Genomic DNA, 268,773 nt, shown 5'->3' with positions numbered 1-268,773 from the left:
TACTGAAATGTCTTCTCAAATTCTCTCCTGACTCTGGAACCAGAATGATTTTCACAAAACAAAGTTACATCATGCCCCTCCCCATCACTTTTAAAAGCTCAGCTCCAATGAACACCCAGCTGCACAACTTTGCTAAAGTACTTTTAAGTCTCTGTGCCTCAGTTTCATTATCTATTGATATAAAATCAGGAATAGTAACAGTACCTGGAGCATGGACCAGTTATGAAGACAAAGTGAGATGACTTTAGAACAAAGTGGAGCCCATAGTAAGCACCAGAAATGCATTATGTGTTACTCTTATTATTTAGAATGGCATTCAGATTCCTCTGTAGGGCATTCAGCACCCCTCATGATCTTGCCCTTGTTTTCCTGTCCAGCGTTAACCCTCTTCACTCTCCATACCATTCCCTCCTTTGCACCAGCAAAGCTCTGCTTGAGCTAGGCTGAACTACTTGCAGCTATTTTGAACCTTCCATTCTTTCTCTTGGATTAAGGTCTTTGCACATGTAGCTATTCTATCTGGAAAGTCCCATCTCACATAATTCTATTCTTTTTTAGGACATAGCTTCATGGTCATCTTTGCAAAGACTTTTCTGGTCTCCCGTGCCTGGTCCAGCTGCTCTTTCTGCCTAGATCCCTGTAGTACCCGTGTTTTCACCTTCTTCATAAAACTTCATTGTAATTGCTTGCTTCTTTGGCTCTCTCCCCCATTAATCCATAAGATTCTTGGAGGTAGAATTTTCTGAGGGCAGAGCCTATAACAGTGCCTGGCACATAACGCACAGATAATAAATATTTGCTGCCTTCATGAATGAATAGGGTGGCATAATATGGTTGTTATTTCAAAAGTGAAACAAAGCAAAGCATATTGGTGGCAATTATATAAGTGTCCTATTTGTTTCCTTCCCAAAATAGTCAAGCACGCTGGAGATACATAAGTAAATGTGGCATTTGGAATATAAATGTATCTTAAATGAAAGTTTGTAACCACTATATATCAAGCATTTTTAAAATGTACTGGAAAAATACACTTAATGTTACACGCTGTCAATTATCGAACCAGATAGAAAAAAATCAAACTGGCAAATTGAGTAACTGTGTTTCTGTTTATAATTATTTCTTACTTTTTTTGGTTTTTCAGTTAGGGCTGCTTCTTTGACTCTGAGATGAGGGTGTTCACTGAGCATGCCTTACTGCGCTGTAGCCCAGTACTGACTGAACTGAAGCACGCTGGGGAAATACAAATATATTCTTATTCATCATGGCAGATGCTCTTTGAAACGAGTTGTGAGAACAGAAGTTCAATTAATGTGTTTTTCACTTGTTCTTCTGACAGATAGAGGCCAAATGACACAGTGGAAAGATCCTCTACTAAGTGTCAAGAGAAAAACTTGTATTCTAGTGTTCTCTTTGCCACTTAAAAATAGCATTGTGACTGTAAGTGCGTCATTCAACATCTCTGAGGTTTAGAAATGGAAAAGAAAGACATTTTGTAAGTGGCACTGCATGGGTGGTAGAAAGGCTCTGATATGTGCATGCCTGGGGAGTCCTGGTTTTGCCGCTAATATTCAGGTGACCACTGAACCATCTGTTTTCACTTTGTCTTTCATTCATTTACATAATGTAAGTGCTCAGTACACACTGACACTTTGTTAGGGGATTCAGAAATAAAATGCGTGGTTCTCATCTAGAGGAGCTCAGAGTTCAGTGTAAAAGACAGAGATTCAGATCTCTGATAATATCATCTCTAGTCACACATCCCGAACATTTACGGGCATGAGACTCACCTATGGATTTCCTTAAAATGCAGATTGTGATTCAGTAGGCCTGGGGTAGAGCCTGAGATTCTTCACTTTCCACAAGTTTCCAGGCTGTGGAGAATGTGGACCAACGGACCACAGTTTGAGGAGCAAGTTCATTGGAATATAAACAGAGAGATGATAAAAGAGCACAGAAGAAAGGAAATGAACTCAACCAGGAAGACTCTACACAATGAGACAGAATTGAGGGATGAGCACTAGGAGGTGAAAAGGGAGATATTATGTGCATTCGAGTAGAGGGAATATTTTATAAAGGACGTGGAAGTGTGAATGGCTATGGTGTGGGTGTGGAAAAAAAGACAGCAAACTGGTAGAGGCGTGTGGCAGGAAGACCAATTTCCAGGAAGTGTGATAGTCCACGTGGGGGATGATGAGGGCCTACATTACCTTAATTCTTTCATCTGATTATTTGTAGCTCAGTTTTGCAAACAGGGTGTGGTGAAAAGGGCCTCATGGGGTGGGGATAGTGAGGATGAAAAGGAAATAGATTTCTCCCATTATATTTATGAAGTAAAAAATGACAGGACCAGATTTCTAATTTAACGTGGTTGAGGATAAAGGATGAGGCATGCAGGGATGTTTGCGTCTCAGGTGACTGAAAAACAGGGTTATTATTTAACTCAGGGAATCCAACAGATGAAGCAGGTTTGGATTTGGTGGGAGAAGTGAAATGTGAAGATGAAATGAGTTTTGAACATGTAAAATTTAACGATCGGGGGACAGAGATTCATGTCCATTTAGGTCTAAAGATCTACTGTTGCTCCCTTTTGGTAAGTCCATTGTCCTTGAATGATGCACGGAGTTACTGCTTTCTATTTGGCAATAAGTAACACAACTTTGAGAACGAGTTAACATTTTACCCTCATCTCATGAGTCCCTTTAGGGATTTTCTTTTCTCACTTAAGTTGATTACTATGACTTTTAATAGTACTAATTTTTTTTCTGAATACAACATCTTTTTATCTTGCCCATGGGTGGGTCTTATAATACAGTACATTTTCTGTGTCTCTTCCTCTTAATTATTGCTACAACGTTTCAGTTGTTTTTGTTGAAAAGAGATTATTGACTTTATTGTCTCCTCTGACACTACCTTTTTATTTCTCATGGGTTATCTATCCATCTGATTATAATTCATACTTTTAAATAAGTCATTCTGAAATAACTTGTCCTGAATAAATTCTCTTCAGCAGTCCTACAGCTTACAGCATACACACTAAAGTTGGTCCTTATTACTTAATACTTCCCCAACATAACATGCACCATCTTGCCCCTTCACCTTTGTTAATATTCTGTTGCTGCACAATCTTCAAATCCTAGTTTTCTCTTTCAAGATCTTTCGATTTTTCAAGAGAAGTAGAAACCTGGATTTTTATTTGAAGTCTACTGATCTTATTGATGTTGGCTCAAAAATTAAAAAAAAATACTATTCAGAGTTGTTATGGTTTGATCTGTCGCCTAAAAAGATATGTGGATGTCTTCACTCCAGTGCCTGAGGACGTGACCTTATTTCAAGATAGAGTCTTTGCAGATGCAATCGGTTAAGATGAGGTCATTAGGGTGGACCCTAATACAGTATGACTGGTGTCCTTATAAGAAGAGAAGGGAGAAACGCACAGATAAAAGGCCATATGAAGAAGGCAGATATTGTGATGATGCATCTCCAAAGCAAGGAAAGGCAAGGGTTGCTAGCTGTCACCAGAAGCCAGGAAGGGAGGCAAGGGACAGATTTTCCCTCACAGCCCTCAGAGCAACCAACCCTGTTGACTTCTAGCCTCCAGAACCATGAGACAATAAATTTCTGTTGTTTTAAGCCACATAATTTGTGCTCCTTTGTTATGACAGCCCCAGGAAACTAATACAATATTAAATAAACACATCGGTGAGTTTTATGTATAGTTTGCCACTCTGTAATTAAGTGATTTTGTTACAGATAAAAAAATCCTAGGAATTTGTAAAAATACATATTTTTGGCTATGCTTTTCTGGAATATGGCAAGTTATTTCGTACCATTATCAACATTTCTATTTTCATCTGACGTTTCAACCAAATAGATGACTAGAAAGTTAAGTATTTGAATTTATTCCCTCAGTAAATATTAAACACATATCAGGCACAAGGGATAAAACTATGAATAAGAACAGCTCTTTCCTTAAGAAATTTACCATTATAGCAGTGGTTATAATACAATAATGGTGATGATGGGAAAGTAGCACAGATTGCTGTGGGAAGACATAGGAGGGGCACCTAATACCAACAAGAGCTCAGGAAAATCATCCAGTTGTGATGTGTACACTTTAATTGTACAGGAGTGACGTATCAGCTGCTTTGTCTTACAACTACGTATATAGCAGAACTGAGATCCCAGCCCAGGACCTCTGACCCAAATCTCTTTCTACATCACCACACCACTTTGGTTTTTTCATTTAGAAAAATGAGGAAAATATTACTCCTTAAAGTGAAGATTAAATAAAACTTATGAAGCACCTTGGCCTGATGCCTGGTCTTGGCAGACCTTCCTAATGTCCATCAGAATCTGGTTCTTTCACCTGTCCTGGATCTTAGTCTATCCTGACTAATACACTGGTCCATAATACATGTTCCACAAATTTTCTTCTTTCTTTTGACAATAATGTAGGGCACGGGGTGATAGAAATAAGCTTTAAATTAAAAAAAATTAAATTTTAGGGCACATATTGCCCAGCTGCGTGTAATATATTCTTATTCCAGGTTCTGAGACAAACTAAAAGCAGCTTACGATAGTTGAGAAACTAACTGTGTCCTAAGAACAGCTGAAATGAAAATCCACTCACTGTCAGAAAAAAGTCACCTCTCATTAAAGATCATTTCTTTCATTCTTCCAAACCAAATTATTTAAGGTTAAAAATAGCAAAAGTACCTTATGAAAAAACATATAAATGCTAAAAATCCCAGCTTGAGGTTTTAGCAACTATTCTTAACATGCCTTCAGAGGGCTTTGACTGTCGTTACTACAAATAGAAGACTTCCAGGAAGGAATTATTCAACAAAAAGAAGTCTCTTATTTTCTCTACAAATCTGGGACACGGGGAGAAAGATGAGAGTAAACGTAATTCCAAGTTTTCTGCTCAAACAAATCTAAATGCTTCTGCCTAGCATTCAACGTCTTGATAATATGTTCCCATTTGCTAACTAACCGCATTTCCCACTTTTTCCCCAACAGACTCCATTTTCATCGTCTCCTCAAAATCCACAAACAAGCTATATTCAAGCTTTCTTTATGCCTTTATCCATTTGCCTGAAATGCCCTTCTCTCTTGCTTGGAGAATGGGCTCTAGGTCCACTTCCTATAACTTAATTTTGTCCTCTAAGATACAATGCTTTAAAAAATTTTTTTTCATTTGCATTAATTTTACATTAAAAAATTGAGACATAATTGAAATATAACATTATATTAGTCTTGGGTGTACAACACAATATATGTATATATTGCAAAATGATTACCACAATAAGTCTAGTTAACATTCATCAATACATTATGCCTAGCAATTTTGTCTCTTATCCAGACTATCAGTTCTCAAGTACATGAATGATTTTTTTTTACACTTCACGTCCATCTCCTCAAAGCTCTGGCACAGTACTGAGCACACCATCAGCAGTAAATAAATACTTCTTGGTTGACTGGTTTGTGAGTACGTGTGGGGATGGTTGGGTAATGCAGTTTGAGCAAGATGAGAAGAGGTTCCATCAGAAGGACTCGTGACTGAAGTCAGAATTAGTGTCCGGGGGTGTGTGGAGGGCTTGAACATCACCCTCTGCAGTTTTTTAAAGCTAAGGATTAACAATTAGTGACCATTGGACAGTAGGCAGCAGGACAACTGCCTCACAGAGAATGAAAGCAGGTGATAAAGCACTTCAAAAACTTTCCTGCTTGGGAATAGCTCCCACGGCTAGAGAAAGAGGCCCTAAAAATGATACTGTTCCCATTTTAAACATTAGACATTGCATTCTCTGCTACTGTCTCCACTTTCGGGAAGCAGACGCGTGATCAGTGGGTATGCTGTATGTGTTATGTCATTTCATCCAAACTGTCATCTAAGTTAAGGATGCAGCACAAAGATGCTTTATGTAACAATGGAGTGTCAGTTAGTTAATAACGTTGTGATACATACTCATGTGAAGTGTATTAGCACCAACAAATACTAATAAATATTTAGGATGTTTGGGTAGCTTTATCTCAGCTGCCTACTTGTACTGCGCCACCCTGTATCCTGTTATGAAAGTAGTTTTCAGGTATATAATGATAAACTAGGTGTTGAGCTAGATTTCACATTCCTGAAAAGGAAAGGTCACATGGTAGATAGAGCCATGAACTGAGGAGCTTGAGTAGAAGCAGAGGAAAGAAGGATTGAACTAGCTGTTGCACTGACCTCAGTTTATTCATTTGATAAATATCTCTTGAATGCCAGGCACTGTGCCACACACTGAGGAGCTACAGGGGAACAAGACAGACACCCTCTCTAACCATGGTGCTTCTGTTCCATTTTGGGTGAAAGACAATCAATAAATGAATTAATGACAAAGACAGTGATTGATGCTATGAAGAAAATAAAACTGGGTATTGTAACAGAATGAGGGAAGGGGTGGCAAGGAAAGACTGTCCAGGGAGGTGACACGTAAGCAGAGGCCTAAACGACACAGGGGAGCAGCGTTGCCTTAATGTGGGGGAAAAGAGCTCCAGCAAAGGCCTTCAGGCTGCAGTGAGCTTAGTGTGTTTGTGTCTGAGGAACAGTAGGCAGGCTGGTATGATAGGAGCCTGGTGTTGGACACAGGAATGAAGAGGATGGGTCTGACCTGTAGGCTATGGGGAGGAGTTGGGCTTTAGTTTAATTAAAGGTTGGACCCCTCACTACTGTTTGACTGAGCTGGTAGTACCTGCACATATTCCACCTGCTTCTAGGTTTTAGTTTCAGGTCTGTGTTCTTTCCTTTCTCTTGTCCTGGCTGCTGTTTGGAGGACTCTATCATCTTTCAAACAGAAAGACTCAATGCATCTTTGATGCATTATTTGGAGAAAACACACACCCTGTGTTTTGCATTAGTCCTTCCTTACAAAGTATACTTGGAACTCATGTATGGTTATTTAGCAACAAATGGTGTGCTAAGTTATGGCACTAAAGTCTGAATGTGAGAAGCTGTATTTCAACTCTTATGGTGTTGGTGCCAGGGCCAACTTACCATGTGGCACAGTGCCTACGGTCCACAATACTTTATTTAAAACACAACAATGTTTCAACTTATTTTAAAAATCACAGGAAAAAAATGAACTTTTAGGTTAGAGAATACAACTAATATTAATATATTTATCTTTATGTCAATGCAGTCATAAAATATAATTTAAGATATTTTTATGCAAGAAGAGGCCAATGAAGGCAAAGTGTTCTAGGGCCCATGAAAAGTCATAATGCAGCCCTTGCTGGTGCTTATGTGATAAGACACTAAGGCACTGGTTATTCTTCAATACAATTATTGTTCTCATAGAAAAACATTTTATTTGTTCATTCTAGTTTAATGACAATAGACTCTAAACTATTTGAATGGTAAACCCCTAACAGTAAAGAATTTTGTGTATCTGTAGGTGTACAATTATTTATAATATATATATCTACTACTGTCCTGTTATATTGTGTGAAATAAAACTTATACATAGCCATAAATATATAAATAGAAGATTTTAAAGTCTAGATTAAAGATGAAATAAATGTTTAAATAATTTTTCAGTTACTAATGATACATACAATCTTTGCTTTTAAAGTTACTGACAATTGTCTTTTGTGAAAACAATATAATTGAATATGCTGAATTCTATGAAAGTTTCATTCTAACATTTAGTGATCTGAAAGTCAAGTTAAAGGTTCAACTTTTTAAACTTGGTTTTAAAGGCTAACATAACTGAAGAAGGTACTTTACAAAAAACGTTCTATTCCAATGAAATGAGTACATCAAGAGAAATACTTAGGAAATAATAACACTCGTTTTTCAATTCCATCTACCAATTACACAAACATTTTTTGAAATTCAGCCACTTGGTGTCTTCGTGAGTAAAAGTCACTTGTTTTGACACCTAATCAGAAGTTGCTGCACTGTTATACTTTTAGGAATGAGTTCAAGATCCACTGAAATCTTCAGAAGATTTTTAAACATGTTATAAAATGTTGGTTATTTTTTTTAATAAAGAGTAGTCATGAGAGTATTTATATCTCATATTGTCATATTTAATCTACTGTTAAAGTGCAGCAAAATAATATATTTTAAAAAATGCTTTCTCTATATTAAGTTCTCTCAAAAATAATTAGTAATCACTCACTGTTAAAACATCCACTTTACCTTGATGGGCTGGATGAAAACATGTCTTTTTTCAAAAAATATCCACGAGGTAGCATTCTGTTGAGACCCACCTGCTAGTGCAGAAAAGTACGGCAAATCTGAAGCACTCATCTAATTGGTAAAAGAAAAATGTGTAACTCAATTTTTATTTCAACAACCACTTCAAGTACTTCAACGAGACAACTGGTGAATGTCTTTGTAGGACAAAATTTTGTGGTCATCGTCTTATTACAAAGTATTTAAAGGTTCTAGTACTTAAAATAATAAATTTTAAGATTCACTTCGTGGCACAAGGAAATTGCAATACATGGCAAAATGCTGAAAGGGAACCCAAGAGTGGTGGAGCAGTGTTGGAAGTCACAGCACGCTCTCTGTGCACCTTGCACTCATTCTACGATCCATGACCCCCTAACACACACAGTGAGGGAGGTGCCAGTGTAAATATCTATACTAACGATTAGTACAACTGCATTTCTCTTCTAATTTTTAGGCGAGAAATAAATATAAAGAGGAGGCTTGATGTCTTCATCCTGCACTGTAATAAATTATTTGCCTTTGAAGAACATTCCGTTAAATTGCCATTGGGTGTTTCTCATCTTTTAAAATTTTTTATTCTAGTTGTCTTCTCCTAACACATTTACCATGACATCAACTCCTTTTTTAAAAATTTTTGCCAATCAAAATGTTCTTTAAAAATAACAATAACAAATAAATATAGAGATTCCTGACACTTTCTAAACAGTCTGTGCATTTACTAGGATTCTTTTCGGGGTTTCTCATATCAGTTGAAATTAATGATAGAGATTAATTGAAGAGTCCTGTTTGCAATTAAAAAGCGATTTCCCAAAGCCTCTGTTCATTATTCAAAAAGAACAAGGCTACATTAGCAAAAAATATTCAGAAAGCTATGAAATATGCATATTCTTATTAAGACTGAGCAAACACAGGGAATATAGTGAATACTTTATAATAATGTTGTATGGTGTATAATCTATACAGATATAGAGTTGCTTTGTTGTACACATGAAACTAGTATATTATAAATCAAGTATATTTCAAAACAAACACTGAGAAAACAAATTTTAATCTTGAAAAATAAAGTTGTTTTTTCATTTTTTGTTTGCTTTCTGTAAAAGTATCACATACTTACACAATAGTAATATGCTGTGTGTTTATCAGCGCCTCCCCCGCAAAAAAATCCAAATATACAACAGTATTTCTGTGGCTTTAGCATTATTAAAGGTTAGAGAAGCAAATGTTACTTATGTCAAATTGGAATTCTGAAAAAAGTAAAATGACGTTATCTAACTTACCAAAGACTGGAAACCAGAGGGCAAACAGGGATTAGCATTTTACAGACAAAATATTAGAAACAGAAAAGTTTCATAAAAGAAACATTAATAGCTGGGATAAAATCATTCAATTGACTATTTTTAATGTAAAGTCAACTATCACATCAATCGCTAGTAATTCAGTTCATTTTTGAATCAAGACTAAAACTCAGCTTAGAAGAATATTCCTGAATGTTTTAAGAATTTACCAGGAATCCTTTATCACTAGTATTGCCTGTACTTTTATTCAAAATGGTGGGGGGAGGGAATGCTTGTGAAAATAAGCCAGTTTTGAAGTAGCATTGTAAAAAAAAAAAGCTTTAAACGTAAATGGCCACAAAAAAAAAAAAAAAGAATTCTATTCAGCTCATCAAATTTGCCTTGGCCTAATCCATATTTACCAACTTACTTCCTCCTAGCTATTTCCATCATTTTCTATCATTAAACTGAGACAGTAGTTCTCAGTCTTCAAACCAGCAGAAATAACCCCCTGAGAGAAGTAATAACTACCTACCTCTTTGACCGCGCCTTCTCTGTCTACTTTGAGGCTTCTTCTTCCTCCTTCTGTCCCCTAAATGTTCCTGTCTGAGGTTCTTTCAAGTCTTCACTTTTTGCTTTTCGGACCCTTGCCTCTGATAATCTCATTTACCCTATAATTTCAATTACTGCCTTCCTGCAGAAGAATCCCAAATAGGTGACTCTAGCAGAAATTTTTCAAACTACAGTCTCATATTCCTGCTGGTCATCTGCATTTGGATATACTACAAGCAGTACACACTTAATGCCTACAAAACTAAAAGCACGATCTTCCTACATCATTAGTGTAACCTCTGTGTTTCTGTTACTGCTTCATTCCCCTACCTATGTTGCCTTGAGACTCGGAGCTCTTTAAATTATCTGCCTTCTCCCTTACTGTCCCATCCTTATGATCATTACTTGCACCATTTTCAATAACATCTTAACTAGTCTCCTTACTTCCAATTGAGGAACACATCAACTTGAATCGTCATTCTAAAGTATGGCTTTAATCATGTTTCATATCTTCTCTAAAAGCCTTTGTTTGCTTCCTATTTACTTATAAAAGAATGTTCAGATTCCTCAGTCTGACATTCAAGAATTTAATGATCTAGCCTACCTTTCTAGATTCATTTTCCATCATCTTATAACTTAGAGCTTATACACTAAAGTTGAGCTTTATTACTTAATATTTCCCTAATATCACATGCAACATCTTGCCCCTTTCCCTTGGCGGATATTGTGTTGCTGCACAACCTTCAAAACCTAGTTCAGATTAAATTTTTTCCAAGATTCTTTACCTGAAGACTCTAGCTACCTGAGATCTCTGTTGATTTGTTCCTATGGGCACCATCATGCAATGGAAAGGGTATATGGGCTTTGGAATTCTCTACATCTAGGTCCCAAATTCATTCTATTAGCTTTGTGACAACAGGAAAGTCATTTAACTAAGTCTTGGTTTTTACATATATAAAATAAGAATAATACAACTTACCAAGAAGTTCAAAAGAAATCCTGTGTGGTGTGATTGATGTCACCAAGAGGAGTCCAGTTGAGTAGCTAGCTACCAAAAAGCCTGAGAAGGTAAAATTTTTCCTCATTAAGATATATCAAATACCAACTAAGGACTAGGCATTTTAAAGTAAAGGGTAATGATGGAGATAAACACAGCTCCTGCCTTCACGGGGCTAGCCGTCTGAATTCACCTCAGCCCAGAGTCTAGTCCTCTACTTTGCAGACTCAGAAATGACCTGAAATTGATTAGATCAATACATATGATACTTGCTAATGATACCCTTAACACTGATATATGGAACCAGAATAAACAATTTCCTATTTACACTGAAAATGTAACTGTCAAACAAACTGACCCCTCAACTGGTCTAACCAGTTAGCTATATGGTATCAGAATGAGCACCAGTTTTGTTTTTTGTTTTGGTGCACAGGCTTAGTTGCTCCGCAGCATGTGAGATCTTCCTGGAGCAGGGATCGAACCCTGTGTCCTCTGTATTGGCAGGCGGATTCTTAACCACTGCACCACCTAGGAAGCCCATGGTATCAGAATGAGAAGGAGTAAAGATTCAAATATTTGATGGACTTGGGTTCTCACAGCCAGATGGGCCAATCTCTAAAACAGGAAGACAGACTTTCTTTCTTAATACATGTGTATTACTAGAGGACACCAGGAATATCAAGTAAAAGAGAGGCTACAGAATGATACACCCCTCCTACCTTCCTCATTTCCTAAAGAATTTGCAGAAGAGGTTCCCAAATATTCCTATGGACCTTAAAGGTAGGGATAAAAATGCTCGCCACAGATCTCTGCATAAAATATTACCTCATGGTGAGGCTGGGGATTATGCTAAGAGAAGTGGATAGAACTCTGAACTAAATTCTGAGCAGAACTTATAAATCCTCACAAGGCAAAGAGAAATCACTGGATAAAGAAGGATGAACTCAACTGAGTATCTGCCATTAGGCAAAATAGCAGCTCAGGGTCAAAGATTAGATTTCAACCTCAAGCCGGAAAAAAATGTCATTATTGCACTCCTGTAAAATTATGTGCTTGGTAACATATTCTCTAAATTTCTTGAAGGCTGATACAAGGCCTGGTTTGCCTTTCTATTGGAACATCACACCCAATAGATAATACACTCTGTATCACTATTTAAGAAAGGAATGAATGACCCATCTTATCCTTAAACAAAGGGCATACATATTATCTAGGCATCATCTGCACATTGGGTAAATCCACTTATGAGAGAGATCTTTGGTGATTGGAAGAGGACGTTGAAGTAGGGTTTAGATGGCATGAGACTTAAGTAGGACTAGGCTGACACCAGAAGGGAGGTTGAAATCTCATCTCTAGCTTCCCCCTATCCCTTTGCTATTAGTGTCCATATTGTCTGGGCATGATAAAACGGAAAATATAGAGACAGAATAGCCTTAACAAAAAAAACATCTCTCTAAGCTTTGTCCATACCCACTCTGCAGGTCTTTTAGTCCCTCACAAAACTGTGGAGTGCATAGTCATCAAAATAAGCTGTTAGTTATTATCACTATTATTAGTAGTATTTATCTATCTGCCCATCAGTAAGTTCATTCTGAAAACTATTTGAGGTGGCTAGCACACAAACAGCAAGATAGCAATGAAAATAACAAATATACAGAAGGATGCAAAGTCAGTGCTGAGCATAAGGAAAGGAAAATAAGCTACAACCATGAGTAGCGCTCATACAGAGAATGTAGGCTTTGGGGATCTGTATACTTGCTATAAATGGACTACAATAGTGATACTGAGCTTTCTTACACAAGCATTTGACCTTCACAGGTATTTTCTGATTTCCCTGGAAAATTCAAGTTCCTTAGAACACGAGCAAAAAGAATCTTTAGGGAAAGACGAGTATATTAGTCTTTCTTTAAGGTATATTGTCAGATTTCCTTAGACCTAAACCCACAGTGCATTGCTGGTTTAAATACTGCTACCTGAGATTTCAGTTCCTATAGAATGCTCCTTAAGTGAACTTTTGTTTCTACTTTATCTTGCCATTATCTCAGTCTTTTTGCCCTTTCTTTCTTCTTTCCCTTCCTCCCTCCCTCCCTTCCTTCCTTTCTTTCCTCCTTTAAAAATCTAATCTTGATGCTCGCTTAAGACTTTCATTCAAAGGCTTGTCTTTCACTTTGCTGACATTGTTATTTAAATAAAAGACACCTAATTTGTTTACACTTTTTTAAAAATTAATGAGAAAGGAACTATATAGAGTCACCGAAAGTAATAAAGATTGAAATAAAAAAACTTTCATATAAAAAGTTGGTGGCAGAATCTCTGTGAGCCATTTGGAGCTCAGCAGTTTGAGAGCATGCATATTTTCTATCTAAGGAAGGCAGGCACACACAGGTGTACCGGTAGGCACTCACTAAACGTCATGTTTCCAGGACTGGGGAATAAAGTAATCTCCCTGGAGTATTGTTGTGGTTTTCTTTTCCACTTAAAAAAATGGTACTGTGTGGAATGTAGCTCATAAAAGTGTCAGACTGATAATTTTGCAGCCCCAAATTTCTTCCTGCAAAGCAAGAGCAACACAGGCCAGGAATATTACAAATTTGCTGAAACATTTTTAGTAATGGGATTTAAGTGGGGCATTATGGGAACTTACAAGCATGCCAAAAATTTTACATGAATCAGGTTGAATATCTGAAGGCTGTAAGAGATAAATGAATAAATTCATAAGAAGTGCAGGTAGCTTTGTACTCCAAGTCAATTATTGCTCCTAGAAGTTTCATTTTTAATTAGGCACAAAGATTATTTAAAATGGCCATTCATGGCAGAGGGCCACATGACAGAAGATAATGGGATCGCCAATAGATTGTGCTCCTGTAAAATAGGTTCCGGCCCTGGCTGGCCATGGTGCCACCCTCCTATGTTAGAAGAACTTAAATTGTGACTATTATTCTCCTGTGCTTTATATTACTCAGGGGTGGACTTTGTCTTCTAAAAGCCACTGAAAAAAATGTGTGGCTCCTAGGTCAGAGAGAAGATGCTTAAGCTTTTCCCACAATTACTAATTGCTTTGCTAGCACAGCTAGTGATAAGCAAGTAGGGCAACAAAAGTCCTATTTTAAAGGAATAAAATATAGAATAGGTTAAGATTTAATGATGAAACTTCATCTGTCAGTTCTAGAGGATAGCTGAAAGGCTGAGCAATTTTTTATACTCTTGTGAGGGCCATGAGGATAGAGCACTATCAAGGTAGAGCAAGGAGTCCTGGTTAACACACCTTAATTTGGGATGCGTCACCAAAAGGATGAACTCTAGCAGTAATGGTAAATCAGAAGTAGTAAGTCTTCAGAGGACCTAGAGCTCAGCTTTGAGTCATCAGCAGATGAGATAATTCCAGAGTGCTAGTGTTTCCAGGAAGCAGGCAGAAGCAATTATAACCCTTTCAAAAGGAAGCTAGCATTGTCCTAGGCCTCCAATTATTTCTAAAAGTTATTCTGCAAATTAAGGTCAGGTAAACAAAAATAAGTAAATAACCAGGATTTTAAAGAGACAATAAGACATGAATCAAATATAATAAGAATAGCAGACAATAGACACAAGAGGGGTTCAAAGACTGGCATTATCAGACACGTTCTAAATAACACTTGTTACTTCTGAGGAGATAAGAAACAAGACTGTGAGTTTTAACAGGGATTTAGATATTTAAACCAGGATGATTTTACATGAATTTATGTATGAATGAATGGATTTATTAATGTCTTGGACTCAGCTAAAGAAAGATATATCAGGAAAAAAAATACCTAGAATAAAGTATGAAAAAATAAAAATTTGGTAATGCATGAGAAATATTAAAAGACAGGAAGGGTACAGCGATAAGGTCTAAGATATATATAATTAGAATCCCAGAAAGGGAAAAAACAGAGAAAGGGGAAAGAGCACTATTTGAAGAGATAATGGCTAAAAACATTTCCAAGTTGACAAAAAATGTTATGTCGCAGGTTGGTTCAAGAGCACTTACAAAATGCAAGAGGAATAAAGAAGAAGAAATCCTCACCTAGGTACAACTCAAAAAAACTGCTGAAAGTCAAAGGAAAAGGAAACTTTAGAGTAAATAGAACTCAATTTACTTTCAAAATAAATGACAATTAGACTGAGTTGATTTCTCAATATAAACAATTAAGCCAGAGCAATGGAAGAATATATTCAAAGTGTTGAGAGAAAGCAGCGCCAACCAAGAATTCTATAGGTAGCAAAAGATCCTTTAAATATGAAGCTGAGCACAAAAGAACATTTAACAAAATCATATACTTCTTCATAATAAAAACACTCAAAACTAGGAATAGAGGTTAACTTTTTCAACTTGATAAAATTCTTCTATGAAAACACATAGCTAACAACACACCTAATGCCGAAAGACTGCACTTCCCCCCCAAGATAAGAATTAAGACAAGGATGTCTATTCTCACGACTTCTGTTCAACATTGTACTGCAGGTTCTAGTCAGGGCAATTAGGCAAAAAGCAAAAAAAGAAAAACAAAGTAAAAGGTATATAGATTGGAAACGAAGAACTAAAATTGTCTCTATTTGCAAATGACCTGATCTTGTATATGACAAATCCTAAGAAATCAAAAAACAAAAAACAAAAAAACACTCAAAAACCTATTAGAACCAAAAAGTGAGTTTGGCAAGGTTGCTGCAGGATACAGGATCAATATAGAAAAATCAATTTGATTTATATAAAGTAGAAATGAATAATCCAAAAATGAAATTAAGAATTCCATTTACATTAGCATCAAAAAGATAAAGTATTTACTGAGAAATTTTTAAAAAGTAGTACAACATTTATAATCTGAAAACTAGAAAACATTGTTGAAAGAAGCTCAGGAACACCTAAATAAATGGAAAGATACCCCACGTTCATAGGTTGGAAGACAATATTTTTAAGAGGACAACACTCTCCTCTTAAGTGAATTGAAGATTAAGTGAAATCCCTATCAAAATCTCAGCTGGCTCCTTTGCAGAAACTGACAAGCTGATCTCAAAATTCAAGAGGAAATAAAGAGGACTCAGAATAGCTTAAACAATCTTTAAAAAAGAAACAATGTTGGAGGACTCACAATTCCCAATTTCAAAACTAACTAAAAATCTACGATAATAAAAAGAGTGTAATAGGCATAAGAAACATATGGCTCAATGGAATAGAAGTGGAAGCCAAGAAATAAATCCTCACGTTAGTGATTAATTGATTTTTCACGATACCAAAATAATTCAGTGAAAAAAAAGTCTTTTCAATAAATGATGCTGGGACAACTGAATATATACATGTAAAAGAATAAAGCTGGACTCTTTTCACATCATATATAAAAATGTATCATGAACTTAAATGTAAGGGTTAAAACTCTAAAGCTGATAGAAGAAAATATAGGAATATATATTTGTGACCTCAGACTTAAATATGATACCAATAGCATGTGTCAAAAAAAATTGGACTTTATCAAAACTTAAAACATCGTGATTAAAAAATATCATCAAAAAAGTGAAAAGAAGACCCACCATTGGAAGAAAATATTTGCAAAACAAAATCTTATAACTGACTTGTATCTAGAATACGTAAAGAATTTTACAAGTCAATAATAAAAAGACAAATGACCCAATTGAAAAATGGGGAGGGGATCTAAATAGACATATCTCCAAAGAAGATATACAAATAGCCAATAGGCACATGAAAAGATGTTCCATGTTGTTAGCCATTTGGGAAATGCAAATCCAAACCATAATGAGAAACCACTTGGCACTCACTGGAATGGCTATACTCAAAGGACAGTTAATAACAAGTGTTAGTCAAAATGTGGAGAAATTGGAATGCTTTTACATTGCTGGTTGGAAAGCAAAGTGGTGCAGACACTTTGGAAAATATTCTGGAAGTTCCTTGAATGATTAAATATAGAGTTACCATATAGCTCTGCAATTCCAAACACAAGTGAAAACACATGTCCACACAAAACCCTGTATGCAAATGTTCGTTGTGGCACTAAGAATATTTGCATACAAGGCTAAAAAGTGGAAAAAATCCAAATACCCATCAAGTGATGAATGGAAAATAAAATGTATATACATACAATAGACCATTATTCCTCAATAAAAAGGAATGAAGTACTTATACATGCTACAACATGTATGAACCTTGAAAACTTATTCTAAGTGAATGAAGCTCCCACCGGGGAGTGTCCAACTATGGTGAGATATAGTTCAAATACCATGTAATTCACCACTTAAAATGTACAATTCAATAGCTATTAGTATACGCGCAGATTTGTACAACCAACATTATAATTAATTTTAGAATATTTTCATCACCCCCAAAAGAAACTCATACCTATTAGCAATCACTCTCCATTTTACCCCAAACCACACAGCCCTAGGTAACCACTAATCTACTTTCTGCCTCTATAGATTTGTTTATTCTGGACATTTCGTATAAAAGTGTCCTAATATCCTTGCATTGTCTGGAAAGATGGTAAAATTAAATAAATATAATTTGATCAGTCAAGAATACATGCTGTAATCTCTGATATAATCATTAAAACAATAGTAAAAATGTGCGTTAGTCCTACGTTAATAATGCAGGAAACAGAGGGCACATTCAAGCTGGGTAATTCGAAGAGAGTTTAATAAAGGAGCTCTTTATAAAGATGTGACCAAGTTTAAACAAAACAAAATAAAATATAACAAAAGGAGATAGTGCAGAACTCCACTGTATAAAGAATTGTCTGAGATTTTACTCAGCTTGCATCCTGACAAATTATCCAGCTGTAGTTTCAAGGATGCTGGCAAAAGACACAAAACTCCTGGGTCAGAGACAAAGGACAGTTTGTCACTCACAGCAATAGCAGTAGCCAGAGTATCAGCGTTTGTGCAGCTCTCTGAGCCTAAAATTCCCACAGGGCTACGTAAAGAGGTCAGGTAACACTTACATATGCAGTGGATTACATTGCAGGAGAAGAACCATGCCACCTGACAGGGGAAAAAGAGAATAAATACCCCAACTTCATATTCTTCCCACTGTTCAATCTCTTACTGGTGTTTTCCATTGAACAAAACCAACCAGAAGTCAGAAAGCAAGGAAGTTCTTTGATGCCATCCATAAAGTTGACCTTCCTGGGGCCCAGGGCAGGGTGGAGAAGGATGGAAAATGAATCAGTCAGATGGAACAAACGGATAAGCAGGGGGGAAAGCATGAAATAATACAAAATAATCCAAGAGAAGATAAGAAAGAAGGGGAAAAGGAACACTGAAATGGTTAGATAAGAAGATAGCACTTATTGGGGTAGAGATTTAACCCAAAATGTTCTTCAACTAAAAGCAATGATCATCTACTTGGATAAAAACCAAATGAGCAAAGAAACTTAACATGTCATTTACAAAAGACACTTCTAAAACATGGAGATAAAAAGATGTTGACACAAAGTATGGAAAAATGATGTACAATAAAACATCAGCCAAACCATATTAATATCAGATGAAAACTTGAAGGCAGAAAAGTTACTAGAGATAAGGAGAACACTGCAAAATGCTGTGTTTCAATTTACCAAGAAGACCTGCTAATTCTAAATTTGTAAAATGACATACTAAAATCAACTTCTAAAAATATAGCCTTAAAACATATAAAGCAAAATAGAACATATAGAGTAAAAAAGAAATCCATAATCATAGTGGGGGATTTTAATATAACATCTCTCAGAATATGGTAAAAAAACAAATAAAAAATCATTATGAATACAGAGAATTTAAACATCATGGTTGACACATTTGACCTAATTGACATGTTTTATATATACATATAAAACAATAAATCCAACAACCACAGAAAACATCTTCTTTTCAAGCACACATATACTATTCTACATGTTGACTGTATGCTGGGCCAAAATGCAAGTTTCAACAAATTTCAAAGCACTGAAATCACATACATTCTGTGACAACGAGGAAATTAAACAATATATTTAAAAAAAGAACAAAGTAAAAAGACAGCTAGAAAAGTCTCTATCACAATGGAAAATACATTGAACTGAATAATAATCAAAAGACAACTCATTAAAGCTTGAGAGATACAGCTATGGTCACACCTGAGAGGAAATACATGTCTTGAAATGTGAATATTAGAAAATGTGAAAAGCTAAATATCAATGAGCTATAAGTATCTACATTCAAATTTTAGGGAAAAAAAAGCAAACAAACCCAAAGAAAGTAGAAGAAGGGAAATAGAAAAGATAAGAGTAGAAATAAACAATATAGAGCACAAACAGACATTAAGGTGATTCCTGAGAATCTTTAAAACTCATCAATTCTGGGGACTTCTCTGGTGGCACAGTGGTTAAGAATCTGCCTTCCAATGCAGGGTACACAGGTTCAATCCCTGAGCTGGGAAGATCTCACATGCCACAGAGTAACTAAGCCTGTGTGCCACAATTACTGAGCCTGCGCTCTAGAGCCCATGAACCGCTACTGCCTGAGTGTCACAACTACTGAAGCCTGCGCACCTAGAGCTGTTGTTCCACAAGAGAAGCCTCCACAATGAGAAGCCCGTGCACCGCAATAAAGAGTAGCCCCCACTCGCTGCAACTAGAGAAAGCCTGTGTGCAGCAACGAAGACCCAATGCAACCAATAAAAATAAATTAATTAAAAAATTCATCAATTCTGTGAATATAATCAAGAGAAAAAGAGAAGGCACAAATATACAATGTTAGGAATCAGGAATAGGTCGACACAATAAATCCTTTAGGTATTAAAAAGTTAAGAAGAAAATATGAATAATTTTCTGCTAAAACACTTGAAAATTTAGATGAAAGATACATTTCTATAAAATGCTACTTGTCAAAATCGAAACTTGAAGAAATAAGAATATTAGAGTAGTCCTGTAACTATTAAAAATATTAAGTCATTTACTAAAAACTTTCCCACAAAGAAAACCATGGAGCCAAATTATAAGTAAATTGCACCAAACAGAGACACAGATGTAGAGAACAAACATGGACACCAAGTGGGGAAAGTGGAGAGGGTTGGTGGGGAAATGAACTGGGAGATTGGGATTGTCATATATACATTACTAATAAGAAAAAAAATACCAAATTGTACACTCTAAATATATGCGGTTTGTCTGTTAACTGTATCTCAATAAAAGTTCTTAATTAAAAAAAAATAAGAAAATTGCATCAATTATTAAGCAACAAAGAACACCAATGTTATATACATTGTTTATAGAAAGATAAAGAGAGGGACACTCCTCATCTACAATAAGGCTATCATAACCTTCTACCAACACCTCATAAAAATATTATGAGAAAAAAATTACTGGCCAATCTCATTCATGAACATAGATGCAAAAATTATAAACAAGTATCAGCAAACTTATAAAAAATATGTAAGAAAGAATGAGTAAGGTTTATTTTATGAATGCAAGTTCAGTTTACCATTAAACAAATAGACATAACTCATTAACTTCAATAGAATGAAGGAGGAAAACCACATCATCAACTCAGTAGATGCAGAAATGCTGCTTAATACTATTCAATATCCACTCTTGCTAAAAATTCTTAGCAAACAAGGAATATGAGGGAAACCTCCTTCTTCATCTGACAAAGGGTACCTATGATAAGGGTATGACAATGTTACATTTGGTATCTATCCATTTCAGATCGGGAGTAAGACTAGAATCTGTGCTACCAACATTCATATTTGACACTCTCAAATTCCTAAGCAATGTAGCAAAACTAAAAAAGACATGAAAGAGGGACTTCCTAGGTGGCGCAGTGGTAAAGAATCTACCTGCCAATGCAGGGGACACGGGTTCAAGCCCTGCCCTGGGAAGATTCCACATGCCACGGAGCAACTAAGCCTGTGCGCCACAACTATTGAGCCTGTGCTCTAGAGCCTGTGAGCCACAACTACTGAGCCCATGTGCTGCAACTATTGAAGCCCACATGCCTAGGGCCCGTGCTCCACAACAAGAGAAGCCACTATAATGAGGAGCCCGTGCACCACAATGAAGAGTAGCCCCTGCTCGCAGCAACTAGAGAAAGCCCGTGTGCAGCAACGAAGACCCAATGCAGCCAATAAATAAATTTATAAAAAAAAAGACATGAAAGATATAAAAATTAGAAAGATGAATAAAACTGTCATTATTCATAGATAATATGGTCGTGTACATTGAAAACATAAAAATGCTTTCAGTAAAATTTTTAGAATTAATGTGTGAATAATTATGTGGTAAAAAAAATGATCAATACACAGAAATCAGTTGTTTTTCATCAACAACAAATGACAGAAAACCAAATTTTAAAAAGGTATCTAAAATGGTGTAAAAATATCAAATATCTAAGAACATGTTTAACAATATATGTACAAGGTATCTATGCACAAAAAAATGAAACATCATTGCAAGAAATTAAAGATATAACCAAATGAAAAGACATAGCAATTTCATGGATTAGGCCTTTTTAAAAATATTATTTCTCCCCAAATTGATTTACAGATTTAATACAATCCAATCAAAATCCCAGCAGGTCTTTGTAGAACTTGTGAATCTAATTCTAAAATTAATAGATTGCAGAAGAATAAAATGGAAAGCCTTGTTCTACTGAATATTAAGAACTTTTATAAATTATAGTAGTCAAGGCAATGTGACATTGGCATAAACACTGATTAAAAAGCTAATGGAATAGAAGAGAGATCCCAGAAAAGACCCATGGATAGATGAATAACTGAATTATGACAAAAGAGGCACTGCAAAGTTGTGAGGAAAGAATTATCCTTTCAATGGATGAGCCTGGGACAGTTACCTATTTATCGGGACAAAAACAAAACAACCTCTATATTTTCCCACCTTTATACCATTAGAAAACAAACAAACAAACAAACCAGTTTTGGGTGGATCACAGATTTAAATGTGAAAGCAAAACAATAAATTTCTGGAATATATAGGGAAATTTTCCAAGCAGTATATAAAAATATCATCATGAAAAGACAAATTTGGCTATATTATATTAAGAACTGTTTATCAAAAGATACCATTAAGAGGTCTAAGATGTAAGACATAGAATAGGAGAGTAGATTTACAAAACATAACTAAAAAGGAGCTGGTAACTAGAACATAAAAAGAATAAGAAAAAGACAGACAAATCATAACATGGGCAGGAGGACTGGTACTTAGCAAAGAGAATGTCCAAATGGCAAATAATCATGCGACAAAGTGCTGAACCTCATTAGTCATCAAGAAAAGTCAGATGAGTCAAATTCCACCACGAGATATCTGTGTGTGCACCAAAATGTTCATTGTAAAAATTCTAATAATCCAACTGCCAAGGATGTGAAGAACTGGGGAAACTTATGCATTGCTGGTGGTGGTGAAAATTGATGCAATTAATTTGAGAAACTGGCAGTATCTACAGGAGATGAGCACAGACACACCATGACCTCATAATGCCACTCCTGTATACATGCCACGCAGAGATGCACGCACCTGTGCACCAAGAGAAGGGTGCACATTGTTCACTGCAACAGTACTAACAGTCCAAAGCTAGAAATACCTCAGATGTTTATCAGTAGTAGAATGGATACATAAATTGTAGTATTCACATACCATAGGAGAGTTAGAAAAACTACAGATACTTGTAAAAGCACAGAAGAATATCATAAATAATGTGTTAAGGGAACCAAGTCGAGCAGGAAAGGGTCATACTGCACGATTCCATTTAAATAAAGGTCCAAGCCAGACAACCTAATCTATTGTGGGTACAGATGGATAATTATGGTTAAACTATGAGTTGATTACTCTGAAAATCTGGATTGGAGGGCGGGGCTTTTGGAGAATTGACAATAATGCATTTCATGATCAGACATCAGTGTTTGCCTTGTGATGTCATCACACAATTTTGTTTGTGAACTTCTTTTCTGTACATGTCTTATCTTTTCCAATACAAAGGGTTGAGACATTTGATTTGATGAGAAAGGGCGAGAATAAAGCAAGGGCGACACATTTTCCTTAGGGGTGGGAAGGCTAAGATCCTGGAGAGAGACAAAGGGGAAGAAAAGGCTCACACGTCGGGGAGGGGCCAGGAGAAAACTGCTTCCTTTGCCATTTTACAGGCTCAAGTCTAAAGGGACGATGGACGACGGCCACTAAGGGGAGGACTTCAAGGTGTCCGGGAGTAAATCCAACATTTAACATCAATCTACAAGACGAAACTATTTAGGTCCTTCTGAGATTTCTACTTTTCCTTTTTGCCCCTGATTCCTACAGGTGTAACAGTTTTTACTCATGGGGGTTAAAGGAGAAGCAGAAAGCCTGCAAATGGATACTCCCTGATTTCCACTAAATGAGAAAATGCCCAGAGAGGGGAGACACAATTGAGATCTCATTCTAATCAACGCATACTCTTTCTTGAGGTTAAAAATTTATGCTGGGAAGTGAAGCAGTATACACTCATACAGAGAGAGAGAGAGAGAGAGAGCGCTGTTGAGAGTAGGGAGGGGACACACATCAGCCATTGATGCACTCTCCTGTTAGAATGCTCAAACTATGTCATTTTTAGAAAGGAGCAACGGTTGCCTGCAGGACTTTGGGATGAAAATGGGAATGACTGATGCTGATTAGGATGGTGAAAGTATATTTCTTTCTTTATGTCTTTAGATCAAGTTGTCTGCAAATACATGACTCTTTTCTATTTTGCTGGAATGACCGCAATACAGCTGTATGCTTTTACATTAAACTTTCTTAAAACCCATATACAGGATCCAGACCATACTTCAGGGAACTGGATGTGAGTGAGGGCTTTGCCTGGCACACAGCATCCATATGTTAGCTATAATCATGATTAGTGTTACTAATTTTATGCCTCGGGGGATCTACCATTTTGTCCTGGCTTAGCCATTGCACTGTATAAAGGGTCCTGGAGATCACACCCAATGTGTGACCCAGGCCAGTACTGCTCTTTATTGGGTCTTAATTTTGACATTAGGAAAACGAAGCACTTGGATTTTGTAAGCTTTTTGACCCAAAGATTTTCTGCCTCGGTGGAGTCCTCCAGGTTTCTCACAGGCTGGGGGTTAACAAACCCGGGTGTCAACAGTGGTTGGTGCCAAGGTGTATGTGTGTACACAGACGTGGAAGAGGGGGTCTTGCCAGTTTCTTTAGGAGGCAGTCTTTGCCTTTCCCTAGGCAGAGGTTGTGAAGGTTAAGAAAACCTGGTGCAACAGATGCCAGGGACAGATGTTACCTAATTTGGTCAAAGAACAAAGAGTGGGTAAAACCTTTGGAAATCCCGAACAGTGCACTGGGAGGGGGGCACTTACAGGAACAGCAGAACCTGGACCGCCCATTCAGAATCCAGAGTAGGGTTGCTGCCTCTCGGAGGATAAGCACAAGGTAATTACCCCTTGAAATAGTCTCGCTTTGGGGGATGGAATCTTCTGGGCTGGAAGCCTTGCCTGTACTATCACCAGCCCTGTGTTGCACCAGGTACTCCACGGCTTTGAGCCCCAATTTCCTTATCTATAACATGGGGTAAACATCTAATTTATTTGCGAGGTGGAACAGGACTAGGCAGAGTGGGGACTCAGCACGTGAGAGCTGCTCTTATCAGAATTAATAATTTCTCTAATTCCCAAGACGTCAGGTCTACCTACTCACACCTTACTAAGACGTTCTCAAGCATCTCGGGAGTTTTCTACCCTGGCTGGGCCGCCTGGTCCCCGTCCACCCCGCCCCCCACGCGCGAGTCTGCAGCTGCGGAACGCGAGGAAGAGGCACGTGGGGGAAAGACCGGGACAGACCTGGCCCCCGGCCCCCGGCCTCCCGGCACGAGCGGGGCCTGTCATGGCGGCCTGGCGACAGCTTGGGTATCGCAGACAGCGGAGCGGGAAGGATGGAAGGGTCTCGGGGTCGCGGCTGCCGGGACCCCTGCCCCGCCGGCGGTCGGCCGGGCTCCCGTGGGGGCCGCCTCCCGCGCCGCGGGCCCGCCCGGACGCCGGGCTCAGCCTCGCGCTCGAGTGGGCGCCCACCTGAGGCGGCGGCGCGGGCGGCGGGCGGCGGGCGGCGGGCGGCGAGCGGCGCGGGCCCGGAGCCGACGCCCCCTCCCCCCCACCCCACCTCAGCGCCCGGGACCCCGAGCCCGCCCTCCCCGCCCCCTCCGCGCCTCGCCCCGCCGCCCGCGGCCCCCACCCACCCGCCGCTCCTCCCCTCTCCCCACCCTCCTCTTCCGCCCCCTCCCCTCCCCCGCCGCCTCGCCTCCCGCTCGGCCGCGCGTCTGAGGCGCCCGGGCCCGGAGCGCCGGCGGCGAGGCCACCGCACCTGCGGCGCGCGGGGGCTGCCGAGCCGGCCCCTGGCCCCCGCCGGCCGCGCGAGCTCCTCCTCCCCTCGGCCCGCGCCGGGGCCCCCCGGACGCCCGAGCCCCCCCCCCCCCACCCCCGGCCGGCGACCATGACCACGTCCCTGCAAGACGGGCAGAGCGCCGCGGGGCGGGCGGCCGCCCGGGACCCGCCGCGGGCCGCCCAGGTGTGCGGCGCTGCCCGCGGGAGGGGCGACGCCCGCGGCCCGGCGCCGGCGCCCTGGCTGCACGCGCGGGCGCTGCTGCCCGCTCCGGACGCGACCCGCGGCTGGGCTGCGGACAGGTAGGCAGCCCGCGGGGTGCGCGGGGGAGTGTCCTGGGTCGGCGGCCGGCGAGGGGGTGAGGAGGCGGTCCTAGGGGGTGAGCCGTGTGCCCAGAGCGGGGCCAAGTTTGTGAAAGTCTCTGAAGACAATCCCCTTCGAGCTGGCTCCTGCCGGATCAGCAGGACGTTGCGATCTCCCAGCGCCTTATAAATAGCATCCCCGTTTCATTGAGAGCTTCGGGTCTCTCTCGCTTCTGCCCATCGGTGTGAACTAGGAGGCCAGGCTCCAGGCTGACAACCCCCCCCCCCCCCCACTCCTTCTTTCTTCGCGGTCCCGCATTTAAAAAAAAAAAAAGTCTTTTCTTTTGTATATTTAAAAAATCATGGAATAAATGAGTTCACCTCCCACATAGAGTCTCACAGCGACCCTGGAGAGGCAAAGCACGGATTGACATTTGAGCAGTCTTGCTGTTCAGCAGGAAAGAATAGAGGCTTTAAAAGGTTTCCCAATCTCCATAGCATTCAGCACTAAGTGCCTGTAGAGTTCACAATTTCTCACAGACTTTAGGAAAGAAAAAGGCTGCAACAATACAAAAATCTGTAGTCCTTTATATTCATACATTTAAGTGGTGCCTTTTTCTTCTTCAGATTTTCAAAGTGCTTCAACTTCACTGAAGTTAAAATTACTCTGCAGTGGACTAGAGCACATTAATACTAGCAAGTTCTATTCACTTACCTCTTCAAAAACACTGCCTTGCAGTTTAGTATCTATAAGCACTTGAAAAGTCAACAGACTGTGTGTGGGCAACATTGTGAATGAAATTTGAAGTGAGATGAACCACAGCTATAATTAATAAGCCATAACTTCCAAAAGTGATTAGTAAAGTAGCATAGGGATGAATTCAGTAAATGTTTATAGACTTTGTCAATTTAGTGGATGCAAAACACTGTCTAGCCTCTCAGGATGATTTTTGCATCAATAATTCTGTGGTCTGTATTGCAGCTTCAGGAAAATTATCAGCAGTGCTGGAAATGGTGTTTCCAGGCCTGGTGATTTTTTTTAAAGGCCCCCCCAAAAAGAATACAAAAGAAGATTGATTTATATCAATTAACTAACTTATTTTGACTCACAGAAAGTACACCACAGGCTTTCACTGTATACTTTATATAATATTAGTGTTGTCACAGAGTGGTGCATGCTGGCCTTAACTTTTTAATCCTGACAGCAATTATATTTTACATTCTGTTTTATGTAAATTACATCCTATGTTCTCTTGGTGTAGGAGAAAAAAGAAAGATCTTGATGTTCTGGAAATGCCATCTATTCCAAACCCTTTTCCTGAGCTATGCTGCTCTCCATTTACATCTGTGTTGTCAGCAGGCCTGTTTCCCAAAGCAAATTCAAGGAAAAAACAGGTAAGCATTTAAAAATGTTCTAATTCAAAAATCTTAGGAGTTCTACATCCATTCAGTCTTTAAGATACCTAGTAACTTACAATATTAACAAAGGATTAGCATGGCCTATTTTAAATAACTCTGTTGACTGATATAGTTCTTAGCCATTAGTTTCCTTTAGGGTCTCAGTTTTCACATCTGTATAATGGGAAGGTTAAAACTTACCTGTCAGGCTTTTGGGATGGGTTAAATGAAAGAATATACGTAAAGTACAGAGCCTGGGAGCTATTATTATTCACATTGTAGGTGGGAGAGTTATACGTGGTAACAGCTGAACAATTTTAAGTCAGAAATTAGAAGGGCTGGCAGTGGTGTTGGGGTGAGAAGGGAATTGACTGGTTCCTTTGATACCTTCTTGAATCTTTCACCCAAGCCAAAACCTAAGTTTTCAAACCAAGTCAATTTTATTTACTAAAAGAAAGTGATAAGGGTGAATCTGTGGTGAAAGGTAATAGGAGTTTTGGACTCCGCAGTTTTTTTTTCATTTCAGTAAATTCCTCAGTTTGGAGGCTTCTGGCTGCAGAAGGCAGATGACTTGTAAGTGATGATTAGCTTATGAACTTAATTTTTATGACTTTCTTTCTTTTCAAGTTTCTATTTTGGGACTGACTTGAGCAAATTAGACTTGAAGGACCAAGCAACTATGGAGAGATCCATCATAATTATACATATTTTGGAAAAAAAAAATTACTGTGTCCTAGGATAATCCCATCTCTTTTGAATATACTTCTTCTCAATGTTTGAATCAACAAAACAAAGAGAAGCTTCACTATGCAAAATGTACCTTGTTCTTGCAAGGGTAGAAGCAATAAATTTAAGCGGTTAGATGTTTGCAGTGAGGAGCGGGATAGTGAACAGAGCGGAGGAGACAGTCGATTATTTTCCCCCGTGTGTTGTTCTCTTTCGTGTTTTCTGCACTTTTACTACCTGTGATGGGTTCAGTAATATGTGTTTATAGTTTTAGGAATGACGGAAATGCCCCAGGAAATAGGTGAATTCTTGATAACATCTAGTAATAGAGACAGTAGAGAAGCATTCCATGGAATGTTGTATTTTGATGGATGTCTGGTATAATAAGGCTTATATACTTGTTTTCTTGGGAGGAGGCGGTTGCAGTTTAATTGGTACACGTGCTTTTGGATAAGGATTGGAGAAAGTGGGAGCAGAGGTATGTTCTGAACTAGAGTCTTGATGGGGGAAGCAAGTCCTTAAGTGTGTGGGACTGAGACTTTGGATGGGGAGATGATCAAGGAGTAGACTCTTTCAAGAGCTTTAAAGTCAGAGCCGTAGGAAAAAATAGCCCTGCTGAAACATCTGGGCCATTTAAGAGGTTGGCTTTTGGGTTAAGATGTAACATGGGAATATGAATGATAGATTTGTCTGTGCATCATGGTGGTGGAGAAAATTGATTCTGCACTGTCCCTGGGATCCAGAGTGGGAAGAGGTAATGTCTGATGATGGCATAATAGGCATTTGGGGAATTTAACACATTGTTTCCCTATTTATGGAGGGCCTGCTGTGTTCCTTGTACCATCCTAGGCTCTAAGACACCAAGCAAGGAAAAATGCTATCCAAAGGGTGTTTATCAAGATGGGGCTTTGATTCAGGGTTGGGTTAAGAGTTAGGAGTTGAACAGAGGAAGGGGAGAAGAAGGAGAGAGGACTGGGTTTACTCCAACTTTAATTTCGTGAGTGAGCACTGTGAGAATGCCTGGTCTACCAGATGTGTCCAAGGGGCGGGGTTTGTTTTGAATAGGAAGAGGATGTTTTATGCTGAAGTTAATACAGGGAGAAAAATGAGAAAGGGTGGTTATGAGTGTCAGGGTCAAGTCAGGGCTTTGGCCTAAGTATGGGCAGTCATCATCCTAGAGTAAGACATCTGATCTTGGGGAATGTTAACGTTTCTTCAGATCAGGTTTAGTAAATTAGCAGAATGGGAAAAGGGTGCTGTGCTACCCTTGACTTTGACTGGTTTCATGCTTGGGCCTTGTGTCCTGTTTCCACAGTGACCTTCTCAGAGAGCACTGGTCCCACACAGACAGCTATGCTGTTGCAGGAGCAGAGTTCTGGCCTGACTCCTGGAGACCAGTCCCAACGGGGTGTTCCCACCTGAGAAAGGCCCTTCCTGCTGCTCTCTTCCTTGGCCCAATGATTGGGGGTCTCCACGAAGAGAAGGATATCCCAGAGTTGGGGAAGAGGAAGGCTCCTTTTTGCATTCTTTTATATTGTCTTTTCCACACCTAGACTTTGCATTTAGAATGACCCTTTGTTTTTATTCCTTTGTATATGCTCAGCTCTTTGTAATGAGGGAGGTTTTGGGAACAGTGACTCTGTGTCAGTAATTCAAGCTCAGTGTCTTTGTGACACAGATAACCCTTTTACAAGATGATATTTCAGGTTCAATTATCTCTGACCTTCGGTTGAGATGATGCAAATGACTATATGTGCTAGGTTTCTATTGATTATTATTTATGAGTGAAACATTATAGGAGACGATGTCTCATTTCTTTATGGTCTTTCTTTCATTTGTTTTGTTTAATCATTCCAGTCATTTTAGGAATTCTTTTCTCCCCATAGGAAAAGTGAAGAATTGCACTTGTTACTTACAAATAAATGACCAGAAAGTTTGAAAGAATCCAGACTGGAAATGTTAAATTTCATGTGGTTGTTCAAAACCACAGTCAAAAATCATTTTACAGGCCATAAATATTTTTTTTTTATAATCGAAAATGTCTACATAATGCATGAGTGATAAAATACATTGAAGCCACAAATAGGATATGCTTTATCTCTTTTTGCAAATAAAATGTCTCCAAGTATACAGCACAGTATGCTTTCAGTATTTTTATTTTAAAATAAGAACTAGATTGAGATAGAATCTGGATTCTTTATTCCCTTTCCCTCCCCGCTTTTATTTTATAATGCTGGCCAGATATATTTCTTAAGCATATTTCTTTGTGTTTACCAATAAAGCAGATTTAAAGCGTACCTTCCATATATATATGGTTTGGAAAAGTTACTTGCAATTTAAATTTTATGTGAAAAGTTAATGAACTAATGAATTTGAGTATCTTTCTTTTTTTCTCTTTCTGATTGAAATTTACCAGGAAAACATTCTTTAGCGCTTATTATTTGAAGAAAGGGAAAGAATAAGGGATCTTTAGCCCTTGCAAAAGAATCAGTTCTTTTCTGAGTTTGTCTACCCCCAGGTTATTTTTGTGCTTGGACTCAGTTTGTGAAGGAGCTGTGGCTAATTGCTTTCCAGGACTATATAGGAAAACTAATTCAAAATAAAGCTACTGAAGATTTTAAAGATAAAAAATCACCTATGAAAAGCACTGTGTCATGGAATATTCGAGCTAGACGAGATTTTTGAGATCATCTAGTGAAACACTCTTCTTTTACAAATGAGTAAGTTGAGGCTAAGAAGTGCTATGCGGCTGATGGTGTCACAGCTAGGACCTGAAAATTGGATTTCTTGAGGCTTTGATGGCCCTTCTTTTAGGAAGGTACAACTTCCGCAGAAATTGAAAACCATGAGAGTAGCACAGTAATAAGCCTGTATCAGTTGTTGTCAGTTACCTTTCTGCCCATGTAGAAAAGCAGAGGCAACAAATGCCATTTGATTATTTCCACCTAAGGACCTGGATTCCTTTTCTTTTTTTCCTTCCTCAAATATAAGTCTCTTTGTATGTTTTTCATCTAGCTTTCTTCTCTATCTTCTCCCTAAAATTGATATGAAAAATCGATCAAATAATTGGTCTATCAACGAGTAAGTTTTATTAGTATTATTAATAACCAGATTTTGTGTGCGGTTTACAGGCCACAGTCACACTAAGGCCAGGAGGTGGGTCTGTCATCCACATTTTGAGATTTTTTTTTAATACAAAAACCAGAAGTGATTTGCCCATGCTTCCACAGTTTAGATAAAGGAAGATCAAAAAGAATGTCATTTCTGAATGTGTTTCCCCCTCACCACACTGTCTCTGGTCTATTCTGATTGAATTAAACCTTTTTGTATATCTCAGGAAAGTAAAGACTATCCACCAGATAATTAAGAAATTATTTTCCATATGCTCAGCCTTTGATTTCATTTTCATCTCACACGTCAGGGACTATCAAAAGGTAAGTTCATCTCTGTCCCCAAATTCCAGGGCTGCCGATGCCATTCCTTTGCCATGCCAGTAATGATCTCAGTTTATACGTGTGTGTGTGGTTCTCATGTGGCTGCTGCATTAACCAAGCTCACATATTCATTTCTCCAGTATACACAGATGTAGAAAGCGATGAACTATACCCCCGTATTCTCATTTTCCAGATTCAGCAGTTATCAAGATTTACTCTTTTTACTTCACCTACTCCTTTTCGAATTTTTTATTGTATTTGCTGAAGTACAATACATTACTTAAAAAAAAAAGTTATTCCTGGAGATCCTGTCATTGAATCCCTACCTAGTTTTGTATGCATTGCTGAAAGGTACATTTTCTCGTTTAACCAACATGCCATTATGCCCTAATAGAAATAAAAATTCCTTGGTATGATTTAAAATCATTCATAATCACATTTTCTTAGTTGGAATGATACATGAAATCCTCAAATTACAAACTGGTTATATTTCGAAATTTTTAAATTAGGTCTTTAGCAATTTATTTATTTTTAAATTTTTGTTTATTTATTTTTTGGCTGCATTGGGTCTTTGTTGCTGTGCTTGGACTTTCTGTAGTTGCGGCATGCGGGGGCTATTCTTGGTTGTGGTGCGTGGGCTTCTTATTGTGGTGGCTTCTCTTGTTGGTGGAGCATGGGCTCTAAGCGCACAGGCTTCAGTTGTTGTGGCACATGGGCTCAGTAGTTGTGCACGGGCTTAGTTGCGCCACAGCATGTGGGTCTTCCCAGACCAGGGATCAAAGCTGTGTCCCTGCATTGGCAGGCGGATTCTTAACCACTGCACCACCAGGGAAGCCCAGTCTTTGGCAATTTAAATTCATGGAAACAGCATATAAATTGTATCTAGGCCCCCCCAGGTGATTTTACAAAACCCTATATAATGTAAAGTGAAATGCAAATTTTGTCTGTTTGCAGAAAATATAACAGAAACAATACTTGCTCCTATTAGGGTTTCAAACAAATATGTGTTTCCAACAGCAGTTCGCTACTTTTGAATGTTGGCACTTGATGAAAATCATTTTTCTTGGGAGGAATTTGAAAGTACACAGATCTTTGTAGCAATATTGAAGCAGGCTTTAGAACAGTACTTCTCAAACTATAGTCACCACCTTCCTCAGGATCAGCAGGGATGCTTAATAAAAATATGGCCACCTGGCCCTCTTGCAAAACCCACTAAGTAATAATATCCTGGTGAAGGACATGGAATTTGACTTTTTTTTTTCTCTTTGACATATATACAGAATCAGGGGTACTCTTACTCTCTGCTGCTTTCAGGCTCTGGGGCAATCTGACCTTTCAAAATTGCCAACACGTTCATTTAGTTGAGAGAAGGTAGGAATATTACAGATGGACTTTAGTTGGTAGTTTATCCACGTATTGATTGTTTGGAGGAAACAGAACCTCACATGAACTAGTTTGAAAGGTTATGTTATAGTACCTGAAGGCCAGAAGTTCACTGAGCTCATGAGAGATTGGAATTGGGAATCAGAAAGTCAGCAAAAATCAAGGCAGCCACTTTCTCCATTCTCTCTCTTTTGTTTTCCCATAAAAACAGCACATAGTCTCTGCTTCTTTTTCTAAATCCATTTCATCCTCTGACATTTCTCTACGATCTTGCTTGTCTTGATTGTGTGTCACTGCGTGTGGCCCCCCGTGGCCACCCCTATTGGAATAAATATTTCCTCCTATTACTGATTTAGCACATGGTAACTGACTGGAATCTATATTTGGAGAGAGCTGTTAGCCCTGTGTGTTCAGCTCTTATTCAGTCAGCTGTGGCCAAGGGGACACAGGGACCTGGACCGCTGCTCACTCAGCAAGGGTTATGGAACAAATTCTGTGAGTAGGAAGTGCGGGTTCCATAGGTATGATGTATGGAGGTGAAGAGAAAATGATGGAAAACTAGCGCTCTAGTTAAAAAAAGTTCAAACAAAAAACAGTGGACACACAACCAACTTCTTATAATATATGAACGATATATGGTAACCCACTGATTAATTTGGCTGACTTAGCCTGCACGATTCACAGTATCCAACTACTTTTCCTCAAATCACTTAATTCACTTGAAGAGCATTTATTTAACAGTGGTTTCAGTTGGTGCCACCCTTCAGTGATGGTCATCTTCCTTGGTCCTTGTCCTGAGCCTGCATCTTATTGAGGTCCTTGGCCTCTGATGACAGGAGCTATCAGCTCAGGAGCCTCCCTACTTCATGCTAGTTACCTTTGTCTGTAAGAGAAGACAGCTGTCTCTTCCTATTTTAAACGTAAATCCCGTAGCAGATCTTCTGCTTGTCAGGGTTTTATTTCCAGCTTGAAGCTTGCGTCTAATTTTTAGTTAATTTGCAGGGTACATTTGCAGTCCAACCTTTATCCGCAGCATGACTTTTATTTTTTACTTCTTTGAAAGCTCAGCTTCTGGTTTGTTTTTCCCTAGGGGCATAGATTGTGTTCTATCAAGAGAAGGAAAATTGGAGTCATTCATGGTTCAATATAAATGTAGTTCTTAATTAATATAAAAAAGCTTTCTGCAGTTTTATGGATGTTGCTTTGAAACATGTCAGCTTATATGGAATAATAATAATAAACTCCATTGTATAAGCATACACTGATTTGAGGGAGGATAAGCAGACCTGGGAACTGTCCTTTTGGCACTCTAGATAAGGGATAGCTCAACGGAGAACCTAGGAAATGGCCACAAGTCTTTGGGAAGCTTTCAGAATCAATTTAGAAGATGGGTGAGCTGATGTAGGGAGAGCATCTTCTACTTCTTGTCCTTCCCTTTGGTTCCACTTATTGAGTAGTTTTCAAAGCCACAGAGAAAATAAATACGAATAGGAGGATTAATATTCTTAACTGGTCTACAGATGCTTCTGTCTATTCCGAAAGATCCTTTATAAGTTGGCTGTTTATTTGCATGTGTTTTTCCATAGTTATAATGTTAGATGTGGTGGTTAGGTTGTTAGGGCATGCAGTAAAAGTTTTTTAACCCACAATAGCTCCCCCAGATGGTAGGTAGATTTACAACACCCAGTGCACAAGTTTTTAATACAGTTTCTATGGAAAGATGTAGGACCATATGATGTAACTGAATGATGTTGGACTAGGAATCCACAAACCTAGTTTTTAATATGGTCCTGCTGCTGCTGAGTGATGTGATTTGAGCCTGTTGACCACACTTTCTGGGCCCGACAGTGCTACAGTTTTATTCTATTGCTAAAGCAAGTGATTCTAATGGCTCTTGAAGAATTAACGATTCCGTAGGAGACAGGAGGCTTCTTTGGTCCTATTGGCCCCAGCAGTTCCCTCTCAGTTTTTGTTCAGATCTTCTCACGTGGTTACCATTCCTCCTTTGATGAAGAGAACATTTGGGTGCCATGGGGCAAGGTGCACAGAAGCCACCTTTATGGAGATGATGGGGGCAGGAAGGAGCTAGTAAGACTCAAAATTGTGCATCAAAGTCTAGGTCCAAGTAATAGAAAGTCAGAAAAGGTATCGTATCTGGGAGGGCCAGGTTGGGTGGTGAAATTGTATTTAAACTTAGATTTAAATAAGGTTTGAGATTAGATATGAACATTGGAGGCCGGTTTAGGTTCAGTATGCACTTGGTTGTGCTTGGCTTAAAGGGTTTGAGGTAGTCATAAGTTCTTAGTCCTCCTCAAAACTCCTCTTGCTCAAGTCATCCACTTGATCACTCAAGCCAAAAACCAAGGAGTCCTCTTTCTGGCCTTCTGTCCAGTACTGCTACATCTTTCATCACAACATACTTGAATCCATAAACTTCTTTCCATCTCCACTGCTGCCATTCCAACTTGAGCAACTGTCTTCTGACGTCTAGGAGCCTTTTATAAATGGCCTCCTTGCTTCTGTTGATACTTTAGCCTATTTTGGTCCATTTTTCATACACTTGCTAGAATACACTTTTAGAAATGTAGACCACATTGTCTCACTCCCTGGTTGAAGACTTTTTGATCGCTTAGGATAAAATTCAAAATTCTACCTTGGCCTACAGGATTCTAAGTGGTTTGGCTTCTCTCTATGTCTTAAACCCTATCTGCATTCTGCTCTTTATTTGTTATACTGCAACCACAGGAGAGGGACAGTCCTACCTGAATGTGAACTTGGCAAGCGTTTTTCTACCTCAGAGCCTTGAGCTTGGCTGTTTTCTCCACCCGGAACTTTTTTTCCTGGTTCTTTAGAAAGCTGACTCCTCTTTATTCTTTAGATCTCAGCATGAGATGATCTCATCAAGGAGGCCTTTTTTGACTAGTCTACCTAAGGTATCCCTCTATACCATTTCCCAACCCCGCCATCCTGTCATGTTTCCTAGTATATTTCCTTGGTTGTACTTACTATAACCTGAATTGTCTCATTTATCTATTTGCCCTAATTATTGTTTTTCTCTCCAAATAAAATGCTTTTGGTTTTATTGTTCTTGTGTTCTTTCCTTAAAAGAATTAATGAGTAACTGGATTATTGAATATAAATAGTTAAAACCAATTTAACAAATTATATTTTGACATATTTATTCTAATCATGATCAATCATCCTCCTCTTCATCAAATTTTAAAACATATTTCTAATTTTATTAACAGATTCTATCAACAAAAATAAAGTTATATACTAGGCTCTTGGACCAGTGGGATTTTAGCAGTCTATATCTTTTGCTTTCATTACACACATAGGAAATTTTGATCATGTGTAATGAAATTAATAGATATATTTCTGACTTTAATCATTATTCTTACTTAATGGAATTATAAGTGAAAAGTGCATGGTCGATTGTTACACTTCCAGCCTATTGTGTGTTAAAAATCCACACATTTAGAAAAAAATAAAGTGGAATATCAATTGGGTTTATAATACGAGTCTCTCAAAGCAGGGAGTAGATGTTAGTAGATGTTTTCATTATTACCTATTAATGTCATTGGTAAATGATTTAGGGCAGTGCTCATGATGTAGAAATGGGGAGACATATACCCCTTGGTTATACATGAAGACTTTCCAAGAGATTTACAAACTCAAAGATTTAAGATAACCAGTTTTCAGATTCTCATCTTCCATATGTACTTTTTCCTAAAACCTACCTGTGTTCACAGTAACCTTCTCACTTGGTGCATTACCCTGGGGCATATAAACCTCCAGGGCATCACACACAGGGAAAGTTTCCTTTAATGATTAATCAAAGTACCATGAATCAGAAGGGGTTCCTGTCTTTTTATGCCTTTTAAGAGGGTGAGTCAAAAATTATCCACACTCTGGCTGTAGAATTTATTTTCATTAACTTTTAGAAAAGACAAATACATCATTTTTCGACATAATCTCCTTGCTTTTCAATACACTTTGTCCATCTGTCAACAAGCTTTCCTATTCCCTCATTAAAAAATGTTTTAGGCTGAGCTGCGAGCCACGAATGCACTGCTGTCTTCACTTCTTCATCAGAAGTGAATCCTTGTCCTCATAGGGCTGCTTTCAGGGGACCAAACAGGTGAAAGTCGGATGCAGCAAGATCAGCACTATAGGGAGGATGCTTTAACACCTCAAAACGAAGTTTTTGCAGATTGTCGACAGTGTGGACAGAAGTATGTGGCCGTGCATTGTCATGCAAGATCACAGCACCCTTGAATAGCAGTCCTCTGCATTTAATCCAAAGTTCAGGCTTCAGCTCTTCAATAAGCATCTCACCGTAAGGAGCACTGTTGATTGCTGAACCTTTTTCCTGACACTGTTCCAATACTGGCCCTTGAGAATCCCAGAAAACTGTAAGCATCAATTCTCCAGCTGATGGTTGACTTTTGAACTTTTTCTTGGTCGGCAGTTGAGGATGTTTCCATTCCATACTCTGCCATTTACTCTCAGGCTCGTAGTGGTGAATCCGTGTCTCGTCACCAGTAATGATTCTCTTTTAAGAAACTTTCACCTTCCTTAGAATATCTGTCCAAATTTTGTTTGCAGATATCCAAACGCTTCTGTTTGTGCTCTTCCGTGAGTTGTTTCGGTACCCATCTTGCACAGACTTTTTGAAACCTAAATCTGTCATGGATTACTTCGTTTTGAGGTGTTAAAGCATCCTCCCTATAGTGCTGATCTTGCTGCATCCGACTTTCACCTGTTTGGTCCCCCTGAAAGCAGCCCTATGAGGACAAGGATTCACTTCTGATGAAGCAGTGAAGACAGCGGTGCATTCGTGGCTCGCAGCTCAGCCTAAAACATTTTTTAATGAGGGAATAGGAAAGCTTGTTGACAGATGGACAAAGTGTACTGGAAAGCAAGGAGATTATGTCGAAAAATGATGTGTTTGTCTTCTCTAAAAGTTAATGAAAATAAATTCTACAGCCAGAGTGCGGATAATTTTTGACTCACCCTCGTATTTCTGTTAAGGGGAGACATGGTTAGAAATAAGGATTTTGGCTAGTGTTGAAACATTCTGAATTCCAATAACATGATGGTGTGATGGGAGTAATGACAATTTTCATTTTTTATTTTTTGATTTTCATTTATTGGCCTCAATTCTTTCCTCTACTGACTTGTCAAAAGTATATAACCTTTGAGGGAGAGTTTCCTAAGAACAAAGCAAATAGTGCCTCTGTGGGAAGTACTGAATGCTGAAAACGGCCTTTTGTAATGTATTTAAATGTATTTTTCACTATTCTCAACACTTGAGACACATCCACAGCTGAAAAATAAATGCGCCTACGAACACGTGATGTTATATATAGGTTAGTGCTGAGGGTGAGGGAAGTTCCCTGGGAAGCCGGCTGGGAGCCTAGGTTTGCCTGCAGGAAGTTTACTGGGGCTCAGAGCCCTTGGAAACAATGCCTATGGGATGGACACAGGGACAAGTTGGGCTGCAGTGCAGCCACAACAAAGGCATCAGCTGATCCCATAGGAGCTCAAACTGGGATGGCCCTGCAGAATTGTTCGGAATTAGTGCACAGAGGCTGGGCTGCCCTGCAAGGACCTGTCTTGTGCATGGTGGCTCTCTTTCACTGAGAGCAATGGCAGGCAGGGAGGACTTTGCTGGGTCTTAGTGGCTGACACTCTAACAGCTGGGAGAATTAGTGCTTCACTCTTGAAGGGGGCAGGCTTGTATGGTGTGCATCTACAATAGTTAGTAGTTCTGTTTATTTTAAATGCAACAGAAGTTCTTTTGGAGACTTCCGCATTTTTGAAGATACATTGGATAAAACTCAAGGATATAATTTGTACATAATTTCTTTCAGGTCTTATGTATCTTAATATTGGGGTGTTTTATCAAATCATATAATGAAATATTAATTCCAGTCAGTTCCCATCTTTTATCACAAAATACCTTAATATTTTCCACTTTCTATTAATAAAATATACTAGCTGCTAGACTAATTTTTAAAAGTATATACCATTTGCTTTCATTAAAGCCATAAGAAAATGTTATCCTGATGAATACTACAATTAATGGAGCTGTTTCTAATTTTATACTTTATTGTTGAAAATTACATCCAAAAGCTGAAAATCAAGGCAGAAATGTACACTCACACGATTACCAAAGGAATTCATGGCCTTCCTAGCACTGTCACACTCCTCAGAACTCTTAGTTCCATATTGTTTTAATTTTTGAGTGCTTTCAGCTATTTCTTTTAAATGATATATTCCATAATTAATTTTTAGTGGTTTTTAAATATTTTTTTCTCAGAATGCATATTGATACCTTTGTTTGAATTGAAAAGTAAACTTGGACTTTATTTGATAGAACATTAGTCTGATTTGGCTGATTGATTTGAGAGGAAGGACTGACTTTTCCAATTATATGGTTGACATTTTTCTTAAATTGAATGAACTAAATTTACAGTCCTAAACTTTTTTTTAATGTTTAACTCAGAGGGATTAAAACCATTTTTTTTAAATTGAAGTATAGTTGATTTACAGTATTGTGTTAGTTTCTGGTGTACAGCAAAGTGATTCATATTCTTTTTCATGTTCTTTTCCATTATGGTTTATTACAGGATATTGAACATATAGTAGTTTATATCTGCTACTGCCAAACTCCTAATTTATCCCTCTCCTATTCCCTTTCGCCTTTGGTAACTGTAAGTTTGTTCCTATGTCTGTGAGTCTATTTCTGTTTTTTAGGTAAGTTCATTTGTATCCTGTTTTAGATTCCACATATGATATCATATGATATTTGTCTCTAACTATCTGGCTCACTTCACTTAGTATGCTAATCTCTGGGTCCACCCATGTTGCTGCAAATGGCCTTATTTCATTCTTTTTATGGCTGAGTGATATTCCATATATATATATTTTATGCATTCATCTGTTGGTTGCTTCCATGTTCTTGGCTATTGTAAATAGTATACATCCCTAAACTTTTCATAAGAGTATATTTAAAGCACATTATAAGACAAAAGCATTTTATTAAAAAATTGGAAATAATGCAAAAGCCTCATCAGCATGTTGGTTTGGCCAAGGTGTGATAAAATTAGCATTTTCCACCCATATTTTTCTGAATGTTTTACTTTGAACGAAGCACATTTAAGTGAAAGAGAATCATATCATTAATGGTGAAGCCTTTTTGTTAAATTGTCCAGAAATTGAGAAAATGAATGAATCTAATTGGCTAACAAATCTTTTCCAAGTCAGGCGGTTTACAATTCACTGTTTTCAGTTGCATTATAAGAGGCCCTAGTTGATTTACTGGATGATGGATCATTAAAAACTATTTTTAGCTCAGATGGAGTTCAAGGATTGACATTGCCTTCTACTACTTCTGCACTCTTTTCTGCCTTACCCAGCTTAATTTTTCTCCCTAGCCCTTACTGTCATCTAGCACTTACTGGCGTATTCTGTGTTTACACATGTATCTGTTTATTCTCCCGTTGCCTTTTCTCACTAGAACATAAGCCCTGTGAGGGCAGCGACTTTGGTGTACTACTCAATCTCCAGCAGACAGAGCCATGCCTGGCATTTAATAGGCCCTCAGTAAATTTTGCTGAATAAAAGAATAAATGAATGAATGAATGCATGGAGAAGGAGCAGAGGAAGTAGTTATTAAGGGAAGGAAAGAGGGAATATCTGAGAATGTACTGGTGGTTTAATATAAATGATAAAGCATTTGGGAGGAAACTTAGGAAAGTGAATTTAGTTTAGTTACTGGGGGGGTCTGATATTGTTAGATGTTAAAGGAGATCCTCATAAGGATAAAGGTTTGAGTATTGATTTACCACTCTTGGCGCATTCTAAATTTGGATTACTCTTGCTCAGAATGAGTGCTGTTCTTTGTCTCTTTGGTCTCCTGGTAAGCATTTTCAGTCTCACTAGCCCATGGGTGCCAGTTAAAAGGCACGTATGCTTTATGGGACTAAGTCCAGTAAAAGCTTTTCAGTCAACCCACATTCACAGTGGAAGATTACTTTCATTCTTGGGAAGGGTGACACATGCGTGTGAAGCCCAGTATTCAGATGAAAGGGGTATTTTGGTATTATTTAACCGTGTATTGGCGAGACTCGGCCAGTATCTAGTTTCTCTTTGGAGACATTTTGCATTATATTACAGTACTCTTACTGTGCTGTGCCAGGGAAATTAAGATCAGCTGGAACACTCTGTAGGTCATTGGCTTAGACTCTTAGGGCACTGGGAACTTGATGTTTTGTTTTAATGACCTCATTTAGGCTGAGCTTGTCTTTGTCCCAAAGGCATAAGGGCCCCTTTACCAAACCATGTCTGCACCTTGGGAAATATATGGGAAAGGTTTAGAGAAAAGTGATTTGAAAACATTGGGTCAACCTCCATGTAAAGAGTACTTGATAAATTTGGACGCTTTAGTGAAGAAAGATGAAGAGGTGGTATAATTAAAGTCTTCTCAACATGAATGTAGCCATCCAATTCCATGAAATCTGAAACATGCTTTTGAGGTTGAAGAAGATAGTTTTGAGAAAAATGAAAGGAAGAAATGTTTACAGGTCATGTAGCAGTTCATGGGCCTTGTGCTCCGGCAGATGCTTTCTGCGGAGATTTCCAGAGCACGGCGCTCTTGTGGAATGAAGCACCTCCTCCATGTTTCTCACAGTGGGGGTGTACGGCATGTATATGCATATGGGGTGGGTGAGGATTGTGGGAGGGCCATATGGAAAGTTGCATGATAAACATGGAACACCTTTCTGGAACCATAATTTTAATTGAAAATGAGAGGAAACAGTTTTATATTAAAATAAACACTCCTAAAAAAATAAACCCTCTTGTTTTTATGAGTAGAATGCACATGGATTTTTAAGAACAAATTATATACCTTAGAGTTATTGCCTACCCTGAGATGGCAAGGGCTGTGTAATGACCTTCTTTGGCATTTTTGGTAGTTCTGGTGGAAAAATTTGGGAAATACTAGTGTGGTTTTCAGTTCTGTGGGGAGTGGCTTTTTGTAATCCTCAGGAGGATTGGCTGTCATCTCTCTTTTCCTTCTCGGTTCTTCTCTAGCCAAAGTTCTTTCTTGCTAAAGCTTCTCTGATTTTATTGGTACCTATATCATTATTATTGAGGATATTGGGTTATTAAACATTTGAAGTGTTTTCCCTACTGAACTTTCCTGCAGCTTGGCAGGAAATTGCTCTCACTAAAATCTCTAAAAACTACCATATTCCTGAAGACCTACTTCAGTGCTTATTTTGATATCTCAGCAGTTTGGGGCGTTTTTGACTACTCTTTCCTTCTTGAAATATTCTCTTGGCTTCTACTACATATAGGTCTCTGTTGGAGGATGTTAGTGTTGGTGTTCCTTAGGGTTTTCATTTTATTTTCATTTTATTGCTGGGGTGATCTCATCTGCTCCCATGGCCTCAATTACAGTCTATGTATAAGTCTAGATTAGGTTATCCCGGGCTGCTCACAAAATATCTTCCTTTGTACAGTCCATAGACATTGCACACTCAGCATATTCCAAACCGAATTAATTCTTCTCTTAAACTTGCTGCCTCTCCTGCGTTGCCCTCCACTGGGAGGGACATGCTCTCTGCTTATACTAGGGAATCAGAAATCTTTGTTCTCTTTTGACTCCTCCCCTGTCTGCTCATTCAATTGGTTACAAAGTCCTCCTGGAAAAACAGCTGTTGAATTTATCCATTTTTTATGACCTCTCTGCCATTTTCCTAGTTCAGGCCAACTCATCTCATCATTACTTTCAGAGTCTCCTCACTGATTACTCTATTTTTAGTCTTGTTCTACTCCTAGAAGTGTAACATGCTTAAAACAAGTTTTTTTAATTGAGCTAAAATTCATATGTCATAACATTAACCATTTTAAAGCATATAATTCAGTGGCGTTTAGTACATTTACAAGTCTTGTGCAACAATTGGCTTTATTTAATTCCATCACCCCAGATGGAAACCCTGTATCCATTAGGCAGTCGCTCCCCACCCATGCCTTCCCCCAGCCTGGCGACTAGTACTTTGCTTCCTGTCTCTATGCCTTTAGCTAATTCTAGATATTTCATATAAATGGAACCATATAATACATGACCTTCTGTGTCTGGTTTCTTTCACTCAGCATGTTTTCGACGTTCATCCACATTGCAGCATGTAATAATATGCTTTTACCCATGAAATAATTCCAAACATGTAGTACATATTTTTTCTTTTGAAGAAATAGGAGGCTGTTCATACGCGGTAGCTCCCCTCTTTGTTCCTTTGTTTTCAGTCCTGTCTTGTCTTTCCTTTGCCCCTACTATGAGGGAACCACTGTTCTGAGGGTGGTGAGTATCCTTTCCTTCCATGTTTTTATACTTTTGCAATATATAGCACTGTACTGTGTTTTAGTGATTTATGTGAAAATTATGTATTTATATGTCAACTCTGCCACTTGCTGTTTCAGTCCACATTTTTGATTAATCCATGTCAGTAAATGTAGATATAGCTTATTTTAATTTTATTTCATTGTATGTATATATTACAGTTTATTTATCCTTTCCCCGTGGAAGAAAATCAAGAATCTTCTTAATGTCTGTCATTAAAAAATGCACCGAAGTGTGCATTCTTACGCCTGCGTGCAAGGGCTTCTCTTCTGTATGTATTAACAAGTGGGATTGTTTGGCTCTAGAGCAGGTACAGGATCAGTTTTACTAGATATTGCCAAATTTTTCTCCAGAGTGGTTGTACCCATCAGTACTACAGGTGTCTCCATTTTCCACACTGTTTCTTCAACAGCTGGCATTTTCAGATTTTAAAGTGTTTGCCAATGTAATGAGTATAATAAAATTTAATTATTGTGTTTGTTTGCTTTAGCTTAACCATTGTAAGGTTGAGCATCTTTTCATTTGCTTCTGGCCATTCATATTTCTTCTTTGCGAATTATCTATACTTTTCTGTTGTGTTTGTCTTTTTTATTGATTATTGATTATTGATTCTCTTTTTTTATAGTTAAAGTGATAGTTTTAAAGGGCAAATCAGATTACTTCATTCTTCTCTTAAACCATTCCACAGATCCTCTTCATTTTTCAAATTCTGATTTTAATAGGGCTCTTGGGGTACTGCACCAAACCACCTTTCAAATCCTTTCAGCAACCCTTTCCTCCTTATACTCTGTACCTTAGTCACACTGATTTCCTTATAGTTTTCTAGTATATCATTCTTTCTCTTATCTGACCCAGTGAGGATCAGGCCTTTACATAAGATGTTCGATCTTCTTGTATCTCTCTTCTCCTTAATCTTTAAAAAGCTAGCTTCCAGTACCTCTCTTTGAATACTCAGCTTAGAGAGTCTTCTCTTCCTCTCCCAGATCTGTGGTAGGTGCCCTGCTACATCAGTTATGTTGCATCATCCGTCTGTTTACATATCAGTGTTCCACTGTCCAGGAAGCTCTCTGCAGGCAGCAGGGACCACGTTTGCCTTCGACGTCAATGCATTTCCAGACCCCAGCATTGTGCTTGGCACATTGTAGGTCCTCTGTAAATACTTGCTGAATTGAACAGATGAGGCAGGTAACTAACATTTTTGACCTAAAGTAGCATTTGTCTTTGAAATATCTGATAAATGATCCAGATAGTCTCCCTAAGCCTTGTCAGTGATGAACTTAATTTTCCTGTGACCAGTGAAACCTTGATACAGATGCTTTCTTATGAATTGCATATAAACCAAGGTTGTGTATAATTGTTAGAAAATAATTTAATTTCAGTTTTTTGTAGGGTGTTACCTTTCCCTATTTGAATCTTAATTTTGATCCATCCTTCCAGCACGTCAGGGTATTATTGAATTGTATGCTTTCATTACAGTAGTTGTCCCTCTCAGTTTTGCTTTATAGGTACAGGGGCACAGATGACATGAGTGTTTTCATTCAAGAGTGAAAAACAAAGCTTGCTCCTCTGGCCTGCTTCAGTGGTGATGCTAATGGATTAGTCAGTACTTTTTTTTTCTCAACATGTTGCTAATCCATTCAGTCAGTGTTTATTGAGTGTGAGCTTTGTACTAGTCACTGTGTTTGGCATATGTGTAACTGTGTCATCATTCTGGTCGTATTCCCATTTTATCTATCAGGAGAGTCATGAGATATTGCTTAATTTTTCTTTAGAAAGTAAGATATTTTAGTCCTGGATGTTCCTTTGACCTATCAGTCTAGAGGCTTATTTAAAGGTAATAACTTAGCAGTTGTTACTGTTATCAGTACTATTGTTCAGTCCTTAAAATGGGCCAGATAGTGTGCTAAAAAGATAAGTTTTATCACATCTACTTTTCCCAATACCTCGGTGAAGTGAACGCTATCATCATATCCATCTTATAGAGGAGGGCATTTAGGTTTAAGAAAGATTATATTATTTGACCAAAATTACACAGATGGAAAGTAACGGGGGCAGGATCCAAACTCAGACTGCCCTGTGTTAGTGACATTTGCAGACTCCTGATGACCGTTCCTTTCTTAGTCCCTTCCTCCATCTCCCCCCCCACTTGAAAATTTATTTGAAAACAAAAAAGGAATTATTTTAATAGACCAGCTCCCTTTGAATAGTTTTGCAAGGTAGAATTCTAGAGGTAGGCATTGCTGAGACATCTCATACGTGGTGTAGCCAGTGTGCCTGTTTTCAATTTACCCAGAGGTTCCTTTCACTCAGCATTAACTTGAACTTGATTAGTTTATCCCTGGGTATATAAATTTAGTAATTGCACAGAATTTAAATATAAGAATGCTTTTAACTTCTTTGAGAAGAATGACTTTTCAAAACTATTAAGACTAGCTCCTAGATTCTGGAGGTCCAGGCAGCATGACTTCTCTTATGCTGGTTCCTAAGGGTGCGTGGAGCCTCCAGCCTCTGTTTAGTGATGATAGTTTTCAAGGTACTTTCAAATATGTTATAATTTTTATCATTTTAACACCTGAATGTTGTCAGTAGAAGAGTTAGTGCTATCTCAGTTTTACAGATGGAAAGAAGCAGGGTCAAAGATCAAGGGTTAAATCATATAACCTTGTGTAGCCAGGACTTGAACCCAGATTTTCAGATTTCAATTCCAGCCCCGAGTGCTTAACACAAAATTGATAGGTTGCATTTACTTAAGAACTGCATGCAAAATACCTCTTTTGTGCTTTCAATATCACCAATTTTTATGTAGTGGGACATAGATTGTGACAGTAATTAAGAGTTGTCCTTTAAACTGCACCATATGAAACCCAACCTTAATATATTCTGATCTCCTTCTGCTTCCAGTGCTTAGTTTTTTTTTTTTGCTTGTTTATTTATTTATTTATTTTATTTTTTTATTTTTATGGTATTGGTATATTGCTTTCAGGAAATTAAAAAAAAATCCTTTTCATTATGTTTTAAGAAGGTGTTAGAAGTCATTATTATTTTTTAAAGGAGGATTTTGGATGGTTTTTGGAAACTACCAGGGAAACTGGATCATTCCTAAATCAGGATGTATTCTGACTGAAAGAGCTTAGCTGTGCTCTGGGGTATTAATTTTTCATTGACAGACCCTTGCCTGGGATTTAATTGAGATTTAAGTTAGTAAGAATCCTGCCCTGTGACCTAGAGAACTGTTGGACAAAGTAGATGAAGTGGAGAGCAGTGTATTTTCTCAGCCTATTTGTTGCATTGGACAGAACCCAGGTCATCTGCAGAGATAGTAGAGATTTGGTAGTGGACCTGTCCTACCATTACATCGTCACTTTTAGCAAGTCAAATGCACATTATTAGAATAAATGTAGGGCTGTAAGTATCAGTGCAAAGAATACTGGTCTTTAAAGCATGGGATCAAAAAATGATTCACGTGTTCAGAGATGGAATTAAATTCCATTAAAAAAAAGAAGTTAGTAATCCTTCATTTATTAATATAATTACTCTTCAATCCCAGAAAAGTTGTTTTGTATATAATAGTGCATTAGGGTGGCAGTTCTCAAACCTCATCAGGCATGTCACGTACCTAGAGTGTTTGATGTAAGTACAGGTTCCTGGGTCTTATCCCTGGGGAGTCTATTTCCATAGGTCTGGAGTGGGACTGGGGTATTAGAACTTTTAACAAACACTTATCAGGAGATTCTTATGATTCTGATGCATATTGTCTGTAGACCATTTTTGAGGAAACCTTGGGACCGTCTGATTGAATCAGGGGTTGGAAGAACAGCATTTTCTTTACAGAGGAAGAATTAGGCAATCTGCCATTATTATGCAAGTGTACATCCATATGCTTTACATACGTTTGTGGTTCTATAATATATTTTCTGAAGGATAACACTTGTCTAAATATTTTTACTTCCTCTCCAAGCTGATTTGAAATCACATTACCTTTAAATAGAAGGTGTATTTGTTGTTTAATAAAGAACTTCTATGGCCTTGGGAATTGGCACAGCTCTGTGACAGCTGAAGTGATTGCTGAAGTAGATCACACAGGAGGGCGCTGTTGAGATATGGTTTTGTCTGTAGTTAGCTCTGAAAACAGACAGCAGAGGGGGCGTGCTTTGACCCAGAACACCTGTGACCGGATTATTTTAATATGAATTATTCTAGATTGCACTGTTAATTCATTTCATTTTGACCATTAGAAAAGTATCATTTTTGAAACAAATGGTCTATTTAAGAAAAGACCATGTGACCAGAAGTTTTTTTCAGTTAATTATTTGAGGAAAAATATTTTAATTATGTACTTAAATAATTCTGGTTTCTTTTCACATTTTCACAATATGTTATGAACATTGGTTCTAGCGAGCATCTCTTACAGCTAGGGTTTTGTTTTTTTTAGTTGTAAGGATTAAGAGTCTGATAAGCTAAATGGTTAGTTGATTATAAAATTAGAATTCACAGATACCTCCTACAGATTATTTGTTGAATAAAGTTTTGTAGTGTTTTGTGTAGGAATTGAAGACACATATCGTTCCGACTATATTATAGCATTAAAAAGTTGAAAATGAATCCCATATCCTAAAACTTTTTTCTTCCCTTCCAGATTTAGTGCATGCATATGTAGACTCTTTGTTTATAACTTGGTGTTTTTTTAATGCAGCTTTTTCCCATACATGCTTTTATCAGTTATTAATTAATGTTCTATTAGTAACAATAAAATAAATCAATTTGAGTTAGGTTACTAAGCAGAAAAAGAATGCTTCCTTTGCTCTTCTTTTTGTCACACTGTGGCCTTTTTTTGAGCCAGGGACTGTTCGTTCTTTTTTATCATTTTAGTTTCTACTATAAATCATTGGACAGAGTAATAAGAGTCACTGTTGGTGTCAATTCCAAGATACAGGCTGTACTGGATTAGAAATGCCGACCAATTCTCTGCCGTATCCCCCATCGAGAGGCAGAATCTGTATCTTGTCTTCTAGAATCTTTGAGGGGTCTGATTATTTGACCAGTGTAATACAGTGGAAGTGATACTGTGACAGTTTCTGGTCCAAGGCTTTGAGAGACTGGTTTACTGTTTACTCTTTCTTAGAATACTCTCTTTGGGAGCCTCCAGCTTTCTTATCTGAGCCCAGTCTGACTATATTGAGATCACCATGTTGGAGAGGTCTTGTTTAGGCTCTCCTATTGATAGTCTCAGCTAAGCCCAGCTTTTCAGGCATCGCTGCCAAGGTGCTAGAAATGGGCGTGAAGCAATCTTGAATCTTCCAGACCTGCCCATCCTCCAGCTGAATACCCGTGACCTCTATTGACATCATATAGAACTGAAGAATTGCTTAGCCAAGTCCTGTCCTGATCCACAAAATTATATAATACGTTAAAAGCATTACTGTTTTAAGTCACTGTGTTTTGGGGCAGTTTGTTATGCAGCAATAGGATAACCAGAACACAGGCAAAGTTCCTGAGGGAAGAATAGATGGTGCTCACTGGAAGGAACTTTGGATAACATCTTATTTAACCACTCCCTTTTATAGGAAAAAACTGCATTCCAGAGAAATGAAGTGACATGTTCTTTTCAGGTCATCTAGACAGTCATGGTCACAGTCAAACTCTAATCTGACTTTGTTGCATTTGCCACTGGAAGACCCTAGATCATTAATTATGTACTTTATAACTGGTAAGTGAAGACATATGGATATAGCCTAGGGATACCCAAAGAATAGTAATATGACAGAAAGAACTTTTGCAACCTCAAAAAGGACCCCGAAACAGTATATGTTCCAGGAATAGCCCAACCATTTTGTATACTTCATCAGTACTATTTTTTAAAAATGTTTATTTATTTATTTGGCTGTGCCGGGTCTTAGTTGTAGCACATGGGATTTTTGTTGTGGCATGTGGGATCTTCAGTTGCATATGGGATCTAGTTCCCTGAGCAGGGATCGAACCCAGGCCCCTTGCATTGGGAGTGCAGAGCTGTAGCCACTGGACCACCAAGGAAGTTCCCTGGAACATGTTCTCCCTCCCTTCTTTCCCACCACTCTCTCTTCCCTTCCTCCCTTCCCCTCCTCCCTTCCCTTGCTCTTAGCATCAGCTGGTGGCAGTCTGCTTATGGCTAAGGAGGGAGGAGAGAAGGTTCTTGGGCTCTATGCAATTGGAGAGTGTGCTCTCCGAGAAGAAAGGGAGAAACAGCATGGCTCTTGCTGGTTAAATTTCTTAGTTCTGATCAGCTCCTATTGCTTTCCCTCCCTTCCTTCTTTCAAGAATCATAGAGATTAATTTATTTGCTTTCCTTTCCATCCTTCCCAATAGTCTCCTTGTTTCAAAGTATCAATTCTTAAACTCACTAGAGACAGGATGAAGTCTTTCCATTTTTCTATACTTTTCTATTTCTAAAGATAGGACAGTGATTTTCTTATCCTTTTCTCCTCTCCCCCCCTCTCCTCTCCTCTCCCCTCCTCTCCCCTCCTCTCCTCCCTCCTTTCCCTCCACTCCCTCTTCCCTTCCTCCCTCTCCATCCATTGTCTTATTTCTCTTAAAATCAACCTAATTTCTTTTATGCCTTGGGAATTGTATCTGGTATAGTTAATTAAATCCTTCAGTTTATTTTTAGATTTAGGGAAGGTGAGTGGCATCTTTACTGCTTATATAACTAAGACAAAATTATAGCTGTTTATACTAGATTATAAACCCTTGATAGGAGGGTCTACATCTAATTTTTCTCAGTAATCCCTTTTCACAGTTTTGAAATACTAATATTTATTGTGTAAATGAATAAAGATTAAAGATCACAGTGATGACCTCTCTATGGTTATATATCTGTGCAATGAAAGAGGGTGAAATGCCCTGAAAATTATTTTAAAATCTTGTGAATGCTTGTATATTGCTCACATTCCTAGCCTGTGTGTTTAGTGGAAGTGTATGTGAAGATTGAAAGTCAAATTTTGCCTTTGGTTTTCTCTTTTACCTTTATTACTGCTTGTCTTTCTTGTTACAATATCATCAAACACTGGAACCATGTAAAGCCATAAATGAGGTGTGGTTAATTCACTAATAATAAGGACTATATCTAACATTAAATACTTCTATTTCTCAGAGTAAGATTAAATAAATGAAGGTTTTGTACGTTACTTCAAGGATTAAAGACTACAACAAGGAATTATTTTTTTTTTTTTTCAGCCATTTTTTTGATGGCAAGTGAACTACAGTTCTTTACTTAAACAGAATAATTTGCACTGTGACAGTTCTGGCTTTCCTCAAGGATAAGATAAAATTGTGTGGAAAAGTTCAAGGTAGTTTTTGTGTTTTATATTTCCTTGAGCGTGATTTGAAGCATAAAAATAAGTCGCCAGGAAGTCCCAAATTGAAGAACATATTATTCTATAAAATGTTATCTTCATGTGTTTATCAGTTTTTTACCCTAGCCATTCTAAACTATTTGCTGTTTTTATCTTCTTTGACCAAATGTCCTTTAAATAATTTTTAAATAATTCTTCTTAAAGATTACTATAAGAGAATCCTAACTAGTAATTTTAAGAGAAACTTACAAATAATACGTAAGGAAACTTTTTATTAAAGATCTTGGTTAACTCTTAGTTCCTTTTTTGAAAAAAAAAAAAAAAAAAAAGCTGGCATTTTAATGACTTCAGTGGTATTAATTACCTACTTCTTATGTTAGATTTCAGGATTCTTTAAACATCCATTAGGGCACAAATTCTTTAGATTCTCAGTATTTAAAGAGGAACTTAGCTCTGTTTGCTTTATTAAAACTTGACTTATTATAGATTTTTAAAAACTTCTGATGTCTGTCTTATCACTGCTGAATCACTCATGTGTGGGAAAAATTGATTTGTAATTGTTCATGGAGTAGAATACCTACAGTACTAGCTCCCAGGTACTAGTTCCCAGGTACTAATTCCTAAGTACTAGTGCCCAAATTGGAAGTTTATATATAGGTACCAAGTAAAGAATGCAGCTTTTGCTTACATTTTCCCTGAGCATATTTTAATTAGACTTGTGACCTTATTCTGTGTTATTGCAATAATCTGTGAATGCCATCAGGTGGTCTCCCAGACCATACCTTTCTCTCTTTTGGTGTTAGTGCTAGAGTACTCTTTCTAAGAACCTAAATCTGAACATGACATTCTTCTATGTCAGTCGTTGAATGACTCCCCGCTGGTAGAGATTGTTGTTGAGAGTTCAGGTTCATTCAAAATTTCAGTCCTTTGTGACCTGTTTGTTCCTCTCTGGAGGCTTTTAGGATAGTCTCTTTATCCCTGATGTTCTAGAATTTCATGAGGAAATGTCATGATGTGGATTTTTTAAAAAAATTATTGTGTAGGGCACTTTATAATCTGGGGATTAGTGTTTCTGTTTTGCATTTTTTTCTGTAATATTACTGTGGTATATTCCTACTCCCTGTTTTCTCTTCTCTATTTTAGAATTATACAAGTCAGGCGTTGAGCCTATTGAATTGATCTAATTTTTAAATCATTTCTTCCCTTTCATCCTTCTTTTGGTCTTTTTGTTCTACTTTCTGGATGATTTTCTCAATTTATATTTCCATTTTGAAATAACCATTTTTCTTCAGTAATTATATCTTTAATATCTAAAAGCGCTTTTCTTATTCTAAGTAATCCTTTTTAATTTTTATAGTATCTTGATGCAATTTCTGCCATCTCTCTTTGGATATTATTCGTGGCTTCTTTGAAGTTATCTTCTGTCTCAGTCATTGTGTCTGATTTTTTTCTCTGTTTGTTTGTTGTGCTCCTTTCTTCTATGCTGGAGATACTCATCAAATGTCTGTTGACTTTTGGTTGCCCATTCATATTTAAAAATGGGGTCATAAAATGATTATTGAAAACAGTGTTTGTTGGCTAGTAGTTTTCATGGTAGAGCAGTATTAATCAAGCTTATTGGGAAACACATATGACTGTATAGGTCTTACATCTGAGGCCATTTAGTTCATCCAGACAGGGATTCTCCAATATTTTGCTTGGGGATATAAGCCTGGCAGTCAGTGTGTAGGAGATAGGTGAGAGCAGAGTGCTTGGAGAGTGGGTGTTCTATTATTTGGGATATAGATTTTTCACCCCCAGCCACGTCTGACCCTGGAGCCTCCCCAACTCCATTTCTCTTAAGACTGTGTCTCCCCTGGGGCTTGGCAAACGTAGTGGCCCGACTCTGCAGATTGGGGAGGGAGGATGTAGAAGTGTAAAGACCCTTTATACAAAATTTCAGGCCATAACTTTTTTTTTAATATCTAATAACAGCACCTCTTCTGTACATGCCTTATATTTCTAGTTTCTGAACATATGAGGGGTTTGCAGGATGTAACGGATTGCTTCTCATTGCTTCTGCTCTCAGGTTTGACCTCCCTCCATTCTCCTAAGTCATCTACTATTCTTCTAGCCATTTTGTGTTTTCATATATTAAAGTGTGTGGTTAAATCTGCTCCTTGATCTCTTTGTAGCTGGAGTGAGTATTTTTGTTTATTGTTCTTGTTTGGGGGAATTTGAAAAGGAGGAGAAAATGCATTACACTACAGTCCTGAAACTTTAAATCCATTGAAAATACATTCATGCATTTATTCATTTAATTTTTAATTTTATTCTCTTGAGTAGCTATAACATGTATAATTCACAATATAAAAATATATTAAAATTATTCATCAAGAGGTCTTGCTCACATTCTTGAATCCATTGGTTTAGGACATCACCCCCAAGCCCTATAGGGATTCACTTTTATGAATATCCTTTATACATCCCTCTGTATTTATTTATGTAAATATTAATAACTACAAATATCTATTTATTTGTAGGCACACTCTTTGTACTTTGCCTTTTGGCTTACCAGTTTCTCTGGATATCTTTACCTGAAAACACTTTAAAGGGTACAAACCAGTATATATCATAAAGTGATTTGTATTAATTTAGAGTTTAGAATTAGTTCTTGTATACTTGCAATCATATTTTTATGAAATTCAAGGATTACCATGGGGATTGTGCAAAAGATTGGGGAATGAAAGATCAAAGAGGCAGGGGCATGGAGGCAGAGTTGAGATGTGATGAGAGAAGCAGCACAATGTTGAAAGGAAATGAGGAAAATAGAGGTGGGTATTTAGGCTAACTTTCATAAACTGAGGGGTATTTCCACACATGGAAAAAATAGTCTAGATAGTATAGTGTTCAACTACATACAAAACACATACAAAGTAAGTAAATGGTGAGTTTTACTGTATGCTCCCTGAAATATCTAGTAAATAGCAAAGTTTGCATCAGAAAGTCTTGGCACTTCTAGAAGAGAATACATATCTGTACACATCTTGAAAAGTTTTGATGAACTTGAGACCATTAAAGGATTTCTGTGGCTTTGGGCTTATATAATACATGTATATTCAGCAATAAATATGCATTCAGTGATTCAAAATGAGGATGATGCCTTCAAGGAATTTATTTTCTGAGCATCTATATCAACATTATAGAAAAACAATTACTCAAAGACTTTGCTGGTTGTAATTCAGTTAGTAACACTGAATAAATAGTTCCATCATGCTTCTTGTATGTGTAAATGAGAAGGTTCTACTAAAACAGCTTCCTGGTCTACACAACACACAAAAAATGCAAAAAACATTTGATGATTTGGAAAAATCCTGCCTGACTGATCTTAAATATCAGTCTTTAGTTGGGACTAAATAAAAGAAGTATTTAAATTTAAGTAATTTATTTAAATTATTAAATACTGTAGAAAAGTATAAATCCTAGACAAACAAAAGATAAAATTAAAACCACCAAACAAAAATAAAAGTACAATCCCATTGCTTAGAAATAACTCCTGCTGAGCTCTTGGGTACCTTATCTTCTTCTACCTCTCTAATGCATCTAAACATAACTTAAAGTTTTTCAATCAAATACTGTATTTTGATCTAGAGTCATAAGCTTTTAGTAGGAGGGGTCCTGTTAATTTTTTTTCTTACTTTACAAATGTAGAGACTGAGATCCAAGTGAATTAAATTACTTGCCTATGATCCTTTATCAAGTGAAGCGGAGGCAAGAGGAGACCTCAGGCTTTCTGATGATCTTTCTACAGTGTCATTAAATGCAAGTCACACTCTTCCTTTAGCTTTTCAGATTGTTAGCAGGTTGCCATGCACATGAGTGCCAGACTGTGAAGACTAAGGCTTCTTGAACACAGTGTGCCTAGTGGCTGATGCCAGCCACCTGCTTGGATCCCAGCCTGATGGTGCCCAAGAGGCAGGGCCTCCAAGTCAGAGCTGGCCTGTTAAGGGTTGGGTCCCAGAGGCCTCACTGAGATCAGTAGCCTATGAAGCAGAGGCTCTGAGCCAAGCTTACCAAGCGTGTTCACTCAGCCACCCAGCACAATAGATAGTGCTTTGGAGAAGGCAGTGGGATCTGGAACTAGTTTCTGAGGATTAGTGGGGAATGGTAGGGAAGTAACCTGCCCTTGAGGGCTTTGGAAACCTCTGGTTTCCAGACCAACAACCCAGAGGATTGGAGGAAACCGGCCTTCCTATATCTGTCCTGTAATTCTTTGAAAATTAGCAAAATAGCAGCATGGTATTTCAGGACTCAGTTGAATTTAGGCAGAATAGCCTTTTCTTTTTCCCTTTTTTATTGAAGAATGTAAGTACAATTAAGGCACTCAGGACCCAAGCCTCTGCTGAAGGTATTATTGATGTGGGAGAGGGGTTGGGGGAGGGAAAGGGAAGGGAAGGAGGAAAAGATTTTGTTTTTAACTTTTGAAACATAAGACTTGTCACTCAGTAGATGCTTTCAATGCAATGTTTTGGTCAAAAGTGCTTACTTTATGGTCTGGGGTGGAAGGCATCTCAGTGACATACTGACGATAGAAGTGAATGCTAGTATAATCTCCCTTTGTACTCTTTTTCCATCCCTAGTCTTGGAAAGTCTGCACTCCACACAGAAGACTGATGTGGTGGAGTATTTTTAAGTGCCAGTTTATCCCAGCAACTGCTGGGTTTTAGAGGAACTCTCAATTAAATACATAGAAATATTTCTGTGTATTATTTCTAATCATCTTAGAACTGAGAGCAATTTCCTAGGGCTGATAGAAATTCATTAGGCCAAATAATTGTACTGGGTTAACAAACTGCATAATTGATACAGGATTATAGCCAAGTATTGTCATGTTATTACATATGTAGCTGTTTGCAAAATAAATCAAGTGGCAGTTTTACAAATATGAATTAGAATAGAACCAGTGCAGTTGTATATTTAGAGCACTTGTAAAGCCAAAGTAATGGATTAGATATTTTATTTTCACATAATAAAGAATATGATTATGTCTTGTTTGTTTAAAAAAAGTGAAACTGCTTCTACAAAGCACTATAAAAATAGTTTCACCCATAGGTTCAGATGAAATAATACTCTAGAAAAGATGTGCAGTCTTGTAAGATTCATCCAATGCCAGGGTGCTACGTGCTATGTAGATAGCATAAAGTAAATGTCAGTTTGCATGAGATTATAATCTAAATAGTAGTTTTGTTGTTTTTTTCCCCCTCCAGAGGATTACATTTATCTTCATTTGGGTGTGGCTTAAGGTCATGCAGTTTATTTGCTTTATTCTGGAATTAGTCCATCTGGATGAGTGCAGTCTCACTCAGGATAAACACTGGGAGATGACATTGACTCTAGTGATGCTGTTAGTGCTCAGAAGTTTGTAACAGCTGACTTGTTTTTAGAGATTGATAACAATCTTTTACATTCCCACTGGTGACTGATCTTAATTCCTTGAGACTGTCTGAGAATTAGCAAAAAGTTGTTTTGAATCCATTCTGGGGAATGATGTAAACACTCAAACTAGGAAATATATGAAGTTAATGAGGCTCTGAGTTTCTTGCTTGACCCGAACACCTTGATATTCCTTAGGAAGAATTTAAAAATTGCTTGTGGAGGAGAACATTGTTAGAATGAGGATATAGGATGTCTGAAACTTTTCCTATGACATTTTCTTTGGAACTGCAAAGTAGAATATTTTAACTAGGATAGTATTTTTTCCAAGGGCAGGGTATTATTATAGCTGTAATTTGAACTAAATACATCCCAGTAGGACAGTATTGTGAAAGCAAAAACACAATAATCATAAATCACTATAAATAGCAGTGAAATATAGTCTTATTTTTCAGAGACTATAAAATGCCTGTAAAGGTACACAATGACTCCAGGAAAGACCTCTAGGTACTGTGGTGTGTACATTCAACATACCAAAAATGTAATTCTACCTTATCAGTTTTGTCGTGCAACTAATATATACCATTAAATGAATGCTATTCAGAAGAAATTTTTGGAATGACTTATCTGGATTGGGAATTTTAATAAACGTGTCTGGGAGGTTTAAACGGAAACTATCTTCTCAAAATAGCTTTCCCTGCAGCAAACTGAACATTCAAAACTACTGCATTGACTTTAGAACCATGTTACTTAAAATAGCTTACAACTCCTCCCCATGGATGCCAGAAAATAATGGCCTCTTTCTTAATAAACTGTCTCGTGGATAAAGGTGGCTGAAAATAAAAATATAGGTTTATTTTAAACAGTTTGGAATGAAGCTCCACATGATGAGATGTACCTGAATAACTCCCGAGACTGTCACTTTTGGAAGGTTTCACTCGTGTGCTGTGTCTGTATGTTCTGGTATATTTGTTAAGTCAGGATCATGATCACATAGTCACACCTCATAAATATTTGAACTTGCAGTCAAAAAATGTATATTCTCCCACAATTACTTAAAAGTTAAGAATACTTTTCTCTCTCCACCTACATATAACTCTATAATGATGTCCACATTTGCTTTCTCAAAGTTTCTTCTGTGACCACTGGCAGAAACAGCATAGCAGACCAGATGGTCTGTTGATTTGAGTAGAGAAATTCTTTGGCCCTTATTTAATTCAGTAGTTCTACTCAATCTGCTCAGGAGAGTCTAATGAGAGAACATAAGGATGCTGCTGTTAGGATGAGGTACATTGGCAACATTTCTGCATTTCTTTCCTACACTTGGCTGGGCATTGTCGTTAGTTCTCTTATCTTTATAAACTGTTAACTGAATCATTTAAATAATAAGATCATTTTTTCCATGTGGCATAATATTTTTAAAGATGGCTCTATGCTTAAATCCTGTCACCTACAGAAGTTTGTGAAGATCGGAAATGGACTTATCTGTCAACAACTGATGAGAAGTTGACCATTTCATTTGGCTTCAGAAATATTTTGGTGACCCCTGTGGTCCTAATGTGGAAGGGTTGGAATGAGTAGCAGTGAAGTCCTAAACAAATGCAAGAACTCTGTTTGGAACTGGATGCTTATATCAGAAGTTGCCGTGACAAACACCATCTCTGAAAGGATCCTCCAGGAGCTCACCTCCTTCTAGTGTCGTCTGCAGTGATTCCATGGTACCCCCATCTTGTATGAGAAATCTTTTATGTCAGGTGCAGTTTTTTTCACAATTGGTTCCGATATCTTTCAGTGAAATCTGCTTTGGAAGATAATCCTAGTTTCTGTTCAGTAAGATTAGCAGACTCTGAATTGGAGAAAATAAAAATGAGTAAAGATATTTGCCTTGAATTATTTGTTGGAATTTCAACTTAACTGACTGCAGGGGTCTCCCTCCTTCCTGTTCTTTATTGTCAGTAGTTATTTGTTATTTGTCAGTCTGTGGTATGAGAGTTGGTGGATAGAAACAATATTACATTATTGTGTCAATCCCAGTATTAAAAAATACCTCATTTATAGAAGTGTTGAAGTTAAGCATGTTTGGGGAATACAGTGTTCCAATAAACTGAAATTTTTTTATTAATTGTAAGAAAACTCTTCTATGTAGAACAACTGTCTTGGACAGAGTAGCTCACCTGAGATGATGAATGCCTAGCACCACACCTGAAACAGAAAGGGTATCCATCTATAATTAATAGTGAAAGGAGCCCTGTTTTTAAACATGTCTTCATTTGACCCTCACTCTTGTTTAACAATTTGGCTAAGTATAGAATTCTAAGTTCAAAATAATTTTACTCTCAGAACTTTGAATATATTAATCTATTGTCTCTCAGCATCCAGTTTTGAAGATAAGAAGTGTGTTGCCAGTCTGAGTCCTGTTTATTTGTAAGTAAGACTTTTTGTTTTGATTTGCTTATTGGTTTTTATGCTTCTCTCTGGAAGCTTTGCAGTTTTTCTCTTATTGTTGGGGTTATATTTCACTAAAATATGTTTAAAAATTTTCTTAAAAACCCTACTATTCCTGCTCTGTACTTGGTAGGCTCATTTAAATCTCAAATTCACAGTCTTTTCTTCAGCTAAGAGAACATTATGTGTTTCATTATTTTCTCTCTTCTGTTTTTCCCGTCTGGGCCCAAGTTTTGCCAAGCATTATGACAGCCTTGTGGTTTTGAGCTAGTTAACCTCTAACATCTTTGATCATCAATTGCATTATTATAAAGTGGAAATTATAATCCCCAGGAGGCCAGTACCCAAAATGGTAATTAGTCTTTCTCCTTCAGATGCCTTGCTCCTCTAAGCTTATCATTTTGATCAAGGCACTTGAATCTAAATATAGACTTCTGGCTCTTAAAGTGATGTCTGGGCTGTTTTTAGCGTGAAGGTTATTGGACGTGACTCTGGTCTTCCTCAAGGTAGCACTGGCTCATTTCTGAAGGCTTCTTTGGATACTGTAGCCGTGTTATATGGCAAATACAGTAATCAGCACAGAGAAAAGAGTGGAGTTGTGTGTGCATAGGAGACAGGATGTTAAATAACACGGTGACCCAGTTTGTTATAAGGCAGAAGTCTGTACAGGAAAGCTGAAGGATCTACAGTATTTCCATGTGCATTCAGCTGATAATTGGCTGCCAGGTTAATCTTCCCAGAAGAAGAGTTCTGGTCACGTCACCACTCCTTAAAAATCTGCGTCGGCGCTCCATTGCCTACAAAGTTAATGTCTAGTTCTGAAACTTAATTTTCAAGTTGTCCAAAACACTGGCTCCAGCGAAACTTTCCAATCTTGTATCCTGCTATTCTCTACATATTCATTCTAGTTAAAATATATTATTCTGTTTCCCAGATCTATCCCATGGTGTTCCCTTTGCCTAGAATTCTCCCTGCCTCCCATTTATTCTAGCGAAATCATTCTCTTTTAAGGTCCAGCTCCAGAGCTGCTTCCTTTACAGAGCCTCTGGCAATTTCTGTAACTTTCTCTGTATGGCCCAAAGCACAAGATTCGTACATCTCTTATAGCACCTAACATACTGCACTGAAGTGACTTTAGGTAGAAACTGTCTCATATTCATCTGTAATTTACTAAGGTCTAACAATGCCTCTTTTGTAACCTGTGCTTTGTAACTATGGTTGAATAATTAAGTGAATGGATGCATTGCAGTCATGCTGCATTGTAATGTTCTACATGGAGGAAAATAGATTTGGAGGTTTTCTTTGTTTTGTTTTGTTTTTTTGTGTTTTTAGCTGTGCTGGGTCTTCATTGCTGCGCGCAGGCTTTCTCTAGTTGCTGCAAGCGGGGGCTACTCCTCGTTGTGGTACGCAAGCTTCTCATTGCTGTGGCTTCTCTTGTTGCGGAGCATGGGCTCTAGGTGCGCAGGCTTCAGTAATGGCAGCGCGTGGGCTCAGTAGTTGTGGCGCCGGGCTTAGTGGCTCTGCGGCATGTGGAATCTTCCCGGACCAGGGATCAAACCGGTGTCCCCTGCATTGTCAGGAGGATTCTTAACCACTGTGCCACCAGGGAAGTCTCTGTTTTGTTTTATTTTGATGGAGCTGACTGGTGACCAAAATTGTGCCTTGTTGATTACTTTGATTAGAGGTTTTTTTAAAAAAAATCATTTATATGATCACTTCTTGATTTTTATGAATAGCTATATAAGCACTTGCTAATGAGACAGGAATACGGTCAGATATTTGGGAGATAGTTACTCAGCTTTTAGTCCTTCTCCTTTTGAGTCTTTATGAGGAAGAATGAAAACTAGATATAATACTGCTTGTGACTGAAAATGTTGTGCATTTTAATGAAATTTCTTATACCATCTAACTTGTTTTGCCTGTGGATATCATTTGGAAATAAACTGACTTGTTGCTTGGGATTGCCCATAATAAATCTGCTGAGAGTTGAGTTCTATTTCAAAATGCATTCTCTCTTCTAACTTCTTTTCCACTGATGAAATTGAAGATATGAAATATCTTATGCTTTAAGTTGTGGCATTCCCAGTAACTAAGTTTGTAACTTTTATAAATGCACTAGCAGTTTCTCGATGGATGTGAAGAAGAGGAGCAGGGCCAGACATTACATGGCAATTTCTTATGTGTGACTTATTTGGGAAAAGAGCAGCTATAATTTTGTGTCTTCAGTCAGCAGGGTGGCATTGATTTGTGGCAAGTCAACATATTCCTCTGTATTTTTGCAATGATGACAGTACTTAAGATAAAAATACTTAAGTCTTCTGGGAAGAACTTTTAAATTGTAGGGACTTACTTCTAATCATCTCTCTGATAAATATGCAAATATTTTTGTTCCTTTCAGGAAATGAGTGTGTTTTCAAGTTTATGTTAGTTTTTCCTCCTTGTAAGTGGAAAAATACTTAAAGACCATTTCATACAAGTACCTCACTTTGCAGAGAAGAATAGATGCTCTGAGAGTTGGTGGAGGACCTGGGACCAAAACTCAAATCTTCTAACTTAATGCTAACAATATTAACAACAACAATACTAATAATAGCAGCTATTGTGTATAATGTGTATATTTTCATTACTTTTACAATAAGGAAACTGAGGCACTGAGAAATCAAGATCACATTATCGGGGGTAGCGTTGGGGTTTAATAGGCCATCTTCCTTTGAGTCTCTCAGTATAAAACAGAAATGTGATAATCTGGGGTTTCACTTTTTAAATGAAGCTTTTGAGTGCATTTAAGTGCTCTGAGAAAATAAGGATTAACTTTAAACCTAATATCACAACATTAGTATTAGTAATAGTTTTGTAAATGTCAGTTCATCTCATTGCAGAGCATACCTAAGTCACAGTTCATAGATAGAAAAAAATTCTTTTATTATTGGGCTGAATAAAAATTTCTTATTTAAAATAAAAATATGATGGAAATTGAAATTGGGTTAAACCTTTTGTAGTTTATAAATTGAATTCAATGTAATTCATTTCAGACTCTGGGTGCTAATCCAGAATTGATTATAATGCATAAGTGCGTATGAGGAGGTCACTGAATCACGTATATTCACAGGGAGACAAAACAAGTATGATTTTCAGCACCAGTAAAGAAGGAAACTCCCTTGAATGAGAAAAGCACCACTTTGTTGAACTTATCTAGAATGTTTACAGTCAGAAAATCTATTAAGAAATTATGTCAGTTTTAATGTAAAAATGAGTACGGTGCTTCACAACTTTGTACAGTTTATTGTTTACCCTTTTACTATTTGTTCCACCTATTTTATTTTCCTGAGTTTTTGCTTCCTGCCTTCTTTTGGAGTGAAGTATCTTTAAATTATTTAACTATTTCAATCTATTAGCTTATAGGTTTACACTGTTTTACTACTCCTTTTGTGATTATCCTAGACTATGTAACATGCATCCTTAACTCCTTGAAGTGGTACTATTGTCACTACTCAGAGCAGTTAACTCTCATTGCCCTTCCATCCTTTGTGTTAATGTTGTCATATATTTTAATTCTACACATATTTTAAACTTCATAAGGCATTAATATGTTTATTCAAAATTCATTTGGAATTATCAGTGTATTTATCTTTTCCATTGCTCTTCCTTGCATTCTTCATTAAAAAAAAATCTGAAATTAATTTTCTTTTGCCTGAAGCATTCCCTTTTATATTTATTTTGAAGCTGTTCTGTTAATGACAAATTATCTCTGGTTTTCTTTTTACGTCTCTGTTTTGAAGGGTATTTTCACTGGGTGTAACATTCTAGGTTGGCTTTATTTTCTATTAACATTTTACAGATGTCTTTTCATTGTATTCTGACTTCTATCATTTTGTTAAGACATTATCTGTCAGTCTTATTACTGATTTTTCAAAGATATTTTGCTCCATCAGGCTGCTTCTAAGATTTTCCTTTGTCTTTAGGTGAGTCTACTTATTATTATTATTTAAAAACATTTATCTGCTTGGCATGCATAGTGCTTCTTAATTCCCTGACTTGATGGCTTTCCTCAGTTTTGGAGTATCTTGACCATATGAAGAAAGTTATTTAAATATTGTTTTTTCCAGTTCTTTCTCTGCCACCCTCATGATCTTTTTTCTTTGCCTCATATATACCGTATGCTCTTTTTTCCTTTCTCTTTGCTTTTCTTATATGAGTCTGAATGTTTTTACTGAGGTATTCCAATTCACTAATCTTCTCTTTGGCAATATCCAACCTGCTATGAAAGCCACATTTTGAGCTTTTTGTTGTATTATTGTACTTTTCAGTTCTAGACTATCTATTTTATTTATTTTTATAGATTTGAGTTCTTTTGTGAATTCCCCATTTTGTTGTTTATTTTTGAACACATTAGTTACAATTATTTTGAAGTCCATATCTGATCCAATATCTAGATCTTTTTCTATGGTCTTTCCTCCTCTCTCCCCCTGCTCTGTTTTTTTCTGTGTGTGTGCAAGTTGATTTTTTTTTAATGAGTTTGCCTATTTATTTATTTATTTATTTAATTTATTTATTGGCTGTGTTGGGTCTTCATTGCTGCGTATGGGCTTTCTCTAGTTGCGGGAGGTGGGGGCTACTCTTCGTTGCGGTGCATGGGCTTCTCATTGTGGTGGCTTCTCTTGTTGTGGAGCACGGGCTCTAGGTGCATGGGCTTCAGTAGTTGTGGCACATGGGCTCATTAGTTGTGGCTTACAGGCTCTAGAGTGCAGGCTCAGTAGTTGTGGCACACGGACTTAGTTGCTCCGCGGCATGTGGGATCATCCCTGCCAGGGCTCGAACCCACTCTTAACCACTGTGCCACCAGGGAAGGCCCTGTGCCAGCTGATTTTTTAAATCAAATGTTGGACACTGTGTATAAAAGTAGAAGAAGTTTGAAAGAAGTCACCTTCTTCCTGAGGCTATTCACTCTAGTCTCTGATTCGATGGATAACCTCAATCCATTCATTAGAGTATCTGAGATGACCAAAGGTAACTGCTACAGGAGGAATAATGGGTGGTATAGTTTAATGGTAAAAGATTTAAAGTTAGGAGGCAAATTTAGAAAAGAGGAAGGAAGATATGTCTAAAAATAGCAATGAGGAACAAGAACCTCTGCCCACCTCTGGGCCATGAGAAGTGTGAAACAGTGATCTTCAGTGATCATCAGTGTTCAGTTAGAATGAAGGCAAAGTTGAGAGAAGAGGTTCAGTTTTGTGGGATTTTGTTCATGATTAATTGTGAGATCCAGAAGCATAGTAAAAGAATTTCAGTAGTTGGGAAAATGTGAGTGATAAGGAGGTGATGTACTGATCCAGAGAGTATGGGGTCTGAGGATGGAGACCTGGGAGTTCTGGGCTTGGAGTAATTGACATAAACAGGGAAAAGGGCATAAAGGGATTATCTTAAGGGACTCTCAGACAGATAATCATGGTGAAGCTGTAAGGAGGGAGAATCTTCCTAATAGGACACAAAGTTCTGTGTTCTCCTATTAGCTATTCCGATAACAGTGTGGAAGAGGAGGTGTGTGGAAATCTGAAGCTTCCACCTAATTCCTGGAGTGAACTGTAAGAGAAGAAAATAAGTGGATTGATTTTGGAGATATTTGCGACGTAAAATTAGCAAGACTTGGTGATAGAATGGATATGAAGTGTGAATAATGAGGCATGTCCAAAATTATTCCCAAATTTCTGGCTTTTTCAGTTGAATAGATGGATGGTGGTGCCATTCACTGAGCTAGAAACACTGGAAGAGGACCAGGTTTGGGTGTCAGATGGTGACATTCTGAGTTTGATTTGGACTCTTTTGAGTTTCAGATGCATTTGAGTCATCCAAATGGGGATATCAAATAGCCAATTAAATACACGAGTCTGCTGCAGATATCTGAGCAGGAGATGTGAGTTTGTGAGCATCTGCTTATATGGTGGTAATTGAAGTCTTTGGACTGAAAGAGCTGGCTAAATGAGAGTCAACAGAGAGTACCTAGCCAAGAATGTTCACATATGCTGAAGGGCAAATAGAAATGAGAATGAAAAATGTTCATTTTACTTAGCTTCAAGGAGATCATTGGTAAGGGGGTTGGTTTAAGTCCTTCAGAGTAGAAGCCTTAGATTATATTTGGAGAAGTTTGTTGGTGAAAGAAAAAAAAAAGATATTTTAGCTGGAGAGAAATTTTAGTGTCATTTGTTTTTGCGTCTAGGGGCTTCAGTATGTTTAAAAGCCAGTGAGAGAAATCTGGATGAAAAAAGGTTAAATATACAGGAGAAAGAAAAGAGCATCAAATAAGGCTCCTAAGAAACTGGAGGGAAAGGGGGATGTATTAGTTTCCTATTGTTGCTGTAACAAACTACAACAAAAATTAGTAGCTCAAAACAACACACATTTATTATCTTACAATTTCAGAAATCTGAAACTAGTTCACTGGGCTAAAATCAGTGACTGGAGACTCCATGTACTTGCCTTTTCTAGCATCTGGTCTTGGTCCCACATCACTGACCCCTGCTTCTGTTTTTACATCTCTTTCTTTCTCTGCTTTTGTTGGCACATCACTTTTTCTGATTCTGACCCTCCCTGCCTTCATCTTATAAGGACCCTTGTGAATACCTTGAGCCCACCTGTATGATTCAGGGTAATCTTCTCTTATCAAGATCTTTAACTTAATCACATCTGCGAAGCCCTTTTTACCATGTAAGCTAATGTATACAGAGCCACAGATTCCAGGGATTAGGATGTGGACTTTTTTTTTTGGGGGGGGGGGGGACATTATTCACCTGCCACAAGGGACAGAGCATAGGTGGTAGGACAGGCATTAGAGGATAGAAAGGAACATTTTCTAATTTACTTGGAAACAAGGAAGGTAGAACATGTGCAAGATATGGGCAGTCTGTAAAAGTATATTTTGTGGCTCATATGTCCTATTTCCTCTTTAAAATGGAGTTGTTCACATGCTTGGGGGAGAGGCAGACAGGAAATTCACGGAAGCAAGTTCCACCCTAACAACTAGAGCACTCCTTCATTTAGCTAGTAGTTAAGAAGAACCTGCTGGGAACCTGATGGGTGCAGGGGTACAAAGTTACGAACACACAGCGGTTATCTTTCTTAACACAGTTAGAGGTTTTCAAGGTATGCTGAGTGACCATTTGATCAGAGGAGTTTAAAAAGGATTCCTGGGAACTAAGTTACAGATAACTTAGTTGCATAGTCATAGGTAAATTCTAATATTTACTCATTGTTATAAGTAATGTGTACTTCCTAAATGCAATATATTTTAAAGAAATGGGTAATATATCACAGAATGCATTAAATGCTTATACCAGAGATAATTGCTCAGAAGAAAAGAATGTAGTAGGTATTCTTAAGGAGCCCTTGTCAATATTTGATCAGTCAGAGCTCATGGCACTCTGTTTTTACTAAGTACTTGACCCTCAACTTGAGTAATCTTGTAGCTTTTTACATTTAAATTTTTACATTAATAGTAAATGAATTATAAAAATTATAAAAATAAATACATTAAAAATAGCCACTTTTGTGATCACATCTCTCCTCAATGTCACTTTCCTTCCTAGAGATCAAGATTGTTAAAGATTTGGCATGTGTTCTTCAGGTTTTTTGTTTTTGTTTTTGTTTTTTTTAATGGTTTTACTTACAAGTGTGTATATATGAAAGTATAGGTCTTGTCTTTGTTTTTACACAAATGGGGTCTTATAGTTTTGTAGTTAAAAAATTCAGCATTATGTTCCTGCAATCTTCTTTGTTAATCCATATCTTAGTTCCATCAATTGCTACCTACTAGTCCATAGTTTGAATGTAATAATTTTATAATACTAATATGTAACCATTTTCAGTACATCAGTTGTTTCTAAATTTCTCTCTTGTAAGCAGTGATTCAGTCAACATTCTTCCAGATGCCTTTCTAATGTTTATGCTAGTTAGTCCAGAGAATCAGGAAAGGAAGGAGTAGTTCTATCAAAAGGCATGGCTTCTCAAGGTTTTCATAGATGCTGCCAAATTTTCTTCCTTAAAGTCTATTCCCATTTATTCTTTCATCCGTGTCTGACGGTACCACTTTCTCTCTAACACTCGTGCCAGCATTTGACTTTATCAGTCTTTTAAATTTTTGTCCAGTCATGAAAGTGCCTTATTTTAATGTATGCTTCTCTTATTACTAGTGAGATGGAATATTTTTTTCAAATTTTTATATTCAGTGGTGTAATATATTTGTTCATGTGTATGTGGATTGTGTGTTCATTTCTGCCTTTTGCTTCATTTTTATTTGGGGAGGTATTTATTTTTTCTGTTAATTTTTAGGAACTCTATATATTCTAAATTTTAGTCCTCTCTTAAATATGTTGTACCCATATTCTCTCGATCTGTCCTTGTGTTTGAATTTTACATGTAGAGTCTATTATACTATAAACATTATTAAAATATTTATGAGTTAAATTCGTTGAATTTTTTTCTGGCTGCTAGGTCTAGATTATTAAGCCATTCTTTGGTTATTTTTTCTAACATGTATATAAATTAATTTGTAGAAATTTCTCTTTAGTTTTCTAATTTTGGAGTCCATTTTAGCGTATCAGATTAGGTAAAGAATCTCTAAACTTTGTTTACTCAAATGGGTATAGTCAGTCTTTTTTGAGTATCTCATCCTTTCTTCCTTGATTTTCAGTACCAGCTGTTGCATAGACACATGGATCTGTCAGTACCTTTTTAAAAATTGAATGACTACCTTTTTATGTTGTTAGATATATCAGGTATGGAAAGACACTCTTCACTGATCTTGTTCTTCTAACTTTCTTGGCTGTAATTACACATTTTCTTTACACTGAAACAGTTTGAGTAGCAGAGACATTATCTGTTCCTTAAAGATTATATAGAATTTCTCTGTAAAACAAACTATCTGGACTGGCCCACCTTTTAGGGGAATAGCTCTTTGACGACTTTCTTTCTTCTATTGTAATTAATGTCTTTGAATTTTCTGTTTTCTGAGTTTAATATGTATGTTACATTGTCCTAGAGAATTATCCGTTTCTTTCAGATTTCATTTGCATAAATTGGGGGAAGTATTTTCTTAACATTCTTTTAATTGAGTCTTCATTTCTCTGGTATTATTTCTTTTTTTTTTTTTTTTCCTATTATGAAAGCTTTTATTACGGGGAATCAATCTTTCCATAGAAACACCAAGAGAAGGAAATATATTCTAGAATTAAATATCTGGCGCTCTGAGGAATATATCTATGAATAAAAATAAAATATTTTTAAAAACATACATGAGAAATATTGGCATGACTTCAATTTTGTGAATATGTGTACCTTTGGAAAAACATGATTTTGGCAAGTCCACTGACTCAAAATATATATATATATATATTTTTTTTGGGGGGGGGTACTTTGGTATTATTTCTTATTTTATATATATATATATATATATATATGTTTTTTTTTTTTCCCCTAGATTTGTTTCACCATTTGTTTATTTTATTTTCCCCCCAAAGGACAGATCTTGGACTTATTTATTAGTGCTGTCATTTTGCTTTTTTCCCAAGTTTTAATTGCTACTTTTATGTTTACTAAGTTTCTTCTTTCTGATTTCCTATAATGATATTTTCTAAATTTTGAATATTAATGAATTTATTTTCATTCTGGTTTAGTAATAGATATGTCTTTAAGGCTATGAATTATAGTATGAGAACTGTGTTATTAGTATAAGATGTGATGTATAGTGTTTTCATTAGATTCATTATTAGTAGTAGTAGTTGTATTGTTATATAGATATTCTGCAATTTCAGCTTTTATTTTTTTCTTTGGAGAGTTATGTGAAGAGCCTTAAAATTTTTCCTAACCCCAGATTTTATTAGTACTTTTTCATTTTATTGTATTGTGATCAGAAACTGTTGTCTGCATTCCTTCCACTATTAGAATTTATTGGTGTTTTATCTGGGACCTACAATGTGACCAACTTTTTTTTTTTTTAAACCATTTTCTTTTTTTTTTTTTTCTTTTTTTAGGCGCATGGGCTTAGTTGCTCCATGGCATGTGGAATCTTCCCAGAGCAGGGCTCGAACCCGTGTCCCCGGCATTGGCAGGTGGATTCTTAACCACTGCGCCACCTAGGAAGTCCTTAAACCATTTTCTTAAAGAGAAATTATATTCTCTGATTTAACCTTAGAATTCAATATGTAACAGTTAAATCTATTTTATTATTTATATTAGCCTATTTATACTTTTCATATTTATATCTACTTTGTTTTTTGAGTTTTTTCTTTTTTTTTAAAGAACTTTATTGAGATATAATGGACATACAATAAACTGCATGTATTTTAAGTGTACAATTTGATATTTTTTTCTTATTAGTAATGTATATACAGCAATCCCAATCTCCCAATTCATCCCACCCCAACCCCCTCCCTGCTTGGGGTCCATATGTTTGTTCTCTACATGTGTGTCTCTATTTCTGCCTTGCAAACCAATTGATCTGTACCATTCTTCTGTATTCCGCATATATGTGTTACTATATGATATTTGTTTTTCTCTTTCTGACTTACTTCACTTTGTATGACAGTCTCTAGGTCCATCCATGCCTCTACAAATGACTCAACTTTGTTCCTTTTTATATATCTACTTTTTCATCGTGGTTTGAGAGGGTTGGATAATAGTCTATTAACAGTATGTATCTGATTTTCCTTACATCTCCTATACAGATGTGTATTATGTGACACCTAGACATTCATAATCAATATATTTTTTATTGTAAATCACATCTTTTAGCATTAAAGTTTTCTTCATTGCTTGTTCAGTGCTTTTCTGTCCTGAGTTCAGTCTTCATGGTATTGACCACTGCATTCTTTCCTTCCCTCCCTCCCTGTGTTCTTTCTCCATCCCTTCTTCCCTCCTTTCTTTTTTTACTTTCTCACCCCCCCACCGCCACCACATTCATTGTTTTCAAACTTTCTTAGTCACTTGGTTATAGCAGTTTCTTTCCCAGAATAGAGCGCAATCTGCTTTATGATTCAAATGGAAAGTTTGTTTCCTTTCAGTAGGTGAGTTTGACTCTCTAACATTTATTGAAATAACATAAAAGTTTGGTGTTAATACTGTTATACTATTTTATATTATGTTTTAAAATGTATAGGTTTTGAAGAAAATTTACAATGTGTTCTGCCTCTCAGCATTGTGTTCTTTTAATTCGAATGGTTTATATTTCGTTATCCTTATGACTAGAACTATATGGAAACCCTTGAACCTCTTATTTCTTTCAACATTATCTATTAATCCCCTCTGAGAAGCAATAATAAAATTAATATTTTTCTTCTTCCTCCTCCCTTTTCTACCAGCTGATTTTAGCATTATAAAATAATTTAGTTAAATTCTCCTGTGATTTATCAGTTTTAAATAGTATCTTTTGATCTCAGTAACATTCCATTTTTTTTCCTCCTTCCACTTTTATCTTTCCATGTTTATTTTATCATTTCTGCATTTTTAAGGCTTATATTACTTACATTTTATTATAGCAACATAATTACATAGGGATTTAGTCCCATAATTAGTTTTGGTATTTATTGTAGTCCTTTTACTCTGAATTTTCCAGCTGTGTCTCGGATGATTGCAGTTTATCTCCTAGTAAATTCCTCAAGAAGCTTCCATGGGAACAAGAGTTTATGTGCTTTCATATGTTCAAAACTTTTGCATATTGTCTGTTACCTTTACAATCAATGAGTTTTGCTAGATTTAAAAATCTCATTTCTGTTTTCTTTCCCCAAGGATTTCTGGGTGTTACTCCATCCAGTGGAGAAACTAGAGGGCAGTGGGGTCCACTGAAACTTGTTGAATGTTATTGTGGAAAAGTACTACAACAGATTGATTTCCCCCTACTAGGGCTACGAGGGCTTTTTTGCCTTGATATCCAAAGCATTCTTTAAATTTCAAGGCCAGCAAAGTAGGGCATTTTACCATTGACTATTAAAATGAGTTTCTCCGGGGATGTATGCCCTTTCATAGGTATTTTATTTTCTTTTATTTTTAAACATTAAAATAGTGTTTCAGCTTTATTAGTAGTAAATTTGGAATAGGGAAGTCAGTGTAGACCATAAGCAAAACTTGAACTTTCTATTCGTTTCCCAGCTACCCATTCACTTTTTATACAAAATAGACCTTGACTCCCACATCTAAGTGAAATGGGTCTGCAGAATCTTTGGGGGAATGATTGGGTACCGGTGGCCAGCCTCACATCTTGTCAGGTCTGAAAATAAGATTACAAGAAGGAAATAACATTTCAGTCTTGTCTTGAGAAGCATAACCTAGATTCAGTTACAACTACGTTTGTCGTGTGCAGGTAAAGAGCTCAATGTCCATTTACTGGTCAGTGTGGCAGACAAGATATACAAGATGGAGCCAACTGTTTGAGCTAAATTAATATAGTTTTTGTTTGTTTGTTTTTGTTTTTGACTCATGGCTACCTATTTAGTAACTCACTCATCCTTTGTAGGGGAAAGAAAAACTGTGGAAGAGAATGAAGAGATTCACTGAGTATAGTACAGTATGCATCCCTCAATAGAAATATAAGGAATGAAATGAAAATTGTCACCCTTTTCCTAAAATCTTGTTTGAAATTTCCCTACTGTTACGCTACAACTGAAGCTTTCACATCACTTGATATGGACTTCTACATTCTGTATTTTATAGCTAGAAAGTACACTAATGAATTTTTACAAAATATTGCATATCCTTACTATTGTTCCTATTGTATTGCTAAATACCTATTACGCTATGGACAAATTATCAGTGAACTTTACACAAGTAGCTTAATTCTCTATGTTGAGAGAATGGACCAACCCACTGGACAACTCTATTCTTATTTTCAGACAGTGGAACAGTTATTATATTGCTTTTCTCCAAAGTATACTGAAGTATTTTATTCGTAATCATATCTAGACAGAAAGTATGAAAATGTCCTTTTCTCAACAGAGTATGAAACTAGCCTTTAGTGGAAGTTGAACCCTTGTTTCAAAGTAAAATAATATATGGCTATTGGAGCCTATTGAGAGGAAAATACTTAAATTCTTTTAGAAGTAAACCTTGTATGGAATGAGTTTCTGATGTGCCCCTCTAATCTTATTTTTTTTTAATTGAAGTATAGTTGATTTACAATGCTGTGTTAGTTTCAGGTGTACAGCAAAGTGATTCACTTATACATATATATGTGTATATCTACATGTCTATTTCAAATCTCTATAGGTATTTTATTATAAAAAGTTTTCCTATATTTTATTTTTATAAATTTATTCCTTTCCATTATTTTGATTTTCTTCTGGGGAGATTCCAGTTATACATGTATAGATCTCCTCTACTTGTCTTTAGTTCTCTGTTTCTAATACTTCTTAACTTTAAAACAGTTTTCTTCTCTCTTCATTTGCATTTCTTGTATCTGTCATCCATTTACCTTGACTTTGATTTCACTATAGATTTCAATACATAGCAATTAAATCTCTCAAGCTCTGCCAGCCGATGTTTCATCTCGTCTATTGTCTTGATGTTTCTTCCCTGTGCTTTTAATTATCTGCTTTGTGTGTGAACAGGTACGACTTTGCTTCATTAATTTTTTTTTATTCTTGGTTTAACGTATGATCTTGAATTTTATCTGTTCTTTGGTAGTACTTTTCTTGCAAGTGGTCCTCATCTGCCATTTGTTTTTCCTGTGCCTCTTCTCCTTTTTTTCCATTCATAGCATGTTTGTACAGATCAGTGATGGTTCTGTTTTTTTGTTCATCTTCAAAACAGTGGGTTTTTCTTGGAACATATTTATGGGAGATTCATGAGAAAGACAGTCATGGTTTAAGTACTAAGTCAAAAAGACTTTTCCTTTTTTGTTTTTGAATTTTTTTCCCCAGTCTTTAATTCTTCTAAGCTAAGGGATATAGGAAGGTGTGAAGTTTTTCTTAATATAATGACTTCCCACTGCTACAGAGGTATGGTGTTTCTGCAGACATGGATTTCTGACCTCCTTTGGTTTCTGTTATTTTTTAAGGATTTTTGTGTATATGTTCATGGAGGGATATTGATGAGAAATTGGATAATATTCTGATGCAGGTCTGATTCTCATACCTTGCAGGTAAACAATAATTCCTCTCTGAGAAAGTGTTAGGAATTTTATCTTTTCTCTTTGAAATTGTTGCATTTCTATTTGTCTAGCATGACTTCTTTTTCATTCAAATTAACCATCTGTGGGCACTTTTAGTTTAAAATTTGTAACTTTATTCAACTCAGGGAACTTCTGAATTTTCTTTCTTATTCCTTGTACTTTTTTTTTACTCTTTCTGTAACTCATATTCTGTCTGTGTTGATCTTTTCAGATTGTTCTTTGATGGTTTCTTTTTCTTTTACTTTTCATTTCTTTGACTTTTTCCTTCACATTATGGGAGACACTTTCTCAACTTTATCTTCTTTGTCATTTATTAGTTGTTAGCTTTGTTTATTATAACAATGTTTGGAAGTTCTAGGTTGCCTCAACCTCTGCATTCTTTTTCTCTTAAGTATTTACATAGTATTTAAAATGAGCTTATATTTTCTTTAGATATATTCTAAACCTAAGTTCTCTAGACCTGCCTTCACCATCATTTCTCTTATACACAAATTCTGGCTGTAATTTCTTGTACTCTTATCAATCTAATCCCAATGGCTTTCTAGCTTCTAGAAATTCTTTTTTAATTGGTGGTCTGCTGAAGGTGACTTGTATCCCAGTGCAGTGAAAAAAGAAATTTCTTCTTTCTTAGCAAGAAAATGATCTCTTCTTTTCCTTCTGTTCTTCCTTCTTCTTCTTCTTGTCATTTTAAGGTTTGGAGGCATGAAGAAAGTTAGTGCTTATTTTCTGTCTGCTTTCTTGATCTAACTATTTTTTTTAAGAGAACCTGAAAGTATATGAAATTTGAGGAGTGTAGACAAGACATTTATCTTTTTATAGCATATAATTTTATTAATTATAATTTATGTTACAAGCTCATATACAGGGAAAAATATAGTTTTATTTATGTTTGTTAATGTTTTTGGCTACTTGATCCTGTGTTTCTACCTCCTGTCATTTTTGAAATCTTGATTTCTTTCTAACCTGGTAATTTTCATTTCTCTCTAGGACTCATTCAGGAGTCATTTCTCTCTTTCTGTTTTCCTTCCTTCTAGTCACCATTCCACAGTTTGTCTTCCACATTAAGGTAAAATTCACATCTTATCAAATACTGCTACCCTTGAGGATGAGAGTCAGACTCCTCAGCATAACGTAGAATGACCATTCTTGTCTGGCCCATGGTTTTTGAGATTTATCTTTGTATATGTTTCCACTCCTGGAATTACCTTCATTCTTGAATCTTTTGTCCACTTGGGGAATGTGTCTGCTATCTCAGGGTGAAATTAAGCTCTTTCTCTTTTATGGTTCCAGAACTTTATATTCAGTTAAAGAACTTAACACATTGTAATTATTTTTAAGTGTCCATCTGCCCCCCTGTAGATAGTACAATACCTTCTGCCTCCTTGGTAGGCAGTCATAATGCTCCTAGAAAACTATGGCAGGTGATGAATACATAGGTGCTTTAAAAATACTTGAATGAACTGTGGGTTGGTAATATTTGCCATCACTAAGGTTTATAAGTCATTCAGTAATTTCTTTAAAAGGAGAAACTTTCTATTAGAGCTCAAATCAGTAAGAAATCCTAGACACTCTTGATGGAAGGAAAGAGCTGTCAGAATGGAGGGGGAAAATAGGATAGAGGAAGATCAGATCAGACCCATCAAGTGTAAAGAATGATGCCATGTCATATACCTAGGGAAGCAGAGTCTTCAGGTAAGACGAGCTGATGGAACCAGAGGTACTGAGTTTATGTCTACAGATCTAGACTGTTTATTGCTATTAATTGCTATAACCAAATATTTAAAGATTTTTCTGAAACCAGTGTTCTTAGGACAACAGTTAAATTTAGTGTCGACACTACTGACTACTAACAGAACTATGTCTGATAGCGAAAGAATATCCAAATGATCCTGTGAAGAAGACTGTGTGCTTTTGTTCAGAATAAATCATAAGACCAGCAATTGTTAAGACGAGAAAGGAGGCTTGTCCGCCATGTAACCAGAGTGACTAGTCTTTCCACGTTGACTGTGAGTGAACATAATGCCTACTGTGTACACAGAGCACCCTGCTAGGTATTCTGGGAGCAGCACAGGAAATGAAATCCTGGGTCCCACCCTTAAGTATTATTTTCTCGTCAGGCAAACAATTAGGGCCTACGAAAGGCTTTGTTAGTTATCAAAGCAATGTATTCGTATGTACAGAGAATGGCATGAGACGTGGAAAAGTTTAAGTCCTAGAAAAAAATGTATAAAACAAAAAACGATATAATTTAGATGGAGAAATGACTTCTTGGAGGGGTCAGTTTCGATCTGAGTCTTTGGGGGAGTTAATGAGCATGGAGGGGCAATGAGCTATCCCACATGGGTAGCACAGTCGCAGAACGTGCAGGGGAGGATGGAGGAGGAAAACAAGCCATGTTTTGTGTGAGGCAGGAGATTGGTCGATTGGTTGGCTGAAGAGGTATTTGTAGGACTTAGTAATCAAGAAGCATTCTTATGTCTTGTAGCATTTTTGCCCATGTATAAAGCCACTTGGATAGATAGCGTGATGGTTAAAGGGAAGTTAGACATGTCCCTACTTGCAAGGAGCCTACATTCTGGCTAATATTGATATTCCCACATAGGAAACAGTAGCTGAAGCTTGACTAAACTTGTGTATGATAAAGGGTAAAGAGTCTGGAAAAGATGGATATGGTTTGAATCTGTAAAACGGGAATAAATAACGCCTGCCTTACAGGGTGTTCTCTACCTCTCAATTCTAAGGTAACTTGTACAAAAAAAAAAAAAAGAGAGAGAGAGAGAGATGCTTGAAGGATGCATGATCAGTGACACTTTCAGAAGAGTTGGGACTGGTTGGTCTTGGGCCTTGAAAGATTTGTGGGTTTCAGATAGTGAACGTTATGAAAAAAGAGGTGGAATTTGAACGTGCTTCAGGGAGCTCCAAGAAGCTTTTGTTGATGTTGAGTGGGAGAAGAGGTTTGAAAGGCAGACTTGGAGCCTAGAAGTTGGCTGGTGCTTATGTCACGTTCTTCTGCCCAGATCCCACCTTGTACACTGCTTTGACCAAGTGTTTTCATGTTGCTATGTGTCAACTCTGGTACAGAGGAATCAGGAGTTATCAATGTTGAATTCCCCGTAGCAAATAGCATAGTACTTTATGCATACCAAGGCCCTCAACGCATGTTTATTAAGTGAGTTAGTAAAACAAATGCTTAGGTACATCAGAAACAAGGGTGGTATGAAGATGACATTTTATGCTAATATTACATCAACTTATATAGTACAATGCAGGAGAGAATATTGTGGAGTAGAATAGTAGAGTGTCTTGGAGAGGGCCAGATGTGGTTTTCACCTTGACTGATTGACTTATGTACTTGGTGAATTTGGGTAAGTTTTTGCAATATGTACTTATATCTGAGACCATCTTTAGCTGTCTGCTCTTCTGGCCTTAGTTTCTTCATCTGTTAAACAGCTAGTGCCTACCTCATAGAGTTGTAAAGATTCAGTGAAAACTAGCTAAATGCCTGGCTTATATTGGTCGCTCCCTTAAATATTATTAATTATCATAATGTTTATTATATATTATTTTTTGTGCTATTCTTAATTCACTTTGAAACTTTGATATGCACATTTTGAGTGACAGAATTCCCTCTTGTTGTATCAAGGTACTGAGCAAAGAACAAAATAACGTACAGTGCTATCCTATAATATTTCATTGTTGACCCTGCTATGTTAAGTTTGCAGCCCTGTTATATCAAAATTTAATTTTGGAAATAATGATCTGTGACACAGTCTGAGGAGAATGCATCTTAGGCCCAGTCCTCTGCAGGAGCAGTTCAAGGAGTATTTTTGAACACCTGCCTTGGGCTCTTCCAGGCCCTACACAAAACTGATATCCTTGATCCTCACAGCAATCCCCAAATCGTTGGCCATAACTTTTTTCCCCATTTAGCAGCAGCTGAAGAAATTAAGGCTCAGGTGACAAGGTTAGTGAGTGTGCAAGCCATTTATAATAATGGCTTAAAAAAAGCATAGGCTAAACTTAAAATTTGAATGTGTCTACAATAACTAGGAAGGAAGATAAAGCACAGTCACTAGGAGCACTTGGAAAGGATCACTGAAAACTGAGTCTCTCCTGGTGTTATTGTGAATGTTTCATTAGTCTTTCAGTCTGTTGACTGTGAAAAGTTTCAGTTTTTTTCAAAGTCCTTTTTGGTAACAGAGTCACAAAATGCCACCTTTTGCTCTTCATGGTTTTCACTGAAAATTTATAAACTTTAATTCTCGAGAGTTTCAGGGACTTCCCTGGTAGCACAGTGGTTAAGAATCTCCTGCCAATGCAGGGGACACGGGTTCAGTCCCTGGTCTGGGAAGATCTCACATGCCTCAGAGCAACTAAGCCCCTGCTCCACAACTACTAAGCTCATGCCCTGCAAATACTGAAGCCTGCGTGCTCTAGGGCCCACGTGCCACAACTACTGAGCCTGCATGCTGCAACTACTGAAGCCCACTCCCCTACAGCCCATGCTCCACAACAAGAGAAGCCACCATGGTAAGAAGCCCGCACACCTCAGTAAAGCAATGAAGGGTAGCCCCTGCTCACCACAATTAGAGAAAGCCTGCACGCTGCAACAGAGACCCAATGCAGCCCCACCCCACCCAAAAAAAAAAAAAAAAAAGAAAGACAAGAAGAAAGGGATTAAAAAAAAAAAGAGTTCCAAAGAGATGCCCTCTCATACTTCAGCAGTTCGTTGTCTGTGGAATGTTTTTAAGGGCAGGTATGTTGCACTGTAATGAATATACAGCCTGGACGTTGTTTTGGCTTGAAGGATTCATTTCAGTGTTTAAAAAGCTCTATCATGTGGTGTAAAACAGCATCTCTGGCTCCCCATTTGCTTAGACTTCAAAACTCGCAGTCAGCATTGAGAACCTCACTCTGTGTCTCCATCAGTTATCAAGTCCTCCGTGTTCTTTTCCATAATCACTTTTCAAAGCAAATGTCGTTTCCTCCTTGAAGCCTGCCGTGATCTCACCTCTAACATGCAGTTTCTTCTACCTTGGTGCACCCCTAGTACTTGGCATTTAATCACAAGCAAACTCAGCTCATTACCAAATGTGATTTTTAGTTCAAAAATGAGTATCTCTATCCCACTGTGAGGCAGTGACCATACCTTGCTCATCAACTTGTGCCTACTACCTGGCACACTGCCTGGCACATAGTGGGTAATTTGCCTCATGATTTAGGGGAATGAATTGCTTTGATTATGGTGGAGTCCTTTCTGAGACCAGAGATAACACTTCTTTGTAATATTCAAAGACTAAATTGAGAAAAGAAGAAAGAAAAAATTACAGATAATCTTGAAATTATGTGGTTACTGTGGGCTTTGTTATTGTGTGCCGGCCAAGAAAGTGACTCAAGGTTAAACCAGAATCTTTTCCTTCACAAATGGTGACTCCTTTCCCAGTATTAGTAGATTTTTGTTGGCAGTCTTATTTTAAAAGACCATGATAAACCTAATAGGGTAAGAAGCAAATGAATGCCCCCAAATTAAATCTGCCTCTGACTTTTTTATTAAGTGAATTCCCCCCTAGCTACCACTGTGAGCGATTTGTGTAGGTTTTGAAATTCAGAGTAGGGAACCCTAGAGTTTGTAGTGTCTTTTTGACACTTTTGAGGAATATGAGATCACCATGCAGGTAAAACACACCCAGGTGAACTCTGCCCAGTAGCAGCCTAGATAATGAAATAGAAAGTTTGTGTCTGAGTTGCGGAGAATCTGCCATTTCTCCTTGTTACTACAACGACCACTTTGTGAACTAGAAGTGACGGGGAGCGCCTCTCATGCTGAATGCATGTCATTCCGTGAGTGCTGGTGAAGAGTAGTGAGTAGGTACTTGTGAAGGAGTCAGTCCAAAAGGGATTTTATAATATAAAAACTCAGGTTAGCTTTAATATTGCAATACTTTTTGTCATTTTTGAGTGTTTCTCTTACTCTTTATTTAGACATTATTGAAAAATTTCTCATTAACCAGAAACGGACCCTTCTCCAACCCTCAAAAATACTGGAATGCAATTTTCAGTTATTGTAAGGAAAAAGGCAACATGGTTCTTAACATTTTGTTAGTGCTTTGAACACGATTATTATTTAAATGCTTTGAATTGAATGAAATGTGCTCAATTACACAGATCTGTGCTTTTAAAAAAATCAGCATTTACAATTCATATATTGTAATTTAATGCTCCATTTATATTTAACATTTAGGTTGATGGCTAAGCTAATATTTAACAGGAATGTTTAAATGTGTAACTTCAAGGATAGCTAAAAGGTCCATAATACAGAAATTTTAGCTGTATAGGAGATGAACTGCATAAATCTGTATTTAAATCCTTTTATTATAACTTGTGAATTTTAACACTTTTGGACCAATTCTAACTTCAGGATTATTTTTTGTGCCTCATATAACATGTTTCAATCGACCCATTTATCACTTTTATGAGTAGCATAAGTGAATTTAGTCATCTGCATATTTATACACTTTAAATAGACCAATGTAAACAGTTACTTATCTGCCATATGTTGAAATGTTTTAGTAAAGTAAAGACATAACTGCCTAGTCAACAAAGAATGGCATTGAATTGCACTGTTTTGGAAAAAAAAAAAGTTAAGTGAACTAGATGGCTGTTAATCTGGTTCTTTAAATATCATAAACAAAAGTATCAGAATGTGTTTCCAAGGACAAAGGCGGAGTTTTCTGGGCTTTGATTGGTTGCTGCCTTGTCCTGTCCCACAGCCATCCTTAATTGGCTTTGGGTAGATTGGAATCACATAAGCAGAGTGACATTTATTACTTTCCTAGTTGTTTCTTTGCACTGAGCCCCGAGATTCCCAAGGAGTCACTGTAAAAGATTTCTTTCATTTCGTCCATGATCTGCGGGAGGGGATCACTCTAAGAAGAGCAGGCATGAATTTGAGTGCAAGAAGAGTCACTCTGCCTGCAATAACACCCATAGTTCTACAGAAAAGGGTATGTGGACTTCTGCTTTTTTTCTTTTCTTTTTCTTGCTGGGTTTTTTTTTTTTTTTTAAATTTCCTGTTAACTGTGTTTATGAATGCGTTGGAAACTTTCATTACATATCCTGAAAGAGGCTATAATTCATTGAGGCTATAGGTGATTAAAGGATAGATTATTGAAATTAGATTGGGAGGAAAAACGTCTGGGCCAGAACATCTCTGTAGTAAAAAAAAAAAAAAGCTCCACGTAAAAGCAGTTTAGTCTCAATTTCAGGGTATCGTGATTTAGAGAATGTATTGAAGCTTTTTCTTTCTTTTTTTTTTTCCCTTCTACTGTAACTTCAGGCCTCTTTGCCTTTAGTTCAGTAGGCAATCTGCTAGCTATTATGTTTTACATTTGTTTACTAAGGAGCAGTTTCTTTGTTTGACTATAATTCATAATACATCCATCTTCATTGTTGAATGGACTGTATAATTGTTTTACCGTTTAAACATATGGCACCAGTTTATTACCCTCTGGTTTTCTACCCATTTCTATGGAGTTTCTGCTTACTTGCTTAAGAAAAACTTTCCATTAAATTCCCTTGTGAAAAGGCTTTCTGTTAATTATTAATGCAACCAATCCTGTGTGTTAAACATTTTGTCTATTAGTTTTTTGTAAAGTTTATTTCTAAGTCTTGCTTGCCACGTTGTATTTTATAAGCTAATAAATACACCATGTGATGTAGCATTTAAGTAAAGCCGAATATACTAAACTTCTCTTGTAAATACAGCAAATAAGAACCATGTATTGAAATCCTTAAAGAATCACATCTGTTGTATAGAAAAAGAAAGCACCAAAACACGTTTTGGCACTGTGCTTTCAGAATGGTTTTGGTGACATTAGAAACTGTAATGTTTGTTTCCAAACCTGACTTTTAATGGTTAACTATTAGTGTATTTCATTAAGCCAAAGGTCATGGTTTAATTTATTTGAAAATGACAAATCTTACAATTAGAGTGTTTTTTTAAAAGAGGTGTCTCTTTTTATTGTTTTTAATTTTTAGGTTTTTAATTTATTTTCTTATCCAATTGACTACTTACTCACCAGGGACATTTTACTTGGCAGTGAAATAGTATATGATAATTTTGCCAACATTTGTTCTTATCTTTCTTGATGCCTTTCTCTCATCTTAAGCAAATTTAATTAAAAATATTTTGCTTTGAGCTGGAGTCTTTATTTTGATTTAGACTTAGTATATTAATAATGCCCATAAAGATTCCCTGAGTCATCGGGAATGTGAAACAGTATAATAGCATGTATCAAATCTGTGGTCCTTATGCTTGAATTCCTCTTTAGTCATTTAATATCACAGTTTGGGTTAACCAAGAAACTTTCATCATGTGGGGTTTTTTTGCACGACATGTTGGTGTGGTGGAAAGCATGCCACCTGGATTCTCCATTTCCTAGCTCTGTGACCTTGGGCGAGTCATTTAACCTCTTGGAGTCATTACTTCCTCACCTATAATATAATAGTTGAGAGATTTTCATTAAATGCTCTCTTCAGTCTTATTCATGTCTATAATTCTGTGATTCAAATCATATATTTTGAATTTTCATAATTATAATAAAATATTTAAACTATTTCTTACTTTCTTAGAGTATAGAACATTAGAAAAAGATGCTATCATTTTCAAGGATTTGGAGCAGTTAGTCTAGGGGAAATTGGTATGAGTAAAACTTGGCTAGAACATAACATCCAGCACTGATTGGTAAGTAGCAAAACAAGATTGCTCCGGATAGCTGTGAGTATAATTGATGTTAGGTCTGAGCTGCCAATGGATACATCACTGTGATTTCTCTTGGTCTTTTTAATAAGCTTCTAGTCAGGTTTCTGTGATAATTACGTAAGTCAAAATTCCCTAAGCCCAAGTCCATGTTAGTCCTTTCCAGTTAGTACACATATTAAGTGTTCATATAATTTAGCACATTTGCTGAAAATACTTAATGCGATTTCTTTCTCCCGACATTTTAATCCCCAGAGGACCCATTGTCTATAAGATTGTTCTGAAAATCCTGGTATCTCTTATTTTAGGAATTGGATGTTTTTCTGACTAAAAAATATCCATCTGCTCCAGTCACACCATGCCTTTTTTTCCTAAGTTAGGAAATTATTCCACTCTTGTAATTAACTTGTTTTCTATATGCACCATAATTTAAGATGATACAAATTAATACAAGCATTTCTCAGAGTATTTTGGGGGCAGCTTCTCATTTTTCAAAGAAAGTAGGTGATTTTTCCACGTTTGTTCATCCTGAATGAGTGGTTCTTGCAAAATAATTTGCCAACTAGAATCCTAATCATTTGAAAGGCCACGGGCATTTCTGAAAATGCTTAATAGTGCTAGGGAGTAATTTTCTTATCAGCAAGGTTCTAATTTAAGTGGGCATAAGATCTCCTGAGATTGGTTGCGAACTTGAACTTTAAACATGGCTCTTAACATGGTATGGGTCTTTTTTGTAGCATATCAAATATACTTTGATCTTTGAGGAACAGAGTATTTTCAGTGGACTCTCTATCAAGTAAATTGGAGAGAAATTTTTGACTTTCCCTAATTCTGTTAGGATCTGGTTTCCTTGATTCTAGTTAAGGTTCCAGGGAAGAAAGTTTCATCAACTCTCTCAGAAATGATCACATCCTCATCAAGTGTTCTGAATGAATTGTTTACCTCATAGCATTTTTCTCAGATAACTACTAGGTTATGCCCTTTTTTTCTTTTTTTTCCAGATGGGAAGACTGAGTCTCTTGGGTGTTAAGTGACTTATGCAAGGTCACCCAGAAGGTCGATGGCAAAGCTAGAAATAGAATCTAGGTCTTGTGACTTCTAGTGTGTTTCTCTTATTAGATATGTGTTACGTCCTGAAATTAATATGTTAATGAAATTGCCTTATGGTGTGCATAATTGCCATTCAACTTCTAGTCTGGAATTAGCTTAGGCAAATCCTTTCATCTTCCTCTGCACTTCCACCAACTCCCATATGCACTAGTGTAGAAAACACTTTATTCAGACAGCAATTGTAAGCAACAAACTGTGTGTGTGTGTGTGTGTGTGTGTGTGTGTGTGTGAGAGAGAGAGAGAGAGAGAGAGAGAGAGAGAGAGATGGAAAGAGAGTTTTATCCAGCACTCTAATTGGGTTCATTACATCAAGAAACTATTTTAAGGTCCCAGAGAGTTAACAGAAGACTCAAGCCTTGTGGGGCTTACACTAAGTGCAATATAAAATTTACATTCTTTTTATAGAAAGGTTGGCAGGTTAGAAGGCCAGATGCCCATATTCTGATTCTGTGGGTAGGAAGGTTTCTACCTCCATCAGATTAAAATTGTTCTGCAAATTGTGTTTCCAAGCATTTCTTCATTCTTTATCTATCCTGCAATTACGAGAGGCTTCCATAGGCACACAACATTCTAACGCGTCTTCCAGAATCTCAGAGGAAAAAGGAATACTTTTTAGAATATATTTTTCAAGAGATTCAAATCATTTGAAAATCCAAAATTCGTGCATATGGAGCAATGCCATTTTTCAAAAGATCCAGTTTCCCGTCGACACAAGAGAACAGTTCTATTAATTTTCCTCCTCATACAATTAGGATTATTGCTATGAATTTCTAAAAACAGTTTTGTAAAGAATGGAAGAGTATAGATCGTCATTCTATCACTGTTTTGTCCAGAAACTTTTAAATACATACAAAATCAGCCCAAGCGTCACTGGATCCGTGGGGGTTTCCCCAACTTCATAGGATGCCTTCACTCCAGCACCTCGCTTTCTTCCTTGTGCTCCAAACAGGGTTTGCTGTTTGTCCCTCTGTCCTTCTGCACCCAGTCCTGTGCTCCATGGCCTGTAGACAACTCCAGGATCCTGCTCGCTTTCGCAAAGGCTGTTGTCTGTGTCCCAGCTCAGGCTGTGGTACCATCCTGAAACCCTCTAAGACTCTTTCTCATTATATCTGTCGTAATGGTGTCTTTCTTGACTCAGGGGTCAGTGGATGCGCCTTTATTACTCGTTTCTCAATTCAGTAACTACTGCCATGTGACATCAATTTTGTTAATACCTTTTATGATATTTAAGTCTTGTTAGCTCTCCTTAGGTGTGTATCTTAAGCTTTCTGGCTTTTCATGTTTGACTTTAAGTTTTCTCTGTGGACCTTGTGTATGTTTTATTATATATCTTACACTATTTGGTTTTCAAAATTTGTTGTATTTTGTCTTACAACTGGATTTTACATTTTTAAAAGGCAGACTCTTTAAATAAAGTGGTTTGTCAGTTACAGGCTGAGTTTAAATTCATGTAACCAGAAAACTCAAATGGTAGCATATTAAATGGGAGAGATTTATTTTTCTTTCACTTTAACAAGAAGAATCAGTCCAAAGCTGATGTAGCCATCCCTCAATGTCCTCAGGCAACCAAGCTCCTTCTTGCTTTCTATTGTATCTTCCTTAGTGTGGGTCCCTTTTCCTTTTATGGAAAGATAAATGCAAATTGCTAGTCCTCCAGCTCACATTCCTGGCATACAAAATGGGAGGAACCAAGGGCTTACGGGCTAGTTCTGTCAGTTATTAAGTGCCACTGGGGAATAACTGGGAGCTTCTGCTCACATCTTACTGGCCAGGATTGTGTCATGTGGTCTGGATCAAGCGAAGCCAGGAAATGTAGGCCTTGAGCTGCTCGCACTGCCCTTCTCATCAGAATCAGGAGATGGGGAGGATGGTTCTTGGTGGGCAACTAGCTGTCTCCACTGCTAGGGCCGCCAACATATTAGGCATGCAGAAAATGTTTGTTCCTTGGGTTTTTATTATCGTCATGCCAGATACAAAATATGGTTATGCTTTTTGAGCACATGTATTCTATTGCTTGATTGGTGATAGTAGAAGGTGTAGTAAGTGGGGAGAGAGCAGAGTTCCTAAGTAGGGGAGGGTAGTGGAGATCACAGCTAGTGACCTGAGTTTAGATGCCTGGCTTGCTTGGAAAGTGGTTGTGAAGTGGTAGTGAGTATTGTTATTGCTATTTACCTGGAGTTCTCATTCTCGCTAAACTTTGATCTTTCTTCTGCCCTTTTAATTTTTATGCAGGGTAACATAGTTGCATATTCACCCAGGAGGGGTACCAGGTAGATGAATGGATTTGTGTTTCCACACAATGTTTCTTTTCCCTAAAAGTGAGTTTTTACGAAGCCTGATGTAGTGGAGATTGTGTGTTTTAGAGCCAGGACACCCTGAGTTTGAGCTCAGCTGTGTCACTGATCAGTGTTGTGACTTTAGGTGTCTTCTTTTAAAGCTTTCTAAAAATCAGTTTCTCCGTCTTGCAGATAATGATGCTTCCTCACAGAACAGTTGTGAGGATTAAGTAGGATAAATATTTAGAAGTACTTGACATGTAGTAGAAGCTCAACAAATGTGAATTTCTTTTTTTCCCCTTCATCTGGGGAATGATGTGTTTTACTAGTTTCATAAACAGTTTAAAATCTCTCTATTACTATGATTTTAAATTGGGGGTGGGGAGGCTCTAATCATTAAGTAATTATCTAAAAATTTTCTTGTAGCAAATAAATCACAGAAAAAGTAATTGTCCTTGATACAGTGCAGGCCAGGAAACGAAAAACAACATGCCTCTCAAATTCTTGTTCCCTCTGCTTACTTTCTGTATACAGACTCTAATTTAAATTAAAAAAAATTAATCCAATTCTTACATGCTGATAAATATTTTTTAAAAATCTGGGAACATAGATTTAAATAGAATAAGTTAGGTGATGACTTCTCTTTTCCCTCTTCTAGGGGGTATCAGGCAGGGACTTCTGGCTTATGTATTTGAAGGAGGTACAACCGTACCTAGTGTTGAGACATTGTTTCAGTAGACAGAGGGGACATTGCTGGAGTGTTAGCTATATGATGGTAAGGGCTGTGTCATTTCTGATCACTGGACTCAAGTGCCCAGCCCAGGGAATGTACAGAATTGGTATATAATTACTATTCATTGAATAAACACAATTTTTGAAAAAACAAAATTGGGCTTTTTTGGATACTGACCCGTCACTGACCTTCTCTGCGTTTGTCTCTCTGTGGCATTCATTTCCTTTTGCCTGGGTTCCGTACTTTGTGGTGCGAAGCCGTGCACTCAGGGCCCACCTCAGCGGGTCCGCCCTGCTCTTTCATGAGCTCTGTCTCCGCCTCCTCCCACCTTCCCAGCTTGTTGCCATGGGAGATGTTGAGCACTCCCTGCCCTCCACACACACCAATAGAAATAAAAACAGCTACATTGTGTTTAGCACTGCTTACAGTCTCTTTAATCCTTGTAAGAACCCTACAAGATTGGTGGCCAGACCCAGGCTGGGATGAGAACAGTGAGGCTTGGAGAAGTTAAGTATCTTACCCAAAGCACAGTGCTAACGAATGACAAAATAGGACCAAGCCCAGGTGGGCCCCAGCGGCACAGGGTCTGCCTGTCAGAACTGATGGGCAGGCGCCTGCCGCAGAGCCGAGTTCCACTGCGCAGCTGCAGTGCCTCTGCCTCCCCCCTGTAGTCTACTCATCGGACAAACCTCACCTTTTTCACCAATCTGTCTTTTGCCCTCCTAGCTATTTTCTCCTTGTACGCTCTAGTCTTGCCTCAAAGATACAGTGATTAAACCACATGTCAGAGTTCCTTGGAACTCAATAGGAATCTCTTGGGACTTAATCATTTAGCTTTCAAAAATTTATAATAATAGTTACTGTTATGAATTGAGTGCTCTCTGTTTGCCATCATTTTGCCCATTTTACAGCATGAGGAATCTGAGACTCAGAGTTGGTAAGCTGGTGGTCTAGGACCTGATCACAGAGCAGGTTCTGGAGTCCACCATCGCCTCCAGCACCTGGGCAGAACCTCGGTGAGAATGAGGGACATGCCTCATGTTAGTTTGCAGACTACAATGTCTGGTCCACGTTTGGCCATGAAGGCAGATTAAAAATAGCTGGGCTGATTAACAGTCTAAGACTCTTGCTCCGGGACGGTTTTAGGGGCTGGCTCTCCTGGCTGTGCCCCAGCACCCCGAGCCAAATCTAGAAAATAAGAATCTCTTTTGGCAGAAACACGTAAGACTTTTGGTTATTTCAGATATTAAACCCTCTGAAAAGATAAAGATTTTCTACCCCTGTAGGATATTAAAAATGCTTCCTCTTAAGACAGATTCCAAAAAAGGAATGAAAAAACCATTTTGGCAAAGCAGCATTGACCTGTATTGCGCAAAGCCTGCTAATTGGGCTTGCATATTTGGGCATATACATTCAATTTTATTTGTGAAAATATCAGGAATATTATTTTATAGTTTCAGAAGTCAAGTTAGTTTGGGTTGTTCTATCAGGATATGAAGAAAAATTCTGACATCACCATTCTAAATGCCAAGGAGGATCTCCAGCTTGAGTTCCAGGAAAGGAGATTTTATATGCTATACCACCTGAAGTGACTATATATATACCACCTCCCACGCCGTCCCCATCCCTTCTTATTAAAGATGTAGACATGATTTATCTTAAAAATTCAAATAGTTAATTCAAATGTTTAAGAACAGATCTAAATTTGTTAGAAGCTTGAAACTATTTTAAGCAGGACCTCTATAGGGTTAACATTAAAGTTGTAATTTTCAAAGCATAGTGTTTTCTTTCTCTATTTGCACTGAGAAATAAAGACTCCCTCTGCTGGCTGTTTCTGTACATGCAATTTTTCTGGCAAGTTGTGCTGAAAAAAAGTAAAACACAAAGAATAACCTTTTTCCACATTCAGAAAGCTGGGTGTTTTGGGATGTATATGCATATTTATATTTAGGTTTTTAGTTATCTAATACTTTTATCCAAGATGTCATGTCGAAGCAGCAGCTTAAAGCAACATGAAAGTTGGGTAAGCAGAGTGGAAAGAACAGGATTAGGTAGGAGCCCAGAGATGGGATTTCCTGGCTGGTTCTACCAGTGACCAGCTGGAGACCCCCTGGCAAGTCAGACCCTCTTCAGTCTCAGCTCCTTCACTTGTAGATTGAGAAGATTTCAGTGGGTGATTTCTAACCTTAGTATTTTATGATTCTAACAGTATTGAGTCCATTTCTTTTATAGGAATATACATGTTTGACGCTGATACACATGCTTGGCACTGATATAAAATAAATATTTAGAAAAGTGAGGGAAAGGTGAAATTACAAAAATAGATATAAATCAGTGTTTCCTAGTGCTATCACAGCATGGGAAGGTTAGATCTTGAAAGCGATAGTTTGCATGCTACTATAAGTTCATAAAATAATACCCCCAGGTGTACCAGAAAGACTGAATATGGCATATTTCATTGATTCTGTGGCAACTTGAAGCACAAGAAGCATCATTATCTTATATGCTTCCAATTGAACTGTGACATACCATTGACGGTAAGTTACATCCGCATTGCAGAGAAGTTCAAAGTGAGAAGATATGCTTTTAAAAATCAGTGAAACAAGGTAGTTCCTAAAAGTGCTTCAGTCGATGCCAGGCTGCCCAAGAATTACAATAAAAAGTCTGATGTGTCCTGGGCTCTGATAAAGATTCTCTTTCCTCGTGTTTTGCCCTGTCTTCTAAACACTTCTCCCCTCCCTCCTCCCCCACCATGTCCTTCTTTCTCACTGTGTGAAACAGTTATTAACTTTTTCGCTTAGGCATGTCTTATAGTTATTCTGGGAACAAACGACTGCTGAAAAACTGAAATGAGATACTGGAATAACATTGTGTCCAACATAAGCATGACCAGTGGTTTTCTGCTTTAAATATGAATAAGCATTAGCACTTGTGAAGGGTTTTTTTGTTTGTTTTGTTTTGTTTTTTTTTTTTTACTTCAAAGATGAGTTAGTCAGCACTGGCACCTTCACAGGAATTACATGAGTTTTAAAAACACCGAGGCTTCAGAGAACGCTCCTTTGATGAAGTCACTGGACACATTAGAGTGGGGTTTGTGATTTGATCCTCTGTATTATTTGTATTGGATTTAGGTCCTAAAATAACATGAATATATACATATGTATATGTATGTGTCCCCGGTTTAGGATATTTTTAGACTTAGTTTTTAATGTTTGCTTTCTTTTATGATGAAATTGGAGCTGTTTCTTCTGCCTTTCTGTCTACCACATAACAGAGCACACTGAAAGGACTTCTGATTTCTTGCTTTATAAAATTGAACACCCGCTTGAGTTAGGGTCTTTCTTGCTATCCTCTAGGGAGGAAGAAAGCCCAAGGAAGGAGCAGTCTGCCCAGCTCTTGGCCTGAGAAGGAGGCACAGAAAGGGTCAAGAATGGAGTAGAGCAGGGGGGCTTCAAGGAGACTTTCTGGGCCCCACTTTGCCTGCAGACCCGCTTCCTTCTCTTGGTTGGAATACTAGCCATGGCATGATTCGGCAGTGTCACTCATCCAGACGGTCAGGTGGGGCAGTGCTAAATCCCCTGCCGTGCCAGGTTTGGGGCTTTTCCAGTAGCGAGGCCACCCTTGGCCTTGGGGCCTGGTGCTGGATGGGAAATGAACTCAGCATAAAGCTTTATCCTTGCATTTTGAATTTGTACAGAACTTCCGGAAGATCTGTGTGGGTTCCCAGCCACACAGGTCCTTGAACTCTGAATTAGTTCCTCTCTTTATACGGCATGCCCTCTGATGTTCCTGCTGAAATGCAATAACCTACAAATGTACACAGGTTCAGAGTTTTTACAGAGGTGGTGTGGGGATGGTCCGTCTTGTGACCTTGAGGATCGTGGACTGACAGAAAGAGTCTGGATCCATGGGCACTTGATAGAATGGCCTCACCAGACCCTGAACTGTCTGCCTCTGGTTTCAAATGTGAGAAAAAAACAAACCAACCCTTTAATTTGGTTAATAAGCCATTGTTGGGTAGATTTTTCTATTACTTGTAGCTGAACTTGTCCCTAAAGGATTAGCTTACCATGTAGTTATTTATCATTATTCTTTTACCACTTTGTTATCTTATTCTGGTGAAACCATCTTTTTAAAACTTAATTCTCTGTTTCCAACCATTGAAAAAAGGTACTTTGTCATTTGTGTATCTTAAAAAGGATCCGGGAATTCCTAGGTGGCGCAGTGGTTGAGAATCCGCCTGCCAATGCAGGCGACCCAGGTTTGAGCCCTGCTCGGGCAACATCCCACATGCTGCGGGGCAACATCCCACATGCTGCGGAGCAACTAAGCCCGTGTGCCACAACTATTGAGCCTGCGCTTTAGAGCCCATGAGCCACAACTATTGAGCCCATGTGCTGCAACTACTGAAGCCCAAGTGCCTAGAGCCCGTGCTCCGCAACGAGAGAAAGCCACTGCAATGAGGAGCCCGCCCACCACAATGAAGAGTAACCCCTGCTCACCGCAACTAGAGAAAGCCTGTGTGCAGCAACGAAGACCCAACACAGCCAATAAGCAAATTAAATAAATAAATAAAAATTAAAAAAAGAAAAAGGGATTCCCTCTTGGGGTGGCCTCCTCGCTAGTTTGCACTGATGGAAACCAGTGTCTAGCAGTGCTGGGCGAAGATGCTCCTTCCGCAGGCCTCCCAGTACCTGTGCTTCCTCACCTCTTCCTTGTAGCTCAGTCCCTCTGATCTCAGCAGAGTGGTCTGTCTATTGTTTCACGTGTATTTTTTTGCTTCTTCAGTCCTCAGTATCTTTGCTCATGGTATTTGTTCCATGCAGATGTTCTTTATTTTTTTTTTTTCAAATTCTCAGAGTCCTAGACTTAAAATGGGCCAGAGAAGTCATCTTATGCACCTTCGTTCAGTCCGTAGATTTCTTGAAAACTTGCTTGTTTTCTCTTTGGTCCCATGTATGTCCTTTCTCCCCTAGAGGTTTTTAAACCCTGTGAGGTTTCCAAGCTACTGTTTTGGAATTCCTAATATTGTCTCCTATAGGGCCGTTCATGATGGTGTCAGTCATCACTAAAGGCATATTTACGCTGGACCAGGCCCTGTGCTGACTGCTGGGGACACAGTGCGAAGCACATATCGACATCGCCCCTGGTGTCATGCAGCATGCTGCGTAGTAGAAGCCGATGGAGAGTGATTATGTAGTTGCACATATGCGGACGTGAAACAAAGGGCCTGGACCTAAGCTGGGAGGAGCATTGAAAACTTTCCCACAGAATGAATGGTTTATCTGCGGAATGAGAAGTGGAAGGTGGGTGGACAGTGTTCTGAGCAGCAGAACAGGTGCAAAGGCCCTGTGTCAGGAAGGAGCATGGCTATTTGAAGAAACAGAGAAAAAATATGGTTGGAGTTAGAGAATAAGGAAAGGATTATAGGGAGTAAGATGGAAAGGGGGCCACATGGATATGAAATGGACCTGTTTATGTCAGTTCCTGTAATTCTGATATTGGTGACAGTATCTATTTTGAGTTCATCGAATAGCTAATTGAACATGTACTGCTCATGCGGAAATAAAATATGTTGCTGAATATCTCTTTCAGTGGAGAAAATTTGACTCCCTGCTACCTGATTTATCTAAACTATGTCCTGTTTTGCTCTTAATAAATATTTGACAGCTAGCAAAATAATGAAGGATAGCACTAAGGAAGCAACAGCTTTTCTTGAGCTGTTAGGATCTTTTGGAGCAGTCTTTGTTTTTTAAATATCACATTTTGTTAGAGATTTGGAATATGTAATAATGAATATATTATTTGCCATTCCCTTCAAGGGAGCACAGAGTTGCTTAATTCAAAATATCTAAGACTGTCTCCTCTTATCTTAGGACACTGCAGTCCTTATTTAGAAGAATGTAAAAATACAGGGCTACTGTGACCTCTATATAAAAATATTTCACTGGTTTAGGTACATTGCCTATCTGTTAAAAATAATGGAGAAGAAAATCTGAAACATTAAAAGATATCTTTATAATCTTACTGTACTTGGATAACAAAAATTTAAAGAGCAGTAGAAATAAGCTTTACTTTGGGACCTAGTTAAAATCAAATGTCTATGGGCCTTGTTTCTTATTTTCTATTATTATATATAAACAACATATATAATTAATAGATATGATAAATGCATTTATTTTTCTATTGAAAAGTTATATACTTTTCATTGTGGTAAGATCTTGGTATTTAAATAATGATGTTTATTTTAAATTAAATATTATTTAATAAGAATTAATATTTAATTAAATATTAAATGTGGTATTTAAATGTAGTTAATCTAAAAATCACATTTAAATTTTCCCCAAATAGACACTTTGACACAGAAGATAACCATGCCCAGTGGTCTTTTTCCTTCTCTTTTGCTCTTCCTTTTTTAAAAAATAAGTCTCTCATTTCATCCTCTGGATTCTTGCTCATATAGTTATGCTTAATCTGTGCTCGTTTTTTACCCACTGAATGATTACGCCATTTTTCCTCCTCTCTTCTCTGAAGAAACAAAGGATAAGTGATGGAGTAGATAGTTACTTACCAATGGAACCAGTGCCCTTTTCTGCTTGGTGGCGTTGCCAAATGACCAGATGACAACCCTGAGGTTTTTTTTCACATGTTCTAGGATGAATCCAGTTTGGAAAGGAACTAGCCATCCCATTCCATCACTTTCTTGAGTCTGCAGGAAGGAGGAGAAAGGCTGACTGCTTAGCCTCTGCCCAGTGCTTTCCTGAGGCTTTCCACATAATCTGTTCTGAGAATCAGAATTTCCGGAGGTTATAGCAGATGCATACTGTGTGTGCTTTGGGGGCAAAGCAATACATATTGAATTGATTCTTAAATTCAATCTCTATTTTTTCAGAAATGGTCTTTGATATTTTAAATAGTTTATTTCTTTTAGTCCCTAGACTTTAGGGACCTCAAACTTCTTTTCTAAAAAGTTAACCATTTCTTACTGTTTGTGTACATTTGAACATTGTTGTGTCTACCGCTTTCAAAATGAGTTATTTTAATTTTTTAATCTCTTGCCTCTACTTTTTATGGAAGGCAGCCCCCAGGGGAGTTGAGGTATAAAGTATATAAACTGTCTTGATGAGGATGTCAGCCTAGAGATCTGCTCCACCCACATTCCAGCATATCCTCTGCAGGGGCTGCTGTGTCTTTATATTACATTTTCATTTCTAGATGCCATATGCTCCTGGAGCAGTTTTTGAAGCTGTAAACCACTGTAAAGGCCAAGGTTGCTCGGACTGTCAGGATTACAGTGACACTGAGGGCTTCCTCAATGCGACCTGTGTGTACACTGTTGACTGTCCTTGGGCGCTCTCTCTGTTCCTGCTGGTGGGAGGTTGTAGACAGATCTTATCAGTGCAAGTCTTTGTTGGTAGCCAAGTGTCCGCTCGTTGATGAGACAAAGAAAGTTCCTATTCTTCTTTAGGGTCCAGGCAGGATTTCTTCCTTCTGGGATACAGTTGCAAATGATCTTGTGGATCAATTGACATGAATTCTTGTTACTCTGTTTTTTACTTTATACCGCAAGCTGGGGATTTGGGCCACTGAACTGGAAATGTATAATATCCCTTTATTAAATAGCATGATTAGATGATTTTCAGATCTCTTTTTTACCTTTCAGTATGTAGAGGAAACAGGATATCATTATTTTGCTCTAATGATTCTTAAGAACAGCCCTGCCATTTGGTTTTTACATGATCACAAAAGTCTGTACCTTAATTTTAATCCGTACTAGTAATGTATCAGTAGCTTTACTTATGACTTGACTTTTTTTCTTAAATGGAAAGGTTTAGTGTAGTAATATTTTTGGCGAGGGGCATATTCAACTCTACTAAAGAGTTAAGGCTTAGATTATCTTTCCCTTTTTCATATATTTCAAGGAGCAATAAATGGAAATAAAAATGAGACTTTTTAACAAAGGCTCCCCAGCGGTAGTATAAGGAATTTTTCAGAAGTACTGAATAGATCCAAGAGATGACAGGGACTTAACTGCTGCGCAATAGCAACAAAATATAACTTTATCATTCATCAGTGAATGTGTGTTTTGGACAAATGTCAGCATTAAATGGGGTTTTTTTTTAAGATGAAGGGTTTGAAATGGAGCTGAAAAAAAAGTATTGTTTTTCTCCTAATAGGTGTTATTTATTTAAAAAATGAGTACATGCCCTTATTCCAGAAATTTAAGTTAGCCTCATCCTTCTAAATTTACGTGTCTCAATTCTTGGCAACTTATTTCTTTCAAATTTGCAGCAACATCAACTGAAGAAAATTCATGGCATTTCTAATTGTTTAGATATCTCTTTTATTTTCCCCAACTTTACCTCTTGCTCTATTCTTGCCCTCTTCTTGAATTTGGCTTCGACTTCAGAATGTCTCCAGCTTTTCATTTTGTGGTTTTTCTGATATAAAAACTAGAGCAGGAAAAGTGAGACATGCGTCTGTTACCCCAGGTGATGGGAATTTACTATAAGAAAGCATGGGGTAGTCAGGAAGTGTAGGGAACCTGTCCCGTGGCCACCAGGTCAATTCCAGTCGCATGTTTCCTGATGTGGAATGGGCAGTGGCCTCTGAGGGCACTGAAATGACAGCTCATCATTGCTCCACATGAAGGAGCAGCGCCAGGGTTGGATCTTCTTTTCCTCTTAGGACTGGTTGTCTTCATGTTGCTTTTGGCAAGAGCACCCATCAGTGTTTGACCCAGTCACTGTTAACCATAGCAGCATGGTGGACGGCATCTCTTAGCATCTCAGCAATTGTCTGGCACTAAGATTTGTCTGAAGGCACAAACTCAAGAACAATAGCCTGCCCAGGTGCAATCGTGGGAAACACTGAAATTCCAAAGAGATCTTGGGATCTTCATGAACCACGTGTATTAACCAAAATGAAGGAATTGAACTGAGAGCCCAGACACTTGCATTTGATTTTGGCAGTGTATTTTTGTAGCCTTTGTCATATGACTTTACAGCTGCCTCATCGATTTCAGAACTCAGAACTGCCTGCTAACGGCAATGTTACGTCAATTCTTAACCTAGGATTATTTATAAGAAAAACTGTGTATCTGTTGCTCATTGAGAAGAATTTTAATTTCCTGAGCATTAAAATTTAATCAATCATATACTTTGTGGCCGAAAAGATTTTTAAATTAAAATTTACAAATACATATTGAGTACCTATTATGTGCAAAACATTTTGGTAGGCTTTGCAGGGGTGCAAAATTCATTTGTTCTAAAGATCTTTATTAAGCCGTACATTGGCTTGGGCTAGATCCCTGCGATATGATGTCAAATGGTGAGTAAATAAAGATTTTCCTAAAAGGAGCTTACTAGTACAGTTGAGGAGAAAGATATTCAAACAGAATATTACAAAATAAGAGCACTAAGAGGGGCACATTACAAAGCCATGGGCAGTCAGGGAAGACTTTCTGGAGGAAGTGCTATGGAAATTGAGACCAAATGATAATTAGGGATTTGCCAAAGAAAGCATGTTGTTGGTGGTTGGCTCAAAGATTTCAAGTAGAGGATTCCTCATGAGCAAACAGAAGAGGTTGCAAATGTTTATGATATTTGGCTAAGGTCAGAGTGAACTGTTCCATAGGCTGGTTTGCTGGGGAGTGTACATGCTGTGTGCGTGCTAAGGAGTGTGGGCGTTATTCCATGGCCCCCCCCCCCCCCCCTTCCCTGTTGCTCTATTTCTATCTTTCAGGCTTTCTTGCCTCTAACTCACCATAAATATTGGAATTTCTCAGGGTTCAGCTGTAGATTCTTTTTTCTCTCATGCTGCTTCCTTTTCTCCCTGGTCAGATATATCCATGTCCATGAGTTTGTTTACCACCTATAAGTTCAATGATTCTTAAGTCAATTCAGAACTTAGAATCTTACATCTGTGTTACCACCGTCACGCTTACCACTTCAGTTCCCTTAGGACCATGCTCCCTGTTTGGTGCTCCTGCCACCCCTGACTCCTCTTAATCCTTAGAACCCACCAAGTTTCTTCTTGCCCTAGGGACTTTGCATAGCTTCAGTTCCCTTAGCCTGAAATGGGCTTACCCTCTCTTTGCCTAGCTACTGCCCGCTCCTCCTTCAGGTCTTGGCCTGAATATCACTTTTTCACAGCTATCTTTCAGGCCTCTCCTAAACCCTCCTCCCCACACCCCGTTTATGATTTAGTAATATAATACATTTTTATATCCTATTTTGTAACTATTGTTTTTAATACTGCTTTCCCCACTATGCTTTAGCTCTCTGAGGGCAACAACCATCTTATATTAAAACACTTAGCAAAGGATGTGCACTTTGCATGGGATCTCCATAAACGCAATGAGCTGCTTGGGTTAGGACAATGAGGGGCCATTGAAGAATTGTAGAAGATGACCTGGTATGATTGGCTATTAGAAAGTTTATTCCCCTAGCATTATGGAGAATGAGTTGGAGAAGGTCTATGGCTAGAACAAGGGAGATCAATAGGTAGATATTACCACTAGAAGCTTACAACCTCGTAGTACATATGTGCTAAAAACACAAAGAATTCAAATGTTCCTTGGTCCACGGGCCCAGTGAAATTCTCAGGACTCTTTTCATCTCTTGGTGTGGTTTATTCCATGTGGACCCCATTTTCCCACAGTCTTTCTCTTCGTGAACAGTAACAGCTTCACCCTTTACCTGCCCAGTGGAAAAGAGGCCCACTTTATGGTTATGTGAACAGATGTCCAGCTTGGTCCTAACTGACTCTGATTAGGTCATATGCCCATCTATGAAACAGTCACTGTTGCCAGAGGGATTCTGGGTGTTGATTGATCAGTCTGGATAACACTTCTATGTGGAGCTGAGACAGTCATGCACTGGTAAACTGGCTCTAAAAATAATTTTTTTTTCTCAAAAAAGACCTTATTTGTGGCATTTGTAAATTTCTTTGGTATATGTTCTCCCACCGCGGCTGGTTTCAAGATGCCTGACTTGCAAAGTTCCTGAATGTTTAACATTCATTCTCTTACAAGCCAGTTTCAGCAGGTACAGTTCACCATCACTGAGCTGAAGGTAGAGCTGCTAGAATCACAAAGATTGGTGTTGAGGAAGGGAGTGGTTCTCTAAAAGACAACCAGAATGCTCTTACAAAAGGGACGGGTGCCTGGTAGCCAATCCAACAAAGAAGCCTGCACTCTACTGTGTAACATACTTTGGTATCGTGATTTTATTTTACTTAGGAATTTTTTTTTTTTTAAAGTTCTTGTATTATTTCCTTGAATAACATTTTTAAGCACCTTATAATATTCCACTTTGTGAAAGTACTATAGTTTACCATTCTTTTGTTGTTGAATGTTTAGTTTGATAGTATTATACATAATGCTTTCTCGTCCTGCCTATGCTGAAAGCTATTTTCCACATTTAGGACAGACGTATTGAGATAGTTTGCCAAAGTGAAATTACTGAGTCAAAGGATTGGACCTTTTAATGTTTTCGATATTTTCCAATAGGTGTACAAAATAGTTTTACCAATTTATATCACTCCTGTCATTGTTAAGAGAGCAAGTACTTCATCCCACTGTCATTACATATAATTAGAAAAATAATTGATAGGAGAGCATTGATACATTATTTTAATTTTCATTTGTTTGAATTACTGAAAATGTTTCAATGTCTATTTTTATAAGGTATATTTCTTATATTGAATTTTCTTACAATTTCCTACTTTTGTGTTTTGATCTTACTATACTATTTTCATATGTATTTAGCTTATTATAATTAATTTATATATGATATACCATAGTTAGTAGTGGAAATTCTAGCACATAGCACAGCTTGGTAAATGTTGAGGGGAGTGTTGTATATGAAACTCTCTAATTCTGTATGATTTGGGGTGACATTAGCAGCTGTAATAGATAAATAAAAAATCATAGTGAGTTAACAGAGTAAAAGTTTATTTCTTGCTCATGTCAAAAATTCCATGTGGGCTTTCCTAGTTGGGTACCTTCCATGTAGTCATTCAGAGACAAAGCCTCCTTCTGTCCCATGGCTCTGCTCTTCAGGTCTTTGTCATAATTTCCATTCCCTGGGAGGTGGCATAAGAGAATGGAGGACAGTATGGGGGAGATTTTTATGGATTAGGCCTGGAGGTGCAACATGGCATTTGCTTACATCCCAGTGACTAAAACTCAATCCCATGGACACCACTGATTGCAAGGGAGAAAAGAAAAAGGATTTGGTGAACATCTAGCTAGTCTTTGCCAAAATTTCTATAACCTGAAATAGAGAAATCTTTATATTCTATTTACTGCTGTTATGATATATATTTCTGGGAACAAATCACCCATGTTACTTGGATTATTTACAGATTTAAATATGGAGTGGAAAATTTTAAATATAGATAAGAAATATGTAGCTTTTTAACAGATCAGAGTAGTGGGAAATGACATTGAATGGTCATTGAATGCCCTCAAATTTAGACACTGAAGAGAAGAGAGTGGAAGTCGCTGGACAGAGTGACTTTGACACATGTTATAAACAAGTCTTGGATGGGCAACATTTCCTCCATGTATAAGAAAATTAGATGTAAAACAAACTGCATAAGGAATTTGTAATTAGCTCAGCCAATAAGTTTGATGACTTAATAGAATGCTATTTTTAATAGACTATTTTCGCTCATTTTTTCATTTCTACGTACACAGGTAATTAAAGTATACAGTGAAGATGAAACCAGCAGAGCTTTAGAGGTACCCAGTGACATCACTGCCCGAGATGTTTGCCAGCTGTTGATCCTGAAGAATCATTACATTGATGACCACAGCTGGACCCTTTTTGAGCACCTCCCTCACATAGGTCTAGGTAAGGATACACAATCATGTTCATATCCTTGCTTTTCTGTTCCTTATAGTTTTGATCATGTGGCACAGTTTTCCTTCACTTGTAGAAAAATAGATGACAATTATGAATAGCCTTTTTCTTTGTTTTTTATTTTTTGGTGTTGGTGGTTGAGAGAAGAACAAAGTAGTACAAAATGGAAATAAGAATAGAAATGTTACAAATTTACCACCCCTCATTGTATGGAAATTTGGGAGCTAAACCATAGAGTTTAAATTCATGGAAAGATACATTTCATAATAATCTTTAGTAGCACAATGAACATTTTTTGAGAGGTTAATAAAATATGCTGTTATTTGGACTACTTTTTGAATTGATTGTAGTGCGAATGTGGGAAATATCCACAGTGGTGGTTCTCTTTATGGGACTGTACACCTTAAATTTTTCTTGAAGAAATAAGTAATTCCTTCACATTGTAAAGTCATAAACATAAAAAATAATCTTATTTATTTGCAGTTGGAAATGCATCTCTGTATTGTGAATTGCAGAAGCTTTTGCCATCAAATCTTTTGATAAGTTATAAAGAATTTTCATTCTTCTGCTAGCGTGGGACAGAATTTGGCAACAATTTTGTCTCTCTTTTCTTATTTTTACAGGTATTGCTGTTAAAAAACATGTTCTCATAATAGGTAGATAAGAAAGGAAGGAGCTTGTTATGGCAGTGCCATTTGGCTCTTTGAATTTCGTATTAGTTTCCTTGGCTGCTGTAACAAATTAACATAAACTCAATGGCTTAAAACAACCAAAGTTTATTCCCTTACAATTCTGGAGGCCAGAAGTCTGAAAGCAGCATCACTGGGTTGAAAGGTATCTTCAGGGATGAGCTTCCTCTGGAGGTTCAAGGAGAGAGTCCATTTCCTGCCTTCTCTAGCTTCCTGAGGCCGCTTACGGCTGTATCACTCTAATCTCTACCTCCATGGTCACACTGTGTTCTCTCCTCCTGTCTGTGTGCAGTCTCCCTCTACTGCTGTCTTATAAGAATAGTAACATTTAGGGTTTACCCAAAATAATCCACGATAATCTCTTCACTTCAGGATCCTTAAATCAATCATATCTGCAAAGTTTTATTTTTATTTTTTTTACCATGGAAAGTAACATTCACCGGTTCCAGGGATTAAGATGTGGATATCTTTAGGGGGCTATTATTTAGCCTACCACCAACTCCTTTGCATTATATGTCAAACAACTTTTAGTAATAAATCATCAAAATTATTTAAAATAATTTGTCAGTGACGGCACAATTTGTCCCTTCAATTCCTTTAAAGAATTGAGAACTTTATACCCCGTCATGAGAGTCATTAACTTTCTTGCATAGCTAGCTACCAGTATATAAAAAGGTTCCTTTGTTTGATACGTAGAGGGTTTACACCCCAGAGCCACATACCAAGGTAAGATTCAGTTTGGATGTTTGGATAAGAAATTTCCCTTCGTCTTATGAAATACAATAAACATGATGTTGGCAGAAAAGGTTATGTTCTTAGGAGGATCCGTTTTTAAGAGATTCTGTAAAGTGGTTCATTTAAAGTTCCTTGCATTCCCTGAACCATTCAGAAAGTGTCTGTAGTACTTCAAATTTGAAGACTGCTGTCCTAGGATGTGTCGGGACCTCAGGGAGAGGACAGAGGGAAACCTGTGGAAAGAAGCTTGGATAGTTTGACAGTCTCCACAGGGATTCTGAACCCCAACCCACCCTCCCACCCCCTGTTTGATAGCTGATGAGCTACAGCATGTCAGCTGATCTCCACAGCTGAGCCTATATCTGCCAGGAAAACCTGAATTCTGAAGATATGCTATACTGGTCCATGTGACTTGCTGTCTCACCTTTGTAGGGCAGAAAAAGTTCAACATACATTTTCTTCATTGCCATTTGTGACTAATTTGACATCTGTTCATGATCATTAATCTCTTAGAACTATGGTGTTAACTCTCAGTAGATAGCTGCTGTAATTCCAAACTATTTTGTTTGCTTATGCTTCTAGAAATATAGCTCTTAATTATTGTAATATATAATTACAGTATTTTATACTCTTAAATTTTTCTTTTGGAGAGACTTTAAAAATCATTAAACATCTTTTGTGGTTATAGTCACTTCGATTTATCCTTAACAAAGAGCTTGAAGTTCAGTAATAAAACCTACTCTGTAAATCAAGCAGCAGTTTTCACGGACAGCACTGCAAGTTATATGAGGAATAAAAAGATTTGTGCAGATCTTTTAATGTAGAAGCTTAAAATGGAACAATGAGAATTAATTTGCGCTATATGCTAAATTTAAACTTTTAGGCACTGAATAGAAATATATTCCTCCATTACTGTATTTTCTGGCAACTGCTGAAATAAAATCAAAGATGTGAGAATATTGTCTCATGGCTTCATTAACCATGCATTAGACCAAAGCTTTTGAGAAAGAAATTTAGTTCCAGAGTTTTTTTGTGTTCTTTTTTTTCTCTTTGTTTTTACTCAGATAATATCTTTATACAGTAGGAAAAATGCAGATATTAATGCTACCCAAATACTAATGTGTATTATATTTACCACTTTCCATTCTTTAAAAAAAAAAAATCTGCTGCTGTATTTCTATAAGGATACACTGAAATGTTAGATGATAAGAGTTAGTGAATATCCAGCTAAACTCTTGAGGAACAGTTTTTTTTCTTTACCTTTCTTCCACTTCTTTGTCTAACAATATAACAAGAGAATAACAACTCTTAAGGTGCTGTGGTCTTCCTCAGCATCAAATGTAAAACCAGTGTGCTTTTGCATTTTGTTTGTGTATGTGTAGCTTATAAATACTCTTACAATATCTACTCAATATAAGAGTGGTATTAAGCAACATTTTTGCTATTTGCATATTAAAATAAACGAAAACAATTAGAGTGGGGTGTTTCTGCCCCTTAAATGTGCTGTGCAGCTGCCAATGCCAATAGAATGTCAATAGAATGAAGCACTGACACATTCAACTGTAAATCTTCCAGTGCTGTTGATGTAAAGAACCAAAGGACAGACCACTTGCCAAAACTTTGGTGACCAGCTAATGGGCTCTGCATGTTGTTCAGAAGACATTCTTGACCTCTCTTTGATCAAAATAATGAGTTTTCAACAAAGAGAATTCTAAAAGTGAAGAGGTGGTCTGTTATTTAAAAAAAAATTTTTTTAATACAGAAATAATTCAGCTCACTGTAAATGATTTAGAAATAAAGATGTCAAGAAGTAAATAATGTTATCCATAATTTCACAATGCTGAGATAGCTTTTTTAGTTTCTCTATTTTAACATAATCTTTAGCCAGTGAGTTCACTTGTGTAGACGACCTTTTTTTATGTATGTGTGCATTTTTTAAAAATCCTGAGTATTTTTAGGTTTTTTTTTTTTCCTTTTCACTTTATGGATTCCACAAAAACTAGGAACTCCCCCTGCCTTTCCATGTTGCTCTCCTCCAATAGTTTAACAAATGTCTATCTACTGTTCTGCACCTGTTTTGGTGCAAAATATCTAAAGCCTGTTTTGTGTGTGGATCCGGGGAATACAATATAAACACAGCAGACAAAAAGCAGTGCCCTCATGAGTTTGCGTTCTAGTGGGAAGAGAAAGACAAGAGACACATGGCTAAAATGGGTAATCTCAGAGGTGCCGATTAGCACTGGGGAGAAAAAGAAGGCAGGGAAAGGGATAGGGTGTCTGGGGCTGGTTGGGAGAGGCACTTTTTTTTTTAAGCTCTTTATTGGAATATAAAATGCTTTACACTCTTGTATCAGCTTTTGAGGTACACCAAAGTGAATCAGCTGTATTTATACATATATCCCCATATCCCCTCCCTCCCACGACTCCCTCCCACCCTCCCTGTCCTGGCCCTCTAAGGCAGCACCCACCATCGAGTTGATCTCCCTTTGCTATACAGCAACTTCCCACTAGCTATCTATTTTACAGTTGGTAGTGTATATACGTCTATGCTACTCTCTCACTTCGTCCCAGCTTCCCCTTCACCCCCCCCAACTCCGTGTCCTCCAGTTCAGTCTCTGCATCTGCATCCTTATTCTTGCCCTGTCACTGGGTTCATCAGTACCATTTTTTTTTTTTAGAGTCCATATATATGAGTTAGCATACAGTATTTGTTTTTCTTTCTCTGGCTTACTTCACTCTGTATGACAGACTCTAGGTCTATTCACCTCACTGCATATAGCTCCATCTCATTCCTTTTTATGGCTGAGTAATATTCCATTGTATATATATGCCACATGGGAGATGCACTTTAAATAGATCAGGGAAGGTGCTCTTGGCAGCGTGATGTTTGAGTAGAGGTCGGAAGCAGACAGGAGCAGGTCTTGCACTCAAATGGAAGAAGATTGTTCCAGAGAAGGGAACATCAAATGGGAAGGCCTGGGCATGGCGACGTACTTGTGTTCAGGAAGTAGCCAGGAGACTGTCACTTAGGGAGTCAGTAAGGTGGAAAGTAATGAAAAGGCGCTGCATGGAGCTGCTACAGAACCAGCTCATGCAGGGTCTCACAGGCCGTGGAGGGGACTGGACTTTCATACTGAGTGAGGAGAAAAGTGACTGGACATCTTCAAGTCAGAGAGCTGTATGATCTGACTTAGTTTTAAAGTCTACTACTGGGACTTCCCTGGTGGTTCAGTGGGTAAGACTCCAAGTTCCCAGTGCAGGGAGCCTGGGTTTGATCCCTGGTCTGGGAACTAGATCTCACATGCGTGCCGCAACTAAGAGTTCGCATGCCATGACTAAAAAGATCTTGCATGCCACAGCTAAGACCTGTACAGCCTAAATAAATACATATTAAAAAAAAAAAATAAAGTCTACTACTAAGAAGACCTGAATGCAAGTTTTGACCATTTGGAGGCCAAGCAACTTCATTTTGCTTTTACATCAAATTATCTCTGGCTTCCTGGCTTGATCCTTGCCTGGCTCTCGTTTCTGCTGATTGGGAGTGCCACGTTGTATCATCTTCACTTCGTGGTCTGCACACCTGCAAGGCTTAGTGTTTGTGAGATCCTGAAGCCTTGTAGGCAAGAACTTTGTGACTTATGAGATACATGAGAGTTGGGAGTTTTCTGCACTCTGGTTCACTTTAATGCCTCAGATAAGCTTAGGAAGGTTTCAGAGACATGCTTTGTTGTTAATAGATGTGCTATTATTGTTGCTGGTAATGCATTAAGACACAGCACAAATTACTGAAGTTGGAAGGAGGAGCACATGAGATTCAAAATATGGTAGGGTCATGGAATCCAAAGTCTGTTTACAGAGTGACATTTGGGGTGGCAAAGAAAACTTCCATCTTATTAGTGTTTTTAATATGAATGCTTATGTGTGATACCTACTATTATTGTGCATCTTATATGTGCAGGGCTCCTCCTTAGAGGTTTCACATTCATTTTGATAGACACTTTCAATATTTAGCCTCATAACAACTCTGCAAGGTACATTTGTTTCATCTCCATTTTACATATAAGAATACAAAGAATCAGTGATAAAAATACCTGGCCCAGAGTCCAACCTTGCACACATCTAGGTACCTGTCAGATTCTCAAGTGTATTCATTTTCTGTAGCAGCAAGTTTGTTTTTTCCTCATCTCAGTAGGTCAGGCAAATGTTTTCGGGATTCTGTGGTTGATTTGTGTCTCTCCCTCTCCATCTCTATCTCTAATGCATGTTGTAAATACAGATTTAAAGTTTGAAACCTCAAGAACATTTTCAGACAAACCCAGGTAGTGTTGAAATTAGGGGATCAAACTGTTGCAGCCTGGTCCACTTTATAGCAGAGCCAGCCATTCATTTTGGCTGAGCGAGAGGATCACTTTGGAAGTGACTTGTTCTCGAGTTTATACACATTGTGAATGGTAATATGACATTTGGAGCTTTGAATACAATATCAATATTTCATATCTTCTGTCCATAATTATTAATATATGCGATCGAGCATGTTCATAGGTGGAGTAAATCATGGAAGGCAGCTACACATCCTGATTTTGTCACAAATTGCTGATTTGCGTGATTTGAGGTCATGTTATGAGTTTCTAGTTGTACACACAGCTTTGTAGACATTGGATTTAAAATATCAGTACATCAACAAATATGTCCCCTTCTCTAATGATGTAACAACCCAAGTTTTGTACTTGGTGTGCTTTACTTCACAGCCACTGGATGTCACTGTAGTTCCCTGGATGGAGTCCGCTGCTTTTATAATCATTGTAAGAGGATGGTGGGGGAAAAAACTTCAGTTTTAAGTCTTCTGGAACTTAATGGGATCCATGTTTGCTTTGCTCCCATTCTGATTCCTGATTGAAGCCATGGTGTGAAGCAGCGGCAATTAACACAATACCTCAAGCGCATACCTATAGACTCCCCGGGAAGTGGAATTAATTGTACTTTAGTGTCATTGCTGGGGACAGCTGAGAGTTCCAACGTGAATATCATTGTGGAGTGGCTTTCATAAGCAAAATGAACGACTGGAGGCTTTTAATGAACCCATTGTTGTGTGTGCAGCTGTACGCACACACGGTCTCGTTAAGACTGAAGCAGGGCACAGTACCAGTGAGGGGACACTTCACAGCCGCCTGCTTTGAAGCTGCTTCTTCACTTTTTTCTTCTTTGCAAAAGAAGCACAAGTGCTTTTCCTGTTGTCTGGCGCTGATACTATTAATGTAGTTGTGTTTTCTGTGCTGTTTGGAACCTACCAGCCATCAGAGTTGTGACCACCCTCGTCACCAGCGAAAATGTGTGTGTGCTTCCTTCTCTATTGAGGCTTACGTAGCCCTGACCTGAGGGTTAAGGTGACATGTGTTCTGGCAGCACTCTAAGGCTGGAGATGGAAAATGTGAAAGCAGCAAAGACTGCTCATCACTAAATCTGCCTTGTGGTCCAGCTGATTTTTCCTTTTCAGTATCCTCATAGCCTCCGTTCCACTCTCGTCACTTCTCTTCTCAGGGATTCCTTTAGCCGTACAGTTGGTCCTCCCCCTTGCCTCTGGTCATACCAAAGCTATGCATCTGAGTGCAGACCTTGATTCACCTTGCATTAGGGTCCAAGGTCCTTTGCAGGGCTTGTACTACCTGGGAGCTGACTACCCTTCGTATCTCCAGCCTTGTGTCTTAGTCCTCCTTCCTCTAAGTTTATACATTAGAGAACTGAGTATCGTCACCTGCGTTTCTACTCCTTGGTTTCCTTGCTCATGCTTTTAAGGTTCTCAGGACGTCCTTCCTTCATCTTTACCTGGCTAACTGCTGTGCATCTTCCAAGGCTTCCTTGGAATGTTAGTTAAAAATGGCAATAAAGTATAACTGTATAATACCTGCTAGGCATTTCCTAAGAATTCCTATAAAAACAAAGATGAAACTCCTCAGCTGTCCAAGCTGACTGACAGTTAACCTAGTGCCACAGTCTGGGAGAAAGAGAGAGAGAAAAGCAACTGGAGGCATCCCATGCTTAGCCTTATGAAGTAGAGTCGCCCTTTCCATTTGAGAGCAGGTAGGGAGACACACCTGCTTCTCCCATATGCCTAGGTGCAGACTTTGCCTTCTCAGAAGCAGTTGTTTTTGGAAACAGTTGGCATACTTGCTGGTGCCACCTTTTCTCATACATCCATTAGGAAATTACAACCCCGCACCCCAAAAAACAAAACAAAACAAAACAGAGTGATGCAGGAAGCACTAGGAGTGATAGAGCTGAATTGTGTCCTGGGAGGTGAGGTGAGGTTCCCACAAGTCCACACTGTATGTGGGTGTGGGGAACAAGCAAGTTTGGATAAGAAATAGATTTAAAGCTGCTCAAGCAAGATTATTTACAGTATCAATTAATGAGAAAAATAAAACCTGATACTGTAATAATAAGGGAATGTTATAAATTACAGTACATTCATAGGATGTAAGTTATGCAGCTTTTAATCATGTTTTTAGAGCTTTTCCTTTGAAGACTGATGTGGACAAATGTAAGATTGTAACAGTGATTGAATAAAGTATATATTGTTTACAGCATTCAGGAAACATCATATATATGTTTATATGTGCACAATGTTTTCTGAATGCTGTGAATGATATATACACATAAACTCACCTAGTCCCAAAGAGAAAGAAAAGAAGGGAATGTAATGCAACATTAAATGCTTATTCCTGATGGACAGTCTTAAAGATGGGATTGTGATTGTCAGCTGTGTTTTTCAAATTTTCTATAATGGAAATTATTATTTTAGTAATCAGGAAAAATAAAAGAAATAAACACAATTTTTAAAACTTAAGAAATTTTTAAAGACTTAGTTCGGACAACTTCCTGAAGCCCCAAGTTGGATCAAGTACCCATCTTCGATGCTGCTGTAACATTTTCTGCAACTGTCTTAATAGTGATCATATTATTAAAACTAGTCCATAATGCCATGAGCGATGGAACTCTCTGTATATGTACATCTTTGTAACCCAGGGTCTAGGACAAATAAGTGGCTTTTGAACTAAGCTGTACTAAACTGTGGGTCATTATATCAAGCAGTTCAAAGGATGGATTACAAAGTACATAGAAGGAAGAGACTTGAAAAAGAAGACAAAGAAATCACATGCCATGCCCAGATGGAAATTTACTCTGAGTCCTTAAAGGATGCATTGGATAACTTAGAATTTATGGAGGCTGTTTCTAAGCTCTTCAGGTATTTTCAGTCAGCTTGAGATAATATATATGCAAACATTTTGTGGAAAAATAAGGCTTCCTGTGACTACAAGTTGTCATCTTTGAGTCTGAGTTAATATGAGGACTGTTTCGATCTGTTGAAGAATGATTCACAAGGCCTTTATACCTATCAGCTTCAGTGTCAAGATTTTCTATTATTGCGCTTGGGAAGCTGAATCTGGCAGTGGCAATTTTCTGGGGGATCTTGCTGGTATTAAGTAGTTTTCTTAGATTAAGGAACCTTTTAGAAATTGAGCCTTGCTTTATTCTTTGCTTCTCCAGTTTTTGTTTTGCTTGGTCAGAGGCTGTTCATTTTTATCTGAAAATAAGATTGACAAAATGTATGTAGTTTCTACCTAGCACAGAGAAGTACAAGGACCATTTGTCTCCTGGAGTTTCCTGTAACAAAGGTATACAAAGAATTGTTTTCTGGGTGAATTAGAGCTAAAAGCCACTTTTGTTTCTTCTCTTATCAAGTGATGACAAGAGTAGGGACTCTGGTTTCAATTTGATCCTCACTCTGTACTTTCAGTAGATTCAGCGAAGAAATCCAGGCAGAAGGTCACAGGTGAACACTTTCCATTCCGGGAGGATTGAGGTTTTTTTAAAAGACTTTGAAGTTAAATCAGCAGTTTCAGAAGAAACTTCTTTCTTCTCTTTTTTTTTAAAGAAAAAGTTTCTGAAAATTAAATAGAAAATAGTATTATATGTAGTTATCACTATTCAGTTATATTTCATTCTATTACCATAAGACTTCACTTTTTCAGAAACAAAAGTAAAACTTAAAGTGATATGAAGTTTCTGTTTTTAAGAAAGCTTTTTTTTGCTCTTTTTGAAGGCTTTTTTTCCTTTCCTTTTTGGTTGCTGTTCTGAAGTGATTTAAGATGGCTTCTCTCCTATTTTTCTACCTGTGTAAGAGTGGTATTTGATCATTGTAATAATTCACTTTACAATGCCTGAAAAATTCTTCAGAAAGTTTTAAAAATAGACTTGTATCTGTGAAGTTTTAATAATATGTCTTAATATAGTATTCTAGATGAATTTATGAAAATTTAAAAGTCAGATTTTTTTTTTTTAAAAAGTCACATTGAATTTATGTGAATTTTACCTGGGATCATTTCTCAAATGGCAGTTCAAAAAGTATCAGAGTTCATCCTGGGTGACACCTCTTAATATTGTTTTTTCAAACATTACAGCAAAGACCCCCTAAATATAGAATAAATAAATTTCTTTTGATATTTAAAAATATATATTGCAAGTTACTTAGTAGGATTACTCAGTTGGTTAAAGTCTGCTTGCTTTTATTTTTTATTTTTAATTTTTTTTTCTTTAAGAACTTTTATTGAGATACAATTGTCATACAATAAACTGCATGTATTTAAAGTGTACAATTTGATATCTTTTTTCTTATTAGTAATGTATATATGGCAATCCCAACCTCCCAATTCATTCCCCTCAACCCCCCGAACTTTCTCCACTTGCTGTCCATGTTTGTTCTCTACATCTGTGTCTTTATTTCTGCCTTGAAAACCAGTTGATTTGTACCATTTTTCTATAGTCCACATATATATTTAATATACGATATTTGTTTTTCTCTTTCTGAGTCACTTCACTCTGTATGACAGTCTCTAGGTCCATCCATATCTCTACAAATGTCCCAATTTCATTCCTTTTCACAGCTGAATAATATTGCATTGTATATATGTACCACATCTTTTTTATCCATTCATCTGTTGATGGACATTTAGGTTGCTTCCATGTCCTGGCTATTGTAAATAGTGCTGCAGTGAACATTGGAGTGCATGTGTCTTTTTGAATTATGGTTTTCTATGGGTATATGCCCAGTAGTGGGATTGCTGGGTCATATGGTAGTTCTATTTCTAGTTTTTTAAGAAACCTCCATACTGTTCTCCATAGTGGCTGTATCAAATTACATTCCCACCAACAGTGCAGGAGCGTTCCCTTTTCTCCACACCCTCTCCAGCATTTACTGTTTGTAGATTTTCTGATAATGCCCATTCTGACTAGTGTGAGGGAATACCTCATTGTCATTTTGATTTGCATTTCTCTAATAATTAGTGATGTTGAGCAGCTTTTCATGTGCCTCTTGGCCATCCATATGTCTTCTTTAGAGAAATGCATATTGAGGTCTTCTGCCCATTTTTTGATTGGGTTGTTTGTTTTCTTGGTATTGAGCTACATGAACTGTTTATATTTTTGGAGATTAATCCTTTGTCTGTTGATTTTGTTTGCAAATATTTTCTCCCATTCTGAGGGTTGTCTTTTCATCTTGTTTATAGTTTCCTTTGCTGTGCAGAAGCTTTTAAGTTTCATTAGGTCCCACTTATTTATTTTTGTGTTTATTTCCATTACTGTAGGAGGTGGGTCAAGAAAGATCTTGCTGTAATTTATGTCAAAGAGTGTTCTTCCTATGTTTTCCTCTAGGAGTTTTATAGTGTCTGGCCTTACATTGAGGTCTTTAATCCCTTTTGAGTTTATTTTTGTGTCTGGTGTTAGGGAGTGTTCTAATTTCATTCTTTTCCATGTAGCTGTCCAGTTTTCCCAGCACCACTTATTGAAGAGGCTGCCTTTTCTCCATTGTATATCCTTGCCTCTTTTTTCATAGATTAGTTGAGCATAGTTTATCTCTGGGCTTTCTATCTGGTTCCATTCATCTATATTTCTGTTTTTGTGCCAGTACCATACTGTCTTGATTACTGTAGCTTTGTAGTATAGTCTGAAGTCAGGAGGTCTGATTCCTCCAGCTCCGTTTTTTTCCCTCAAGATTGCTTTGGCTACTTGGGGTCTTTTGTGTCTCCATAAAATTTTAGGATTTTTTGTTCTAGTTCTGTGAAAAATGCCATTGATAATTTGATAGGGATTGCATTGAATCTGTAGCTTGCTTTGGGTACTATAGTTGCTTTCACAATGTTGACTCTTCCAACCCAAGAACATGGTATATCTCCCCATCTGTTTGTGTCATCCTTGATTTCTTTCATTAGTGTCTTATAGTTTTCTGAGTACAGGTCTTTTACCTCCTTGGTTAGGTTTATTCCTAGGTGTTTTATTCTTTTTGTTGCAATGGTGAATGAGATTGTTTCCTTAATTTCTCTTTCAAATCTTTCATTGTTAGTGTATAGAAATGCAAGAGATTTCTGTGTGTTCATTTTGTATCCTGCAGCTTTACCAAATTCATTGATTAGCTCAAGTAGTTTTCTGGTGACATCTTTAGGATTTTCTATGTAGAGTATCAGGTCATCTGTGAACAGTGACAGTTTTACTTCTTCTTTTCCAATTTGGATTCCTTTAATTTCTTTTTCTTCTCTGATTGCTGTGGCAAGGACTTCCAAAACTATGTTGAATAGTAGTGGCGAGAGTGGACATCCTTGTCTTGTTCCTGATCTTAGAGGGAATGCTTGCAGTTTTTCACCATTGAGAAAGATGTTTGCTGTGGGTTTGTCGTATATGACCTTTATTATGTTGAGGTAGGTTCCCTCTATGTCCACCTTCTGGAGAGTTTTTATCATAAATGCATGTTGAATTTTGTCAAAAGCTTTTTCTGCATCTATTAAGGTGATCATGTGGTATTTATCCTTCAATTTGTTAATATGGTGTATCACATTGATTGATTTGCATATACTGAAGAATCCTTGCATTCCAGGGATAAACCCCAGTTGATCATGGTGTATGATCCTTTTACTGTGCTGTTGGATTCTGTTAGCTAGTATTTTGTTGAGGATTTTTGCCTCTAAATTCATCAGTGATATTGGTCTGTAGTTTTCTTTTTTTGTAGTATCTTTGTCTGGTTTTGGTATCAGGGTGATGGTAGCCTTGTAGAATGAGTTTGGGAGGGTTCCTTCCTCTGCAATTTTTTGGAAGAGTTTGAGAAGGATGGATGTTAGCTCTTCTCTAAATGTTTGATAAAATTCACCTGTGAAGCCATCTGGTCCTGGACTTTTGTTTGTTGGGAGATTTTTATTCACAGTTTCAATTTCATTACTTGTGATTGGTCTGTTCATATTTTCTATGTCTTCCTGATTCAGTCTTGGAAGGTTATACCTTTCTAAGAATCTGTCCATTTCATCCAGGTTGTCCATTTTATTGGCATATAGTTGCTTGTAGTAGTCTCTTATGGTGCTTTTTATTTCTGTGGTGTCTGTTGTAACTTCTCCTATTTCATTCCTAATTTTATTGATTTGAGTCCTCTCCCTCTTTTTCTTGATGAATCTTGCTAGAGGTTTATCAATTTTATTTATCTTCTTGAAGAAACAGCTTTTGGTTTTATTGATTTTTGCTTTGTTTTCTTTGTTTCTGTTTCATTTCTGCTCTGGTCTTTATGATTTCTCTCCTACTGACTTGGGGTTTTGTTTGCTCTTTGTTTGCTCTTCTTTCTCTAGTTTCTTTAGGTGTAAGGTTAGATTGTTCATTTGGGATTTTTCTTGTTTCTTGAGGTAGGATTGTATTGCTATAAACTTCCCTCTTAGAACTGCTTTTGCTGCATCCCATAGGTTTTGAATCATTGTGTTTTCATTGTCATTTGTCTCCAGGTATTTTTTGATTTCCTCTTTGATTTCTTCAGTGATCTCTTGGTTATGTAGTAGTTTATTGTTTGGCCTCCATGTGTTTGTGTCTTTTACAGTTTTTTTCCTGTAATTGATTTCTAATCTCATAGCATTGTGGTCGGAAAAGATGCTTGATATGATTTCAATTTTCTTAAATTTACCAAGGCTTGATTTGTGACCCAAAATGTGATCTATCCTGGAGAATGTTCCATGTGCACTTGAGAAGAACATGTAATCTGCTGTTTTTGGATGTAATGTCCTATAGATATCTATTAAATCTAGCTGGTTTATTGTGTCATTTAAAGCTTGTGTTTCCTTATTAATTTTCTGTGTGGATGATCTGTCCATTGGTGTAAGTGACGTGTTAAAGTCCCCCACTATTATTGTGTTACTATCAATTTCCTCTTTTATAGTTGTTAGCATTTGCTTTATGTATTGAGGTGCTCCTATATTGGGTGCATATATATTTATAATTGTTATCTTCTCTTCTTGGGTTGATCCCTTGATCATTATGTAGTGTCCTTTCTTGTCTCCTGTAACATTTTTTATTTTAAAGTCTATTTTATCTGATAGGAGTATCGCTACTCCAGCTTTCTTTTGATTCCATTTGCATGCATGGAATATCTTTTTCCATCCCCTCACTTTCAGTCTGTCTGTGTCCCTAGGTCTGAAGTGGGTATCTTGGAGACAGCATATATATGGGTCTTGTTTTTGTATCCATTCAGCCAGTCTGTGTCTTTAGGTTGGAGTATTTAGTCCATTTACATTCAAGGTAATTATCGACATGTATGTTCCTATTACCATTTTCTTGATTGTTTTGTTTTTGTTTTTGTAGGTCCTTTTCTTCTCTTATGTTTCCCGCTTAGAGAAGTTCCTTTAGCATTTGTTGTGGGGCTGGTTTGCTGGTGCTGAATTCTCTTAGCTGTTGCTTGTCTGTAAAGCTTTTGATTTCTCCGTCAAATCTGAACGAAATCCTTGCTGGGTAGAGTATTCTTGGTTGTAGTTTCGTCCCTTTCATCACTTTAAATATATTGTGCCACTCCCTTTGGCTTGTAGAGTTTCTGCTAAGAAATCAGCTGTTAACCTGATGGGAGTTCCCTTGTATGTTATTTGTCGTTTTTCCCTTGTTGCTTTTAATAATTTTTCTTTGTGTTTAATTTTTGTCACTTAGACTATTATGTGTCTTGGCATGTTTCTCCTTGGGTTTATCCTGCCTGGGATTCTCTGTGCTTCCTGGACTTGGATAGCTATTTCCTTTCCCATGTTAGTGAAGTTTTCATCTCTAATCTCTTCCAGTATTTTCTCAGGTCCTTTCTCTCTCTCTTCTCCTTCTGGGACCCCTATAATGTGAATGTTGGTGCATTTAATGTCCCAGAGGTCTCTTAGGCTGTGCTAATTTCTTTTCATTCTTTTTTCTTTATTCTTTTCCGCATCAGTGATTTTCACCATTCTGTCTTCCAGGTCAGTTATTCGTTCTTCTGCCTCCAGGAATCTTCTATTGGTTCCTTCTAGTGTAATTTTCATTTCAGTTATTGTGTTGCTTATCTCTGTTTGTTCTTTAATTCTCCTAGGTCTTTGTTAAACTCTTCTTGCGTCTTTTCAATCTTTTCATCCAGTCTTTTTTCAAAGTCCTGGATCATCTTCACCATCATTATTCCGAATTCTTTTTCTGGAAGGGTGCCTAGCTCCACTTCATTTAGTTGTTTTTCTGGGGTTTTATCTTGTCCCTTCATCTGGTACAAAATCCTCTGCTTTTTCATTTTCTCTGTCTTTCTGTGGCTGTGGTTTTCAGTTCCACAGAAGGAAATACTTCTGATACTGCTTGATACTGCTATCTGCCCTCTGGTGGAAGAAGCTATCTAAGAGGCTTGTGTGTGCTTCCTGATGGGAGGGTCTGATGGTGGGTAGGGCTCCATGGGCAGAGCTCAGTAAAACTTTTATCCGCTTGTCTGCCAATGGGTGGGGCTGTGTTCCCATCCTGTTCGTTGTTTGGCCTGAGGCTACCCAGCACTGGAGCTTACAGGCTCTTTGGTGGGGCTAATGGCGGATTTCGGGAGGGCTCCCGCCAGTGCGCACTTCCTAGAACCCCTGCCACCAGTGTCCCTGTTCTTGTTGTGAGCCACAGCTGCCCCCCACCTCTGCAGGCAACCCTCCAATACCAGCAGATAGGTCTGGTTCAGTCTCCTATGGGGTCACTGCTCTTTCCCCCCACGTCCTGGTGTGCACACTATTTTTTGTCTACCCTCCAAATGTGGAGTCTCTGTTTCCCCCAGTCCTGTGGAGGTCCTGCAATCAAATCTCGCTGGCTTTCAAAGTCTGATTCTCTGGGGATTCCTCCTCCTGTTGCTGGACCCCCAGTTTGGAAAGCCTGACATGGGGCTCAGAATCCTCACTTTAGTGGGTGGACTTCTGAGGTATAACTGTTCTCCAGTCTGTGAGTCACCCACCCAGAGGTTATGGGATTTGATTTTATCTTGATTACGCCCTTCCTACTTTCTCATTGCGGCTTATCCTTTCTCTCGGGATGTGGGGTGTCTTTTTTTTGAGTTGCAGTGACTTTCTGTCTGATTGTTCAGCAGTTAGTTGTACTTCAGTGCTCTTGCAAGAGGGAGTGAGCGCACATCCTCCTACTCCACCATCTTGAACATTCTCTGTTTCCTTTTAGAATGGGGCTATAGAGGAAGAGTGAGGAGAAAGTTTATTGGAAGCCATCTAGACAAGTGTTTTGTTTTGTTTTTACTTTCTTGGGTATTGGTGATGTTGTCTTTTTTTATGGTTAGGCTTTGGCAAAACAAAACCAGTCTTCAGCCACTTTTCACCTCCCCTTTAAGAATTTTTCTTTTCCTATCAAAATAATCCATCTAGGCATCTTGAATTCTCTTGTTGAACTTTCTCCCTATTAAGGTTTGTAGTTAGTTTGATATCTGCGTTTTTAAAAAAAAAACACTGAAGATGTGATTAGCTGATAATCAGTGAGGCCTCTTGGGGTTGTTTGGATTATTGTAGCATTAATCCTTTAACACAGTGAGTCTTGGTTGGGGGACATTATATATGACGGCACATATAAATGAGGATGGTGATGTATAAATGTAAATAATTATTTAATATCATTTTAAAAGGCCAGATTCTATAATAAGTAAGTTTTATCTCCATTACCAGATGAGTGTAAGAAGTTAAAAATGTGTGGCTGCAGTTGATCCTCTGGACTTTGTTTGCTTTTTATATGTTTTCTGAATTTTCCATAGAATAGTGCCAGAAATCTTCTTTGAAGGAATGGGAAGTTTGTCTTTTGCTTTCCCACATACTCTAGTTTCTGCCAGCTTTATTTGAAGACATTTTTCTGCTTAAAATTACCAGGCTATTTTCCTGATGCTAGTAATTGCATTATTTAAACATTTGGTATTATAGTTCTATGAAATGTTCTGCAAATATTGTATCCCTTATTTTTCCATTTCTAGATTGGTATGCTGAGCTTTTGCTTGTTTGTAACCAACCAGATCCCCACTAGACTGCTGCTTTTCTGGTGACTACACATATTATACTAGTTCTTTTATGACACATTTGTCACAGCTGTTCAAATGCCGCTTGGTTTTTCCACTCTTTTTGTTTTATTATCTTTTTTGATGTAATCCAAATTCAAATGATTTATGTTACTTTCATGTGATGTTAAGGTTGATAATAATTTGACATATAGCCCCTTACATTCAAAATATGGTTTTTTTTTTCAGTTAATTAGCATATAGTTACAGAACATGTTTCACAATAAAAGAATTTGAGGCAGTTGAATCTTGAGAATTGCAGGAATGTGAAAGAGATTTGAGCTGATAAAGAAAGAATGAGTAAGATATCCACAGGGGATTGAGTAAGATATCCACAGGGGATGCCCTTCCATTGGGAACTGTAGTGAAGGCAGAGGCAGTGCTATGCAGAAGAAGGAACAGAGACTTGGGGTCAACATGTGGCTGTCATTCAAATTCTGAGGCATTTGCTGTCTATCAAATGGAAATAGAATTTGCTCTTTAGATTATCCCCTTAGTTTCCTCAGGCTGCTGTAATGAATTACCAGCAGCTTAAACCAATAGAAATGTAATCTGTAACAGTTCTGGATGTGAGAAGTGCATACTTAATTTCACTTAATTTCGCTGAAATCCAGGTGTTGGCAGGGCCACACTCCTCCCAAGGACTTTATGGGGAGTGTGTTCTTGCCTCTTGCAGCTCCTGGTGGCTGCCATCGTTCCTTGGCTTGTGGCCACATCACTTGAGTCTCTGCCTCTGTGGTCACATTGCCCTTTACTCTTCTTTCTCTGTCAGATCTCCTTCTGTCTCTCTCCTAAAAGGATACTTGTGTTTGGATTTAGGGCCCAACTTTGTCACCCTGGATAATCTCCTCATCTCAATATCTTTCAGGTAATGACACCTGCAGATGCTTTGTCATATCAAGTAACATTTACAGGTTCCAGAGATTAGGACCTGATGTCTTTGAGGCCATTATTCAGCCTACTGTGGAGATTATAAGAATTAAATACAGTAATGAAAAAGGTCTCAGATTGAGATGTGCAGAGATGTGACTTCCTTTATTTCTGTAACTTGAATTAACTTCTGACCCTGAGTCTCCTGACTAACCTCTTAATGGCAAATAGTTTAATCTGTTATTGGTTTGCTTTACGGCTTGTTATTAGTCTTGTTGGGGTAGATAATCAATTCAGGTTATGTAAATGAGCTACGTACAGGTTTAAGATACTCTCAATTGAAGGTTAAGATCTACGTTCACTCTTCTAAAACTCTGGTGGGGCATTGAGGTCCCAGGAAGGGTATTTGTCTAACTTCTGTCCAGCCCTTCTCTTCATGTTCTAGAAAGTCTTGTTCTTCTCAAGCTTATTTCCTGTACTGTAAGGCCCCCTAAGTGCATGGTCTTCTCTTAGCCCTTCCACACTCCCCCTGGGGGACTTGGTTCTGCAGGGCTCTTTCCACGTACTTGGATGCTATGGACTCCTCTTCCTCAACATTGCACTTAGCTGTTGCTTTTCTGCCATGTTAGATGCAGGGCTTCTGCTTGAGGCTAGTAGCCTCCTAAGCTGCTCCTGGTTTGAACCACACACCACCATTAAACTTGTCTGGGATTTTATCACCATCAGCTCCTCACCCTGAAAAGGTCCTGGTTCTGAAAGGGGCAGGATATAGGGTCACTGGAACCTAAACCATCCACTTACTATCTAGCTCCCTCTCAGTCTTCACTCCACCCTTTTTTCCACTAACCCCTTAATTCCAGATCCTTTCCCAGAGGACAGAGAGTACATCCCTGAATGAGGCAGGCCATTATTCTCCCCAAGTGACCCTATTTGTCAAAGATTGATAAAGTCTAATTTCCTATGATATCAGGGTCCAGGTTGGATTGGAAAAATGAGAGAAACAGAGGTTTGATGATTAGTTAGTAAAAGATGAAGGTGTAAATCGGAATGGTGACAGTGGGAATGGGTGGGGGATTGCTGGTTGTGTGACAGACACTTGGACAGAGAGTCTGATATCTGGGATAACAGTGGAGGATATTGGCGTGGACATAGAGAAAGTTGTAATGGACACTGGAGAATTTAGGAAAAAAGCAGTTTGAGAGAGAAAAAGGAAGATACTTTGTTGCATTTTTTACAGTTTTTACAAATTTTGGTAAAATGCATGTAACAGAATTTACCGTTTTATTCATTTTAAGTGTACAGTTCGCTGGAATTATGTACATTTATATTGCTGTGCAACCATCACCCCCATCCATCTCTGGAACACTGTTATCTTCCCATACTGAAGCCCTGAACCCATTAAACAATAAGTTCTCATTCCTCCCTCCCGCCCCAGTCCTTGGCAACCACCATTCTACTGTCTGTCTCTATCAATTTGTCTGTTCTAGGTACCTCATGTAAATGGAATCATATAATATCTCTTCCTTTGTGTCCGTCTTATTTTATATAGCATAATATCTTTAAGTGTCAGAATTTCACCCCTTTTTAAGGCTAAATATTCCGCTGTGTGTCTTTACTACATATTGTTTATCCATTCATTTGTTGATGGACATTAGGATGTTTTTGGTTTCTGGCTATTGTGAATGATGCTGCAATGAACATTGATGTACAAGTAATCTGTTCGAGTCCCTGCTTTCACTTCTTTCAGTTATGTACTCAGAAGTGGAATTGCTGGAATTGTTTAATATTTTGAGGAGCCACCATACTGAACTTTGGTTTTAGACAGACTGTGTTTGAAGTGGTGGCAAGTCTAGCAGTTAGGATTGGAATGCGAGTGAAAGCAACCGTAGCTGGAGATCTCACTTCAAGGAACTTGACAGACACAGTGGCTGAAGAGGGGAGAGTGAATTAGTTGAGAGAAGGGAAAGAAAAGAGTCGAGCCAAGGACTGCACCTTAGGAGGGAGAAGGAGCTACCAGGGCTAGTCAATGAGACAGAAAAAGAGCAATCAGAGTTAGGAACACAACCCGGAGTGCTGATACACACTTAGCTCCAGCTCATCCATATTCATTGAGCACTCTTACAAGAACTTCCTTTCAGATGAATAAGCTTCTATTTAAGGATGACATTACTTTCAAGGGTTTGGGTGTTGTAGGTCACAGATTGCTCCTGAGTGTTGAATTTCTGAGACACAGATACTTTTCCAAAAGGTCCTGGAAGCACCTAAAAAAGCAGAGGATTTCTATACTTCCTATTTGGCTGTTCTCCATTTCCTATTTTGCATTAATAATTTCACAGTCACTTTTCTTTAACCTTTTCTGGAGTATGACATACCTTAACAGAAGTGAATGAAGGTGGACAACTTGGTGAATTCTCAGATATTGTTTATACCAAATTAAGAAACAGAATATTTCCCACCCCCAGAGGTTCCCTCATGCCTCTGCTCACCCACCCACTATCCCCATTATCTTGATTTCTAACACCATAGATTGATTGTATCTGTGTTGAACTTACATAAGTGGAATCGTGTCGTATGTACTCTTTGTGTCTGACTTCTTTCATTTAATACTGTGTTTATAGAATTCATCCATGCAGTCGTGTGTTGCTGTAGGATATATCCCCCTGTGTCCTTTCCACAGTCTATTTATTCATTCTCATGTTGATAGGCATTTGGGTAGTTTCCAGTTTGGGACTATTATGAATAGTACCGCTATGAACATCACAGTTTCTTATTAAAATAGGAATTTTGCAGGTTGCGTTCATCTCTTTAAAGCTGCCATTGCTTTATTCATTTACATGCCTTTCCTCCTACGTGCCTTCCCACCCTGTCTAATTATCTTCATTGCTAATACAAACTGTATTTGCCTGGACATTGGTTTTGAAAGTAAAAAGTGCCACCAGAGGTTAGGTTTCTTAAAAAATTGCACGTCCTTGCATTAAAATTTTCTTTTTAAAGCATTTATTTTAATTTTCTCAACTATCCAGATTATGTGTCTTAAATGCATATTGAACCTGTCAAAATTTTTCATCTCTTAATGGGATGAATTGTTCAACCTTGAGGCAAATATTTTAATTTTGGCACCATGATGAGTTGGAGAAAAAGAATAGCTCCCATGTTCTTAATGCAGATTTGTTATCAAACTTGTATTATAATTTACATAGCAATAAAAGGAGATTGAGAATTTGTAAAAAAGTGCATTGTGATATCTTCTGTCATTTTTCTCTTCAGGTTACAGTCTGCTTTGGTATAAAAGTCAACATTACTAATTCAAAATTGATGAATATTGTATCAATCTGATTATTTCAGAATTGAGTTGAAATTTGCTATGTTTAATAAAAATACGTACCTAATATATTTTATATATTTGTATGGATATATATATCCATATATATATATATATATGTATTTGTCTACCTACCTGTCTATCTTTCTATCTATCCATCCATCCATCTATCTGTTGACATGCCCACTGGAACATTCTTTACAGAAAGAACAGTAGAAGACCACGAGCTGGTGATTGAAGTGCTATCTAACTGGGGAATGGAAGAAGAGAATAAGCTATACTTTAGAAAAAATTATGCCAAATATGAATTCTTTAAAAACCCAATGGTAAGTGAAATCCCCATTAATAGTTATGGAGAATAAATGAGTTTAGTTAAATTTTATTTTATTTCATGTAAAGAAAAAGGTCACTATGGATAAAATACAGTTCCCTATTTGGTGAATTGTAGGTAAGAATTCTGGTCCTTTAAAATTATAGTCACAGTTCTTCTTACTCTAACAATGATTAGTCTTCTTACTCTAACATCATCATGGAAGTTCATATACATGGTTTGGGGGAACTATTACTTCTTTTTCTTGATTTTTAAGAAAAAAAAAAAAAACTGCACTTGATTTGGGGAATGAATTATTAGACTCATTCTCCAAGCAGGTTCCAAAATATTATAGTTTAACTCTTTTCACAGAATTTAGGAAATTAAATAAGAAAAATTCTAAAGGAAAAACAGATTGATGTTTGTTGGGAGTGTTGAAACTTAGCCCGAAGTTTAGATTGACATGCATCTTGCTGTTCCAAAATATTTTGTTTTCAGTGCAATAATTACTGAGCTAAGTAGAAATGAGATAAAGACCACTGCATTATCTAGTAAATACTACTTTTACTAAGTTCTTTTTAAAAGAAAATAAATGTATGTCATATTCTAATGAAGACTGGTGATCAAGAGAAGTCAGAATAGCCTCTGGGCTCATTACTTTAAATTGTTTTTGTCTCTGCAGCATATTTTTACACTTTTTGGATAATTGGATTGAAATGCTACTTTATGAAAAATATATGATACTCACCATAATAGAATATTTTCAAACCCTGAAAGACCTCTTATGTTCTCTTTCATTTGAACCTATTAATAGAAACATAATGGGGTGATCTTTGACAAAGAAAATAAGAGTCCTAATAAAAGTTAAATAGAATTAGAATTTGAAAGGAAACTGTTTTCTTGTTGTGAATCTTTATTAAAAGCAAGAATTTAAAAGTCATAGTTAAAGACATATGGTTTAGTGCTCATTTTTGGTTTATCTTTTTTTTTTTTTTTTTTATTTAAACAAGGCTGTAGATTCATTTTGTAGACTTAGAGTAGTGGTTCTCAACTGGGAGGTGATTTGGTAATGTCTGGAGACATTTTTGGTTGTCATACTTGGGGGATGGGGGCGCTGCTGGTGGGTAGAGGCCAGGAATGCTCTAAATGTCCTGCAATGCACATGACAGTCCCCCAAACACAATGTTATTAGAACAATGTTAATAGAACTACTGTTCAAAAGCTCTGTCCTAGAGGAAGTATAGTGGCATATATTTTCCCAAACTTGCCTGATCATGAAAATTCCCTGGGGGAGGGGATAGTGCTTGTTAAAAATAGAGGATCCAGGTCCTACCCTGACCTACTGAATCAGATGCTCCAGGATGGAGGCCTGGGGATTCCTATTTTTAAACAGCTTTCCTGGGTGAGTTTTATGATTAAACAGGTTTGGAAAAACAGTAGGTGGAAAAGACTGTCCTTTTAGCTCCCTGGTCCTCTAGTTTAAAGTCCTAGCTCCTCTACTCTGTGGGCTGTGATCTTGGGTATATCCTTTACTTCTATGAGCCTCGACTTTGTAAAATGGATCTGATAGTCCTTCACTGCCTGCTAGAGTGGTTGCAGGACTCAGGGAAGACTCACGGGAGCTAGCACGCTGTCAGCCGGAGGGCAGTGTTTTGTAACTGGAGGTACGTGGATCTCTGGGTATCAGCATCATTTGAGGGTGTTTGGTTCATCTTTGGGCCCTGCTCCTACCTTTTCATTAAGATACCTGTGGGTGTAGTCAGGGACTGGCATTTTTAAAAGCGCTTTGGGTGAATTTTCAAAACACTGATTTAAAGAGCTTTTGCTTTAGATTACTGTGTTGGTCATAGTTCAGTCTTTTCTGGCATGGCTTTTAGGATAATATAACATGTATCTTTTCGTCAGTATTTTTTTCCAGAGCATATGGTGTCTTTTGCAACTGAATCCAATGGTGAAATATCCCCCACACAGATTTTGCAGGTAAAATATATTTTATTAAAATATGTAAGTAATAAATAATCAAGGGAAACTGTAGGTCCATATTTATTTATTTATTTACTTACTTATTTACTTATTTATCTAATTTTGTAAGTAGATATACTCATTTATCTTGCATTTCAATGCCATTTTCTTTACTTCATGAGAGTTAAATTTTTTCTTTTTTTATTGACATACTCGATTTGCAGTGTTGTGTTAGTTTCAGATGTTCAGCAGAGTGATTCAGTTATACATGCATATATATCTATTTTTTTCAGATTCTCTTCCCTTATAGATTATTACAAAATATTGAATATAGTTCCCTGTGCTGCACAGTAGGTCCTTGTTGCTTATCTATTTTATATATATTATAGTATGTATGTGTTATTCCCAAATTCTTAATTTATCCTCCCACTTCCCCTTTGGTAACCATAAGTTTGTTTTCTATGTCTGTGGGTCTGTGGCTGTTTTGTATAGAAGTTCATTTGTATCTTTTTTTTTTTTTTAAGATTCTACATATAAGCGATATCATAAGATATTTGTCTTTCTCTGTCTGGCTTACTTCACTTAGTATAATAATCTCTAGGTCCATCCGTGTTGCTTCAAATTGCATTATTTCATTCTTTTTATATGGCTGAGTAATATTGCATTGTATAAATATACCACATCTTCTTTATTCATTCATTTGTCGATGGACATTTAGGTCACTTCCATGTCTTGGCTACTGTAAATAGTGCTGCAATGAACATTGGGGTGCATGTATCTTTTCGAATTATGGTTGGTTTTCTCTTGATATATGCCCAGGAATGGGATTGCAGGATCGTATGGTAGATCTAGTTTTAGTTTTTTAAGGAACCTCCGTGCTGTTTTCCATACTGGCTGCACCAATTTACATTCCTACCAACAGTGTAGGAGGGCTGCTTTCTCCCCACACTCTATCCAGCATTTATTATTTGTAGATTTTTTGATGGTGGCCGTTCTGACCAGTGTGAGGTGATACCTCATTGTAGTTTTGATTTGCATTTCTCTAATAATTAGCGATGTTGAGTATCTTTTCATGTGCCATCTGTATGTCTTCTTTGGAGAAATGTCTATTTAGTGAGGTCCATTTTTATACATGTCCAGATTTTGGATGTTATGCCTTAATTTTTGCTGAAGATAAAGTTGGAAAAGAAAAGAATAGGAAAGAAAAGAAGGAACAAAATCTAGATAAAGAATTCCCTAAATCAGTAAAGACCTATATCATATTATTCTTCCCAGTTTTGGACAATTGTCAAAGGATTTTAAGCATTTAAAAAATGTGTATCATGAAAGGAAATTTGCAGAGTTTTGCTCTGTGATGTGTTTAAAGATTATGTTAGTCTTTGAAAAAAATCAGAATTTCCTGTAAATTGTAGACATTTTACTAACAGATATTTAGTATTAACTTTTATAATAAATGCCCTCAGTCCTATTTGTGATAAAATATTAGCAACTAAATGCAATATTATCTCTGATGGAATTACTTGATTGAAGTATGAAGTAGCTGAATTAAAAATACTAGTTATTTAATTTAAAATCTCCTTAGTTTTGCATCTTTTTGGGCTCATTTCTCCCAAACTGGCAATGGCTTTAGGTGACCATTTTCCAAGATATTTTCATTACAATAAAAGATTTAAGTTATTTTATTTAATATTTGATATCAATACCATACTTGTTGAGCAATGTCTTTATAATGGTTGCTGTTTGATCTAAGCCCTTGGCATCCCCGAACCCACTCAATATTCTCTGATCTTTAATGAAGAAAATGTTTAATAGTTCCAGTATAGACATTACTTTAAATATACTGGTATTTGAATATATTGGTAAATATATTGGGTATCACAAATTTGTTTTCTGTGGGCTTTTCATTTTTAATACATTGTATTTCATTTTTTGCTCCAAAATATTTTAGAAATATGATTAGTGTCGAGATTTCTCTAAAAGCTGCTTATATGCTGCTGGGTTTTCGCAGACACCCCGTAGAAGGTTCGGGTGAATGCCAGCAGTGGCAGTACCCCCAGCATCCCCAGCTGTCACGCCTTTTAATACTTTGCCTTTGGATTATGACAGGGCGGTGGATTGGAGTTTTTCTTCTGCCTCCTTTCCCAAATTCTCCTTTAATTTAGTTATATTACTTTAATGTTAAATTATAAAAACAAGAAAAATCGTAGCATTGCAATCAGATAGTCCTGTATTGTGCCCCTGACCTCTTCTCTCCACTGAGGCAATGTTTCCACTTTTTAAAACATTCCTTCTTTTTCTAGTGCGACCTCTATGACTCCCTTTTTAAAATTTAATTGGTTTGGTTTAATAACTTGGAAAGCACTCAAACTAAAAAACCTACTTGCCTGTTTTGCATGTCAATTAATTAATATCTGTGGCTCATTAAATTAAAAGTTTTTTATTAATTTACTTAAAAAACATTATCTACTCTCAGCATATCCCTGAATAGGCTTTTAAAAATATGTTACATTGTTTTAGCTAATACTTTCTCTTAGTTTCAGTTTTTCCATTTTGCATTTGTTTATTCATAGGGATTTCTATTTTCTTCTTTTAATGAGACACTAATGCATTTCCACTGTCTTATGTTAAGGATACTGAGCACAGCCACTCAGATAGAGCTATTCCTTCCCATTCTCAATTTCCTAACCAACACATGCCCACTGTCTCAGTTAATTTTCACTGGGTAATAAACTAGTCCAAACCTTAATGGCTTACGTACCCACTCACATTTTGTGGGTCAGGATTTGGGTTTAGCTGGATGGGTCTCTGAGGCAGATAGACTCCCAAAGGGGTTGTGGATCCTCTTCTTCTAAGATGGCTTTTCACTACATGTGCCTGGTACTCCGTGGCCTCTCTCTCTCTCTCCCCACATGGTGTCTCCTCCTCCGGGGCTTTTCCAGTTGCATTGTGCTTCTCACCACATAGCCATTTCAAGGTAGTCACGTTTCTTATGTGACAGCTAGCTTCCAAGAGTTAAGGAGTGGGAGTCATCAGGCAGGCTAGTTAAGGGACTACAGTTAGAACCAGCAGGGCAGCATGTCCTTCCCACCATATCCTATTGGTCAGAGCAGTCACAAGCCTTGTCCAGATTCGAGGGGGTGGAGAAACTTCAGCGGCAGGATAACATTTGCAGAAGAGCATGTGGAATGAAAGATATTATTGCAGTTCTCTTTGGAAAACACAACCTGCCCATACCCACCCACAACTGAGAGCCATAGAGGACAAAGAAGAGATTGTTTGTATTACCTTCATCAAGGAGGTGAACTTGGCTCAATTTCTTTATTAACTGAATAGTGAAAGTCCAGATCATGGTCTTACTTATACCATAATGAAGTTGACGTTGACAGGTCCATCTGTAATCTCAAGGAAAATCATAGACAGGGATGAAAAGTATCAGGACTTAACTCTGTAGATGAAGTTCAGCTTTTCAGATGGACACTCAAATAGCTTATAATTTTAATTTGACTAAGTACCGATCACTTAGAATGTATATTTTGTGAGTGTAATTTCATTTGGAACTTGCCTCAGGTTTTCACAAGACTGATTTACTTTCTGTTGCATATATCGCTATTACTGTAATGGTGTATAGGTGGTATCAATGCTGTTTGATTTTGCACATTTCTATGGGAAATATAAAACTACAACGTATCGTTGCTTCAGAAGCTGTATGAGTGTCTAATTTATCTTCCAGATGTTTCTGAGTTCAAGCACATATCCCGAAATTCATGGCTTCTTACATGCAAAAGAACAGGGAAAGAAGTCCTGGAAAAAGATTTACTTCCTTTTAAGAAGATCCGGTTTATATTTTTCTACTAAGGGGACATCAAAGGTAAATTGGGGTATCAGTGATGTGTTATGAATTATATGGAAGTTGTAAGTTAAAATGGGTTTTACCTTGTTTTATTTATTACCTTATTACATGATGTTGATAGTTGGTAATTTTTTTTAGATTCCAAACATTTGCCATAATCTGTTTAAAAGCTAATTATTCAGCTTTATTTCCCACTAGTTTCAATATACATCCTTTGATGGGATCTGGATGCTCTTGTCTGCGTACCACATTCCTTGCCCATTTCTCTTCCACTCTGTGTCTACCCCCATTCTCCTCATCAAGGCTGGGGTTCTGAAGCCCAACAGAGTTCACATCTTTTCTTTTTACCCAGGTCATACTACAGACCTTGCCCACCTCTCAACTTCTGTTGATGTTGATGCAGTTAGTAACACTCAGCTGAGTCTGTAACTGCTTATTAATTCCTTTGTGTGTTAGTTTTGTCTCCTCACCTAGTCTGTAAATTCCTAGAGGAACTTCTTATGTTATGATCAGGGGTGGATATATGTTTGTGTGCTTGTGTATGTATACCTATGTATATAGTTACATAGGCATAACCTGTGCAGATGTTCACATACACATACGTAATCACTTATGCACGTAATTCCCTTAGTACTAGCACTACGTAGTCTATTTCTATGTAATCTAGTTGTTGCGGACTATGCCATATGCCTGCATTTTATGTCTTGATATTTTATGCAATGCATCGATTTCCTTCAAGTGAAACTACTTTTGAGAGTTTTCATGAGAGTTTAATTCTATGTTCACACATCTGTTCTGTCAGTGACAATATTGTTGCTTCTTTATGGGTAATCTGTCATTTTTCTCTGGCTCTTTTCAAATTTTATCATCATCATAGGTATTTAGTCATTTTCCTTCCATATTTCTAGGTGTGTTCAAATATATTCTACTAAACTTAGCTTGATTCTCAATATACACATTCAGTCTGCAAATTCATATTTTTCTTTTACGCTGAAAATGTTCATTATTTATTTCTCATTCTCAATATTTGAGCCTTTAAATTTTTAGTAGGATTTTCTGTCTTGGCCCTAGGTGCCCCTTTGCTTGTGGAGGCCTAACTCCAGTCTCTGCCTCTGTCTTCACACAGCCTTCTCCTTTCTCTGTGTGTCTCTGATAAGGACACTTGTCGTGGATTTAGAGCCCACCCAGATAATCTAAGATCTCATCTCTAGATCCTTAACTTAATTACATCTGCAAAGACCCCTTTGCAAAAAAGGTCACATTCACAGTTTCTTCAGGTTAAGACATGGAAAGATCTTTTAATTTTGAGTGAGAAAGTGAAATGATCAAGTTGTAAGAAGATTAGTGTGGCCATAGGGAGCTTAAAAAATCAACCAGAGAGACAGAGAAATGGAGAGGGGAAGGGAGCAGGGGAGTTGGGGCGGGGGGGGGGGGGGGGGAGGGGGGAGGGGGGAGATGGAAGGAAGGGAGAGAGATTGGTTGAGTTGAGGCACAGATGCTAATTAGTGCTAATTAGATGATCATTTCAGTAATCAAGGGTGGAGGCGATGGGATCTAACCTGGGGTGAGCAGTGGAGAGAGAAGAAAGGGATGGATGCAAGATTAAATGGCAAATGGTCAGGTTTTGTTGACTGGTTGATATGAAAGAAGAGGAAGCACTTAATGTTCCTAGAGAAAGACATAAGGAAAATAAAGAAATAGAAAATGATAGAATAATCAGGAATAGGAGATTTGTTAGGTCACCATCTTAGAAGAAAGATAATGATCTTGGTTCTAGATATATTGTGTTTATGGAAATGCCCAGAACACAGCTAATGATGGAGGCTAGATATTTGGGCAGTGGTCCTAACAGGAGATACGGAGTTGCAAAGGAGTGATACTTTCCCTATTTTCCCCAACTGTTCTTGCATAGTTTCCTCCCTTCCCTGATACACAGTTTTCCTTTGTTGCTATTCACACGTGTGTGTGTGTGTGTGTGTGTGTGTGTGTGTGTGTGTGTGTGTGTGTGTGTGTGTATTTAAGTGGTGGAATGCTTCATGGAATGGGGCTCTACTTATTTAGTAACCCATTCCTTTAGAGAAATTTTTGTTTTTAAGTATATGTAGTTTGACTACTAGTATTCTCTCATATAGATGCATTTGACTAATTTTTCTTGAGGATTTAAACCTAGTTTTCAAGTTTTTATATTATAGATAGTTAGGATGAATAATTACCCATTTTTGTAATTAAGGTTTTAGACTTTTTCTTAACCTTTGTAACGAAGTTCGTCTTTCCCAGTGTTCCTGATGTATGGAGTAATAATACATGAAGGTGGTTTTAAACAAATGTGTGCTGGGTTGTCTTTTTACTTTTAACATCAGAGAAAAGTGGCTTCCAAATCCAGTAATCACATTTCTTTCACTATCTTCCCAGTGATTCTTCACTGGAGGATATGATAATATCTCCTTAATTCCTAAGTTCTTAATTCCTTAACAGGTTTCCCATGAAAATCCACCGCCCATTATTTTTTTTACTTCACCCTCCACCTCCTTTCCTTTCCCACCTATTACATAAGAAGACAGTTCTTATTCCATCTGCTGGAGCCATGCTCTTATGCCTGCAATGGTCCCCCCTTGGCTGGGCAACATTACAGGCATCCAACCTTTGTTCTCAGATCGTACCTTAGCTCTCCTCAACATGGTGTCTGACTTTGCTGTGCAGCGTACACGGTAGTGTTCACTCTAGCCTGTGCCTGAGTGTGTGTTCCATAGTCTATATACATAAAAATGATTTCACATCCCCCCTTAAAAATGAAATTCAAGATATTAGATAACCTCACGGATTATGACCTCGATAAAAATCATGTAGGTTATCATGTCTAATATGACATTTCTACCTGGCAAAGTGACCATTTCCTGCCCTTTTTCTATGAGAAGGGTCTTAATTTATTTTACTTTCTAAAGATATAGGCTGTATGGAAGGTAGATAAACACTTCTGCAAGCCTTGGAGGTGTGGCTATGACTTACATTCACAGAGAAATGTCTAAGTACCCTGCTCTCCAACTCCCCCCTTCTGTACACGTGTGCATGCGTAGCTTTTGCTAAGCATGCCAGCTCAGCATAGTCTTGTAGTGTCATAAGCCTTGATGTCTCTGCAGTAATGGAACAAAAATCAACCAAGAGAAGAAACTCATCATGCCCATATGGCCTTCCAGTATTTCTTAAGCTGCCTTTTTCTCACGTCCAAATGACTCAGTTACATTGACTTCTACAGTGTCAATGGGCAGGGATGGGTTTTATTCCATCTTCATAGAAATCAGACATTTTTACTAGCAAATCAGTTTCTATCAAGGAATAAAGTTTTAAATGCCATGCCAACAAGAGTACCTTTCTCCCTCCTCCTCCCAGGGCCCTAGGCTGGGTCTCTTTTAACAGTTTTCTTTTCTGCCTCATTCTCCCCTGGAGTTGAGAACAGTAGTCATTCATTAGATCAGATGTCTAAAGAACAGTGACACACAGAGAAACAGTTGCCTACACAGAAACTCTTGCTCTGCTAATCATCATTGATGGACTAGCCAGCCTACTGGCCAGTGACTGAAATTCTTTTGGATTTGAATTTGAATTGGTTGCTTGACTTGCTGAATGTTCTGCTTTGTCTTTTTGTCTGAAGAGTACCAGCTTCTCACATTTCAGCACATATGAATCACCTGGGTTCTTGTTAAAATGCAGATTTTGATTTTGAATCAGCCAGATCTGGGATTTTGCATTTCTAATAAGCTCCTAGGTGATGCAGAGACTGCTGGTCTGGGACCGCATGACTAGTAGCAAGGTTTTAAAAAACAAATGCATTTTGGTCAGTTTTGATTATACATTCAACCCCAGAATTAAGTGTCTCTCCAAGTTATGAACATATCACAGAAGAATATGACCCAGTGATTTCCCATGACCAGCTCTAAACCTCATGGATTTCCCAGAGAAGAAATAGCCCTTCATGATTCCACTTTGCCCTGAAAACCAGACACATTCCATTGCCAGGTAATTTCCCTGGACTTATCTGTACAGGCTTCCTTCCCTTTGTAAAGGAAGGTAGTCACGCAGCCTATTTCATTGCTTGCTGCAGTGTGTGAGGCAGTACACAGACCTGAGGGATGGTCATTTCTCCGTGAAGCAGGAATCATCATCTGTTGCCTTTTTTTTCCTTTAACTCCTGCAGGAGCTCGAACCAATCTTCTTCTCTTTGCAGAACTACCATTATTTGAAACCGAGATAAGGAAAACATTTTCAAAAGCCATTCATTGCTCTCTCCTCTCCCTCAGATTCCTTGAAACGGTGGTTAAAGCGAGTACTTTTAAAATAGGAAGATATATTTTCTTTTGTATATGGGAAGTTAAATGATAAACAAATCACCACTTCTCTAAATAAATAATTTCGTATCCAGCTCCTAGTTATTTAAGGATATAGCGACTTAGTTTTCCTTGCCTTTTGTTTCTGTGACATTATTTGGAATAATTTTTGCCAAGGTATAAATTATGTAATATAATAGAAATACAAAAGGTAGTGTCAAAAAATGTATCCATTTCAACACACACATATATATTTTTTTAAGGAACCGCGGCATTTGCAGTTTTTCAGCGAATTTGGCAATAGTGATATTTATGTGTCACTGGCAGGCAAAAAAAAACACGGAGCACCGACTAGCTATGGATTCTGCTTTAAGGTACAGGCTTAATATTTTGCTAGATGAATAAAGCGAGCCTCAGCCTTTTAGGTAAGCTTGAGTTTCTTTTAATTTCTTTTAAAAAGAGACAGCTTTCTCTTATATATAGGAGAATTTTAGTGGCTTTTATTTCAACAGGTGTTACCTTCAAGATATGCATTAACGATAAACAATGTGCTGTGGCCTTCTAGCCTAACAAAGCGGGAGGGCCCCGAGACCTGAAAATGCTCTGTGCAGAAGAAGAGCAGAGTAGGACGTGCTGGGTGACCGCGATTAGATTGCTTAAGGTAATCTCACTGCAGGCGTGAATTTCTATTAAACGCTGGGAGTACCATCAAAGCTCGAAAAGAGCTGTATTTCAAAACTCGGAGGACTCACTATGAATGCATGTGGGTATGTGAGAAAGAAGAAAGATAACCACCACCAAATATATGTATTTCATTTTTTATCTAAAAGAGAAACATTTCCAGAGTAGAGTGGAATAACCTTATACATGTATCTTGAGTGCATAGAGTATTCCATTTTTAGAAATGTTCTGATATTTGTTTTTTTTTAAGAGTATTACGTATATAGCCAGTTTAACTGATTGAAATTTCTCCTGTCCGTGACTTAGTCTGCATTTTAAAAACATGTTCATCAGTTTGATGTGAAGGATATTTTAAAATGTGCCCACCCGGATATGTTTAGTGCAGTTGGTTTATGTTTTATTTAAGTATTGTGTGAATTGTTTTCTAGTTTCATGCAAATTATTTTATAAATTTTACTATAGCTTTATTATTCAAGCATTTACCTTTGTGCTAAGTAAAAATTACAGCTTCCATAAGCAAAATTTATTGGTAAGCATTTTGACAAGGAGTAAGAATATTCTAAAAGTAGGTAGGGAAGAGAGACACAGAACTGATTTCTTCCAGAATGTATAGAAGACACATTTATTTTCAAAACTTATATGCTAGCAAATTTAGCACAACTTTAAATTTATAATTATAAAACTTATTTCCTTTTAAGAAGGGCAGAATAATCAGGATCAGAATTATTAGTTGTCATACCAGGTTTGGAAGAAAGTTTTATTTTCTATTCTTTTACTTTTTTAAATTGAGGTGAAACTCACATAACATAAAATTAACCAAATTAACTATTTTAACGTGAACAGTTCGGAGGCGTTGAGTTCATTCAAAATGTTGTGCAACTGCCAGCTCTGTCTAGTTCCAGAATATTTTCTTCACTTCTAAAGGAAACTCCGTAGCTATTAAGCAGTTACTCCCAGCCCCTGGCAACCACTAATCCATGTTCTGTCTCTATAGATTTACCATTTGGATGCTTCATAGAAATGGAATCATACAATATGTGACATTTTGGCTTCTTCACTTAGCATAATGATTTGTGGTTCATCCATGTTGTAGCAGCATGTACCAGTACTTCGTTCCTTTTTATGGCTGAATAATATTCCATTGTATGTGTGTTGTTTAACATATATATATATTAAGTAGTTTGTTTCTCCATGTATCCATTGATGGGTATTTGGATTGTTCCTACCTTTTTACCGTTGCGAATAGTGCTGCTTTGAATATGTCTATACACATATTTGTTTGAGTAACAGTTTTCAGTTTTTTTGATACGTACCTAAAAATGGAATTGCTGGTCATATGGTAATTCTATGTTTAACTTGTTGATGAATTGCCAAAGTGTTTTCCACAGAGACTAATAAACTATTTTACATTCCCACCAGCAGTGTATATAAGAATTCCAATTTCTCCATATCATTACCAATACTTGTTATTTTCCATTTAAAAAAAAAGTAGTCATCCCAGCAGGTGTGTGAAGTGGTAGGAAGAAAGTTTTTAAAAGTAATTTAAAGGAAGCCTTTGGATTAACTGTGAATTTTTCTTCCTTTTGCTGTTACGGCAGAAAGTCACTATGGGTACCTTTTTATTAGAGATTTGTTTGTTTCTCAAATAGTCTACTGTCAAAATGGCTGTCACGATTTTGGTTTCAACAAATCTTAGAAGCCCTGATTCTTTGAAACCCTCAGGATAAGTAGTCACTTCGGTGTTGCTCTCATTGTCATAAAATGCAAAACAAACAAAAGGAAGAAGAGAACTGTATTTGAGAGGGTCTTGGAAACCAACCAGTCAAGGGAGTAGTAACTAGGTGACTAGAGATATGCATTGGAATCAACTGAGGTGCTTTCTGAAGTTGCACGTGTCCAGCCCTGTCCTCAGGGATCCCGAGTTAGTGACAGTTCCAAGTGTCTGCCTGACTAAGAACCACTGACTTCATCCATTGCTCTCCTTTTACAGATAAAGAAGCAGGCACTCTTTGGAAGACTTTACTCCATCACAGTTATGGTAGAGAAAATATCTCGAGGTCTCTGATTTTCTCTCCCCTTCTGTCAGAATCCTGGAAGTCTGACTAGCCTAGTAGAGGAGATACTTTCCAACCTTGTTAGCCAAGTCTTTCTCCCTTCTAACGGGCTCAGATTCAAACACCCAACACAGAAGCAGGTAGTACACCCACTTCCTTTAATCAGTCTTTCAGTGACTCTGACATTCCATTGATTTCACTAGGATGCTCCATTATTTTTTGTGTAACTAGAAAGTTAATAATTATGCCATTAAAATTGTGATATGTTTCATATCACATATAGTTTTTATTTTCATTTGAATATTTAGATTTATTTAGGCCTACAGTCCTGATTTTCATCATTTTTGTTGATGATGTTATCAATTTTGTGTATATACACAGATATATGTATGTATGTGTGTGTATATATATATATAGTTGAGGTATTAGAAATAAATTAGTTGAGGTATTCTTAAAACTTGTTCATGTTCTAAATCTGGCATTTCTGAATCATTTTCATCTCAGAGTCATGGATACTTATATTTTCCACAGATTATCCAGCTCTGTGCCTTTAAGAGCTTTGGGGAGGCAGCATCTCTCAGATGAGTGCTCCACCATGGGCTGTGGGGTTGTCTTTCTAGCCACCGGCATTCCTTTTGCAAGGGTTGATGCTAATGACCTCTTAATCCCATCAATTTCAGGCAAGGGCAAGTCACTGGGTCCACAGTGAATATAAGATGCCGTAGATTATAATACAAATTGTTAGTCTGAAAACAAATGTGTGTCTAAGAAATGATGAAATATACTAAAAGCTCTCTTTGTTCTTTCTGTATCCAGAATGCTCGGTTTCTGGAAGATTGTCACCTTCTTACTTTTTTTTTTCTCTTGTTTGCCTCTTCTCAAAGCCTCTTTCAAGTCACAGATGCCCAGTTCAAAGATACTCTGCTGTAACACATTACCACCAACCTAGTGGCTTAAAACACAAATTTATTATCCTACACCTCTGTCGTTCAGAAGTCTGAAGTGGGTCTTACTGGCCTAAAACAAGGTGTCAACAGGGCTCCATTCTCTTTCGGAGGCTCTATGGGGAAATCCATTTTCTGGCCCTTTCTAGCCTTTAGGTGCTGCTCATGGCACCTTCCTCCACCCTTAAAGCCAGCATTATCCGGCTAAGTCCTTTCTGTGCTGCCTTTTTTGGCTGGTTCTCTCTTTTGGCTCTGGATAGGGACCCTTGTGATTACATTGGATCTACCAGGATAATCCAAGATAATCACATCATTTCAAAGTCAGCTGATTAGGGACTTCCCTGGTGGTCCAGTGGTTAAGAATCCACGCTTCCATTGCAGGGGGCATGGGTTTGACCATTGCAGGGGGCACGGGTTCAATCCATGGTCGGGGAACTAAGATCCTGCATGCCATGCAGCACAGCCAGAAAATAAGTAAAGGAAAATAAATGTTAAAAAAAAAAAAAACCCCAAAGTCAGCCGATTAGCACCCTTAATTGTATCTGCAACCTTATTTCCCTTTTGCCAGGTAGCGTAATAAATTCACAGGTTCCAGGGATTAGGTTGTGGACATATATGGGGGCCATTTTTCTGCTACCACATCTGGGTTTCCTGTTTGTTTCAGTTATGGTAAAACTTTTCCAGATGAGGCTGGAAATAGAGGCCAGCATCAGTGAGGTCCTTTGTTGTGGAGCCAATGAGAAACCAACACGGTTTCAAACAGGAAAGTGATACGATCTGTTTTACACTTTAAAATAATCAGTTACAGGAAGCCTGGACCTGCCAGCACAGACACATTTGAGGCTCTCTAATAGGGGACTGCCAGCTTGTTGTCAGTGGGGCACTGGTTTGATCCCGCTGGTTGGTGCAACTGGCCTCACCTGGTGTTAGAGGTAGCTTTTGATCATCTCCTTGGTTGTCTGTTGTGTTATTTCCAGAGTTTATCATTGTACCTAGTAGTGAGGAGTAGGGAAAGACTAGTCTATGTTATGTTGGCTGGACCAGAAGCGCTGTTCTTATTTTAATGATATGCTATTTATTAGATAGAGCCTCCCCCAAGAATTTGGCCTCTTGTTTTATTTTCCTTTCTTTTTAATATACACATGTAAACTATTCATGTAGCATCAGAGAGAGACACTACCATTCTTTTTGGAGAAATTCCAGTTACATGTAGAATCAGAAAAATCAGAGACTTAGAAAAGGGGAAATTTGCTCATGTACAGTGTCCTAATTACATGTTGCCTTTTCCCCTTCCCTTCAGTTAGAACTTTGCTAGCTTCTGTCTAACATATTTCAGTCCCTTATCTGCCCCTCCTCAGGGCAGGGAAATGTTAAGGTGACCCATGCCTTACCCCTTGGCCAGAGTTAACTGCCTACTAAAGACTTTCAGCATCACGGAAGCAACTTCCTAACACCACAGGTACCAGGGACTATACCTCTTTGAAGAAAACAGTCTTATTAACAGGTAGCAGGCTTTTCACTGCAGGTAAATAAAAGGTGTCCAAGCAGCATGTACCTGTGAAAGTGTTGGTTGGAGGCTACTGTATATTCTCCAAAATGAACTTGACTAGGAATTAAGCTCCTCTGTCTTCTTTTTAAGTTACTGTAGGCTTAGAGTTGATTTAAAATAAATTTCGTTAGGTCTTATTAATGTCAGTCAAACCTTAATTTAAAAAATAATTTTCAGAAGTTGGGAAATAATTGGATAAAGAAGTCAATACAGAGAATTTTAAATGACTGTGGGTTTGTATTCATGTTAAAAGCAAAATCTTGAAAACAGTGACTCCCCTCGCCCCCCTCTGATTTTCTGCCTAATTACCAAATATATCCACTTTGCTGGAATTGCTTTTAAGAAAATAGTTTTGAGTAGAGAAACAGCTCTGTTGGAATGTTTAAATGGAATTCATCCTAAGGGTAAGATTTTTTTCCGTGGTGTCTCTCCAATCTCTTTTATATAGGGCTCCATAAAATGGAGAGAATTATAGAGGGTAGCAGGGGGAAAAAAAGAAAAAAAGAAAAAAAAACCTATCTGTTCCATTTGTTTCTTTTTTTTTTTTTCTTTTTTAATGAACTAACTTAAATCTAAGGGGATTATCTTCCAGTTTCAAATGGGGGACTCCTGCAAAATAAATTTGGCCACAGCAACTAGCATTCTTAATGTTTCTCAAACTAATAATCCAGTTGTAATCTAGACCCACTTTCCAATTGTAGCCTGGGAGTCCAGTTCTTATGATGCTGCCTCTTGAAAGTAAAGATTCTGTAGTTCTTATCTACTATTCTTTACATTGCGTGCTGTGACCCTTTGTCTGAAATCAGCCTGATTCCCCACCATTTTGATTTCCCTGAATTTAAAGCCAAAAATTACACAATGCCCTAAGAGTATTGTTACCAGCGGGTGATACAGTGCCAAGAATCTTCAAAATAGGATCAAGTTCATGGATTACAAAAGACAGTGTATTCATCAATCAGTCACTGAAGAGTTATGATAAATTTTACCCAGTTTTGCTTAGGATGTGTGTCACATTCTCAGAGTCTTTGTACCACAAAGTTGGGCACTCTTCCCAAGTGAGCTTTCTTAGTGCTAGGTGATTTACCACTCCACATGGTTTTGGTGCTGTTGACACTAAGGATAATGAGTAGGATGTCAGCTCCAGATCTTTATATTGTGAGCTAGAACTTAAGTGTGGGTCCAAAAAAAGAAAAAAAAAAAAAAACAAAACACTGTCTCTTAAACGATACTATTTAGGACACTCAAAGTTTATCTTTCAAAATTTTGGTTGCTTTACTCACTTGTTTTAAGGAAAGCTTATCATTTTCATTTTTATATTGATGATGTATAATTAACAAAAGTGTTGATTTTGGTAAGTGATCTATGTAGTAAAAGTGGTGGGAATGTGTTTTTATGTATTTATCCTGCAGTATGGCATGCAGCTGTACCAGAATTACATGCATCCTTATCAAGGCAGAAGTGGCTGCACTTCGCAGAGCATGTCACCCATGGTAAGGAGCACGCTTCTGAACGTACATTTTATTTTATATTTACATGAATTTGCAATCACGTTACGTTATACCTGTACATGACAGTACATTTCCATTCTTTCCTTTTGGTCAAGTAAAGTAACTTTTTGGCACCATCCTACCATCATGTTATATTGAACTATTTATTTTTGGATTTTATATGATTGCAGCCTATGTGATAAAAATCACAATAGTAGGGCACACATGAACTATTCAATTAAGATAAGGTTTTATGTTAAAGAAAAATTTTAAATATTTGAAAGAATTATGAGAGTCATTCTGGGTCATTGCATTTGGGGATTAGATCTTAATAAGATAATTTATAGACCACTGTCCTTGAGATTATAGATCTTTCTTAATTATTGATTTGATTGTGGTTTCTTTATTTAAATATTAACTCTGGGATTATCATAGGCTGTGAGCTCTTTTGCATTCTGACGTTCTAACAATAAAAATTTTAAAGTTCCAGGTCCTTTAAAAGCATACTGCTCTCCGGGAAACCCTAAAGATGCAAGCCAAAATATAGGTCGTGTGTTACATTAAGACTAGCACTGCTTCACAGATTTACAGTAAATGCCGCTTGGATATTTATACACAGATACATTTTTTCCCTTCTTTGGGATGTAATTTTAATTTCCTGTGCATTAACATAAGGAATTTATTTCTTAACATAAAGTTTATGTTCTGCTATTTTTGCTCGCACTCCTTAATATGGAGTATATTAGGAATTCAGATGTATAAGCCCGTGTTACAAATCAGCTAACGTGCTACATTTCTACTTAGGTTAAAATGTGCGTTTCATGGCTGTGACCAAGGAAGGTGCATTTCCCCACATGGAACGCAGCAGATAAAGTGCTCAGTTCTAGGAATGAGGCATGAAATAATGTTGATTATGAAGCCTGATAGACTAATACGGAAAAAACTCCAATTCTATAGTTATGTTGCTTTAAGTTATGGAAGAGTAACTTTTCATCTTTGTATCATATTACTTTTTAGCCCTAAAATAAGAAACTAAGTAATGTAATGAATTTTTATAAAAGCTATAGCTTTTGGGTGAGAATTTTTACAATTTGTCAGCTTAACCTAATCTTCTAGTTCATATATATATATGAATAATGAATTTTATTATCTTAATCCTTTCCCAAATCCTTCTAAATTTCTTTTAGAGTCTAAAGTTATTAGGAGGAGCAAGTTAATAGCAGCTATGATTTGGAGGCAATTACTATTTAGTGTCCTCTTAATCATAGAAAAAAAGTTATAAAGTAAGTACTTTCTGGTCTCGTCACTGTCATTAGTGTACAGGTATGGTGTTATTCTTGCTTCTTTCCATGGAAAGTGATCCTGTTGCTGACCAATACGTCTATGAGAGTTTGGTTAATGTTGCTTTACTTGTTTAACACCTTGTATAAGAAAAGACACTCCTTGAGTGAATTTGGCTGCAAACGGAGGTTGAAGGACAAGAGGTTTAAGTCTGTGTGTGATGAGGATGAGGGCCTGTCCTGTATGGCAGTTGACGTGATCAGAGAGAATAGCATCAAGAATTACATCTCTACTCTTCTTAATTTTCACGAGGGAAACTAAGAAGGTTGGGGAGGCATTTATATTCACTTTGGTCCCAGGGTAATTTCTGGACTGTCACGAAAGGGTCAGTGACCTATATCCTGGATGCCAGTGTCCCTCACCTGCCTCTGCTGGTTTCCATCGAGGAACCATGTTCAAGGAACAACAGGGAAAACGCCACATACTTTAGTTATAGTTTTAAAGGAACAATATCGTCTTCTCCTCCAGGGATTCGTTTTGAGAAGGGAAATGAGAAAAAAATGATCATGCCATAATGAACATCATAACTATATATAGCACATAATAATAGGCAACCCACCAGCCTTTGAAATGAGAATCATCAGCAGATATTTCAAGAAGCCAAATATATTGGGTCCTTTTTAGGACCAAAAAAAAAAAGAAAAGAGGATTCATTTAAAGGAGTATCTGTTAATATGGCCCTGGCCAGAGTGAGGGGATGGGGAAAAGCAAGTCGACTGAAGTTCTTCCTATTTCTCAGAGCTAGACATTCCACACTGCATTTTTCTTCCCTGTACCTCCCATTCTGTGGTACATAAAAGAAACTTAGATAGGGCCTATTACTATTTTACCATAAGTGTGACCTTGATGGAGTCACCGTTGTCCTGCAGTATGAAGCAAGGGGAGGTGGCGGCATGATCGCTGGAATTAATGACACTGCTGATGTCCTGTGGGTCTGTATGACACTGATGAGAGAACAGTATCTGAGGAGATGCTGTGCCCTCTTACTAAGGACTGCGCTACACGTTTATGTAGGTCTTTCAGATGGGGTGACAAGGAGTGAGCGGCTACTAGTTGCTGCTTAGCTAAGCTGCCTGAAAACATTTCACGTCCCAACCTCACTAAAAGTATTTGGATCTGATCTCAAGGTGTGGTCTGGATAATCCAGGTATACCCAGACCTCTTTCTTAAAAAGAGAGGCATGCGACTAAAATCATGAACCCTTTTTAGGGTTTGCCCTATTTAACCCACCAGAAGGAAGAGCTAGAAAAAGGGACAGATATTTGAGAAATACACTGATTAAGAATGTTATCAACGTTGCTTTCTTATGTGAGAGAAATTGAGCTGAAAATGACCTTTTGGTTCAAGTCAGATTTCGCTTCACTTCCATTTCTTTGTCCCCCAAAGGTAAAGTATTAATTTTTCATCCACCACCTGCCATTCAGTAGAAAACACTTGCTATATTCCTGTGTTTTCCCCTAGTGTAGTTAATGTAGCAAATGAAAATGCTTATTTGTGTCGTAGACTCCCTACTTAGGTCGAGTAATTATGGAACGTGGGATCTTGTTTTACATTTCAGCCTGTCATATTATAGGAAAAAAATGAAAAAAGAATAAGAACTGGTTATGTTTATTTTTCTTTCCTAACGGTATTTTTATGTTATCAGGACCTTGTGATTACAGAGCCCATCTTGGTATGTGAAGGCAGAGATATTATAAGGATAAAGCTATCATTATGATTGAGATTAGTTACTCTGTGGTTTGGGCAGGTGGAAGCTTTTCATTAATGTCAGCAAAGCAAAAGTATATCCACCTGGTGCACAGCCCAGCACAGAAGATCACGGGGTGAGAAGGGCAAAGTAAGGTGTGACAGCAAATAGAGATTACAGAGACAGAATCTGTCTGGAAAGAGCAGCTGTCAGTTATAAAGCCTCTTGTAACAAATGAAAGATTGCACGCCGGATTTCCAGAAATAAAGATGAACTGTAATAAGCTTGTGCACCACTACAGCAAGGTTTCAAGAGGAAAGAACAAATGCTAATAAAGTGGGATGTGTAATGCAGTGATACGTGATCCCCCCCCCCCCTCCCATTTTTGTATGGACCAGGTTTTGTTTCAAGCAGACATTTGACTAGAGTCTGTTAGACCAAGCAGGGTATGGCTGAATCCATGTGGAGAGAGAGAAAATGGTCTTAAGCCAGGAGTCTCCAGGTATACGCTGGCTCATCCTTTACCGTGAGAACTCTGTTTTTTGTGTTGCTCTTCTGTTAATGATGAGTGGGAAAAAACTATCAAGCATTGTCCATGTTGCTTTTGGATGTTTTCTCTTTTGGAGTTTTAATTCTTATAAACTGAGTGACACTCCTAACTGGAGATTTTGACAACTGTTTTTTTTTTTTTTTTAGGATGCATGATTTGAGATAGCACACTTTTTAAAAGATGGCTGCAAAGTAGAGCCCTAAATAAAGAAAAAATAAAAATAAGGTCCAGGTTTTGGATGTTTTATTTTCACCTTCAGAGACTATGAATAAAAAAAGTAATTGGCAAAAAGACAACTTTATTACTTGTTTAAAATTATGTTTGCTGGAAGATGTCTTCCTTTTATATCAGTCCTCCTGTCATTCATACTTATTTTTGCAGCTCTCATTTTGCCATGTTCATGCTCACAAGATGAAAAAACGTTCACATATTAAATCATAGAAATTTTAATATTATAGAGTTATCTGAATTATTTTATTAAATTTCATTTTCTAAGTTAGAGGAAAGTTGATGTGATAAACTTTTAAAATACATATTGTTGGTTTGTTATAAAATATGAGCACTATTTGTTTCTAAAGAAGTGATATGTTAATCTATTATAGCTCTAGTATATCTTAAATCTTAATAAATAGCTGTTTTATAAGTAAATAGATTTGACATTTAAATGATCATTGATGAATCTGAAAGCATCTTAACCACAGGAAGGATTATTCTTTTCTAAATATGAAGAGATAGGATTGCTGTAGGAGAGAGACATGCTTACCTTGAAAGCTTTTAACCTCTTTATTCAACACTTAATTCAATGACCTTAACAAATAACTGTGTAACTTATTTAACCAAAATATTTTATAGCACCATTTTCTATTGCATATGTATGGTTAACTTGTTAATTTCCTACTAGCCACCTTTGGAACCACATCCTAAATTGGAAACGTGTTGCCAGCAAAGCACTGAAAGGTAACTTCAAAGATATTTTCAAGGTAAAAAATCTGCTTTTTTTTTCCAGAGAAGTATATCAGAGAATTCCCTGGTAGCAATGGACTTCTCAGGCCAGAAAAGCAGAGTTATAGAAAATCCCACTGAAGCCCTTTCAGTTGCAGTTGAAGAAGGACTAGCTTGGAGGGTACAAATTGGCTTCATGTTCTTCAAAATATTTATGATTTGAATTTGTTTCACCCCGAAAGTTGAAATTTGTTTCCCACTTCCTTGCGCAGAAAAAAGGATGTTTACGCCTGGGCACTCATGGTAGCCCCACTGCATCTTCTCAGAGCTCTGCCACAAACATGGGTATGTCTGTGCATGTTCACCGTGACTAGCTGGGTGGAGAGGTGTGCATTTAGGTGTAGTCACTAAGGGGTTAGGGTGGAAAGTACATGTAACTAAATTGTGATCATTTCAAACAAAGCTTTGTATTCCTCCACTTTATTTCGTCAGCTATCCACCGGTCTCAACCATGGTTTCACCACAAAATTTCTAGAGAGGAAGCTCAGCGATTGATTATTCAGCAAGGTCTAGTAGATGGGTAAGTTTGATTTTGAGTAGCACTGATTCTGATTTCTCCTATAATCAGTAATTACTTGTTCAACACACACACAGAGTTCTGATTTCGGCTTATTAAAACAGAGGTGACTTTATTCTGTAAGGATGGTTGCCATTGAATCCTAGCAATACCTGTACAGTACCTGTTATGTGGTGTGTGCTTAGTGTTTGTGCATAAAGGAGAAGATAATGGAATAGGATGCTCTCCTCTTAACCAGTGATCACTAATATTACCCATTCTGTGCGTCTCAGATATTAATTGATGGCTGGTAAACTGAACTTGTTTTGGGGTGTCAACATTTTTGCAAAATACGCTTTGTGTCATGACACTATCTTACATGTTATACATTTTTTTAAAGTTTGATGCAGGGTGTGTTAAAGTAACAAGCTGTTTCTTATATATTTAGACTTTTACTTTTTTCTTTCTATTTACATCCTTACTTTCTCTTCTCAGTTTAAAGTAATATAAACCTATGAAAATAGTACTTTTTGACTCCTCATGTTATCTTTTAGTGGGATACCACAGAAGAGACAGGAGGAACAGAAAATTGATTGTGCAGTATTTATGATCTAAAGAATTTTCTTTTTCTCAGATTACTCAGTAATTCAGATATCAATACTTCCTATAATACTAGCTAAATTCTCTCCCCAAATGCAATACAAATTAAGGAGGTTGTATTGAGGTTTGGATGAGAAATAAAACCAGAATCAATTTAAACAAGTGGTAATGGGATCTTACATCCTCAAGCATTGGCTTAGGATGATGGCAAAATTTCAAGGTGATTTAATACTGACATTTGGATTAAAATGCATCTTCACATGGAAGATTATTAATAGCAAGTCAGCATTTCAGTAGACCCTAAATAAGAAAAGATTTCAGTATACTTCTCTTCATGGAACAGAGTCTTTTTAGATATAAATCTGAACAATCAGCAGAATGACCATCCAAGACCAAGAAAAGAAATCACAAAGAATTGTCAAAATATTTTGGAGGATTATAATTTCCCTTATTTCTGAGCCCGGTTTTTGTAAATTGAAATAATTGCATAAATAATGACAGTATCTTTATTTTTAAAATTTTTTAATTAAAAAATGGGTTTTTTTGGTATTCCTTTGGAAAGATGTGATGATGCCAGGCAGTCCACTAGGTGGTAGTGGTGATCTGCTCAGGAATGGGGAGAACATTACAGCTTGATTGACCAGTGAAACTCCCTTTTGTCCCATCTTCCAGAGATGTAATGTCGGAATCTCACACAGCACAGATGAAATGAATAATCTCATCAGACATCTGTGATGGTTCAGATTTGGCTGTCTTTGCCCAGGCACAGTGAGATTAGTATTGGAGTCAACAGTGGGGACCGTTTGCCAACAATTAATACAAAGCTGGTTATGCACTGTATTGCCAGTTAATAAGGATCCATGCCCGGCAGCGTTTTTCTCTTAGGCCATTAGGCCGTGTCTTGTTTTTCTAGCCAGTTATAGAGGCTTTGCTGCTGTATTCTTCAAGGTTAAAGTGCATATTGTTTGGGTGTTTCTTTCACTTAAAATATTTTCCTCAAACATTTAATAAATGATTTCAGGATTGATATTTTAGAATATATTCATTTCTTACTTTCTGTTGTATATTTAATAGTAGGAACTAGAATCAAAAGAAAGGATCCAGTGTAGAAGAAGGGCTTAAAAATTATTTCACTTCAAGTAATTTTCTCTTTTTAGAGCCTAACATGACCAAGAAGTTAAAATAACAATATGCCAGTGCCTCATTCTCTGTACCAAAGAGTTACAGGTGAATACCCAGCTTTCCCAGTGGATAAAGGACGTATTGATAAATATGGACTGATGCATATTGATAAAGGACTAATTATTGATGCCAACATAGCATTATATTGGTTATTGTGTGCACGCAATCTGACAAACGGCTATGTACTTATCCTTTTAAAAGTAAAGTAGCTGTGATGATAGTTTTATAGTATAAGGCTATGTTATACCCTATTGTTTACCATATTGGATAATCCCATCGTTGAACACACAGCAGAGGAGAACTCAGGCTACTTTTATGAATATACTTCCTGGATTTGGTACAGGCTGTATTTCTATGAAATCCATGAGTAAATGTAGAAAAATATTGAAATTCCTTCTCTCTCTTTAGAGTTTTCTTGGTACGGGATAGTCAGAGTAACCCCAAAACTTTCGTACTGTCAATGAGTCATGGACAAAAAATAAAGCACTTTCAAATTATACCAGTAAGTAATTTGTGATTTCATATTCGTATATTAGAGATGATCTTAATGCATAAGCTTTTGGGAACTTCAGGGGTTTTTTGATTCTTTTATTAAATATAATCTGGGAGCCTGTGCTTTGACTGGAGTTAAGTTTGGCAGAAATGGTTTTATGAGTGAATTAATACAAGAAATACAGGAATTGTAAAAATTAAATTTCCCTTCTCCCATGAAATATGATTTGGTAATATTGTATAGACCCCATGCCACCTACTGTTAAAAGGCCACTGAAAATTCTTGCTCCTGAATTCTACGAATGGTTCTTTAAAAACCATTATTTTAAAGGCCCTGCTCCTCTCTTGTCCCAAAAATGTTTTTGTTGTTGTTGTTTGTAGTTTTGTTTTTAATTATTATGAATGGGTACACAGGTGCTGTGGAACTGGAGATCATTATTTAAATTATTCTGAGCACATTTAAAAACTTTTTCTGTAACGCTGCTTCCAGGTGGCACAACTTGCTTTAGGATTTTCATTGTTGTTGTTTCTGCTGCTTGTGTGTGTGTGTGCGCGCGTGTATGTATATGTATACATGTGGTCTGCATATGGGAAGCAGATAGTAGAACAAAGGTTCAGTCTACTTTCAAGAAAGTATTACATGAGATTGCTAAGTTCCTAGTGTTTTCTTTTTTTGAATGACCTCTTTTTGAAACTATCCGAACATAAAGTATCTTCCCTACTTCAAAGATTATGTAAGCAGTGTCTCTGGCAAGTATGAATTGCTTAATGCCTGAAGATCTCATTGCAGAAAACAAAAAAGAAAGAGAAAAAAAAAAAACCCCAAACCAGGTCATTCTATTAAGATAATGTTTGATTGCTCCAGAATCAGTTTACTGATACAAATTACAGTGAATATTCACTTTTAATATATTAAGGGAGGCTTTAGGTAGACAACAATTAGAAATGGAAATTAATTTCTGTAGGTGGGAGTATTAGAATCTTTTGTTTACTTTTACACTGAATAGTGCAGATTTCTCACTATGTACTGTATTGATTCAGAACAGTCCTACTATTCCAACTATAGAATGTTAAGAGAATTTATAGATAAAGTAGAGCCACATAAGATGGTATTTCTTTTTTACATGCAAGTGAAGTTTTAAACAGAAGTAGACATGCTATAACATTCTTTTCACTGTCCTTTGGTATTATAAGCGTATCAATCTTGGCATCTAAAGATGCAGTATGCAGCAGAATATGACTTTCTTTCTGGGTGTTTTGCCCTTCTTAGCAGGTTGTTGTCTTTCCTGTTGCAGGTGGAAGACGATGGTGAAATGTTCCACACCCTGGATGATGGGCACACACGATTTACGGATCTAATCCAGTTGGTGGAGTTCTATCAACTCAATAAGGGTGTTCTTCCTTGCAAGCTGAAACATTACTGTGCTCGGATTGCACTTTAGCCAAACCAAAAGTGACTTGTTAAACTCTTGAAGAAAAAGGACTCAAGAAAAAGAAAGACCATAAATAAGGGTGCAAACATTGCCATGGTGAAAAGAATCTATTTCACCTACAAGTTACAAAAAATAGTTTGTGCATTACAAATAAGTAAAAGATTTGGATTATTACCTTCATCATTTAAAAATTCATTAGTTAAAATTAAACCTCAGAAAAAACATGATCTGGTGTGTTCTTGTGTGATTTTATATTCCTATAATATTTTCTTCAAATATGCATATTTTAAACATCTTTCTGTCCTTATTTACTATAGCAGCATTAGAATTCTCAACCACAAAATATGAAAAAATTTGGGGCTCAGAATGAATTATTTGTGGACTGAATTTCAGTTACACCACTGTTTTTGTAACTTAAGAAGCAGGATAAACACTCGTTAACAATTAAAAGAAGCTACTCACAACCTGTTAATAAAACTAAAAACTATTTTGAATTGTATATTTTCTGAGTTTATTATAACCTTAAAATCAAATCATATTTTGAAATAGCAGCTTAAAATTATTTTGAAATATTGATATATTGATTTTTCTGGATGACTTTTATTACATATTAAATTATTATACTATAGTATTTACATTGGTATTGTACCTATTAGTAACACATTATTCACTGCATTTTTTTCATTCACTTAAGGATTGACTGGAACTATCTACTTGTTTTTAAGAAAATGATCGGGCTTCCTAGGTGGCGCAGTGGTTGGGAATCCGCCTGCCAATGTGGAGGACATGAGTTCAATCCCTGCTCCAGGAAGATCCCACATGCCGCGGAGCAACTAAGCCCGTGCGCCAAAAAAAAAAAAAAAAACAAGAAAATGATCAAAATATGAGGGGATTTATATAATTTACACATGCTTTCTCATGGCATGTAATCTATGAGTGTAACATTTTCACATTAATATTTTACATTTGCTCCATGCTGTAACTTTCAGAAGTTTCTTTAGATCCTTACACAACTAGATCATTAACCTGATCAAAATGTTAAAATCAAAGATGCAAAATCTATTAAGATCTGAATAGGTAAATCTATGCTCTTCTCTTTGCCTACCCCCCTTTCATGGTCTTACCTTGGCAACGTCAGTATGGAAGCCAAAGGTTTTGGAAACTTGAAGCACCCACCTCCCTTATCACCTCACTGAGACCATCTAGAAAGTGGGATTCTATAACTCTGTTTTTCCTACTTTTTATGAGAAGGGTATTCATTTTTCTAAAAAAAGATGAGAAATAAAACATCAAATAAACATTAAAATCATACACAATATTGCCCATCTCTTCTGATCCTTGTAACAACATTGTGGGAAAGTTAAGATTTTTTAAGAACAATATTTCAAAAATGCATACTTTAGTTTTAAATAAAAGCTATACATTTTTGGTAACGGGGCATCTGAAAACCTTCATAAAGTGCTAATAAAATCAATTGTTACTGAAAAAGAACTACCGGCAGAATTTTAAAAATACTCAACTTACTTTTAGCCAAAGCAAACCTAGTTCTTAAAACACTGAAACTTAGAACATAAATCTGATGTTATAAAATATCAGTCTGGTGTCTACAAAGGCTTGAATGACACATCGGACCTCTAAATAGAGGAGCAAGAAGTAAACACACTTGACCCTTTCATCCTTGTAGAGTATCCCTGATTATTTCTGATTTATTTCCAATTTATAAAAATACTTTGTGTTTTGAATTGATATGCATTTTCTTATTTTGCACCAGGGTCAAATTGACAATATCAAAAAATGTAATATTTTAAATGCTAGACTCTCATAAATTGACCAATTTGTGCTTCTCTTTGTTATTTGTGTCTCTAACTTCAATCACAATCTAAATTTATTATTGTGGAGCCCAGATTTTGTACGTAATTGCATGAGCGAAGAAAAATTATTGAGGAAAGGTTGACATTATCCTTTCTGATTCCTTTTGATAAAGCGTTTTGAACATGTGTGTGTATGTATGTAAATCTTACATGAAATTAAATCTGAGAGTGTCAGACACATCCAGAGTTAGTACAGTATTAAAATGGATTTCCAAGAAAAATGTGAATTACCTTTGGATTATTTTTCTTTTTGGTTTAGCCAAGTTTTGCTTTCTTGCACCATTTTGGATTGGGGTTAGGACAAATTAGTCATGTTTTCTTCTTTTTTTCTTTTCATATGTTGGAGTTAGTACACTTTACTTTCCTAGAAAGAAAAAAAAAAACCCCAGCAGATCTGGTCCACATTGTTCTTTTCCATTTGTTTATATGGAAGAATTATTTTCAAACATTCAGAAAACCTAGTCAAACAAGATAAAAATTATTAGGAGTATTTCAATTCAGAATAATTACTTGTTTCACATGTGTAATGGTGTAAGAGCTGACTGATTTGAGTATGTTAGCTGGACATTTTTGTCTTAGCTATGTTTCTAGGGTGGTCAGCATCCGTTAATCAGAGCCCCATGTGGTCTCTGGCTTCTGATTGCCCGTAGTGCCAATGCTGCATATGGTAGTTGTTTTCCAATAGGGATATCAGGCTATCACCTGAATTATGATTCCTCTGAAGAGGAAAGATTATCATCGGTGATGGTTACAATTTGGTGTTTCAAGCTGGCTCCAGCGTGTAGGAAACTCTTCCCTGTCTTGCCAGGCACCCGTAAGCTTGTCTGTGCCTTGGAGCCATCTGGCAGCCTGGGGAAATGTATGGAACCCCCTTGGCAGCATGTCTTTAAATGCAGAAAAGAAAACGAATAGAATTTCAAAGTAGTTACAGAAACAAAACCGTACCACTGTAGATGTAGATGGACCCCAGGTGGAAATGCTGCTGTAGTGTGACCTGCTGTGTGTGTCTCCTGGCTGTGCAGACTGTTGCTCACATAAAGCCTCCAGTTTCCTGTCCCACGTTCTGTAGGGAATACAGTGGGTGATTCTCAGTCCGTGTAACCCACACCAGTGGGGCACAGAGCAGTTTGCTTGAGATGCAGGGGGTTTTGTAACACTTACTGAGCGCTCAACCAGACCGTCACACCTGCCTCTCGAGGGATGTATCACCTCCTGCCAGCCCTGCCTCCCACACTTTGACCATCTGTAACATTTAGGCCTGCTCCTAACCAGGGCACTGCTTGTAATGTCTCTAATTGCATATATCTCAGACCACAAGTTATAGATGTGGACAAGAGAAAGGCAAGCCTCTGGGCTGAGCACATAACCAGACTCACTGAAAATGTCACTGCAGGGATCCCCCAACTTAAGAAAGGTATCCAAGTGAATTTTTAACCAGCATAAATACTTGTGTCTACAGTTGGGGTATCAGATGACTAGTCCTTTACCATGCTGGTTCGCTCTGTAACTCTACAAAATTCACCACTTCCTAATTCAACCCCACGTGATGCACAGGTGTTAGACACCCGAATTAAGATTATAGCTCTGACGTCATACTTTGTGGATGTGGATTCCAGGCCATTACACAGTAGCTGTGTAGCCTGGTCAGATCAGTTTCTTCTTTTCTATAGAGGGAATCACCACTTCTTCAGTGGGGGTGGTGAAAGGAGATCATGCATGTAAAGTGCTTAGCACATGGTCTAGAGTATTAATCGTGTTTTGTTTTTTGTGTTTTTTTTTTGTATTAGTGATGGTACACTTAGGTACTCCATCTCCCTGGGACACTGCCCTTTCCACCACAGTATCTTTGCTACGCCACCACTTGTTTGCCCTTCCTGCCAATAATAATACAATATACATCATACATTGTGCCTCTGCCCTGATTTCAGTCCTTCCTATAAGACTGCTTTTGTGGAAGTAGCCACAGTGATAGCACAGTTGGGGGTGCCCAGCCCATCTGTAGGGACTTTGTGGACAGCTGTCCCTACCAGCACCAGATCCTACAGGCTCCCATGCTTTCTTCCACTTGCTGATTAATAAATATAAAGTGAGATTTGAGATTCTCATACTTGCCAACTCCCTTTCCCCAAATAACATGGATAGGGTAGAAAATTCACAAGATTGAAAACCTGCTCCAGAGACCCCCACCTAGACAACACAGGAATTGAGCTGACGCATGGCTGAGTGGAGGAAGAAAAAAGGACTACTAAGTGATGGTGCAGACTACTAAGTGATGGTGCATCTCTGGGAAACTACTAAACTTTCACTTGATGAATGTGTCCCTGGTTGTACATTCAGAGTGGATTCTGCTCCCCTCAGAAGCTCTTGTAATGTCAGCAATCTGATGAGGAGCTAAAAAAAATATGCTGTCACCTTGTGTGCTTGTTAAGTTCACTTCAGCATGTACTGAGTGAAAGGCACTTTTAGAGATGCAAAATTGAATATCAGAGTGTTGGATATACAAATATGTGTCCTAGAACCCAAGCTGGCTAAGTGTTATAGATACAATGGGAGAGAGACATTGGTTACACGCGCTGAATGATGGGAAGAACGAGATGGGTCCTGGAAGGCCGTAGGAGTTCCAGTTACAAAAGCTTGCAGAGAGAGCCGACATTGTCATCAAAGGGGCGTGGCGATGCCAGGCAGCATGCAAAGGGCACAGATTGAATTGAAGGATTTTTCAGCAAATGATAGCTTCATTGTAACTGAAGTACGTAGGGTATGTGACAGATGGGACGACCATGGCTAACAGGACTGGAAAGGCAAGCTCGGCGACGTGGTTTACGTTTTAGTTAGGGACGGCCACAGCCAGGAGCCTGTGTGTCACCCCATTTCATTTTTACCTCGTTCAAATCAGGAATGGGCTTTATCTGTCTTTTTGTCTCGGCCTTGCATGTTGGAAATGCTCAGAACTATCTATTGAGTAAATGAGTGTGATCATTAGAGGACAGAAGTACTCTGACCATGTCTGGATTAGAGGGCAACTCAATATAAGATGACTGAGAAGGGGGAGGGGAACCAAAGGAGAAGAGTCCATCAAGATGCCATTGCAATAATCTGGCAATAATCAGGAGAGCCTGCTCTAGACCCATGGGCATGAAAACATGATTTTATGGGAGGGGGATTCATCGGTGTTATCATCAAACACTGGAGAAGCAAAGGGAGGAGTTGAAAATTATTAGTAGGTTTAGGGCCAAGGAAACTAGGAAGATTGTGATAATTACGATGGTGACAGAGTTACTAATTTTAACAGATGTCACTGGAATTCTTAGAAAAATAATTCTCTTTATTTAGAACCTCTTTATATAGGAAGGTGAGCCTGAAGGCTTGATGCTGGAAAAAAAAATGTACAGAGAACTTCATTTTGCATAAGAAGATAAGAATATGGGCTTGGACGTGGACTGCACAGGCAGCGAGAGACTCAATCAAAGGGCCTAATGAGACGGTGGGAGGCTGGAAGCCAAGCAGAAAGACGGCCGCTGGCAAACTCCAGAGACCACGTGGTAAAAAAGACTCTTAAGAACGTGGATATTGAGGCCATATTTCTTAGGATGTTTGCTGTGTGGTTCTACAATTTAAAACCTTTCATCTTCCCAAAACTGACATGAAGTCTCCACACACACAAATGACTTGAAGAGTGTTGGTAGAAAGTCCACAGGAAGGACCACACTCTGCATCAAGGTTTAGGTGGAACACAAGCAGAAATAGGAAATTCAGACGACAGGAACAAATGTCAGAAATACTGAGTTGGGCTTTGGCTCTTCAAGTAGATGTAGTTTGTTTTACAAAAACCAAAAAGCAGTCTGCCCACAGCTAAGATATAATTTTCACTTTTTCTAAACGTTAAAAAAAAATCACCCTTTGGTTGCCTTAGCAACAACCCGAACTCATTCCCTGCCCTTCTTTATAATGTACCTTCTTGCACATCACCGATTCTTCACTTGCTGTGACTCACAATTGCTAACATTCCACCCCCACCTCCCTGAAACTGTGAGGCCGCGTAAAAGGAAAAATCTCAGAACTTTCTTACATGCTCTTTCAGCACGGTTGTTGCTGCTGACCTTTCTCTCCTTGAACCATTCCCTTCCTATGTTTTCCACGTCGACAAACTCCTTACGTTCTTCCTATCCTTCTGGATGCATCTTCTGGGTCTTCTTTACAAACTTGCTTCCCTTTCTGCTCATCTCTTAAATCTTGCTATGCTCAGCTAGGTCATAGGATTCATTTCCCTCCCTCCTTATTCTACTCCATCCCTGTAGACTCTTTTCTTTATTCTCATGGCTTCACATACTGTCTAAGTGGCTTTAAAACTTGTGCCTCCTTTCTGAACTCTACCTCCATTTATCTGGCTGCTTGCTCAACATCTCCATTTGTATATCTTATAGCTACATCAAACTCTGCATCTCCATGGATATCTTTATCTTCCCTCAAGACCTGATCTCCTCCAGAGCTTCACATCTCAGTAAACATGCTACCAGCAACTTCCCAAACAGCAACCTAGAAAGTATCCAAGTGCTGTAAAATGTCAGTTATAAGTGTGTACTTCTCTCCACGTCCATTGCCATGACGCAAATCTGGGCTACTTTCTTTCCTAGACTACGACAGCAGACTCCTGGATGGCCTTTCTTTTTCTGATCTTTCTCTATACCTACCCTCCCTCCTCCAGTTCATTCTACCCTCTACAGAGTGATCTCTCAAAAATACTTGATCATACCACTCCCCTACTTAAAAAGTCAGTGGCTTCCTCTTGCCTTTGGATAAAGCCTTTTTAACAGGGCTATGAGGCTTTCGTGATTTGGCCTTCGTATTTCCAGCATTAACTTTAGCCACTCTTCCTTGAGTCCTATTTTCCAGCGAGTCTGCTCCCTGGAAGAGACTCTATTCTGACACATCCTCTTTGGCTTTGGCCCCTGCACACACTACTCCCTTTACCTTGAACACATCCCTTTACCATTCTCTCCAACCCAGGTAACCCTCTTCCCCTTTCAGGGCTTATGTAACATACTATTTCTTCAGGGAGATTTTCTTGACTATAGATTAGGTTAGGTTACCCAACAATATGTTTCTCCCACTTTTCTGTTATAATGCTCGTCACACTATTGAATTATTCACTAATTTCTGTTTTCTCTGTTAAGTCTAAGCTGCTGGCTAGAAAGGACTTTGTTCACAGTTGTAGCCTCAGAACTTAGCGAAGTATCTAAGGCAGATACTAAGTGCTCAACAGAGACTTGTTGAATGAATCAATACAATGAAGAGGAGGAACAGAATATGAGATGGGTTTGGGAACTCCTAAATCTGGAGTTCTTATGGAACATCTGTGAGGAAATGGTTTCAGACATTGTAAGATAAAAATCAGAATTCAGGTATGTCCTGTGATCATTTACCTAATCATGAGAATGATAATATTTCGGTTTCCCTCCATCCTAATTTTATTCTCCTTCATTGAAAATGTATACTCATTAAAAATTGCTTTCGCGTTGACTTCAGCTGAAAATATCCAGAATTCCCATCATCTTTTTCTGGGCTGGTAGCATGTATCTCTCCTATTCTGCTTTTAAAATTTGCTAGTGGGCTTCCCTGGTAGCGCAGTGGTTAAGAAGCCACCTGCCAATGCAGGGGACACAGGTTCGTGCCCCGGTCTGGGAAGATCCCACATGCTGCGGAGCAACTAAGCCCGCGAGCCACAGCTACTGAGCCACGCACCGCAACTACTGAAGCCCGTGTGCCTAGAGCCCATGCCCCGCAACAGGAGAAGCCACTGCAGTTAAGAAGCCCTCACACAGCAATGAAGAGTAGGCCCCCGCTCTCCACAACTACAGAAAGCTCACACGCAGCAACAGACCCAATAGAGCCAATAAGTGAAAAATAAAATAAATAAATAATTTAAAAAAATAAATAAAAAATAAAAATAAAGATAAAATTGCTAGAGTCTCAGTTATCCACAAACCTATAAATTCGATACAACCCTCATCAAGATCCTGTGGTGTAATGATTCTAACTGTTCAAAAAAATTAATATATAAGAATAGCCAACAGTACTTAGAAAACTGTGGGGTGTTGCAATAACATATTAGAATATATGTAAAGTAAGAGTGATTAAAATAATTTATAAATCGACTGATGTGATTGTGTAATCGAGCTAATGTGTTCTTGGTTGTTTTGCTGAGGACTTGGAAGAGAAGAAAGCTACTCCTTTTCCTATCCTTACTTCAGAAAGCAGAGACTAACACTGTGATTGTAAACAGCTCAGCCACCCTCACACCTGAAAAGAGATGACGAAACCTTGTCTTTTAGAGCTATTGAAGAGTAGTAAATGCTGGATTATCCAAAGAGGAGAAAAGGGATTTGCATGTTGCGAGGAGTGGAAATGGTCTAACCCAAGAAGAGATAAATACAGTTTAGCTGAAATTGAGAAGCAGATGGTGGTTTGGGGTTTTCCTTGAGGAGCAGAAATCTGTGGCCCTCTTATCCACAGCTCTGTGGATGGGTAGATGATTGGGGAATGCCTGGGAGATGAGACTCTAAGTATTTTATCTTCGAGAGCAGAGACAAGGGCTCCTGTGGCAGCACCTCGAGTCAGAAGTAGACTGCTCAGAGCACCAGGGGTAACCTGATGGCAGAATGTCCATGTGACAGCAACATATTTTAGCAAAAAGATGAAGTGCTGCTATTTGCTAAAGAGGAAGATCAAGCCACAGCCTTTGGTGCCTGGGACCACGCCTTGGATCTCTATAAAGGTGAAGTCTGTTGCACTCAAGTGTCATTGAGCAAATTCATATTTCTTTAAAATGGAAAAAAAAAAAAAAAAGAGAAGCCAGGAAAAGAATAAGGAATAAGCATGGATTAGAATCAATGAGGAAGCAGTTGGTTTTTTAGGTTTGATGGGACAGCTAGTATTTCATAACTCCCTACTTTACTCTTCATGCCATAAGTTTCAGACAGTTCAAAAACTTAAACATAAACTATAAAGTCATAAAGAACTGGAAAAATTATAGACTATTTCTATAAAATTGTGGTTGTATTCAAACACTAAAACCAGAAATAAAAGAAACACTGAAATATACAAAGTTAAAATCTATACAAAAAAAGGGATACCACCATAAGTAAACTTAACAACAAAAGAAAAATTTGATAAAATATTCGTAATATTACCGACAAAAATAATATTCATATTCATATTGTGCAAAATGCCTCTATGTATCAATAAACAAGACACGCATTCTAAGAGAAAACAAGGCAAAGAAATAACTGCCAATTAAAAAAACAGATCACCAATGTACCTATAAAAAGAAGTTCAGCCTTATTAGCCTTCAGGAACTAAAATTTACATTTTTATCTGTGAGTTCTTTTCCTAATAGATTGGCATCAAGTATTGTCAAGGGCGTGGAGGGAAAAATTTAACCTCCCCCCCATGTGATTGGTGGGAGTTTCAAGTGCGCCAATTAGGAGGTATTTTGGTTGCAGTTTTAAAAATTGATATGTAACTGACATTTAACATTGTATTACTTTTAGGAGTACTCAAATCTACAAGAGGATTTGATGTGTGTATAGACTGTGAAATGGTTCCCACAAGGAACTCATCCATCCCCACCCAGAGTTATAAATTTTTTCTTCTGAAGAGAACACTTAAGATTTACTCTCTTACGAACTTTTAAATGTATAATACAGTATGGTTAACTATAGTCACCATACTGGGAATTACATCCCCAGGACCTATTTATCGTAGAACTGAAAGTTTGTGCCTTTTGACCACCTTTACCCATTTCAACCCCCCACCCCCCACCTCTGGTCACCACTGATCTGTTCTCTGTATCTATGAGTTCAGGTATTTTTAGATTCCATCTTTCAGTATTTGTCTTTCTCGGTCTGACTTACTTTGCTTAATATAATGCCCTCAAGGACCATCCATGTTGTTGAAAATGGCAGGATTTCCTTATTTCTTTTAATGGCTGAATCATGTTTGGCAATATGTACATAAAATAGAAAATGTAAATTCCACTTTCTCTACAAACTCTATTTCTAGAAATTTATTCTAAGGAGAAAATTGGTCAAATAGTGCATCAAAATGTACTCGCCAATTCATTTGTTCGCTTATTCATTCACACGACAGAGACTTTGTTGGTGCCCACCATACGCCTGACTGTGAACAACTGATGTACATAAAAGACACAATCAGTAATCTTGTGGAGCTTATGTTCTGGTTAAGGATACAGAGAAAACAGAGAAAACAACTTAAAAATAGATTCAGATGACTTGTAAGGAAATACCAGCAAGAATAAGAGAATAATGGGTAATGTACATTAGGTAAGATGGCCAGGGAAGACCTCTCTGCGAAAGTGTCATTTAAGGGGAGACAAACAATGAAAGGACAGCCATGTGAGAGTCCTGTGGTTGAAGAGTTTTCCAAGCAGTGAAAAGAACACTGCAAAAGCCCAAGGCAAAACATAACATTACATACTCGAGGCACAAAATGCTTGGGCGGGGCCTGTAAGAAGGGGATAGCACAGATGATAGTAGAGACAGGTAACGTTCAGATCATAAGGCCCTTTTAGGCCATGGAAAGGAGTTTGGGTTCTAGTCTAAGGGTAATGGAAAGCCACTGATGGCTTTTTTTTTTTTTTATTTGTTATTTTTTGGGGGGGTACACCAAGGCCACTGATGGCTTTTAAACAAACAAATGAAAAATGATAAAATGGGACTTATATTTGGACAAGCTCACTCTTGAAGCTTTGTGGATAATGAATTGGAAGTGGGCACGGGTGGATGTTTTACTGCAGCATCATTTACCAATTGTGAAAAAATGGAAACAGAAAATACCTAGGGGATTGGTCATAACCATCATAATGGATGCTCATACGTCTAAATTCACTGATAGGGAAAACAACCACAGTTTTTGAGAAAAATTGTATGTGTAAGTGTGTATGGGTGCATGTGGTAGAAGGATGTTTACAAAAATGGAAGTAGAATTATTTGACCCTGCTCTGCCTATGATATAAAATTAGTGGTATTCTTGGCTGACTTTATATTTTTTTCTTTATTGCTTTTGATGAATGGGTATATTTTTTATAATCAGAAAAATCAATCTCTTTTCATTTTAGAGAAAAAAAAGACTAATCAACCCAGGGGAAAATGTTGTTTAAGTGATTTTATACTCTCTCCTTTTCTAAGTTTGCCTGTCTCAATTGTCATTTCTTTTTTTTTTTTTATTTTATTTTTTATTTTTAATTTTTTTAATTTTTTTGGGGGTACACCAGGTTCAATCATCTGTTTTTATACACATATCCCCGTATTCCCTCCCTTCCTTGACTCCCCCCCCCGAGTCCCCCCCACCCTCCCCGCCCCAGTCCTCTAAGGCATCTTCCATCCTCGAGTTGGACTCCCTTTGTTATACAACTTCCCACTGACTATTTTACAGTTGGTAGTATATATATGTCTCTGCTACTCTCTCGCTTCGTCTCAGTTTCCCCTTCACCCCCTGCCCCCTCCCATACCTCGAGTTCTCCAGTCCATTCTCTGTATCTGCATCCTTGTTCTTGTCACTGAGTTCATCAGTACCATTTTTAGATTCCGTATATGTGAGTTAGCATACAATATTTGTCCTTCTCTTTCTGACTTACTTCACTCTGTATGACAGATTGTAGTTCTATCCACTTCATTACATATAGCTCCATCTCATCCCTTTTTATAGCTGAGTAATATTCCATTGTATATATATGCCACCAATTGTCATTTCTTAATGTCAACTGACATTCTTGTCTAGTAACACACGCATGTGGATTATTGGGGGGTCTTGTCCATCCAAGCTAGTGTTTCCATCTGAGCATGTTACTCTTCTGCCAGAACACGTGGATTCATTATTTCCCATTAATTCTCAATGGACAATGAACACACATCTTGGCAGCTGCTTGACAATTCCTTAAGGAAAGAAGAAAAGTCTAAATTTAGGCTATCTCCCAAAGCTGTGGTTTTGTAACTCAAAGGAACTAGAGAATTTTCATTAAAAGAGACCTGTTTTTATCTTCTGAGGCCAGGGAGCTTCCAGCTTTTATCCTGAAAGACTAGTAAAGATTACACAGTGGCTTCAGCACCAAACTCCTTAGTCCTCTTCCAGCAACATTATCCCAGACATGAGGGAATCCTACACAGGTCCTTGGGAGCCTGAAGGTGGTTTGAGCGTGGTTTCTGAAAGGACATTGCTTTTCTGTTACTGTACTTTGTAACACTGTGACATTTTATTATAGTAAAAAGAAGTAACCCACTTAGACTTGCAATCTACCTGGTTAATTTTTAGTTCCTTCAAAAAACTGAAAATAGGGGGCTTCCTAGGTGGCACAGTGGTTAAGAATCTGCCTGCCAATGCAGGGGACACGGGTTCGATCCCTGCTCCAGGAAGATTCCACCCGAAAAAAAAAAACTGAAAATAGTTTTTCCCTCTCTAAGTTCTAGATGCTGTCCCTCCTACCTTTACCATTTTATAATCCCATCTCTATAATACCTTTTCCATAGTTTCTCATAGAAAATAGCTTAGTCTTTGTGCTTTCTTGCCCTTATGTCCTCTACCTTGTTGGTTCTTCTCAAGACTGTTTTTCACTCCAAGTCACAATTATTCATTTAAAGTTATTCAATTGTAGTTTCTAAGTAAATACCCAAACTCTTTGTGCAGGGACCCAATTCATAAAAGCACCCATGAAACTTCTGGTTGGTTCCAGACTTAGTTGTGGGATTTAGGAGAATGGTGATGATAAAGATGAGGATGACTGGTTAAATATTATCAAGACTGTTGAAGGCACCCTCGAGTCCTCCCTGCATAACCATGGTTTCCCCAGAACCTGTAGGACGTGTTTGGCTAAACTTGATAACATAAATAGCACATCTTCACTGCAACAAAATCACACAAAAGCAGCAAAAAAAAAAAAAAAAAAAAAATTTCACCTATGATTTTACCACCTACAGATAACACAATACTGCTAACACATTGATATGTATGAGTATAAATTACATATTGCCTCTGAGGGTTTCACACTCGTTACTCTTCACCTATTTAATTTCATTTTCTTTCTGGGCATCTTATTTCTATTTATCAACAATCATAAATTATTTCTGTCTGATATGTACTGCCTGGAAGATTTGAAAAAAAATATTAAATAATTTTTGAATGATCTGATGATCAAATTACTGGAAGTGATATAATACAAAAGACGTGTATTTATTTATTTATTTATTTTTTACAATTTATTTTTTTCTTATTAGTAATGTATATATGGCAATCCCAATCTCCCAATTCAAAAGAGGTTATTTAAATAAGTTGTTCCACTGGTAAAGCTGCACCTCTCCCCCATTTTGCCCTCAATAGGGCATCCAAAATGGTATATGCTCTGCATTCTATATGTAATACCACGTTTGGAGCATTGAGGATAAGAAATGTTATTCTTAGGTCAGTATTCCTCAGAGTGTGGCTAGTGAGCCAATTGCATTGGAAACTTTTCTCAAAGATTCTGATGTAGCTCTGCAATGAAGCCCCCAAATCTGCAACTGTAATAAGCAATCCACATGGTTCTGATGTTTACGAAACTTTGAGAACCACTATCTTGGTGCACTTGACTGTTGCTACCCAGAGCTAGTCCTTGCCAAATGCTTCACTGTTTACAAAATGAAAGCAGCAAGGCATTTCACCAAACTCCCATTAGTATAACACTACAATATTGATTTTCACTGATCATATAAAGAGTGAAGATGTTTTCTCTTCTCACTGTGTTTCCGTTTGTCTTCTCTCAAACTCACAGCGGTCAGGAGCTTCATTGGAATCACCCTAACTCAGAATATACAGAATGATTCCCACATATTATTGAATTTTAAGCTTTTTAAAATTGACACATGATTCACTCAATGTAATCGATGTATAGGTTAATCCAACTAATGTTAACACTAAAGAAAGGCATAGATATGTAAGACCCACTGATTTGTTTGTTTGTTTGTTTTACAAGTCTTACACTAAAAATTCAAAGAATCTGAACAATGCCAAGGAACTGCCAGTGGATGTCACCAGTGTGCCACAGATCTGTAGAACCAAAGCACTGTTTTTGCTGCTACCTCTCAGAAATAAGTGTGGCTGGTGGTGTTATACCTTCGTAACATCCAGTATTTTTTTTCTTACCTTATAAATTTTTAACTAATTCTGTACCAATTAGTTCTACCAGTTGGTCGGTTTGTTATCACGTTAAGCTTCAAGACAAGAACCTGGACTCAAATGATTAAAAATTTAGAGGCAGTTGATTAAATATGCAGATAGTCTGTGAAGCCACTTCTTGAAACAATTATATTGCCTTTTAATACTAATGATTTGTATAATTAATTAAAAAACAAGCTTGAAAGCATTAAAAAAGAAGTGAGACATTAAAGGGAATCGAGTTAAATGCCAAGAAGAAAGAATATAATTTGATCAGGACACATTTACCCTATAAGTCAGATCTAGCTGTTTTGTTTTAATAACATGGTTTCCTTTTTGGCAAAGACTGTATTGAATTGTACAACTGTTTTGGAAATTATGTGTTTGATCAGTGAGTGGTCTGAGGGCTAATTAAATACATTTTGCAAATTGTATACTTTTTCTTCCAATTAAAAATCTTAATTACTCCAGTGAATTTTCCAATTTGAAGGTTTGTTGTGAAGTATAAGCAGTGAAGCATAGATGTCTGGATCAAATTGGGACTGCTGTTGCGATCCTTTGGCTTACAATAAAGCTATTTTTAGTTAATTATAAAATTATGAAATTGCCCTAGCAACTCTGACCTCCAAATATGTTTTTAAAATGCTTTTTCTCCAGATCACGGGTTCTTCTCTGCTATGAACACAAATTTGGAGTCATTCCAGGTCTTTCCATTGTGTGATCGCAGAAGAGACATTTAAACTCTTTATGCTTCTGTTTTCTTAGCTGTTTTATAGGGCCAATAAAACAATACCAGAAGTAACTATTATTTTGGAGCCCTGTTAAGTTTCAGACACTATCATAGGCTCTTTACATGGTTTACCTCATTTAATCATTGAAAAAAACCCAGACAGGAAGATGTGCTATTCTGATATTACCGAAGAGAAAACAGAAAAGTAGCGTATTAGAGCTTGCTTTCAAATCATGAGTGCCTGACTCAAAGGCCTAGGATCTTTTTCAAAAGGAATCTCTCTTTTCAGTAGATAACGTTGCTGCTATGCTGCCTAAGGCCCAGGTATTGCCCAGCCATTGCACTGAATTTGTTCCATGGGTTGAGTAAGGGGCTGGCAGTGTGAGTACCAATGATGTCAAAGTACAATACTCCTGGACAGAAAGATCTGCCAACTCTCTTCCAGTGCCCTTTGAAGAGGGCTCTGTCTGTGCCCTTTCATAGGATTTAATCTAATTACTCTTTGGAGACTACGGAGTCAGAACCATTGTAGAACATTAATGTTTACTGTTTAAGTTTGGTGCCTTATGTAAAAGACAGGAAACAAGAAGAGATTTTCAATCTTAATTTACAGGTGGAAAAACCATGCTGAATACAAATAGCAAACTCAAAGCCATTTCAAGAGTCTGGATTGAACTCTGGGATCAGCAAATTCTTCTCATGTTGGACTCTGGACACCACCTGTTTGAGGCTGATTATGGAGATATTTTTCTGAAGATTACTTTTGTAACTCCAGTTTTCACTAGGTTATCATTAACTACGTGCTCCAGCATTATCTCAAACTCAGCATGATACAATTATATCTGTGGGTAAACATTATGGGTGAATAAAATAGCAATTGTAAAGTGATTTAAAATAGGTTAAATGATTAAGAAACTAAGGTTCTGGAATTGTAGACATATGTATGTTTAAGAATGTTGATGGTATAATTTGTTTTCTGTTTCTTCATATTTCAGGGTTGGTTTGTTTGTCCAAGATTTTGATAAAACTACTTTATTTTGCAGTTGCTTATGTGTGTTGCTTTTCAATTGCCATTTAATGGTCAAATCCCTATCTCTGTCTCTATCTAGCTATGTATGTATCTCTTTTGTCATTTAAAAGGCCTTTGTGTAGAGGATCCCTGTCACTGGATGTTTTGGTTGGAGGTACCTTTGGGAGGCAGTATGTACATGGTGGGCAGGGGTTGGAGGGAAAAAAAAAAAAACACGTGTTTTTGTTACAGAAAGACAGGGGGTTCAAGTCCACTTAATAGCTCTGTGACTTTGGCACAAATAAATTCCCTGTACTTCACTTTCCTTTTACAAAAGGAATTACCATAAGGATTGAGATACTATATGTAAAGCATGAGGCCTAGGGCCTGGCACAAAATAACTCAACGAAGGCTATCTTAAAAATCTTTTCCTTTCTCCTTTTTCTATGTGAACGTAATAATTATTCAATAAATTTTGGTTAAAAGGATAAATGACTGCTACTGTATGAATCACTTTTAAGCCCATTTATTCTTATTTCCATTCTTATCACAATCTTTCAATGCCTACCTTCCAAATTGTTTTAGATCTGAGCCTGTCATCTCCAAAATCTCCCTGGGTTTTACTTTTGCTGACCACTACTTTTGTTTTTGGTAGGTTCTCATGCCCTCATTTCATACCTACTCCCTTAAAAGTTGACTTTTTTTTTTCTCACTCAAGGCCTCCTTCACTTATTCACAATCTTGCTGTACTTCAAAGCACAACTTGACATGTACTTTTTGAGGAAATCTTCCAAGAGAAAAACATTAGATTCACACAGCACGCAGTTCTCTCAAAATTTTACATTTCTGAGGATGTGTTGAAGTGGGCTTTGTAAAATCAGCATGTGTTTGAAACAGACTACATGGTCCTCATGAGTAGGGGATGCATTGCATATATTACTGTCTATCTTCTTGATGCTGCCTAGGCATTCAAAGGGAGGCACTCAAATATTTGCTGATTTGAATAATAGATACATTTCCAACCAAACCACATCAGAAAGAAAGGGTATAAAATAATCCTTCAGAATTTTAGAAGAAATTTTGGCCACTTTTTTCTGCCTCCATCTTCACCTGCACCTCTTTTATTTTTCTCCTTTTGAGGAATATGAAAATAATTTTAAGCCCATTCGTATGCAAGGAAAATTTCCAAGTTGTTTTTTGGTTATGATTATTTTCTCTACCTCAAATTAATCTACTTAACATTTACTGATCACCTGCTATGTCTTAGACACCGTTCTAGGAGTTAAAGAAATGAAACATAAAAAAACAACGTCCCTGTCCTCAAAGAGCTCATAAAAAATGAGGACAAACCCATAAAAATATGGTCCGTGCAGTGATAGAACTCAGAAGTATAAGGCGAGCACCCCAAATGGACAAGGTTAAGCTGCCTTTGGCTGCCATTCTTTCGGCATATTCTGGGATGGTCTTATCCCACAGCTTGCCTATGATGATTCTGATTTAGTGGATCTGTGCCCTTTCTCTTATCACCACAGTTCTTTTTCCTATTGAATTGACTCCATAGAACCTTAGCACTTGCATATTCCATGTTGGAAATTTACCTGTCTATCTATGTATCTATGTATGTATCTATCTATCAATCAAGCTATGTATCTGTCTACCCTACTCACAGTCTTTTTCCATGCTATGCATGAAATAACACTCTTTAGATTTCCTCTTACAGCAATAGTGATAATATACAATATATTCCTATTTTTTATTACATTATAAAATCATCAAGAATCTAGATAAGATCTGTTCTGCCTGTCAACATTTGTAAAGACAATAGCATGTTACAATATATTTCTATGTCACTTGATACTTTTCAAGGCATTTTATGGAGCTCTGAGTCTTGAGAGTACTGCTCTTCAGGAAAGATGTACCATATTTACAGCAGAGTATAATGGGCAGAATATTTGGCAAATGCCACATGTGGCAATTCTTCCCACACAAAGGCAGTCCAAAATGTTTAAGTTATTCTTGTCATGTCAGAAAGTGCACATGTTCTTCAGGTATGGTTGGTTGATTTTATAAATGAGTTTTTCCACTCTCCATAGTTACGTCAACAGACATTTCATTAAGTTATATTTAAAGATTTGACAAGACAGGTCCTGTGGAAAGCATGTTAGCTTAAATTTCCCCATCTCGTCACGTCACACTGTGACTGGTCTAAGTGTGGTAGAGCCTGAAAGGGTGGGCTTAATCAGCATGAACATTTGCAGAAAGTAATGAAATTTAATAATAAATAATTCCAAGAGGCCTCGTTAAGCTGGAACATTATTATGAAACTGAATATACATGTTGACAGCTATGCCAATAAATTTGAGAGCTGTGAACACTTACCACATAAAATAATGAAGGTCCTTTAAAAGGCTCTGCTGTTCTTGTTCTAGGAAAAGGATTACTCCCTGACTTTGTTTTCTTTCTTTGTCAAAAAGAAAAAAAACGAAGGGGAAAAAAATCTTCTGGGTTTGCTGTCAGAGACATGCCTGCAAGGAAATGCAGTAGGTTTAAAAGAACTGTAAGAAAAGAAATTCCTAAAGAACTTATCATATTATCTCTGCTGTCAAAATTAAGGCTATAGATTTAGCTGACCACAGCAATTTCCTTGAGGTTTTGCATCTTATCAAATTGATATAATGCTTTTGAATTTTAGTTATCAATAGGAATATAAGAAGATTACTTAATCCCTAGATCTTGATTCTGAATGCAGAATTCAACACTAACTCATGATAGTTGCTGCATTGAATTTAATAAAATTATGAGCCAATAATTAAATATATGCTTGAGAACAGATTATGTTATTTTTGCAACTACCAATAGCTTTTGCAAAAGATAAAGGAAGCAGGCGAGTTCTGTTAGGTTTGTTTAGAATATCTTGTTACAGAACATGGGTACCTTTTGGCACTAAATTGCCTTGGATGTAAAAATACCTAGTATGAACTTTCGCATTTAGATCTGCCAGCACAGATGATTACAATTTAGCTATAGCCAGAAGAGAATCCAATATACTGCAGAAGCTACTGTATAATAAATGAGTTTGATAAAGAGATTCATTCAAATGAGATTAATTTTAGGCATAATTGCACAAACCTTAATATCACTAAAGACATATAATCCCCTTAAAAGATTTTTTTAAAAAATCTGCATGAAGTGTTTCTGGGACATTAACAAATTTTCATTTTCTTGTACTGGATCTCATAAATGGAAGTGAAAGAATGAGAGTGAAAGACCCTTCTTTGATTTTTGTGTTTTTTCATAAACATATTAAATTAGGGAAGACCTAGCACCTACTTTCCAATTGTCGTCCTCAGCAAAATAAAAGAGATCTGGCTTGAATTCTCTGGAAAAAAAATTCTTGAAAATGCCTGTCCTGCGTTTCTGATTTAGAAGATCTTGTAACCATTATGTTGAAGTTCTACGTTAGAAGCAGTAGACTAAAACTATTTTCCCCCAATTTCTGTATGTCAGTCAAATATTTGAATCTGAGGGCTACATTTAGGCAGGGGTTGGGAAGTCTGCTTCTTGTGTACTTTCTTAGCCCTCTTTTCAACCTTCACTGACCTCTCCTGATGTCCTCTCTAGCTACCCACCTCCAACCCAGGCCTGCACTTTGGTAGACATAGCTAGCTGCCACCAACATTCAATATTCTCCCCTTCCAGGCACATGGAAGACCAACTTCTGGAGTGAGCGGGTCCTGTAACTTTTTCTGGCCAAAACAGTATGCGGTGCTGAAGAGCTTGTGTGCCTTTCACCCTTGCTCTTGACCCACAAATTGTACTGAGAGGGTTCCATCACCCAGATACCATAGTTATAAGACGGTAAATCCTCTATCACCCGGGTTCCTTGGTGAAAAAGAGTTCTCCACCAATCTGCTTTGCACATATAACATGACTAAGAAAGAAACATTTTTATGTTAAACCAATCAGAGTTTTGGAGTTGTTTTGGAGTTGTTCTCTACTAAGCCAGTCCCAGCCCAACCTAATTAATAAATGCTTTGACACAGGTTATTTCCTACTCCTATTCTTCCTATCTGTTTCATTAGATTAGAGAGGTTAAAAAATACCATGTATGTGAAAATGGTAATAGCTACTGATGGTAAGAAAGAAGATAGTGAGAGACAGTAGTTGAGAAAGAAGACAGGGCGATCAGACGTAAGAATACTGCCACCCAAGGAAATAACTGTTGGTAGAACATCAGAGCTCTGAGACTGACTAGTAGCGGAGGGTAATTCAGAGGGAGGGCTTTTCCTTACTTCTGCCTGGGGTTCTAATACAAATGCTAGTGCTTCCTGGGTACCTAAATCTTCCACACCAGTTTATGTCTGTGTAAGCTCAGGAGTCAGTTGCATCTGAAATGGTAGATATTTTAAGTTGTTTAAAGTAAAATTTATTCAAGTATCAGTGTGAAAATAACCATAACTCAAGTTCAGGAAGGTAAAGCTTGTGAGAAATGAGATCTGACATTAATTCCTTGAGTGTGTAAGAAGCAGAAATATTTCATACCCCTTCTGTGCAGCTTTAGTTTCTATGGCAGACAACAACTCCCCCACTCCTGGAATTAATAAATAACATTTTGTCATATTTCCTTCATGCTATTTTTTAAAGAAATAAAACATTATAGTCTCCCCTTTGTTCTCCCTAAAGGTAATCATATTCACAAATTTTACATGTATTTTTTATACTTTTACTACATATGTAACTATCCACAAACAAGATATATTTTCTTCCCATGTGTTTGAAAAATTACATAATGCTATCATCCTATACATGTTGTCCTATAACTTGCTTTTAAAAAGTAAATAAACATCATATTTTGAGATCTTTATCTGCTTACAGTTCTACTATTCTTTCTAGCTATGTGTATTTCATTTTTGCTGCCTTTTACAATTATACCAAAATTTAACCATTCCTGTATATGTTATTTTGCGGAATTGTTTCAAAGTTTTCATCATTACAAATAACGCCTCAAAAAGTATTCTAAATTATGTCTTCTTACGAGAGTTTTGTTCTCATTGTTTATGTTCTTGCTAGAGTATATACCGAGGGATTGAATTGCTGGATTGCAGATTTTGTACATTTTCTATATTATAAGGGACTTCAAAAATCCTTTCATAATTGGGCCTAATGATTTATACCCCTACCAGCAATGAACCAAAGCTACCTAATCCTCATCGACACTTAGTGTTACAATTTTTTTTGGCCAGTCTGATTGGTGTGAAACTGTATTTTGAAGATATTAATGTCTGTGAATATCTTTTCAAAGGATCGTGTTAGTTGACAACTCAAGTTTCCTTTTCCAGTATTTGTGCAAATCCTTACCATATTTTACTATATTGTTGTGTTTTTATTACATATGAGAGTTTTAAAAATCTTGATTCATTTTCCTTGTGATACGTGTTTTAAATTTCTTCTTCCAGTGTGTGGCTTGTCCTTATATTTTGTTTGTGATATCCTTAGTGCACAGAGATTTAAATTTTGATCCGGACAAATTAATTCATCTATTCCTTTATAATTCAATTTTTCTGCCATCTGAAGGCCACAAATATTTCCTATTTCTTTAATGTAAGTTTTAATACCCTTGGAATTTATATCTGTGTATACTGTTTGGCTGAGTCTGATTTTATTTTTATTATTATTGTTTAATATGTGAAGCTAATGTCCAAATGCTCTTTTTGGAATAGTTCGTTCTTTGATAATTGTTTTTAATACCCATTTTACAATTTAATAAGTTCATCTATATACACACTTCCATTTCTGGGATTCCTATTCAGGTCTATTGATTAAAGTGTCTTTTTCTACTCTATAACCACATTGTATTCATTACCATGGTTTTATATAAAAATCTTTATTTCTAGTGGAGCAAAACCTTTGTGTTCTTTGTGTTTTCTTCCCCAAAAATATTTTGCTAGCTTTAGAGTTTTATTCCTCTATATGGATTTAAGAATTGGTTTGTCAAGGCATAGGAAAAATCCTATTATGCTTTTGATTGGAATTGCAGTGAATTTATAGTGCCCATGGAACTTTGATTTTGTCTACATAATACTAACATATTCAAATAAAGAGTCAGAACGTACTCCAGCCTTTAATGCCAAGACACAAATAGCATGTATACATCACTTCCAAATCTAACTCTCAAGAGATGTGAACCTGTGTTGGAGGTACTTTAGAAAGAAGAGCAGGTGGTTTTTAAAAATGGAAAAGAATTTGGAGAGGATTCAATTTTAAAAACAGAAATAGGAAATGAGCAAAGAAATATAACCATGGCAGGGAATGAAATGACATCTTATCAGGTTTGTGGATGGGGCCAAGGGGATACAGGGAGGGAGTCGCATAAGAATGCTAGTTGCAGTGTTTGATTCTTCAATGTCCTGAAATTGGAAGCTTTTCGAATGTGTTTCAAAGTGGTAACCATTTCCCGCAAATAACAAATAAATTAGTCTCAAAAACCACTGCCAAGTTCAAGCTCTGGAATCTGCCAGTTTAAATGGTTTGTGCCAGTGCATTCTTGTATACCCCCACTTCCCTCTGCCAGCTTCATTGCTGATTGGATACTGATGGATGGCACTGCTCTGTTCCACAGCACCACTTTATATATAACAGTGCTGTGATCTACAGCACAATGGCAATGCCTATTTTTGCTGCAATTGGACTGGCTGGAAAAAAATACTTTCCCTAATAGCAGGCCACTGAATGGATACTGGGCTCTAGATCCATCTTTAATAAATGTGTTGACAAGGTATTAAAACAAGATGTATATGTTTTTATGAATGTGAACATTTTAGGCACAAGGCAAATTTACTATTTAAATACACTTGTGCTAACATAACTGAAAAAAATAATGAAATAAAATAAATTGATACCGGGGGAAATGTCAAGCACACTGCACATGTTTGTTAGATAAACATGACCATGTGATGTTAACTACTGTCAGTACTTCATGTCCCTAGTGTTTCTCTTTATTATTATATCTGAAGAATATTTATATTTTTTCATAGACTTGTTTAGGAAAAAGATGCTATAACAAGATTGACAATATTGGGGTGAGAAAATTTTAACCACCAAAAATTTGACCAAAATATAAAAGTTACTGGAATTTTAAGATTGTTTACGGGGATCTGGTCACTACTAAACTTGATGACATTAAATGTAAGTTAAGAATTTACATCAGCTAATTAAGGATTCTGTAACAAGAATGCCAGGTGGCTAGTTAGATTAAAAAGACTCAAGAAATAAATTCCACAAGAACTTTATAATAGATATTGTGAGAATTGTAGATTACGGTAATTACTAGAGCTGCAAAGGGTTACATTATCATTTTGCCAAATTCTTCCAATTTACCAATGAGAACACCAAGTACCAGTTATTCTTTAATTCAAAAATTACAGGCAAGATCATTTTAGCATCATGGTGCAAGACTCCCTCTCCTTCATGAGTGAGACCTCCTTCCTGTACACATGGAGGCCCTAAACTCCAACCTACAGAATGATATCGCTTCTATGTGAAATCTAAAATAAAGGGTACAAATGAACTTTTTAACAAAACAGAAGTAGAGTCACAGATGTAGAAAACAAACTTATAGTTACTAGGGGGTAAGGGGGGGAGAGATAAATTGGGAGATTGGGATTGACATATACACACTACTATATATAAAATAGATAACTAATGTATAGCACAGGAAACACTACTCAAAACTATGTAATGGTCTATATGGGAAAAGAATCTAAAAAAAGAGTGGATATATGTATATGTGTAACTTTGCTGTACACCTGAAACTAACACAACATTGTAAATCAACTATACTCCAATAAAAATTAAAACATTAAAAAATATAATTAAAAAAATGCTTTGACTCGTTTGTACTCCCTCGCTTACAGGCTTTTACAAATGTCCCTTTACTTTAGAATACCATTTCCTCCACCACCTAATTCATGCTGATAATCTCCTACTTTTAAAATAGGAATTAGTAACATTTATGAGAATGCAAAACAAAGTTCTAAGCACGACATCACTTTATTCATTAACCCCCCCATATTGACCTAATGAAACATATATTATCACCCCCATTTGACAGATGGAAAAACTGAGACAATGAAAACTTAAATAACTTGAACAGGAACACAAAGGCAGATTACCAGATAAAACTCAGGCCATACACCTCCAAGGCAGGATATCATAATCTGTATGTTACACTGGCACCACAGATCAAGCTCATACTTCACTTGCTCTTCAAACTCTTCTCCTGCCCAGGAAATCTCTTTTCTGAGCTCCCACAGGGACCACTATACATAACATCTTCCAAAGTACATATTAGTAGATTTTGTTTTGGCTCTCCTAAGAGATCTTCTTGAAGGCAATAAGCAGCATTTTATAGTATTAAGAGTTTAGACTTGGGATTGGACAGATCTGGATTTGATCCCAGGTCTGTCACTTAAAATGTGACCTTGGCAAATTCCTTAACCTACTGATGCTCAGTTTTTATCATCTATAAATTGGGGATAATAATAGTTGCTTCATCATAATGTTTTATTAGAAGGATTAAGTGCATTAAGCACATTGTTGCTCAGTATAGATTAGTTGTCATAATAATTATTATCTGGGGACTTCCTAGGTGGTGCAGTGGTTAAGAATCTGCCTGCCAGTGCAGGGGACACAGGTTTGATCCCTGATCCAGGAAGATCCCACATGCCATGGACCAACTAAGCCTGTGCGCCACAACTACTGAAGCTGCATGCCTAGAGCCCATACTCTGCAACAAGAGAAACCACCGCAGTGAGGAGCCTGTGCACCACAATGAAGAGTAGCCCCAGCTCGCCACAACTAGAGAAAGCCCATGTGCAGCAACAAAGACCCAATGCAGCCAGTAAATAAATAAGCAAATAAATAAATTTATAAAAAAATAATCTGTATCCTCTAAGTTTATTATCATAATTGTAGATGCATATTTGTTTTGTAAATAGGACTATGAGAGGCAGAGATGAATCAGATTGTTTTCTGAATTTACCAACTAGTGACACCCTTGTTTCATGAACTGTGGAGCTTAACCTTCAATATAGAGAAATATCCCTCCCTTAGCTAGGTTATCTTCAGCTTAGGGTCCTCCTGGGAATCCAGTTGTCACCTTAGTTGATATATCAGCTCGGGCTAACTAGGATATTATTTAGGTCACAGGGAATGGATATGTTTTTTTAAAATGTACTGATGTTTTCTGAACTGAAGGAAGGCTGGACATGGAGAGAATCGAGTCCTTTAAATAGCTCCTTGAAGCAGGGGGAAGGAGCTATGGTAGAGGGGCGATCTGAGCCACCAAGTTGCTATATGACCTTCAAGGTATTATTCTACTTTTGCCCTAGAAAAAGGAAAACAAAACTACAAAACTTTTGGTTCCCTTCATCCATCGCCCCTAGTGTGACTGTGTGTGTCTGTGTGTGCTGAGATGTGGCCACGCCTCACCTTTGTCAATAAGCTTTGGAAGAGCTAGCTTAGCACTGTGGTGGGAGGTAAGAGTCACCGTTCTGAAATTTTTGCCTTTAAAGATATGACCTTTCAGTGATAAAACTGGAACTTATGTAAGCAAACAAACAAACAAACATGTGAGAAAGCAAGCCAAAAAGGGATGACCTCCTCTCAAAAGAATGAAGCTGTTAATGAGAAAACCCATTATGCAGCCAACGTCAAAGCACAAGGTACTCCCCAGTACCCTCAGCATCGGGTCCCGGTGTACTCTGAGGCTGTGATGAACACCATGGTGTGATCGGATACCAGAAAAGTGAGGCACCCCCAGTGGTGTTTCCTGAGTGTATTGGATGTATCTTCCCATTAGTTGGAAGATTTTGTCAGATACAAATAATGTTGGCTTGTGAAGGAGTGGCACTCTACAGTAGTCCCCCATTATCCGTGGTTTTGCTGTCCGCGGTTTCAGGGACCCACGATCAATTCCGGTCCAAACATATCAAATGGAAAATTTCAGGAATACACATTTCGTAAATTTTAAACTGCGCGGCGTTCTGTGTAGCTTGCGGATGAAATCTCGCGATGTTCCCGCTAGGCCCCGCCCCAGACGTGAACCGCGCCTGGGTCCAGCGTATCCCAGCCGTCAGTCTCTCAGTAACCCGCTGGTCATTAGATGGGCGGTGGGGGCGTCGCAGCGCTTGGTTGAAGTAACTCTTATTTTACGTCATCATGGCCCCAGAGCCAAGTGTAGTGACGCTGGCGGTTTGCATACCCCAAAGACAAGCCGACAAGTGCTTCCTTTAAGGGAAAAGGCGCAAGTTCTCTACTTAATAAGGAAAGAAAAAAATGGTGTGCTGAAGTTGCTAAGACCTACGGTGAGAACGAATATTCTATCCCTGAAACTGTGAAGGAGGAAAAAGAAATTCCTGTTACTTTTATTGTTGCACCTTAAACTGCAAAAGTTACGCTTACAGTGTGTGATGAGTGCTTAGTTAAGATGGAAAAGGCATTACATTTGTACATTAGATATTTTGAGAGCGAGAGAAAGACCACATTCACATAACTTTTATTACAATATATTTTTACAGTTCTATTTTATTATTAGTTATTGTTGTTAATCTCTTCTTACTGTGCCTCAGCAAAGGAAACTATAAGCAAGACGAAAAGACAACCCTCAGAATGGGAGAAAATATTTGCAAATGAATCAACAAAGGATGAACCTCCAAAATATATAAACAGTTCATGCAGCTCAATATAAAAAAAAAAACCCAATCAAAAAATGGACAGAAGACCCAAATAGGCATCTCTCCAAAGAAGACATATGGATGGCCAAGAGGCACATGAAAAGTTGCTCAACATCACTAATTATTAGAGAAATGCAAATCAAAACTACAAGGAGGTATCACCTCACAATGGTTAGAATGGGCATCATCAAAAAAATCTACAAACAGTAATTACTGGAGAGGGTGTGGAGAAAAGGGAACTCTCTTGCACTGTTGGTGGGAATGTAACTTGATACAGCCACTATGGAGAACAGTATGGAGGTTCCTTGAAAAACTAAAAATAGAATTATCATATGACCCAGCAATCCCACTGCTGGGCATATACCCAGAGAACACCATAATTCAAACAGACGCATGCACTCCAATGTTCGTTGCAGCACTATTTACAATAGCCAGGACATGGAAGCAACCTAAATGCCCATCAACAGATGAATGAATAAAGAAGATGTAGTACATACATACAATGGAATATTACTCAGCTGTATAAAAGAACGAAATTGGGACATTTGTAGAGATGTGGATGGGCCTAGAGACTGTCATACAGAGTGAAGTAAGTCATAAAGAGAAAAATAAATGCCGTATATTAAATATATATGTGGACTATAGAAAAATGGTACAAATCAACCGGTTTGCAAGGCAGAAATAGAGACACAGATGTAGAGAACAAACCTATGGACACCAAGTGGGGAAAGGAGGGGGTGGGTTGGAGGGGAATGAATTGGGAGATTGGGATTGTCATATATACATTACTAATAAGAAAAAAATATCAAATTGTACACTTTAAATATATGCAGTTTATTGTATGTCAGTTGTATCTCAAAAAAAGTTCTTAAAAAAAAGCAAAAAAAAAAAAAAAAAAATAAAAGCAAAAAGAAAAAAAATCTCTTACTGTACCTAATTTACAAAGTAAGCTTTATCATAGGTTTATATGTGCAGGGGAAGAAAAACATATATTTAGGGTTTAGTACTATCTGCGGTTTCAGGCATCCATGAGGGTCTTGGAATATATCAACTGTCGATAAAGGGGAGTATTGCATTCTCCACATATCCCCCAGAATAATCTTTTAAAAATGGATATATAGCCTATCATGCCTCTGTTTGAACCTCTTCAATGGCTTTCTATTGTTTCTTGTGCTATGAAAACACCAGAAAGTCATGCTATGACCTATGAGGTCCTCCGTGATCTAGACCGTGCTTTCCTTTGCAATGTCACTCACTCCTCTTCTAAGTGTCCTCCCAGACCCAGGGGCCTCCATGCACCCAGACTTTTCCTACACCAGGGCTGCAACACAGGCTGTGCCCTCCTCTCTTTAAGGTATCCTTTTAGATGGCATCTCAGAGAGCCCTTCCCCAGTCTCTGTACCCCTCTACAGGCTATGCTGTAATACTAGGCCTGTTTGTATCTTCAAAAAACTCTTAATAATTTGAATCATGGGTTTTTGTTAGTTTGTCTATACTTGTGTGTGGTGTTTCTTCTCTATTAGGCTATAAGCTCTAAGAGGGACCTTAATCTGCCTTGTTTATCACTGTTTAGCCAACACTGTAGCTTACTGTATAGAATATAATGCGTAGGTAGGTGTTTAGTAGCATCTGTTGAGTGAAGATGGAGTGAATGATTAGTTCTAGTCCAGTCTCATAGAGATCTATTAGATGATTGCCTTTTGCTCCTTGCTCTGGCGAATGCCTGAAGCCAATTTCAAGGAGGACTCCAAATGGCAGTATGTCTGAATTCTGGTGAAGGTGGAGACTAATCGAACAGCTAATGGGTATTTGTTATTTGCAAGGCACTCTGGGGGACACAAAGTTGAGCTAGATGTGACCTCTTTCCTGTCACATGTTACAGTTTAGGGTACGGGAGTGGTTCTGCAAATAGATGAGTCTAGTGCGAGTGTGGCAGACAGGTCAGCACCACCTGTTAAGCGCAATTGTGTGGCTGTGTTCTAAGTGCTATGGGCGAATATAGGTAAGACTTGGATTTTTAAAATAGTGCTCTGAAGGCAGTGAGTCTATCGTCTTTTTCATTTCAGCTGTTCTAGTATAAGCAATGGGCTTTATGCATCTTTAGGTGTACGTGCTGTTATAAAACTCTACAGTGGGACTGGTAAATTCGTCTCTCTGCCATTCCCTTATTAAGTCAGAAGATATTCTTTGATCTCCCACAAAGGAACAGGCACTGTGCCTAGTGAGCTAGGCACCAGGGACGTTGCTGTGAATAAGAGAGACTAGCTCCCTGCTCTCACAATGCCCTTACATTTGTGTGAGAAAGACGGACGTTAAATAAGAACTATGGTGTCAGATTTTGAAAAGTATAATGACAGAAGGAGAGTCATGAGGTGCAGAACCACGGGGAGGGAGCGGCTAGGGGCGGATCATTTTAGGTAGGCTGATAAGGAGAGGCCTCCTTAAACATGTGACATTTGACCTGAGGCTTTGGGGGGTGACCAGGAGCTGCTCATAGGAGAGCTTAGTGGAAGAGCCTTCCATTCAGAGAGGGGCGAAAGTAAGACCCCTGAGGTAGAACAGGCTGTGTGTGTGAAAGACAGGGAAACCACCGTCGCTGAGCCTAGTGGGGATGGGAGTGAGAGGGGTCACAAAGATAGATCATGTAGGGTCTTATGGGCTGTGCATAAGAGTTTAAATTTCATTCTAAGAAAGAGCAAGGGGAAGTCATTGAAGTGTTGTCAGTACAGGATCGACAGAATCTGACTTATATTTTCAAAGGGTTATTGCCATAAAAAGAAGAGGCTGTTAAGGGAGCAAAAGTGAAGTAAAGGCATGTCCATTTATGAGAGCACAATCCAGCAGATGTGTGTTGAGTAACATCCGTGTGCCAAGCCCCGTGCAGGAATAAACAGGGGCTGCTGGCGGGTCGCGTCAGCAATATTACTTGGTGTTTCTATAGGGACACGGCTGCCATATTTTTCAAAATTGATTTCTTCATTCATTTTCAATTTCCTTTTCATGATTAGCTAACTCGAAAGCAAATGTTTGGGGTCCTTTTAACCTGCTCACCTCAAACCCTCTTTCTCTTTCGGAGCAGATCTGTAATTTCCCAAAGTAGTGCGTGGCTGTGGCATGCCGTACTTATCCTGAAGAAGCGGGTCCTGCTGGGGGTTCATGCTTGAGTCCATTTTTCTTATCTTTCTCAAATGGCCGAAGTTAACTGATTTGAAAGGGCCTCATTTTAAATTACATTCATTCAGTGAAAACAGAAATTAACACTTAGAGACATCTATATGCTAATGATTGTAGCTCAGGGAATTCACTTCTAACCTTTTCAAAAGGCGCTGGTAAAGAGCCATTTCACTTGAAAGCAACTTAGTAAAACTGGTAGATTAATTAAATACCATAAAATTTCTTTAAAAATCGTCATTTCATTTATCATTTATGCTATAATTTTTTTCTTTTTTATGTGAGTTACCTTGGCTCGGATCATGCCTTCTAGGACATACTATTTAGCAGATTATTTGGCATGAATAATGCACAATCCAGAGCGTTAATGTAACGCCATGAGTTTGGAAGATTGTAAAAGAACAAAAGACAAACAAAAGAAATCTGTTCATCAAGGCCACCGCTAGCTCACATCACAGCTTTGAGCAAAAATCTTTTTTACGTGCCCTTTCTTTTGTCGGTGAAGCCCTGAGTGCGGGCACAAGCCCAGGCTTGGTGGGTGAAGTTGGGGAGCAAAGCTTCACTGGCCCCTTCAGTTACAGGCACTTGTACAGTGAACAGATGGCACAGGTGTAACGACATCCTTTAGCAGCTCTATGGCTCATCTCTGTATTTTACTTATTTGCGTTCATTTACCTTCATCCATGATTTCAGGTCTTTAAATTATATTATCAGGGAGACACGGGCTTTCCCCTAGTCTACCTATACCCTGAAGAGTAAAATCTGCTCAGGAGTATGGAGTAGGATGTATTTTGTTGAACTGCATGAATGGAGATCATGTACTTGAGCAGTGAAGTCCCTTCAAGAGGATAGAATAAGTCAAAAGGACATTGTGTTATTTTCACACCCAGCATATTCTTTCTATCTTCTGAATAAGTAGAGGTAATTTAGGACATGAGGTTTTACAGTCAGATTTGCCTGTGAATCTGAGTTCTGCCTGACATTTACTGGTTGTATAACTTTGGGCATGTTATTTAACTCTTGGAGACCCAGTTTTCTCATCTGTAAAATGGGTATAATAATAACTAGTGGGAGAATTACATGAGGAAATGCATGTCAAGTGCTTGGTAGAATGCTAGGTACAGAGTAAGTGCTCAGTAGAGGGTAGTGCTTGAAGTTCCAAGGGTAAATTAAAAAAAGAAACAATTGGAAATATTGCTGCTTTCAGAAGTTATACTCTAGAAAATGATTCCCAACTTAAGTTGAAATAAGGACGCATAGATACCTAAGGTGGCAATGTTGTACGGCTCTTATGCTAAACACTGTATTCTTTTTTTTTTTTTTTATTTTTTATTTTTTTGGGGGTACACCAGGTTCAATCATCTGTTTTTATACACATATCCCCGTATTCCCTCCCTTCCTTGACTCCCCCCCCTCGAGTCCCCCCCACCCTCCCTGCCCCAGTCCTCTAAGGGATCTTCCATCCTAGAGTTGGACTCCCTTTGTTATACAACAACTTCCCACTGACTATTTTACAGTTGGTAGTATATATATGTCTGTGCTACTCTCTCGCTTCGTCTCAGTTTCCCCTTCACCCCCCGCCCCCTCCCATATAAACACTGTATTCTTTAGTCATCTCACTTCATACTCTATTTCTCCCTGACTCATGTCCTCAAAAGTGGCATTCTGTAATCATCAGAAGGAATCATATTGATAAGTTAGTCCATGATATATTTATTTTTATTACCCCTCCAGTTTTAAACGAGTGTAAAATTGGATAAGTTTTGACCTATATTTACACCCATGAAACCCTCATCACAATCAAAATAATAAAAATATCCATCACTCCCCAGTTTCTTTGTGCATTTTTGCAGTCCCTCCTTTTATCCTCCCATCCTCACCCCAACCAGACCCCCTTCCCATCCCCATAAAACCACTGACATGCTTTCTTTCACTATAGATTATTTGCATTTTCTAGAATTTTATATAAATGGAATCATACAGTCAGTACTCTTTTCTTTTTTGGTGTTGTTTTGATCTAGTTTATTGCACTCAGCATAATTATTTTGAATTTTATTTTCAGGGTAAATATTTTGACCTTAGCGAGAGAATCTTTTCTATATAAGAAGCATCCATGTTGTTGTGTATATTAATAATATAGTCCTTTTTCTTGCTGAGTAGTATTTCATTCTATAGATATGCCACAATTTATATATCCATTCAATAATAAATGTTAATAAACATTTGGATTGTTTCCAGGTTTGAGCTATTACAAATAAGTTTGCTGTGAAGATTCAAATACAAGTCTCTGTATGGACATATGCTTTCATTTCTCTTGGGGAAATATGTAGGCGTGGAATGACTAGATCATACAATAAGTGTATGTTTCAGTTTTGCCGAACTGTTTGCCCCAGTGGTTGTGCCATTTCACATTTTCTTTATCAGTGTATGAGAGTTCTAGCTGCTCCATACCTTCACCAACACTGAGTAAGCTTGGCCTTTTTAATTTTAGCCACGAGTGATATAGTGGCATCTTATTGTGGTTTTATTTACCTAATGACTATCATGTGCTTCTTTGACATCCTTATATCCTCTTTGGTGAAGTGACTATTCAAATATTTTGCTCCCCTCTTATATTACATTGTTTGTTTTCTTATTATTGAATTTTGAGAAATACACATATATGCATGTGTTGGATACAAATCCTGTAACAGAAATGGATTGGCAAATATTTTCTCCCTGCTGTGGCAGGGAGGAAATATTCTCTTTGTGATGACTTTGAAGGGATGTTCTTAATTTTGATGAAGTTCAGTTTATCAATTTTATCATTCATGTTTCGTGGATCTTTGCCTAAGCCAAGGCTACAAAATTTTTCCTGTGCTTCCTTCTGGAAGCTTTTTAGGTTTAGGTTTTGCATTTAGGTCTGTGATCCATTTTGAGTAAAAAATGTTGATATGGTGAAAGATATGGCTTGATGCTCATCTTTTTGGATGTGAATATTCAATTGTCCCAGTACCCTTTGTTGAGAACACTGTTCTTTCCGCACCAGACTGCCTTTACACTTCTGTCAAAAATCAATTGATCATATATGCATGGACCTATTTCTGGACTCTCCATCTTGATTCATTTATCTATTGATATTTTTAAGGCTGTGTTACAGTTTGTAAACTTTTAATTTTCAAAGCCGTTTGCCTAGAATTAAATTCCATCAGTCTCCTCCTCCTTACCTGTAGCTCAACTAGACAATTCAGTTTAATTTTCTCTTTTAGTGAAATTTAGCCAAGGTGAATTTAGCCAGTGACTTAAAATGGATCTAAGGCCTCTCTCTACCCTTTGATACATAGTTTTGTTTTCCATTTTTAATTTTTATTTGGTTTGTGCTTTTTTGGGGGTGGGGGGGGTGGGGAGGGACTGTGTGATGAAAATATCTTGACAAACTGTTTTCTGTTGCATACAAACCTGTAGAAACTGGCACAAATCATCAAGTTGCTGGTGATGGGGTGGGGAGTAGCAGTGGAAGAATCAAATGAAGAACCTAAAATAAACACTAAACCCTTTCTAGAGGATTCCTCCTAATGAATGTGTCCATTCCTAAATTATAGCTAATATTTCTCTGTCCTCCACCATATACACAGAAGGAAAATGTTCACTTTTGCTTCAGACATTCACAAAAGCAGAGGCAGGCCAGAAATCCCAGGACAAGATCCAGTTGAGCCTGCTTGAGAACAGGGCTTTCTCAGGTAGGATTCCAGCTGTAAATCCCAGCTGTCAAACTGTGACAGACAATCTCAGAAGAGGAAAGAGCCAGGCTAAGGGAGGAGTCAGGAGAGTGCGTGTTGCTAAGTGTAAGACAGGGAAGGTGGTTATCAGCCCTTTAATAGGTCCAAGCTGATTGGCGAGCTCCTTGTTGATGATAATGAAGCTATTTTTATACTGATAGCTATATTATTCCCAGCAATTGTCATGGTTACACGGACAAAAGGAGAAGGAGAATGATAAACTTTCTGAATAAAGAAGATGGCATGAAATTGGAATCATTTAATCACTTATTCTAATAACAAAAACAGGTCCTTTCTAAGATGAGTTAATGAACTCTGTTTTACCCCGGAGACTATAATCCTCCTGACATCAGTCTCCTCATCTGTTAAAATGAGGGGGTTGGACTAGATGATCTCTAAGGTCCTTTCCACTGCTGAAAATTCTATGATTCTATGATTACTTAATCTATTTCTCAGTGACTGGAGGTTTTTCATTTACTATATGTAGAAACAAAGGGGACTTTTAACTTGGAAAATTTGAATTGTATTTGTATCACAAGCTGTATTTCAAAAGAGAGAGGGAATGTCTGAGTTAAACTGGTCTCTAATATATTTTGGATCATGTATAGTAAATTGCCTATTCAGTGATGCCTTGTGGGGGTAGGGCATGAAAGCATTAAAAAATCCTGCTAGTCCTGGTTAAAGGTGCAATTTCAAATTGTAATAGGTGACTTCTTCTCTCAAGAAGGACAGCATGATATCTGTGCTAACTTTACTCCTCTTTCAAAACGGTTCTCAAACACAATTTGGCAGCATGCATCAAACCTAATAGGTAGATGTGTTCTTTCCTTGCCATTTGTCAAATTGTGCGTGAGCAAACCAGGATGTTCCTCTCCCAACTTGAGCAGACCCTATGGAGACATTCTAAGAATGCATCAGAATACTCTCAGACAGGAATCTGCAAGCATATTATTAAGGTTGTTGTATATCTGGGCCAGAAATGGGCAGGACTTTATTCTATCAAGTTTTCGTATCATAGAATCTATAGAGAATAATCATAATGCTGAAATCAGCTACCTGAAAGTGTTAGCTCATTAATCCCCTATTTCCTTTCATAAAATCACCTACATTTCTTCTAGTCTATACCTGCAATTTTATGAAAAAGGCCAAAAAGTTTAGTCTTTGTATACAGTTTTAGCCTTAGCACGGAGAACCTCTGTAGCCCTGTCCTTAAGGAACTTAGAGTCTACTTGGAGAGAGAAGCCCTGATTAGTGGTGCTGGATAATGAGTGTCCTTGGTGGGGGCAGCAGTGGGGGTGGAGTGAGGGGGAGAGGACATGTTCATACCTCAGGTGCTTAATGCCACCTTATGCTGGGTACTGGGCATAACACACACTGTGAGAAAAGAGCATATTTCTATTCTACAGATTAAACACCAAGTCTCAGGGGATTAAAAAAAGAAACACAAAAGCCATGGTTGCACGTCTAATAAACTTTTGATCTGTGGTTTGAGTCCCGGTTTGTCTGATGCCAATGCTTGTCCTATTTCCTCAGCACTGAGCATGGCAAACAGGTTTCATCTCACCTGCCCGTGCTGAGTAAGTGATGGGACAAAGTGGAGTGTTGATTGAGAAAGCCTCTGCATGTGCATATGGCATCAGAGGGAAGTGCCTTGGTCTGTTGTGATGTAGCATGGATTCTCGAAATTTCCCATACTTGCCTTGGAACCTCCTGGCCAAATGAGTGGCACACACCTCGATTACTGAAGGATGGAAAGAAAGCTCATCAGAGTCTGCATGTTCAGGGAAGTTTCCTTAGAAAAGTTGGAGATAAGCCAGCCTTGGTGAATGAGTAGAATTTGGACAGAAAGCAAACCGGCACTCCGAAAAGTGTGAGAAGCGGAACAAGCGAGCAGACCTTTAAGGCAAAGACTGTGTCGTTTTTATGAAGCTGAGACACTTGCCTTCATGCCTGTGTTAACCATGGGGCGATGGAATACCAGCAGATCGTTCAAACGGGTTCAAAGCCTTTTCTCATTTACACCGCTGGAACAATCTTTCTGTGTTTCGTTAGTTGCCAATAAGTTATCCCTTTGTTTCTGTGTTTGGTTTTATGGATTCTATTGTTGTAATGATGAGAGCACAGGGAAGCCATGTAATGACAGGGGGAAGCACTCGCTGGAGGAGAGAAAAAACACTTTGAAGCGGTGGGGCTCCCCGGCTACACCTGGGCACGATGCCAGCTTCTCTCTAGCTGAAGAACTTACCGCAGAAACAGCTGGCAGGGGCTACATTTCACCTGTAATAAAGACAACTCAGCACACTAATCAATGATTTCATAACTGTATCATGAAACAGATGATCTGATTGGTTTCGGGGGATTCAAGCCCCCCTCTGCAGTTAGCTGCTGGCTTTCAGAATGGCCTCTCCTTCTTCAACAGACTCACATGTTTCCCTCCAGTACTTTTATTTTAAGACTCTCCTGGTTACAACTTTTATACTAAAATATATTGGAACCTCATATACCCCATCGACTAGTGTTTATTGACACTTATGGAAGCGCCAGGAAATTCCAGTGAGAGAATAGAGTCTTTCCCTATGCTGTCTAGGTTTGTAGAATCTGTCCCTAGTGGCAGTAGTGTCCCCTTGGGGGTGGTAGAACATCTTTTCTTCAAACGAGCTGCTGTTTCTCAGGATGTGTCACAGTTTGGTCTGGCTGAGGGAGTTTTGTCAGAAAGACCATGTATTAGATTTCATCACATTTTGGGTTTTCTTTGCTCGCTCCTTCTTTCTCTTGTGAGGTGTTCTCAAACTCAGTCAAGGTTTAATTCACTCACGAGTAGGGTTTCCTATAGAGGATCTAGATGACTTTTTCTGCCTCATTTGCCAGTGGCCAAATGAACAGACGCAATAAAATGTAGGGACCTTCAGTCTTGGCTTGCCCTCGCCTGCACAGTAGACTGCTGGCATGCGGGTACTGTCGGGTGGCTGGTGGTCAGAGATGTTCTCATGACCACACTGTTGCCAGTCCCTTCTCAAGGAGTTCTCATAGCACTGTTCCCACCTTTCCTTTTTCACCTCGCACAAAATGATTTGTCTATCATCTAATCTCTCACATGTTAGTTCAGCCTCGTAGATTTTAGGAATCGAAGATTAATGATACTAGGTCAGTTAGAATGAGGTCTTCCTTGGTGGTAAGCCTATCATGATATTTGGCTTTTATGAGGAAAACGGTAAAGGGTATACATCATTGTGTACCCAGCTGTACTCGTAGGTAGGTATACAGGATCTCAGGTAGAGACTCAGATATATTAAAAAAAGAAGAAAAAAAAAATCAGGACCTTCCCCCCACCAGCAAGTATAATCAGGTTTAAAATTTTATAAAGGATCTGCTCTGGGTCCCCTTCCCAAAGCCAGGTTCCAGTGATCTGTTAAAGATACCAAACTCCTGCAGTCCTGGGATCAGTCTGCTTGGCCCCAGTTGCTGGTGATTCCCTTTATCAATTTGAGCATTTTTTTTTTTGTTATATTCAACTGTGGACCCTAAAGTCCAAAGAGAAGGGTCCCACTCAACATTCTGATGTGTATAATGCCTCCAGGCAAATTTTCCATATCTGGAAGTATATTTGTGTTGCATTATTTTAAAAACACCCCTTTACTCTCATTCTTCTCATCCCTGGTTTATCCTGAGTTCCATTAATTAAGGGCCTAATCTGTGAGAAGATTGTGTCACTTTTTAGAGTATATGCATTTTAATGGGTTTGCTTAAGGCCTGAAAAAGATTCAAGACACAAAGGATTGAGTTGATAATGGTGAGATTTCAGGCAGTATGACAGGTATCGAGGAATATACTTTTGGCCAGAGGCCCTGCCTCACTCCATTCAAATTTCACAAAATAGACAGTTGTCTACTCCGTAAGCAAATGCGCAGTATCCTTTTCTTCTTTTTTCCCTTCATAATTTTGACATAAGCTATGCAGTAGAAAGCAGGTACTGGCTGGTATTATCCATTATGTATGGGGGCCAATTTTATTAAGGATCTAGGAAATCCCTCCCTTGGTGGCATATTTAGAGAGTACTATTGGCATCCCGTCCCTCCGTGTTACCAGTGAATGACATGTCAATGTCTTGATGCCTGATCTTAATTATTCACGCTGCCGTTTCCAGAAGCCCTGAGATGGCTTTCGTCTGTGCTGACACGTGGATATAGCAGAGAGCGTGAGTGGCTTCCAAATATGACCACAGAAATAAAGAACAGAAATTCTATGTATATACTTATAAAAAACATACATGCGTACACACCTACCTACATATGTGTATGTATACAAACACATATATGTAATTGTAACCTTCATATCTATGTATATATATGTAGTGGCCTCTAGCATACGTAGTGAGAGCATCATCTTGTTCATACAGGTAAGAAACCACAGTGACTTTTCTTTCCTGACCATCTTCCAGACAGCATGCTGGAATAGTTAAATGTTATCTATTAATATGTATGCAATGTTTTCTATTACATAATTTGTCGAGCATTCTTTTGAGGATAAAATGAGATGGTAGATTTGAAAACATTTTGAAGATTATAAATTGTAAATGTCATCTCAATTACAGCTATGATGATTTTCATGTTATCCATTTGGTCTCAAGTTTTGGATTACAGCTTCCTAGGCAGCAGGGCTAACGTTGGGTGGATTTTCACTGTGAGTGCCAGAATGGCACGATGATGAAAAAGCTCAGACACGGTGAAGCAGAGGGAACAGTGAATGCCAAAGGGCTTGAATTTTATTCCCAGCTCTCTGGTAACAAACCTCATGCCTTGGGCAAATCACTTAATCTCACTAAGTCTTTGTATCCTTATCTTTATAATGAAGGAGCGGATCAGCCAATGTTCCATCCAGGTCAAATTTTCAGGGATCCTTGGAAAAACTATTTTTTTTTAAATATATGAAGCCAATCCCCCCCCAAATAATAAATAAATAAATAAAATGAAAAAATAAAAAATTAAAAAAAATAAATTATATGTAGCCAATCAGGGAAAATTAGTACTAGAAAGTCTTCAATCACAAAAACTAGTCTTGGTCCCATAGCATGAAGGGTTGTAAAAATTTAACAAAACTGAAATGTTTTCCAGAAATTGTTTCAATGCTAAGAAGCTGTTATCAGTTGAATTGCTGCCAGGACATTATAATGTGTGGGAAGAACCAGTATAAAATAAGAACGCAAACAAAAACAAAAGCTTTGAGGGAAATCTTTTGCGGCTCAGTGAAACTTTGTCATCAGTCTGCTTTGTCTGACTATAAAGTAGTAGTAAATAAAAGTTTCTTCTCTTTATTTACATTTTCCCTTTCCCTTCCTGCCTTCCTTCCAGAGCCCTATTCCTGATCCGAAAATGGGGTCAATAGAATCAATGTTCGAAGGTGATCTGGAGTGGTAGAAACCATTTCAATTAGTGGTCAGAAGCCTTCTGAGAACCCTTTTTGGCCATTCTCAGCATTTGTGGAAGTTGAAAAGAACGTGACAGAGAGAAACTAGAGTGGGAAATGCATTTTCAGCAGTCTCCTCCTAGGAAGCCATAGCTCTGCTACGCTGTGTGCCCACATTATACACCTAAACTATGTCAATGTTTGGATTTTCCTCTAATACGGTGATATTCTATAAACAATTCATAACTTTTGTGATTTCTCCATTTTAAAACTGCCTGGGAAATGAACTGGATTAAACTAGTTGTAGAATAAACAGATTTATACATCTCTAAAGGTCTTTTTTAAAAGATTTATTTCTTATTTTGTTTTTTTTATTTACTTTTGGCTGCATTGGGTCATCGTTACTCTGTGCGGGCTTTCTCTAGTTGCGGCCATTGGGGGCTACTCTTCGTGGCGGCGGCGCACGGGCTCCTCAGTGCTGTGGCTTCTCTTGTTGCACAGCACGGGCTCTAGGGCCGTGGGCTTCAGTGGTGTGGCTCATGGGCTCTAGAGTGCAGGCTCAGTAGTTGTGGTACTCGGGCTTAATTTCTCCGTGGCATGTGGGATCTTCCTGGACCAGGGCTTGAACCTGTGTCCCCTGCATTGGCAGGCGGACTCTTAACCACTGCGCCACCTAGGAAGCCCCCCTCTAACGCTCTTAATAGTAAGGTGATATTTGAACAGTGAACTGAAGAAAGTAGGGAGCAAACCTCTCCTCCCATCTATGTTGGTGGAAAGCAATCCAAGCTGAGAGAAGAGCATGTGCAAAGGCCAAGAGGCATTTCCCGAGGCAGGAGAATGCCTGGCTGGAGGGAGAGCAAGGAGCCAGAATGCCTGGTGACAGGGATGGAGGTGAAAGAGGAGAAGGAGCAGGCAGATCTTGTAGGACTTTATAGGCCATTGTCATGAAATCAGGATGCATTGGAGGATTTGGGCAGAGGAATGACTTGAACCAAGTGACGCTGTAATGGAATATTTCTGGCAGTAAACAGAGGGGCCTTAGGAAGCAATTAGAATAATCTAGGGGTGGATGATGGTACTTTGGAACAAGCTGGTAGTAGTGAAGGTGGTGAGAAATGGGTCTGGGTCTATTTTGACAGAGAGCTAATAAAATCTATTGGTGGATAGGATAAGGGGTATGAGAGAGAGGCATGTCCCAAATGACTCAGAGATTATGGCCTGAGATACTGAAACTGAAATTTTCATCCGCTGAGATGGGAAGATAAGGCATTTGTGGGTATAAGTTTTTGATCCCCATACGAGAGAGAAATGTTTTGTAAACACTTAATCAGTACACTTGTACTGGGTAGCTATTTTCCTTCCATTTAAATTTAAGAAAGGAGCTTGAGAAATGGAAAAAGAAATCCAGGACTAGCCCATTCTACTGATTTCATCTAATCACTCACTCATTCAGTTAATATGTACTGTCATCTCTTACACATTGAAAGCTAGATGCTCGGTGCTGGGAGAGGTAGAAAAGGGTTCAAATGTGAATTATGCTATCAGTATGCATATAATTTAATAGTGATACTTGATAGAGGGTGGAAATGTGTGTCATTAGCGCAAGTAAGGTGTCATGGTGTTTGGGTATACAAGAGCCATTATGAGAGGGAAACATGTGAGAGAGCCTTATGAATTGATTGGTACTTTATATTCCAGGAGGAACATTGTTACATCACAAAAGCCAGAAAGGCTATGAATGAGGGAAAGGGTTTTAAAAAATTTATTAGTCACTTTGTGAGATTGTTGAAGGTAATCTGAAAGAACAATCTAGATCAAACTTTCTCAAGAAGTTTCGTGTATTAAGCCCTAATGTTCATTGCATGTAATGAATTTACTTATCTCATATGCATCTAGAATGCAACTAGCCACGTACCATCCTTGGGAGAACTGAGAAAATTGTTCCGTGGTTGAAGAAGGCTGAGCTAGTCTGTATGGGTCCTAAATTCAAGGTTATATTTAATTAGTATGGAATATCTCAGCTTCTTGTCAAACTTTCATATCTAACCCAGAAAGCAAATAAGATGGGTGGTGGACCTGATGTCTGGCTGAGTTTGATATCAGGTAAGAGGCTACACAGGTAAGTGAAAATGGCAAAAGAAATAAGAAATCTCTTTTACTCTTGAAGATGATATAATCTAATTGGGAGAATGAATACAAGGACAAGTAAATGAGAATAGCTTTGCAGCACCATCTAAATACTGCCCAGTGATATCATAGTCTGAGTGTGGACAAAGGGTAGGGAAGTGATTGGCATTAAAGAATAATCAAGGTTGGCTGTGTTGAAGCACACAGGACATCCTTGAGGGTCTGAATCTTAAAATATTGGCAAGTCATTGATTAGTCCATTTTTAAAAATCAGCACTTGAGTGGGGATTTTATGAGCTCAACAATTGAGACTTCATAGGAATGCTGATATTCAGATGGCTTTCCTTGATTTTCAGAACATATCTTCATGTACAAAAATCTTTGCTTCACTCACATTTGTGCTTCTCAAGTTTGCTGGAGATTTTCCTCTCCCAAAGGCTGACGTCTGTCTAATACTTGAGTTGTGAAAAATGTCCCCTTCGATAGGCTCTTTTCATTGACAGTTATAAAATTTCCTTTTGGAAATCACTGAGTGCTGCCTTCACAAAAGGAGCACTCTAATGTGATGAAAACATTGAAGGAAATGCAAGCTCCCGTCAAGACAAATTCCCCAACCCCAGTGTGTGGATAAATGACTGATAACGCTTTTTCTCTTGGGATGGGGGACTTTGCAAGGGATTTTGAGGTACGACTGTTTGGGCTCAGCAGGGTGCTTAAACCTTGGAGCTCTCCATGCCAGTCTGGACACATCCTAAACACATCCAGAGAGCAAGAAATCACACTGTATTTTTTCAGTACCCCTTTGTGTAATATGTTGCCGAAACCAACAATTTGTAATGGTAACACCTCGATGTGAAATGTGAAAGGGCAGGCGCTGGTGAGGGTAGAAGAGGAAAGGTTGTGATGCTTTCGGAAGGCATGTTGAGGGAGGCTGGACTAATGTGACAGCGCCCGTGTTACCTGGGCACAGCACATTGAAATATCACATAAGTAATGCAGAGCATTTAATGAGTCAGGACTGAAAACTTTAATTAGCTTGTAGGGCTTTTTATTATTTTATTTTTTGTTCATTATATTTTCTGCTCAGTCTCTGTGGATGTTCTGCATTTTCATCATCAAATGACTGGCTGGTTATTTTTGTCAAACAAGGAGCCTGAAACCATCAAGTCTGAGTGCGGAGACAGTCTGCCCGCTCTGTCAACAGGATGAAAGTGAGTCTCGGGCTTTTTTAATTACAAGGATAACATGTTCGCTCATCTAATAATGAAGATGGTTAGCAATTTTAAATTTTAATAATCAATTACTGAAAGTAATTCTCCATTAAACCACAAGAGAGCCATTAAATCTCAAAAGATGGAACATGCTGTATGTAACAGTAGCAAATTTTCTATTTTTAAATATCATTAGGGAATATCTGATTGTTTCATTTCTCTGCATTTCTTTTACCTTTTTCCTCATGCAGACCATCTCATTTTCCTCAGGAAGACAGCACATGATCTTATAAATAATAAAAGAAAACCCTTGCAAGACTTGATCCAGGGGTGTGAAATATGTGCTAAGAATGTAATTTATTTCAGTCTGGCATATTTTGACTGAATAATAAGGAAGGTGACTAATTAATATTATACTATGCTGTGGGCAAGGCAGCACGGTGGGCTAATCCATGCTCCTTTCACCTCTGGAGACCCGCACGCAAGCCTTAGAGGAGTCACAACTGCTGAGCATGGTTTGGGGGAGGGGAAGGCATCAGATGTCTTTTCCTGACTGTGGAGACCCCTGCCCGTATTCTAAAACCACCCTGAGCATCAGCTTCTGCTCTGAGGAGATGAGGGAAAAGACAAATGATTGCTACTTGACTATGGCAATTTGGCCGACTTATATGTCAAGGGGAGATAGCTCCGTGACAGCTTCAGCTGTCCTGCCTTAGCCTGGTTTAGCCTGCTTAAATATTTGGAAACACATGGAATAAAAGAAAAGGGCGTGTGTGTGTGTGTGTGTGTGTGTGTGTGTGTGTGTGAATGTTTTCAGGTAGGAGACTGGATAAAAGTGGGAACACAATAACGAGATGACCAGGAAACACTGAATTACTTAGAATCAAATTAGCCTAGGTCTCCACTAGAAGCAGTTGATTCCATTTTTGCAGTATCTGAAGCTTAAAGAGTAGAAAGGTAGTGTGCTTTATTTCTAAGGCATTTGATTAGCTTTCAGACAATGGGAAGGCCACTTTGAATCTAACCAGTGGTACTAACTGGGCACCACCTCCACCATATGGTCTGTGGGACTGAGGGAATTTGACTGCCTCGAGTACCGTAAGCAACAAGGCCAGAGATGAGGTTTTTGTCATATCAATTGTTTTTCTGATGGGAAATATGCCTGTGTTTCTGAACTGCACTGGCCTTTCCAGGGAGCAGTCCCATGCTTCCCTCAGAAGGATGAAAGCAGGAACTCTGCCAAGCCAGGTGCAGCTGGGGTGGGTGAGGGGATTTCATGGCACTGCTAAGTTGTAGTTCCTTTGCACTTTTTCGCAGAAAACTTTACGTTTCTGGATATTGGAGGGTTCCTGTTTCTCTCTCATTCTATCATCATTAGACTATTGCCAGAGAGAAGCTGGTTTGGCGGAGACAAGGGGGTGTTGATTCTCAGCTTAGAGAGTTCCCTGGGTAAAATTGGAAATGGGCTCCAGTACACTGAAGAAAAAGACTGACCACTCCAGATTGGTAGGTGGTAGTTTCAATAAACAAAGGAACTTACATATGAGTCTTGTCTTGGTGGCTGTAAGATGGGTAGGTCTCTGCACCCACCTGCCAGAATCCTAAGAGTTTATAGAGAAGCCTTAATGGGGTTCAGTCAGGTACTCAGTCCAGGTGGTCTAAGTAACACCTTACTTTCCCAAGGCTGTGTCCTTGAAGTGGCTCTGAGTGCAGGAACGGTGGGCAGGATGTACATTTCAAGGATAAGGGAGGGAGTAAGGAGCTGTTGCTTCAGTTGCTGGGGACCAGTTCTTGGGTCATCCTGTGATCATGTCCTCTCTATGACCTCCTCCAACAAGGAAATACGATCCACAGTGGATAATTTTGGTGTTTGTTAGCACATCTAAGAGGTGACTTCGGAGAATAAGAAGAAACTGTTTGTTGAAGTTCAGGTTCTAAGGTAAATTCCAATTATCCAGTTATGATGACTATTCTATGTTCTACCTGTCTGCTATTACTATGTGTAACTGGGTGTGAGAATGATATATTTTTTAAACTTTGAGATGTTTCACCAATCACGGGTTGTTATGAGTGAACTGTCATGATTAGGAGTGGCTACATGTTATATCTCCTCATAAAAACTTAGCCCTATTGAGTGACTATAGCATCCTAGGAAGAATGCAGGCTTTGGTCGTAGAGTTAAGAGCTCCTAGTTTCATAGCCCCATGAGCCCTCTTTGAAATGACCTATATATTTTTTAACTGGGGCAGAAAAACCCATCACCACTGTATGACATGGGCGGGTTTCAAGAGCCAGAAATACTTCCGGCAATCACATCTGTAAATACTGTGGCATGAAATCCACATTACTGGGTTAAGTTCTGCTTGATATCTTAGTGCATTCTTGTGTGTTCTTCCATATCCAATTATCTGCTGGAACAAATCTGATCCTTCAAAAGGACACATAATAGAAGTATTGTTTCTTTTATTTTAAATCTATATTTAGAGACAAATTACAGCTCTTGATGCTGTGGGTTAGTGAAGCTGCTATTTTGGGAGCATGTGTGTTACTTCTGTAATGGGTGTAAAAATAAGGTGACCCAGGGCATGGAGAACCGAGCTTCATGTTGCCTGCTAGCTTTGTTTGGAATGTTTTAGATTGGCCCCTGGGGTGCGTGCAGGTGACTGAGCCATGTACATTGGGTCCTCGGCTGTTTGGTTTGGAGGTCAGGCTGTGGATTCCCTCCCCTAGGAATCTTTACTACTTCAAAGTGGGAGAGAGTCAGCTCTTAGTGGTTTCCCTAAGAATATCTGATACTCTATAGATATTGGAGGGAAAGGGCGGTGCCAAATCCCCCTTACCTCCCCAGTGGTATTTGCGTTGTTCTCTAGAGGTAGAAAAAGTCATCCATGGCATCACTGAAGGCAGAATTCTATTCCATAGAGAAGGTGGCAGAGCCAGCAGGGGGCCACTCCAGGGCATCCTCTACTGCTTGCTGGGAAGCAGAGAACAGAATAAGGTCAAAGCCTAAGGGAGGTCTACTCTAACATTCAGTGGAGGGTTGCAGAGGCAATCTGGTAACCTTACCAGAAGGCTCAGGGCTAGATTCATAGAAAGCTAGGAGAACCATTTAAGGAAACTCTAGCTGTAGGCCCCCAGATTACTGATGAGAATTGGAATGACTCCTGAAGATCAAATAAGTAGAGAGCAGCCCTACTTACACCGAATCCTAGGACCTCTGATTCAGAGCACTGGGTTTGCCGCATCACGAGATTGTGTGCAACGAGGCAAATGATTTTCCAGTGAGGGGCAGTGCAGCGAGAATGTGACGTGGTGGAGAGGGTGTGGGCTTTGGAGTCAAACAAGGCAGAATTTGAGTCCTACCTTCTTCACTTACTAGGTTGTTACCCTGAGCAGTTTACTTAACCTCTTTAAGCCCAATTTTTCTCATCTGTTAAATGAAGATAAAAGTAGGGCACGGTTTCCCACCTCTGCACTATTGGCATGTTGGACTGGATAATTCTCTGTTGCAGAAGCTGTCATGTGCGTTGAAGGATGTTTAGCAGCATCCCTGGCCTCTACCCCTTATATGCCAATAGCACAACACCTCTGCTCTGTGTCCTGACAACCAAAAATGACTCCAGACAAAATGTCCCGTGGAGTCAAAATGGTCCTAGTTGAGAATCACTGCAATAGCGTACTAGTGAGAAAAATGAGGTTCTATGCAAAGCCCTTCCCATGGTATCTGACATGTAATTATTGTCCAATAGATATGAGATTGATAAAAATGTGAGCAGTATTTTTTATCAGATATTAAATAATACCAGTTATTAGGGAAAACCATTCACGCTCAGGCCACGTGTGAATATTCTTAGTCCAGAGTTTCAACTGGCCCTGTTGTCTTTTACTTTGAACAAGGGAAAGCAGTTTAAAAAGAAAAAGTGTTTTTTTCTGTGCTCATATCCTTAGTTCATGTACACTCTGCAGATATACTCACAGCTTACCTGGTAGACAGTTGGCAGAACAGTAGCTGCATGATTAATTGATTAAACTCTGCAGTGTTCGTAGCATATTCTGGGAGAACAAGCACAAATTTCCCAGTGTAATACATGTCTTGACGTTGAGTAGCTGCCCGCAATGTTCTTATTTGGAAAGGCATTCATGACAGTTATACATGGGCTTCCATTAAAAATGTGTTTCTATTGCTTTCGAAGTATAGAATATTCACTTGTTTTGCTGATATAATCTAAAGAGGAAGGAAGATACTTGTTTCTGTTTACCATGCACATTAATGTCCCATCTCGTTTGGTTACTATTTGATAGCATGTACAATCATATAGTCATTCAAAATGCAATTCTAGCTTCTTGTTGAATCCAGTGATTAACAAGTCATATCACATGATCCACTAAGTCTTGGCTTCACATCGAACTCCTACCACTTTTGCAGCAAAAGCAAACTTCAGGCTGTTAACAAGAACAGGCATGACTAGCCAAGGTAATTTCTTCCTGCATTAATCTTAAACTCTTTAAGAGTCATCAGCGTTTTGTTTCTTTAGCTCCAGATTGACCTGTTGAATTTTGTGGAAAGCAGTAAAAGTTACACACGTGAGATTAACTTAAAACAAAAGACACAACTGTCATTAAGACAACATTAAAGCAAGGTGGAAGAAAATCTAAAGCATATAAATATGTATTTTTCAAAAAGAAAACTTTGGGCTAAGAAGACCCACCTTTCATCTTGCATTGGAAATATTTGGGTTTGGTTCTCTCATTTAATTTGTTTAGAGTGAAACTCATAGACTAACTTGTGGAACACTGATTTGATAGATACTTTAGGCAAACACTTTGGGTCAACAGTATATTAGAATTAGGATTTTTGTGTTCCAAATTACAGAAGAAATTTGAAGAAGCAAGTCAAAACAGGATTGTTTTTTTCATTTAAATATGTGTTGTATGATCTTTGAGGCTATCTGCCAATTGCCCTACCTCAACTTCCCAGCTCTAATTTCTTCTACAGCTTTATTAGCCCCAAATATACATTCTCATACTTCCTTACCTTTTCTCTTTGGATGTCCATCTTCGTCACTTCCTTGATGTCCTGGGTCAAAACCCATCCTTTTAACTCTTTTCTAGCTATACCTGTGCACACTGATTATGCCTTTATTCCATATCTCCTCATTATTTAGGTGAATTTTGTTTTTACTATATTATTTTGCACTGGTCTGTATATTGCTTAGTAATTGTGTGCTGGATACATGTGTTTTGTATCTTTCCAAGTAGATTGATAAATCATGGAAAGCATAGAATGCCTTTGACATTTTTTTTTTCCTCAAAGTACCCACCAAGGTGTTTTGAATGTGTAACAAGTATATGTTGGATCAATTAATGAATATTATATTGAACTATTTTAAAGTGAGTTTTTATGAAGGGCCTCTTATTTAAGTGTTTAATATCATATGATGAATCTATATATAACCAATAACATCAGAAATACCACTTAAAATGGTTTACTAGCAGAATGTAATTCTCATTTTGCAGATGGAAAAACTGCATCAATAAATGATTCACTTGGTAAAAAACTCAGCCAGAAGGATAACTGGATATTCACACTCAAAGACCGCCCACCACTGCCTCCCTCCCCCCGCCCCATTTTCACCTCTTAGTGCCACCTCCTCCATTAGTTAAATATTGCCAATGAAAAGATATGCTGATCTAAAGTATATATAAAGATATCAGATCATCTTATGCTTTCCTGGAGGGGCAATATAGAGCATGCTGGAGTTAAGCTCGTGCTTGAGGGGCACCAGATTGAAGATCAAAGGCTGGCTTTGCCACTCCTTAGCCTGGAGAACTCAGATGAGTAACTTTAACTCTATGCTCTGTTTATTCATCTGTAAAATGGGACTAATAATTGTACTTACCTCAAAGTAACTGCAACATCTGATATTGTTTTTAATGGCATATAAAAAGCTGTTAGTAAATGTTACCTATACTTATGAACACTCTAGGGCTTTACAGTTTAACAAAAATTATTAATCATTTTAATCCAATATGTTTTATAGATACTGAATATGGACTTGAATCCATATTTTATATTTTATAGTATACTTTAAGAAATGTATATCTTTATACTCTACTTTGTCAATGTCCCCAGGAAAATTTCTTTTAAAAATAGGTTTTTTTTTTTTTCTAAATTAGCTAGAGAAAAAAATTCTTCTTTTGAATTTTCCATTTAGATAATTTTGATGTTATAGAGACTTTTGCTTTCATTTTCAGGAGAATTCTCCTGATCCTCATTTTAAAAATAGCTGTCAACATCTTTAAAAATTACTTTATAGTCTTAGTCATATATGTCCTTAAAGAACTACCTTTTTCTTTCAAAAAATGAAATGATGAAAAATAATACTGAGATAAATTGCTTATTTTATTCTTACTTAGCACAATATTTTATAGTTACTTCTTTTGAAATCATAGGCTGACTATAAAATTCGCAAGAGGACAAAATTGTAGATTTCCTTGATTAATTTCATATCCTATCTGTTTTAATTTAAATCCACACCTCTTTTCTTAGATAACTGGAAAAAATAACTTTCTGGAAAATGAGTTACATAACATTAATTTTTTTAAACATTTGCTATTATCTAAGATCAAACTAGCACAAATGCCTTTTCTTGGGCACAAGCAGATTTGAAGTATGGCTGTACCAGGGCAAACTCCAAGTACCTACTCTACATAAATTAATCTCCCAAAGGAAAATGCATTATGCTTATAATTGAAGTTATCATTTCTAATACCACCATTAATGCTGATTGAATCTTAAATTTGTGTTGGGATCATTTATTTGAAGACACTATATCTCTTAAAAATTCATGTCAAGTACACCCTATAAAGGTTAATCTATAGTCTTGAAGCTATTTCTTAGGCTTTGGCAACCTGGAGAAGGTCAGATTATGAATCTATGCAAAAATAAGAGCCTATTTTTTTTAATGGGTTGAGAGTAATATCTATTTTAGAGAAACATGGGGATTGGCAATTTAGCTTAAGGATTCTACTTTTTAAATATTAAGATTTAGATCTATTCACAATATCATCCATTTTTTTAAACTCATGGCCTTTATTTTATTAAATTAGAATTTTGATTTTAAGCCATTTCCTGTACTCTTGGAATAGTGAGTTCTGGGAATAAGTAACCTTCTTCAGTCGGTCCATTGCTTTGTCTCTTTCTTCCTGTTTCTTTCACTCGTTTTCCTACAGAGATGGGTGCCATCACTATCTACTTAGGTGCTGTATTTGAAAACTTCGGGGGAGGGTCCCTCTTGATGCCTCCTTTTCTCTCTTTTTGTTGTGTCCAGTCAATCTTTAAGCACTATCTGTGTCTTCTCAAAAATAACTACACAAGATATGGAAAGCATCTACATATTTCTATTCTCCCTACATTGCTTTAGTGCAAACAACAGCTGCCTAGCCAGTAGGCTGAACCATATGAAATTGGCATTTTTGTCAGACAAAAATACTCATATATCCAGAATTCAACCTAAATACTTTTTCTTTCTTTTATTCCCTAATCTCTTTGTTTCACATTGCAGTAAGAGAAATATTTTAAAAATACAAACCTGATCGTATTTCACCCTTGTTAACCCCCTTCAGTGGTTTTCCATTGTCCTCATGATAACATCTGAATTCCTTTCCATGACCTACAGGGTCCTACATGAACTGGTCGCTATTGATTTTTTTAGCATCATTTTTTGAAGCTATACCTCTGCGATTTTTCTCATCTTATTTCTGGTCTTTTGAATGTGTCTTCTACATGGTCTGTCTTTACTGCCTCTGCTGTGCTGAATCCGATTCATCTTTTAGATTTCAGCGTATCTAACACTTTCTCTAATTCCTCAGGTCTGAGTTAGAAGCTTTTTCAGGTGCTCCTGTAGCACTCATCACACTGCCTTTAACTTCATATTTACTTTTTTATCTCCTTTACTCAGCACGTTCCACAAAGGAAAGGGCCACGTCTTCTGGTTTAGCCGGGGGCTTCTAGTGCTCATGAGTTACGGGTACTCAGTACATCTTGAGCAAGTTGCTTATTCTCTCCAGTTGGCCTCAGTTTCCACATATCAAATATGGGGCTAACTTTGTAGGGAGACAGTGAGGATTGAATAATAGGACTTTGGGCAGGCTATTGTTGTTTTAGATCTTTGTTCTCTCTTTCCCATTTACTTCCTTAGTATTTTTTTTTGTTTCCCGCCATTTGGGAGATATATTTTCTCACTGGTTGAGAAGAGATTTGGTGCATTATGTAGGAAGGATAGGGGAGGATAGGAAACAAAATGGAGTCACTTTTCCATCCTGCTGGCAACTCACATCCCTGGAACTGGGTTTTGGCAACTATAGAGACAGGCAGCAGTGGTGAGACCCTTCAGGGCTGCACTGTATTTAGGTGATAAAGTGGGCACAGAGTTTGGAAGGAGACCTTTGTGCCTTCTTTCATGGAGCCTAGTATTTTGTGACTCTCAGAGGACTGGGACCTTAAGTTTGCCAGGCTCAGGTTACAGGGATTTATTGTGAGACTACACCTGACAGTAAGGAAGGCAGCATTTGTCTCATGAGAGTAAAGAACAGTAAACATAACATGCCAGCCTTTGTACAGACGAGAACTAGATTCAGGAATCTCTAAAGGACTTTTGTTCTATGAATTTTCATTTTTGTGTTCTTCTGTTAATGGCCCTCCAAAACATTCCCGGGGGTGTTTTGGTTTTGTCTGTCTTCTCCCTTCTCCTCTTGCTGCTAGCTGTGTTACGCATCTTCTACTCTGTATGTCCTTTTATCTATGTCAAAGCTTTAATCTAGTCAAAACATCTATTCATAGCTGAAATTATCTTCATTACACCTTGGAAGATAAGACTGAATAGGAAGCCAGCTCATCATTTGACTTTGAACTTAATTTCTGATTCTGTGTCTCTGCAAGCATTACTGTTTTTACTTATCCTTTCATTCAATTAATTTATTCAAGAGATTTTCACTGAATGCCTTCCTCATTTTTGGCACTCTTCTTGGTACTAGTGATAATACCTAGATACTATACGCAGAAACATTTCTGCATTCAAGAAACTCACATTCTAGCAACATTCAAGCTACTGGAAATGGAAAAGAGGCTGAGACTGGAGTAGAATTCTAGTAGTTACTAATATGATATTGCTATGAAAGTGATCAGCAAAGTAACAGATGAGAACATTGAGTCTGTTCTCAGCGCTCCTTGAGACAGACCCAGGCTTTCACTGATTGCTCATAGCTGTCTCTGTCTTACCCTCTTAAGTACGCTGAACATATCTTACACGTTTTGTCCCACCAGACTGCTCCCTCCTGTGTCCCACTGCTGTATAGGACCACTCTGTTTCCCTAGGTCATGGGTAACTTACCTGTGAAGTTAATTTATGGGCTGGGGAGTGCTCATGGATTATTGCATATTATGTCCAGGTATTGTTTGTATTTCAGCAGGGAGTTTCCCTCATCTTAACTCCCCCAGCTACAAAGCACCTCTGTGGATCATTTTAAAACTTTTTTTTTTTTTTTTTCAGGCTAACAGGGAAGCAATTTGGACCACAGACAAACTTTTAATTGCTTCTCAAATCTCACCATCTATCAGGCTAATTGGTAAATACTCTCTTAAAAGCCCAACTAAACAAGAAATAAGCCAGAATCATTTCTGTTTTTCTGCCAACTGTTACATATACCCTACATTCTTTTTAGAAAGAAAACACTGGGAATCAAAATCTTATGAGATTGTTTCCACATTATGCTTATTAACAACTTAAAATATAGGTCTTTCTTGTGTTTGACATTATAAAGAAGCAGTCCTGGGTAAGAGCTTTAAGTGAGATTGGAACGAGTCATCAACAGTGCATAGCTGTTTAAGTAGAGAGAAGCATCCCAATTACAGGGCTGCATCGCTTACCATCAGGCTGCTACTACCATTCCCTTTCGCATTATTTTACCTTACGTATCAGCGCATTGGACCCCAAGATTCATCACCCTGGGAGTTATTGGCTGCTTTGTGGGCAGAGCCAACTTTCAAAAGCAATAGAAGCCTTTAGTCTTAGTGTTTCCCGGCTGTCATTCTCCTGCCAAGGCCCTTTGTAAAAGGGTTTGGGGTTCTCCTTTACGTTACATATGCATAACTCCCATTAGTGGTAATCACATGCTCCATTTTAGAGCTGTTTTGGCCCCTCCGGTTAAATGGGCGTTTAAGCAGTTTTTAATGGATTATATGTACTTATTTTTTAAACGAGTATTATATGCCCAATTGACTGGAATGAACACAAAGTCCATCAGGTGAATACAGATTTATAATTGTTTTTAAAGCATGTATTATTTACTCGACCAACCATGACAGCCCTTTTGGAGTCATTCCAGCTGAGAGGGGAACTACATGTACATGTCAATACTGAATAAGCCTTTATGAAATCTTTTAGTGAGGTTCTCTCAGTTAAGCTTAAAGCTTATCCAGCTAATTATTTCCTCCCGATTTCTCTCTCTCTCCACAAACAAATTCTCAAAATATTGTTCACTATTTTTAGCCTGCATCATCACCATCAGTGAACTAGATGAAAGCTAAGCAACGCCCCATTCAATGCAAATAAACTCAACAAATTCAACAAGAGACATAGTGTCTACATGGCATTAGGCCCTGATACTGAAAAAGGAAAGATATGTTCAGTTTTCAAGTCGCATATAATTGACCAACATAAACAGTAGAATATAATAAATTATTTCATTTTACAAATTTTTCACTTTCTCTAAAAATTACTATAACTAAGCAGACTGAAAAGAAATAAAATATGTTACTTGTTCTCATCTCAGATCTGCAATTAAATTCTACTCCTCTCTTCTTTTATAGCATTAAGCATGTTATATATCCTTTTTACCCTTCCCTGAGTTAATAAGATTATTCCAAAATTGTTTTCCAAATCTTTAACATGTTTTAATTTTTGTAGCATCTTCACTTTTTACTATAATAATACAATGACTAGAACTTCCTAGGTGGTGCAGTGGTAAAGAATCCACCTGCCAATGCAGGGGACATGGTTTCAAGCCCTGCCCTGGGAAGATTCCACATGTCATGGAGCAACTAAGCCCGTGCGCCACAACTATTGAGCCTGTGCTCTAGAGCCCGTGAGTCACAACTACTGAGCCCATGTCCTGCAACTATTGAAGCCCACGTGCCTAGGGCCCGTGCTCCACAACAAGAGAAGCCACTACAATGAGGAGCCTGCGCACCACAATGAAGCCCCTGCTCGCAGCAACTAGAGAAAGCCCGTGTGCAGCAACGAAGACCCAACGCAGCCAATAAATAAATAAAATAAATAAATAAATTTATAAAAAAAAATACAATGACTAATTAATAGGACAGTGGATTTTATTTTTATTAGCTTTTAAAGCTCAAGACAGATACATCGTGCAATTTTAGGAAATGTATTCAGACCCTATGCCAAATGAAAGATGATTGCTCTAGACCATAATGTAACCTTGTCTTATGGTTGGTAGAACTGAAATCCATATTAGTTGTGAGAAGGAAAGGCATTGCTTGTTATCAGAAAAGAGCAGCACATAAAATTTCAATTTCTGACAATGAAATGTAAGAGCTTAAAAATTTTGATAGTACTTTAGGAACACCCCGACATTCTTTGTAGTTCAAGGATGACTGCACAAGAAAAACTGTATTCACTTAAGCAACCAAGAGTAATCCTTTCCTTACCGAATACATGTGAAGATTGTTCTTGGGGAGAGTGCTGTAGCCTCAGTTCCCAGAAACTGACCATGTTTGCAACTTTCCCTCAGGCTTGAGGTCAGTCTGAGACTCTTGCTAGTAGAGTCTTCCCAGGTAGCAGGACTCTGAACTCAGGTGTGCTGTTGGCTGCTGCTGTTGTCTAGTGGTTCCTAAGGGGACCATCTGTTGATGGTCCATAAGAACATCTTTGGATGTTCTTGTGTGGCTTTCACAGAGGGAAGCTTAGTCCTGACAGTGTGGTTCAGAAACTAGGCAGCAATGGGTGGAATGTATTTTTTTTTAAAAAATATTTATTTACTTATTTGGCTGCACCAGGTCTTAGGTGTAGCACGTGGGATCTTCGTTGTATCATGTGGGATCTTTAGTTGTGGCATATGGGATCTAGTTTCCTGATCAGGCATTGAACACGGGCCCCCTGCATTGGGAGCACAGAGTCTTAACCGCTGGACCACCAGGGAAGTTCCTTGGAATGTGTTCTCTTTATTTGAAAAAGAAAACAACATAAATTCACCTTCACAAAAATGTGTCCTTGAAGAATTATAATGAAATAAGATGAGCTTACTTAATAAAAAAATCATGTTGAAATTCTCAACAATAGATAAATAGTAATCCCAGCAACCATATTTATGTCATATGACTTAATTAGAGGTTAATGCTTTTCCCTGTCTGATATCAAAGGCTGTTTAACTTAACATTATTACATATTTTATACCATTCCTTTTCTTTTACTTAGCTTTCTTATTCAAGCCTGTCCATCCTTCCTTTTCTCCTTTTCTTTCTTTCTTTCTTTCTTTCTTTCTTTCTTTTCTTTCTTTCTTTCTTTCTTTCTTTCTTTCTTTCTTTCTTTCTTTCTTTCTTTCTTTCTTTTTCTTTCTTTCTTCCTTCCTTCCTTCATTCCTTCCTTCCTTCCTTCCTTCCTTCCTTCCTTCCTTCCTTCCTTCCTTTCCATTCTCTTCTTCCACAAATACTGATTGTAAATTTGGTACATGAATTAGGCTTTGAATGAAATATGAGTCGTCTTTAAATACTTCATAGTTTAATAAGAGTATATACATATAAAAAAGATAATAATTCAATGTGATACGTGTATAAGTATAGTGTTAAAAAAAACACACCAGTAGGATGACGTTAGCTGAGATTCATTGATGGCTTGAATATGTTTTTTATTTGTTTGATATGGGCTTTTATATGTTGGTCAACTTTTAGCAGTAGCAAGAATCTTTCTTAAATTGAAAAAAGGCATTTTCCTCGGAAGATCAAAGTAATTCTATTAAAAATTATGGAAAAGTTTCCCAAATGCCCTTCTGAGTATCTTGGTAAAGTATATGCATTTGCAAGAATAGAAAACATGTAGTTGATAAATTCAATACAATAAAAGTATTATATATGAAAGTAATAGCTTGACCTCAAGTTGAGAAATATTATCATTAGAAAACCTAACCCACCAAAAGTATAACATAAAAAGAGTAAAGTAAAACTTTACATGATATTACAAGAAGATTGCAAAAAATATTTGCACTGCATTTCCTCTCCACCTAAAGAAAAAGCCTTTTGAAATTGGTCTTAACTTAGGGGAAATATCTCTAGAGAAGAGAAATCTTTTTTTTAATCCCTCACATCATCAGCATATTTTTTTCCCACTCTTTTATAAGCAACCAACTTCCATTTCAATGCCCTTGCTTCACAGTGCAGAGTCCTTTGTGAATAGGCCACATTCCGTCACACATACAGGTCCGCACAGCATAATCACGTAGATTAGCTGGGCTGGGTCGTAAATTGTTACACTTGGAGAACTCTATGAACTTGAACAGGGAAGTGAGTAGTAATGTGACATTGGCCACAGAGACTGACATTTCCTTTTTTTGTTGTTTGCTTATGTGTATTTTAAAATTGTTTTCTAGTCCCTGATTATTTCTCACTTGAAAGCATTATTACTAAATTGTTTTATTAAAATAAACTACTTTCACATTTATCATTAGTTGGAATAAATTCGCGATTGTACTGAACTCATATTAGCAAGGCAACAAAGTGAGAGTTTCTTCTACAGGCCTTCTCTGCTGCCTTCAAGTGAAAATAGTTGAGTAAATAAAAGCATCCACATCAGAGCAGTGCTGCTGTTGCATTTTAGAGAAGGAATTTAGATGAAATTGTGATTTTTTTTGTTTGTTAATTGATATTAATACTTTGTACATATCTTCCCTCTGTTATGCAGATGGTGGCTTCAATGAAAGCTTTGCTGATGATAGAACAGAAAAAAACACATAAAACCTAACCAACCAAAAGTATATTTTATAAAAGAAGAAAATAAAACTTTGCATGATACACGACTGCAAAAAATATTTCCACTTCATTTTCTCACCATTTTTTTTCAAAGCCAGGTGTTAAAGTGTACACATTTCTATACATATTTTTCTGAAAGCATATCTCTTTGAATATCTTACTCTATTCTTAAACATTTCTAAATGTTTGTCAAATTCTTAAAAGCCTACCAAGCTAATTCGAACAAAAAGAAATCAGTTTGATATGATAGATGTATCTTAAAAAAGTTGTTTCCCTGAGAAATAAGAAAACACATTCAGGGTTTCAGAGAACAGGAAGAGCGAAAACATTTTAAGGAGTTGAAGTGTTCTTTCTCTCTCTCTCTCTCAGAAGTGCCTGAAATCGACTCTGCAGCTGAGCTGACTTCATGTTAGAAAGCTGTCCTAAATACACACTGACAGAGGGGCCGTGAGAATGGACGCAGAGCTGTCTGCTCTCTCACACGTGCCACCACACAGACTCTCAGGTTCTGAATTGTTTAAGAACACTGTGCAAGGAGTCCTCAAGCTTATTCTTAAAATACAGTCTAGTTAAGATGAATGCAGACTCTTACGCCTATGCCCATGTATATCTTGAGGCTGAAAGCAGTTTACCAGATACGTAGGTGATACATATTAGAAAATTATAGAATCATTGCTGGCATCTCTGTTGGTTAAGTAAACATTCTGGTGAATAATGTGATGGATCCAGGGGAAAAAATGGTAGTATAAAAAGGGAGCAGATGCTCTTTAACTTGGTATGGTTGGTTTGGAAGGTGCTTTCTTAATTTCCGTCCATGGTACAATGAAGTGCTGAGAAGAATCTACAGTGATATAAAGAAATAGAATTCCTATATATCTTCACTGAAAGTGACACAATATAATCAAAGAATGCACATAATTAAGTGCTTAAGCTCAAAACATCTCTGAAGCAGGAATTCTGCTGATTTTTTATTTTATGTGATTGCTTACAGATTAGTTCTCTATTTGCTCCTAAAGAATATACTTAAACACTCAATCAATGAATAACCTACAGCAGTTTGTTGTAGATTCAATAATGGGGAATGGTGCATTGTACCAGGATAGTCAGATATACCCAAAGGGAGTGTCAGTGGTCAAAATGCTTCCATTGCCAGAAGGTAGTCTGAAAATGGTCTGGAAATTCAATACAGCATTGACCCTACATTGTACACATGATCCACAGTCAGTTTCTCAAGCGCATTTGAAGTTTTAAAAAGAACCATTAAAAAAAAACTGGAACTTAATAAAAACCTATTTTAAGTGAGTTAGGTTTTTGTGAATAGTTGATTTAAAATGCATTTGTTCAAATGAGCTAAATAGCAAAATCTAATCATTTTTACTTCGGGTTAAGTGTGTCTAAAATTATTTTATTTAAAAATAATTTAATAAAATATTTTAAAATTTTAAAAATAGTACATACCTTGTGATACCTGTCTGATATCTATTGTTTTCTTCATTTTATCAATGGATTAGGAACAAGATAATTGGCAAGATTTCTGAAACAGACTAGTCATTTACCAAATATCATATCGATGTGTTTGCTTTTTTCATCATTCTGAGAATTGCCAGTATATTTTCATTAAAACACTTATCAACTTTACATCCTCTAATTATTAGGGGTTTTCATTTGTGTAGTTATTTCAAATTGTTTTAAGATGACAACTTTTTAATTCTGAAATTGGAATAAGATTAGAAATTAGGATTCCTAATAGAAAAAATTAATTATTTTGGAATATGCTTAATTTGGGAATACACACTTACTGAGTTCCCTTTCAGAGCTTTAATCAATTGAGGATGTACATTAAAATGATATCACATCAGATAAATCCTAGCAACTATTTTGTAAGTTTTATGTTTTTTCTCATTTTCAGAATTATAAAGAATAGTTATATTTGGATTTTAAGAACTACAAGTATACCTATATGTATAATAGTAAATACTACATATAGGTATGTAATATCTGTGTATACATACATGTGCGGTAAACATATACTTCAGCATTTTGCTTGGGGGGTAATTATTATATAAATGAGACATAAATTCCATGTACTTTAGAAGCTGGTACTAAAATCTGAGTTTGGCATTTATGATTATTTGGTCGAATGGCATGGACAAATCATAGAATCATCCTGTGATGTTGCTGAGAATAAAATTCTTTGTTAGCTGTTAGACAGCATCCTGATTTTTGTCATGCAGATTTCATATGTTAGATTTCAACAGTGTTTGATGATAGTAATAATTTGAACATTACTTTTTTCCCACATTGATTGACAGGTTTACCTTTTTCAGCATGTAAGCTACTTCTTTAGGAAGCTGCATTAAATCTTAGAGCTTATCAATTGATAAAGTAGTTCATTAAGACCTCTTTACAAAATCTGTGTAAGAAAAGTGCTATTTATCTAATTACAGATGGAGAAATAGTGGTATAATAAGAGTTGATTATTCCACACACTGAAATAAGAGTTAATTTTAATGATTTGTTGATTTTTCTACTTGACTTTTTCTATTTTAAGATAAAGACTATCCTATACTATAAAATGATTTAGCTGACCTTAATCTGCTTATAAAAGATGTGACTGTGGTAAAAATATGCCAAGTACCTGGAACTGGGCTAGGCACGTGGTTAAATTTATAACAAACACTAATTCTCTTTCCCTGTTCTGCATTCCATATTCATCAGAAGAATTCTAATGTTTTATGCCATTTTGTGAGAGAAGTCTATGTTTTGTAGTTTGGGCAAACCAGCTGGGAAATTATAGTGTCCCTTGAAAATAACACAAGCTATAGTACAAAATTTGCAGAAGGGTTAAGGATTAAAAGTACCAGAAAAACTTCACTTTTCATAATCATAACTTGGTAATAATGATCCTAAAACTGGTTTTTCTAGTTTGAAATGAAATTACAGGCTCCAAGAGGGCAGGGATGTGAATTTGTCCTATTCATAGCTGTTTATACAGCTCCAAGCACAAAGTAGGTACTTAGTAAGTGTCAGTTATGTGAATGAACAAAAAGCTATAATTTTTATTTCCATCTTTATAAAGTCATGTAACTTAATTAAAATTGATTTACTAATCTTGTGACATTTTAAAAATAATTAGAACATCATATTTCAACACTAATTAATTTATCCAATTACCGTTTTCCATAAGGTTGAAGCTAAACCTTCTATGATTGTGATTCAGGCTCTTTATACCAAGGAATCTCTAATGTGCATTCATTATTTCAAGCTCACCTCACTGAATGGTATTATACCTAGCACAATATTCCTACCTCAACTACTGGACTTGTAAGAGCTAATGATCTTAATTGATGCATTTTTATTTTTCAAGTAGCTCTTTTTTAAACAAAGACCTTTATCATCAGTGTTTGCAGATGGGACCTTCCAAAGGACTCTTCACGCACCTATAAATTAGTGCATGCTCTACTTTCACTGATGCAAATATTTACTAAGAAGAGAGAGAAAGAAAATAACCTTTTGCCCTTTTTTTCCTTCTCTGAAACCTAAAAGCATTTTGTTTTCTAGAGCTCTATAAAAGTTCAACGCATAAAAGGTTAGGAGCCTGACTTTTTTCTGTCGTGTATATCTTTGAAAAATTGGTTTACGAAGAGTCATACATCATGTAGCCAGACATATGGGAATAGTTAAAGATTAAGGTAAATAGACAAATTGAACTGCTTTAAATCATTTTCCTCGTTTCAGTTTTATGAAAGAGCTTATGAACAAAAGCTGACGTTAAGCGATCACAATGGGCTCTTCTCTATGTTTTAGACAGTGGTAAAGACTTTAGTGTCAAAGAGTGTTGCATCACCAATAGTTACATCAATTTGATTGGTGTCCAGATTTCAAAAATGTTACCTTGTCAAACCATAACCTTTTCCAAGTCTTTCATTTGTCATGGTTTTGTAGATTATATCATTTGTTTTACATTACCTGTATCAGAAAGCATGGATCATGGATTATAAGATTTTTTTTTATTACATATTGGTTGTTTTTGTTTTTTAAATAAAATTAATACTGTAGGCATTTGTGTTCAAAAGGGACTAATCAAATATTTTGGAAGGAAGTTTGATTTCATGCAACAAACAAACCTAAGGAGACCTTTGGTTCCTTTTCACTAAAAAAAAAAAAAAAAAGGGGGGGGGGTATTTTCAGAACCATTAGGTTAACATTTTAAATAAATTGAATAAATATCCTGAACTTTTCCAGGGTACCTAATACACTAATATCCTGTGGAGAGAAGCTGTCTGTTGGACTTTAAGGTAAGTCCCAGGAATTTGCCCAGTGGCATGGTGACAAGCCCCTATTCTTATAAAAAGTGCTATGGGATCTTTAATGTCCATGCAGGAGAGTAGGATTTAAGATTTTGTGGTCTCATTTGAAAGACCCCTACATAGTAAACTGCATGGAACTCAATTTATCTACCTAGAAAGGAAAAAAGGCTTTGTAGCCCCTGTACCTGTAAATCTAAGAAATGCTGTGAATATCAGCCTTCATATTCATGCAGCACCAATCCCCTTCTTAAAAAAATAATAAAAATAACAAGGTCTATGATCATCAGGTTGATATAGATAAAAATCCATTAACTTTTCATCATTATCACAGCTCTTGTATCAAAGTGCAGACATTCGTGGGGCTAGCTCACCTCCCCTGGTAGCCGTGCAGAGACAGATGAAGCTCTTTTACATACTTCTTTGTTGGTTTGCCTTTTATAGTGTATGTGCTCGATTTAGGAACTACTGAAGGCCAAAATGTAATTTTAGAAGACTACAAATATTTGCACAGGTATGTGAGCCCAGCCTAGAAGACATCCAGCTAACAAGCTTTCCCATATTCTAAATAATGTGAATGATAGGAAAAAGAGTAACTTCTAGAAAATGTTGCTCAAGTTTATTGCAGAGCTTGATGTGATTCTATGTGAGATAACACAAATGTTTATGCCTAGCCTGGAGATTGAGATATCTGTTAGGCACTGCATAAATATTAGATTTTTTCCTTTTGAAATATTCTATTTGCCACTAGAAATGTATATAAGAAATAATCTTAATTTGCTAGAAATATATATATATAAGAAATAATTTTGTAAAGCTCGTTGAAATACCTCAGGATGTAAATGTATGAATTCTCTCAATAAGAAATGTGATGTAAAGGAGAAAAACACCATCATGTATCTTTTGATAAAATTCTAGCATTTTTATGGTGGGGAATCTTTCTGGGATAGTGTACCTCCAGTAATTTTGTCCTTAGTCTCTCTTTGTCATGTCTCCAAGCACACACACCCACAGACAGTTTTGATTCACTTGATGCAATTTTTGTCTGTTTTTTAGGTCAGTTTTGCTAAGTAACTTGTTTATATGATGCAGTTTATATCTGCATAAAATATTACTGTAAATTCATGATTTCTAATTCCTTCACTGCGCGTTCAGCTCATCAACCCAGAAAGATGTATCCATTATCTAAAACTGAATACACGTCTTCTCTGTAGCTGTTATTTCTGGCCATAAAATTCTATTTTAAAAAATAACTAAAACCAGTGTTTTGCAGATATTCTTTTATCTTTCCAGCAGGCCCATTCTGGTCCAAAGTACTCATGACTATAATGGGATTTATTTGTGAAATGAGAGTTAAAACTAAGAGAAAACAAAAATGATTATTTAATCATTTGACAGAATCTTTATTGCGCACCTTTAAAATTAGTTGTTTCTAAAGACAAATCAGATTCATCAAAAATTTGAATTCAGAGATAAAGTTTTTTTCTTTCTGCCATTAGTGGAAACAATGAAGTTCAATATTTCATTAAACATTAAGGCATTGAGTGTGAAACATTTCTCTTTAAGGTGTTGTCATTAGTTAAGTTTTTCTCAACTATCCCAGCAATTTAAACAATTAAAACATATCCTGAACTACCCATAAGGTTTCACAACGTACCACTGGAGCAATAGTCTAATAAAGTTAATGCACTATTTTAACTTTAAAAATCTTAGATCATTGTACATTTCTTGGATATTCTTGATCACAGAATGATACTAAAACATTTTTAAGTTTAAGAGCACATTTAGGTCACTTGCAATGATAAATATACTTTTAAAGTTTCATAATATTGGCTATAGAGCAAGTGTCAATGTGCTTGAACTGCATACAAATGGCTTTTCTGCCTTCCACAAGGTGCTTCAGGGCAGTGGGCACTAGAGGGTGCTGTTGGAACTGATACTGTGCTTTCAAAATCAATGCTATCAAGATCCAAAAATGTTTCTCGTGAAATACTATATCATTATCAGTTTTTAACATTGGGTTCTGTGAATGTCATCAGCACAACTTTCAGAACAAATCACAAGGCAGTAATTAAAGCAAAGAGCTCCATAATTTGACAATTATTTGTTGTTGTTGAAAGGAAATCTTGATTCTCCTCTCCCACCTTTATAATACCCTCCCAGATTTTCTTCAGGATGTATGTATAGGTTAGTGATACATTTTTATAAATGGCAAGTAAAATGGGCTTGTCAGGCAATTAACATTTTCTCTGGACTTGAAACATGCGTAGCCACAAAACATGGTTTCTTAAAGGAAATGTGTCAAGAGGCTGCGCGTCTAACTTTTCTCCTGGTGTTTGTGAGAAATTGCGGGCATTCCAGGAAGCTGATACACAAGGATGCACTGTCCTTATGCCGAAAATTGTTGCTTTATATGAAAACTGAAGAGTTATCTCCTCCCCCTGCACCCACCTCCCTGGTAGTTATTTATAAAAGCGTCACTGGTAGTTGCCTTTCTCAGACCTTCCCTGAAGGCATGATCAGACTCAAGCAGGCAGCTATTTCCCTTTAATTTTCCACAGCAAGCCAGTAATGCTTATGATTATTGTGAAGTCAGGAAAAGTTTAGTTTCATCAAGTGACATGTAGTGATACAATTAGTTACTTAAGCACTTATAAAATGTTCCACCATGGAACCTAGTTTGTCAGATGCAGCTAAATATTAGCATCTCATATTAAACACACGAGTAAAACTGCCTCGTGGAAAGTGCAGCTGACAGCTCTCAACATGAGCTGAATGATCACTCTCAATTGTAATCGATTCTGTAAGTACTGAACACAAACCCCCAGGCAATTGAAGAAAATAGGACGATGAAGGACTGCAAACTAATATGTTACACATCTTCATTGATTAGACATTGATTAACCATTATTTTCCTGAATGACAAACAGCCAGTGGTAAAGTAACTGAGGCTTGTGATTTATTTACATCTTAGACAGAGATGACTTCTTTATTCAGCTGATTGTGAGCTAATGCTAAACCAGGAGACAGCAGGAGTCTCACAATCCGAGCTGCTGTTTTCTTCCTTTTTTCTTTTTTCCTTCTTTCTTTCTTCCCTTCTTCCCTCCCTCCCTCTCTCCCTTCTCTCTCTCACTCCTCTCTCTCACTCTCTGTCTCCCTCTCTCTCTTTCCTTCGTTTGTTTGTCTTTTCCTTCCGTCTTTTTTTTTATTATCCTCTCTGGCGGTCTTAGATTTCTGGCATGTTTCCATTTGAAACAAATTAACTAGATTTAACAATGATCAACTGAATTCCAAAATATAGAACATGTACTTGTGGTTTAACTACATTTAAAGAGACGATCATTTTATAGACTTGCTATTTACAAGCATATTGATCAGTGTTTATTGAATTTTTAATTTAATTCTCTTTTCTTCAATGCCTTATTGGCAATTATACATGATTTTAGAGTGAGTAGAATAGGAGTTTGTTGGTTTCTGTTGCTTATTTTTCTTCTGTGAAGCATATTGTTTCCAACTATCTGATTCAGGTAAGGAGGCAAATATCTTACAGTTTAAATAATTTTTGGTTCACCTAAAACTGAGATATTATAGACAGTCTTGGATCAATGTAGTAAAATCCTATGGCAATGTAGTAAAAAATTTTACATCTATTGCAATAGCTCTTCAACAATACACACAATGGAAAATTTGCTCTTGAATTTTCAGGCAATCTCTTTTCTATTACGATGAAGTGACGAGAGCAAGATAGTCATTGAAATGAACAGCATTATTACTAAGTTAAAACCAAATTATAATGAGACTAGCATTTTTTTTTTTTGCTTTCTAGAGCATTCTTGTGCATTTTGCAGATTTGCGGGAAACATTATTTATAAGCAGAAATAATTAAGATGTTCTGGCATTCTTCATCATAATGGTCATGATAAAGACTTTTGATGTTCAAGAAAGCGTAATTTGCTTCTCCATTGGAATTTGATTGTAAATTAGCACTAATTAATGTTCACTTAAGTGTTACAGATGTGTGATATATCTAGTTAGTTACCAAAGGGGTAACAGTAGAAAATTTGTTCTATGGAAGTATATGAATTAAAGTAATGATTAGAGTGTTACTTTAAAAAAATGAGACATTAATTATGATTTCTAGTGTTACAAGTCAATTTTAGCACTTACATAACTTAGGGAAAAAGAAATTAGTAAACCATATCACTTCAGTTAATATAGTGATGCATTCAACACCACCCTTATTAGTTATTGAATTATTAGACATGTAATTGTGGAATTTCATTTTCGTTTGCCCTTTAATGTAATTCTAACTCTAGGTTAATAAATCAAATCCGTCCTTTATGGACATTGCCCTCTTTATCATAATAAGTGTGTGGATGTGCTCTTCCCCCAAGCAACTTCTGTTAGCCTCATCTAAGACATGGGGCCTTCATGTACAGGTATATTAACTCAAGGCTTTGAAAGATTTGTTTTACAGTTTCAGAATTTTAATCATGGGTTAGAGAGAAAAATATGTGAACTTTGCATCTGTATCTTTAATGTTAACAATTGGAAGCCTAGTCTATTTGTTAAGGAAATCCAGCTGTACTTAAAGGGAAACAGCCTTAAGTTTTAAAAGAGGAAAACCATCCAGTTGGGATAACATGCGGTGCTCAAACTTTTACAAAGGAAACTAAGGATAAGTTTGACTCAGTTGCCCTTAGTTAAAGTACATCAGTGGAACCACGTTAATTATAAATCAACTCCTTAGTATTATTTTTGAGCGCTCAGTTCCCTTTTAGCTTTATACAGGGCTCAGAACGTAGGGAAGGGAAAGTGTTGATTGGCTAGTGGAGCATGAAGAAAGAACAAATGAAAAACCCTCCAGCAGCCATATCCCAGAGGGAGCTCGGAACCCTAGAAAGAAGTCTAATAGCGTGTTGTTTCCTTGTCCATCTGTGTGCAGGTGAGAGCATCACTGCAGGGGTCTGTGTGTAAATGTAAAAATCAGAAACCTGGAATTTCATAGAAACAACCATGATGTGATATTTGCATAGCAACTCCCTTTTGGAAAAAATAAAAAGCACCTCCTTTGGTGTTAGCTGTCACACACACACACACACGCACACACACACACACAGAGGCTTATGTGGAGCTGAGTGAGTGTGCTTCAGTTTCTTCAAGCATATTTAATATCTTTAAAATTTTAAATGAAAATGTAGCTGTCAATTTTAAACTAATTTGGATGGACAGCAATAAAATGCAAACCTCACTTCAAATTAGAATTTTCAGTGAGGATTTCTAATGGAAAGTAATTGCTGACAATAGGAAATGACAAATTACTAATTACTTAGTTCAATTAGACTTTTGTGCCTTTGGTCCTAAGTGGCAAGCATACAGCAAATCTTGCACTTTTATAACAATTAATGACACTAAAACTATTTAAACTGCCAACAGATGTGAGTAAGAAGACATGAATTGAAACTTACTAATTTACATACTATCCCTATTTTATATCAAGTAAATGATGTTTAATTTTTATGCTACAATTAAATATTACTGGTACAGTGCAATTTTCACAGAACTTCGTAGGGCAAAATATCACTGCTCAAAAGCTGGTCGGTGTTAATGCTTCCTTTTCTATTATCACAGCAGTATTTCTCTTTAAAAGATTCTTAGAGTATGAATTTCTATCTATATGGTATTCATGGCTATACATCAGTGTTAACTGAATAGCAGCATCCCCACTTTTTGCTTTTCTTCTCTTTATTTTTTTGTCTATTCTGTTCATCTTTAATATCCTGATGATCTATTTAGAATCCATGTATTTTTCACTCCCCATCTCCCCCCCCCATCTCCCAAAGACTAACTCAGTTGTGATTTTGTGAAAGGATTTTGTTTAGAAGTTCAATTCCATTAACTGCCTCTGTACTGTTAACTTCTGACTGTAGCTTACAGGGAACTTAATGTGGTATTCCTGGTGCTATTATTTTTTATAATTTTGATTTTGCAAATATATGATTTTTTAAAATATTTCTGGTTATAATCAGAAAGATTTTTTTCTCTGTAGGTCTGCAGCTCAGTAGACCTACTGCAGATACATGTGGAGAGTTAAAAAAAAAGGCAAGGAATCCAGTTACGTTTATAATGATCAATTTCCCTATTAAGATTTTAAATATATTCTTTTTTCAAAGCATGTATAAACGTAATTACTTGTGAAATGCAGATAAAAATGCTGATCAGTATTGAGGCAAATTCACCTAACATTTTGTACCTACAGGGAAAGGGCAATAATTTTAGGAAACTAAACTAGCCATAAACATAAATATAATAGGATGTGATAGAAAAACAAAATGTATAACAGTGCTGGTAAAATTAAAGGCTTTAAAATCATTGCACATCTAAGCAAAGAAGTGATTCAATTGTAGAAGCCCAAACTGGCTATTAAATTCCACCATTCTCCTCTGGGAGTTTCTTTAGCCCATGAGATTCTCTGCATGTCCCTAAGCGCTCAGACATCAGGTACTCGACTGCCTTCCCCAGTGTTCTGGATGAGACTGCAAACATCCTATTCACATTAAATGTATTTTCTTATATTTATCACTTACAGTTTAAGATGGCATGTATTCTGTGTCATATTGCTACTGCACATTCAGTTCATTAATTGGGTCAACAGAAGCTTTTATAATCCAATTCTCCTGTAAACAAGGAGAAAATGTAAATATATCTTATTTTATCATATGGCTACAGGGACGAGGCAAGTTGGAGGGGCCAAGACTTGACAACAGACAGATGACAACAAGTGCTTTTTCCAAGGCTTTTGCTTGATTTTTGCAGCTTTTTTTTTATTATTATTCTGAGATTCCTGCAATTAAGCTCTTGTTTGGAGGTGACACTGTAAACTAGATCCAAATAACCAAGGGTAGTTTTTGGACAAACCTCTGTTGTTTCACCACAGCTGTAGTTTTCTTTTCTCATGAGCCCTGTGAACTTTAAGGGCTAGAAATATAACAGAGAGCATAGTAGATAATAGAGGGAAAAGGAAAAGCTTAGGCAGGGGGTAGGAGGCCTGGGCAGGGACAGAGGAAAGAAAGACTTTCACAAATCATAAGAAAAATGACACTGGCATTGTGCCTAAAAAAAGATAACTTGGAAAAGAGGCAATAGCAGCGATAGACTTAGCAAGTATATTTAGAGCAAGAATGGTAGGAAGAAAGAAGTGGCCTAATTAGAAGAGAAGGAAAGGGAGAGAGAGGGAGAGGGAGAGCGAGCAAGAGTACAAAGGAAGTGTCAGAAAAAAACAGAAAGTAATGAACCTAGGGATATTAGCAAAATATATGCGGAGCTTAAGGGTGTATCCTTTCCTCATGCCGCAATGCATCATGAGAATAGACTGTTTCGGTTCATTTAAACATCTAAGGAATACACCGTTTCTTTCCTAGTTTCCATCATCATCATTGAGACACAGACAACATACAAATGTCACTTTGGTAATCTAGATTCCTTTTATGTAGCTACCTGAGCAATTGAAAGGTATGAAATATCTACATATTATGTTTTATGAATTACATGAGATTGCCACATACTTCTGTGTAGTTTGCATTGTGTTCAGATCATCTTAGACTTAACGTGGGGTTACATCCGGATACACCTGTCATAAGTTGAAAAAGTCATAAGTTGAAAAAGTCATAAGTTGAAAATGCAGTTAATACACCTAACCTGCCAGACATCATCGCTTACCCTAGCCTAACTTGCATGTACTCAGAGCACTTACATTAGCCAACAGTTTGGCAAAATCATCTAACACAGAGCCTATTTTATAATAAAGTGTTGAAAAATCTCATGTAATTTACTGAATGCTGTACTGAGAGTGAAAAACGGGTTGTTTGTACGGGCACAGAATGCTTCTAAGAGTATCGGTTGTTTACCCTCGTGACTGAGTGGCTGACTGGGAGCTGCCGCCCTGTCCAGCGTCACGAGAGAGGGTTATTCCGCATGTGGCTGGCCTGGGACAAGATCACAGTTCAAAATTCAAACTACAGTTTCCACTGAATGCGTATCACTTTCCACCATGGTAAAGTTGAAAAATCATAAATTGAACCAGGCTAAGATGGGGACAGTCTGTACAAAGTTCACATATATTCTATGCTCAATGAAAATGTTGAGGTTTTTAAGTTCCCAACCTTTTGAATTCTTATTTTTTTTAAATAGGGAAGCATGTTGAATTTTTCAGAAGGTTTTGAGAGAATTGTATAGTTTTTCTAAGGTTGATATTTTAATGAGTAGTTATTGATATATATGTAAGCTTATAGGAAGAAAATTTTCTTAAGTTGCATTTTCCATATGAAGACCTTACTTAGATAATTATGATGTCTATTTTGTTGTTAATTGTATTTGAGTTTAGGAATATGAAAGCTGAGTTCTGGTCAGTTGTATAATCTTTCTAGAGAAGCACTCAGAAGTGTGAGAAGGTTGTTGTCAGTCCTTTCCTTTCTCCTTTCTTCCATCCTGCCTTCCTTCCTTCCCTCCCTCCCTTCTCTCCTTTCTGGATGTACTGGGCCTATCTGCAAGACTTGCCCACTGACTGGGTTGGATGTTATTCTAGATATGATTTTGTACCTTCATGGGATGGATGGATAAGGGCAAGATCTCCTCGTAGTAATCTTTAGAGGTGCTGTAGAAAAAGCAGCTCTAGCCATGTAGATGCTGGTCAGCACTGGATTTATTCTTGATCCATCCCCTCAGGTTCAGGATCAAGAAGCCTTTTGAACAGTTGGGATAATGTCTTGGCAATTTCTGTAATATGCTCCAACTTGAGTTGTCCCATGGATAGCTGATTCCACTTAAGGAAACTGGTTGGGCCCTTATTGCAGCTGGTAAATATCTAATTGGAAATTTGCCCAATATGAGCCCAGTTTTTGATGTACATCTATTTCTTTCTCTCTCAGAGGCTGAGGGTTAACATAGCAAGGATTAAGATACCTACCAAATGGTTAAGTATCTTATCATCTAACATTTTTATTTTCATGGAAACTATAATTTGCCTTCTGTAAAATTTTCCTTTTTTGGGGGGGCGGTATTATATAGACCTAAAACAAAGAAAAAACTGAAAGACATCATATATATATGTCCTAGACAGTGCACAACTTTTACTGATGAGAGTTATAGATATGTGTGTGTGTCTAGCTGTCTATTTACCTATTCTAGCAAAATATATTTTCTAGTCCAATTCTACATATCCTTGCAAAATTATTGAAGCTATTCTAAATTTCTTATACTAATTTCCTTAATTGTTTATATACGCTGGAAGATTTTGATTCACTGAATGAGAGTATATACAGACTTCAGGTTCAAAATCCCCGTAGTCACTGTCACCATCTTTATTTCTACTGAGAGATTCACAAAAAATCTATCATTTGTGTCATGCAAATATTTTAGTAGGAAAATGTATGGGTTTATCATAAGCATAAAAAAGGGAAGTTGAAATCCTAAGAATTACTCTGAAGGAACATTTTCTCAGTTTCTGCAGGTTCCTGGACTTCAAAAGTGATCCCTCAGAGAAGACTTATTCTGCTCTTAACTTATAGTCATGGCACATTTTTGTGACTTTCTTGCTACTAATGACTAACAGAGAGCAATTTGGCTTATTTTATATTAAAAAAAGATATCAAACTTTTGCATAATAAAAAGCAGAAAAAGATTTGGCCAATACACTATATGTGCTTTTTTGTAATTTGAATGATTTCAAATTATATCAAATTTCTTTAAAATCAAGAGCAAAAAAGGTCTCCTACCAGATGGGAATTTGTATGTGAAGACAACATTCTGGAGATTAAGGTCAAGGTGAGAGAGCCTTGAAAGAAAAAATTGTTAGTGGGTTACTGCGATTCAAGTACTAAATACTGTATTTATTCTAAGAATCTATCCTGGCTTTTTGGGTATATAGTAAATTAAAAAATTAATTTCAAGAAATATGAAGTATCTTTTCTTTGTTTACTTTAGGAAAACCAAAGCAAATTGACGACTTCTTCCTTAAATAAATCAAAGGAAATCCTTAAAAATTCTCTCTCCATCAGTAGACTCTGGAAGTTAGATATGTAGTTTTGAAATGCAGTGAGCTCTGGGTTAATATCAGGAGAAAATTCTGTTTCTAAATCTGCATGACTTGCCATGTAATGTTGGATAAGTCATTGAAACCTTTCTGTACTAGAACACTCATTATAGAATGAAGGTAACAATTTCTGTTTTTTCTAGGTTTAGTATTGTTTTTATGATAAAGTAAGAAAATATAATAACTATTTATAAAATATGTTGTATGGTAAAAGTATCAGTAGAAGCATAATTTTTATTTTTTTTTGTAGTCACTAAGGTATTTTGAAATAAAGTTGTTACTCTTGAAACATTAACACTGTGATGATTAAATACACTTTTCTAAAAAAATAAAATTCAGGATTAAATTCCAAACATCTTAAAATCATAAAAAATTGCAGAAAACAACTATTTAAACAAAACCACTATTTAATTTAAAATTTGATAAAAGGGGAGGGGGAGAGGAGATAAAACAATGATTAAGAAGTAATGGAAAACTATCACTAGTAATAACATTTTGGAATTGCAAAATATTTTTATGTTATTTGAAAGCTAAGCTTATTAATGTATGAAGTATATACAAATAGATTTATACCTTTAATTTAAAAATATATTTTGACAATAAAATCATTTAGATTACTTGAGCAAATGTGTTCACTAAAGATTTATATTTGACTTTGCATTTAATCCTTAAAGTGTACTCAAATTGCACTAAAAATTAGATAGAAAAGATAGTATGCTAAAGCCTTGAAGACTGCCACAAATTGCAAAAAAAGAAAAAATTGCAGAATGATTTTCTCTGATCAGAGAATGATTTTTTTCAGGTCCTGATGGCTCTTCTAGTCTAACTTCCCATGTGGTTCAAGAATCTCTTTTACAAGAGTCCTTATGCACTGATCACCCAGGCTCTGCCCAAATGTACCCAGTAATGGGAGGCTCACACTCTCCTGCTGTATTTTTTGGGACAGTATTTGAGAACTACTTTTTATAAGCTGGATAATGAATATCTACGAATGACAATTTTGGCTCACACTAAAGCTTTTGGAAAATTAGATCATTCTGGACTTAAAAAAATATGTATAGATCCAATTACGTTTGCAAATCAGTTGTATAACATAGACATGGAGGTGTCAAGTACAGCAAATTATGGACATGGATCTTAACATCCAGGAACTCCTAGCTTATAAGGAGAAAGACTCAAAACAAATAATTACAGCATGGTGTAATAGGGGCAATGATAGAAGTATGAATGCACTACAGAGGCAGCACAGAAGAGGAGTTAATAGATTTCAAGGAAGTGTCTTCTAACAGGTGAGTCTTCATTGAGCAACTAACTGAGATGAATGGTGAGGGAGAAGGAAATGTGAGGTAGCAGAAAAAGCACATACAAAGGCACTGAGGTCCAGATGTAATATGTGTGGGAAATTGCAAGAGAGGGGCTGAATTAGGTCCCCTCTCCTTTATTTTTAGAACTGATTTTCTTAACAGATTTATGGATGTGTATTTGATACACAAAAAATCACACATATTTAATGTTTGCAATTTGATGAGTTTGGACATATGTATTCACCTATGAAAGTGTCACCGCAACCAAGGCAATAAACATATCCATCACCTCCAAAAGTTTCCTCATGTCCCTTTCCTTCTGTTTTTGTGGTAAAAACATTTAACATTTTATAAGTGCGTTAATAGTATTGTTTGCTATAGGCACTTTGTAGTTCAGATCTCCAGAACTTTTTCCATCTTGTATAACTGAAATTTTATACCTATTGAACAACAACGGATTCCCCCTGTTGCCCTTCTCGCCAGCCCCTGGCAACCACCATTCCACTGTCTGCTTCAATGAGTTTGACTATTCTAGATATCTCATGATGGTGGAATCATGCAGCATTTGTCCATCTGTGACTTGCTTATTTCACTTAGCATGATGTGCTTCAGGTTCATTTATGCTTTTTGCATCCAAATACAATGCAGCTCTTTTTGTTAAATTCTGCTTCATTGAATGATTTATTAGTCCATCTTACAAATATTGACTATCATGCGTGTTCCAGGCACTGTTGTAAGTGCTGAGCAGAGAGGGGTGAACAAAACTGGCACTTATCTCTGCCTTTCTGAAGCTGACATTCTAGTAAACAGGATAAGTAAATTACATATATACGCATATACATATTTATTTATTTACTTATAGTTAATGAGTCAATGCTAAAGAAAAAAATGTAAAGGAAATTGGGGATGGGAGATCTGAGGGAAGAAAAAAGGTGTTACAAATTTAGATATGGTGGTCAAGTAAGTCTCACCAAGAATAGGGAGCCTTTAGCTCTTTGGGATTGATCATTGCAGGTAGAAGGAATGGGAGAGCTCTGGAGGGGAAAGTGTACACGGGTGTGTTCAAGAAACAAAAGGAAGACAGTGTGGCTGATGTGGAATTAGCAAAGAGGAGATTGGGTTGAGATCAAAAAGGAAAGCTGACTTTATATGTCACTGCAAGGAGTTTGAGCTTTCAGTTTGGAAATCCCCTGAAGGATGTGGAATGGAGGAATGGCATGAGTGACATGAAACACAATGATCATTTCGGTTGCTGAAATGAGAATAGATCAGAGCTGCTCATGGGAAAAGGAAGGAGATCAGGTTTGTTTTGTTTTGAGGGAAGGGAGGTTGCTATTGCAGGTATTCATGGCTTGGATTAGAATGGTAGCAGTGGAAGTGGCGAAAATCCGTTCTCTTCTGGATAATTCTGAAGGTAGAATTAGCTGAAGGATTGGATGCAGAATATGAAAGAAAGTATGGAATACTTTACAAGTTTTGGCCTGAACAACTGAAAGAGCAGAGTTGCCATTTACCTAAATGGAGAAGAGGAGTAAGTGAGACTAGGTAGCATGGGTGTGACTAGTTTAGCTGTAGTCATCTTTCAATTCAGGCATAGGTTTAGATGTGGAGGGTGTAAATTCAGTCAAGAAAGCCAGGGAGAGGCGAGAGCTAACAGCCTATGCAAGAGAATGGTTGTAATGACTGAATCGTGGAATTTAAACTGGCTAAGGAAAGTAGTGAGGGCATCAGGGGGTGGGCAGTGGGTATCAGTGAAAGGTGGTGAGAACAGCGATTGTAGAGCTCGTTCTCAGAGCGATCAAAAGACGTTACACTTGTGGTACTGCAGCAAGTGAGCTGGAAAGATTATTCCGGTTATGTGTTATATTAGTTATTCTTCCTAGTATGTGCCATCTAAATTCTGTTAAATTATTCACATCTTGATTTTTTTAAAGTGCTTTGCTCAAGATAGTAGTATTTACTCCATTCTCTTAATGTCAATGTGACATTATTAAAAAGGCAAATCAAGTCAGTTGTGCAAGTTATTTCTATATGTCTTCATGCTTTATAATGATCACTGTATGCTTTTCATTATACTAACATTTCCTTCCAAATGTTCACAAAATATCTCTTTTAAAATGTTCCTGATTATTGATATTAGTCTCATAGATCTATTTGTAGAATTTACGTCCTCCAGATCAATGGTTTCCAAATGTTTTTGGTAGTATTCCCCTTACAGTAAAATATTTCTATGAATTCATGAATATTTCTATGAATTTCTATTGATCCCAACACATGTTTATGTATAAATTATGTTCATAAATTAAAATATATCAAACATAAATATGATAAATTATTATAAAACTTGGCCAATTGTAGGAACTGAAAAAGAATGAAGTTGAATACAACATTGTTTATTTATTTATTTTTTTCAGCATGAACACTTTTCTCGTTTAATAATTATATTATAGTTAATATTAACATTATTAATAATGTTAATATTTTAGTAATAGTGACACAGTTGTATTAGAGCTGATGAAATCATCATTGAGTTCTAGCTCATAAATGTTTGATAGGAAATTTGCCCAAAGGGGAAGAGGAATCGTAGCACTGCCATTTTCTAATTGTTCAGCTGTACTTGTGATAAGAGAATTGCCTTTTATCCATGGTTCCTTTGCAAGAGTCTTTTTGGATTTCTTGTTCAGTTTGTGAGGCTGAATTTCATTAAAATTGGACACTGTAATCTGTAAGTCTGCTTAACTTGTATTCTTAAATTCGAATAGTTAAAATGTGAGCAAAGGCCACCTGTCTTATTGAACTCACTGTCCATTAGGATGTCTCCATAAACCAGTAGAGCACATATAGTGGTCTCATCTGTATATTAAATATTAGTACAGCTTCATATATTTCTTATTTCTAGGCTAAAAAATACAAAGAAAAAATTCTAGTATTTTGTTTCCAACCCTAGTGAATTGTCTTATTTCCCCCTTTCTATAGAGACTACTGTCTTAGCCTGTCAAATGCATGAGAGAATTAACTGTTTCTCTTTCAGTATTCTATTTGCCACATCTATCACAGGAACTAACATGTATTATGTGCTCTATAAATATTTGGTGGATAAATTAATCCGTGAACTATCCCTGATTTAAAACTTAGGAGCCTCCTTGTTCCAGTATTTTGACACGTCTTTGCATTTTATGATTTCACATACATTTCTCACAGTAGTTATGAAATCACATTTGCTTACCATCATCCTGAAATGGAATATGGTTATATCTCAGACTATACAGAACTTATTCGAAAACTTACAGTCAAATCCTGTTTTAAAATTGTCTCCTCTTGTGTGTGATGGCTGGCTACCCTTCTGTTGTTTGTTTATTCTCCCATATTATTCAAACATATTTTCCTTTTAATGTTTTTAAAGCAAAGTGTATACAGCACACATATGAACTAATCTAGCATAACATGATAAAAATCAAGTTCCATAGCTATAAATCCTTGTCAGTTTGCCCATAAAGACTTCCAGGAACAAAGTTGGTTATCTTTTTCTTTACTGATTCCCCCAATCCCAACCCCAACTCTGAGAAACTCTAGAGCTATCTGAAAAATGGGCATGCATGAGCTGACATCCTTCTCTTGGACACTACTTTTCCATCACAGGAATAAATTTAACTAACAAAAAGAGCATATGGTAAATACGTACTCAGTGAATAGTATATGGAAGTTGAAATTCCTCATGCCCCTAACATTTCACTCTTTAGTATGTGTCCCTCACTTCATTCATTTTTGCTAAAGAGGTAAGGATTCTCTTGGTATAATTCCCCTACTTGCTTCACTGCGGTTCTCACCTCCACTCCTTTGATAGATACAGACATCTTTGGGGTCCTTTTAAAAAAATTATTGAGATAACTGGTTTATAACAGTATATAAGTTTTATGTGTACAACATTATATTTCTACTTCTGTACACACTACAGCATGTTCTCCATGGGGACAACTGTATGGTGACAGATGCAAAATCTATTTGGAGTCCTTTTGTAATTGAATGTGTGTGCTGTCTTAGATAACTTTGAAATCTTTCTGAAAATTATTAAAATTTTAAATAGAGAAGAAAGGAAATAAAACTGAGGATGTTTTCAGGTGATTCCAGCTGTTTGTTTTTCGACATGTGTTTTTCTTTCTTTTTCTTCTGTTACAAAAATGGCTTCTTACTCATTCTTCCCTCATGATCACTGTTACGGACACTTTCAGAAGTATTTTCTCTGTCACATAGTGTCCCCATATTCCCCACTGATAACAAAAGAGGCTTGTCTGTCAGCATATACAGGGCAAATGTAGCTAGTATCTTTCCCTTAACACTTTCATTATATTTAGAGCAAAAATAAATTTTCTATTACTTGGTCAGAAACTTGGGAGCTATTTTAATCTCACAAAAATACAACTTAGATTTCAGAGGGAGTTTATATTTCAACACATCAAGTTATCTGACATTTCTTCTTTTCATGTAACAGTTAAGTGATGAGGGAGAATTGGAGGCCAGCTTTTTGAACAGATTCATTTGAGATTTCCTATGGTTCACATTGACGTGTGGTCATTCAAACCTCTGGAAGTCTGGTTAGTTTAAAATGTACTTAAACTAATTCTCTACTGCCAAGCAAACATACTTGTTTAAAAGATTGTGACATATTCTCTGTGAAGACGCAAGAAAATTCTTTGGAAGGACGAGAATGATTTTTTTTAAATGTGTTTTCATTTTAATTTATTGAGGTATCAGGATTGCCAAAGACAAATCTGAAAAGAATCAGTAATAGTAACAGAAAGACAGTCTGGACTACTTCTTCTAAAAATAAAATTTATTGTTTTGTTTCTGATTATAAATGTAATGCATGTTGTCTATATTTGGGAAATATAGAAAAAAAGAGGAAAATCACCACCTATCACTAGATAGACCTGAGAGAATTGCTCTATGTTCTTGAAAAGTTGATGTGTATGAGAACGTTGAGTTTAATTTTTAACACCTTTTCTGATTTCTTCAGGCTTTATTGGTTTATTCAGGTTTACTAATTCTTGGATAGATTTTTAGTGAGTTTTTATCTTCTTAGGAACCCATCTTTTTAATTTAAAAATTAATAATTTTATTTATTGCTATAACTGTAATTAATTTTCTGATTAATATTTGGATATTTTTCTTACATGTGCCTATTCATTTGTGTGTGTGCAGGATCTTCAATGTCAGGTTTTTTTTTAAAGTATTGGTTTCTGCTTTATTACTTTTGTTTGTTTATTATTAATAGAAACCTCCCACCTTGAGCTATTGAATTAAATCCTAAGTTTGTTGAGTTTTAGTCTTCCTTATTAAATAATGAGAACATTTTAGGGTTATTATTCCCACTAACCACAGATTTGACTGCATCCTTTAAGTTTTGTCCTATAGCTTTTCTCACGTTGTTATTTTGTGTATAGTCTGTAATAGCAGCTGTGTTTTCTTCTGTCATCTGGGCCAGATTTCCTAAGGAGCCTTGTTGCTAATGTTTTAGAAGCTACCATGCTGCTGAGTGAAGTAGTCAGAACTACAGCACTATCTCCTTGTAAGGAAAGCCCATCTCCTTGTAAGACAGGGCTTCACGTGATTGCTCACATCATGGGAAACATAGACAATAATAGTATGTGTACAGCCCAGTGGGATGAACAGTTAAGGCTGCTTTCAGATGAAATGCCTAGTTTAGGAGCTTTGGGGCATATAAACTGTTCAACCACCCTCAGAGCTAGGAGACCGGCATCTCACACCAGTTGGGAATTTCTACTTTGAGAGACTTTCAAGGCCACTTTCATCAATTTCAGAGGTCCAAGTCTACAGATGTAATTGTTATCAACTAAGTTCTTTAAAAATTTATTAAGGTTTACTATACATACAGTAAATTTCTCCCTTTTTAGTGTACAGTTTTATGAGATTTGACAAACACCTATGGTCATGTAGCAATCATTAGGATCAAGAATAGAACAATTCTATTACTCCCAGCATTTCCCTTGGGCCCTGTTTCATCTATTCTTCTTTTACCCCAGACCCTAAGCAACAACTGGTCTGTTTCATACCCTATAGTTTTGCCTTTCTAGAATACTACATGCTTGGAATCAGACATTATGAATTCTTTTGAACCTGTCTTCTTCCATTTAGCACAATGCAATTGAGATTCATCCATGTTTCTGTACATATCAGTAGTTTGTTTCTTTCTCTTTTCAGTTGAGTAGTATTCCATTGTATGGATGTCACATTCCATGACCAGTTGAAGAATATTTGGATTTTCCCAAAGTTTTAATAACCAGGAATAAAGCTGCTATAATGATTTGTATAAGTTTTTTTTGAGAGAATATAGTTTCATTTCTCCTAGATAAATACAGAGAAGATAGTGCTGCTACTAAATAAACAATGATTTATGTACAGCTATGAATATTGTATAAATATAAATGTATTATTAAATGGACTTTCACTGTAGCACAGACACACTCTTATTATGTTGCAGAAGCTAACTTTCCAATTCTTTAAGGCTGCTAACTTCTCAAGACTAAATTGCAGGTTAAAACCTTCTTTCTTTCTTCATTGAAAAAGTAGAAACTAACATATGCAAAATCTCTCATCTTCCCACCACAAACTAAAAACCTTTTTAGCTCTGTACCTATTTTTTCCTCTTTCCTCCCTATTAAAAAGGAAACAACTCCCTCTGTCTTCACAAAACAGTTTATTACAAGGCTGTTTTAATTTCTCTAATACATATTTACAGCCCCCTCTGGCTAAATTTGGTTTCCACTCTCACTACCCAATCAAAGCTACTTTCAGCAAAGCCACCAATGTCCTTCATGTTGCTAAATTCAATGAATTTTTGTTCTATCTTCATCTCTAATTTTTTGCGTATTTGTCATTGATTACTACTTCCTTTGGTTCTATTTTAAAGCCTTTCATTTCTTTTTTTTTTATTATTATTATTTTATTTTATTTTTTGGGGGGTACACCAGGTTCAATCAACTGTTTTTATACACATATCCCCATATTCATTCCCTTCCTTGACGCCCCCCCCCTCGAGTCCCCCCCACCCTCCCTGCCCCAGTCCTCTAAGGCATCTTCCATCCTCGAGTTGGACTCCCTTTGTTATACAACAACTTCCCACTGACTATTTTACAGTTGGTAGTATATATATGTCTCTGCTACTCTCTCGCTTCTTCTCAGTTTCCCCTTCACCCCCCGCCCCCTCCCATACCTCGAGTTCTCCAGTCCATTCTCTGTATCTGCTTCCTTGTTCTTGTCACTGAGTTCATCAGTACCATTTTTAGATTCCGTATATGTGAGTTAGCATACAATATTTGTCCTTCTCTTTCTGACTTACTTCACTATGTATGACAGATTGTAGTTCTATCCACCTCATTACATATAGCTCCATCTCATCCCTTTTTATAGCTGAGTAATATTCCATTGTATATATATGCCACATCTTCTGTATCCATTCATTTGTTGATGGGCATTTAGGTTGCTTCCATGTCCTGGCTATTGTAAAGAGTGCTGAAATAAACATTATGGTACAAGTTTCTTTTGGGATTATGGTTTTCTTTGGGTATATGCCCAGGAGTGGGATTACTGGATCATATGGTAGTTCTATTTGTAGTTTTTTAAGGAACCTCCAAATTGTTTTCCATAGTGGCTGTACCAACTTACAGTCCCACCAACAGTGCAGGAGGGTTCCCTTTTCTCCACACCCTCTCCAACATTTGTTGTTTCCAGACTTTGTGATGATGGCCATTCTGATTGGTGTGAGGTGATACCTCATTGTGGCTTTGACTTGCATTTCTCTGATGATTAGTGATGTTGAGCATCTTTTCATGTGTTTGTTGGCCATCTGTATGTCTTCTTTGGAGAAATGTCTATTTAGGTCTTCTGCCCATTTGTGGATTGGGTTATTTGCTTTTTTGGTATGAAGCTGCCTGAGCTGCTTGTATATTTTGGAGGTTAATCCTTTGTCCGTTGTTTCATAGGCAATTATTTTTTCCCATTCTGAGGGTTGCCTTTTAGTCTTGTTTATGGTTTCTTTTGCTGTGCAAAAGCTTTTAAGTTTCATGAGGTCCCATTCATTTATTCTTGATTTTATTTCCATGATTCTAGGAGGTGGGTCAAAAAGGATGTTGCTTTGATGTATGTCATAGAGTGTTCTGCCTATGTTTTCCTCTAGGAGTTTGATAGTGTCTGGCCTTACATGTAGGTCTTTAATCCATTTGGAGTTGATTTTTGTGTATGGTGTTAGGAAGTGTTCTAATTTCATTCTTTTACATGTTGCTGTCCAATTTTCCCAGCACCACTTATTGAAGAGGCTGTCTTTTTTCCATTGTATACTCGTGCCTCCTTTGTCAAAGATAAGGTGCCCATATGTGTTTGGGCTTCCTTCTGAGTTCTCTATTCTATTCCATTGATCTTCCTTTCTATTTTTGTGCCAGTACCATACTGTCTTGATCACTATGGCCTTGTAGTATAGTTTGAAGTCAGGAAGCCTGATTCCACCAACTCCATTTTTCCTTCTCAAGATTGCTTTGGCTATTCGGGGTCTTTTGCGTTTCCATACAAATCGTAAGATTTCTTGCTCTAGTTCTGTGAAAAATGCCATTGGTAATCTGATCGGGATTGCATTAAATCTGTAAATTGCTTTGGGTAGTACGGTCATTTTCACGATGTTGATTCTTCCAATCCAGGAACATGGTATGTCCCTCCATCTGTTTGTGTCGTCTTTGATTTCCTTCATCAATGTCTTAAAGTTTTCTGCATACAGATCTTTTGCCTCCTTAGGCAGGTTTATTCCTAGGTATTTGATTCTTTTTGTTGCAATGGTGAATGGGAGAGTTTCCTTAATTTCTCTTTCTGCTCTTCCGTTGTTAGTGTATAGGAATGCAAGAGATTTCTGTGCATTAATTTTGTATCCTGCTACTTTACTAAACTCATCAATGAGTGCTAGCAGTTTTCTGGTAGAGTCTTTAGGGTTTTCTATATATAGTATCATGTCATCTGCAAAGAGTGATAATTTTACTTCTTCTTTTCCAATTTGGATTCCTTTAATTTCTTTTTCTTCTCTGATTGCTGTGGCTAACACTTCCAAAACTATGTTGAATAACAGTGGTGAGAGTGGACACCCTTGTCTTGTTCCTGTTCTTAGAGGGAATTCTTCCAGTTTTTCTCCATTGAGAACAATGTTGGCTTTTGGTTTGTCATATATGGCTTTTATGATGTTGAGGTAATTTCCTTCTATGCCCATTTTCTGGAGAGCTTTTATCATAAATGGATGTTGAACTTTGTCAAAAGCTTTTTCTGCATCTATTGAAATGATCATATGGTTTTTATCCTTCAATTTGTTGATGTGATGTATCATGTTGATTGATTTGCGTATATTGAAGAATCCTTGCATCCCAGGGATAAACCCCACTTGATCGTGGTGTATGATTTTTTTAATGTGCTGTTGCAGTCTGTTAGCTAGTATTTTGTTGAGGATTTTTGCATCTATATTCATCAGTGATATTGGTCTGTAGTTTTCTTTTTTTGTGACATCTTTGCCTGGTTTTGGTATCAGGGTGATGGTAGCCTCGTAGAATGAGTTTGGGAGTGCTCCACCTTCTGCAATATTTTGGAAGAGTTTGAGAAGGATAGGTGTTAACTCTTCTCGAAATGTTTGATAGAATTCGCCCGTGAATCCATCTGGTCCTGGGCTTTTGTGTGTTGGGAGATTTTTAATCACTGCCTCAATTTCTGTACTTGTGATTGCTCTGTTCATGGTTTCTATTTCTTCCTGGTTCAGTCTTGGAAGATTGTATTTTTCTAAGAATGTATCCATTTCTTCCAGGTTATCCAATTGATTGGCATATAGTTGCTTGTAGTAGTCTCTCATGATGTTTTGTATTTCTGAGGTGTCTGTTGTGACTTCTCCTTTTTCATTTCTAATTCTGTTGATTTGCATCTTCTCCCTTTTTTTCTTGATGAGTCTGGCTAATGGTTTATCAATTTTGTTAATCTTCTCAAAGAACCAGCTTTTAGTTTTATTTATTTTTCTTATGGTTTCTTTCCTTTCTTTTTCATTTATTTCTGCTCTGATCTTTATGATTTCTTTCCTTCTGCTCACTTTGGGGTTTCTTTGTTCTTCTTTCTCTAGTTGTTTGAGGTGTAAGGTTAGGTTGTTTATTCGATCATTTTCTTGTTTCTTAAGGTAGGACTGTATTGCTATAAACTTCCCTCTTAGAACTGCTTTTGCTGCTTCCCATAGGTTTTGGGTTGTTGTGTTTTCGTTGTCATTTGTTTCTAGGTATTTTTTGATTTCCTCTTTGATTTCTTTATTGATTTCTTGGTTGTTTAAGAGTGAATTGTTTAGCCTCCATGTGTTTGTATTTTTTGCAGTTTTTTTCCTGTAATTGATATCTAGTCTCATGGCGTTGTGGTCTGAGAAGATGCTTGATATGATTTCAATTTTCTTGAATTTGCTGAGGTTTGATTTGTGACCCAAGATGTGATCTATCCTGGAAAATGTTCCGTGTGCACTTGAGAAGAAAGTGTATTCTGTTGTTTTTGGATGGAATGTCCTATAAATATCAATGAAGTCGAGATGGTCTAATGTGTCATTTAAAGCTTGTGTGTCTTTATTTATTTTCTATTTGGATGATCTGTCCATTGATGTAAGTGGGGTGTTCAAGTCTCCCACTATAATTGTGTTACTGTAGATGTCCCCTTTTATAGCTGTTAGTATTTGCCTTATGTATTGAGGTGCTCCTATATTGGGGGCATAGATATTTACCATTGTGATATGTTCTTCTTGGATGGATCCCTTGATCATTATGTAGTGCCCTTCCTTGTCTCTTTTAATAGTCTTTACTTTCAAGTCTAATTTGTCTGATATGAGTATTGCTACTCCAGCTTTCTTTTGACTTCCATTTGCATGGAATATCTTTTTCCATCCCTTCACTTTCAGTCTATATGTATGCCTTGGTCTGAAGTGGGTTTCTTGTAGGCAGCATATAGAAGGGTCTTGTTTTTGTATCCATTCAGCCAGTCTGTGTCTTTTGGTTGGAGCATTTAGTCCATTTACATTTAAAGTGATTATTGACATGTGTGTTCCAATTACCATTTTCTTAATTGTTTTGGGTTTGTATTTGTAGGTGTTTTCCTTTTCTTGTGTTTCCTACTTAGAGAAGTTCCTTTAGCACTTGTTGTAAGGCTGTTTGGTGGTGCTGAATTCTCTTAACTTTTGCTTGTCTGGAAAGCTTTTGATTTCTCCCTCAAATCTGAATGAGATTCTTGCTGGGTAGAGTATTCTTGGCTGTAGGTTTCTCTCTTTCAGGACTGTCAGTGTATCCTGCCATTCCTTTCTGGCCTGCAGAGTTTCTGTAGAAAGGTCAGCTGTTATCCTGATGGGTTTTCCCTTATATGTTGTTTGTTGCTTTTCTCTTGCTGCTTTTAATATTTTTTCTTTGTGTTTAATTGTCATTAGTTTGACTAATATGTGTCTTGGTGTATTTCTCCTTGGGTTTATTCTGTATGGGACTCTCTGTGCTTCTTGGACTTGGTGAATTATTTCCTTTCCCATGTTGGGGAAGTTTTCCACTATAACCTCTTCAAATATTTTCTCAGACCCTTTCTTGTTTTCTTCTTGTTCTGGGATGCCTATAATTCGAATGTTGGTACGTTTAAGGTTATCACTGAGGTCTCTGAGGCTGTCTTCTAGTCTTTTTATTTTTTTTTCTTTTTCCTGCTCTGTGGCGTTTATTTCTCCCATTCTATCTTCCAACTCACTTATTCGTTCTTCTGCCTCAGTCAGTCTGCTGGTTAGAGCATCTAGAGTATTTTTAATTTCAGTTATTTTGTTATCCATTGCTGTTTGTTTTTCTGAGTTCTTATGAACTGTTTCTTGTACTTTCTCTATTTTGTTATCGAGATTTTGTATCATTTTTACTATCATTACTCTAAATTCTTTTTCAGGCATTTTTCCTATTTCCTCCTCATTTATTTGGTCTTGTGGGTTTTTTTCCTGCTCCTTTGCCTGCATGGTGTTTCTTTGTTTCCTCATGGTTGTCCAAGCTTTTGGGGTTGCTTGTCCTGGTGATAGAGGTGTTTATAGAAGACTGTCCAAGCCTCAGACTAATGTCCAAGTACTGGAGTAGACGAATATTCAGTAGTTCTGAAGGTCAGAAGTCTCCAATCACGGTGTCAATAGGGCTGCATTCTCTCTAGAGGCCTCAGGGAAAAACCGTCTTTTTCAGCTCTTCCAGGCTGCCTGTGTTCCTTAGCTTCTAGCTCCTTCCTAGTTTCACTCCAACTGTGAGTCCCAGCTCCTACTAAGCCTTTCATTTCTAAAGCTGGAATACTTAATAGAGTCAAATTTAATTATTGTGAGACATTTGGAGCAGTCCTAGAGTATAATGCAGTGTTTTTCAGTTTCAATTTGACTCTATTATTATATTCTCCCACAAACATGAATTAAAACTTTCAAACCCACAGAAAACTTTTAAGAATAGTGAAAAGAAGGAGGAGAAGACGTTAGTTCAAGATGGCAGAGTAGAAGGAAGTGCGCTCACTCACTCTTGCAAGAGCCCCAGAATCACAACTAACACCTGAACAATCATTGACAGGAAGACACTGGAACTCACCAAAAAAAAAAAAAAAAAAAACACCCCAAATCCAGAGACAAAGGAGGAGCTGCAGTGCGATTGTAGGAGGGTGAAATTGCAATTGCAATTAAATCAAATCCCATAACCGCTGGGTGGGTGACTCACAAACTGGAAAACAGTTATACCACAGAAGTCCACCCTCTGGAATGAGAGTTCTGAGCCCCAAGTCAGGCTTCCAACCTGCATGTCCAACAACGGGGGGAGGAATTCCCAGAGAATCAGACTTTGAAGGCCAGCAGGATTTGATTGCAGGACTTCCACAGGACTTGGAGAAACAGAGACTCCACTCTTGGAGGGCACACAAAAAATAGTGTGTGCACCAGGACCCAGGGGGAAGGAGCAGTGACCCCATAGGAGACTGATCCAGACCTACCTGCTGCTGTTGGAGGGTCACCTGCAGAGGCGGTGGGCTGCTGTGGCTTACTGTGGGGATGGAGACACTGGCAGTGGGGTTTCTGGGAAGTGCTCATTGGCGTGAGCCCTCCTGGAGTTCTCGATTAGCTCCACCAAAGAGCCTGTAAGCTCTGGTGCTGGGTCACCTCAGGGCAAACAAGCAGCAGGGTGGGAGCACAGCCCTACCCATTGGCAGACAAGCAAATTAAAGTTTTACTGAGCTCTGCCCACCAAAGCAACACCCAGCCCTACCCACCACCAGTCCCTTCCATCAGAGAGTGTGCACAAGCCTCTTAGATAGCCTCATTCTCTAGAGGGCAGACAGCAGTATCAAGCAGTATCAGCAGTATTTCATTCTATGAAATTGAAAACCACAGCCACAGAAAGATAGAGAAAATGAATAGGCAGATGACTTTGTACCAGGTGAAGGACCAAGATAAAACCCCAGAAAAACAGCTAAATGAAGTGCAGATAGGCAACCTTCCAGAAAAAGAATTCAGAATAATGATAGTGAAGATGATCCAGGACTTTGAAAAAAGACTGGATACAAAGATCAAAAAGATGCAAGAAAAGTTTAACAAAGACCTAGAAGAATTAAAGAACAAACAGAGATAAGCAATACAATAACTAAAATGAAAAATACATTAGAAGGAACCAATAGCAGATTAACTGAGGCCAAAGAACAGATAAGTGACCTGGAAGACAGAATGGTGAAAATCACTGATGCAGAAAAGAATAAAGAAAAAAGAATGAAAAGAAATGAAGACATCCTAAGAGACTTCTGGGACAATGTTAAACACACCAACATTCATGTCATAAGGATCCCAGAAGGAAAAGAGAGAGATAAAAGATCCAATAAAATGTTGGAAGAGATTATAAGTGAAAACTTCCCTAACATGGGAAAGGAAATAGCCACCCAAGTCCAGGAAGCTTAGAGAGTCCCAGGCAGGATAAACCCAAGGAGAAATATGTCAAGACACATAGTAGTCAAATTGACAAAAATTAAACACAAAGAAAAATTATTAAAAGCAACAAGGGAAAAGTGAATACATACAAGGGAACTCCCATAAGGTTAACAGCTGATTTCTCAGCAGAAACTCTGCAAGCCAGAAGGGAGAGGCACAATATATTTCAAGTGATGAAAGGGAAGAACCTACAACCAAGAATACTCTACTCAGCAAGGATCTCATTCAGATTCAATGGAGAAATCAAAAGCTTTACAGACAAGCAAAAGCTAAGACAATTCAGCACAACCAAACCAGCCCTATGACAAATACTAAAGGAGATTCTTGAAGTGGGAAACATGAGAAGAAAAGGACCTACAGAAACAAAAACAAAAGAATTAAGAACATAGTACTAGGAACATACATATCAATAATTACCTTGAATGTAAATGGAATGAATGCTCCAACCAAAAGACACAGACTGGCTGAATGGATACAAAAACAAGACCCATATATATGCTGTCTGCAAGAGACCCACCTCAGACCTAGGGACACATACAGACTGAAAGTGAGGGGATGGAAAAAGATATTCCATGCAAATGGAAATCAAAAGAAAGCTGGAGTAGCAATACTCATATCAGATAAAATAGACTTTAGAATAAAAAAATGTTGCAAGAGACAAGAAAGGACACTACATAATGATCAAGGGATCAATCCAAGAAGAGAATATAAAAATTATAAATATGTACGCACCCACTATAGGAGCACCTCAATATGTAAGGCAAATGTTAACAACTATAAAAGGGGAAATTGACAGTAACACAATAATAGTAGGAGATTTTAACACCCTATTAACATCAATGGACAGATCATCCAAACAAAATAAATAAGGAAACACAAGCTTTAAATGATTCATTAGACCAGATGAACTTAATTGATATTCATAGGACATTCCATCCAAAAACAACAGAATACACTTTCTTCTCAAGTGCACACAGAACATTCTCCAGGATAGATCACATCTTGGGTCACAAATCAAGCCTTGGTAAATTTAAGAAAATTGAAATTGTATCAAGCATCTTTTCTGACCACAATGCTATGAGATTAGAAATCAATTACAGGAAAAAGCTGTAAAAAACATAAACACATGGAGGCTAAACAATGCATTACTACATAACCAAGAGATCACTGAAGAAATCAAAGAGGAAATCAAAAAATACCTAGAGACAAATGACAATGAAAACACAATTCAAAACCTATGGGATGGACTTCCCTGGTGGCACAGTGGTAAAGAATCTGCTTGCCAATGCAGGGGACACAGGTTTGAGCCCTGCCCTGGGAAGATTCCACGTGCCACGGAGCAACAAATCCCATGTGCCACAACTATTGAGCCTGTACTCTAGAGAACTACTGAGCCCATGTGCTGCAACTATTGAAGCCCACGTGCCTAGGGCCCGTGCTCCACAACAAGAGAAGCCACTACAATGAGGAGCCTGAGCACCACAATGAAGAGTAGCCCCCACTCACAGCAACTAGAGAAAGCCTGTGTGCAGCAACAAAGACCCAATGCAGTCAATAAATAAAATAAATAAATTAAAAAAAGAAACCTATGGGATGCAGCAAAAGCACTTCTAAGAGCAATACAGTCCTACCTCAAGAAACAAGAAAAATCCCAAATAAGCAATTTAACCTTACACCTAAAGAAACTAGAGAAAGAACAAACAAAACCCAAAGTTAGTAGAAGGTAAGGAATCATAAAAATCAGAGCAGAAATAAATGAAATAGAAACAAAGAAAGCTAGCAAAAATCAACAAAACTAAAAGCTGGTTCTCTGAGAAGATTAACAAAATTGATAAACCTTTAGCAAGACATCAAGATAAAGAGGGAGAAGACTCAAATCAATAAAATTAGAAATGAAAAAGAAGTTACAACGGACACTGCAGAAATAAAAAGCATCATAAGAGACTACTAAAAGCAACTATATGCCACTAAAATGGACAACCTGGAAGAAATGGACAAATTTTTTTAAAGGTATAACCTTCCAACACTGAATCAGGAAGATATAGAAAATATGAACAGACCAGCCACAAGTAATGAAATTGAAACTGTGATTTAAAATCCTCCAACAAACAAAAGTCCAGGACCAGGTGGCTTCACAGGAGAATTCTATCAAATATTTAGAGAAGAGCTAACACCCATCCTTCTCAAACTCTTCTAAAAAATTCCAGAGGAAGGAACCCTCCCAAACTCATTCTATGAGACCACTATCACCCTGATACTAGAATGAGACAAAGATACCACAAAAAAGAAAATTACAGACCAATATCACTGATAAATTTAGATGCAAAAATCCTCAACAAAATACTAGCTAACAGAATCCAACAGCACATTAAAAAGGTCATATACCATGATCAAGTGGGGTTTATCCCTGGAATGCAAGGATTCTTCAGTATATGCAAATCAATCAATGTGATACATTTTACTGAAGGATAAAAACCACATGATCATCTCAATAGATGCAGAAAAAGCTTTTGACAAAATTCAATGCCCATTTATGATAAAAAACTCTCCAGAAAATGGGCATAGAGGGAACTTACCTCAACATAATAAAAGCCATTTATGACAAACCCACAGCAAACATCATTCTCAATGGGGAAAAACTGAAAGCATTCCCTCTAAGATCTGGAACAAGACAAGGATGTCTACTCTCACCAATACTATTCAACATAGTTTTGGAAGTCCTTGCCACAGCAATCAGAGAAGAAAAAGAAATAAAAGGAATCCAAATTGGAAAAGAAAACATAAAACTGTCCCTGTTTGCAGATGACATGATACTCTACATAGAAAATCCTAAAGATGCCACCAGAAAACTACTTGAGCTAATCAATGAATTCGGTAAAGTTGCAGGATACAAAATTAATACACAGAAATTTCTTGCATTTCTATACACTAACAACAAAAGATCTGAAAGAGAAATTAAGGAAACACTCCCACTCACCACTGCAACAAAAAGAATAAAATACCTAGGAATAAACCTAACTAAGGAGATAAAAGACCTGTATTCAGAAAACTATAAGACACTAATGAAAGAAACCAAAGATGACACAAACAGATGGAGAGATATACCATGTTCTTGAGTTGGAAGAATCAACATTGTGAAAATGAGTATACCATCCAAAGCAATCTACAGATTCAATGCAATCCCTATCAAATTACCAATGGCATTTTTTACAGAACTAGAACAAAAAAGTCCTAAAATTTGTATGGAGACACAAAAGACCCTGAGTAGCCAAAGCAATCTTGAGGGGAAAAAATGGAGCTGGAGGAATCAGACTCCCTGACTTCAGACTATACTACAAAGCTACACTAATCAAGACAATATGGTACTGGCACAAAAACAGAAACATAGATGAATGGAACAGGATAGAAAGCCCAGAGATAAACTATGCTCATCTGTGACAAAGGAGGCAAGGATATACAATGGAGAAAAGAGAGCGTCTTCAATAAGTGGTGCTGGGAAAACTGGACAGCTACATGTAGAAGAATGAAATTAGAACACTCCCTAGCACCATACACAAAAATAAACTCAAAATGGATTAAAGACCTAAATGTAAGGCCAGACACTATAAAACTCTTAGAGGAAAACATAGGAAGAACACTCTTTGACATAAATCACAGCATGATCTTTTTGACCCATCTCCTAGAGTAATGAAAATAAGAACAAAAACAAATAAGTGGGACCTAATGAAACTTAAAAGGGTTTGCACAGCAAAGGAAACTATAAGCAAGATGAAAAGACAACCCTCAGAATGGGAGAAAATATTTGCAAATGAATCAACAAAGGATTAATCTCCAAAATAAACAGTGCATGCAGCTCAATATCAAACAAACAAACAAACAAACAAACGACCCAATCAAAAAATGGGCAACAGGCATTTCTCTAAAGAAGACATACTGGTGGCCAAGAGGCACATGAAAAGCTGCTCAACATCACTAATTATTAGAGAAATGCAAACCAAAACTACAATGAGATATCACCTCACACCAGTTAGAATGGGCATCATCAGAAAATCTACAAACAATAAATGCTGGAAAGGGTGTGGAGAAAAGGGAACCCTCTTGCATTGTTGGTTGGAATGTAACTTGATACAGCCACTATGGAGAACAGTATGGAGGTTCCTTGAAAAACTAAAGATAGAATTACCATATGACCCAGCAATCCCACTACTGGGCATATACCCATAGAAAACCATAATTCAAAAAGACGCATGCACCCCAATGTTCATTGCAGCACTATTTACAATAGCCAGGACATGGAAGCAACCTAAATGTCCCTCAACAGATGAATGGATAAAGAAGATGTGGTACATATATACAATGGACTATTACTCAGCTGTGAAAAGGAACGAAATTGGGACATTTGTAGACATGGATGGACCTAGAGACTGTCATACAGAGTGAAGTAAGTCAGAAAGAGAAAAATAAATATCATATAGTAAAGCATATATGTTGAATATAGAAAAATGGTACAGATCAACTGGTTTGCAAGGCAGAAATGGAGACACAGATGAGAACATGCACATGGACACCAAGTGGGGAAAGCGGGGGTGGGAGGGATGAATTGGGAGATTGGGATTGCCATACATACATTACTAATAAGAAAAAAAACACATTGTACACTTTAAATACATGCAGTTTATTGTAAGGAGAGAGAGAGAGAGAGAATAGTGAAAAGAAAACACACATAAATCCTTCACTTGCAACTGTCAACATTTTGTGCAATTTGATCTCTCTAAATCTGTTTCTCTCTATAAAGAGATCAATATCCATATATACTTTTACATACACTTAAGCAAAACTTATCTCTGTATTATATAAGTTCAATAATTTAATCTTCTATGTTTAGGTCTATGATTTTTTTCAAGTTAATTTTGTGTGAAATGTGAAGTAAGGGTTGAGGTTTTTTTTTCTTTTTTTTTTCTTCTTACTAGGTTTTGGTTTTTTAAAAAATGGACTTTATTTTTTAAGAGCTGTTTTAGGTTCATAGCAAAATTGAGAAGTTACAGAGATTTCCCATATAATCCTGCCCCCATGCATGCATAGCCTCCCATATTATCAACATCCCTCATCAGAGTTGTACATTTGTTATAACTGAGAATCTACATTGCTACATCATTATCCCAAAGACTATAGTTTACATTGGGGTTTACTTTTGGTGTTGTATATTTTATGGATTTGGACAAATGTATAATGACATGTATCTACCATGATAGTATCATACAGAGTATTTTCACTACCTTAAAAATCCTCTGTGTTCTGCCTTTTCACCTCTCCTTCCCCTCTAAACCCTGGCAACCGCCGATCTTTCTACTGTCTCTATAGTTTTGCCTTTTCCAAAATGTCATATATTTAGAGTCATAAAGTATACGGCCTTTTCAGATTAGATTCTTTTTCCTTGTAATATGTATTTAAGTTCCCTGCATGTTTTTCATGGCTTGATAACTCATTTCTTTTTAGTGCTGAATAAAATTCCATTTTCCTGATGTACCAGAATTTATTTATTCATCTTCCTACTGAAGAACACTGTGGTTCCTTCCAAGTTTTGGCAATTATGAATAAAGTTGCTATATACATCTGTGTGTAGGGTTTTGTGTTGACATAAGTTTTCTACTCCTTTGGATAAATATGAAGGAATGTGATTGCTGGCTCATATGGTGAGAATATGTTTAGTTTTGTAAGAAACTACCAAATTATCTTCCAAAGTGGCTGTACCATTTTGCAATCCTACCAGCAATGTGTGAGAGTTCCTGTTGTTCCACATCTTCATCAGGCTTTGGTATTATCAGTGTTCTGGATTTCAACGATTCTAATAGGTGAATAATGGTATTTCATTGTTGTTTTAATTTGCATTTCCCTGATGACATTCAATGTGGAGCATCTTTTCATATTCTTATTTGCCATCTGTATATCTTCTTCAGTGAGGAATCTGTTAAGGTCTCTGGCCCATTTTCCAATGGGGTTTTTTTTTTTTTAGTGTTAAGTTTTAAGAGTTCTTTATATATTTAGGATAACAGTCTTTTATCAGATGTGTCTTTTGCAAATATTTTCTCTGAGTCTGTAGCTTGTATTTTTATTCTCTTGACATTGTCTTTTGCATAGAAATTTGTTTTTAAAGGTACCAATGAACTTATTTATTTATTTTACTGGCTGCATTGGGTCTTCATTGCTGCAAGCAGGCTACTCTTCATTGAAGTGCATGGGCTTCTTATTGTAGTGGCTTCTCTTATTGCGGAGCACAAGCTCTAATCATGTGGGCTTCAGTAGTTGTGGCTCATGGGCTTAGCTGCTCCATGGCATGTGGGATCATCCTGGACCAGGGCTCAAATCCATGTCCCCTGCATTGGCAGGTGGATTCTTAACCACTGTGCCACTAGGGAAGTCCTGCATAGCAGAAGTTTTTAATGTTAATGAAATCCAGCTTATCAAGTCTTTCTTTCATGGATTGTGCCTTTGGTGTCCTATCTAAAAAGTGATCACTAAACCAAAAATGATCTAGATATCCCCCCTCATGTTTTCTTGTAGGAGTTTTATAATTTTATATTTCATTCTTAGGTCTATGATCCATTTTTAGATTAATTTTTGTGAAGGGTGTAAAGTTTGTATCCATATATATATTTGGCATGTGGATGTTATACTATTCCAGTGCCATTTGATGAAAAGATTATCTTTTTTTCATTGTGTTGCCTTTGCCTCTTTGCCAAAGATCCATTGACTATACTTATGTGAATCTATTTCTGGGCTCTCTATTCTGTACCATTGATCTATTTGTTTATTCTTTCACCAATGTCACAATGTCTTGATTACTGTAGCCCTATACAGTAGTAAGTCTTGAAATCAGGTAGTGTCAGTCCTCCAACTTTGTTATTTTTTTCCCCAATATCATGCTGGCTATTCTGAGTATTTTGCCTCTTCATATGACCTCTAAAATCAATTTGTTAATATCCAAACAATAACTTCCTGTGTTTTTGCCTGGAATTGTGTTGAATTTATAAATCAATTTAGAACTCACATCTTGACAATATTGAGTCTTCTTATCCATAAATATCTCTCCTTTTATTTGGTTATTCTGTGATTTCACTCATCAGAATTTTGTATTTTTCCTTAAATAGATCTTGTACATATTTGGTTAGATACATACCTAAATATTTCTTTCTTTTTTTAGTGCTAATAAAAATGAATTGCAATTTTAATTTCAAATTCTACTTGTTCATTGTGGTCATATGGGAGAGTGAGTGACTTTTGTATATTAATCTAGTATATACAATCTTGTATATATAATCTTGCACCCTTGCTATAATCACTTATTAGTTCCAGAGTTTCCTTTGTCTTTTCTTTTGAATTTGCTACATAGGAGATCATGTCATCTATGAACAAAGCTTAATTTTTCCTTCCAAATCTGTATACCTTTTATTTCCTTTTCTTGTCTTATCACATTAGCTAGAATTTCTAGTGTTTTGGTGAAAAGGAGTGGTGAGAGGAGGCATTCTTGTCTTGATCCTCATCTTAGTGGGAAAACTTTGAGTTTCTCACCTTTAAGTATGATGTTAGTCATAGGGTTTTTGTAGATATTCTTTATCATGTTAAGAAAGTGCTCCTCTATTTCTACTTTCCTGAGAGTTTTTATCATGAATGGGTGTTGGATTTTGTCAGATGCTTTTTCTGCATCTATTGATATGATCATGTGATTTTTCTTCTTTAGCCTATTAATGTGATACATTATGCCAATTTGTTTTTGAATGCTGAACCAGCCTTTCACATCTGGAATAAATCCCATTTGGTTGTAGTGTGTAATCTTTTTATACATTGTTACATTCAACTTGCTAATACCTTGTTGAGGATTTTTGCATCAATGCTCATCAGAGATATTTTATTTTCTTGTAATGTCTTCATCTAGTTTAGGTATCAGGGTAATGCTGGCCTCTTAGAATTAGTTATGAAGTATTCCCTCTGCTTCTATCTGCTGAAAGAAACTGTAAAGATTTGGTGTAACTTCTGCCTTAATTGTTTGGTAGAATTCACCAGTGAATTCACCATCTAGGCTCAATGCTTTCTCATTTAAAAGGTTATTAATTATTGACTCAATTTATTTTATAGATCTAGGCCTATTCAGATTATGTTTTTCTTCTTGTGTGAATTTTGGCAGATTGCATCTTTCAAAGAATTGGTCCACTTCACCTAGATTATCAAATTTGTTGACATTGAGATGTTCATAGTATTCCTTTACTATCTTTTCAATGTCCATAACATCTGCAGTGATATACCCTCTTTCATTTGTGATGTTAATAATTTGTGTCCTTTTTTTTCTTAGCTTAGCTAGATGCTTATGAGTTCATTAGTCTTTTCAAAGAACAAGGTTTTGTTTTACTGATTTTCTCTACTGATTTCCAATTTTCAATTTTATTGATTTCTACTCTAATTTTTGTTATATCTTTTCTTCTGCTTACTTTGAATTTACTTTGTTCTTTTTTTCTAGTTCCCTGAAGTGAAAGCTTAGATTATTAATTTTAGTTTTCTTCTTTTCTAATCTATGTATTCACTGCTGTAAGTTTCCCTCTAAGCACTGTTTTCATTTTATCACACTAATTTTGATTATTTGTGTTTTCATTTTCACTGAGCTGAAAGTATTTTAAAGTTTCTTCTGATTTCTTCTTTGACGCGTGTACAAAGGTCAGATTTGTGCATGTGGATATCCAACTATTTCATCATTATTTATTGAAAGACTATTTTTCTCACTGAATTTCCTTATCACCATTCTTGAAAATCAATTGGCCATATTAGTGAGAATATATTTGTGAACTCTCTTTTTTGTTCCACTGTTCTATGTGTCTATCTTAATGCCAATACCACACTGTCTTGATTAATATACCTTTATAGTCTATGTTATCTTCAATTTGAGTATTGTAAGTTTTCCAAACTTGCTTTTTTTTGAAATAAACTTCATTTTAAAGCAGTTTGAAATTTATACAAGTTTTGAGACGATAGCACAGAGAGTTCCTATATGTTCCACACTCAGTTTCTTCTATTAGTAACATCTGACACTAGTATGGTATTTTTGTCACAATTAATGAAATAATGTTTGTACATAATGTTTATACTTTATTTAGATTTGCTCACTTTTCTTAATGTCTTTTCTCTGTTGTTTTTATACCATGTTACATATAGCAGTCATGTATCCTTCAGCTCTTCTAGGCTGTGACAGTTCTCTGAGTTTTCTTTTTCTGATGACCTCGACAGTTTTGAGAATTACTAGTTAAGTGTTTTGTAAGATATGCCTCTTGCGAATTGTCTGATATTTTTCTCATGATTATATTGGGCTAATGTGTTTTTTAATAAATAAATAAATAAATAAATAAATAAATAAATAAATAAATAAAATTTATTGGCTGTGTTGGGTCTTTGTTCTGCACATGGGCTTTCTCTAGTTGCGGCGAATGGGGGCTACTCTTCATTGTGGTGCATGGGCTTCTCACTGTGGTGGCCTCTCGTTGCAGAGCATGGGCTCTAAGCACATGGACTTCAGTAGTTGTGGCACATGGGCTCAATAGCTGTGGCTCATGGGCTCTAAAGTGCAGGCTCAGTAGTTGTGGTGCACGGGCTTAGTTGCTCCACAGCATGTGGTATATTCCTGGGGCAGGGATTGAACCTGTGTCCCCTGCATTGGCATGCAGATTCTTACCCACTGTGCCATCTAGGAAGTCCCTGGGCTAATGCGTTTTTAAGTGGGAGACACAGTAGTATCATCACATGAAGGGTATGTGATGGGTATATTCTACACATACTTGATGTATATCAAATGTAGGTACTATCAATATGACTTTTAGGTACTGATGTTAACTTTATCACCTGGATTGAATTTTGCTCCTCTTTCTTAAGAACAGAGTATTTACATAAATTTTTTGGAATTTTCTACACAGGAGATTCTAATTTATTTATTTATTTATTTATTTATTTATTTATTTATGAAATTATTTAATCTCAGCATGGACTCATGGATATTTATTTTATACTTTGGATAATAACCAAATACTAATCTGTTTATTTTGTTGCTCAAATTGTTCCAGCTTTGGCCATTGTGAAGTCTTTTTGTTGAGTCTATACCTTTTGACATACTCCATCATTGCAAATTTTTTTTTTTTGAGTGCTTCCTTTCTTTCACCACAGGATGCTCCAAAATCATCTTATATATTTTCTGCTCTATCCTAGAATCAGCCAGTTCTCTAAGGACCCCAGGGCTGTTTGTTTGTTTGTTTGTTTGTTTTTTAATTGGAGAAATGAAGATCTGTGTGGCTAGTGTACTCATTGCCATAATGGTGTTAGGGCTCCAGGGTCCTGTCAGCTAACAGGGCAAGGAGATAGTATCTGTATACACATATTTATAAATATTTCTGTACCAACATTCTGAATCTTTCTTAAGCTAAATGTGAATTCATATGCTGATGTCTCCAACTCTGACCCATTAGCACACAATTTACTCTAGCCTCCTCTTCTTGCTATCTATCTGTAATCTTTTAATCCAACAGTGAGAAACCTAACTACCACTGTCTGCCATCCATTTACTTATTTTTCAATTTCAGTATAAATGTATAGTAGTTTTAGAATTGTTAACCTGTACCCCTAGGAAAACAACTTTTTCAACTATAGTACAGTGCTTACATACAGTTCCTTTTGCCTTTGATGTTACAGACTGTACTCATTTCCAAAGTCACTAAGGTTAGCACCATTCAGTATGGTTATTTCATACAAGTGTAATACAGTCAGATTGTTTTGTCACATTCTGCATTCCATCCTGGAGCACTGAAACCTCCTGAATTATTTTTTCTTAAATGTGCATATGTTAAGCTTTACTCTTTTTTTTAGAAAGCTCTATTGGTTTTGACAAATGCACTGTGTCATATATCTATTATGATGGTATCATACAGAATGGGTTCACTACCCTAAAAAATCCCCTGGATTTCACCCCACCCCACCCCTAGTAATCTTAGCAGTGAATCATTTTTCTATCTTTATCACCTCTAACAGTTTTGTCTTTACTAGATGTCATATAGTTGGAATCCTACATTATATAGCCTTTTCAGTCTGTCTTCCTTTACTTAGCAATATACATTTAAGATTCATTTGTGTCTTTGTATAACTTGGGAGCTTATTTCTTTTTAATCACCGGATAACATTCCATGTGTGGATGTAACATAGTTTATCCATTCACCTATTGAAGGGCATCTTGGTAGCTTCCAGTGTGTGGTGATTATAAATAAACCTGGTACAAATGTTCACATGTATAATATGTTTTTGTATGGACATAAATTTTCAAATCAGTAAGGTAAATATCTAGGAGTAAGAATACTGGATTATATGATACGTTAGGAGTATGTGGTAGGACTCTTTTTCCAATCTGACTTTGCCATTTTGCATTTCCATCAGCAATGAATAAGAGTTCCTGTTGGTCTGCATCCTAACCAGGAGTTGGTACTTTCAGGTTTTGGGATTTTAGCCATTCTGTTAGGCATGTAGTAGTATTTGCATTTTCCTAAGGATGAATCATGTTAAACATCTTTTCATATGCTTATTTGCCATCTGTATATCTTTTTTGGTGAAGTATCTTTTCATGTCTCTTGTTGATTTTTAAATTGGGTTGCTTGTTTTCTTTTTTTTTCTTAAATTTATTTATTTATTTATTGGCTGTGTTGGGTCTTTGTTGCTGCACATGGGCTTTCTCTAGTTGTGGAGAGTGAGGGCTGCTCTTCGTTGTGGTGTGCAGGCTACTCATTGCCGGGGCTTCTCTTGTTGCAGAGCACAGGCTCTAGGCACATGGGCTTCAATAGTTGCGGCACATGGGCTCAATAGTTGTGGCTCATGGGCTCTAAAGCACAGGCTCAATAGTTGTGGCACACAGGCTTAGTTGCTCTGCAGCATGTGGGATCTTCCTGGAGCAGGTCTCGAACCCATGTCCTCTGTGTTGGCAGGCAGATTCTTAATCACTGCACCACCTAGGAAGCCCTGCTTGTTTTCTTATTGTTGAATTTCATGAGTTCTTTGAATATTTTGATATAATTCCCTTATCAGATATGTTTTGCAAATATTTTCTCCCAGTCTGTGGCTTGTCTGCTAACACTGTCTTTCTCAGAGCAGAAGTTTTAATTTTAATTATGTTTAATTTATCATTTTTTTCTTTTATGGATCATAATTTCAATGTATCTATGAACTCATCACCAAACCCAAGGTCACATAGATTTTCTTCTGTGCTTTCTTTTACTAGTTTGTTGTTGTTACTGTTGTTGTTAGTTTTTCATATTATGAATTAATTTTAACTTAGTATAAGTTATAAGGTCTGTATCTAAATTTATTTTATTTACATATGGATGTCTAATTCTTTCAGCACAATTTGTTAAAAAGTCTATCATTTTTTCACTGAATTGCCTTTGAAACTTTGTGGAAAAATGAATGCACTATATTTGTGAGGGTTTATTTCTAGGTCCTATATTCTGATATATTACTCTATATATCTATTTTATGCCAATACCATGTTGTGTTAATTACTTTATCTTTATAATAGGTCTTTAAATAGATTTCTGGGTTTTTAAAAAATATTTTATTGACCCTTATAGGTCTTTTGTCTTCCCATATCAAATTTAGAATCAGTTCTTTGAAATCAACAGTATAGCTTCCTGGGCTTTTGAAAGGGATTTCAGTGGACATATAGATCAAGTTAGGAATAATTGACAACAATATTGAATCTTCTAATCTATAAATATGGAATACCATTTCATTTAAAAAAATCATTTATTTCTTCCATCAGTATTTTTTGTTTTCCACATACAAACCATACACATAGTTTTTTCATTTGTACCAAGGTATTGCATTTTTTTATGCTATTGTAAATGGTACTATTTTATAACTACAAATTCCACTTGTTTATGGATGGTGTATATGAATGTAATTGCTCTATATCACAACCTTGTATCCAATGAACTTGCTACACTTATTAGTTTCAGAGGTTTTTTTGTTTTTTTGCAGGTTTTTCTTCTTCTTTTTTTTTTTTTTTGGTTCTCTATGTAAGTTACGCCATCAATTTATCCCTTCCTTTCCAATCAATACACCTTTTGTTTCTTTTTTCTTGTCTTATTGCACTGGTTAGAATTTTCAGTGTAATTTTGAATGGAAGTGGTGAGATAGGATATTGTACTTTGTTCCCAGTCTTAGAGAGAAAGTGTTTAGTCATTCACCATTAAGTATGATGCTAGCTGTAGGCTGGTAGGCTGTTGTAGATGTTCTTTATTGATATGAAGAAATTTACTGAGTTAAAATAGGGATAGTGTTACTTCTGCTGAATTATATAAATTGAAGCAATAATAGAACTCACTTAATTCAAAGAGAAGAATGATAGGCCAACTTTTCAAAGAATATACAGTCATCTTAAGTTCACCATGCTCTGCCCTGAACTACAAATTGTTTCTATTTCTTCCACATGGAAAATAAACTCACTTTCTCTAAATCCCACAAATTCTTGTCCTATTGCAATATTATCTCAGACTCCAAAACCTCATTTCTCTAAATCAAGTCCAAGTGTGTGTAAAGTTCTTCATGTATGGCTTCTCTTCATCTTAACCTTTGGATAAGATATGAGTTATGTATTTCCCACAACCAACATACAATGATGAGCTAGGCACAGGATAATAGCAATAGGCACTCATTTCAAAAAGGCACTCCTTCAAACAGAAGGCATATGGCAATCTCTGGTTCATAGCAATTTGGAAATCCAGTCAGGCATGTGTTGCTTTTCAAAAAAATGCTTAGCCCAGAACTACTCCACCAAAATGATTCTCTGTGCCTATTGGAGTCTCCCTTTGAGCTTTGGATTCTGACATTAGATTCACCCTTCCTTTCTATAAGAAATAACCTATGTTTATAGCTGAGTAGTTTTCTCAACCATCTTTTTGCCTACTGGAAATTAGGGCTCCTAATGCCTTTTTCATTCTGTAATATCTCTTTTCCAGTTCAAGTAGTGTAATTCTTTTAAAGTTCTGCAGACTTCATGAGTATCAAATTACCATCCATTTTAATAGACAACACCACACCCATATATATCTTCAAAATAAGCTCTTCTATATCTTGGACACTCTGCTTGAGACAATGTTCTCAAGATTCTTAGAAACCCAATATTTAAAATCAGAAAGTCTATAAGACTTTCCTAAGAAGGTTTTTCTCCTTCAAAGACATTTTGTCTAGGTGAAAGGGCCAACAAAATACCATCTTTAGTCTCTGTGAGGGTTTTTTTTTTCTTTTTACGTTTTGATTTTTTTCTGTTTTTTTTTAAATTTTTTTATTGGAATATAACTGTTTTACACTCTTGTACCAGTTTTTGAGGTACACCAACGTCAATCATCTGTATTTATACACATATCCCAGGATCCCCGCCTTCTCTCGACTCCCCCCCCACCCTTCCTGTCCCAGTCCACCAAGGCATCATCCATCATTGAGCTGAACTCCCTTTGTTATACTGCAACTTCCAACTGGCTATCTATTTTACAGTTGGTAGTATATATATGTCTATACTACTCTCTCACTTCGTCTCAGCTTCCCCATCAGCCCCCGCCCCCACAAACCTCGAGGTCTCCAGTCCATTCACTGCATCTGTGTCCTTATTCTTGTCTTGTCATTGAGTTCACCAGTACCATTTTTAGATTCCGTATATATGAGTTAGCATACAATATTTGTCTTTCTCTTTCTGACTTACTTCACACTGTATGACAGACTCTAGGTCTATCCACCTCATTACATAGAGCTCCATCTCATCCCTTTTTATAGCTGAGTAATATTCCATTGTATATATATGCCACATCTTCTTTATCCATTCATTTGTTGATGGGCATTTAGGTTGCTTCCATGTCCTAGCTATTGTAAATAGTGCTGCAATAAACATTATGGTACACGTTTCTTTTGGGATTATGGTTTTCTCTGGGTATATGCCCAAGAGTGGGATTGCTGGATCATATGGTAGTTCCATTTTTAGTATTTTAAGGAACCTCCAAACTGTTTTCCATAGTGGCTCTACCAACTTACATTCCCACCAACAGTGCAGGAGGGTTCCCTTTTCTCCACACCCTCTCCAACATTTGTTTCCAGATTTCGTGATGATGGCCATTCTGACCGGTGTGAGGTGATACCTCATTGTGGCTTTGACTTGCATTTCTCTGATGATTAGTGATGTTGAGCATCTTTTCATGTGTTTGTTGGCCATCTGTATGTCTTCTTTGGAGAAATGTCTATTTAGGTCTTCTGCCCATTTGTGGATTGGGTTATTTGCTTTTTTGGTATTAAGCTTCATGAGCTGCTTGTATATTTTGGAGGTTAATCCTTTGTCCGTTGTTTCATAGGCAACTATTTTTTCCCATTCTGAGGGTTGCCTTCTAGTCTTGTTTATGGTTTCTTTCACTGTGCAAAAGCTTCTAAGTTTCATGAAGTCCAATTTGTTTATTCTCAATTTTATTTCTATGATTCTAGGAGATGGGTCCAAAAGGATCTTGCTTTGATGGATGTCATAGAGTGTTTTGCCTATGTTTTCCTCTAGGAGTTTTACAGTGTCTGGCCTTACATGTAGGTCTTTAATCCATTTTGGGTTTATGTTTGTGTATGGTGTTAGGAAGTGTTCTAATTTCATTCTTTTACATGTAGCTGTCCAATTTTCCCAGCATCACTTATTGAAGAGGCTGTCTTTTTTCCATTGTATACTCGTGCCTCCTTTGTCAAAGACAAGTTGCCCATATGTGTTTGGGCTTACCTCTGAGTTCTCTATTCTATTCCATTGATCTTCCTTTCTATTTTTGTGCCAGTACCATACTGTCCTGATCACTTGGTCTTGTAGTATAGTTTGAAGTCAGGAAGCCTGATTCCACCAACTCCATTTTTCCTTCTCAAGATTGCTTTGGCTATTCAGGGTCTTTTGCGTTTCCACACAAATCATAAGATTTCTTGCTCTAGTTCTGTGAAAAATGCCATTGGTAAATTGATAGGGATTGCATTGAATCTGTAAATTGCTTTGGGTAGTACAGTCCTTTTCACTATGTTGATTCTTCCAATCCAGGAACATGGTATGTCCCTCCATCTGTTTGTGTTGTCTTTGATTTCTTTCATCAATGTCTTAAAGTTTTCTGCATACAGGTCTTTTGCCTCCTTAGGCAGGTTTATTCCTAGGTATTTTAATCTTTTTTTGCAATGGTAAGTGTGAGAGTTTCCTTAGTTTCTCTTTCTACTCTTCCATTGTTAGTGTATAGGAATGCAAGAGATTTTTGTGCATTAATTTTCTATCCTGCTACTTTACTAAATTCATCAATTAGTGCTAGCAGTTTTCTGGTAGAGTCCTTAGGGTTTTCTATGTATAATATCATGTCATCTGCAAAGAGTGACAATTTTACTTCTTCTTTTCCAATTTGGATTCCTTTTATTTTGTGTTCTCCTCTGATTGCTGTGGCTAAAACTTCCAAAACTATGTTGAATAATAATGGTGAGAGTGGGCACCCTTGTCTTGTTCCTGTTCTAAGAGGGAATTCTTCCAGTTTTTCCCCATTGAGAACGATGTTGGCTTTTGTTTTCTCATATATGTCTTTTCTTATGTTGAGGTTATTTCCTTCTATGCCTATTTTCTGGAGAGCTTTTATCATAAATGGATGTTGAATTTTGTCAAAAGCTCTTTCTGCATCTATTGAGATTATCATATGGTTTTTATCCTTTAACTTGTTGATATGATGTATCACGTGGATTGATTTGCATATATTGAGGAATCCTTGCATTCCAGGGATAAACCCCACTTGATCATGGTGTATGATTTTTTTAATATGCTGTTGGATTCTGTTAACTAGTATTTTGTTGAGGACTTTTGCATCTATATTCATCAGTAATATTAGCCAGTAATTTTCTTTTTTTGTGATATCTTTGCCTGGTTTTGGTATCAGGGTGATGGTAGCCTTGTAGAATGAGTTTGGGAGTGTTCCTCCTTCTGCTATATTTTGGAAGAGTTTGAGAAGGATAGGTGTTAGCTCTTCTCTAAATGTTTGGTACAACTTTCCTGTGAATCCATCTGGCCCTGGGCTTTTGTTTGTTGGGAGATTTTTAATCACTGCCTCAATTTCCGTACTTGTGATTGGTCTGTTCATAATTTCTCTTTCTTCCTGGTTCAGTCTTGGAAGATTGCATTTTTCTAAGAATGTATCCATTTCCTCCAGGTTATCCAATTTATTGACATATAGTTGCTTGTAGTAGTCTCTCATGATGTTTTGTATTTCTGAGGTGTCCGTTGTGACTTCTCCTTTTTCATTTCTAATTCTGTTGATTTGCATCTTCTCCCTTTTTTTCTTGATGAGTCTGGCTAATGGTTTATCAATTTTGTTAATCTTCTCAAAGAACCAGCTTTTAGTTTTATTAATTTTTGCTATTGCTTCCTTCCTTTCTTTTTCATTTATTTCTGCTCTGATCTTTATGATTTCTTTCCTTCTGCTCACTTTGGGGTTTCTTTGTTCTTCTTTTTCTAATTGTTTTAGGTGTAAGGTTAGGTAGTTTATTTGATAATTTTCTTGTTTCTTAAGGTAGGGCTGTATTGCTATAAACTTCCCTCTTAGAACTGCTTTTGCTATGTCCCATAGGTTTTGGGTTGTTGTGTCTTCATTGTTGTTTGTTTCTAGGTATTTTTTGATTTCCTCTTTGATTTCTTTATTGATTTCTTGGTTGTTTAAGAGTGAATTGTTTAGCCTCCATGTGTTTGTATTTTTTGCAGTTTTTTCCTGTAATTGATGTCTAGTCTCACGTTGCTGTGGTCTGAGAAGATGCTTGATATGATTTCAATTTTCTTGAATTTACCAAGTTTTGATTTGTGATCCAAGATGTGATCTATCCTGGAAAATGTTCAGTGTGCACTTGAGAAGAAAGTGTATTCTGTTGTTTTTGGATGGAATGTCCTATAAATATCAATGAAGTCGAGATGGTCTAATGTGTCATTTAAAGCTTGTGTGTCTTTATTTATTTTCTATTTGGATGATCTGTCCATTGATGTAAGTGTGCACTAGTCTCCCACTAATATCATGTTACTGTCGATGTCCCCTTTTATAGCTGTTAGCATTTGCCTTATGTATTGAGGTGCTCCTATGTTGGGGGCATAGATATTTACCATTGTGATATGTTGTTCTTGGATGGATCCCTTGATCATTATGTAGTGTCCTTCCTTGTCTCTTGTAATAGTCTTTACTTTCAAGTCTAATTTGTCTGATATGAGTATTGCTACTCCAGCTTTCTTTTGACTTCCATTTGCATGGAATATCTTTTTCCATCCCTTTCCTTTCAGTCTATATGTATGCCTTGGTCTGAAGTGGGTTTCTTGTAGGCAGCATATAGAAGGGTCTTGTTTTTGTATCCTTTCAGCCAGTATGTGTCTTTTGGTTGGAGCATTTAATCCATTTACATTTAAGGTGATTATTGACATGTGTGTTCCAATTACCATTTTCTGAATTGTTTTGGGTTTGTATTTGTAGGCGTTTTCCTTTTCTTGTGTGTCCTACTTAGAGAAGTTCCTTTAGCACTTGTTGTAAGGCTGGTTTGGTGGTGCTGAATTCTCTTAACTTTTGCTTGTCTGGAAAGTTTTTGATTTCTCCAACAAATCTGAATGAGATTCTTGCTGGGTAGAGTATTCTTGGCTGTAGGTTTCTCTCTTTCAGGACTGTCAGTGTATCCTGCCATTCCTTTCTGGCCTGCAGAGTTTCTGTAGAAAAGTCAGCTGTTATCTTTATGGGTTTTCCCTTATATGTTATTTGTTGCTTTTCTCTTGCTGCTTTTAATATTTTTTCTTTGTGTTTAATTTTTGTTAGTTTGATTAATATGTGCCTTGGTGTATTTCTCCTTGGGTTTATTCTGTATGGGACTCTCTGTGCTTCTTGGACTTGGTTAATTATTTCCTTTCCCATGTTGGGGAAGTTTTCCACTATAACCTCTTCCAATATTTTCTCAGACCCTTTCTTTTTTTCTTCTTCTTCTGGGATACCTATACTGCGAATGTTGGTATGCTTAATGTTATCACTGAGGTCTCTGAGACTGTCTTCCATTCTTTTTATTGTTTTTTCTTTTTCCTGCTCTGTGGCGTTTATTTCCCCCATTCTATCTTCCAACTCACTTATTCGTCCTTCTGCCTCAGTCATTCTGCTGGTTATATTATCTATAGTATTTTTAATTTCAGTTATTTTATTGTCCATTACTGTCTGTTTGTTCTTTATTTCTTCTGAGTTCTTATGAACTGTTTCTTGTACTTTCTCTCTTTTGTTATTGACATTTTGTATCATTTTTACTACCATTACTCTGAATTCTGTTTCAGGCATTTTTCTTATTTCCTCTTCATTTATTTGGTCTTGTGGGTTTTTTTCCTGCTCCTTTGCATGCATGGTGTTTTGTTGTTTCCTCATGATTGTCCAAACTTCTGGGGTTGCTTGCCCTGCTGATAAAGGGGTTTATAGAAGACTGTCCAAGCCCCAGACTAATGTCTGAGTGTTGGGTTAAACAAATACTAAGTCTAGGAAACACATACATGTATAAGACACACAATTACTGAATCCATTAGGACATAAGGCTCTGGAAAGACCTGACAGAAGAACCCCAGTATGCTATCAGATATTCAAAGAGAAACCCAACAGAAATTGAAAACCAAAACAGAACAAAAAAGAAACAAAAGCAAAAACAAACAAACAAACAAATAACACCCTACACATACAAACACAAATCCAGGGAGATATTGAAAGCTAGGATCAAATATAAAAAAGAGCTAGAGTACCACCAGACAGAATGGAGATTCTCAGAATGAAATTAGACAATTGTACTAAGAACTATGATAAAGACAAAAACCTAATATTAAATACCAAGGCGGTGCGTCATCTGGAGAATAGAGCAAGGAGTCTGAGCAGATCGATAGTATTGCTTATGTGTTAAAATAAAATAAACTAAAAATGGATGGAAGACAGGAGAACAGAAGATCGTAGTGTGCCTGGAAATATGTAAATAAAAAGAAGGGAATAGAAATGTATAAAGGATAGAGATGAAAGGAAGGTAGGAGAGATATATAGTCTGTAGTACCAAAAACTTAGCTGGAAATAGAAGTATATAAAAAGGCTAAAAATAAAAACAGAATAAAAAATAGAAAAAAAATATTTTATAAGACTTGTAGATCCCTTAGGACTAAGATTGTAATTAATAAAAAGAAAAGAAAAAAAAACCAGAACTGATCCCAAAAAAAACAGTTCAATAGAATTGATACTAATATTTCTATTTCCTTAGAGTCTCAGCTGTAAGTGTCCTTCTACTTGCCTTGGGTTTTTTGTATTATTCTGTGACGAGCAGAGTTTCCTTTGTTGTTCATTTGTAAGCGTTGGTGTGTGGGGAGGGAGAGGGTACAATAGTGGCTCCTTCCCCTGGGAGTGAGTGAGCAGTGGCACTCTGTCATTTCAGTTAGGCTTGGATGTGCCTGTTGCAGAAGGGTGCTGGTTGCTCATGTGTAAACAGAATGTCTCAGAGTTGGGCCTCTCCTGGCTTCTTTGTTCTCGGCAGCCTCCCTGCTGCTGGTGTTCCAAGGGGTTTTAAGCTAGCCCAACCCGAGGGCCTGAGGGTCCCTATTAACCCTGAGTGCCTTAGGTGGCCCACAGGGTTCCCTCCACTGCCTGCTGCAGGCACCGAAAGAGAGAGAGAGGCTATGCCTGCAGCTCCTCCCCCCTGCCCATGAGCCTGCAGCATCCAGCTGCCATCATGGCTGGGCAGCTCTCAGGGGCATGCACTCCCTGCCGCAGACCTCTTCCCTCCTGTCCTCTCGGTCCGTCACCTTACTGGCAACAATGTTTCTCACCCTGAACCAGCTCTCCAGTTCCCACGCTCCCACTCCCAGACCCTCTGTTCAGCTGTGAATCGACGTCTGGGTCCAGGAATGCTGAGCTGTGGTGCGGACCCTCCATGTGTTTCTCACTCCCTCCCATCTGCCACAGCGCCGCTGCTTCACCCTCTTTGAGCCATTGTAAATGCCTCCCTACCGGTTATGTCAGGATCCTTGCAGTCCTTCTGGTGTCTGAGGTCTTCTGCTGGTGTTCAGTTGGTTCTCTGTGGGATTTATTGCATCTTTTGTTGTGTTCCCAATGCTTTTGTGGAGAGGGATGCATTCCACGTCCCTCTACTTCGCCGCCATCTTTTGACTCCTCTGTGAGGTTTTAAAAAAGGTTTTACGCTTTCACTCTCGACCTCATCTTTACTCTCAGATCATGCTTTACTAAACAGGGACCTGAATTTGATCTTTTCTCTGAGGCTATGTCTTTTCATTGTTTTTGTTTTATTTTGGTTTTTTTGTTTGTTTTTTGATTTGTCTGTTTGTTTTGGCTTGGAAAGACTGTCCTGAGCTTTTAGTATATTCTCCTACTATGTTAGAAAACTTAAGGATTTCTTTCTTAGTTTGTCTCTCTCAGCTTTCATTTTGTTATGGGTGGCTAGAAAAACTTTTGTCTACAAATCTCTTCAGCAAGATTTTTGAGATCACTAGGTTGCTTTTCTATTTTCCATATTGCTGCAGGCAACAGTTTTGCTAACAATTCTGTCTGTATATAACTCAGCTGACCTTTTCACTGGCCTCCAATAACATTTTCCTCTTTGTCCTTGAAGCCCTAATAGTCTCCCTAAGGCCATTCAAGTTTTCACGAATAGTTCCTTCCAGCTCCTGCCCACCACCCTGTCCCAGCCAATGCTACATGTTTTGGTTTTTGTTATCATAACACCTTACTTCCAGGCACCAAACTCTGCCCTGGTTATCTATTGCTACATAACAAAGCACCCCAAAACTTGGAACCTTAAAGCAAGAAATGATTTATTGTATCTCATGATTTTATGAGTCAAAAATTTGGGCAGGGCTAGGCTGGCTCATGCTACTGCTCTATATAATGTTCAATGATGCCACTTGGTAGTATTCATCCAGTGGTTGGGATGGTCTGGAGGGTCAGAAGACTTCACACACATTTCTGGTGCCTAACCAGGGGTGGCTGGATGGCTAAACTCATCTGGGATTTTTGAAACTGGCACCTATATCTGGCCTCTTTGGCATGGAAATCTCAAGGGAGATGGACTGTTTGCTCAAGGCTCACAGAGAATGAAAGTGTCCCAAGAGACAAGAAGTTCAAGATGGGGTCTTTTAAATCCCTGGACTAGATACTGACATGGGTATATATATTCACTATACCCTGTTAGTGAAAGTCACACACCTCACTCAGATTCTAGAGTCACTAGTTACTCTAGGCCCTTCTGCATGGAAGTATTCACAAAGAATTTTTGGTTGATCCTAATCTGCCACAACTCCTACTTCTGTTATCAATGATCTATAACAAACTGTGATTCTTGAGTTTTGGGCAAATTTTTCTTGTAGCACATATTTGGAAAAATTGAAATTTGGTTGCCAATTAATAGACATTTTATGAGGGAAAAAAACCTCTTCTTAAGAATTAAAATACACCCTAAAAATTACCTAGTTCTGTTCCTTAGAAGAACATGCCCTTCATATTGAAGAATCAGGGGCTTCCCATTAAATATCAATTCCATCACTTATCAGTTGTATAATTCTGGCAGAGCATCTTGGTTTTCTCAATTGTAAAATGAGGGAAGGAGTCTTATATCTACGGTATCCATATAATTTGGTCTAAACTGGAACACTTCAGGAAATGCTAGAAATGAAGTGGCTATGTCTGCCTGGTCAAAAGCTAAAACTGGAGCTATGTTGGGTAAAGGAAGACCCATGCCTTTCTATTTCTCAAAGTTTCTGTGATGATCAAAAAAGGCTATGTGTATCAATGAACATTCAAAGTTAGAAAATGTGTAATAGAGGCAAGATAGTGGTGTTCAAATTCTTGGGGGGGTATTAGTTATGTTCTCAGTTGAGACACTTCTAAAACAGTTTCTAAATCTATTTGAATTACTTTTGGTATTGGATAATGAGAAATACCTGCTACTTTCCTTAACTGTAGACTTGACATGATATATTTTAAGATAATGTCTACTTATTCTATTCCCAGGGAATTCTGAAGAGAGTTGATCACGACTCGCCTTTGCGCAATAAGCTTCCCCACCTGTTGCAGCTACGCTTGTGTCTTTTTAGTTGGTCCTTTTTCAGTCTCAGTAATATCAGATCCTTTACGTCCCAGGTTTTATCTTGTTAATACAGTTTGATATTCATTGTAGTGCCTCCTCAGTGGTTTTAAATTATAAATCTCAGGGTAGTTTCCAAACTGATCACCTTTTTTGATTGTTGTTGTTGAATATACTAGTTTTATATTTCTGTGTAACAAATTACCACAAACTTAGAGTTGTAAAAAAACAAAAACAGCAACAATTTATCAACTAACAGTTTCCATGGGTCACGAGTCCAGAACTTGTTAGCTGGTTTCTCTGCACAGGGCTTCATGAGTCTGAAATCAAGCATTAGCTAGATGTCTTCTTCTGGATGCTTGACTGGAGAAAGATCTGCTCCCAAGCTCCTTCAGGTTGCTGGCAGAATCATTTCCAGTGTGGCTGTGAGACTGAGCCCTGGGTCTGTTGCGGGCTGTAGATTGGAGACTGCCCATAGGTCCTATGACATGCTCAGGTCCTTGTTACATGGCTCCCTACACAAACTCCCTCACACTTCAAATCTCTCTCACCAGGAAGAGCCCAAAATCCTTTTAAAGTTTTGTGATTAAATCAGGCCCACCTGGGACACCTCCCTATAGTAAGTCAAGCTATTCAGGACTTAAGCTACATCTGCAAAATCTTTTTACGGCATCACCTGTCTTTAAATAAGTGGGAGAAGGTGGATTTACAACAGATATGAGAATCTTGCCAGCCATCTCAGAATTCTTCTGGCCACATTGAAGTAAGTGAAAACAATCAAACTGATCACCTATTCAGTAAAGATATCTTTTTACTTGAATATAATGAAAAATCTTTAGCTTAGCACATACAAATAAAAACCATTCTAAAACATACTAATTCAGAGTAGTTTATCTTACACAATATCAATATTTGCTCTGATTTTCCAGGCCCAGAATATTGTATCCAGCTCTCTGGTTTTGTGTCTCACGAATTCTTGCCTAACTCTAAATCTGTTGATAGTTATAGGTTGCTGGTCTTGCTTTTTGAGTCTGATAAAAAAAGAAACAGCATTCAAGCAGTACTATTCTTAGTAATTCTAGGATAATAGAAACCTGGAAAAAGAGCCCTGAACAAAGTCCGAAATAAAATTTTCTCCAAAATAAAGCTGGTCTTCAAAGATAGGAAATTTCTTCCTTGTGGGAATTAGATGTACCAGACAGGAGCTCAATCATTGGCTAGAACTCAGTTATGGGAAAATTAAGAAACAACGCCAGATTATTGCTAGCAGCACTTTTGACTGAATCAGGTATTAAGAAAGTAATGATTAATCCATAACTTTTTATATTCTTCTATCACAGGTCCAGAATCAGACCTTGGTTTGGATTTGTAGAGAGCTTTAATACATAGAAAAAGGAGTTGCAGTCTCTGTGTTTCAGTATAATGTATGGTCAACTTCACCTAAAGTGCAATAAAGAGAAATGAATAATTAGAAGATTAAGAACACTGAGGAGAAAGGGTGAGTTAGCAGATTGGGAAGAGTTAGGTTCAAGTCTAGAGCAGGGAACATATCTATCGGAGTGCTTATGTTTGTACATGGTTGGAGGAGTCTCGTTGAGGTAGTATTAATGGAAGCTTGGGAAATGCTATCATCTTCAAGTACAAGATATACATATAGGTGATACTAAAAAACTGCCTCAAGATGGTACTTAAAAATCATAACATAAGCACCATCATTTCAGGATTTGATGCACTCGTGTCATTTTTAATTTAATGCTATGTTAGTTGAACATCCTTTAGATCATGCTTAGAAATATAATTTTAGTGCATATTTCCCCTACTTCTATAGTGGGCTTTTATATTGCTATAGATCTTAAATATTTTCTTGCAAACTATTACAAATTATCACTGGTGTTTGATTACATGACATCAATCTAAGTGGAAGAAGTGCCAGCCTTGCACATAATGTCAACAGTAGACTTAATTATGCTGTGAATTGTGAGCTTCCACTATTGTATTAAGAATGAAAGTGGTAAGTACTCTCTTTTCCTCTCTTTTTAAAGTATTCCTAAAAGAAACAATAATTAAAGAAACACTTCACAGTGCATGGTTTCATGGCTGTATTCAGTAGAGAGTCATTTGTTTTGATAAATTCTTTACCAATAATTCTGATTACCAGAATCACTTATTTAAACGTGATTGTAATTGTAATAGTCACAAGAGAGGATTCATTAGTTTCATTTTGTAGAGGTTGCCTTATGGAGAATGAAGTAGACTTTTCTCTCTCTGAGTTTCCTTGTCTTTAGATTATTTTATGTCTGTAAAATAATTGTATATAACTATGCTTTTATTATGTGAGTTATTTAAAGATGCTAAAATAAAAATTCAAAATCTTCAAAACTTTTAAAAATAACACTTAAAAATTCTAGCTGGTGGTCTTCGACATTAAGAACACAATCCAAAACAGGAGTATTTGTTGATATAGTTCAACTGTGAGTTACATACATTTTATTCTTTAAACATAATGGCATTTAGCATTTAGTCCTGAGACAATAAAACAAATGTTATTGTAATAACAATCCTTCTCTTGTTGAGCTTACATATTATAGTTGAATTATTGCTAATTATTGGAGGATTTGTTCTTATTGCAGAGTTTAAGTTATTATAAGTAAAAATATTATTTTCTAGCTACATTTGACTAACCACGCCTTAACTTGACCAACTAGTCTTCCCACTGCCTTTAGACATTTTAGTCCTTCATGGTTTTCTATCTTTGCTTGAAGATTTTCTTAAAATTCCTCAAAATAAGAAAGTACTAACCTAGTTTTTTAGGTATTTATACTATGGGTGAAAATGTCTTACATTTTAAAATACTGAGTTGTTAGTTACATTAATTTTAACTTTAAAGATGTTCGTTATCATATAGCTCAATAATATTTTAGATCAATTTATTTGCTTTTTTGTCCATACTGTTGAATTTTTGTTTACTCTTTGCTTTCCATTGATGAACTTCATAGTCCATATTCTTCATAATATATTTGCTTTTTATAATTACATATTTTTGCTTTTTATTTAATCAGTTTTTATTTAAAATGTTTTATTGTTATGACCTATTTATCTTTACTATATTTTGATAAAGTGACATTTGTTTGCTCAATTTTAATGTTTTTTACCCATCACATCACTCACAAGGCACAATTAATGCTACTTTTATATTTTTTTTTAAAGATTATTTGTGCAAAACTAATTCTTGAACTAAGATGGCCATTGGGATTGAGTGGTCACAGTATTATAAAAGTACACAGGAGACAAAGGACCATTTTTATTCTCCACTACTGATAATAACTGGGACTTTGGGCATTTTATTTGCTGTCTGAGTTTCAGTGAACACATCTGTAAAATTGGAAAACTAACTAATACTTATCTGTTTGAAAGCAGAAGACTCTCCAGAGGTACATTCTTATTCTAAGATCTTAGATTCCTTGGTCATTGATTTCCTTTTTGGTCTGGAGCATTTAGATTTTAAATGTCCATTGTTAGACTCAGGATTATAAGTCTCTTGGTAGCTAATTTCTAGAAAACTTCGGTCATTATCCTCTATGGATTTCTACCATACTTTATTGTATGTTTATGTAACATCTAATGGAAAATTGTTGGGATGTGGTCAGAACCACTTCAATAAAGGAACCAAGTGTGAGCAAGTGGGAGAGGATGGTCAAGGCATACAAAGAGAAGAGCCTATGAGACATATATTGAATGAGGAGATTTGAAAACGTTAGCTCCCTGGTCTGTCACAAAAAGAATTATCTTAAATTGGGATCAACCCTCTCAACCTTTACAATGTTTCCTTGAGTTTTTTGGTAGGGAGGGAAAGAGACGTCCAGGAGGTGATAACACTTAGCTCAAGGAATGGATGTGATTCTCTCCCAGGACATTGAGGAATACCTTCTATTCCATTGTACATATAATGTTTTAAAATAGTTGATAAATTAATGATTAGTGCTGACCACTATGGAACATGGTGCCTTATAAGTTCACAGTTAACCACTGATGGCATCTCTGTGATCTCCTACCAACTGTACTTTAGACTTGTGAAAATTTTAAAAGAGTCTCATGGACAGCCATACAATTATCAATTTTTCTGTATTCATTTTTTTTCTCAGGGTTGCCTAACAAAAGATTATTGAGTATTATTAAACAGATTCTAGCCCTGATATTTGACATATTTTGATAAATACATCAACTTTACATGTTATGTTCACATATAAAATTTTGCTTAAATAGCAATTCTCAGTACAGTGCATATTGTGAGTGGACAGCTATATTCAACAAAATTTTACAATATTTCAGTTCATTTCAGCAAAAACTAGACCTTAGGATTTGGGGGATTAGACATGGAACACATCGTGTAAGGGAAAATGTAAACAAAAATTATGTGAACAAATGAGGCTAATCAGGAAAATAAGAATGAAATGACATTTCAAGGAAGTAGGAATCACACGTACAAAGGTTTGGAAATGAGAGAGCAGAATGTGGTCAGTGTACCTTGTATTGTAAATTTGGAGGGGGAAAAGGGACAAATCATGGGGCACAACACTAGTTAGGAAATGTCAATAATCCATCACTGTTTAGCCAATGTTTTAGAAAAGATGAAGGGAAAAAAATAGTGTGCCTTGTCTTCAATATGATCCTAGATATTATTTTTTATTTAGATTTCTTATCTAAATTGAAATGTAGATATTATATATTTTATATTTAGACATCTTATCTAAAATATGATTTATAGTCAGCAAATGGATAGTACATTTACTAATTATCAAATTTTCTATGTGGTAAATAGAATTTTTTATAGGTGAATCTGTTATTTATGCAGCCAACACTTGAATGAATATGTGGTTTTCTTTATATATGAGCCAAAGAAATCTTTTTTTTAAAATTATTAATGACATAATCTAGTTCAATATTTATATTATTACTTGGTATGTCATAATTCTTGTAATAGTTGCATCCTGAAGTCAGATCTTTCTGCAAAGCCTCTAAATCCATGCAGACAAACAAGAGAATAAAATAACATTGTCCATAGCTCATGGCTAATCATAACTAGGAGACAGAGATGACTTCAAACTACAATTCACACAGAGTGAGTAACTTCACATTCATAATAAGCAGAAGAAAGCTCTGAAACTTTCAAAGGAATAAAAAATCAACAAGGATAGAAGAGAAGAAAGAAGGGGGGGAGGAATCCTATTGGGGACAAAATTCAGATCACATCAACTAGGGTTTAACCTTGGTAGAAGAGAGTGCTACTCCCAATGGAGAAATATTGTGAAGAATTCTAATAACTGGTGGATTAGATTAAAAGAAGGGGCTTGGAATGTGTATGAGACCTGAGAAGCTGGCAATCATGGGAATATACTACATCTAAGAGCGAGGGCAGCAGTGTAAAAGAGCAATGTATCAATTAGAAGCTTGGTTATGAATGAACAAGAAGCATTTGAAGATAAAGAGCTAATGAAAACAAGGAAATGCTCCAATATGAATTAGACTAATTGCGATTATAAAACTATGAAATTCGAAATAGATGCATATCAAAATGATGTAATATAAGAGCAGACTGAACTAAAGAAATAGTTGAATAAAAAGACAAAGTCATACCAGTAATAAAAATTAATCACAGGGAAAGTAGATCTGTTTGATAATTATAAAAGATACAGAAAATTAGAATTAAGCCAAAAGAATAAACATAATAAAGATGGGTAAAGATCAAAAAGAATAAGTTGATATGATTGGAGCCCAAGAAGAACAAAAAGAAAACAATGGAACAGAACTAATATTTAAAATGACAATCTAAGAAAACTTTCCTGAAGTTAAAAAAAAGGCTTGGTTTCTCATGTTGAAAAACCCTTCCATGTGCTGGCAAAAATTTACTTTGAAATATATTCTAGTAAAAATGCTGGTCTTTAAAGATAAAAAATTTCTTCCAGGCCTTCAGATTGAGGAAAAAAAAAAAAAAAAAAAAAAAGCAAGCCACTTACAAAAGAAAAAAAAACTAACTTGGCATAAGACTTCTCAATGGCAACATATAAATCAAGACAACAGTGGGGCAATGTTTTCAAGAAACTGAAGGATAGAATGACAAGGATTTTATATCCATTCAAGCTGTCTTCTAAGAATTAGGTTAAAACAAAGCAGTTTCATACTGTGAAAATGCAAAGAATATTATGCCCTCAAGCCCTTCTCAAGGAATCTAATATGGAGCCAACTTTATCCAACTTCCAAATGCTAAGGACTTTTTGGCAAATAGACTGATGATGAGGACTGAAAACACTTAGGTGGGTATAAGTATGGAAGATAGCATGTAATTTTTGTATGTGCTTGACAAAATAGAAATAATGCAAATAAAAAGATGAGAGGAGAAAGGAGAAAGTGTCAAACAGGAAAAATCCATGAAATGTCATGTAATTATCATTTTGGGGTCCAAAATTATTATTTCAAGCTGAGAAACTGAATAGGAGAAGCTTATGTAAGGTGATGAAAGACCAAGAAAACTATACAGAAATATTAGTATAAAACTAATCACTAGAAAAAAATGCAAATCTTCCTATCAAAACAATGCAAAAATAAGCAAGGAAAACAGAAAACATGGTGAAAAACACAATAAACATATCATAATGCAACTAATTGTACATATATGTCTACCTATCTGTCTGACGGAGTTGAGACCAAATATACCAATTATATTAATGTATCTAAGTGGGATTAATCACTTATTAAAAAAGGAGTTTTTCTGATTGGCTTACAAAGCAAAACCTAACTCTGCTATGTGCAAGTTACATACCTGACACAAAGTGACCCATAAAGACTAAAAATAAATAATAATGGTAAAGCTATACCTTGCGTATTGGACACTTTTGTGCACCATTTCTAATCCTTTTAGGTTCTCTTCTAACTGCAGACACTGTTGGGGCTATTGTTCCAAATAGGCTTTGCATCTGTATGAACTTGATAGTGTCTCACTCTGAACCTATGCCACCTATCTCACTTCTGGCACAAAGTATTCTGTGATGTCATGGCAAGAGACATCTAAGACAACCTGCTCAGTAATCATGTACAATCCACAAATGCAGGGGAATTAACACCTGTGGAGCCACCCTTGAATAAGCCAGAGTTGGCAAGTATAGATAAATGATTCTGCCTTTTATTCCTGGGTGAATGGTTATGAGATACATTTCACAGGCCTCCTCAGATAGTCCTGCAGTGTTGAGAACCAGGTATCTGTTAACTGTAGCCAATTTGATAAGCCAATATATTTTGATTGTGTTTGCTGTATTTCCTTCATTATGTCACCCTCCCCAACCCTTGCTTTAGCTCTTTGGGAGTGTTTGCCCCAGGCTATGGTTTTGGTCTGAGCCACAAGTCACATTCAAAACAAAGATCTCATTCTTTGTATTTAATAAGCTTGAGCTCAAGACTCAAAGTACTAAACAAGGCATGAAAGGACTTTGATAAAACTAGAAGCTACAATTCATAATACATACTTAAACCTTATGAATATATATGTACCAAATAACACAGCCCCTGCAGAATAAGCAAAAAGAGACCCTTTAACAATATCAATCTTTATATGTGGTACTCATAGTCCATTTAAGTGTAAAAATATATATATAGACCTATAGAAGACTTAAAGTACAAAATTAATGTAGGTAAATTTATAAATGTATGTAAAAAGTTGAAAACCCGAAAACTGAAAAAACATCCTTTTCCAAGTGCAACAATCTTGGTCATATACCAAGTCTAATTATATACCAATTGTTAGACAACAACAAGTCACTGAATTTCACAAAAGAAACATAATATGGTCAAATGCAGTAAAAATAGGCATTTAATGGTGAAATTTTTAAAAAGCCTTTCTTATTTAGAAATCTACAAACCTCCTTATTAGACAATACTTGGTCAAAGGGGAAACAAACAACCAAAAATAATGATAATGGAAATAGCATATAACAGATTCTCTGGGATAGCACTGAAACAATGATCAGAGGAATTCAATCATTAGGCCAATGGAAATGAAGGTAGAGCACTTCTGTTCCCTGTTGGCATATGAGGAGCTTGAAAGTGGCCTCTGTGTCCTCACAACAAATAAAAAACTGAAGAGACTGAAAAATCAGGACTTCTTTTTGGAACTTTGAGAGAGGGGAGGACACAGGAACAGCTACTGCACCAAGATTGAAGAGACAGACAGATGAATCCAGGGAGTCATGGAGGACCAGAGTAGAGACTCATAAGTGAAAACCTCCACAAAAACCAGGGTTGGGATAGGGAAACCCCATTAGATGCTGGAGGGTCATTGTGGAGAACCCTGAGACTTAAAAACTCCAGGAGGACCCAGTCATTAGAGGAGTGATGGCAGAGGGCATTTTTGTGAAATTTGCCTCTAGTAGACTAAGTTCCTAGAGTAATATCAGGGGAAAAAACCCCTTATACTTCAGGCAGGGGGAGGGAAAAGAAACCATTCTCAAATCCAACAGAGCGCTCTCTTCGTAACAAGACCTGCCCTCTGGGGAAACTAGTTAACTGGAGTCTAAACTTTGGGGTTATTATCTGAGCCTTACTGACCTGGAAGAAGAGAAATAACCAACTCTAGCCTTCTCTAGCCATCCTGTACCATCTAAAAGTGGGGGAGGGGAAGAGGAACTGAGAAATACTTTAGAAGTTCACTACCCAGAGGCATAACTGAGACCTAATCTTAGGACTATAGAATGCTCCCCCTCCCCCCCATAACTCACCACTACATTACTAAAGGCCTATTTATACCAGTTACTTCTACCCAGTATGTCAGGTCTGGCTATGAAGAAAAAAATTACAAATCTCAATTTAAAGAGACAGAGCAAGCATCAGAACCAACATCAGATGTTGGGATTTTCTGACCTGGAATTTAAAACGACTATGATTAATATGCTAAGGGCTCTAATGGAGAAAGTAGACAGCATGTAAGAACCAAAAATAAATGCTAGATATAAAAAACACTAACAAAAATGAAAAATGTCTTTGATGGGCTTATTAGTAGACTGGACATAGCTGAGGAAAGAATCTTTGAGTTAGAGAGTATATCAACAGAATTCTCAAAAACCAAAAAGCAAAGAGAACAAAGGTTGAAAAAAAGAATACCCAGGTTCTGCAAAAGGTATAACAGATACATAATGGGAATATTAGAAGGAGAATAAGGAGTGAAAGGAACAGATGAAATATGTGAAACAGTAAGGATGGAGAATTTCCCCCGAATTAATATCAGACACCAAACCACAGATACAGAAAGCTTGGAGAGTTCCAAGCCAGATAAATGTAAAAACAAAAACAAAAACAAACAAACAAACAAATCAAACCAAACCTAGCCATATCATTTTTAACCACAGAAAATCAAAGATAAAGGAAAACTCCAGAGAAAAAGAATACCTTACCTATGGAAGAAGAAAGATAATCACATCTGCCTTTTCCTCAGAAACCATACAAGCAAGAAGAGTGGCGTGAAATATTTAAAGTGTTGAGAGAAAATGCCTTACTAACGTAGAATTCTGTACTTGTGAAATTATCCTTCAAAAGTGAAGATGAAATAAAGACTTTCACAGACAAACAAAATTAAGGGAATCTGTTGCTAGGAGCCCTGCCTTGCAAGAAATGTTAAAAGAAGTTAGGATTGCCATATATACATTACTAATAAGAAAAAAATATCAAATTGTACACTTAAAATTTATGTAGTTTATTGTATGTCAAGTATATCTCAATAAAATTCTTTAAGAAAAAAAAGAAGTTATCTAGAGAGAGGGAAATAATATAGGTCAGAAACTTGGATCTACATAATGTAAGGAAGCACATGAAGAAGGAGTAAGTGAAGGTAAAATACAAACTTTTATTTTTCTTATTCTTAAGATGTCCTTATGTATGCTTATGTGTAAATTAAATGAAGGACAGCTGTGATACAAGGGACAGAAGGGAGGAATTTGGATAATTTTGCTATTATTAGGGACTCATACTACCTATGACATGGTATAGTGTTATTTAGGGAAACCACTAAAATAAAGTAAAAAAAAAATGACATATTGAGAAAAGAGAGAAAATGAAATTATATAAAAAGCTAAATTATTACCACAAAAGGCATAAAAAGGTGGAGGACAAAAATTGGAACAAAGAACAAGGGCAGCAAACATAAAATAGTAATAAATATGGTAGATAGTAATCCGACTATATCCTATATACCAGCAATGCACAAGTGGAATTTCAAACTAAAAACACAATACCATTTACATTATCACCCACAGAAGTAAAATACTTAGGTATAAATCTAACAAATATGTACAAGATCTATATGAGGAAAACTACAAGACTCTGATGAATGAAAGAACAGAATAAATAATTGGAGATATATTTTATGTTCATGGAGAGGAAGACTCAATATTGTCAAGAGTTCTTCCAAACCTGATGCATAGATTCAATACAACTCCAATTAAAATCCCAGCAAATTATTTTTGCAGAGATTGGCAAACGTTCTAAAGTTTGTGTGAAGAGACAAAGAACGAAAATAGCCAAAACGATATTGCAGAAGAAGAGCAAAGCTGGAGGACTGACACTTCAAGACTTACTGTAAAGTCACAGTAATTAAGTCAGTGTAGTATAGGTGAATGAAAGAACAAATAGATCAGTGGTACAGAATAGAGAGCCCAGAAATAGACCTACATGGATGAATCTAACTAATCTTTGACAAAGGAACAAAGGCGACATAATGGGGCAAAGGTAATCTTTTCAACAAATAGTGCTGGAACAATGGGACATCCACAGGCAAAGAACTGAATCTACACATAGACTTTACACCTTCACAAAAGATGACTCTACATATGTAAAATATATAGGAAACCCAAGTCAATAGCAAAAAAAACAAATAACCTTGTTTAAAAATGGGTAAAGGACTCTAAGAAGCATTTCTTTTTTAAAAATTTTATTCCACTTCTTTTTTTAAAATAAATTTTTATTGGAGTATAGTTGATTCACAATGTTTTGTTACTTTCAGGTGTACAGCAAGGTGAATCAGTTATACATATATGTTTATCCACTCTTTTTTTAGATTCTTTTCCCATATAGGTCATTACAGAGTATTGAATAGAGTTCCTTGTGCTATACAGTAAGTTCTTATTAGCTATCTATTTTATATATAGTAGTGTGTACATGTCAATTCCAATCTCCCAATTTTAATAAGCATTTCTTTAGAAAAGACATACACATGGCCAACACCTATGTGAAAAGTTGCTCAACATCTCTAATCCTCAAGGAAATGCAAACCAAAACCCAGTGATATATCATCTCACACCTATTAGGATGGGCATTATCTAAATGACAACAAAATAAAAAACAAAAGATAAGTGTTGGTGAGAATCTGGAGAAACTGGAACTTTGTATGCTGGTTGGTGAGAATGTAAAATCATTAAGCCACTATGGAAAACAGTATGGAGATTCCTCAAATATAAAAAATAGGACCACCATGTGATAGTAATCTGACTTCTGAGTATTTAACCAAAAGCACTGTAGTCAGGATCTCAAAGAAATATTTGCACTTCTATGTTCACAGCAGCATTATTTGCAATAGCCACGATGTGGGAACAACCTAAATGTCCATCAATGGATGAATGCATAAAAAACATGTAGCATACACATACAATGGAATATAATTCAGCCTTAAAAAATGACCTTTGCCATATGTGAAAACTTGGATGAGTCATTCCTGAGAAAATTATGCTGAGTAAAATAAGCTAGTCACAGAAAAACAAATACTGCATGATGCCACTTATATTACATATATGAAATAGTCTAACACTTAAAAGTAGAGAGCTGAATGATGGTTGCCAGGGACTGTGGTGAAGGAGACATAGGGATTTACTATTCAATGGGTATAAAGCTTCAGTTATACATGATGATTAAGTAAGTTCTAGAGACCTGCTGTACAACATTGTGTCTATTGTTTATATTAGTTTATTGTACACAAAAATTTGTAAGGAGGGTAGATCTCATGTTAAGTATTTTACCTCAGTAAAGAAAAAAATATGACTGTGAAGCACCATTAAAACAAAAGATATATTTTAAAAGGGAGATAATGTTGCCCTATCTTATATGCATAAATTTGAGAACCTTGGTAAAATGACTGATTTTCTAGGAAAATATAATTTACTAAAATTGACCCCACTAGCGATAGGAAGTTTTAAAAGAATGATTTCCATAAAAGAAACAGATAATTTATCAATGAACTCTCTGGAGAAAAACATCAGGCTTGTATATTTGTAAAACCTTCAAAGAAAAGATAATCCCAGTTCTGCTTAAATTGTTCCAGATCATTGAAAAGGAGAAAAACTTCCAAATTCTTTAAATAGAGCAAGTATAACATTGATACTTATACCTGATAGAAAACTAAAAATAAAAGAAATCAAAGACCAATATTACTTATGAATATTTATACAAATATCCTAAATGAAATAATAGCAAATGGTATCCAAAAGTACATTTAAAATAACACATTATAATGAATATGATTTATTTCATAAATGTAAATCTGGATTTATCTTAAGAAATCTATCAACATAGTAATAGATCCAAGGAGGAGAAAAATATGATTATCTCCACAAATGCTCAAAACTCTTCTCACAAAATTTAATGATTCTTAACAAATACATTTATTTTTCACTTACATGCTTGGTGTTTGAGTTGAGATGACTCAAAGGCCGGGCCCACTTGACTACTGATCAGAGCGCCTATGTATGGTCTCATCATTTGGTCTGGGCTCTCAGAGCTTGGTGCCTGCATTGTGAGAGAGTATGCCCTGAGAGACAGCACCAGAGAGCTAGCTTTCCAAGAGTCAGAAGGTTTCGTTTGACCTAGGCTCACAGGTCACACAACTTCACTTTTGCCACGTCCTACTGGCTTCAGTTGCATCACTAAGGCTGACCCAAACTCAAGGAGAGGAGAATTCAACTTCATCCCTCTATGGGGAAGTGGCAAGGTCATACTGCATAAGGCATTTAGGATGGGAGGTATTGTTGTGACAATTACTGGAAAATATAATCAGTTACATTCAGCACCTTATTTAATGGGGAGATATTAGAGGCGTATATGCTAAAATCATAAAGCAAGATGCTCACCATCTTCACTACTGTTTAACAGTTTAGCATATATGCCTTGTATTGAGGTTTTTATCAGTGTAATTAGAATAGGGAAACCAATTAAAAGCAGCAGATGAATCAGAAAAGATGATTTTGTGTGTGTGTGTGTGTGTGTGAGAGAGAGAGAATGTTAAAACAAATATGGCACAAAATTAAGACGGAAGGCATACGGAGGCTTGTAAGCTTATTATTTATTAGGAACTCACGTAATGGACAACACTGTACTCGCCACACTGAGTGTGTATTAAAAATAGACAGGCTTGGTTTTTGCACTCTAGATACCAACGATGCAAAGAAGTATACAAACAGATCAAATATACAACCAACAAAGCATCCAATATCATTATAAATTATAAAACTACCTCTTATAAGAAGTTGAAGCATGAGTATGTTGGTAAATTAAGGATGGATAACCCTAATACAAAAAGTTTCTGAGACGAGGTAGAGCATGAAGGAATCTGTGAGAGTATATACGAGTGGCAAATAGGAGCAGGGAGGAAAGTGAGGCATGAGGACCAGCTTGGGCGAAATGTGGCTGTGGGAAAAGCCCCGGGTTGCTGAGTTGGTAGCAGAAGCTCATGCACATATGAAATAACATTTTAAACAAGTCCACACTCTTCAGCTTGAGGTGAGAGATTAAGGAAGGGAAAGGCGTGCATGTGTGATATGGTTTCCCTCCGTCTCAGTTGTTACACTGTTCAAGTCTACAGAGGTTTGTAATTGGAAGTGTACCATAACAGCAATACTAATAATAATGGAGTTAAGCCTTTATTAAGCCCGACTGTAATACTAAACATTTCGCTAAGTAAGAAATGCTAGCCTCAGCACGTCCAGTGTTCTTTCCTGCTGCGTAGTTACTCTCTCAAAATTCACATGGGCTCTCTGCTGTCACAGAAGCCTGAGCAGACAGCACTCAGGGGACTGTGACCTCCCTCCCAGTCAGTGATAAGTGGGGGGCACACTGTGGTCCACCCCCCATCTGTGTCCGAAGTCCAAAGAGAAGCCGAGCGCTCAGGAGGTATTATTGTGCATGCCCTTTTCATTAGCATTCAGTTTTGGTCTGTTGCTTATGATGAGATAGGACAAGCATTTTCAGGGTGCTCCATTAAATTTCTTCCTAACGCCTGAATCTCTTTATGATGGTGGGAAGATAAGATGTCCTTGTCCTCCATGTCCTTTTATTATTCACTCTAACCTGGTTCTCGAGTGTCTCCATTCACCCATTCTGAAGCCTTCTTTTCCTAATCTTTGTAGATTATTTCTCCATTTTTTGAAGACCGGGTAGTTGGCTCTTAAATGTTTCCTGCAGTCCTTTCATTTCGCTGAATTTTAAATATTTCAGCCAATTTGAAGAGTTCATAATGATGAATAAGATTAAGCTTGGAGCTTAACC

At 37.1% G+C, this 268,773-nt stretch overlaps 1 protein-coding gene and 1 non-coding gene across 7 annotated transcripts; one reads left to right on the top strand and one right to left on the bottom strand.

Moving 5' to 3' along the window:
- Positions 1–25,308: 25,308 nt before the first annotated feature.
- GRB14 (growth factor receptor bound protein 14) lies at positions 25,309–145,281 on the top strand. Of its 6 annotated transcripts, XM_057745780.1 has the most exons (14): positions 25,311–25,697; positions 26,960–27,092; positions 97,967–98,123; positions 119,317–119,438; positions 121,328–121,402; positions 125,115–125,252; positions 129,820–129,930; positions 130,122–130,217; positions 136,194–136,274; positions 140,856–140,972; positions 141,064–141,136; positions 141,284–141,371; positions 143,538–143,631; positions 144,917–145,281. In XM_057745780.1, the coding sequence occupies exons 1-14, from the start codon at positions 25,507–25,509 to the stop codon at positions 145,061–145,063; spliced, it is 1,623 nt and encodes a 540-aa protein (XP_057601763.1). In that variant the 5' UTR covers positions 25,311–25,506; the 3' UTR covers positions 145,064–145,281. The 6 variants fall into 6 exon arrangements, with proteins under 6 accessions (XP_057601764.1, XP_057601763.1, XP_057601766.1 ...); XM_057745781.1 differs by lacking the exon at positions 121,328–121,402 and having other exon boundaries at positions 25,309–25,697; XM_057745783.1 differs by lacking the exon at positions 130,122–130,217.
- A 44,089-nt stretch (positions 145,282–189,370) lies between these two features.
- On the bottom strand, positions 189,371–189,498 carry LOC130859722 (small nucleolar RNA SNORA25). The gene has a single exon (XR_009055278.1). It is a non-coding gene; the product is annotated as a small nucleolar RNA SNORA25 (small nucleolar RNA).
- Positions 189,499–268,773: the final 79,275 nt, after the last annotated feature.

This window comes from Hippopotamus amphibius, chromosome 8 (genome assembly GCF_030028045.1).
Source record: "Hippopotamus amphibius kiboko isolate mHipAmp2 chromosome 8, mHipAmp2.hap2, whole genome shotgun sequence".
NCBI classification, from domain to species: Eukaryota; Metazoa; Chordata; class Mammalia; order Artiodactyla; family Hippopotamidae; genus Hippopotamus; species Hippopotamus amphibius.
The sequence above is the reverse complement of the archived record's forward strand: the minus strand, read 5'-3'. Positions and strand labels throughout refer to the sequence as shown.

Excerpts from the sequence above, each read along its gene's own strand:
- GRB14 (XM_057745780.1), top strand. The coding sequence starts at position 25,507 with ATGACCACGTCCCTGCAAGACGGGCAGAGCGCCGCGGGGCGGGCGGCC. Across the intron at positions 130,218-136,193 it reads CCGCGATTAGATTGCTTAAG|TATGGCATGCAGCTGTACCA; the intron begins GTAATCTCACTG and ends TTTATCCTGCAG. Across the intron at positions 136,275-140,855 it reads CGCAGAGCATGTCACCCATG|AGAAGTATATCAGAGAATTC; the intron begins GTAAGGAGCACG and ends TTTTTTTTCCAG.